This window comes from Ovis canadensis, chromosome 1 (assembly GCF_042477335.2).
Source record: "Ovis canadensis isolate MfBH-ARS-UI-01 breed Bighorn chromosome 1, ARS-UI_OviCan_v2, whole genome shotgun sequence".
Lineage (NCBI taxonomy): Eukaryota > Metazoa > Chordata > Mammalia > Artiodactyla > Bovidae > Ovis > Ovis canadensis.
The window spans coordinates 12,915,037-13,165,429 of NC_091245.1; the positions used below are offsets into that span (position 1 = coordinate 12,915,037).

At 48.6% G+C, this 250,393-nt stretch overlaps 6 protein-coding genes across 10 annotated transcripts; 2 read left to right on the forward strand and 4 right to left on the reverse strand.

The window, feature by feature from the left end:
* The first annotated feature begins 62,900 nt into the window (after positions 1-62,900).
* ZC3H12A (zinc finger CCCH-type containing 12A) lies at positions 62,901-72,437 on the forward strand. Of its 2 annotated transcripts, none has more exons than XM_069547645.1 (6): positions 62,901-63,099; positions 63,946-64,420; positions 68,509-68,648; positions 69,571-69,805; positions 70,305-70,411; positions 70,817-72,437. In XM_069547645.1, the coding sequence occupies exons 2-6, from the start codon at positions 64,026-64,028 to the stop codon at positions 71,689-71,691; spliced, it is 1,752 nt and encodes a 583-aa protein (XP_069403746.1). In that variant the 5' UTR covers positions 62,901-63,099; positions 63,946-64,025; the 3' UTR covers positions 71,692-72,437. The 2 variants fall into 2 exon arrangements, with proteins under 2 accessions (XP_069403746.1, XP_069403842.1); XM_069547741.1 differs by lacking the exon at positions 62,901-63,099 and adding an exon at positions 63,142-63,382.
* An 8,338-nt stretch (positions 72,438-80,775) lies between these two features.
* Positions 80,776-105,599, reverse strand: MEAF6 (MYST/Esa1 associated factor 6). Its single transcript, XM_069548010.1, has 7 exons — positions 105,300-105,599; positions 103,998-104,113; positions 100,494-100,581; positions 100,260-100,305; positions 87,382-87,574; positions 82,909-82,942; positions 80,776-82,410 (listed from the first exon to the last, which is right to left on the reverse strand). The coding sequence occupies exons 1-7, from the start codon at positions 105,387-105,389 to the stop codon at positions 82,402-82,404; spliced, it is 576 nt and encodes a 191-aa protein (XP_069404111.1). The 5' UTR covers positions 105,390-105,599; the 3' UTR covers positions 80,776-82,401.
* Positions 105,600-118,005: 12,406 nt separating this feature from the next.
* SNIP1 (Smad nuclear interacting protein 1) lies at positions 118,006-134,862 on the reverse strand. Its single transcript, XM_069547865.1, has 4 exons — positions 134,548-134,862; positions 132,473-132,575; positions 120,758-121,362; positions 118,006-119,488 (listed from the first exon to the last, which is right to left on the reverse strand). Exons 1-4 carry the CDS (start codon positions 134,772-134,774, stop codon positions 119,224-119,226), a joined length of 1,200 nt encoding a protein of 399 aa, XP_069403966.1. The 5' UTR covers positions 134,775-134,862; the 3' UTR covers positions 118,006-119,223.
* Positions 134,863-135,917: 1,055 nt separating this feature from the next.
* On the forward strand, positions 135,918-144,590 carry DNALI1 (dynein axonemal light intermediate chain 1). Its single transcript, XM_069548354.1, has 6 exons — positions 135,918-136,080; positions 136,602-136,747; positions 138,947-139,116; positions 140,273-140,451; positions 140,762-140,926; positions 142,814-144,590. Exons 1-6 carry the CDS (start codon positions 136,000-136,002, stop codon positions 142,847-142,849), a joined length of 777 nt encoding a protein of 258 aa, XP_069404455.1. The 5' UTR covers positions 135,918-135,999; the 3' UTR covers positions 142,850-144,590.
* GNL2 (G protein nucleolar 2) lies at positions 144,542-168,978 on the reverse strand. 2 transcript variants are annotated; one of them, XM_069548152.1, is made up of 16 exons: positions 168,362-168,978; positions 166,596-166,680; positions 165,325-165,419; positions 163,640-163,779; positions 160,606-160,790; positions 157,484-157,550; positions 156,412-156,570; positions 155,763-155,876; positions 152,446-152,574; positions 151,604-151,708; positions 150,683-150,841; positions 150,359-150,472; positions 147,020-147,477; positions 146,606-146,691; positions 145,427-145,512; positions 144,542-144,742 (listed from the first exon to the last, which is right to left on the reverse strand). In XM_069548152.1, exons 1-16 carry the CDS (start codon positions 168,423-168,425, stop codon positions 144,590-144,592), a joined length of 2,199 nt encoding a protein of 732 aa, XP_069404253.1. In that variant the 5' UTR covers positions 168,426-168,978; the 3' UTR covers positions 144,542-144,589. The 2 variants fall into 2 exon arrangements, with proteins under 2 accessions (XP_069404253.1, XP_069404331.1); XM_069548230.1 differs by lacking the exon at positions 163,640-163,779 and having other exon boundaries at positions 168,362-168,567.
* Positions 168,979-185,276: 16,298 nt separating this feature from the next.
* Positions 185,277-205,875, reverse strand: RSPO1 (R-spondin 1). Of its 3 annotated transcripts, none has more exons than XM_069548492.1 (6): positions 205,362-205,875; positions 200,378-200,774; positions 189,519-189,710; positions 187,202-187,351; positions 186,740-186,928; positions 185,277-186,025 (listed from the first exon to the last, which is right to left on the reverse strand). In XM_069548492.1, exons 2-6 carry the CDS (start codon positions 200,469-200,471, stop codon positions 185,862-185,864), a joined length of 789 nt encoding a protein of 262 aa, XP_069404593.1. In that variant the 5' UTR covers positions 200,472-200,774; positions 205,362-205,875; the 3' UTR covers positions 185,277-185,861. The 3 variants fall into 3 exon arrangements, with proteins under 3 accessions (XP_069404593.1, XP_069404678.1, XP_069404768.1); XM_069548577.1 differs by lacking the exon at positions 205,362-205,875 and adding an exon at positions 202,373-202,548; XM_069548667.1 differs by lacking the exons at positions 200,378-200,774; positions 205,362-205,875 and adding an exon at positions 199,384-199,488.
* Between the last annotated feature and the right edge of the window lie 44,518 nt (positions 205,876-250,393).

Genomic DNA, 250,393 nt, shown 5'->3' on the forward strand with positions numbered 1-250,393 from the left:
AGAAACAGACATAGAGAACAGACTTATGGACATGGGGAGAGGGGAGGAGAGGGTGAGATGTACGGAGAGATTAACATGGAAACTTGCATTACCATATATAAAATAGATATCCAATGGGAATTTGCTGTATGGCTCAGGAAACTCAAACAGGAGCTCTGTATCAACCTAGAGGGGTGGGATGGGGAAGGAGATGGGAGGGAGGCTCAAAGGGAGGGGATATTAAAAAATAAAAATAAAAAAAGATGTGGGAAAAAAAATTAAGTAAGTACTTTTTCTAAGTAGAATAGTACCTGATAGATAATAAACACCAGTTGTTAAATTTTTTAAAAGCTGAACAAATATGGAGAATCTAGGTGTAAGGCAAAGGAATGCAGAGGGTAGCAAGGGATCAAAAGCAAAAAGTGGAAGTACTGGCTTCAATGCCATCTTATAAGATGCTGCTGGATCACCCTGGTATAGAGGATTAACAGAATTAACCCTGTTAAGGGTACCAACCAGCACTGAGTAACAGTGATTTTTTTTTTTAAGCCAGGGGTTTTTAGACATGACTGTGGGTACTGCACAAGACGAACCCTACACTCAGAAGATTTCAATCGGCTGAATCCTGCAGAGGGAAGTCAATTCTGCCCTTCGATGCAGGAAAAAGGTGTGAGAAGAAACCAACCTCAGAGACCTCCCCACCCCATATTCCAGCTCCCAGGTTACTGAATTCAGGCTCCTGCTGTACCTGCCTCCAAATCCTGCAAGAACCCTGTGCACTGCCAGAGAGACCCCCAGAGGCAGCCCAGAGGCTCTCAAGAGACATCTACTCTGTGGCTTTTGGGACTGATTATGTAAAAAGGAAATTGGATCCAGATCCTTTTCAGACACTCCAAGTAGATTTTTCAGGGACATTTGGGTATCTCTGGCCCTCCAGTGTTTGATGGTGAGAGAGAAGTAGCTAGATGGATAGGAAAGGAGGCTCAGGGGCCTCAGAATATCAGGTTTTACACGGACTGTCCCACCTTGCTTCTCCTGGCCCATGTCCCACCAAAACACTAAACACCAAATACTTCTCTACCCACATCATAAATAACAATAATGGTAACAGCCACTCATAATACAGACTGCTTAGCCACAGTCCCCGCTTGTCTAGTTCACAGTAAAACAAGCAATATACCTTCTGGAAAGAATAAGGACTCTGATCTACAGGTCACATTCAATGCAGGCATATCTGTAGTAGCTTCTACCCACAAGCCAAATTGTGTTGAAATCCAATACAAATTAAAGACAGCTTGTCTCCTTGAAAATGTTCACGTCACCTGCCACTTTGTCTCATGGTAGCAGAGTGAAGACAGATCAGACGCAATCTTGATCTTTTTGCTAGTGTCCAGATGTGCCGAAATAACTCCATTTCTTCTAAATTTATCAAAGTGTTGACAGACAGAGAAATGCCAAGCTGTCAGTTGGAACAGAGACCTCACTTCAGTTTTCAAAATAAATGCATCCTAAAGAAGTTCTTGGAGGAGTAAATGGCAACCCACTCTAGTATTCTTGCCTGGAAAATCCCATGGACCAGAAGGAGCCTGGTGGGCTACAGTCTGTGGGGTTGCAAAGAGTTGGACGTGACTTAGCAACTAAACAACAACAGCAGAGAAGTTCTACACTGGAAATCATACCAGATCAAGCATCAGAAGAACCAACTTCCAGTTCTTGGCTTGGCTGTCACTGACCACGTGGATTTAGGAAGTCATATCACCCTCTGGGGCCTTAGATACCTAATCTGCTTGGACAAAATGATATTATGCTGAGAAAAAATATAAAGTTCAATACTTCTCCATTTTCCCCCAAGCAAATTCTCAGAGTCACCCTCTTCTGTCCTTCCTCTGTTGACTGGGCGGTGTTGCAAGCTGATTGGTCCTTCTTCTCCCTGTGATTTGTTATAAATAAGTGAACAGGGCAGGGTGGGACAAAGGGAGGGACTCTCTGCGGCCCTCAGAGAGCTCATTAGTGGGAAAAGCTTCTCCACTTGTGACTTCTGATCTTCATCTCTGATTCACTCAAGCAGTCACAAGCAAAAAGGGAGGAAAAAGAGGAGCTGGGGAGAAATATTGGTTAGAGGGCATCAGGGACTTGAGAGAGCGGGCAGCATGACTGGCTGAGAAAAAGCAGAGTCGCTCCAACTCAAAGCAGACTTTGGTGGCCTGCTCAAGTAAAGACTGAGTCGCTGGCTGGCACTGGACCCTGGACTAAAACTATGGGGGCTCCAGGGGATGACAAGAATCACCCACCAACAAAACTGGACCCTTGAAGGATATGAACCACTTCAAGAGAACCCCTCCAGGCAGATCAAAATCACAGGTATCCTTCTGGAAACAGTTTGAGAACTGCGGGAGGAACTTCTCAGAGACTAAGCTAAGAAGGGGGTTTGCAAAGGCTCTCGAACAAGTAGAGAGTCAGGTGGCAAGCAGGGTTAGCAAGTCTGGGGATAAAAGTCTGCGAAGGGTCCAGACACCTGCATGTATACAGAGCTGTCCATGGTCCTAGCAGCCTCTGTCTGAGGTGTCAGACCATGCCCGTCCTGTGCTAACTCCAGAGCCAGATACCTGCCCAGCTCTGCTTCCTGCCTGACCATGACTCCCTCCAGCCTGCTCAAGCTCACACCTGGGCAGCTGTGGGCTGACACCTCTGCCAGCCTCCTGCCCAGAACCATGGCTCTATTGTGCTTATGTTAACCACTGCCTACATGTATGGTCTGTATATCCCTGCCTTTCTCAACCTCACAGGCTTATTCTCCACTCAGTTCCTTAAAACACAGCTGTAGATGGTGACTAAGTCACAAGGAGGGGAACTGGGACTTGGCCCAGCACACAGAAGTCCAGGCTGCAAGATCAGAGGCAAGAGAACAGACTCACCCCTACTCCCACCAGTGCATCCTGAACAGGATGTCAGAACAAGGCTCCCCCAAGAAGAGACGCCCATTCCAACATCACTGGGCTAAGCAGGAGCCCAACCAGGTGGACGTTCCCTAGGAGTCTCCCTATGGCTCCACCCCACCCCACTTTGCCCCACCAATTCACTGTCTTTAAGAAGTGCCAGGAGGATTTCCCTGCTGGTCCAGTGGTTAAGAATCTGCCTGTCAATGCAGGGGACACAGGTTCAATCCCTGGTTGGGAAAGATTCTACATGATTCAAAGCAACTAAGCCAGTGCACCACAACTCCTGAAGCCTGCGTGCCCTAGAGCCTGGTTGTCGCAAGAAGAGAAGCCGCTGCAGTGAAAAGCCAGCATACCACAACAAACAGCCCAGTTCCCCACAAGTCCAGAAAGCCCTCCTGTAGCAACGGAGCACAGCCAAATACGAACATGAATAAATTTTTAAGTACAGGGAAGCTTTGACCCACTGACAGTGGGTCTCAGTTCGAACAGATGTGGACCTGTCCCATATCCTAAGTCCCAGCAAATGACCTTGAGAAAGTCACCAAGTTTCTTTGAACCTCAGTTTTTCCATCAGGGTGTCACTAGCCCATCATGAGATAATACCCATGAAAGTGCTTGGTAAACCACAGAATATGGTGCAAGCGGCAGTTAAATTATTATCCAAATACTACCCAGACCCCCATATGACTCTGAGCCCTGTCAAAGAGGATCCTGGAAGCTAGTGGGTGAAGGAGAGTATGTAAGTACTTCTATGTGCCAGGAGCTTTTACATATGCTGTCTTGTAAGGCAGATCATACGGTCACCATTCTACAGATGAGGTTAAATTAATTGCCCAAGGTCATATGGTTAAGTTATCACTAAGCCAGAATTTGAAGCCATGTAGCACCCTCTTGCCTACTTACTACAGCCCCTTCCATTGGGTCAGACTTGTTTCCAGAAATCCAGAGAAGCAACCCCACCTGCCCCTCAGAACAGATCTCCCAGCTGTGCTTCTGTTCTGAGCCAGACCTCACATCCAGTCAGCCAAACTCTGGAACCTGGCTTTCGACAAGGGGTCCCTGGAAGACACAGCCTTCCTCACCCTACCTGCGCTAACGTCTCCACTCAGCCCTCTCCTATACCTGGTGCCTCAGCCCTTCTTCTCCAAAAGCAGGAGCACTGGAGATACAGCCTGTGCCCTTGGGCCAAAGGCTCTCTAACATGATGGTGCATTAGAACTACTAGGGAAAGGCAAAGACAGTTCAAAGTCGTCATCTGCAGAGTCACCACCCTGCAGCAGCAGATCCAGGTGGGATCCAGAAATCTGAAGATTTAACAAGGAGGTTTCAGTACCCTCATCACCCCAAACACACAGACCTGTGGTCTTTTCCTTGATCTGGAAGGTGGAACTGAGCGTAAATCCAAAATATTACAGTTCTAAAGGGGCTTCAGAGGTTGTATAATGTCCCTTCTCTTCCCCTACTTTACTGATGAGAAAAGTGAGGCTGAGAGATAAAAGGTGATTCCTCCAAGATCAGATCACTGGCTACTAACAGAGTCAGGGCTGGAGCCTTAAGGCTGCTGACAAGTCGAGTCAGCACAGAGTGCACGAGGCCCAGACAGCCAGGGTGGGGATGATGGGATGTGAAGCCATGGCAGTCCCACAGCCTTTGGGTCACTTAGCTGTGGGGCCACAGGACAACTCAGCAGGGACCAGGAGCCTTTCACACTGATTTATGAGATGGCGCCCACGGGAGCACTCCTGGGATATGATGCAGTTTGTTACTTCCCCAAGGAAGGCCCCAAAATGATGATCACAGCACATGGCCCCAGCTCATATGCACACACAAACACACATGATCTCTCATTAATAACTCCCAGGCCATCTGGTACAACAGCCACTAGAGCTCCCAGGCCTAGGTGTCAGGTGCCAGGGGTGTGACAAGAGGTGGCACAGGGCTGGATTCTTTCTGCCAGCAGGAGGGGAGTTTGTGCGATGCACTGAACTAGTTAGAGAAAACACAGATGCACCCATAGTAAAATCTGGAGAAGTGTGGAACCTGCTTGGAGTTCAGCTTACTCAGCATCAAAAGTCTGCAGCCGCAAAAGATACAGAAATGGTGCATGGTGTCTACTCGGTCCAATCCTCTGGCTACTAGTCACAGCTCAGTTCAGGTCAGTGGCTCAGTCGTGTCTGACTCTTTGAGACCCCATGAAGCGCAGTACACCAGGCCTCCCTGTCCATCACCAACTCCCAGAGTTCACTCAAACTCATGTCCATTGAGTCAGTGATGCCATCCAGCCATCTCATCCTCTGTCGTACCTTTCTTCTCCTGCCCCCAATCCCTCCCAGCATCAGAGTCTTTTCCAATGAGTCAACTCTTCGCATGAGGTAGCCAAAGTACTGGAGTTTCAGCTTTAGTATCAGTCCTTCCAATGAACACCCAGGACTGACCTCCTTTAGAATGGACTGGTTGGATCTCCTTGTAGTCCAAAGGACTCTCAAGAGTCTTCTCCAACACCACAGTTCAAAAGCATCAATTCTTCGGCACTCAGCTTTCTTCACAGTCCAACTCTCACATCCATACATGACCACTGGAAAAACCATAGCCTTGACTAGACAGACCTTTGTTGACAAAGTAATGTCTCTGCTTTTTAGTATGCTGTCTAGGTTGGTCATAACTTTCCTTCCAAGGAGTAAGCATCTTTTAATTTCATGGCTGCAATCACCATCTGCAGTGATTTTGGAGCCCAAAAAATAAAGTCTGACACTGTTTCCACCGTTTCCCCATCTACTAAACACTTGAATGTGACTAATGAGACTCAGGAACTAGTTTATTTTACTAGAATACATATTATAGTGAGTGAACATACTAGCTCATTTAAATCTCACAAGAGATCCATAAGGATTTTTCCCCCATTTATAGAATGAGGAAGTGGAGGCACAGAGAGGTCAAGTGACTTGCCCAAGGTGCTCCAGTCAATAGCCCAAGCAGTCTGGATACTGAGTCTCTTCCAAAGTCCTACATTCTGCCACATCCCTGCTAGCAGGCTGTGTTCCCGACACTACCTGGAGCATGCTGCAATATACACACATACACACACCCACAAGGTCTGGGCAAACACCAGGCCAAGAGCAGAATCAAAACTCTGCTCTGGAGGGGAACCCTCCACCATGGCCTTGGCAAGGCTCTGGTCTAGTAAATAAAGCATCAGCAGTAGCATTTGGGGCCTTGATTCCATAAAAGAGACATAGGTCCCTGAGTGATGAAGTGACCAGTCTGATGGCAGAAGCAAAATCCTTGCCCTGGAGCACCTCCTAATCAGATGGAAGAGATAGTGAAACTACAGGGGTTCAAGCTGGGGAGTATCGTGAATCTGCAGGGAAGTGTCCTATTGAACTATCTGCTCCCTGACTCTATTCAGCTTCTCCTAAGAAAGTCCGTGGGTTCCTGGGAGCCCCCAGGATCAGAGTCCTTCTTGAGCCTCTCTGACAGTGGAGGTTTGGAGAAAGCACAGCAATCTCAATGATCACTTCTCCCACACTCCAGGGGAGGGGAGCCTGGCTACAGCTAATTAGGAAAATACATTAAGAACAGGACTTACAAATGGCCCCATGGTTCCTTACATCTCATTTGCATTGAGCTGTTGTTACCTTATTGATTATATTAAATTAGGAGACAGTCACACCGTCTGCAATGCAACAATTATCATCATCAAACCAATTAGTATCAAATGGGATGTGGTCCCTGTCGCTCCAGTTCTGCACTCGGCTATTTCCAACACTGCCATCCCAGCCTTATGAAATAATTGTGTTTCTATTCAAACGGCAGCAATCAGCAGAAATCTTCCCAAGAGACCCATGTTTCTCTCCATGGCTCTGTGTCAGGATATCTTGTCACACAAGCAAAATGATACAACTGGTATCTTTGGTAGCACCAGCCTCAAGGGGGGATGCCTTCAGGACACACTGCACGTGGCCTCAAGAATTCGTGATGAACCAGTCACGGAGTTCACACCCTAACCCTCCCAAACACACATACCCTCTTATCATCCACGCCCTTCCAGAGCTAGTATATACACACAAAACATGTTCCAACCCACTCACAACACAAGCACACACATAGTTTCATGAGCACACACCACCAGCTCACTCTCAAGCAAAGGTTCACAACAAACTCACCAATACTCCAACCCACACTCTACCATCTACCGCTAACTTCCACACAAGCCCATGCCAGCACACTCGTGGACAGTCACGCACGCGATTGTTTCCCCAACACACACAAACAAGTGAACAAACATAGGATGTGGGTTCACACACGCACACCCACCAGCATACTCACAATGACACGCCAGCACACACCTCACAACAGACGTAGGGGCACACAGTACTCTTGGAGACTTTCCAGAGTCCAGGGGGCTGGCAGAAGGACTCCTAAGATCGCTTCTCATGGCTCCAGGCACTGAAACCTTACTCTCTGCCCTTCTCGATGTGCTGTCCCCAGGCCTGGCATATCTCCTCTCAGTGGTGCGGTCTAATGCCTTATCCAAGATCATTAATCATAGCTCTGTGATTCTCCCTCTCAGTGATGCAGAGAGGGCTGTGCAGTGAGGGCAGGAGGCTCTGAGTGTTCCTGTGAAGATGGAGCCTTTGGAGAGAAGCCTCACCGTGAAGTCTCTTCATTGCCTTGGTTCCTCCTCATTTGCTCACACAGTTGTAACCTGGTCACTGTTTATAAAGCACATACCCTATGCCTTCATTTATGCAGTAAATATTTCCAAGTGCCTCCTGTGAGCTGGTGCTGTTCCAAGCACTGGAGACTCTGCAGTGAACAAAAAACAAGCCCTTGTTCTTAAGACACTTATAGTCAAGAGGGAGATACAGACGATAAAGTACTAAACCACTACATATATAAAATGTCAACAGCTGCGAATAAAGATAAAGCAGACGAGGGGACTGAGTGTGGGGCATTGTTTTAGATAAAGAGGTGAGAAAAGGCCTCCCGGATGAGGTGACATGTGAGCAGAGGCGTGCCAGCAGGAGGGGCAAGCCGGGTAAAGGTCTGGGAGGAGAGCATGCCAGGCGGAGGGAAGAGCAGCACAAATGGCCAGCAGCTGGGGCATGGGTGGCACTCATCAAAGCAGCCAGTGCCTGAAGGAAGAAGCATTGCCTGCTTCTGGTGCATTATCTCATTTAATCCTCATGGGTCTGTAGGATGGCGTTATTAGCATCTCCCATTTACAGATGAGAAAACTGAGGCTCAGAGAGGTAACAAGACAATACCAAGGCACACAGCTCTGAAGATACTGTGCAGAGATACACACACAGGTCTGCCCACCTCCCAGCTGCCACTAACCCCAGGCTCTCTCTTGCCCTCATGCACCCGTGCCTCCACCGGGCTGTGACCAGGCTATGAACACAGAATCATGCTCTAGCCCACTTACCACAGTCATCGAAGTCACAACTGATCTATTAATTCATTGCGAAAGTTCTCATTACACTCATTATTACAATGCACATGGTTATTGTCGTTAGTGGAGCTTACAACTACAAACACCATTAATAACTCAGAGCTCTTTCCATCACCACTAATGGGCCCTTCCCAGCACCCCTCACACATGCACACAGAACTAGGGAGGAACTCCAGTGGGTGCTGGAGAGCCTCCAAATCCTCTGCTGTCTGCCCCCAGCTACCCGCAGCTGCCCCCCTTTAACCATCCCTGGGAGCCAGTCCTGGCCGTCATGTAGGTTCTGCAGCTGGCGCTAGGGCTTTTTCTTATTATTATTTTAAAAATATAGAAACTGGCTGCCTTGGGTCTTGGCTGCGTCGCGTGGGGTCTTTCACTGCAGCAGAGGGACTCTCCAGCTGTGCTGCACAGGCTTCACTGGCTGCAGCACATAGGATCTTAGCGCCCCGGCCAGGGATTGAACCCGTGTCCCCTGCATTGCAAGGCAGATTCTTATCCACTGGACTACCAGGGAAGTCCCCTGCCTGGAACTGTTTTGACTCACTTTCTTTTCTGAGTTTAAGAGGAAGAGAGGGCAAGCAGAGCCCTATAGCATGTACAGAATTGAACGCTGACCGTGGCTAATCCACAATTCAAGTTTGGGTTTTAGGCAAAAAGGAAGCCCCTTAAACAAAAGGGACAGCAGAGGTTCACAGATTTGGCCAGAATCCTCTCCAAAACCAGGCTGAAAGAAAACTAAGAAGTCCGTGCTAGATGTAAACATTTTCTCATTTCATCTTCACAACAACCCCGTGAGAGAAGAATCATTATGTACATTTTACAGATGAAGAAGCTGTAGCTCAGAGAGGCTAAACCACCAACCTGAGGCCACATCGTAAGTGGAAAAGCTGGAATGTGAACCCAAGTTGATCTGGCATCACAGGCCAGGGTCTTGCCTGAGTTGCCCAGATCAAGATGGTACATAGCATGTCCAGCCTACTGTCCTGCAGCAGCTCTCCCTGCAAGTGCCTGTGGGAGGGGGCAAAGGGGTTTGAGTGGAGCAGAAGCAGAAAGAGAGGGGTTGGGGGAGAACACAAGGAAGATGAATTAATTAAAGGAGGAAGGAATAAAAGAAACGAAGAATGAAGAGGCCTCCGCCCATGAACCCCACCACCCACATCCTCACCCCTACTCCATCCTGTACCTAACATGCATTCACCACATACGATCTTTAACCCATATTCTTATATATGCAGAGACAGTCCGGCTCACGGGAGTTGAGGTCCACTGTGCCCCAGGTGCTGCACATACATTATCTCATTTTAATCTGCACTCTTTCCTGGGAGGCTCGGGGCACAGAGTAGGAAGCAAGCAGCCACCCCACCCACCCCCCGCATCTCTGCACCTCTGCCTAAAATGTTGCCTCTCCCAACTCATTATCTGGCAAACTTCCATTCTTCCTTCAAGAGTCAACTCAGGACTTCCCTGGTGGTCCAGTGGCTAACACTCCATGTTCCTAATGCAGGGAAGCTCGGGGTTTGATCCCTGGTCTGGGAAGATTCCACATGCCACGGGGCAACTAAGCCCGTGTGCCACAACTACTGAAGCGCACTTGCCCTAGAGCCTGTGCTCCGCGACAAGAAAAACCACTGCAATGAGAAGTCTGTGCACTGCAAGGAAGAGCAGCCCCGCTTGCTACAACTAAAGAAAAACCCACACACAGCAACGAAGAGCCACCTCAACCCAAAAAAAAAAAAAAAAACTTTAAAAAAAAGATTCAACGCAAATGTCACCACCTCTATGAAGCCACCCATGACTGTCACATTCTTAGTTGAAGAATGCAGAAGTGCATGAAAAATTCATTTTCTCCCCTTCCCTGCCTTCAAAGTCATTTCCCCAAGGTCACAACAGATGGTGCACATCCTTCCAGATAATTTTCTAGGCCCATACAAACACAAAAAAAACTATGTGGGCTTTTTGTCTTTTTATTTCTGATTTATTTAATTTTAAAAATAGGGTTCACATTACTGCAGACTCGCTTTGTTCACTTAGTAAGTCACGAACAACTCTCCAGGTCAGTGCATGCACACATAACTCCCCTCCTCATCGCCTGTGGAACCATCCGCAGCTTAATTCAGCCAGGAGTTACTTAGCTACTTCCCTCTTGATGGATGTTCAATTGTTTCTTTTTCATTGCTACAAAAGCAGCTATAATGAATATCTTATACTTGTGCTCTGATGTTTTTATTCCCATAGGAGGGATTCCCAAAAGAGAGATTTGTGAATTAGAAGGTGTTTGTATTTTAAATTTTAATTGCTACTGCTGATTTTGTTCCCTAACATTTATAAGCAATTCTCACCCTCAGTGATGTACACAAGAGCTTTCTTCCCACACCACAGCCAGAACTGGATGTTATCTGTCTTTTTTTACTCTTGCCAATAGATGGATGATAGCGCTTACCTCACAGAACTGTTGTGAGGCTCAAATGAGGTTTAAATGAAAAATACAGTATCCAGGACTTCCCTGGTGGTCTGGGAATCTGATTTGGTTGGGAACCTGCTTGCGGATGCAGGGGACACGGGTTCAATCCCCAGTCCAGTTGCTGCAAGGCAACTAAGCCAGTGCACCACAGCTACTGAAGGCCTAGGGCCAGGGCTCCACAGCAATAGAAGCCCGCACTGCAACTAGACAGTAGCCCCACCAGCAGCCACTGGAGAAAGCCCACATGCAGCAGCAAAGATAGCCAATAATAAATAACACAGCCAATAATAAATAGCAAAATTTTAAATAGAGCTCTTAATTAAATATATATATATACACACACATAGTATCCAGCACATAATAAGTCCTTAATAAACATGAGCCATTTATATAGCTCTGGAAGGACTGACGATAAAGCTGAAGCTCCAATACTCTGGCCACCTGATGCAAAGGGTCAACTCACTGGAAGAGATCCAGATGCTGGAGAAGATTGAAGGCAGGAGGAGAAGCGGGCAACAGAGGATGAGATGGTTGGATGGCATCATCGACTCAATGGACATGAGTGTGAGCAAACTCTGGGAGATAGTGAAGGACAGGGAAGCTTGGCATGCTGCGGTCCATGAGGTGGCAAAGAGTCGGACATGATTTAGCTACTGAATAACAAAATAACAAATATAACTCTGACGTCATCCTATTATCATATATGTCAGGAAAGCCTAGAATATATGATGGCTTCCAGGTTCAGGAGAATATATCTTTTTAAATAGACCAAGATTTTAATCCAGCCTTCCCTGACCAACTCATAGCCTCAGTGCTTCATCTATAAAATGGGGATGAGTCTTATGTATTTTCCATCACAAGGAAACAATAGAGCTCAAGTGAATTCATGACTGTAAAGTCACATTTGAGATCTCACATAGGTGTGGAGGGTTATGCTCTCAGTTCCACACATGACCAGGCATGATCTCCAGTTCAGTTCACTCGCTCAGTTGTGTCCAACTCTTTGTGACCTCATGAACTGCATGCAGCACGCCAGGCCTCCCTGTCCATCACCAACTCCCAGAGTTTACCCAAACCCATGTCCACTGAGTCAGCAATGCCATCCAACCATCTCATCCAGTGTCATCCTCTTCTCCTCTTGTCTTCTATCTTTCCCAGCATCACGGTCTTTTCAAACGAGTCAGCTCTTCACATCAGGTGGCCAAAGTATTGGAGTTTCAGCTTCAACATCAGTCCTTCCAATCAACACCCAGGACTGATCTCCTTTAGAATGGACTGGTTGGATCTCCTTGCAGTCCAAGGGACTCTCAAGAGTCTTCTCCAACACCACAGTTCAAAACCATCAATTCTTTGGCACTCAGCTTTCTTCACAGTCCAACTCTCACATCCATACATGACCACAGGAAAAACCATAGCCTTGATTAGATGGACCTTTGTTGAGAAGGTAATGTCTCTGCTTTTTCATATGCTATCTAGGTTGCTCATAACTTTCCTTCCAAGGAGTAAGCGTCTTTTAATTTCATGGCTGCAATCACCATCCAGGGATTTTGGAGCCCAGAAAAATAAAGTCTGACACTGTTTCCCCATCTATTTCCCATGAAGTGATGGGACCAGATGCCATGATCTTCGTTTTCTGAATGTTGAGCTTTAAGCCAACTTTTTCACTCTCCTCTTTCACTTTCATCAAGAGGCTCTTTAGTTCTTCTTCACTTTCTGCCATAAGGGTGGTGTTATCTGCATATCTGAGGTTATTGATATTTCTCCCAGAAATCTTGATTCCAGCTTGTGCTTCTTCCAGCCCAGTGTTTCTCATGATGTACTCTGTATAGAAGTTAAATAAGCAGGGTGACAATATACAGCCTTGACATACTCCTTTTCCTATTTGGAACCAGTCGTTGTTCCATATCCAGTTCTAACTGTTGCTTCCTGACCTGCATACAGGTTTCTCAAGAGGCAGTTCAGGTGGTCTGGTATTCCCATCTCTTTCAGAATTTTCCACAGTTTATGGTGATCCACACAGTCAGAGGCTTTGGCATAGTCAATAAAGCAGAAATAGATGTTTTTCTGGAACTCTCTTGCTTTTTCTATGATCCAGCATATGTTGGCAATTTGATCTCTGGTCCCTCTGCCTTTTCTAAAACCAGCTTGAACATCTGGAATTTCACAGTTCACATATTGCTGAAACCTGGCTTGGAGAATTTTAAGCATCACTTTACTAGCATGTGAGATGAGTGCAATTGTGCAGTAGTTTGAGCATTCTTTGGCATTGCCTTTCTTTGGGATTGGAATGAAAACTGACCTTTTCCAGCCCTGTGACCACTGCTGAGTTTTCCAAATTTGCTGGCACATTGAGTGCAGCAGTTTCACAGCATCATCTTTTAGGATTTGAAATAGCTCAACTGGAATTCCATCACCTCCACTAGCTTTGTTCATTGTGATGCTTCCTAAGGCCCATTTGACTTCACATTCCAGGATGTCTGGCTCTAGGTGAGTGATCACACCATTGTGATTATCTGGGTTGTGAAGATCTTTTTTATATAGTTCTTCTGTGTATCCTTGCCGCCTCTTCTTAATATCTTCTGCTTCTGTTAGGTCCATACCATTTCTGTCCTTTATTGAGCCCATCTTTGCATGAAATGTTCCATTGGTACCTCTGATTTTCTTGAAGAGCTCTCTAGTCATTCTCATTCTATTGTTTTTCTCTATTTCTTTGCATTGATCACTGAGGAAGTCTTTCTTATCTCCTTGCTATTCTTTGGAACTCTGCATTCAAATGTCCATATCTTTCCTTTTCTCCTTTGCTTTTCACTTCCCTTCTTTTCACAGCTATTTTTAAGGCCTCCTCAGACAGCCATTTTGCTTTTTTGCATTTCTTTTTCTTGGGGATGGTTGATTACTGTCGCCTGTACAATGTCTCACCGGCGGCCCAGAGGAGCTACCCTACGTTTGACGTAAGGAGCAGCAGCTGCACTTTGCTGGAGCAGCCGTGAAGAGATACCCCACATCCAAGGTAAGAGAAACCCAAGTAAGATGGTAGGCACTGAGAGAGGGCATCAGAGGGCAGACAGACTGAAACCACAATCACAGACAACTAGCCAATCTGATCACATGGACCACAGCCTTGTCTAACTCAATGAAACTAAGCCATGCCCTGTGGGGCCACCCAAGATAGACAGGTCATGGTGGAGATGTCTGACAAAATGTGGTACACTGGAGAAGGGAATGGCAAACCACTTCAGTATTCTTGCCTTGAGAACCCCATGAACAGTATGAAAAGGCAAAAAGATAGGACACTGAAAGAGGAATTCCCCAGGTCAGTAGGTGCCCAATATGCTACTGCAGATCAGTGGAAAAATAACTCCAGAAAGAATGAAGGGATGGAGCCAAAGCAAAAACACCACCCATTTGTGGATGGGACTGGTGATGGAAGCAAGGGCTGATGCTGTAAAGAGCAATATTGCATAGGAACCTGGAATGTTAGGTCCATGAATTGAGGCAAATTGGAAGTGGTCAAACAGGAGATGGCAAGAGTGAACGTCGACATTCTAGGAATCAGTGAACTAAGATGGACTGGAATGGGTGAATTTAACTCAGATGACCATTATATCTACTACTGTGGGCAGGAATCCCTTAGAAGAAATGGAGTAGCCATCATAGTCAACAAAAGAGTCTGAAATGCAGTACTTGGATGCAGTCTCAAAAATGACAGAATGAGCTCTGTTCGTTTCCAAGGCAAACCATTCAATATCATGGTAATCCAAGTCTATGCCCTGACCAGTAATGCTGAAGAAGCTGAAGTTGAACAGTTCTATGAAGACCTACAAGACTTTCTAGAACTAACACCCAAAAAAGATGTCCTTTTCATTATAGGGGACTGGAATGCAACAGTAGGAAGTCAAGAAACACCTGGAGTAACAGGCAAATTTGGCCTTGGAGTACAGAATGAAGCAGGGCAAAAGCTAATAGAGCTCTGCCAAGAGAATGCACTGGTCATAGCAAACACCCTCTTCCAACAACACAAAAGAAGACTCTACACATGGACATCACCAGATGGTCAACACTGAAATCAGATTGATTATATTCTTTGCAGCCAAAGATGGAGAAGCTCTAGACAGTCAGCAAAAACAAGACCAGGAGCTGACTGTGGCTCAGATCATGAACTCCTTATTGTCGAATTCAGACTGAAATTGAAGAAAGTAGGGAAAACCACTAGACCATTCAGGTATGATCTCCAGGTGATTCCCAAAAGACATTTCTTAGATGAGCAAAGACCTTCACAGTCAGAGAAGAGGGAGGAGGTCTCCTGACCCTTGGTCCTAACCCTTCAACTAGATATTCACGCTCCAGCCATTCTCAAGGACAAGACAAATACATAAACATGAGCATGCGGTTATCTCAAGGACCCCTGAAGACTTTCCTTCTATTCACAAGTGCCTCTAACCCAGAGAATATTGTTAGATGCCTGAAATTTTGCTACTAATGGCCCACGCCTCCCTGTACCACTCCCTGGGCGAGCAGGTCCACTCCCAGGACTTCAAGCATTATTTACCAAACATTTCCTGAGCATGTGCTCTGTGCCAGGCACACACGGTGCCTCGTGGACTCTACACTTGATGCTATCAAAGGCCATCTCGCCTTGTCTGACTCCTCTCCATGCTTCAAACCCATATTCCCATCTGCCTACTAGGAATCTCACCTCTAATACCCCACAAGCACCTGAAACTCAGCACACCCCGAAGTGAATTTATCAGCCTCCTCGTAAACCTGCCCCTGCTTCCTCTGCTTCCCCAACTCCAGGACTGGCCTCTTCATCCTCCGGAGGTCCATAACATCAGAAGCCTCAGCCTTAGACCCACCTGCAACCCACCAGTTAGGGCTTACAAATTCAGCTGCCTTCTCCACCAACCACCTCCTCCCTGCCCCAACCCAGGGTTAGGTGAAGCAGGCAAGAACATCCCTAAAAATGAGTGCTTCCTTAAATTTGGCACCCTAGGATACTCACTCTCTCACTCAAATCCAGGCCAGCCCAATCTTCTAAATTAGACCAACTCAGTTCGTCTTTCACTGGGCTGATGCAGCAGCCAGTTACATGGCCTCCCTCCCTCCGTTCTCTGCCTCCAGTGATTCTCTCTGGCTCAATGGTAAAGAATCCATCTGCCAGCACAGGAGACACGGGTTCAGTCCTTGGTTTGGGAAGATCCCACATGCCACGGAGCAACTAAGCTCATGTGCTCCAACTATTGAGCCCAAAGGTTCCAACTATTGAAGTCCCTGCTCCACAACTAGAGAGTAGCCCCTGCTTGCCGCAACTAGGGAAAAGCCTGTGCAGCAGTGAAAACCCAACAGAGCCAAAAATAAATATATAAATACGTTTTTTAAATAAAAATCACATCCTTGAGGACTTTGCAGGACTCACCATAATCTACTGAATGAAGTATCATGACTTATGTTCACACAGGACACGTCTGCAGTAACTTCTGTTTGAATCTACCCTGCCAAAGACCGCCAACCCAGCACTGAGATCTGATTGGGCCATACATGAGCACCTGACACAAGAGCAGCTCATCCATTGGCTACCTAATAGCCTATCACATGGCCTGACACAACACACGCTACAAGGAGACAGTGGTCATCAACTGAACCAATCAAATGTTGTCTCTCAGGGGTTTGAAATAGAAGAGAAAAAAGAGAGAGCTGCTTAATTGATAGCAAAACAGAAACAGCAGAGGCAAGGAACGGAAGCTGAGTTACGTTAATAGAGTTAATGACCTCCAGCTGTGGAGCTCCTGGTGCCATCTTAAATCCAGTTCCCATCAGCTTCCCAGCCCTATGGCAACTCCTCTTGTTGGAGTTCCAAAAGAGGGGCTTTATTATGCCAGTAGGGTCTTGTCTGGCCCAGCCCGGCCTGGCTTTGGGTGAGGAAAACTGGATCCCACCAACCCAGGGCAGGAGCCAGCTGTCTAGTGAACGACTGTAAACCCCAGCTCCTGCTACACAGCCCCAAGCTTAGCTGTGACACTCCCACTCCCTAGGGAAAGGGGGCATCTGAGGCTTCTACACAGTTCCAAAAAGCTGGAGACATCTCACACCCACAAATAATAATCATGATTTTCTGTAATTATTATTTGTGTATTTTGCATAATTGTCATAATTATTACCATCAGCTCATCAGCCTCCCATCCCAGCGTGCTCTCCTCCCGTCCTCAGCCCTGAAATCTGATCACATGGGGCACCCTTGCCTGCCGCTGACTGCCTTGTCAGAGCTGGTTTATAGGGATTCCTCGAGGAAATGGGATGGGATGCTCCTGAGGGTTCTTTTCTGCCTTGCTTATCCTTCCAGAATACTTCTGAGCCTCGGTGCTAACTCTGTGCAGGGCCCGGGCTGTGTTGGGGCAGGAGACAAAGGGAAATGAGAGGAGTTTGCTTGCCCACTTGTTCTAGAAAAAGAAATAAGGCCTCCCTGCTCCCTTGCAACCCTTAGTGAATGGGAGCTGACTGGCCCCAGCTCAGGAGTTCAGACTATCAGCATCCCACCCCAGCTCTGCCTTCTGATGTGTGACATCACCTGGGTGGCTTGAAATCAATCATGCTGGAAGGACTTACACTGCAGAAATTGGCAAAAAGGCTTTTTTTCCAGAGAGCTAGTTGTTAAACATGTATCAGTTAGTTCAGTTCAGTCACTCAGTCATGTCCGACTCTTTGCGACCCCATGAATTGAAGTATGCCAGGCTTCCCTGTCCTCACCATCTCCCAGAGCTTGCTCAAATTCATGTTCATTGAGTCGGTGATGCAATCCTACCATCTCATCCTCTGTTGTCCCCTTCTCCAGCCTTCACTCTTTCCCAGCATCAGGGTCTTTTCCAATGAGTAGGCTCTTCATATCAGGTGGCCAAAGTACTGGAGCTTTAGCCTCAGCAACAGTCCCTCCAATGAATACTCAGGACTGACTTCCTTTTGGATTGACCGGTTTGATCTCTTTGTCGTCCAAGGGACTCTCAAGAGTCTTCTCCAACACTACAGTTCAAAAGCATCAGTTCTTCAGGGCTCAGCTTTCTTTATGGTCCACTCTCACATCCATACATGACTACTGGAAAAACCAAAGCTTTGACTAGACAGACCTTGTCAGCAAAGTAATGTCTCTGCTTTTTACAGAGAAACATGTATCAGCCTACCCTCAAACCCACCCTCTGCATCACAGACAGGATGTTCTCTAAGGCTGAAACATAACGGCGTCACTCTCCTGAGATGGCTCCATGTTACTCATGGGTAAGGTCGAAACCCTTCAGCATAAGGCCCACAGAGCCCTGCATGACCCCGCTCAGCCCGCCACTCTAGCTTCCATCCTTTCCATCTCCCGTGGCCTTCCAGATGTCTCTGTGCCCCAGAGACATCATCTCCAGGCCCCACACCCTCCGGCCTCCAGTCTCCAGCACGTGCCATCCCTGCCTGAACCACCCTCCCACCCTCGGTCTTGGCTTTGAGGCTGCATCTTTCTAGAAGACTTCACTGACCCTTGTTTGATGCTCCCCGTACCCCACTCTCATGGCAGCACACGTTTTCATCATGTCTACCAGCATGTCGCCCCACTCAACTGCTGGCAGGAGTCAGGTCTAATTTGCTCTTTCTTTCACCTTTAGCATCTGGCAGAGTCCAGCCATGTTGAGCTCAGTAGCCTCAAACTGAATTGAATCCAACAGAATCAACACCGCAGCCTGAGACCGGCTGAGGTCAGTACCCTCACAGACTGCAGAGTGCTCTGATTGGTCAGAGAGAGCAGGATGTTTCTGATGGATAAGTCGGACAGGTGTCCTGGACACATCCCCAAGGAGAAACTCCAGGGCCACGTTAGCAGCAGGGCAGCACCCATGCCTTCTCAGTGACACGCCCTGTATCAGCTTGCCGGTCCCTGTTATTCTGCCCCTCAGTGGGACACCCTCCTTAATGCCCACTTGGTTCACTGTCTGCTCCCGCTTGGCCAACAGCTTCACACTACTTTGGGTATAGGGACCCCCAAACACACACACGCACATACACACGCGTGCATGCACGCGCATCTTCAATTTGGCCCCAAAATTGACTGAGGCCGAATTTCCCAGATTACCAGAGGAAAAAGAAAAAATGGAGGCTTGGTGTGAGTTAATAAAATCAGCTTGAAAGGGGGGGTGTGCTATTTCTTGCACATTTCAGTATGCAGATTGGGGAGACTTCCCTGGTGGTCCAGTGGTTAAGAATCTGCCTTGCAATGCAGGGAACATGGGTTTGATCCCCGGTTAGGGAACTATTATCTCACATGCCAAGGAGCAACGAAGCCCATCCGTCACCACTAGAGAGTCCGTGTGCCACAACAAAGGAGCCCGCATGATGCAGTGAAGATCCTGCATGCTGCAGCTGAAACCCAATGTGGCCAAAGCAGTTGATTCATTTTTCTTAAAGTATGCAGACAGATTCCTACTCATAGCTCATATTTACTGAGAACTGTCAGGGCACACAGGTCCATTAAATAATACAAACTAAGCAAACAAAACCTGAGTGTTTTAATGTGCTAGACAAAGGTCCATACACCAGTGAATATAGTCAGTCACCAAGCAGCTTGCTGGAGAGGAAAATTCAGGGTTTTCTTTGTCAGAAAAGGGGGCGGCAGGTGGTGGTGGTTCTGTTACTGAAGGATGAAAACTTGTACTCCCCAGAGGACTTTCTCACAGATCCAGAAAACCTCCAGCTTGGTCCAGTGAGGAGTTGGCATGTGTAGCGTGGTGACACCAGCCTTTGAGTTTTTTATTTATTTTATTGAAGTATAATTGATTCACAACGTTGTGTTTAATTTATGCTGTACAGCAAAGTGATTCAGTTATAAATTATCCCCATTATTTTTAATATTCTTTTCCATTATGATTTATCATGGGGTATTGAATATAGGTTCCCGATGCTATACAGAAAATCAACCCTGAATATTAATTGGAAGGACTGATGCTGAAGCTGAAGCGTCAGTACTTTGGCCACCTGATGCGAAGAGCCGATTCATTGGAAAAGACCCTGATGCTGGGAAAGATTGAGGGAACAAGGAGAAGAGGGCAACAGAGGATGGGATGGTTGAATGGCATCAATGATTCAATGGACATGAGTTTGAGCAAACTCAGGGAGATAATGAAGGATAGGGAAGCCTGGCGTGCTACAGTTCATGGGGTCGTAAAGAGTCGGACATGACTTAGCAACTGAAAAACAACAATGCTGTACAGGGGGCTTCCCTGGTAGCTCAGCAATAAAGAATCTGCCTGCCGTGCAGGAGATGCAGGAGTTGTGGGGTTCAATCCCTGGGTCGGGAAGATCCCCTGGAGGAGGTCATGCAACCCACTCCAGTACTCTTGCCTGGAGAATCCCGTGGACAGAGGAGCCTGGTGGGCTACAGTCCATGGGGTCACACAGAGTCAGACACGACTGAGTGGCTGAGCGTGCACACAAGCTGTCCAGTCAGACCTTGTTGTTAACCCACTCTTCACATAATAGTTTGTATCTGCTAATCCAAGCTCCCCGTCCATCCCTCCCCTACCTCCCGCCTTGGCAACCACAAATCTGCTCTCTATGTCTGTGAGTCTGTTTCTGTTTCATCTGTGTCATATTTTATTTATTTATTACTTTTGGCTGTGCTAGGTCTTGGGCTTCCCAGGTGGTGCTAGTGATAAAGAACTTGGCTGCCGGTGTAGGAGACATAAGAGATGGAGGTTTGATCCCTGGGTCGGGAAGACCCTCTGGGGAAGGAAATGGCAACCCACTCCAGTATTCTCCAGAAAACTCCATGGACAGAAGAGCCTGGTGGGTTACAGTCCATGCGGTCACAGAGTCAGACACAGTGAGTGACTGAGCACGCACAGTGCTGGGTCTGCCCTCTGCACAAGCTTTTCTCTAGTTGTGGTGAGTGGGGGCTAATCTCTAGTACAGGCTTCTCATTGCAGTAGCTTCTCTAGTTGTGGTGTCAGTTCATTTCAGTTCAGCTGCTCAGTCGTGTCCGACTCTTTGTGACCCTATGAATCGCAGCACGCCAGGCCTCCCTGTCCATCACCAACTCCCAGAGTTCACTCAGATTTACATCCATAGAGTCGGTGATGCCATCCAGCCACCTCATCCTCTGTCGTCCCCTTCTCCTCCTGCCCCCAGTCCCTCCCATCATCAGAGTCTTTTCCAATGAGTCAGCTCTTCGCATGAGGTGGCCAAAGTACTGGAGCTTCAGCTTTAGCATCATTCCTTCCAAAGAACACCCACGGCTGATCTCCTTCAGAATGGACTGGTTGGATCTCCTTGCAGTCCAAAGTGGGGGCTAATCTCTAGTACGGGTTTCTCATTGCGGTGGTGTCTCTAGTTGTGGAGGATGGGCCCGAGAGCTTGTAGGCTTCAGTAGTCAAGGCTCCCAGGCTCTAGAGCACCAGCTCAGTAGTTGTCACACACAGGCTTAGTTGCCCCACGGCATGTGGATATTCTGGGACAAGAGATGAAACCCCTGACCCCTGCACCGGCACGTGATGTCTTTACCGCTGAGCCACCAGGGAAGCCCTGTGTCATTTTTTAGATTCCACGCGTCAATGATATCATATGGCACCTGTCGTTCTCCTGACTCACGTCACTCAGTCTGATCATCTCTAGGTCCATCCACGTTGCTGCAAATGCTGTTCATTATTTTGTTCTTTATGTGAACAGCCTTCAGCTTTGATACCTTCCAGGCAAGTGCTACTCAAAGTAGACATTTCCCTTCTGTGACACTAACACCCACTGCCCTCTCAGTATGTTCTAAGCCCCTGGCATCTTTCTCCAGGAGGGGCAGTGGTCAGAGCTCAGGCTTGGGTGCCAGACCACCTATATCCAGTCCCCAGTTTAAGCCCTTGAGCATGTCAATACCTCAGTTTCCTCTTCCATAAAATAAGAATTGCAGTACCTAACACCCAGGGTTGTTGTGTGGATTAAATGCATTATTGTGTGTAGAGCCCTTGGAATAGTACTTGGTAGACAGAATCTTTTAATCCTTTAATCTTGTCATCAAGAGAGAGATAGCATTCTTTTTTATAGTCTTTTCCATTATGCTTTATCACAGGAAATTGAATATAATTCCCTGTGCTGTATAGTCGGAAAGTGAAAGTTAAGTTGCTCAGTCGTGTCTGACTCTTTGCAACCCCGTGGACTGTAGCCCACCAGGCTCCTCCATCCATGGGATTCTCCAGGCAAGAATACTGGAGTGGGTTGCCATTTCCTTCTCCAGGGGATCTTCCCGACCCAGGGATCGAACCCAGGTCTCCCACACTGCAGGCAGACACTTTAACCTCTGAGTCACCAGGGAAGATAGGACCTTGTTGTTTATCCATCCTATATTTAATAGTGTACGTATGCTAACCCCAAACTCCCAGTCCTTCCCTCCCCCACCCCCTCCTCCTTGGCAGTCACAAGTCTATTCTCTCTGTGAGTCTGTTTCCATTTTGTAGATGAGTGCATTTGTGCCATATACTAGATTCCACATATAAATGACATCATCATAATGGGAGATGCCCTTCTTATCTCTACTTTACAGATGAGGCGCAACGACTCGCTCTGCACCCTACCATCACCATTGCCCCCCAGGGTCTAAGTATTGGTCGGAGAAGTGCCAAGGCCCTGGGGAAATAGAAGACCATTGTATTTCAGCCTTAAGAGAACATCTGTTCTCATCGTGGCCGTTACTCAACAATGACTCCTTGGTGTCCCATGACACCCCTGTCCAGGCCCTCGGGACTCCTTCAGCTCCCCACCAGCACTCTCGGCCAGGCTGGGAACCACACAATGCCCTGGGGACCCCACCTTTTCCGGGGTCCTTCCAGGGAACACACGTGAGTCTCCTCCACCGTGGCTGCCCGCACATTTCCGTCACCTCCAGGAAAGATTCTCTTTTTGATTTCCTCTCCCCTCTCCCACCTGGACACCCTGCTTAATCACCTAGAGAGGCTCCAGCTTTAGGGAAACAAAACCAAATAGAGAAATGTCTTCCAGATGTCTCTTCCCAGCTAGTCTCAAAACACAACCTCCCTAAAAGGCAAGGAAGCGCAGGCCAGCTGCCGCCTAAATGGAGGAAAGAAAGAGAAAACACCACTGTCCCCAGTCGCCACCTCCACTAGAGTATGGGTGGGCGCTGGAGCCCTTTTCGGGGTGGATCCCCAGAAGTTGGAGTCTGGCCCAGGAGCATCCCTCCAGCAGCCCCAAAGTAAGCCGCACACTTCTTGTGTGCGCGGTGGGGACACACACCCCAGCTGACCATTATAGTGTAGAGCAGAGAGCCTTGATGGAGGATTGGAGAAGCCATCAATTCTGTCCAGAGAGCAGAGAAGGCTTCCAAGGAGCTTGGCTGGGCTGGGTAAGGAGGGGACACCAGCCCGTAGGGATAAGAGGCTCAGCAGAGGGAACAGCTAGAGGCTTGACCGCACAGTGGTGTCCAAGAAAATGGTGCCGCAGTGAGCATGAGGGGAGGGGCGGGTAGAGAGGCAGATGAGGGTCAGCTGGCAGGGGCCTGGAGTGCTGGGCTAAGGAGCCTGGGTTTCATCTTGTACGCATTGAGGGGTTCCCCGAAGGGTTTGGAGTAAGGAAGGGTATGTCTATATTTGAGTGTGGGGAAACATTCTGGCTGCAGCCTGAGGAATGAATGGGGCGGGCGGTGAAGGCAGGAAGACAGGGAAGACAGATGGGAATGCTAAGCAATTGTTCACATGACGAGGGCCTAAACAGTGGCCTGAGGGACTTCCCTGGCAGCCCAGTGGTTAAGACTACACCTCCCACTGCAGGGAGCACAGATTTTATCCCTGGTCGAGGAACTAAGATCCTGCCAGCCGCATGGCGAGCTTCGATTAAAAAAAAAAAAAAAAAAAGACTCACCTCCAAACAAGTGGGGAAGAAGACTCCACATAGGCAGGCTGGGGCCAGGGCAAAGTTTTGATGCCACCTGTCACCGACTGTCCCTTCTATCTAAAGGACTGTTTCCTTCAGGCCGACAGACAGAATCCTGTTGCCCACCCCTCAAGAGCAGTACAGTTGGGGCAGCAACAGGATGGAACCTGAGGCTGGGGAGGGGCCTTGGAGAGGCCTGGCCCAAGGCTGGGCCAGCTCCAGAGCTAGGCCGGAGGGCGGAGACCTTGAACCTGTCCTCAAGAACTCCATCCCCAAAAAGACAAACACACACACACTATACACTACACACCCCCCACCCCCCCCAGGCACACCCGGCTCGCTCAGTCCCGAGGCAGGCACATACCACACACACACACACGCATAACGCCTGCCTCACCCACATCATCCAGCCCCCTGCAGGTGACCGCCACCCACACAATCCCATTCTTCACTACAGATAGACATCAGATTTCGGTTCATCACACACCCCGGCCACACCAGCCACACAGAGCATGACAGACTTCCTGCATATGGATATCGAACAGACCACTCACACACGCAAATCCAGCCCACACTGCACACGTGGGGCTGAAGGAGGCCTGGGGATAAGTTGGGCTGAAGCCCCATCCAACCTCCACCGCTAGAGCTGTGTGTCCGGGGGACTGAGGCAGCCTGAACGAGGCACCGTTTACTAACTCACAGCAAGGCAGTATTTATTCAGGCGAAACACGGTCTTGCAGAATTGGCTCAAGTTCTCAAGCCAAATATCGCCCAGTAGAGTTCCATCCATGAGAACAAACTTTGTAACCACTTCTATGTAAGTGATTTCCATCCTCAGAGTGAGAGACAATGCACCTCCAATTATAAATGATGGGAAAACTCTGATATCAAAAGCAACTCTAAATATATTAAGATGTCTGTGATGCTCGGTGCAAGCAATAAATCTCATTTTTTACCTAAGCAGATCACCGCTTTTACCCCTCCACTAAATAAATGTTGAACGAATACATAAAGAATATTGATATAACATGTGTTAATTTAATCAGCACCCTGGGAATCCTCAGGTCCCCATCTGGCCCAGGTGGCTCCTTCTCACCTCCAGCCATTCCGAGGTGCTGGCAGGGAGGGGTGGTGGGCCTGGCAAACACCCCCTGGGTTCTGAGCAGCTTCTTCCAGTGAGGCGGGCAGCCCACCTGGCTGACTGAAGACACAGTGCCTGGAGGGGTTGCGGGTTTTTTTTTCTAAACCCACACTTGACTCTGTCCACACCGAACTCGCCTGTGTGTGGTCTTTGGGGAGCCTGCACAGGAGCAGAATATCGATCAGATGGGAAGGAGAGAGGGAAAGAGGAAAAACACCTTCAAAAGCAGAGCTTCAAATCCATCAGCGGTTCCCACGGACCCAATACCATGAGCACAGCCCTAAGGGCTTCACACGTGAGACTCGGGGATGCAGGGACAAGCGCGCATGTGCACAGACACGTGTGCACACAGACACACACCGGCAGACACAGAGACAGCTCACAGCGCCAGGCTCGGAGCCACACTCGTGTGCACTGACACACACATGAGCACAAAAGCAAGAGCACGCGTGTGCACACAGGCAGAACAGGCCCAGAGGTGCCTACAGCTGCCCAGGGGAGAGACACCTTCAAGCACGCAGGTGCGTGGCGCTTCACACAGAAGGTGCCTGCACACACACAGGGATGCTTGTGCACGTTCATGGACACACACGTTGCGGCCCGCTCTGAGCGCCTTACCTTGGGGCAGGTGGGAGCAGGTACCTCTTGCCCTGTGCCCTGTCCACCACCTTTTCTCAGCCTCAAGATGGTTGGAGCCAACTCCTGCGTCATTGCGGTCACACGATGTAAATGACACAGACCTACTCCCAGGAGGGCAAAGTGCCCTGACATTTGTCCATTCATTCTCAAATCCCTGCAGCCAAGCAGTTCAGTGTGCACTGGGACCATCATGGGAGATTTTTTCAGTTACTGTTGCCTGAGCCCCGGGCTTCCCAGGTGGCATTAGTGGTAAAAGGACCCACCTGCCAATCGGTTCAGTTCAGTTCAGTCGCTCAGTCGTGTCCGACTCTTTGCGACCCCATGAACTGCAGCACGCCAGGCCTCCCTGTCCATCACCAACTCCCGGAGTCTACCCAAGCCCATGTCCATCGAGTCGGTGATGCCATCAAACCATCTCATCCTCTGTTGTCCCCTTCTCCTCCTGCTTTCAATCTTTCCCAGCATCAGGGTCTTTTCAAACGAGTCTTTTCACCTTCTTCGTATCAAGTGACCAAAGTATTGGAGTTTCAGCTTCAACAACAGTCCTTCCAATACAGGAGATTTAAGAGACATGGGCTCGATCCCTGGGTCAGGAAGATTCCCTGGAGGAGGGTATGGCAACCCACTCCAGTATTCTTGCCTGGAGAATTCCATGGACAGAGGAGCCTGGCAGGCTACAGTCCATGGGGTCGCAAAGAGTTGGACACGACTGAAGTGACTTAGCAGGTGCGCCTGGGCCCAGCCCCTGGTGACTCTGACTCAACTGATCTGAGGAGGACATCAGGCAATGAGTATGTTGTTTGTTTGTTTGTTTGTTTGTTTGTTTGTTTGTTTTGGAAACAGCATCCACTTAGAGCTATTATTTTTTATTATTTTTTTAAAATCAGAGTATAATTGCTGTGTTAGTTTCTGCTGTACAGCAACATAAATCAGCTATATATACATACATCCCCTCCCTCTTGAGCCTCCCTCACACCACCACGCCCATCCCACTGCTCTAGGTCATCACAGATCACTGAACTGATGGATGGATGTTTTACACACTACCCGGGTGACTAGTGCGCTTCCAGGGTTGAAGTTACTGGAGCATCTGATGGGGCCTCTGGAGTCCTACCAGCAGCTTTGTCATTCGGCAGGACAGCCCTGAGGATGTGAAGGTGTCCCTAGCCCTGCCCTTCAGCTCACCCAGGAAGTGCTTGACACACTGGTCTGACCCCCACCCTCCCAAAGACCCTTTCGAAACACCAGCCATGCGGAGCAGAGCCGTGGTACAGGCATCCATGCACTGCGGCTGCCCCCTGCTGGCCAAATCCGGCCAAGCCCAGCTGTCTCTGTGACCTGCTCCTCCCCGCCAGGGCTGATCCGGGCTGAGATATGAGGGCAGCCAGGAGTGGACTGTCCTGAAGATTATTAAGTCCCCAAACCCTCAGCTCTGCGCCCTTCTGCTAAGGCCCAGTCCCAAGCTCATTCTTGAGCCTGGGCAATCACAAAGGTCCTTTCCTTGGTGGATGTACTCAGTGGTAGCCAGGAATGCCCATGACCTGCGCCAGCCAGGGTAGCTGGACCTACAGAGATGAATGAGAAAAGGGACCAGCCCAGGAGCTCCCCCATCCATCCTCCAGCCACTGCCCGAGCCACCTCCTTCAAGCTGCAGGTTTCTCTACTCCACAGATACTCACTCCCCTCGCCGGTTCTCCACTGCCTTTAGGATCAAGCCCAGGCCCCTGAACACAGCTGACCTGCCCCTCACAGCCTGCTCCTATTGTCCAGTCTCCTTAGAAAGCCTTCCACCCTAAGGCCACCTAGCAAACTCTCCCTCACGCGTTCATATAATGCTTCTGCCAGCTCCTCCTCCTTCCCTGACCGCTTTGCTCCACGTCTCCCACTCCCGTTAGCTGCTTCCTCGTCTTTTTCCTCTGACCGTTATATACATGCCTTTTATAATAATTGTCTGTTTATGTGTCTGCCTCCTCCTACCAGACTGGGGGTCCCAAAGGCAGGGGCAATGGGTGGGAGATCAGTAAAAACTCGCAGAATGAATGGAGCTTCCTCCATCGCCCAGTCCACAGGGAAAGGGAAAGTGAACACGTCAGTTGCTCTGCTGCTGCTGCTGCTGCTGCTGCTGAGTCGCTTCAGTCGTGTCCGACTCTGTGCGACCCCATAGACAGCAGCCCACCAGGCTCCTCTGTCCCTGGGACTCTCCAGGCAAGAACACTGGAGCGGGTTGCCATTTCCTTCTCCAATGGGTGAACTTGAAAAGTGAAAGTGAAGTTGCTCAGTCGTGCCCGACTCTTAGCGACCCCATGGTCTGCAGCCCACCAGGCTCCTCTGTCCATGGGATTTTCCAGGCAAGAGTACTGGAGTGGGTCGCCAGTGCCTTCTCTGGTTAGTTGCTCAGTCGCGTCCTATTCTGCAAGCCCATGGACTGTAGCCTGCCAGACTCCTCTGTCCATGGGATTTCCCAGGCAAGAATACTGGAGTGGGTTGCCATTCCCTTCTCCAGGGGATCTTCCCAATCCTGGGATTGAACCCAGGTCTCCTACATTGCAGGTGGATTCTTTACTGTCTGAGCCACCAGGGAAGACTGGTCTATAGGGAGTTCTTCCCAAACTTGCTCTACCACATGGAAGGGCTAAGCCCCTTGCTTGGAGGCACAACCCTGAGGACAAGGAAGAAAAACAACATTAACACTAGCAAAACACTCAGTGAGTGTCAAATGTACATTAGGTTCCAAGTGCTTACATATTTAAATTCCTTTAACCCTTACAAAATTATCCCCAATTTATAGATGGGAAAACTAAGGCACAATGAGGTTAAGTAACGCCCAAACACACAGCTGGGTCATTTGGAACTGGAATTGCCAGAGGCCACACTCTTCACCACATTGCCCTCTCAAGGGAAGAGAATGCATGAGACAGGCGGAGAAGCCGTGTCCACTCTGGCCCGGGCCTGCCCCGACCCAGGGCCTCCTGCGGGGTGCTGGTGGGGGTGGCTCTTCCCAGGAGAGGTTAGGCCCAGATGCTGGCCCCAGCCGGCACTTCCATGGCTTCGGCTTCTTTCACTTCCTTCTTAATTTTTCTGACAAGCACAGATGCCACTGCAGCTGACAACCAGCCTGTCGGTGTGAACAGACAGGCAGATTCAGCTCTCGTTTGTCTGGTAAGAAAATGGAATTGGACAAGGAGGCAACTAAGCTTCAGGAGACCTGGAGGCTTGGGGAGGGGGGTGTGGCAGGAATGGGAGGGTCCCCAACAGGCAAGGAAGGGGTGCAGTGACAGGATGTGAGTTCTGAGATGCCCACAGACCCTCAGGAACACCCCTACTTCTAATTCTTCCTTCCTCTCTCCTTCCCTCCTCCCATCCTTCCACCCAGACTTGATAAACAACTACTGTATGCGGGGCTTTTTCTCACCACTGGGAACATGAAGGATGAAGGTGACCATCTGGGCAACCAGCAGGGTCAGACCATCAAGTCCTGGCATGGGAAATGCTTTGATGAGGCAGGGTCTAGCTGTCAGGGTTTGGATCAGCCTCCCACTTCCCATCAGTGTGAACTGCCCAGGGCCCTGAAGTTCCAGGTGGTGCTAGTGATAAAGAACCCGGAGGCCAATGCAGGAAACATAAAAGACGCAAGTTCAATCCCTGGGTCGGGAAGATCCCCTGGAGAAGGGATAGGCTACACACTCCAGTATTCTTGGGCTTCCCTGGTGGCTCAGACAGTAAAAAAATCTGCCTGCAATGTGGGAGACTCAGGTTCGATCCCTGGGTTGGGAAGATCCCCTGGAGGAGGGCATTGCAACCCACTCCAGTATTCTTGCCTGGAGAATCTTCAAGAACAGAGGAGCCTGGTGGGCTGCAGTCCATGGGGTCTCAAAGAGTCGGACATGACTGAGAGACCAAACACAGCACAGCAGTGGCTCAGGCCTAGGGTGGGCCTTAGCACCCAACTGCAGAAAGTTGGTTTCTCGTGGCCGCTGACCTCAGACTCTCCGACTGCAGGGCCAAGTGTCATGATCTGGCAGAGGGGCTGGGGTGATCTGCAGAGGACGTCCTCCCCACAGAGGACTCAGTCCCAGCCAGGCAGCCTACAGTCTCAGGAAGAGAGTAACAAGGCTGAGCCGTCAAGGCACACCCATCCCTGGTCTTTGCAAGCCCCTCAGAGATGCAGCAACTGCACACACAGCACAGCACACACAAAAGCGCAGACATCAGTGGCTTGGGTGTGGTGAGTGTGTCCGGAAATGCTCTTTGTTAGAGTGCTTCTCGTGTGCATAACTCTGAGTGTGTGTCTGTCTGCCTGTCGGTCCATTCACATCTGGGAAGGTGAAGGGCAATAACTGTGTGTTCATAATTCTGTGCTTTGTATAATTGTAGCTCACCTATCTGTGCAAAACTATGTCTCTGGGAATTTCCCTGGTGGTCCAGTGGCTGACTGCACTTTCAATGCAGGGGTCCAGGTTCAATCCCTGGTTGGGGAACTAGATCCCACGTGCCACAATTGAGAGTCCCCGTGCCGCGGTGAAGATCAAGGATCCCATGTGCAAAATTAAGACTAGGCACAGCCAAATAAATAAGTAAATATTTTTTAAAAAAGAAAGAAAATGAAAACTATGCCTCCAGGTACCTGCATGACTGTCCCTGGGACGCTCTCCTGGGCTAAGCCCTTTGTCCTCGTCACCAGTATCAGCACTGCTGTATCCATTGACCCTCTGTGCTCTGGTGCTTTGCCAACATGTTTTTATTTACTCCCCATTTAAAAAGCTTCCTGACTCACACCCTTTCCCAAGCCACATGCATAGGAGTCTCAGAGGCTAAAGTAAAAGTGAAAGCTGCTCAGTTGTGTCTGACTTTTTGCAATCCCATGGACTGCAGCCCGCCAGACTCCTCTGTCCATGGAATTCTCAGGGCAAGAATACTGGAGAGGGTTGCTGTTCCCTTCTCCAGGGGATCTTCCCAACCCAGGGATCAAACCCAGGTCTCCCGCATGGCAGGTGGATTCTTTACCAGCTGAGCTACCAGGAGAGCCCCTCAGAGGCTAGGTCCTGCCCAGATTCCATGGTGTGATCTTTGAGGCCCCTCGCAATCTAGCCCAAAGCTCGTCCTCTGGCTCTATCTCCCACCTTCCCCTCTCCTCAGCCTGACACCCTCCCTCCCCTCACGTCCAGGAAACTACTACTTACCTTGCAAGATCCAAAAAATGTTGCTTCCTCTTGGAAGTCCTCCCTGATGGCCCTGCCACCTCCTCCAGGAAGCCTTCCATGACTTTCCAAGAGTTGGCACCTTCACTGTTCCTCTGATGCCCTCTGGGTGGTCCTTGCCTGTTACACACCTGGTTCCCCATCTGAACGAGGAGCCGGATTCCCCCACTCGCCCATTCTCGCCACTCCCCCATTCGCCGGAATCTCCACCCCGGCGCAGAGTCAGTGCTCAGGAAATGTTGGCAGAGTGTGTAATTATTGGCTAGCTAGGGGTAAGGGAAGCAGGCTGGTAACCCAGTTTCCATTCCCTGAGGCTCAGCCGGCTTCACTCAAAAACATAGCTCTGCTCTCTCCCCTGACAGAGTGGATCTGTGAGGGTCAAGCTGTTTGGTCCAAAGCAAACTGTGCGAAGTTGCCATCTGGGAGCACCATAGAAATGAGCCCAGGGCGGCGCAGCTCCCTCTCCCCACCCCCGCTCGCCCCCATCCAAGGCCAGTCACAGCCACCGCCCACCCCACCCTCAACCCAGCAGTCAATGAGCAGCATCAAAGAGGCCTCCCTCTGAAGGGCATGGTGCAGAGGGAGGAAAAGCAGAGGGAAGTGGGCAAAGAGGGGAGGAAAGGTCAAAAGAGTAGGAGAGAAGGGAGGGAAAGAGGAGAGAGAAGAGGAGTGTGCGCTGACCGTTTGCTTCTCTTTGTCTTTGCGGGCTGCACCTCCCCCAGTTGACAGTTGCATGGCCCCCAGCCCCTCCTAATTACCATGATTAGCACTGAGCAAGCTGCCACATTTTACGACTCTCCAAAACAAAAAAATAATTAAAGCAATTACTGTCATTAACATGCTGCCCTCTTCACCACCTTCTCTGAGAGTGAGCAGCGAACAAGCCCCAGGGAATCATGATTGGGTGCCTTCCCCCAGTATTTTGCATCGCCCACCACCACCTGCCCCCTCCAGAAGCACCAGCCTGGACAGCTCCAACCCCCAGTAGGCCTCAAGGAAGCGAACCCCTGGCACGACCAGGGAAGCTGGAGCCAGGCCCCCAGGAAACTGCAGAAACCCCGGGCCAGGAGCCCGCCAGGCCCAGTCAGCCAGGAACTCTGCAACTCCTCAGTGCTGGACTGCCCCCTCACCGCCCCACAAGCAATACTTCCCCCAGGCCCTGGTGTCTCTCTGGCTCCCAAAACTTCCATCACAGCCCAGGCCGATGACCCACCACTCCCCAGCTGAGTGACGTGGTCACCCAAACCCCAGAGCTTCCATTTCCTTGTCTGCAAAATAGCCTATCTTGGGGACTTCCCTAGTGGTCCAATGGTTAGGAATCTCCCTTGCGACATAGGGGACGGAGTTCAATCCCTGGTTGGGAAACTAACATCCCACAAGTCATGGAGCAACTGAGCCCACACGCCACAACTAGAGAGTCCATGTACCCCAACAAAAGATCCTGCGTGATGCAATGGAGATCCCACGTGCTGCAACTAAGGCCTGACCCAGCCAAGTAAAGAAAGACATGTGTTTTAATGGGCTGTCTTAGCTTGCATGCTAAGTAGCTTCAGTCGTGTCTGATTCTTTTTGATCCCATGGACTGTAACCTACCAGGCTCCTCTGCCCATGGGATTCTCCAAGCAAGAATATTGGAATGGATTGCCATTTCCTTCTCCTGGAGATCTTCCTGACCCAGGGATGGAACCCAGGTCTCTTGTGTCTCCTACGTTGGCAGGTGAGTTCTTTATCACTAGCACTACCTGGGAAGCCCTAGTCAGCTTGGACTGCTATACAAAATACCACAGATTCGGTAGATTCAATACCAGACAGGACTGGAGGACGGAAGGCCAAGATCAGGATGCCGGCAGACTTAGTCCCCAGTGAGAGGCCTCTTCCTGATGGTCGCCTCTCACAAGTGCTCACATGCCTTTTCTTGGTTCACAAACAAGGGGTTGGGGGAAGGAGGGAGAGGGAAAGAGAAAGGAAGCAAACTCTCTGACATATCTGCTTACAAGGGCACGAATCCTACCCTTGGGGCCCCACCCTCACATCCTCACCCAAACCTTATTACCTCCCAAAGGCCCCATTCCAAATACCACCACACGGAGGGTGAAAGCTTCATCATATGGGTTTGGGGTGGGGAAGACACAATTCAATCCACAACATGAGCTTTGAAATGTCTGTGGAGCAATCGCTTCCTTATGGATGCCTTTAAAGATTGACCGATCAACAGGAAGCACCTTGAGCCAAGCCTGGCACACAGTAGGTCCTCAGTCACCGGTGGTTCTCTTCAGTATTCCCCTGAAGCAGAGCATGATGGAGGCAGAGCAGAAGGATTTGCTGAGGAGGCTGGCGAGGGGGCCAGTCTCCAGGCTACGAGGATTTCGTAAACCACAATGCCTGTGACCCAGGATTATGGCCTTGGCCTCTTAGCTGGTCTCCCCGCTCCTGACCCTTCCCCTCCCCCTTCAATCCATTCTCAACACATAAACCAAAGCAAATCTTTTAAAATATGCCAGGGATTTTCCTGGTGGTCCAGTGGCTAAGACTCTGAGGAGGGGACCCAGGTTTGATCCTTGGTCAAGGAACTAGATCCCACATGCTGCAACTAAGCATTCGCATGTTGCAACTAAAAAAAAAAAAAAAAAAAAAAAAAACCCACATGCCACAACTAAAACCCAGAGCAGCAAAATTAAATAAAAATTAATTTTTTAAAAAAGAGAACTCAATGCTAAAACAGGCTAGCTGACTCCAATTCACTGTGCTCTAATTTATTTTCCCCGTAATGGATTACAGAACTGGCACAGTTCCTCCCACCCCTGTCCTCATGCCCCTCTGCAGTGTGACTGTGCTGATCCTTCCACTAAGTTTGGTCTTTCTCACTATCCCTTGAAGCTGGGCTTAACCATGTGACTTGCTTTGGCCAATGGGCCAATAGTAAGCACGGTGCAAGCAGAGATTTGGGAAGTGCTGGTGCACAGGAGCCTTGTCTTCCTCCTGCCAGGATTGCTTCCACTTCCATAGGAAAAACCTTGAGCCAGCCTCCTGGAGGATGAGAGTACATGGATACAGACCCCAGCCATTGCAGCTGAGGTCCCAGACAAATAAGCAAGGCCACTCAGCCCTACCTAAGCTGACCCACACCAGAACTGTCCAGCCAATTCACAGAATTATAAAAAATGATGTGTCATCAAAAAAAAGAAGAAGAAGAAGAGTAAACCCTAATGTAAACTATGGGCTCTGGGTGATAATGGCATGTCACTGTAGGCTCACTGATTGTAACCAATGTTGCACTGCACTGGAGGATGGAGGATGAAAATGAAGGATGCTTGCATGTGTGGGGACAGGAGATAAAATAAATTTCTGTACCTTCCTCTCAGTTTTACTGTGAACCTAAAACTGCTCCAAAAAATAAAGTCTTTACATTGCAAAAGTAATAAATACTTGGGAAAAAAAAAAAACAACAGAGACTGTCCTGGTGGTCCAGTGGCTAAGAATGTGCCTTCCAGTGCAGGGGACATAGGTTCAACCCCTGGTCAGAGAACTAAGATCCCACATGTCATGGGACAACTAAGCCCATAAGCCACAACCAGAGAAACACACACACACTATAAGCACTGAGCCCATGCACTCTAGAGCCTGGGCTTCCTAACAGGAGAAGCCTGCACCCAGCAACAAAGAGCCAGTGCAGGCAAAAAACTAAATAAACAAGTCAGATCAAGCCACTTCTCTGCTCAGAATCCTGCAGTGAATATCTCCATCCCACTAAGGGTAAAAAGCAAAGTCCTTATGGTGGTCTCCAAGGCCACTCCTGCTCCCATCCTCCTCACTCACTCTGACCTCTGTTCAGTTCAGTTTAGTCGCTCAGTCGTGTCCGACTCTTTGCGACCCCATGAAGCGCAGCACGCCAGGCCTCCCTGTCCATCACCAACTCCCAGAGTTCACTCAAACTCACGTCCATCGAGTCGGTGATGCCATCCAGCCATCTCATCCTCGGTCATCCCCTTCTCCTCCTGCCCTCAATCCCTCCCAGCATCAGAGTCTTTCCCAATGAGTCAACTCTTTGCATGAGGTGGCCAAAGTATTGGAGTTTCAGCTTTAGCATCATTCCTTCCAAAGAACACCCAGGACTGATCTCCTTTAGAATGGACTGGTTGGATCTCCTTGCATTCCAAGGGACTCTCAAGAGTCTTCTCCAATACTACAGTTCAAAAGCATCAATTCTTTGGTGCTCAGCTTTCTTTACAGTCCAACTCTCACATCCATACATGACCACTGGCAAAACCTTGGCTAGCTGACTAGACGGACCTTAGTCGGCAAAGTAGTGTCTCTGCTTTTGAATATGCTATCTAGGTTGGTCATAACTTTCCTTCCAAGGAGTAAGTGTCTTTTAATTTCATGGCTGCAATCACCATCTGCAGTGATTTTGGAGCCCAAAAAATAAAGTCTGACACTGTTTCCACTGTTTCCCCATCTATCTGCCATGAAGTGATGGAACCGGATGCTATGATCTTAGTTTTCTGAATGTTGAGCTTTAAGCCAACTTTTTCACTCTCCTCTTTCACTTTCATCAAGAGGCTTTTTAGTTCCTCTTCACTTTCTGCCACTCCAGTACTCTTGCCTGGAAAATCCCATGGACTGAGGAACTTGGTAGGCTACAGTCTATGGGGTCACAAAGACTTGGACACGACTGAGCGACTTCACTTTCTTTCTTTCTTTCTTTCTTTCTTTCTTTCACTTCCTGCCATAAGGGTGGTGTCATCTGCATATCTGAGGTTATTGATATTTCTCCCAGCAATCTTGAATCCAGCTTGTGCTTCTTCCAGCCCAGCATTTCTAATAATATATTTTGCATATAAGTTAGATAAGCAGGGTGACAATATACAGCCTTGATGTACTCCTTTTTCTATTTGGAACCAGTCTGTTATTCCATGTCCACTTCTAACTGTTGCTTTCTGACCTGCATACAGGTTTTTCAAGAGGCAGGTCAGGTGGTCTGGTATTCCCATCTCTTTCAGAATTTTCCACAGTTGATTGTGATCCACACAGTCAAAGGCTTTGGCATAGTCAATAAAGCAGAAATAGACATTTTTCTGGAACTCTCTTGCTTTTTCCATTTTCCAGTGGATGTTGGCAATTTGATCTCTGGTTCCTCTGCCTTTTCTAAAGCCAGCTTGAACATCTGGAAGTTCACAGTTCACGTACTCTGACCTCAGACACATCCTAAATGCTCCTGCCGTAGGGCTGGCCCATCTACCTGGAACTCTTCCTCCAGGGACAACTCACCTCCTTCAAGACTCGACTCAACATCTGCCCAGTGAGGCGGCTCTCACTCAGCACCCCACCACCATTCCCAACCCCCTTATCCCATTTTATTCTTTCATCCTCCCATTGTGCTTAACAACATGCTTTGTGACTTACTGATTTACTGTGGCCATTGTTTATTGTTTAGCCCCAGAGGGCAAGGATTGTTATCTATCTTGTTCTGTTTTCCCAGGACCTAGCTCAATGCCTGGCACATGGTAGGTACTCAGTAAATATTTGTCTAATTTAATTGAGGAATTGTCATCCTAGTCAAAGCCTATTATTTCCTCTGGACGAACTAGTGGCAACCACGGCGGGATCTGAACCAACAGAGACACCGGCATAGCCCCAAAGCAGCAAAGTCCTTCAGGCTGTGTAGAACAAATCTTCAACAGTGACACCATGTGGTAGGAATGAGCAACAGCAGCAGGGGGCCTCGTTTCTTCTGGGAGGGGTCCTGGAAGCAGAACTGACCTCACTTTGACTGCATCAGCCCCAGAGACTCCCGGGCAGTTGAAACACAGGAGGGAATCTCAGTCAGATCTTCTTCTTATATCCGGTGACAGTCAAGCAATTATTTTAAAACTGAAAGTTTTCACCTCACATCTACTAGGAGGGCTATTACACAAATCAGCGACAAAATTTAAGTGTTGGCACGGATGTAGAGAAATTGAAACCCTTGTTCATTGCTAGTAGAAAGGTACAGCGCAGCTGCTGTGGAAGACAGCGTAGTGGTCCCTCAAAAATTTAAACATAGAATTATGCTATGGTCCAACCATCTCTTCCCTAGGAATGTACCCCAAAGAACTGAAAGCAGGGATTTAAACAGATATTTATGTACCCATGTCCACAGCAATATTATTCACAATAGCCAAAAGGTGTAAGTAACCCAACTGTCCATTGATGGATGAAAGAATAAGCAAAATACTGTATACACAGCCTTAAAAAGTAACAAAGCCCTGATTTATTGCCACAATAGGGATGACCTTTGAACTTATGCTAAGTGAAATAAATCAGTCACAAAGGATATACAGTGCATTGTTCCACTTATATAAGATATCTGGAGTATTGAATTCAGAGAGACAGAAAGTAGAATGGTTGTGGCCAGGAAGTAGGAGGAAGGGGCAATGGGGCTCTGGGGTTTACTAGCTACAGAGTTTCAGTTTGGGATGATGAAAAAGCTTTAGAGATGGGAAGTGTTGATGGTTGTACAACAATGCGAATATACTTAATACCACTGACCTATACATTTTAAAAATACTGAAATGGTAATTTTTATGTATATGTGTATTTTACCACAACAAAAAAAATTTTTTTTAAGCAGGAAGAAGACTCCAGAAAAAAAAAAGGTTGGTGTAACTCTGAGCCCAAGTAGAGGTGCTTCAAAGTGTGGCACAGGGGTGGGTACAGACAACCTCCCTGACCCCACATGGAGCCCACCAAGCCACTGGCAACAACTGACCCTTCTCTTATTCGTCCCACTTCACTGTATTGAAAGCTGGGTTCATATTTCTTTTCAGGGTCCCTCTATAATGACTCTGAGCCCTGAACACTCAAACTCAATTGTGCAAAGTATATTCTTCTATGAGATTCCCTTCTGCTAATCCTATTCAAAACTTGGAAATTGGCGAAAAGATAGCTGAGTTCTCGCCCCATCCTGTGATTTGGCCAACAAGCTGGTCTAGAGTCAGCTGACTCTCTGGGGCCTGCAGCTTTGTTTGACATTCTAATTACTATTGATCAGATCTGTAAAGTTAGATGCTCACTTGTAGAAAACTGATAAGGTGCAAATGATTTCCATCCAGAAGAGAAAATAACCCCAAAGGTTATGGTTGTGTTGCCTTACAGGAATTTAACCAATTTTGTATCTAGTCATCATATTCCATCATTGCTTTTCATATGCTCCTCTGAATATGAGTTTCTCATATCCTCCTTTGAATCAGCTTTGCTCAGTTCTCATTGAGTTAAATAATATTTTGATTGTGTTCACTTTATATTGCCTGAGAATTATATTTATGACATTTTAAGAAGTGTACCTAGACAACTGGGGAAGATAGATAGGTGCTGAGGTGTTCCACGCACACTCCTGGAGGGTTGCTTGTCATCTCACCTTTTCCTGGCTCCCCTCCCCCTCTCTTTTTTCTTCCCCTTCTTCTCCTCCTCCCCCTGTTTTCTCTGTCCATCCCTCTCCCTCTCTCTCCCCATCCCTTTCTCGCCTCCTCCCTCTCCCTCTCTCTATCTGAAAAATCCCTGTTCCCCTCTGCTCCTATCCCAGGCAATAAAATCAGGTCACCTCTAGAGCAAACTGCTTAAATGCAGTCATTACAAAACAGAATAGTTGCCATCTCAGTTTGCCTTCCTGCACCTAGATTTCCTTCTTCCGGGCCTCTTTCTAGAAAAACCGGTGGTTACTTACCTTCCTTGTATAATGGACTCATCCTAGTGATGTTCTTTAAAAGGAGGCGGGGAGGGGTCTAATTCAAGGTCAAGTGTGTCTCCACCTCTAGAAACCAACGTTATTTCCGGAAACCAACTATCCCCAAGTGAGCTTCCTCATGAAATTACAAAAAAGTAAAAACCCTCTTCTCCAGATAATCTGCTACATTATTTTTAAACTGATTATTGTTGTTATAGAAAAGAGCTTGCTTCTTATTTTTCTTATTTTGATTCCAATATCTCACAAAACTCTTTTATTTGCCATAGTTAATTGTTTTGAGTTAATTTTACCGGGTTTTCTAGCGATCAAATTGGGTTTTTGGCAAACGATGTTAATTTTCCCATAGCTGAGTTTTGTAATCATGCTTCCTGTCTCATCGCATGGGCTGTAACGTGTGTTCTTTGCTATGATTAAAGGTTTTGAGCAGCTATCAAGAAAAATGTGCTGGCAAGCAGAAAGGCTAGTGACTAAGTGGCTGAACAACAACAACAAAAAACACAATGGTGGTAATTTAAATGTGAGGTGATGGGACAAGGCCTGGGCCAGTATCATGCCTGCCAAAGGAGAGAGAATTTAGATGCTGAAACAGCAATGAAGGCAGAAACTGAACACAACTCCAGGTCTGCATGCCTGAAGCCCAGGGGTCCACCTGAGTGGCCAGGTATGGTGGGTGCCCCTTCCACCTTCTCATGTCCCACAGTGATTGCTTTAGGGATGGACACTTGATCCAAACCTATGCCAAAAAGGCCCTGGCATTCCCCGCCCCCATGACCCAAGTTAGTCCAAACAGACATGATGCTCAGGAAATTGGTTGGATGGTTGGCCAAAAGGATGCCCCTTTCTCTCCCAAGATTTGGAAGAAGAGACCTAGAAAGTACCAGTATCCAACACGGAGAAACAGGCCTCAGCATCAGGATTAACAAACCCTGAATCAAACTCATCTTGAGGTTCGTGATACCTTTGGACTTCCACATCACATAAAAAATTACCCATTCCTTTTACTGGGTGAGCTGGCTTGCTCTGGGTCTTCTGTTGTTGTTTAGTCATTAAGTCGTGTCCAACTCTTTCGCGACCCCATGGAATGTAGCCTGCCAGGCTCCTCTGTCCATGGGATTCTCCAGACAAAAATACTGGAGTGGGTTGCCATTTCCTTCTCCAGGGGATCTTCCTGACCCAGGGATCAAACCTGCATCTCCTGAATTGACAGGCAGATTCTTTACCACTGAGCTGCCAGGGAAGCCTTGCTTGTTAACTTGCAAGAGTTACAAAGAGTTACATTGTTAACTCAGAGTATAAAGAGTTATATTCTGTTAACTTGTTAATATGAAGAGTTCCAACTGATCTACCAGGAAATTGACAATATTTTTAATAGCTACTATAACTCTCTTACAGTGTATTCATCTGAAAAGAGGTGTGAGGGAGAAAAGTAATTAGCGTTCTCAGTTTACAAACATTGCATAAAATGTGAATTCAAGAGAGAAATTAGCAGATACTTTAATTGTCTACTCCATCTCCACATTCTCACACTTAATCTACCTACTCTCTAAATATATTAATTAACATTTTCACAAATACTTCCCAGTTTACAAAGCAACTTCACACACTCCGAGCCATTTGGTTCCCACGACAAATAAGAAAGCCAGGTGGTAACAGCAAGGCCTCTTTTTGTGTAGCACTCAATGGTTTGCAAGGCCCTCTCTCTTCTTTCAGGCTTTCTTTGGTGGCTTAGATGGTAAAGAATCTGCCCGCCATGCAGGAGACCCAGGTTCCATCCCTGGAAGGTTACCTGGAGAAGGGAACGGCTACCCACTAGGACAGAGGAGACTGGCAAGCTGTAGTCCATGGGGTTGCAAAGAGTCGGACACAGCTGAGCGACCAACACTTTCACTTTCTCTCTCACTTTATTTTGTTTGATACTTGGATGGCTAGCTCTTACAAGTTCTTGACTCCAGGGAAACTGGTATATTTGTAGTTCTCTTGGCCCACAGAAAAATGTTCCATGTTTCTATGTCTCCACCAGTGCCACTCAGTCAATTCGGTCCTTCCCACCTTGTTCAGTAGGTGAGCTCCTATTCATACTTAAAAGCCCATTTCAGATAGGGCACACAGTGTCACTCTCCCCAGGAAGACGGCAGGTGCTGTGGTCCTCAAGAAGTGTGTTGCCCTTGCCAGATTGGTCAAGATCAGCCAGCTGCTTATTGGGATAGAATGGGGGTTCTGGTCAACTGTTTTTGTGATTTGGGATAAATTGCATCTATCACCAAAGGAAAGGCATCAGCCTCTCCACCAGCCCCTGGGCCATAAGAACTCCCTGCAGTCTTGGCCAGATTTACTCTCTTTGTTCAGTTCAGTTCAGTTGCTCAGTCGTGTCCGACTCTTTGTGACCCCATGAATCGCAGCACGCCAGGCCTCCCTGTCCATCACCAACTCCCGGAGTTCACTCAGACTCATGTCCATCGAGTCAGTGATGCCATCCAGCCATCTCATCCTCGGTCGTCCCCTTCTTCTCCTAACCTTCCTTCCAAGGAGTAAGCGTCTTTTAATTTCATAGAGGGAAAAGGGTCAATGTCACCCTTAGCCTCAGGCTGTTTTTATTGGTTTTTACACGACTGACCTTCAGGCCAACCCAGTCTTTAGGCCTTCAGACAGCCTTCAAAGAGACTTACAAATAAACCTCAGACTTCTCAGACTGATCTCAAAGGGACCCTCACCAGGATCCTCAGACTGGCCTCAGCGGGACCCTTCAATGGGCACAGATCAGAACAACACAGACCTGCATAAGGAAGCCATTTCCTCCAACCTCAGTGCTTAGTTGCCCAGTCATGTCCAAGTCTTTGTGACCCCATGGACTGTAGCCCACCAGGATCCTCTGTCCATGGGAATTCTCCAGGCAAGAATACTGGAGTGGGTCGCCATGCCCACCTCCAGGGGCTCTTCCCAACCCAGGGATTGAACCCAGGTCTCCACATTGCAAGCGGATTCTTTACCATCTGAGCCACCAGGAAAGTCCATGAATACTGGAGTGGGTAGCCTATCCCTTCTTCAGGGGAATCTTCTAACCCAGGAATTGAACTGGGGTCCCTGCCTTGCAGGCGGAGAGGTTCCTTCAAAGACACTCTCCCAAGAGCCAGGACCCAGCCCCCGCTGTCCACATGCCTGCTGGAAGTCTGTCTGGGGCCTGCAGAACTCTGTCTGGGAGAGCATTTGCGGGTCCAAAGGCCTAACTGGGGAAGACTAAGGATGCTGGTGGTGGCCATAGCAACCAGCTACATGTCCTGGCTCAGAGCAGGTGGGACACTCAGCTTTCCCCACCTTATCGCCACTCTGGGGATTCTAGTAACCAGAATGACTCTCTCCACAGAATCGGGGATCAGAGGGCAGAAAGGGTGGGGAGAAAGCTGTCCCAGTGTAGGACAGAAGGAGTCTCTGGGGAGGAGGGGGATGGGGGGGGGGAATGGAAATGAAGGGAACCGGAGAGGTGGCCCAGGCCCTTTCTCTGAAGCTATGAGGCTTGTTTTCCCCAGGGGCCCCTGGGGGCTATGGCATCAAGGCCAGGAATTTACAGAATCGGGTTGTAAATGTCAGTGTGAAGTCTACCTCCTGTGTCTTCAGCACAGTCAGGTCCATGCCTGGGGGGTGGGCTGGCATTACCACACTAAATACCCCCAGTCTCCCCACCTGTTCCTCCTCCAGGGCTCCCCAGCTCAGAGGAGGGCCCCACCAGCCCCTTGACTCCCCAGCCTGAGGTCCTCAGCTCAACCTGAACCAATGCCAACCCAGCCAGCCTGGACTTTTCCTTTCCCTCCCACCAGCCTCCGGAATCAAGTCTCCCAGAAACCACCTCTGAGCTTTTGGAACCTGCAAGGGCTCCCCACTGCCCATGAGGTAAAGTCAAAGCTCCAACTCTTCACACCCTGGCGGCCTGTGACCTCCCCAGAGTCCTCTGCTTGCACACACCCTACTTTCTGGCCAGATTCAGCCGTGCCCAGCTCTCACCCCCAGCCTGCTGTCTTCTGTCTGGAGGAATTCATTCCATTCACGCCTTTGCTGGTATCATAAAGCCATTCTCCCTCGGTAGTGCCACCACAACGCCCCCTCCTGCCTGGGATCCTGTGGCATTTTCACCATTGCTAACAACAACAAAAAGAGTCCTGTGCTGGGCGATAAGGACTCTGAGTGATTCACTGTTGAGTTCCATTAATAGTGTTTGCCCAAATGAAGTCATCCGTGCAGTCACCGTGCGTTCATGGGGCACCTACACCACTCCTGGCTGTCTGGGCCCTGGGGCACAGCTGTGGGTGAAGACAGGACTGGACTCCTGCTGTCCCGGGGGCGTTAATTCTCGAGTGGCCTTTCCGGACACCTTAACTACTTTCAAGGACATCTGTCCAGACTTGGTGTCCAGGACCCCAGGAATCCGAAGCAGCCATTCCCCAGCCCTGTCTGCTCATCCACACACTCGCCGGTCATGTGAATGTACAGAGCAGGTGCGCACACAGGCACCTGGGCATGGGGTGCTGGGGGCAGGGGCTGGGGGCTGAGGGCTGCATGTAGACGTGTGCAGGCCCATCCAGGGAGCACAGGGGTCCTGGGTGGCCATCGCCCTCCACGCTGCCTGTCAGCACGTCTCCCCCAGCCCCCACCCTAATGGTTCCCAGCACACCGTGCTCCTGCTGCTTAATTTTGCTGAACACCGAGTCCCAACCCCGTGTTAATTGGTTTTACTCCAGCCTTTTGTGCCTCTCATTAAGTGAGGAAATGCCACCCATAAAATTTTAATTTTAAAAGCCAACTTGTTTGTTTTATATTGAAATTCCCCAGGCAGCTCCAGCAGAGGGAAACAGACACATTTTCATTTCATTAAAGCAACTTGAGTGAAGATAAAAAAGAAGCTGAAAAATTAGATTTAAAAACAGAGCAAGACACATTTAAAGAAAATGAATGAAAATGAGCCACCGCAGAGTGCGGAGGAGATCAGGCTCCACCTCTGCCCACCTTCTCCCTCTGCAGGGAGATGGGGGAGCAGAAGGAGGAATCAGTGAACACCTTTGGCTGGCACCCCCAGAAGGCTGGACCATGGACTCTCCCCCTCCCTGAAAGTTGTAAAGTGTTGCTCCCTGTCTGATGAGTACCATTAGGAGGTCAGTGACATCTGCTTCAGCCACCAACACAGAATTTCCAAGTTCTAAAACCTAGAGGAAGCAGGCTGGAGGGACTCCACCACTGGGCCAGCAGCTTCCTCTTCCTCAGGGGCAAACTGCATGATGATTAAGCCAACTGGGTGGCCCTGGCACACCAACTATGTAATGGAGGGCAAGCGGCCTCAGTTTTCTCATCTGTAAAATGGGAATCATAATGTTACTTAGTTTGTAGGGTGGTTGTGAGGATGAAACAGGCTCATACACTGAGAACACTTGAAACAGAGTCTGGCATGCAGTAAGTGCTTATTTAATGTTAGCTTTGGGACTTCCCTGATGGTCCAGTAGTTAAAACTCCATGCTTCCACTGCAGAGGGCACAGGTTCAAACCCTGTTTGGGGAAATAAGGTCCTGCCCGCCATGAGATGCAGCCCAAAAAAATGTCAGCTTTTACTATACTCATTTTGCCACTATGTTTCCATTCCCAGTTGATCATCCTTGTCCACACAGCCCCTCATCACTCCAAGGTCCTTTTAATGATGTCCTTGAGCTAAAGACAGCTTAGGGAGATGGGGGTGGGGGGAGAGGTCTGATGAAAGATGGAGGAACACCCACTCCCTGGCAATTCTTGTGGGCCAAATCAACTCATTAAAATGTTACTATCAATAGAATCTTCTCAAAGTAAGCCAGATTCCTCAGGTTCAAATCCCAGCTCCATCACTTACCAGTTGTTTGCTTGGGGGCAAGAGTCTTCTGGGCCTCACTCTCTCAATTAATAAAATGGGAACAATAAGTGGATCAGCCACACGTTTTCATGGAGATCTAATGAAATAAGCTCTAAGGAGTACCCAGTGAATGGCCGCCGTTCTGCTTCAGGTCTGGAGGTCTGAGGCTGTGAAGATGAAGAAGAGGCGGGGCAGGTGGTCCCATAATAGTGACCTCAGCTCCCTGTTCAGCGCTGCTGCCCTGAAGTCACTATTAACAGCACTCCCTTTCATTCTCAAAAGTGTTCTAATCTGGATGACTAATTATGTGATCATCCTACTCCAAAACCCCCACTCCAGTGAGGGGGCCTTGGAGCTTGCCCCCGGGGTTTTGGGAAACAGGTCCTGACTCTTGACCTGTTTTCTGCCCGATCACAGAATCCTACGCCTAAGCCCTAACCTCACGCTTGGCTCAGGCTGCTGCTGCTGCTGCTAAATCGCTTCAGTCGTGTCCTAAAGAAGCTCATTACCTCAATAAGTGTGATAAAGAGACGGGGTGGGGAGAGGCCTGGGAAAGGCCAACAGTGCCCGGAAGGTACTGGGAATGGAGTCTGGGATTCCAGGCCTCCTCTCTGCCACTGGGGCAATTTACGCAACTCCTGATCCTCAACTTCCTCTTCTCTCCGGAGAAGATGGGGGAGGACGGATTAGCCACAGCACTATCTACCGACGGCGGCAGAGATCAGATCAAACCCACGACTGGATGTGAAACCGTTTTGCAAACGGTAAAGTGTTGCTCACGGTGTGATGAGAACCATCGGGAGGTCACTGACATCTGCTTAAGCCACTGAAGCAGAATTTTCTGGTTCTCTTCCCGGAGGTGACCAGAGATGTGGACACAGAGGGTCACAGAGGGGCACAGGCAGGGAAGGGGGTGGTCGGGCCTGTACCTCCTCACACAGAGGTGGTGTAACTCACAGCCCCTGTCCTGCAGACCCTGATCCACCTCCCACAGGCCTCCAATACCTGCAGGGGTCCCTCCAGCCCCCTCAGAGACCCATCCCCCAGGCAGCAGCAAAACGGCTGGCCCCCAAGCTCCATCCTCCCATTGGCAGAAGTCACCTTCTCAGAAAAGCTCAGAGAGGACATCTAAGAAGCTGCAAAGCGACATCCTTTTTATTTTAGGCAGAATTCTTCCAGTATTTCCCAAATTGTACACCAAGAAACAGTCTCCCCCACCTCAGGATTTAATGACAGTTCCGAGAGTGGGACCAAGTGGGTGAGGCTCCAGAGCGGCTCTATTCTATATATTCTTTCCAAGGTTTTGCTTGCACAAAAATTTCCATTGTTAAAATACTTTTTCTGCTCCTTCTCTTCTCTTCTGTCCTTCCTGAACCTTTCGTTCCTAAAACCATCAGCGGCAGCAGAGCAGGGCAGATTCCAGCGTAGGGGTGGGGGAAACATGGTGGACGAGAAGGGGTGTCACAGCAGAGCAAGGAGGGGTCCATGTAGGAGGGGCAGCCTGGTACAGAGAGCGTCTGTCACAGAGGGACAGCCTGGCCTTGAGTGTCGGAGCACAAATAGGGTAAAGGGGCTCCACACACAGGGCAGCCCAGTGGGGGTGTCAGAGGCTGAGCAGAGTGAGGAAGGGAGGGGTCAGTCACGTGGAGGGGATGGGCCCAGGGTGGGAAATGAGAGGCCAAGCTGGATGAGGAGGGGGCCAGGCTGGGCACCTAAGGTGGCATGAGGATGGGCTCTAATGGAGGGAGAGGGTAACCCTGCCTGGGAAATCAGGCTCTGAAACAGGGCCCTTCAGAGAGAGGACGGACAGCCCAGATCACTACCTCTCAAGCCTCCTCTTCTGCCTTCCCAAATCTAGTCTAAAGCCAAGGAGGAACTGGGGCCCTTCTCAAATCAACTGAAGTCATCAGGTATTTACTGAGTGCCAACCACACGCTGGGCAGCATGCTGGGTGCTGGGAGAGAGGCGGGAGGGAGCACAACAGCCCGGTGGGGAGGACAGCCTGGAGCTGCCATCGCAGGAGAGGAGTGATGGGAGCACCAGGGGGACTGGGGTGGGTGGGGCAGGCAGGGGGGCCTCTCCCGGAACTGTCTGGGGAAGAGGCAAGTTGAGTGGTGAAGGAAGATAACTTTGTCAAGTGGGGCAGCAGGGGATCAGCAATGACTCTAAACCTTGATTTCTCCCCCAGCCCATTCTCACCTGCCCAGGCCCATCCTATCCCCAAGGGTGAGAATCACCAAGGACCTCATTAGAGGCCTTTCTACTCTGGTCCCCCAAGGACTTCACCCTAGGCACAGGCCCCTCAGACAGACAGGTAGTTTCAGGGGCGCCACCTACTTTTGTCTGGACCCCACCTCACCTGGGGGCTTGCCTCCACGGTAAGGTCCACCCCACCCACCCCTGCTTCTAATTCTGACGTTCCGCATCTCTCATCATTGTGACATTCTGCCTGGGGTTTAACGAGTCCCTCTTGCTTGCTTTATGAAGAAAAATGCCTCACTGAAGACCCTCCCCAATACTGCTGAGACACTGATAAAATCTGTCCCAGGAGACGGGGCAGAAGCAGGCCAGGTCAGTGAGTTGGGGGCTGCACCAAATCCCTCCCTCAGGCACAGGCTCCCTTCCTAGTCCTTTTTTTCCTTTTTCTCAAAAGCCCTAAGCTACAATCCTTCCTTTGGGGCCCCTCCGTCCTTCCCACAGCCCAGCTGAGATCTTCACTCATGCACCGCTCCCTCACCATCCCCCCTCCAATACCTCCACCCCTCGTACCCACCCCCTCACCTTCGCACCCGCCCAGCACAATAATGCTTAGCCTGGCTCCCCAAAAGCCTCTTTCAGCAGAGACATGCTGGCGGGGTCCTCCTCCAGGTGGTTCCTTCAATTGGGGCCTCAAGGTGGTCTCCAGCCTAGCCTGGCAACGGGACTATTGAGCTCCCTATGACCTTTCTTCTTGCAAACGGCGCCACCACCCCCCCCACGCCCCGCCCCCGGGAGAGGTCGAGGCTGGACCCCAGAAAGGACTTCCTTTGGTTGAAATGTGGCAATGACGTCTTCCGTGCACCGCCTCCCTGCCGTTACCGGGAGGGGGCGCCACAGCCCGGCCCAAGGGCCTTGTGATTAGAAATCGGGCTGCGTTAGCCGAGGAGCCCCGAGGGTCTGGAGGGCCCCGGGGGGCTCTGGGGCGCGCGGACCTAGAGAGAGCTGCTGCGGGAGCCGGAACCACCTGGTCGGAGGCGACACCCCCGCGCAGAGCGGCCGGGACGCGGGAAAGGGAGTGGCGACGGGTTCTGCCTAGTCATCGCCTGCGAAGGCTCGCGTCATCTCTGATCTCAGGGCTTCCAGGGGCTTCTTTCCAGTTCTAGGCTCCAGGAAGGAACGTCGCAGGGCGCGAGGTTACACAACTTCCGCCAAGGTCGCTGTGGAAGGGAGCCGCAGAGCCGGGATTCAAACCCGCGTCGGCGGGCATGTGTCCGCCTGGGTGGTCCACAGGTGGCCCGGCTCCGCGTAGCATCCTTCCCAAACTTCCAGCACAGCCCGCGCCGGCCTTGACCTGACTTCCTTCTTTCTAGCCTCCCAAATGGTCTTTCATGGTAATATATCCTTGGCAGATTTTTTTTTTTTTTTTTTGAAAGAGAGCCTCCTGAAACCACAAATGTTTTTAAATGAATTCAGGTCCCAAATTCCCGGAGTAGGGTGGGGAGGTAGAAGACGATGGAGAGGCTTTCAGTGTGAAAGTCAAGGGCGCGGGGGCCCTCCTGGACCTCCAGAGCTGGCGCTGCGGAGACACGAGGGCCCCCCGCGCGCCTCCGCAAGTGTCTCCTTTTGAAAAAGCACCGATCCTTATGCTCTGAGTGTTTTGAGTCCGATCCATTATGAGAAAAATCTCCTTTTGAGGATGGACATATTCAAATCCAGATGTTGTCCTCGCAGAACAAAAAGCTCCCTCCAAACTCCCTTTATGATGAAATAGTTTCTCATCCTTTGAAGGGATAACATCTCTTGATAAGTGGAATTTTTTTCCCCTAGCCAAGAACCTTCTGTTCTGAATCTGTTAAAAGCCGCTTTAATAGCCTGTCTCGCTTCCATTTCTGATGCCAGGATGGCAGCAACAAGGTAGAATGTCACCTGCTGCTGGATTCAATACATTTGAGTATGGCTTCACTAAGAAAGTTGGATTTTTTTTTTTTCGTACACATCATTTATTTAGATAGATTTCTGTAAAGTCAAGACATGCATTCTAATAGGGCAAATGTAAGATGAAATACAGATTGTCAGAACAACTTCCCAAAGTGCACACTTCATTTTGCTGATTCAAAAAAGCTTAAATAACAACTTTTCAAAAAGAAGGATGCATTGTGCATGAAGCGTACACACTGATTTAAGACAGTCCCAGCTTCAGAAATATTCATTTTATAAAGTACACCTTAAAATAGGGAAAATATGAATTACATATTTGTTGACTATAATATGTGTATATATAGCCAACAAAGGGTGGTTTTATCTGTATGGCCTAGTATTTTTGCTGAAACTAGGAGCTCAAAGCAGGAATCCTTTCCTCACTCCACTTGCATACTACCAGTGATGGGGTGCTCACTGCCTCCGAACACAATCACTTTCACTGTGGGAGTTGGTTCTCAGTGCTTTGTCATCTCCACGTTCTGCCCTTGGAGCCAGGCAGGGTTACTATTGCTCCCACCTCTGCCCCTCTGAGTCTCTTCTTCAAAGTCATTATCTCCCATTCCTCACTGTCCTTTGCTCTTGTTGTCCGGTCGCTAAGTCATGTCCAACACTTTTGTGACTCTATGAACTGTAGCCCACCAGGCTCTTCTGTCCATGGATTTCTCAGGCAAGAATATTGGAACGGGTTGCCATTTCCTTCTCCATGGGCTCTTCCCGATGCAGGGATCGAATCCATGTCTCCCGTACTCGCAGGCAGACTCTTTACCACTGAGCTACCTGGCATGCCTCTCGCTATCCTTTGCCCCTCCACAAACTGCACTCTGGTCTCTCCTGTACCCTCAAAAGTACAGCAACCAGAACTGAACCCAACCTTCCAGTTGTCACCTCTCTCATCCTCAATCTATACCACCAGAGATGCTGCCTGAGGTCACATTAGATTGGGGGCAGCCATCTTAACATGGGATTGTACTGAAACTTCAGCCAAAACCTTTTTTATGCAAAATCTTTTCATTTTACATCCACCCCTATTCTGTTTTACTTCAGGGGGTTTAGTCTTTCCTTTCACCTGCTTTAGGTGCTTTTGAACCCTGCTGCTGCTGCTAAGTCACTTCAGTCGTGTCTGACTCTGTGCGACCCCATAGACGGCAGGCTACCAGGCTCCTCCATCCCTGGGATTCTCCAGGCAAGAACACTGGAGTGGGTTGCCATTTTCTTCTCCAGTGCATGAAAGTGAAAAGTGAAAGGGATGTCACTCACTGGTGTCCGACTCTTCGAGACCCCAAGGACTGCAGCCTACCAGGCTCCTCCATCCATGGGATTCTCCAGGCAAGAGTACTGAACTGGGGTGTTATTGCCTTCTCCATTTGAACCCTAGTATGGTCATTTAAAATACCAGTCACTGGAACTTCTTTGGTGACCCAGTGGCTAAGACTCTGCACTCCCAATACAGAGAGCCCACTTTCTATCTCTGTCAGGGAACTGGATCCCATGTGCCACAACTAAGATCCACCTCAAATAAATAAATGTTAAAAAACAAAAAACAAAAACAGCTCCTGGACCTAGTTTTAAGTCATTTGCAAATCGAATAAGCATGCTTTCTGCACTATTACCCCCACTGTTTACAGAATGCTGCATGGTGACCTCACCCAGCCAGCCAGTGGCTCTGGGACTGAGTTACCTCATCTACTAATGAAAAGTGAAGAGGCGATCTCTAGCACTAGAGTTTGTGTACAGTGTGGGAGATGCTATGCCAAGCCTTTAACCTTAATTAACCTCGATGTTGATGACTCACCAATTCTGTGAGGGAAACATTATCATCCTCCCCATTCTGCAGATGAGAAAAACAAGGCTTTGCCGGATTTGAACCTGGTTCTGTCTGGGACCCAGTCCAGTGCTCTCAGCCCCAGTGGTGCATTGCCTCTTCAGAGAGCTGGACCTTTGATATGATGCAGAATAGAGCCATTTGGGCCCCCAACAGCGGTCTTCTTATAAGTTATTAAACAGCACTCCTAGGGCACCCCTTCAAGATCCCCAAGTCCCACGCATGGATCAGAAGCAATATAGAGTTGAAAGTTGAAGGGGAATTCAGCAAGGAATAGCAGATGCTTCAGTTAGGACATGTGTGTATCTATGAGTCTGTAAGGGTGTCTGTGGAGGTATCTGTGTGGGTACCGATGATCAAAGACAAATGATGGTCACAGAAAAATAGTCCCCTGCCTCTCCTCTTTCAATATGCCTTCAGAGTGAGGTGGAGTAAAAAGCTTCAGGAATGACTGACTGAAATGAAGGTGTTTGTCAGCTTGGTGGAATCGGGACACTTGGCGTCAGAACTTCAGGCAGGTTTTTGTAAGTAAATAAAGTGATGCTTCTTACACACCTGAGTTGGTCTGGGAGTCAGGCCCACCATGCCCCAGAACCAGAGCTACATGGCCTCATTCCATATTCCCAACAGCCCTTGGAAAAGATGCTATTTTCAGAGGTCTGCTGTGAAGCTAAAAGGTTTTAATCTGCCAGTGAGAGGCTCCCCCCAGAACCTACAGGGACAGTGCTTCACTTCACATTTGTAGTTTCTAAGGGGTGCCCCCGCCTAAACTGCAGAAACTTCAGGCCCTACCGAACCTCCTCTTTTTGTTTTCCCCATTTTGTAGATGAAGAAAGATGTGGCAGAGAGATGTCAAGCAAGTTACCCAAGGTGTCAGGGCCGGAAGTCAGTGAGTCAGGATTTAAACTCTTAATCCCCTCAGATGAATCAACCAGGGCTTGAGTTTTCCCAGGGGATTCGTGTCTTTAAACGCAATACTAGCTTCTGTTTCAGGTTTTGTATTTTAATCGACTAAGGAATCGTTTGTAGGGACTTCCACTGACTCAGTGGCTAAGACATCATGCTTCCAATGCAGGGGTCCAGGTTCAACCTCTGGTCAGGGAGCTAGATCCTGCATGCCGAAACTAAGGCCAGGTGCAGCCAAATAAACATTAAAAGAAAGAAAGAAAGAGTCTGTATTGTTTAAAGGGAACGGCTTGAGAGACAAGAGGGCTTGTCAAATAGTGACTTGCAGTTATTCAGTCCTCTTATCACTTGGCTGAACACAGACAGTTCCTGGTGTAGCTTTACCTATGAAACGATTTTAAATTGTTTTTATTACAACAAAAAATTTATAGACTATACCCATGAGAGAAATCACTGGTTAAAGACAAAAATCCTAAAAAACAAAATTTGATGCTTAAATAGAAATAAAAGTTAATAGGGAAAAACTATTAATGAAATATTTCTGGGACCAGTGGTTAACATTCCAGCTCCCAATGCAGGGAGCATGGGTTCCCTGGTCAGGGAACCAGATCCCACATACCTGCAGCTAAAGACCCTGACATAAAAGATAAATAAATGAAAAAGAAAATATGTCTACAAATTCCTCTTGTCTACACAATGCTTACATCTGATCACAATTCTCAACTGTTATTTGGTAAACACTGTTGGGACCACTAAGTATCCATCATGATAACGAAATTGGGCCCCTATCTTACACCTGCACCAAAACTAATTCCAAAACATTTTTTTAAAAACTACATATGTGGGAATTTCCTGGCAGTCTAGTGGGTAGAACTCCACACTTCTTCTGATGGAGGTCCGAGTTCGATCTCTAGTTAGGGAAATAAGATCCTGCAAGAAGTACCACTTGGCCAAAATAAATTTAAAAAAATAAAAAATTTAAATAAAAGTATATATATATAAAAATGTGTTAGAAAAATGGGCAAATTTGTGTCATAATCTTACAGTGGAAAAGGCCTTCTTAGGTATCACAGAAAACCCCTAAACCATAAAAGAAAATGATCTGTTTCTCTACACAAAATTGAAAAAGTTTTCCTGAGTTAAGGAAAAAAGAAACACATATACAAAGTCAAATGACAACTGACTAATGGGAAAGGAAAATATTTGAAATCTATTACAAAGAGCTAATTTTCCTTATCTGTATGTAAAGCGCTCCTATGAATCAATAAGGATAAAAGACCAATAATTCAATAGAAAAATAGGCAAAGGATGTAAACGACTGGCCACCCCTCAAAGTCCAAATCCGCCTTAAATGTAAGAAAAGAGAACCTTCGTCTTCACTTACAAATAAGTGAAACACAATGAGGTACTATTTTGCATCTACTAGGCTAGCAAAGATCAAGTGTCTGGTGATCACGCTGGGACAAGGATATGGTGACATGGGCCATTTTCATCCTTGCCAGTGGGAGGGCAATGGTACAGTATATATGAAGAGCAATTTAGCAATATTTTTCTAAAGGTCAGTGCTCACACACCCTTTGTTATGGGCTGAATTGTGTCCCCCATCACCAAATTTACATGCTGAAGTCCTAATCCTCAGGACCTCAGAATATGACACTATTTGGAAACTGGAACATTACAGATGGAATTAAGATGAGATCATACCAGGTGGAGGAGGCTTCTCATCCAATATGACTGTTCCTCTTATAAAAAGGAGAGATTTGGACACAGACATACGCACACAAGAAGAATGCCATGTGAACATCAAGGCAGGAATGAGGCGATGCAGCTGCAAGCCGAGGGACACCAAAAAGTGTCAGCAAGCCACCAGGAACCACAGGAGCGACCTGGAACAGACGTCTCCGACAGCTCTCAGGAGGAGCCAAAAAGTGTCAGCAAGCCACCGGGAACCACAGGAGCGACCTGGAACAGACGTCCCCGACAGCTCTCAGGAGGAGCCAAAAAGTGTCAGCAAGCCACCAGGAACCACAGGAGCGACCTGGAACAGAAGTGGCTCTCAGGAGCCACCCCGCCCCTATCTGATCACAAACATCCTGCCTCCCGAACTGTGAAATACATTTCTCCTGCTTGACTACTCAGTTTGTAGTACTTTGTTGTAGGAGCCTAGCACACTAAAGCACTCATTTTATTTTATTTTATTTTATCTACTTATGTTTGGCTCCCCTGGGTCTTCGTTGCTGTGTGCGGGCTTTCTAGTTGCGGAAAGTGGAGGCTACACTGTTGTTTCAGTGCTCCAGCTTCTCATTGCGGTGGCTTCTCTTCTTGTGGAGCACCGTTCTCGGGCAGGAGGGCTTCAGTAGTCGCGTCTCTGGGGCCTAGCTGTCCTGAGGCATTTGGAAGCTTCCCAGTGAAAGTGAAAATGAAGTTGCTCAGTCGTGTCCAACTCTTTGTGACCCATGGACTGTAGCCTACCAGGCTCCGCCATCCATAGAATTTTCCAGGCAAGAGGACTGGAGCGGGTTGCCATTTCCTTCTCCAGGGGAGCTTCCCTACCCAGGGATCGAACCTGGGTCTCCCTCATTGCAGGCAGGCGCTTTAACGTCTGAGCTACAAGGTAGTTGGGAGCCTCCCAGACCAGAGGTCAAACCCTTGTACCCTGCACTCGCAGGCAGATTCTTAACCACTGGGCTACCAGGGAAGTCCCTAAGACATTCTTTCACCCAATAAGATGAATTCATCCTGCTTTGTATTTGCACAGTTGCAACGTGGTGAGCAGATGGCTGTCTACTTGCTGTGCTGTTTGTATAGCTAAAGGTCAGAAACAACCTAAATGTCTATCAGTCACATATAGCCAAATAAAGGATGGCACATTCTTACAATGGAAGCTTCTTCAGCTGAAAATTTTTTAGTAATGAGGCAGCATAACACATACTGATTGGAATTATCTCAAAGGTCTATTAGGAAGTGAAAAAAAAAAAACAACAAGGTGCAGTTGGTTATAGAGAGGGCCTCTTCTGTATAAAAATAAAGAGAAACAAAGTAGAAGGTATGTGAGCAAATATATGCTTGTAGCTACACAGATTCTATCTGGAAAGATACATAAGGAATTGCTAACTTCAGCTGTTCCAAAGATTGGAATCACTTTAAGGACCATGGAAAGGAGATTTGGGTTCTACTCAAAACACACCTGTACCAGGACTTCCCTGGTGGTCCAGTGGCAAAGACTCCAAGCTCCCAATGCAGGGGGGAAGGGTTTGATCCCTGGCTAGGGAACTAGATCCCACATGAGCAATGAGAGATTCTGCATGCCACAACTAAGACCCAGCACAACCAAAATAAATAGATAAACATGTTATTTTTTAAAAGTAAAAGGTCTCATTAAAAAAAAGCACACCTGTACGTTTTGAATCTTTTACACTGTTTATGTAACACCTGTTCAAACAAACAAACAAAATAATCTATGCACAACATCAAGATGCCTCTAGTACTTCAAAAACCACAGGAAAAAGAGAAAATATAGCCATTTTAGCTTTTCATCTTTCAAAATAACAGCTATTCATACCTGAAATGGTTTATTTGAGGAGATGATATCTTTTCTCTTATCTCTTCATTTGGAAACAAGGCATAAAATGTGTTTTGAAAATAACCAAACAGATCACAAAAATTGAAGCACAAGATGCAAAAATTCTAAACTCCTCTGTATTGAAAACAAATATATTTTTTAATTCATAGCATGTAGTTAAATTTCAATATATAATGACAATTTCAGCATACATTCAGTCTCCAAACCAAGACTAACAAGATATTTTCAATGCATTTGTCTGTAAATCTCAATTTTTCCCCACAAAATTAATTTAAATTCTATTAAACAGTTGGCATCATTTATTAAATAGGAAAGGATCCAAAGTAGCAACAAATCTTGTTAAATATAAACTCTCTAATACAATCTTTAGAATCAGATTGATCTAAAATAAATTTTCTCAAAATATCTCTTCATCTTGCAGAAAAATGAAATTATCTTCTTTATTCAAAAAAGGGTTTGCGAGGTCACTGATCACTATGAAAACAATTTGAGTGTTCAAAAATGTTGAGAAATGTAACCTGGGCTCATTGTGTATGTTGTGTAAGCTGCAAACTGTACAACTCCAGGAGATGCCATTCAGATCATAATTCAAATTGTGCAGTGCACTGCCTGTGCAACTGGGCATATCAATCCTGTGGCTACTGAAAACAATGGGGACCATGGAAGGGTTTCGAGGACGGAATTGTAGGTGTCAGAGCTGTGGTCACATAGATTGGGAGGCCAGAAACTCATGCATGCAACCTCGCATCTCTCCAGACTAGCCTCCCTTTTGGAAGCTCTGGCAACAGAAATAACCGAAGTTTTCTCTGAGCCTCAGAGCCTTGGTTTTCCTAAGGTTGGGTGGGGAGGACCATCTGCCTGGGTTGAGAATCACCTCCTTCAAATATACAACTCAAAGTCCTCTTTAATCACTTTGCAGCTTAGAAGCAAGGCTAGAAAAAGGGGCCCCTCCATGCCCTTCATTTCACTCCTACCCTAAAGGAGGCAGAGGTGACTAGCACAAGGGGACAGATGGAGGCAGCTGACCCTGAGTGACATTCAGGACATTTGGCTTCTGGGACTAGTTCTACCCCCGCCTTTCTGTGTGATCTTGGCAAATCTTTAAGCTTCTGGGCTTCTGCCTCCTTATTTACAGCATGAAGAGGACTACTGCCATTCTTTCTCTGCCTTTTGGAAAAACAGAAAAAAAGGAAAAACAAAGTCATGATTTCACAGGAAATGCACAGAAATTCAAGCATTCCAATTATTATCATTAAACATCAAGAATGAGTCTGGAGGCTCTACCAAGCAGCTATAAAACCTCAAGCAAATCTCATGACCTCCCTGGGCCTTCGTTTTACCATGTACCAAGGAAATCAACCCTGAATATTCACTGGAAGGACTGATGCTGAAGCTGAAGTTCCAATACTTTGGCCACCTGACTCAAAGGGCCAACTCATTGGAAAAGACCCTGATGGTGGGAAAGATTGATGGTAAGAGGAGAAGGGGATAACAAAGGATGAGATGGTTGGATGGCATCACTGATTCAACAGGCATGAGTTTGAGCAAACTCCAGGAGATGGTGAAGGACAGGGAAGCCTGGCACACATGCCGCAGTTCATGGGGCAGCAGAGGCAGACACAACTGATCGACTGAACAACGAACAGCAGAGGTTGAATTGGATCAGCAGTTTGCTGATCTTTTCACCACCATTTTATTATTTCCAAACCACCCCCACAGACCTCATACTTTGTAAGATTTTATCCCCTAAGCTGTATTTGAAGTGAAGCAAAGTGAGTCACACAGTCCTGTCCGACTCTTTGCAATCCCATGGACTATACAGTCCATGGATGGAATACTGGAGTGGATAGCCTTTCCCTTCTACAGGGGATCTTCCCAACCCAGGGATCGAACCCAGGTCTCTCTCATTGCAGGTGGATTCTTTACCAGCTGAGCCACAAGGAAAGCCCAAGAATACTGGAGTGGGTAGCCTATCCCTTCTCCAGTGGATCTTCCCGACTCAAGAATTGAACAGAGATCTCCTGCATTCCAGGCAGATTCTTTGCCAACTGAGCTATCAGGGAAACCCCAAGCTGTATTTAGATAATTATTATATACTTAAGAGCTATTAAGCAATTATTGTTACCATCATAAAGGATATTTTTGGTTGTGATTGACAGAATTTATGGACTTATACAGATAAAAAGTCTAGAACTTGGAATAGCTTCAGGCAAGGCTTGATCCAGCAGCTATTACTAAGGACCAGGTTCTTCCAGTCTCTTGTCTCTGCCTCCTCTGAAGTGTCACAAGGTGGCTTTCAGAAACTCTTGGGACTACTTGCTTTTATCATGTGTGACCAGTAAGAAACAGAGAGCCTGCTGCCCAGTTAACACAAGGAAAAGACGCAGGATTGAGATTCATTGTCCTGGTTGGCCTGATTTGGATCACGTGACCTTTCCTGACCAATTACCATAGTCTAGAGGATAAGATACATTGATTTGCTTAAGCCAGTTAGGACCTGCTGCTGGAATGGGGCCTTTTGTTTGTTTGTTTTTAATAATTTTTTATTCAGCTTTTTATTTTGTTTTGGAGTATGGTCAATTAACAATGTTGTGATAGTTTCAGGTGGACAGCAAAAGGATTCAGCCACACATGTACATGTCTCCATTCTCTCCCAAACTGCCCTCCCATCTAGGCTGCCACATAACATTGATCAGAGTTTGCTGTGTTATATAGTAGGTCTTTGTTAGTTATCTGGAATGGGGTCATTTCTAACCAGATCACATGGCTGGGAAATTCCCAGCACTATTAGGAAGGGGGAATTGGGCAAAGTGTGCTGGAGAGACACCAGCCAGTTTCCTGTGGCAAGTTTATAAACCAGCGATATCTCAAACAGCTCATCAGAACTTCTGACCAGCATGTGAGCTGCACATTAGTGACTTCCAGGGCCTTGTGAACTGGTCTCAACCACAACCCCATAAGTGGGTGCCCACACTGGCCACGTGAACAGACGTCTACCTAGCTGTGGTTAGACCTGGCCCAAATGCAAATTCATCTTTGAAACTTCTAGTTCTCTACTCCCACCCAGACCTTCAGAGATGGCTCAGGTGGAGGCCCAGGTGAACCCCAGACTCCCCAGTTCCCAGTCTATGCCTGTTTTTTTCAGATACAAGGGGACATTCATGAGCTGGACTTGACAAAGAGGATGAAACAGTGATGCCCACAGCAAAACATGCCCAGAAGTACCCCGGTTGCCTGGCTCACTGAATCACCACAGGTTTACCAACATCTGTGCCAGGACCTGTCCCAGGGACCTGTCAGTGGGGTGGGAGGCAGTATTACCCCAGAGTATTACGGTTCGGTATGCAAACACAGTGAGGTGGACAGCAAAGGACAGGAACAGGCCCTCCCCAGCCCGGGCCACAGGGCATGAATGTCCACACAGGAGGGTAAGCACCAGGACCCCTCAGCCTAGCCCAGCCTCTCCTGGCCCGAGGGAAGCTAGTTCTGGTATCTTCAAGAATACCACCAAAGTTGTCCCCCCCCAGGAAAGACTGGGGAGGGTTCAACCACAGGACTGGAGACCCAAGCCTCTGCACACCGTCAGGGCCTTACAGGATTCTCTCTGGCCCTTTCCCTGCAATGGCTCTGGTGTCCGGGAGGAGTAGGCAGTGGGGAGGGGGGACAAGCCAGATCACGCTTTTTGCCTACCTTCAGCTCGGTCTCTTTCTGGAACTTCAAAACCAGGGAGGATTCACTGGTTAAGGGAGCACATGATGAGGCCAAAGGAGTCCCCTGCAACAGCTCCCTCCAACAGACACCTGAACAAGACCACTCCTTTGAACAAGACATTGCCCTTATCGGGTCCTTAAGTAAGTCACCAGTACTTCTGAGCACCTGTGTAGGTCTGACCTCCATTGTGTCTGGCAAAGGGGCCCAGGGATGCCTGGAATGGAGAAAGCCTGGCAGCCTTTCTCAGCTTTGCCGAAATTAACCTGCCATGTGGCCAGATGCAAATCTCTTTCCTGCTTTGTCTTTCCATCTATAAAACCAAGATTCTGGGCTAACCAGTCTCTTTGGGGCTTTCCAGCTCTAACTGTCCAGAATGTGAGCATTCAAGGTTCAGAAAAGAGGGAGCAGGGGGTGGCTGCAGTGGGGGAAGAGGGGTGGCAGGGGAACGGTCTGGCCAGGGCCTCATTGACCAAAGGGCTCTATGCTTAGACTTTGGAGGCTATCTCCAAATGATAATACTCAACCACAGGAGAGACAGACAGACAGACAAACAGATACCAACAGACGTGAACAAACCCTTCTGAACTTCTTACCAAAACAGACCACCTACAGTACCCGTGAAATTAGGGTGTGTTTTTTTTAATAAATTTTTAATTTCAGATTTAATTTTCAATTTACAGAGTAACTGCAAAGATAGTACACAGAGTTCCCTCATCTCACACCACTGTGGTACATTCGTCAAAGCCAGAAAAAAAAGCCAACATTGGTACATCTCTATTAACTAAAATCCAGACCCTGGGACTTCCTTTGTGGTCCAGTGGTTGACACTCTACACTTCCAGTGCTATAATCCCTAGTCAAGGAAACGAGATGCTGCATCCCATGTGGTACAGCCGGAACAAAAACAAAAATGTCCAGACCTTACTTGGATTTTACCAGCTTTTCCATTAATGCACTCCCTGTTCCAGGATCCAACCAGGAGCCACCCTGCATCCATCTGGGGTGTCTCCTTGTGTTCTCCGACCTGTGCCTGCTTCTGTCTCTCCGAGCTTTTTGAGATCTTTTCCAGTTTTGAGGAGTCCTGGTCAAGTATTTTGCATAATGTCCTTCAATCAGCGTTTGAGGACTTCCTTGTTGGCACAGTGGTTAAGAATCTGCCTGCCAGTGCAGGAGACATAAGAGATGTGGGTTCAACCCCTGGATTGGGAAGATCCCCTGGAGAAGGGCATGGCAACCCACTCCAGTATTCTTGCCTGGAGAATCCCATGGACAGAGGAGCCTGGCAGGCTACAGTCCACAGAGTTGCCAAGAGTGGGACATGACCGAAGCAACTGAGCTCACACGCACCTCATCACCTACTGACGGGGGCACATGATAGGGGGGTAACTTCCATCCCTCGGTCGAGGTGGTATCTGCCAGGTGTCTCCGCTGTAAACTTACTATTGTTTCCTCTCCTAACTCTATTATTTAGAAGTCACCAAGCCCAGTGTGGGGCTTCCCAGGCGGAGCTCGTGGTAAAGAACCCTGTCAATGCAGCAGACATAAGAGATGCAGGTTTGATCCCTGCTTTGGGAAGATCCCCTGGAGGAGGGCACAGCAACCCACTCCAGTATTCTAGCCTGGAGAATCCCTTGGACAGAGGAACCCAGTGGGCTACAGTCCATAGGGTCGTCAAGAGTCAGACACGGCTGAAGTGACTTAGCACACATACATGCAAGCCCAGTGTGCATTCAAGCGAAGAGGAAGGGACAATTAACCTGGAGGAGTGAGAACCTCCACATGTTATTTGGAAGATTTGTCTCTCCTCCTCCAGTTAATTATTTATCCAATAATTTATTTCTATCAGTGCTAACTCAGAGATATGGATTTTTATACTCTGGGTTACAACCAAACACTCAGTTACCCATTTTATTGCTCTAATTGTTGCAGCTTTGGCCATTGGGAGCTTCAAGCTCCTGAGGCCCTGTGACACACCCTTATCCTTTTGAGTTTGGACCACTTCCTAACTCTGGCACCACAGGATGCTCCAAGCTCACTTTTTTCCCTGTCCCAGCCCCAAAATCAGCCATTTCTCCAAGGAAATAATACATTTTTAAAGACAAATCCTCCAATTGTCTTGTCAGTAGTCCAAATACATTGCACTGAATTTGAACAGGTGATGAAAGAGTTAATTTGCTCAATGAAATGTTAAAACATACTTCAATTTTTATAGCTGGAGTGTGACAAGTCTTTTTAAAGTATATTAGGAGCCTCAAAACATTGGAGGGAACTGGCCCTTTCTGCATTTCCAGGAGGCCCTGTGGAACTGAACCTCTGCAGCCCACTGCCAAGGCTTCGCAGCAGCCTGCCCACCCTTCCTAGAGCATTGATCTAGCTCCTGTGTCATTCCCAGACGGAGCTGCCCAGTGAGCTTCCAAGAAAAAAAAAAATCATATTTGGTCCAGCGTCTCTTCTTCATTTCAGGTGGGCTCAGTTGCTCAGTCGTGTCCAACTCCTCATGACCTCATAGACTGTAGCCCACCAGGCCCCTCTGTCCATGGGATTTCCCAGGAAAGAATACTGGAGTGGGTTGCCATTTCCTCCTTCAGGGGATCTTCCCAAACCAGGGATCCAAACCTCAGACTCCTGTGTCTCCCACATTGCAGGCAGGTTCTTTACCCGCTGAGCCATTGTGGGGGAAAGTTTCCAAAAGCCAAGGTAATTCCTGGGACCTTTCCCTCTCCAGCCTCTCCTTGTCCCCCACCCATGGGTGACCAGTCCTGAACCTCTGCAGACCCCACCCAGGCTGGCCAGGTGGCAGGAGAGCAAGAAGGCTCCAGGAAGGAAGTTGGCAAGATAGGTGTGCAAAGAATGGTTGGGGGAGGGAGAAAGGCTGGGCACATTAGATCCAGAGGGCTCCTGGGGATTGAGGCCATTCCAGCTACAACTGGAGCAGGGTTTCCCCAGGAGCAGTCCTGGGTTCTGCAGAACAGAGTCAGCTTCTTGGGAAAGAGCTGCCTTCATGAGCCGGAAGAGAGCGAGACTGCGGCTCACTCTGGGAGGACACAGAGCTGCGTGACTCATCGCCGCCCAGTACTGCCGGCTCCCTCTGGCACAGTGCTGGGGAGCACGGGGCCCAGGAGTACAGGCGGAGTCCCATCCCAGTCCTGGCCCAGAAGGCGGTCCCTGGCCAGCGATTACAATCCAGCACGTAGGGACAGAGGCAGGATGCTGTGGGGGCACCGAGGAGGAAGCAACTCAGCACCAAAGGAGTCTGGGCAGGCCTCACAGAGGAGGTGACATCATCAAAAAGAGGAATAGAATTGGTCAGGCAGCAGCAGGGAGGGAAGAAGGGGAGGGCACTCCTGGCCAAGATAGGAGATGCAAAGGCACGGAAGTGTCTGCACAGCGTTGGCACAGTGCCCACCACCCAGTGAGTACTCCATAAATGCCAGGCATTATCGCTGTGGTTGGTTTATCTTCATTATGGTTATTAACCTGGACTTATTACTTAATATTTTTACTACCATAAAGGAGTTACTACAATGAATAAATGTCTAACTATACTGCACTTTTCACTGAACTTTTCTCAACTATAAAAGGGGCTGTTGTGAAGATTAGGTCTAAGGCACACACAGCACTGGGCAGGAGTGGTGGTGAGCAACATCTGAGGCGGCTTCATTTTCTCCCTCTCTTGGAGGCCAGCCCCTGGGGTTGCTGTGCCCGGGAGGCACAGAAGAAGAGGTATTTGGGGGGGGTTTTAAAGGTGACCAGTCAACAAAGCAGGGACTTGGCTAGGTGGAGTCATTGGGGGTTTCAAAAGCGACAAAGGTGTCACCTGGAGCCCTGGAATAGGAGCTCCTGGCCCTGGATGCAAGTCTTTTCAGCTGGAACAAGGCAGGTTGTACCTGCCTTTCTATTCTGACAAGGTCCTGATTTCAGAAGAAAACTGTACCTGGCCCTGGGTGGGGCCCCAGTTCTGTGTGTACCTGTTCCAGTCACGCTGTACCTGTTGAGTGTTCCTGATTCTCAATGTGAAAAGTTACTTGCCTGAGTGTACCTGTCTTGATAACTATGGCTCTGCCTCCAACCGTGTGTGAACCAAACTGTATACTCAGTTCACTCGATCGTCCCGGACTGTTCCTTCTGCACACTTAGGTCTGAACGTACGCGGACCTGTGCCTGTGTAGCCGTACACTTGGTCCGCCCGTGACTGACTCGATGTGCGTACCTGCTTTGGCCCGGGCTTACCTCACGCCTTGCGAGCCGTGCACTCCTGCCCTGCAGATCTCCCCACCGCCAGGGCCCAGAGGTTCAGAGGAAGGGGCTGCGGCCCACGCCCCCGCCCCCATTCCAGGCCGGGCCGGCGGCTCTGGGGCAGCGGGGGCGGGGCCGGAGGCCAGGGCGGGGCGGGGCGGAGCGGCGCGGGGGCGGAGCAGGAAGGGGCGGTGGCCGCTCCGCCCCCCGCCGCCCGAGCCGGCTCTCGGCTCTCGCCTCCCCTGCCCGGCTTCTGCGTCACGGTCCCGGGCGCCACCTGCCCGCCCACTCGCCCCGTATAAAGTCGCTGGCGGCCTGGCCCCCGGGACTCGGCCCCATGGAGACGCCGCCGGCCGCGGCTGGCGCACGGCAGGGTGAGGCGCTCGCGGCTGGGAGGGGGAGCAGGCCTCCGGGGCGGGGGGAGGAGGGGGTGGGAAGGGCTCGAGCTGAGACCGACCGGAGCAGGAGGGACGTGGGGCCAGTCCACTCCGGCCTTGCCGATCCCCGGGGCCTCCTCCAACTTTGCCCAAGTCGGAGGATCCTGGGAGACCGAGGTCCGGAGTGGGAATCGGCCGAGAGCGAGGTTCTGGGCCGGGACGCCCTCCGCGTCACCGAGCCCGGAGGCCAACCAGAGTTTCCCAGCAACTTTTCTCGCTGGTGGGTCGCCCTGGAAACTTCCCCTCCCCCGGCCCGGGAGTCCGGCCACGGGCCCCGCGCCTCCCGGCCTGGGCTTCGAGCAGTGGGCAGACGGACGCGAGGAGGCGATGGCTTCAACGGGGAAGCCCCCGCCACCCCCTTCCAGCGCACTTCCAACCCAGCGGGTTTCCACATGAGAGCCCCGCCCCGTTTGCCGTGGGGGCGCGGTCAGGTCCTCGGAGGCCTCCCACGATTTCTGGGTCCCCTGGTTGGCGGGTGTCGGGGGTGGGTGCTGGGGATGGGATGGGAGGAGGGGTAAGACTGCCCAAGTTCAAATCCTTGCGTCACCAGCTAACAGCTGGATGACCTTGAGTACGTTCTTAATGTCTGTAGCTGAACTTTCCTCCTTCATAAGATGGGAGTGATGCTCTCTAGCTGGGAAGGCTTTTGAGAGGATAATATAGGTAAAAGGCCAAGATGGCTTTGCATACTGCCACCCATATTGTTGGATGGAGAGGGAGGGACAGGAAAGGAGGTGAGCAGGAAATCCAGTCCCATCCCTAACCCTCCTGGTTGTCCTACAGGAGCTGTGAAAAGTGCCTTCCACCAATCTGAGCTGTGAGTGGCCAGTGAAGAGAGGCCCAGGCAGGAAGCCAGCCCCACCATGAGCCTGTGGGAACTTGAAGACCGCCGCAGCTGCCAGGGGACCCCCAGGCCGGCCCAGGAGCCCACGGCCGAGGAGGCAACGACTGCAGAGCTGCAGATGAAGGTTGACTTCTTCCGGAAGCTGGGCTACTCATCTGCTGAGATCCACAGTGTCCTGCAGAAGCTGGGCGTCCAGGCAGACACCAACACAGTGCTGGGGGAGCTGGTGAAACATGGGTCAGCGGCCGAGCGGGAGCGCCAGGCATCGCCGGATCCCTGCCCTCAGCTGCCTCTGGTCCCCCGGGGTGGGGGCACCCCCAAGGCTCCCACCGTGGAGACTTCTCCACCCGAGGAAGACAAGGAGGGCAGTGACCTGAGACCCATAGTCATCGATGGGAGCAACGTGGCCATGAGGTACATGTCACTTCTGTGTCCAAGACCATGGCCTCTGGCCGGGATTGGTGGCCATGTCTCTACATCTCTTGTAGAGGGGACTTCAGGAAGGAGTTTGGTCTCTTCTCTAGACTGGTCTAGAGGAAGGGAAAGCCCTTTATGAAGGTCCTACTGTGTGCCAGGAGTCTCCCTTAATCCTCACAGCTTCTTGGAAGTGGGTTTTAGGGCTGTTTGAGGGGGCTTAAAGAGTTACTCTGGGGCCCACTTCTCATAAGTGCTGTAGCAAGGATTCGAACTCAGATCCTTCTGACTCCAGAGCTGCCTTATGCTCTCCATGAGGGATCAGACTGTGGGCTCCAGCTTATTCACATAGGAGCCTTCTTCCTCCTCTATGAGATGGGGCTCACCACCCTTCAGGTGGTGCTTGTGAGGAATGAATGCCTGGAACCTGGAGAGAAGGGCTTGTTCATCATTGGTAGTTGTTATCGTTACTGTTATTCAGGGTCTGGGACTGCTGGGGCCTTGTTGTCTCAGACCTGGGCTCGCGTGGAAGCCGGCCCAGCTACTGAGGCCTTTGCAGCTGTGACCAAGAGTAACCTTGAGGATCTGGCGACATCAGGGGTGTGGGCGGGTGGCTTGATGCTTTGGCTCCAGGGGCTTGATGACTTGGGTCGCCTCTGCTTCTGCTGGAGCCACCTAGGCTAGACTGGGCTCTCAGGGTCCCCCAGGGACCAGAGCTAGGCCTGGGCCCCAGTAGCCATCCCCACCTCTTTCCCTATGCAGGCTCTCATGGGGGGGCGGGGGAGTTGGGGGGGGCTGCTGCTGCTGACTCCAGAGAACCCAGACCTCCCTTCCATTCATCCCTGCCCTCTGGCCTCACTTTCTCCCTGTCCTTTCAAGGCAGGCTGGTGAGTCAGGGCTGGGTGTCTAGTTCATAAGGAAAAGTTCCTGCAGGTGCGGATGGGGAGACCCCAGACACGGGTGTGGAGTGGGAAGGACTCCTTCCCCCGCCTCCCTGAGGGCTCTCCCAGGTGGGCTTCATGAGGCCTCTGTCCTCTTCCTGCCCCCCATCTGCCCCTCCCATACCTGGCCGAGCTCAGCTGTCTGCCTGGGCCCGGCCTAGCTCAGTAGATATGCAGGTGGCCCTCCTCCAGCCACTTCTGGGTCTGTTTTCCCATCTCTGAAATGGTTTGAGCCTAGGTGGAAACTGAGGCAAGCTGGCATCCACAAGCCCACAGCAGCTGGTCACCCTACATGCTTTGAGAGTTGGGGGACCCCTCTCGGGCTGCAGTAGCAGTTGACTGGGTCAGGAGTTGGGATCCCTTAGCGACTCCCTCCTCTGGGGGGCGTGGGCCGGAAGGCTGAGCCCTGGGGCAGCCATGTGCAGTGTGTATTTGTATCCTGGCCGGAGGAGGAGGAGCCGGGCAGGGGGAGGGGCAGGTGGTGGAAGGCCTGGCCAGAGGCCGAGCCGCTCGGGGTTTTCTGAGCTGGGGCAGTAGCAAAAGGGGAATTCCAGCCTCTAGCTTCCTGTCTCAGCTGCTGCTGGGTTCCTACCCTCCTGCCCCCTCCCGCCCCAGGGCAGGCGGGCCAGCCCCTACCATATGCAAATCGTGGGGAAATTCACCTCTTGTTTCCTTCTAAGGGAATTTTTCTCCACTTGCTGGGCCCAGCCCAGGCAGATCTTTTCACCTGGGTAGCCCTGCCCTCTACCCAGGGTGGGAGTCTGGAGTCTCCAGCAGAAGCACACGTCGTCTAGTGTCTCCTTAGGCTGAGGGGCCCTGACTTTCTGGGCCAGCAGGATTGCGGTGAGGGTGAGAGGATGTCTGGTTCTCCTCTGCCAGCAGAGCTTCCTCCCAGGCAGTGAGAAGGACTGAGGTTAGCTGCAGACAGGCGCTCCTGGCTTGGGAGGGCAGGATCTGGGCTTGACTCGAGGGACCGCCACACGTGCTCGACTTCTGCCAAGAGTAAGGCTCTGTTCGACTGCTTAAGGAATATCCTGGGGACTGGGACGACTGAGAGCAGACTTGTCCCCTGCTAAGGTTTCTGATTCCCATAAGCAGTGCTCTGTCCCGGAAGCCCCAGTGGACCCCGAAGTCCCAGGGCTTGTGGGTGCTGGCCTGGGAGGGGGCGTGTGCAGGTACACACATGTGCACAGAAGGCGGCAGGTAGATGGGGAGCTGTCAGGACACCCCACCTGGGGTCCTGACAGAGGAGCAGGAGTTTGCCAGATGCATGATTTTCCCTGTTCCCAGCCTGCCCCACCCACTGAACCCTTTTGTTCAAACTCAAGTTTGGAAGTTGTTGGGTTTTTTTTTTTCCTCTCCTAAAGAACCTTAGCTCTCCTGTTAGGGGTCCGAAGGCAATCCGATGTGGGTTCCAGTTCGACCTCTTACCAGTAGCCAGGGAACTTTAGATGCATCTCAGAGCCTTGTAAGGATGAAGCCAAGGAGCTATGCCATGCACCTGGGCTCGGTGCCTATGCATTCAGGCCTGCTGTGAGGGCTGTCACTTGTCTTTGTATGATTGGGCATCAGCACCCGTAGGGGTTAAGATCACAGCCTCTGGGTGTGCATCCCTGTTTGACCATCGCTACTTGTGATGCTGGCAACTGGTTGCCCTCTGTGGACCAGTTTCCTCACCTGAATAAAAGGGCAAAGGTCCTCTCATGACAGTCCCCTCCTCAGAGGCTTACTGATGATTCAGTACTGAGCACAGGGATCAGGGCCTGGCTCACAGCTCTCAGTAAATGTTAACTTTTATTATTACAAGTGGGCTGGCGGATGGCAGTGAGGAGGCCCCACCTGGCAGGGATGAGCTCTGCCTTCAGGTTGGACTTTGCCTGACTTACAATTTACAGAGACCTTCAGCCCTGGGAGCCCCAGCCTCACTCCTCGACAGTCTCCATGCCCGCCCAACCTCCCTTTCTATTTCTCTTGGGGCTCAAGCTGTCGCCCGCCGCCACCGCCCCCCCCCCCCACCCAAACCCACCCACAGGATGTGGTCGGCCATGGAGTTGCCTCTTTTGCGTAATGCTTATTCTGTTTTATTTGCCAAATATGAGTCTGAGTTGTTCACTGAGGGGCAGGGGCTGTTGGGGAGGGAGGCCCATCTGGCCCCTTCCCATCCCCTCGCCTGGTCCTGGAGCCCTGCCATGACACCCGGTATTACCTGGGAGGCCCCGTCCCTTCCTGTGAAGCCAGATGGAACCTCCACTTTGTTGGACTGTCTTTGGCCTCAAGCAGACAGGACCATTGTCCCACTGACAGAGGGCCCTTCTGAAGGAGGCTGCGGTCCCTCAGGCCCATTTTTCAGGTAGAGAAACTGAGCCAGGGCCACCTCAGGGCTTGCTTCTGGATCCAGCCGCGTTTGGACGGGCTGAGGTCTGGTCCACAGCCCATGGCAGGGGGGAGGTGTCCCCTCTCCCAGCTCGGCTGCTGGCAGAGTCCCCAGAGGCTTCCAGACCCGTCTTTTGGCCTCGGGTCACGCCCTCCTGGGAGGGGTGAGGCGCTCGGTCTAGGGAATCAGGGCAGTGGGAGGGAAAGCATTCTCCCTTCACTTTCACACTGAAGGCCCTGTGGCCGCCTCCTGCCACGAACTGAAGGTTGACTCGAGGCTCCCCGCTCACCCTTCTCAGTCACACTCCCAGCCGTTTGAGCAGGCCTGAACTCTAATCCAGCTTTAATCCAGAGCAACCTGGCTTCTCCTCCCCAGCTCCCACCCACAGCCCTGCGAGCCGGCAGGGGAGGGGTGGTGACTCAGTCCGCCTGTGGACATCTGGGTCCCTGTGGTCCCAGCGCCTTTCCCCCACCCCCAGGTGTGTTGTAAGCGGCCTGACCCTGCCCCACGTGGGGAGCAGGTGCTGCCAGATTCCTGGGCGTCTCCTTGCTGTCTGTTGGGAGAGGAACCTCGGGAAAAAAAAAGCCCCAGGTCTGGTCATCACAGCCTGTGTGGGAACCAGCAGTGAATACAGGCACTGGAGCTCCAGCCAGAGGGCGGGGGGCCAAGCCCAGCGGCTCCACCAGCCAGGACAGGGGCTGGAGGGCAGCCCGCCTCCCTCCTGTGCAGGCCAAAGCAACAGCAGGCTGACCCTGCCCTCCTCTCCTCCCCAGCCATGGGAACAAGGAGGTCTTCTCCTGCCGGGGGATCCTCCTGGCAGTGAATTGGTTCCTGGAGCGGGGCCACACAGATATCACCGTGTTTGTGCCGTCCTGGAGGAAAGAGCAGCCTCGCCCAGATGTGCCCATCACTGGTGAGTGGCACCTCGGATGGGGTGCGGTCTCACTGCGGTTCTCCTCCAGAGAGACCCTTTAGGTGTGAGCAACAGCTTCCAGGCCCCAAGCAGGAACCAGCATTTCTTTCCCTGGCTTTTGCTGTCTTCAGCATCCCTGCTCTGAACAGTGGTCCTTGGCAGTCACCCTGGGCAGCCTCTACCTTTGGGTAGTGGGCACCTCCCTCACCTAATGGTGGCCGGCTCGCGCCATATCCCCCGTGGCACAGGGTCGGGTGATATAGCGGCCAAGTCCCTGGCCTCTGTAATCCCGGCTCAGTCCCTTCTGGCTAGGCCACTTGCCCCTCATCTGAGACATGGGATGGGGTGAGGGCTAGATAACTTTGCGGGGTGGGTATCAGCATCACAGCAGTTAATCTGCCTAAGTGCTCAGCAGAGCGCCTGGCACATAGTGGATGCCAGCTGCTGGCACGTAACGGATTCCGGCTGCTACCATTGCTCCTACACAAGCTCCTGACCTTTGTGGGGAGAGCCTAGGTTTGTTTCTCTGGACGTCTTGATGTGGGGGCAGGCTGGCTAGGGTTGCCCGTTCCAGGAAAAGAGGCCCCTTCTGGGTGGGTCCGTCAGTCCTGGCTGAGACACTCATCTGGCCTCAGCTCAAGCCGGAACTCGTTGCCAGATACCCCTAGGACAGGCTGGGCATGACCAGGGCTGGCGTCCATGGGGGAGGAGGCAGCCCAGCTTCTCTGGCCAGCCTGTTCTTGGGGGTTCGAAACGAGGCGCCAGGCCCAGCAAGCTGGGGGGGTTGTTGGCCTCCACAGAGCCCCTTCCTGCTCCCATGACCCTGGGGTTGAGAGCCTGGCTACTGGGCTCAGGGAGCCATGCAGGGCTGGCGGCGAGTCCAGGCTGGGCCCTGACCTGCGTGCACCCTGCTGCCTCCCAGACCAGCACATCCTGCGGGACCTGGAAAAGAAGAAGATCTTGGTGTTCACGCCATCACGGCGGGTGGGTGGCAAGCGGGTGGTCTGCTACGATGACCGCTTCATCGTGAAGCTGGCCTTTGAGTCGGACGGCATCGTGGTCTCCAATGACACGTACCGGGACCTGCAGGGCGAGCGGCAGGAGTGGAAGCGCTTCATTGAGGAGCGGCTGCTCATGTACTCCTTCGTCAACGACAAGTATGTCCCCCCACTGCCGGAGGGGCTCAGGGGAGGCACCAGGCCGGGGCGGCTCTGTGGCTGAGCCGTGTGGCCTTGGGCCTGGGCAGCTCCGAGTGCAAGATTGGCAGGACCCCACAGGGGAGCAGCCAGGCTGGGAGAGGGCTAGGCTTTCTGGCTTAGGGGCTGGGTCAGGAGCCTTTGGGACAGGATGTGGTCAGTGCTTCAAGACAGTCTCTCCAGTTCCCAGCCCCGAGGCTCTGACCAGAGGCCAGTGGATGCAGCCTTAGAGCCAGACTTCAGGCCTCAGCGAGCTCCCAGCAAGAGAGTCACCCCTGACTGTGGCCCTCTGGACTGGGACCTTCTCCCTGCCTCGGGACAATCCCCCCAGAGCCTGGGGGACCCTACTGGGTGGACACTAGCTTTCGGAGCTGCCCCCTCTTCGTCCGAGTGAGGCTCCCTGTCCAGCCCCTCCCCAGCACTGGGAAGTCCCCCATCACCTCTCCCCCGTCCTCTGCAGGTTCATGCCCCCTGATGACCCTTTGGGCCGTCACGGGCCGAGCCTGGACAACTTCCTGCGTAAGAAGCCACTCACGGCAGAGCACAGGAGGCAGCCGTGTCCCTATGGTAAGAGCCTGGGCCCCAGCCTCCCGGGCCATTCTCACAGCATCCCCTGATCTCTCGCCCAAATCAGCCTGCACCTGTGTTCTTTCTCTCAGGGATCCCCTACCCTCACCCCACATTTCTTGGACTGGCCCTTCGGTCTCCCACCCCTTGGTTCTAGGTGAAGGTGAAGCTGAAGTTGCTCAGTCGTGTCCGACTCTTTGCGACCCCATGGACTGTAGCCTACCAGGCTCCTCAGTCCATGGAATTTTTCAGGCAAGAGTACTGGAGTGGGTTGCCATTTCCTTCTCCAGGAGATCTTCCTGACCCAGGGACCGAACCCGGGTCTCCTGCATTGCAGGCAGACGCTTTACCGCCTGAGCCGCCAGGGAAGCCCTGGTTCTAGATCCCCCCTGAATTCTCTCCCAGGGAGGAAATGCACCTACGGGATCAAGTGCCGATTCTTCCACCCTGAGCGGCCAAGCCGGCCCCAGCGCTCCGTGGCCGACGAGCTCCGCGCCAACGCCCTGCTGCCGCCCTCCAGGGCCTCGAGCAAGGACAAAAGCGGCCGGCGGCCTTCACCCTCCTCTCAGCCCGGCTCTCTGCCAACAGAGCAGGAGCAGTGCAGCCCGGAGGGAAAGAAGCTGGGGGCCCAGGCGTCCCCAGGAACCCCCCGGGAGGGCCTGATGCAGACCTTCGCCCCGACAGGCAGGAGCCTCCCTCCTAGCGGGAGCAGTGGCGGCAGCTTCGGGCCCTCGGACTGGTTCTCGCAAACCCTGGACTCTCTCCCCTACGCCTCCCAGGACTGCCTGGACTCGGGCATCGGCTCCCTGGAGAGCCAGATGTCAGAACTCTGGGGGGTTCGAGGAGGGGGCCCTGGCGAGCCGGGCCCGCCCCGGGGCCCTTATGCCGGCTACCGCACCTATGGGGCAGAGCTCCCCGCCACCCCGGCCTTCCCGGCCTTCAGCCGGGCCCTGGGTGCCGGCCACTTCAGCGTCCCCGCTGACTACGCGCCCCCGCCGGCCACCTTTCCACCTCGGGAATACTGGTCTGAGCCATACCAGCTGCCCCCGCCCACCCCAGGCCTGCAGGAGCCCCAGGTGCCCGGCCCAGGAGCTGACAGGGGCCCCTGGGGTGGGGCAGGCAGGCTGGCGAAGGAGCGAGCCAGCGTGTACACTAAGCTGTGTGGCGTCTTCCCCCCACACCTGGTGGAGGCTGTGATGGCACGCTTCCCGCAGCTCCTGGACCCCCAGCAGCTGGCCGCCGAGATCCTCTCCTACAAGTCCCAGCACCTCAGTGAATAAAGCTGGCCCAGCCGCCTCGGGGGCAGCACCTCCGAGAGCTGCCAGGCTGGGCCGTGGGCCCTTGAGCAGCCTGGCACTGAGGCCTACCACAAGAGGCTGGACAGAGGGAGGACTCAAGTAGGGAAGGAACCCCAAACCAAAGATCCTGTAGGATTGCTTCTGGCCCCTCCAGCCGCCCCCGGCCCAAGGGCTCAGGAGTGATCAGCCTGTTGATACACATTGTATCTGTAGTTTCAGGAGACGCTGCCAGTAACGGCTGTCAGTCCGTGGCTGAGGCCCAAACCCTCCTTTCTCTCAGAGGGCGGGGAGGGAGGCAGGGGGGAGCAGAGGCCTGGGCTGGGGGCCCTGTGCACGGCCCCCCCACCTCCGCCCCGCCCCTGGGACGCCGGCTTTGGCTGGCTCGTTGGGCACCGTGTGCCCGCCCTCCGTGGGCTCTCCTCTTAAGCCAATGAGGCCTCATCCGCGCTCTCCGTGCGGTACGCGGCTTCATGTTAGTAAGCAAGATGCTTCTTAATAACCCACCTCCGTCCCACTCTGTGCTCCTGTCCCCCGTGCCTGCGGGGGTCCAGGGCAGTCTGTCCTACCCTCTCCGCCCCACCTTCCTCTATATTCAGAGCCGTCTCGCCCTTTCCCAAGAGCGGGGGGACACGTATACATGTGTGTACAGGTGTAAAACGTTAAATATTTTACACGGAAAGCCCTTGCCTCTCTTCACACTTCAATAAAGTACAATGTGAGTGCTCTAAGAGGTGATGGTCTTTGTTGCTCGGGGGTGGAGCTGGCTTCTGGGTGACGGAATGTCAGCAGGTGGGCACCCCGGATCTGCCTCCACACCCGCTCTCTGACCCTTCTCTGAAGGAAGGTTGCTGAGCTCCACGGAAAGCGCTCTGTCCCTTGGGGCAGAAGTATCCTTCCCGAGGCTTGGGTCAGGCCCTGGGAGGAGGTGGCTGTGGACACATGGGCAGGGAGTCAGGAAGCAGCAGCGTAGAGCTTGGAGTCCTGAGGCTACAGCGTGGGGGAGAGGTGCTACTGGGGAAGCTGGGAGGTGGGGCAGGCTGTCCCCTTTCCTCTGCCCTGCGACCAGGCCAAGTGTTCCAGGAGAGCCTGGGGAGTGGCTCTGGGGCTCAGCTCTGCCCTGTCCTCCCAGATGTTGCGCTGCTCCAGGCGAGGAGCCGAGTAGGAGGCCCTGGGGCAGAACCGTCCTGAAGAGGCCCTGGCAGGGTAACCCCCAAGCAGGAGGTTAGGGGTTCTGGCCCCAAACCCAAGAATAGGCTCTGCCACCATGTATGTCCCCTGGGTCTGAGTTTCCACATCTGTGAAGTGGGGATGGTGATGCCTGCCTTCCAGGCTTGTACCTTACAGAGAGGACGTGAGCCCATGCACGCTGGTGCTCACTAAAGGGCCTCCGTTGTGCTCACCTCCTGCCATCATCTCAACCTTCCCATCTGCCCCTGCAAGGCAGGAGGCCAGGCAGGAGTTTGTTTTTCATCTTTTGGTTTTGGGGGTTTTGTTTGTTTGTTCGTTTTTCCAGATAAACGAGGTATAGGGACGTCCCTGGTGATCTGGTGGCTAAGACGCCACGCTCCCAAGTACAGGTGGCCCAGGTCCTATCCCTGGGCGGGGAACTAGATCCCACAGGCCACATCTAAGAGCTCACGTGCCACAGCTAAAGATCCCACATGCCGAAATGAAGATCAAAGGTCAAGCATGCCGCAGCTAAGACCCATCACAGCCAAATAAACAAAACGTGTTTTAAAAAGGAGGTATAAATGTTAAATATTTTAAGTGAAAAGCTACACTTGTCAGATGAGCCCTAAACACTACCAGCAATTAGTAATCATATCTTCGAACATCTCACAAATTTGTACTCAGAATTTGTGAAAATTTCTCTTTTTCAGAGAAGATTTATTTATTTATTTTGGCCGTTCTGGGTCTTTGTGCTGCATGCAGGCTTTGTCCAGCTGCAGCGAGCGGGGGCTGCTCCTTGTTGCCGGGCACGAGCGTCTCGTTGCAGTGGCTCCTCGTGTTGGGGAACGCGAGCTCTGGGTGCACAGGCCTCAGTAGTTGCAGCACCGTGGACTCAGTAGCTGTGGCTCACAGGTGTAGTTGCTTCTTGGTGTGCGGGATCTTCCTGGACCAGGGATCAAACCCGTGTCCCCTTGCTTTGGCAGGCTTAATCACTGGACCACCAGAAAAGCCCTGTGAAGCTTTTATCCTTTTTTTTTTCTTCCCTAGAAATAGCTTTTCCACAGAACAACCATGCGGCCTGTTACAACAGGAAAGGCGACACTGGCCATCTCTCTGCTTGTTAGCCCTCCCACCCCACCCCTATGTTCTTGGCCCTGAACACCCTGTAGAAGCCTGCTCTTGAGGCGAGAATCCAGGCATGACATGGGAATGACTTCAGCAAACATGACTTCCAAGCCCCCACACAGTGCTCGTCCAGGTAGGTGCCCTGTGCCCGTGACATCCAGCCACCTCAGGAGGCTATATCTGCAACTAAGAAGGGTTGTTGCCTTATTTATAAAATAGCTTTCCCAGTCAAGAACTGCATTCCAGATTAAAGGCCCTTTATGGGCCTTTGTGTTTAAAGATGGGAAGCTAAAATACCGGACTGTCCAGTTCATTATCAGCCAGTGACAAAGCTGTGACTTGCCCAAGGTCCCATGGAGGAAGACAAACCGGGGCAGGGCCTCAGCTTGGGCTCCCCTGGCCCCACAGACCTGAGGAAGGGAGGGTGCTCCAGACAGTAGTTGGCAGTGACTCTCAGGCCCCGAGAAGGATGGAGGTGGGGGTGCCCTCAGCCCTGCGCCTCACAACCACACAGGTTTACGTCTGCATGTGCTGGGCTTAGTCGCTCAGTCGTGTCCACCTCTTTACAACCCCATGGACTGTATGTAGCCCACCAGGCTCCTCTGTCCATGGCAGCAAGAATGCTAGAGTGGGTTGCCATGCCCTCCTCCAGGGGATCTTCCCAACGCAGGGATCAAACCCAGGTCTCCCATATTGCAGGTGGATTCTTGACTGTCTGAGCCACCAGGGAAGCTCAAGAATACTGCAGTGGATAGTCTATCCTTTCTCCAGGGGATCTCCCAACCCGAGAATCAAACCGGGGTCTCCTGCATTGCAGGTTCTTTACCAGCTGAGCTATGAGGGAAGCCCTTACATCTACGTGGTAACCTCTAATGTGAGAGCTGACCTGACACCCTCCCTGCCCAGCAGCTCCACCCACCCAGCCCCCCCAGCCCTCTGCATACCACAGGGTGGGGTGGGGGGAGTGTGAAGGCCCTGAGGCCGCAAGGGAGGTCTGGAAGAAGTAGGTTGCCTTCACCCCTCTGCCAATCCCACCAGCCTGCGTCCATAGCCTTGAAGGTGCACACTGAGTCCTTGGCACAGAGCTAAACTCTGACCATTCACAGCTTCTGCTCTGTAAGGAGGGGGTGGGGGAAACAGATCTCACAGGCAGGTGGGCAGTGGGCAGGGGGCAGCAGGCCTGGGTGCTGGTGGACTCTCTAGGGGCCATGTCTGGCCTTGCTGTCTCTTTGGCAGGCACAGACAAGGGCAGCAGAGCCTGAACAGCCAGTGCCAGCTGGGGCAGGGCTCTCGGAGGACTGAGTCAGTTCAGTGCCCTGTCATCTGGACTTTCCCGGCAGCCTCGACCTGGCTGGGGCCGTCCAGGGTTCGGAGCCTCCCCTCCAGGCCTCTTTCTCAATCTGGCTTCCAGGCAGAGCTGCTTAGAGGCTGCCAGACCCAATGCCCAGCATGTTTCTTTCCCACGAGGTGGATTTTTAACTGTGAAGTTCTCCCCACCAACTCCCGCCCCACCCGCTGAAACATCTTTGCTCACAAGGCTTCAGCGTCCCCTCCCATGGCAGGGACATGAGGGTCCCTGCTTCTCCCTGGAACTGGCAAGCAGACACCTCGGTCCGAGTGGCAGCAGCTCAGAATGAAGTGGCCCTGGGTCCAGGTCCCCGCCACCGGCTCTGTGGCTCTGGCCACCTCACTCACCTTTCTCACAGCCTGGCTTTTCTGGGGCACACACTATGTGGTTGTGAAGTGTGAAAGAAAGACAAAGACCACATGTCACTTGCATGTGGAATCTAAAAAGGGTACAAACGCACTTATTTAGAAAACAGAAGTTTGAGTCACAGATGTAGACAACAAGCTTAATGGTTAGCAGGGTGGGGGAAGGGTGGTGGGGGGGTAAATTGGGAGGCTGGGAGTGACATGCACACTATTATATATAAAATGGATAACCAGTAAGGAGCTACTGTGAAGCTCAGGCAACACTGCTCAATACTCCGAATGACCTGCATGGGAAGAGAATCTAAAAAAGAGTGGGTGTACATGTATAACTGAGTCATTTTGCCGTACACCTGAAACCACCACATTGTAAATCAACTATACTCCAATAAAAAATAAAAACCTGGGGGGGAAAGGTGTGCAGTGGAGGGCGGTAGGGCCTGAACGTGACCCTGAGACAGGAGCTCAAGTCACTGAGGTGCTGGAGGGATCAAGCTTCAGGCACTGCCCAGCCTCCTCGTTCCTCCTTTTGTTTTCCTGGTTCCAGACACTGAGAAGCCAATGGGGAAAACAGAGCGTATGCAAATCCCTGCATTGGGAAATGATCCTGGGGCACTCACGGAGGATGGCCTCCCGCCAGCCCTTCCCGGAACCCTATAGGCCCCCCACCCCACCCCACCCCACCCTGGGGCTCTCACCAGCTGGGGCCTGACCCTGAGTCTTCTAACAAGTTCTGTCCCGTGCACGGGTTAACCACACTCTGGGAGCGCACCCCTGGCAGAGAACGGGATGAAATTCCCTGCCTGGATGATGTCCCTGCCCACTCTTGTCCCCATCCCACTGACCCCGTGGGAAAGAATCAAGCAGTCCCTAAAGATCTGGAGACCTAAACTAGGTACAACTCCGGTCCCCAGCCCCCAGGGCTGCTAACTCCCCCCAAACAATGCTGGTCTCCTGCAGGGTGCCGCGGGCCGTGGCTGGGAGAGGCCGCCAGCCGCCATCGCAGCTGCCAGCCCTCCCCTCCCACCAGTGATATTCTGAGCCCTCCCTTCTCCCCTCAAGTCTCCTGGAAAAGCCAGAGTGTGTGTCTCCCCTGCCTGCCCCGAAGGAGCTGCTGGGCGGGTCTCTATCTCAGACGGAAAGAGCAAGCCACAGAGAAACTGGGATTCAGTGTCAAAAATCTAGAGTTGGGGGGAGGGGGAGGGCCAGTAGCCCAAGCCCTGGGCCCAGATGGTCACCGGGACCCCAGCCCTCAAGAAAGCGGTCCCAGGGTCCTAGCACTCTTGCCTCAGGGATCCTCAAATCTCTGGTTTGTTTATCAATTTATTTCTCCATAGACCATATACATAGGAGAGTGGGTAAAGGTGGTGAGTAAGAGCCTGTTCTGGGGACCTCCTAGTTCATGGAAGGGTGTGGGAGATTTGGCTAAAAGGGACAGGAAGTAGAGCCCTACAATTAAGGAAACTGGAGCCCTGCCAGGCCATGGTATGTAAACCCTTCCGGCTAGTTCCTGAAGGGGGAGGAGGACCCGGCTGTCATTTTCGGGTGCGGCCTCAAAGCCCAGCTCAAGGTCGCTGCTGGTGATCTTAAACGGCTCACTCATTTAAGAAACGGCTGTAAAACTAGGTAGGGAGCGGGGGAGAATTGGCAACCCACCCACCACACAGTTAGGCTTGCTGCTGGGAGGCAGGTCCCTGGGACAGGTCCAAAGGCTCCTATCCTGGCTCCTCTCCAGGGAAGAGCCTCGCTAAGGCCAGGCGCGCTGGGGTGCTGTGCCTGCCACCTGTTGGCGCCTCCCGGTATGACAGTCTGGGGAGCAAGGGACCCCCCAACTAGAGAAAGCCCATAGGCAGCGACAAAGACCCAGCACCGCCAACAATAAATAATTTAATTTTTAAAAGAGTATGCTACCACTTCTGTTATACATGTGAATGTTGCTCATATAAGTACAAAGTTCTTCTGGAAGGACAACTGGGAGCAGAGAGCAGGTGGCCCAACTTTCCATTGACTTCAGTACCATTTTAATACACGTCATTTGAATGTCTTACTTATTCAAATTACATATTTTAAAGTATCCTTGGGTAGGGGCTTCCCTTGTAGCTCAGATGGTAAAGAATCCACCTGCAATGTGGGAGACCTGGGTTCATCCCCTGTGTTGGGAAGATCCCCTGGAGGAGGGCATGGTAACCCACTCCAGTATTTTTGCCTGGAGAATCCCCATGGACAGAGGAGCCTGGTGGGCTACTGTCCAAGGAGTCACAGAGTAAGACATAACTGAGTGACTAAGTACATCCTTGGGTAGAGAAATAAGTTATGGGCGTGGGGATGAAAGTCTGAGGAGAGCTGTATTGGCCAGAGGTCTCTCTTTTTTTTTCTTCCTGTCACTGTGTAGCTTATTGGATCTTAGTTCCCCAATCAGGGATTGAACCCGGGCCCACAGCAATGAAAGCTCAAAGTCTTAACCACTGGACCGCCAGGGAATTTCCAGCTATTGTTTACTTTTGTGCATGATCGGTAAAAACTTGGTGCACACTTACCCCCAACACATGTATGTTGTTAAATCATGATAATGGCCATTTTGGAAGATCAAAATGATTGATTGCTTGTGGTTCAACCCTAATACTTATAAATTCTCTTACAAGTACTAATAAATGAATATTTCCGTATATTCTATAACACAAAGTGAAGAACTAAATAAGACTGAGCCTGAAAGTAACATAAACCAAAGGTTCCTGTGTTCTTCCCAGCCCCCACCACCCTCCTTGGGGACCACACCCTTTGAAGTAGGGATCAGAATCAACTTTGTTACAGCTCATCTCAGTGGGAGAAAATAGTTACTCCACAGAGGTAGTTTTTCAAAGGGAAAATTGTTTCAAATTATGGAGCTTGCCACTTAATAATTAATTCAGGCTTGATAACATTAATTTAGATTAACACAGGAATAAGGACCCCAACCCCTTCTTATCTCTGCATCTCTAATGCACATGGCCCTTGCAGGCACTGAACAGGAGCCCAGCCCAGGAGAAGTAAATGTGTACAGAGTATAATCCAACTCCCTCTCCACACCACAGCCAAACCATAGCAGCACCCTGAGTCAGGCTTCCAATGTGAGGCCTTAGTTTTTGTTTATGTAATTGTCCGCACTGGGTCTTAGCTGCAGCGTGCAGGATCTTTAATTGTGGCATGTGGGATCCAGTTCCCTGACCAGGGATTGAACCTGGGCCCCTGCATTGGGAGCTTGGCGTGTTAGCCACTGGACAACCAGGGAAGTCCCCCCAGAAAAGTCCCCTCCATGTGAGTTTTTAAGTGTAATGATGCCTCAGTAATTTGGAATAAGGCTAAGGGGCAGAGGAATCAGAATAAAAGCAAAAACTAAGTCACAGTGTTTTAAAACGGCATCAAGCTTAGGCCCTATAATCCTGGCTTCAGTTCCCTTACTTACCACATAGCTCAAGATGCCAACAATGCCTCTTTAGAATACATACTCACAGGGTACCCACGTTACCCCAGCACCCAAAGACCAGTCTGGGAATCGGAAGTAATGCTAATGCCTGCTTCCTCCTCTTCCATAAGGGATTTTCTTCTAAGTAAAGGGAATAAACTCCATTATCATGAAAACATTTCACCTATTTCTAGATCAATTTCCTACAGCACTCCGAAGGCCCCCAAGATGGGGACAGCAGCTTGGACAGGCCGGGTGCTCCACCCTCACTGGCCCTCATGACACTTCCCTCGGTCTCTCCCCAGGCCCCAAATAGCTTCTCAGCTTCTACTTTGTGGGTTGTTCCCACTCTCCGTGTTCAACTTTGAGGGTCTGATGGTATTTACAACACTGTGAGCTAGTCCTGAGCTCCTGAAAGATATGCACTTGAGACTCCCTCGGAAGCTTTGTACAGGCACCATCCTCCCAGAATAAGGCATAAAGTGCTTGGGCTTTTCCACGTTTTATAACTACTGTAAGGAGCAAACGACATCCTATTCCCATCTTAGAGAGGAGAAGGTTAAAGACAGGAAACCAAGCAGTACTCCGAACACAACCAACCTGGTGAAGGGAGCCCCTTTTCGGTGGTCCTAGCAGCCATTCCAGGGCAGGGGTCGCCGGTGGGAGTTGCTAGGATGGGAGGATGCAGGCCACCCAGCAGACCACCTCACCAAGTGTTACACAGGGGAGCTTTTGAAGGCAACTGCCACCTCAATAAACATGTTCCTCCACTAGCATGGTCGCGGAGATCAAAGTCATGACCTTATCCTCTTTTTCTATAAAGTCAAGCAAACTTAAACTTAGCCAGTAACCAAAGTTACAAATATCACAGGCGCAGTAGACAGAGACCTCCTGATGGTTTTTTTCCTGAACCAGGGAACCTAGACAAACTCTCAGGCCCTTGTATCTTCAGTACGCCTGGCCAACTTACAGAAGTTCGGAGGTCTCCTAATCAATGATGAAACTTCAGAGAAAATACGTATGAAGCTACCCATGTCTCTAATCATGACTTTATATATATACAGAGGTATTCATATACATAGATATGCTCTTAATAATACACCTTTTTAAAAGCAGGCATTCTACCTCTGGCTCCCCTGGTGGCTCAGATGGTAAAGAATCTGCCTGTAACACGGGAGAGCTGGAGTGGGAAGATCCTCTAGAGAAGGGAACGCTACCCACTCCGGTATTCTGGCCTCGAGAATTCCATGGACAGAGGAGCCTGGCAGGCTCTAGTCCATGGTGTTGCAAAGAGTCGGACAGGATTGAGTGACTTTCACTTATTCTGTCTCTAGCAAATGTAAAATTATGAGAGTCAAAACTAGCTTCAGGCTTTCTGCATGCTGTCCTCCGGGTTAAGGAAACCACAGAGATCCCATCTTTTCCTCCTGGGAAAGGAGAAACAGGAAAAAAAAAAAAAAGGATACAGAAAGTTTCTGGTTTCTACTGTCTTTAGCTTAGTGGGGTTTGTCTGTGTCTTTTGGAAAAGTCTATATATAAGAAATGATTTCCTCAAAAAAAAAAATCCCTGAAGTTCTACTACCAAAGACATAAGCAAAGACATCTAAATAGCCACAGAGTCAAAAAAGGAAAGTTTATTTGAGAACAAGAGTGAAAGCATCTGCAAACATTTGACAAGGTAGATGTGTCTTGATAATAGCCGCCATCCATATTTTAAGTCTACCAATATTACCACAAATGGGACATATTTTTTCTAACAAAGATTTGGAAGTATGTAAAGGGCTATGACTAAATCGAGTCAAAGGAAAGGTGAGGCTCCACAGCTTATCCCTTGGACACAGGACTTAAATCAAACAATCCAGTCTCCTAATGCAGTGGTCACAACTTGGCTTCTTATCAGAATGCCAGGGACTCTTAGAAAGAGTATCTCCACCATTAGACTACACCCAAGTAAGAGTCTTTACGGGGCGGGTAGGACCCAGGCATCAGTGTTTTTTTAAGCATCCCAGGTGATTCCAATGTGCAGCCAAGGTGGGTGGCCACTGCTCCAGAGGCAGGTAACGACCAGCAGCAGGTTCCTGAGCCCGTCCACTCCATTAGGAAGGGGCGTCTGCTGGTGGTGTGGCCTGTCCGTGAAACTGTCATTTACTCTGCTCTTGAACTCCAGGCATTACCAGTTTTGGGTACAATTTGGAGCCCTTCCATTTGCCTTAGTGATTTTTACAGCAATATTTAACCAGGCAAATATCATCAAAGAGAGAAAAGTTGGAAAAAGAGAAATTTCCATAAGGCATGATACGAATAAATAAGTGAAAAAACAAAAAACAATCTCAGGTTTAAAAGTAAAGCATGACACAAAATTCTGTAAAGCAATTATCCTTCAATTAAAAATTTTTTTTAAAAAGTAAAGCATGAGAAGTCAAAGCCTGTGAAATTTTATTTATACAAAAGAATAAAAATATTTTAAAAGGGTTGATTTAAACTTATGTTTTTCAGTTTTTCTTGTTCCTTGAACATGAAACTGCTTTCAACTCAGAAAGATTTAAGGTAGGTAATTATTAAATAAACACTCTTTACCTTCCCTCTGCAGAAAAACAAAAAGCCAAGTCCCATTCTATTTATGGTAAACCAGATTACATTCAGTTAAGAATATTGGCAACTGCACAAAACAGATTATCAGATATGTCAGCAGGAAGGTATGAGCTGTACAATGGCATTACAAAAAGTCCCCAAAGAAAATAAGATGGTAAAAACAATAATAGAAAAATGATAAAACACAAACAAAATAAGAAAACGTCAGATATTTACAGCCTCCCTCTGAAATGTGACCTGTGTTCTACATTCAGCATAAAACAAACCCAGAGAACATTTCTCCGTGCGCATGACGGATGAAGCTGGTGCCAGCCAGTTTGGGGGGGGGGGGGGGGGAGGGGGCGGCCGGGCGAGACATTCCTTCCGAGAAGGGAGGAATGCAGTTAGCAACTTGTTGGGAGTATAACTGCGTTGTGTGTCTTCCTGCAGTTCTGTTACTAAAAATGACACAAAGTAAATGATCCAGTGTGGTCTTATGGAAATGACTTGTTTGTCACCACATTTCAGAACAAACGACTCTGAGTCACAGGCACTGGGGTCTGGGAAAGCAGAGGTGGATGGCCACGCACTCAGGTGAAGGATGCTCATCTTTGTGAGGTCGGAGGAGAGAAGCAAGACTCTGCAGCCTGGAAGCATCTGCACTAATGAGGCTTCTAATAGTCCTGAAGAGAGAAAAACACAAGTCCCAACTTACCCTCAGCAGAACATTGATAAATTCTCATCAACAACCCTGCCAGGCGACTGTTCTGTAATCAAAATTCTGTTTCAAATGCAATGGACATTTCACATCTGAAAGTGGCCTGTCTTCTGAGTCCCACAAAGGGACAGAAGCATCAAGTCTTCCTTACTAGACCTGAGAACTCACCAGTCAGAGGCATGGCAGGGGGTGGGGAGGATGAGGATGTGAGAAAGAGTAGTATGTTTATTTAATCAAATAGGAGTTTTTCTTCAGTTAAAAATATGTGACCCTTTCTCTCTTCAAAATGTAACAAAAGAACATCAATCTAAAAGTTGAACTGTGTCCAGATGGACACCCCAGACTTGTTAAAATAAGAACTGTGACCCCAGATTAGGAACACTCAAGCTCTGAAGGCAAATACATCTTTCTAACCATTTTCAAAATTTACCAGCCTCTCTGAAATGGTCTGGCTGATACTTACAGCTCGTGGTTTTTTGTTTAACTTCAGATCAATCCTGTGATGGGAAAGATAAAAGATATTTGCATTTTAATTTACAGAAAAAGGGTCCAAGAACCAGCTACTGCATAGGGCACAAGCTATAACAAAGACTATTTGGTTAAGTAAAACCCACATTCTTCATTAGACTAAGTCATATTTAGTTGTTTACCCAGATATTACTGAGCAAGTATTTATTAAAAACATGAGCAGATACTCTTGCCACAAGGTAAACTTAGATGACTCAAAAAGAAATATACAACAGCAGTTATGAAAGCCAAACAATTTTTAGAAATTATCCCAAAATGACATGTTAAAGGGCTTGGATTAAGAGGTCATGCTCTATGTTAATATACTAGTCCTGCAACAACATCGCTGTCTGAGATACAGAGTAATTAAGAACAGAAAAGAGACTAGGAGTTTGTATTTCTGGACACGAAACACAAAAGAAATTAAACAAATTTCAATTTTTAAATCTTCCCACAGCAAAATATCAAGATCTTAAACTATTAACCTCCTTATGAAGCAAAGCCGGGACATCAATTTAAATATGAATTAAAGTAAAGGTTATCTTATTTTTTCAAGAAAGCGAAATGCATAAAAGTGAAGTTTACTTAATTTTGCCTAACTTATTAAAAAAATGTTACCTCCATCATGTTTTTGTTTTTAAAAAAACTTCCCAGCCTAACCTAATATACACACCTATAATTAAACAGATAAACTATCGGTTAGAAAGGTCTCAAAAAGGCATACTGATCTCTACACACTAGACAACACAGCACAAAGACTAGTTCAAATCAAACTTACTCAAAGTCATAATCAAACATGCCAGACGGGCTGAGGGGCAGCATTTGAAAGGAAGAAAGCAATAGACGTTAATAATATACTAATTGAATAAATTAGTTGATTAGCCACCCTAGCAAGTTTGTAGAAACAATATCAGTTTTAAGAATCTTAAGCCACAAAGTTTCAAACATCAAAGCACCAAAGATTCTGGGGTTGGGAGACTCCCTTCCTTCAGTGGATTTCATATCAAAAGAAAAGACGATAATAAGAAAAGTTATTTCATTATAAAACTATAGATACCTGCAGGCCTTCTATTAGCTGCTAGATTGAGGGTTAGGACTTTTAAAATATTTAATTGTAATGAAAAATAAACAGAGGATTAGAAGAAACAGAGAAAGAAGGGTTTAGTCACATAATGAAAGGTGCTTTGAAGACAGTACCAACAACTCAGCATAATGTACTTTTGCTCAAATGAAAGATTAAAACATCGTAAATTTTTGGAGATAAAAAACATTTCGCAATTTCTAACTCAGGTTTTATATTTGTGCCCAAACATGGTATTTCTTTTCCCAGCATTCATGCTAGAAGCCAAGGGTCGAACCAGAGTCTTATTCCATAAATCATAGAGCCATATTACCCTGCCCCTGAAATGGTGGAAGGCAAGTTAACTGTTTATGTCAGCACTACTACTATGGAACACCAAAGTCTGCAGGGAAGTTAACATCCACAAGCACCCAAGCCACAAGAGTCTAGCTGGCAGAAGCCCAGAGGAGCCACTTTGGGCCATCTCTGCTAAAGGACCATGGGCTGGGGCAGACCTCTAAAGAAGGCATTAACCAGGGGCATGACACCCGTCCTTAGTTGGCTCCAGAACCTTTCAGGCTATAGACAGATGGTAAAGCAATATGCAAAACGGCTGTTATTTCCTCCTAGCTAATGTTTGCAGGAGCAAAGCTGGAATAAAGCTTAACTTCAACATCCTTTATGCAACAGTTTCACTTAAGACATTTGGGAAAAGCATACAGTGAGTGTACACACCAGGAACTGTCAGAAATTTAACTTTCAGTCTAACTTTGATCAGAAACTAAAGAAGTAGACTGTACCTACTTAATGAAAACTTCATAAACTACCTAGAATTCTAGAGCTTGGTATAGTAGTAAAAACCTGTCAGAGCAGCTATAGGTTGTAATTTCAACTTTCTTCTTTAAACACACTGGGATTTACTGTTCTGATATCATGTAAAGCATAAGAATTTAGAATCCTGTGATCAATTTATGAATGCTAAAGATTATTTGATAGATTTTCATATTCTTGAAAAGGTCAAATAAAAGTTATTTCTTTTGCTAAGGTACCTATTTATTTCCACTTAGTTTACTCATCACTAAACAATGCCTTGCACATGGTGGGTATTCATACCTTTATTGAAATAATTTACCATTGACTTTTATCTGATGATATGGAGTGTGGAACACTGGAGGAGAAACAATACTGTACTGGAGCAAAATCACAAACATGTGTAGACAAAGTGTTCCCCCTACCCCCACCCCCCCAGTCTGCAGGACCAACTAAGACACTGGTCAGGGATGAGGGGTTTGGGCCAGACACAATTCCACACTAAAGATGGCAGGAATCTGAGAAAGTGTGCTAAACGTGTTTTCTCCAGAAAGAAGGGAAATCAATTCCATTCTCTTCCCTTGGGGCAGATGAGTCGTCCCTAAGGTCCACAGAGAAATCCAGCCAGATACTAAACCAGGGGGATGACAAAAGGATTCTGCTTTCCAAACAAAAAGCCCCACTGTGAAGGCAATAACTACCACCAAAGATCTTTTTAAATCCTAGTATTTTTCTGGAAGGAGTTAGCTTCTAAGGCCAGGAGAAGAAAGGCAGGAAAAGCTGTTCCTATGGAAATCTACTAGCAATCTGTAAGGAGAAAGTTAAGTTCAATGTCTAATTCCTTTTTATCAGCTGTTTGTATCATTAAGGAAAATAAGGTATAACCTGAAATACACAACAGCTACAGAGAGTCTGTCATACCAGGAATGGAAAAAAAAAAATGTCCCAGAAACTTTCAAGGAATTTATCCCCCCCCTCTAGATACTCTGGAATAGGAAAATAAATTATTATATTTAAAATTACCCTGGAGTAAACTTTAAAAAAGCAACACAGAGCATAACCTTTTTATCTTGACAATTAAAAAAAATACTTTAAAGAGTATGGTTCTCTGTTATTCATGATAAACTGGCATCAGTCTTATCATAGTAATCAAATAACCTGTAGCCTTACTTAAGCAAAAAAAAGGGGAGACAAAGAGATGCAATTTTTGCTCTCTCTTACTATGCTTATAAGACTGGCCTGGTGATTTTTGGTTTGCAGAAAAATATTAAGTTGCAGTCCTCAGTCACTCTCTGGAGTATATACTGCTCCTGCATCTAAAAACCACCACCACCAATGACAAGAAAAACTCTTAAAAGAATTAAAGGATCAGTTGATGCCAAGGAGGCTTAAACCTGTTACCAGTTAATTCTATATTATCCCTGCTTGCCACATCCATCAAGCTAACAACTGTAATGCCCTGGGTGCAAGAGGGCATGTTCTACAGGAGAGCCCAGCCCAGAGGCAAACTGAAAGACAGGGGACCCCACCCATTCCTTGCACACCCCCTTCCATCTCCTCAGCATGCAGGCTCCTAAGAGGAGCAGGACAAAAGCCAGCCTGTTGGATGTCTGGTTTTCATACCTCCCAGAAGAAGGTTTGAGGCCAGGACAAGATTCCTTCCTGGAAAAACTAAGAATTTCCCTCTCTGAGTGCAACTGGACGGCTTTAAATTACCTAAGCTAAGAGGCCCCGGCACTATCATACAAACCCTAAGCAGAGTGAACGCTGAAATCCTGTCTGGGTAACACCTAACCTCTCTGTCCACTGGTGTGTTTCCTAGCTCATTAGGCACTACAAAAAAACACAGTGAACAAACATTATCTAGGAAGGTGCTCTTGTAAATTACAGCCTTTATATTGTTCCTCTGACACTCAAATCAGCAATTTGTGAAGATATATAGAGAAATCATAAGCAATCACAAACCTTGTATTCAAAAAGTAAAAAGGCACATCAGCTCATTCTCTCCATTCTCCAGGGAATAAGGGTAGGCAGGGATCAGGACTAGGAGGCAAAAGGCTTAGCCCATTCTGCAGCTTCCCAACAGGTTTCCCAGGTGGCGCTAGTGGTAAAGAACCTGTCTACCAATGCAGGAGACATAAGAGACACAGGTTCAAGCCCTGGGTCAGGAAGATCCCCTGGAGGAGGAAATGGCATCCCACTCCAGTATTCTCACCTGGAGCATTCCATGGACAGAGCAGCCTGGCAGGCTACAGTCCATGGGGTTGCAAAGAGTTGGACACGACTGAGTGACTTTCACTTTTCACACTGGAAGCAGTAAGCAGGATGTCTGCCCCCACAGTTACTCTAATGCCCAGCAACTCCTTCCTTAGAGAAAAACTAGCCTGCTTCATTCAGACCAAATGAGTTTCTTCCCATCAGCAACAGAAAGACCACACCAATCCTGAAGAACGTTTATTCCAGTACAGACCCTTCACGGCCATGGTCAGTGGAAGCTCTAAGTGGCTGGGGACAGGGCAGACGTGCAGGGCTTGGGGAAGTGTGGTCCCTGCCACTGACCTGTGCCGGTTTTTATTCTTTCGCTTTTTATGGCTGCTGTGATGACTCCCTGTGGAGGTAGAAGAAGCAGCCTTCTGAGGTTTCACTCCCTGCACAGATCCATCCAGATCCTCGGGGTCCTCCTGGTTGGGCTCGTTTTCCTGATTGTGGAAGTCTGGAGAAGTGTCACTTTCCGTCCCACTTCCTGGCTCCCCTGGAGTGAGGAAACACAAGGCCCCAAAGCATCATCAGTACTCCTCAGGCAGTCTGTCCATCAGTCTGGAAAAGAATTTTCAAGCACTGAAACACACGGTACTACCCTCAAGGACCACATATTCCAACTGACAGGAAGACACATCTAGTCAAAGCATCAAAGTTACCAGAGTGCTGAAAACCTTGTAATCTGAAACAGTGTAACCAGAGGCGACAGGTCTAAGAACACCCGAGAGACTGGACCACACAAGACAGCCTTGCTACAGGGGCTATTGAAACACAGAATACACTAATGGGATTAACAGTTACACAAGAAGCATTATCAAAAACATTATATAAGTCTTCAGGAGGTGAGAGATGACCTTGGGAAAAGATCCTACAGCTGGCTCTGGTTCCTTGCCAAACTACACAGGAATCTTGACTTTCCATCAAGAAAAAGGGCCAAGGAAGAGAAGAGCTCCACCACCTAAGTTACTCCGAGAAGCCTTAAGAATATTATTTTAAAAGTGGTAATAATACCTTTCAGTTGACACATATTCCAGATTTTAAAATATCCCTCAGATATATTAAATAAGTAAATTTAACAAGAATTTGTATAAATAGATGTTTTTAAGAAAAACTACACATAGTTTGGTAAAGGTACACTTTTTCTTCCTGAAAGGAATTCTCTGAAACTCTTAATATAAAAGGATGGGGGAGGAGAAGACTATCACTTTACTGAACTGATGAAGAATCCCAAATATGTGTACATTACCTGTTTCTAAAAATTTTCAAAAGGAGTTAGGTGAACAGCAGAACCAAGGATTAACTTTCTTCCTGTTATGTCTTTGTAATATAAACTTCTAGGAAGAGATTTCAAATTGAGTAGCACAAGGATATTAGAGCTGAAACAAAGAGGTAGTCCCCAAAAGAGCAGAAAGGAGAGAATAGAAGCAGATCTCAGCAGTGACGGATCCCTGCCTTTGAACACTTTATGACAACAGAAGAGGGCGCTCTAACACTACGAAGCTAGAAAGAGTAGACTAACCAATCCTGTCCTGAAAGCAAAGTGGAATTCATGAAAAATCAGCACAAGAACTTCAACGCTTACGACACAAAGCTACAGTAACCAAGACCGTGTGGTACTGGCCTAAGACCAGACATATAGGTCAAGAGAACAGAATTCAGAGTCCAGACATAAATCCTTACATTTGTGGTCAACTGATTTTCAACAAGGATGACAAGACAAGTCAATGAAAAAAGAACAGTCTTTTTGACAAATGGTGTTGAGATAACTGGATATTCGCATGCAAAAGAATGATGTTGGAACACTATCTCACACCATATATAAAAATTAACTCAGACTGGACCAGAGAGTCAAATGCAGAAGCTGTAAAACTCTTAAAATTCACTGGATTAGGCAATGGTTTCTTAGATAAGACCACAAAACCAAGCATAACAAAAGAAAAAATAAGTACAGTGAACTATGTATCATTTATATACAATGCTTGAACTGCAAATTACACCCAGAAAGTAAAAACACAACCCACAGGAGTGAGGCAGGGGCAAAATGGGCAAATAGGGTCAAGTATATGGTCACATATGGAAACTAAACTTTTGGTAGTGAGCACGCTGCAGTATACACAGAAGTCAAAATATAATGTACATATCACACTTATAAATCAATGCTACCTAAAAAAAAAAAACACAACCCACAAAATGGGAGAAAATATATTTGCAAATCATATATCTGATAAAGACCTGTATCTAGAATATATATTAAAGAATTCTTAGAACTCAAGAAGACAAAAAAAGAATTAAATACATCAGCAATGGATTTGAATAGACAGCTCTCAAAAGAAGATATACAAATGGCCAAGGTCCACAGGAAAAGACGCTCAACATCATTAGTCATTCAGTTCAGTCGCTCCGTCGTGTCCGACTCTTTGTGACCCCATGAATCGCAGCACGCCAGGCCTCCCTGTCCATCACCATCTCCCGGAGTTCACTCAGACTCACGTCTATCGAGTCAGCGATGCCATCCAGCCATCTCATCCTCTGTCGTCCCCTTCTCCTCCTGCCCCCAATCCCTCCCAACATCAAAGTCTTTTCCAATGAGTCAACTCTTCGCATGAGGTGGCCAAAGTACTGGAGTTTCAGCTTTAGCATCATTCCTTCCAAAGAAATCCCAGGGCTGATCTCCTTCAGAATGGACTGGTTGGATCTCCTTGCAGTCCAAGGGACTCTCAAGAGTCTTCTCCAACACCACAGTTCAAAAGAATCAATTCTTCGGCGCTCAGCCTTCTTCACAGTCCAACTCTCACATCCATACATGACCACAGGAAAAACCATAGCCTTGACTAGACAGACCTTAGTCGGCAAAGTAATGTCTCTGCTTTTGAATATGCTATCTAGGTTGGTCATAACTTTTCTTCCAAGGAGTGTCTTTTAATTTCATGGCTGCAGTCACCATCTACAGTGATTTTGGAGCCCAAAAAATAAAGTCTGACGCTGTTTCCACTGCTTCGCCATCTATTTCCCATGAAGTGATGGGACCAAATGCAAAACAAAACTACAAGGAGATAACCCTCCCTAACACTAGGGTGGCTATAACAGAAAAACAGTAACAAGTGTTGGTGAGGATGTGGAGGAACTGGAACCTTCCACTGGGGCCGATGGGAATGTAAACTTGTACCGTCACCTTGGAAAGCACCTCAAAAGAGTTAAACCACCAGCAACTTTACACCTGAGTACATATCCAACAGAAATGGTGAACATGTTCACACAAAACTGGTCATAAATGTTCACCAAGGCATTATTCACTGTGGGCGTCCCTGATGGCTCAGTGGGTAAAGAAGCCACCTGCAATGCAGGAGGCACAGGAGACATGGGTTCGATCCCTGGGTCGGGAAGCTCCTCTGGAAAAGGAAATGGCAACCCACTCCAGTATTCTTGCCTGGGAAATTCCACGGACAAAGGAGCCTGGTGGGCTACAGTCCATGGGATCACAGAGTTGGACGTGACCGAGCAACTAAGCACACAAAAGTCTGTCAACTGATGAATGCATAAATAATTAAAAATGGTATATCCATGCAAAGGAACACAGGCATACCTCGTGGATTCGGTTCCAGACCACCACAACAGAGCAAGCATCAAAATGATGAGAGTTACACAAATTCCTTGGTTTCCCAGTACATACAAGTTATATTTATACTACACTGTAGTCTACTAAGTGTGCAACAGCATTATGTCTAAAGAAATGAACATATCTTAATTTAAAAATCAGTTCAGTTCAGTCGCTCAGTCATGTCCAACTCTGCAACCCCATGGACTGCAGCATGCCAGGCTTCCCTGTCGATCACCAACTCCCAGAGCTCACTCAAACTCATGTCCATCGAGTCGGTGATGCCATCCAACCATCTCATCCTCTGTGGTCCCCTTTTCCTCCCGCCTTCCATCTTTCCCAGCATCAGAGTCTTTTCCAGTGAGTCAGTTCTTCACATCAGGTGGCCAAAGTATTGGAGCTTCAGCTTCAGCATCAGTCGTTCCAATGAAAATTCAGGAATGATTTCCTTTAGGATGGACTGGTTCGATCTCCTTGCAGTCCAAGGGACTCTCAAGACTCTTCTCCAACAGCACAGTTCAAAAGCATCAATTCTTTGTCACTCAGCTTTCTTTATAGTCCAGCTCTCACTATATAGTCCAACTCCATACATGACCACTGGAAGAACCATAGCTTTGACTAGATGGACCTCTGTTGGTAAAGTAATGTCTCTGCTTTTTAATATGCCGTCTAGGTTGGTCATAGCTTTTGTTCCAAGGAGCAAGCATCTTTTAATTTCATGGCTGCAGTCACCATCTGCAGGGATTTTGGAGCCCAGAAAAATAGTCTATCACTGTTTCCATTGTTTCCCCATCTATTTGCCATGAAGTGATGGGACCAGATGCCATGATCTTAGTTTGCTGAATGTTGAGTTTTAAGCCAACATTTTTACTCTCCTCTTTCACTTTCATCAAGAGGCTCTTTAGTTCTTCTTTGCTTTCTGCCATAAGGGTGGTGTCATCTGTGTATCTGAGGTTACTGATATTTCTTCCAGCAATCCTGATTCCAGCTTGTGCTTCTTACAGCCCAGCATTTCGCATGATGTACTCTGCATGTAAGTTAAATAAGCAGGGTGACAATATACAGCCTTGACATACTCCTTTCTCGATTTGGAACCAGTCTGTTTTCCCATGTCCAGTTCTAACTGCTGCTTCCTGACCTGCATAAAGATTTCTCAGAAGGCAGGTCAGGTGGTCTGGTATTTCCATTTCCTGAAGAATTTTCCACAGTTTGTTGTGATCCACACAGTCCAAGGCTTTCACGTAGTCAATAAAGCAAAAGTAGATGTTTTTCTGGAACTCTCTTGCTTTTTCCATGGTCCAGCAGATGTTGGCAATTTGATATTTTACTGCTAAACAATGTTAAACCATCATCTGACCACACAGGGTTGCCACAACTGTTCAATTTGTAAAAAGTGTAGTATCTGCAAAGTGCAATAAAACAAAGTATGCCTGTATTATTCATCATTAAAGAGAGGTAGGACTTCCTGGTTGATTAAGAATCCATCTGCCAACGCAGGGGGGCACAGGTTGGACCCCTGGTCCGGGAAGATTCCACATGCCATAGGACAAGGAAGCCCATGCTGGTACCATACTGAACCCAAGAGTCTAGAGCCAGCGTTCCGCAACAAGAGAAGCCACCCCAGTGAGAAACCTGTGCACCGCAATGAAGAGCAGCCCCTGCTCACTGCAACTAGACGAAGCCTGTGCAAACAACAAAGACCCAACGCAGCCCAGACTGAACAAATAAATACATGCAGTATGAGGAAAGTTATGACCAACCTAGATAGCATATTGAAAAGCAGAGATATTACTTTGCCAACAAAGGTCCTACTACTTCCCTGGTGGCTCAGATGGTAAAGCGTCTGCCTACAATGCGGAAGACCTGGCTTCAATCCCTGGGTCAGGAAGATCTCCTGGAGAAGGAAATGGTAACCCATTCCAGTATTCTTGCCTGGAAAATCCCATGGACAGAAAAGCCTGGTAGGCTACAGTCCATGGGGTCGCAAAGAGTCAGACATGACTGAGCAACTTGACTCACTCAGTCAGTCAAGGCTATGGTTTTTCCAGTAGTCATGTATGGATGTGAGAGTTGGACTGTGAAGAAAGCCGAGCGCCGAAGAATTGATGCTTTTGAACTGTGGTGTTGGAGAAGAGTCTTGAGAGTCCCTTGGACTGCAAGGAGGTCCAACCAGTCCATCCTAAAGGAGATCGGTCCTGGGTGTTCATTGAAGGACTGATGCTGAAGCTGAAACTCCAATACTTTGGCCACCTGATGCAAAGAGCTGACTCACTGGAAAAGACCCCAATGCTGGGAGGGATTGGGGGCAGGAGGAGACAGGGATGACAGAGGATGAGATGGCTGGATGGCATCACCGACTTGATGGACACAAGTTTGAGTGAACTCCAAGAGTTGGTGATGGACAGGGAGGTCTGGAGTGCTGATTCATGGGGTCGCAAAGAGTCAGACACAACTGAGCGACTGTACTGAAATGAATACATGCTGTGTTTAGGGTTTTTAAAGTGTAATTACAGTAGAAAGAGACTACCGTTTATATAAGTATCATACGATCCAGTAATCCTACTTATGAGTATTTATCCAAAAGAACTGAATCAGGATCTTGAAGAGGTATCTGTGCTCCCGTGTTCACTGCAGTTCAGTTCAGTCACTCAGTAGTGTCCAACTCTTTGCCACCCCATGGACTGCAGCACACCAGGCTTCCCTGTCTATCACCAACTTCTGGAACTTGCTCAAACTCATGTCCATCGAATCGGTGATACCATCTCTTCCTCTGTCGTCCCCTCCTCCTCCCACCTTCAATCTTTCCCAGCATCAGGGTCTTTTCAAATGAGTCAGTTCTTCACATCAGGTGGAAAAAGTATTGGAGTTTCAGATTCAGCATCAGTCCTTCCAATGAATATTTAGGACTGATCTCCTTTAGGATTGACTGGTTGGACCTCCTTGCAGTCCAAGGGACTCTTAAGAGTCTTCTCCAACACCACCATTCAAAAGCATCAATTCTTGGCGCTCAGCTTTCTTCATAGTCCAACTCTCACATCCATACATGACTAGTGGAAAAACAACAGACCTTTGTTGGCAAAGTAATATCTTTGCTTTTTAATATGCCATCTACGTTGGTCATAGTTTTTCTTCCAAGGAGCAAGTGTCTTTTAATTTCATGGCTGTAGTCACCATCTGCAGTGATTTTGGAGCCCCCAAAAATAAAGTCTGTCACTGTTTCCATTGTTTCCCTACTATTTGCCATGAAGTAATGGAACCGGGTGCCATTATCTTAGTTTTCTGAATGTTGAGTTTTAACAGCTTCTTCACTCTCATTGTGTTCACTGCAGCATCATTCAATAGCCCAGATGTGGATACAACTTAAATGTCCATCAGCAGATGACTGGGTAAAGTCATAACAATGGAATACAGTATTCAGCCTTAAAAAGAAGGAAATCCTGCCATATGCCACAACATGGATGAACCTGGAGGAATCACGCTAAGTGAAATGAGCCAGCCACAGGAAAACGAATACTGCACGATTCACTTTTATGAGGAATCTAAAACAGTCAAACCCACAGAGGCAGAGAGCAGGCCGGTGGGCACTGGTGGCTGGGGGAGGCGGTGAGTGTGCTATCGTTCTTTGATGAGAGAGCTGCACTGCAGCTCTGCACAGTTAACAAGAGCACGCTGTGCACTTAAAAAATCTGTGGATCTTATGTTTAGTGTTCTCACCACAATTTAAAAACGATCATTAGGAGATACATGGTGTACACAAGAAATAGGCATAGATTTCTGAGACTTTCAACATGAAACAGGGGGTGGAGCTGAGGGCAGGTAGGGTGTGGATGAGACAGGACGAGCCATGGTGTGATGGTTGGGAGGCAGTGTGACGGGTACACAGGGATTCATTATTTTGCCTCTATTTGTGTAGACTGAAAATTTACTCTAATAAAGAGTAATAATAAAATTATATTTTTCTCTCTTATTTTATCCCAAAGATTTCTCCCAAGGTACGCCTTTAAGAATGGGAAAGACATGATTCTTTTTAGTGAGTCCAGAGTTGTTTCCCAAGACCAACCACCAATTCTTTGATTCCCCAGATGCCAACAATTCAACTTAATTCTGACCCTAACTACTGAAGTCAGGGCAGACCGACGGTTTCAGGGTTCAGTCCCATAGGAGTGTTCCCTACTTTGGACACAAGTCCTGGGCCTCCCATACCTCCAACAGACCAGCTATAAATCAGAGGTCAATGATTCGCTAGAATAGCTCACAAAACTCAGGAACACTACTTCCTGTCACTGGTTAATTATAAAGGATACAAGTCAGAAACAGGCCAAAGGACGAGGCACACAGGACCAGGCATGGGAAGGGGCGCAGCATCCCTTGCCTTATCTGGCTTGGGAACCTTTTCAGCACCGCATTGTGTTCACCAAGGGTAACTTCATCGTTTGGGGGTTTTCATAGAGGTTTCACTATGCGTGGTCAGTCGCTCAGTCATGTCAAACTCTTTGTGACCCCATGGACTGCAGCCCATTAAGCTCCTCTGTTCATGGGAATTTCTAGGTAAGAATACTGGAGTGGGTTGCCATTTCCTTTTCCATTCACTATACAGGTATGATTAATTAACTCAGTCTCCAATCTCAAACTCAGCCCTCCCTAGAGGTTTCAGGGGTAAGGTTCAAAGTTCCAAGCTTCTACTCAAGGATTGGTCTTTCAGGGAAAAAGCCCCCATCTGAAGCTCTCTGACTGCTCTTTTGCATACTAGTCATTCTTTATATTCTGGAGCATCCAAGAGTTTTAGGAGCTCTGTGCCAGGAAAGGGGACAAAGACCACATACACCTTGCCCTTTATGCCACGGACAGTAACTGGACTATATTTATGAATATCACTCTAACACAGTAATGCCACTTCTGGGATACCGTCATACAGAAATCAAAACTGCATTATAAAAAAGCATATGGGTACAAGGATGTCTACTTGACACCATTCACATTGGGGAAAACAGAGATGATGGGAATATTCATCAACAGAGGAGGCAAAACCAGACTAGCAGGTATTTTTGAGCTTTTAAAAAGAATGCAAGATGCCTGGACCTCCCTGGCAGTCCAGTGGTTAAGACTCCATGCTTACACTGCAGACAGCATGGGTTCACTCCTTGGTTGGGGAAGTTCCACATGCCGAGCAGTACAGCCAAAAAAAAAAAATCTTATGGGACTTCCCTAGCTGTCCCTGGTCAGGGAACTAAGATCCCACATGCCACATGGCATGGCCAGAAAAAAAAAGACAGAGAATAAAAGACACTAACAATAGCTGACAGGACAGTCCTTACCGTAAGCCAGGTACTGCTGTACACACTTTAAATATATTAATACGGGGAACCCTCACAAAAGCTCTGCGGTTACGATGTCCATTTCACAGAGAAAGGAATGGAGGCCTGGAGAGGTTAAGGGACCTGCCTAGAGTCACATAGCTCAGACGCTGCAGAGCTGGGATTCAAACCAGATGGCTGGAGTCCAAATCACATTCTTTAATCACACTCAACACTGTTCTCAGTGTGTGTACTGAGCTGGCAGGGCCATGTGTGACAAAACAGTAAAAAGCAGACAGGATGCACTGATCTCTATTTAAAAAAAACAGAAACTCCAGCTCTGCATGTGTGATTATGTCCAGAAATAGATGTTAGATTAAAACCAAGCTGTTAATGCTGGCTACCTCAGGAAATAAATAACCTTTTCCACATTCACCTCTGAATAGCCTGACTTATAATGAGAACACGTTATTTATCCAACTCTTTGTGACCCCACTGTAACCTGCCAGACTCCTCTGTCCACGGAATTCTCCAGGCAAGAATACTGGAGTAGGTGGCCATTTCCTTCTCCAGGGGATCTTCCCGACCCAGGGATCAAACCCAGGTCTCCTGCATTGTAGGCAGATTCCTTAACGTCTGAGCCACCAGGGAAGTCCAAAAAAAAAAAAAAATCTAATGAAATATAAAAAGATGAGTGTAAGATGGAGAAGTATGGTCAGGACAGTCTTTCTCTCCATTACCCATTTCTATTTATTCAAGTAAAAATGTATCATCTCCCGGGACTTCCCTGGAGGTCTAGTTGTTAAGAATAAACACTTGTCTATGCAGTGGGTCAACTAAGCCAGCGCGCCACAACTAGGAAAGCCCACACACCACAACTACTGAGCCCACGCCCTCGAGAGCCCGAGTACCAGGACAAGAGAAGCCCACTCTCCGAAGCGAAGTCCCAGCGCAGCCACAGTTAGCAACAGTAAATCGTCATCGCAGAGCACGCAAATGGCGCCGGCTGGGGAGGGAACAGGCTGACAGGGTGTGCGTGGTCGCAAAAGCATTTGGGATCCAGTGCTCTGCAATGACCTAGAGGGCTGGGATGGGGAGGGAGGTGAGTGGGGGAGGACGTGGCATACCTACGGCTGATCTGTAGTGATGGATGGCAGAAACCATCGCAACACTGTAAAATAATTATCCTCCAATTAAAAATAAAATTTAAAAAAAAAAGGAAAACTTTGGATCCCAGTATGAAAGAAGGGATATGGGACTAACGGAGGAGGGGCTGGGCACAAGGGAGAGAAGGTTTAACTAAAAAGGTGGGAGACAAGTAAGAAAAAGGCAAATACGATATGGCAAATTTTATCTATGTTGCAGTTCTATTCAAATACATTCGGAAGCAAAATCAACTGCTGACTCATTTGGGGGCAGTTGCTATGGGAGTTCTGAATCAGTGGATGCATGAGTTGGTCATATTCTATAAAGGCCGGTACACATGTACCCCCATGCATGTGCAAACACATACAAAGCTGCCTTCATCAAATCAAAGCCCTAAGAATTGAGAACCCAGGCAGTAAGTGATATTCTAAATGGCTGATATGGATATTAAGTATTATGGGCGTCAGAGAAGAAAGAGTAGATTATTGTGGAAAAGTTTCACTGCAGGTGGAATTTACACTGGACCTTGAAAGAAATGAGAAGGCAAAATAAGTACAAAAAATAGCACAAGCAAAAGCACAGAGGTGAGAAAACACAAGGTGTACTTGGAACAAATAAATCAAATAACACCTCTTAAACAGAGCCTGAGAAGTGACAGTTGAGAGGAGACATAACTGTCAGGCTAGGAGATCTGATCTAAGGGGATGATGCAAGCTGATGTTAGGAGAACTGATTTGTCACTTAACCTTTCTAAGCCTGTTTTCTCGTCTGTAAAACAGGAATTCTATCTCTCATGTGTTGAGTATCTCTTATGATTAAGATATTGAGCTAGATAGACACTGGGGGCTACAGCCTGTTCCCTACTTTCAAGGAACTTATACTCTGTGTGTATCCTCAAAGAGTAGCTTTTGATTAAATGAGATAATGAAAAGTAAAGTGTTTCCTTCATGTCCAGAACACAAGTAAGTGTTCAAATGTCAACATGTCTGAGATCTACAAACACACAAGTCAAATTCCAAACAATCAGTCAAGGTTATGAGCAGTAAAAGAGCTGCTAAAAGGCGATAACGAGAGGAAGTCATCCTGAATTTCAGAACAGGGAAGGAACACCAAACAACTAATATGTATTGCATTCTCTGTGCAAACCTATGTTTTAGGATTTTTAGGCTAGAAGCAGTTTGTAAGAGGGACTGGAGCTAGGGAGACTAGATTAGCCACGGTTAAGGTACAGAATGAGACCACAAAGTAATCGTCGTCTTCTCCCTCAGCTCACGGAAGCAGAAGGCAAGTGGCAGCAAGAGAACTGAGTTACCATATCTCCGGGCACAGCAGTGAGGCGGGCAGTCGACTCATGCTGCCACCGTGAAAAGACACGTGAGTTTGCCTGTCACTGACATAAAACTGAGCAACTCACTCTTAGAGCAAGTAACGTCAGACTTTAAGTTACATAAATCTACAAATGAGACACTCCACTTAAAGGACTAGCTACTGAACAGTCTGAGGCAGTGACTTCAGATCAACATGAAAGGTTAAAAGGCAGAGCAGAAAGGAAGACACGGAGAACCACACTCAAGCATCACTTACCTGCGCAATGATGTGGATGCCGGAGGGGTTTGCTGTGATGAAAGCTTCAGAGAAGCCCAGTAAAACAGAAAGGGGAGACTGCTGATCCTTTTACAGGAGAACTGGATAAAATCTGCCTGTTTTGTTTTTCATTATTTTCTTACTTTACTCTTTTAACAAAAATATACAATGCTTCACTAATTAGCATACAATTCCCCTTTGGGACTATGCTAATCCATTCTCTTCCTAGTGCAGGTACATAAGAAGGCAAAAGAAACAAAAGCAATGCATGTTCGAGGAAAATTTTCAAAACACTTTAAAAATAAATGCCCAAAATATAAAACTCCAAAATCCTTGAGATATGAAGACATAAAAGTACAAATTCTAAGAGAAAAGGTTGTTTCCTCCATTGACCAAAGATCAAGAACACAGGGGTCATTCCATAGAATGTGTTATACAAAAATGTGGGGACAAGGGAGAGATTTTGTACCAAGGAAAAAAGAGTGAAAGGCAAAGTAAACCATTCTGACAATCATAGTAAAGGGGGAAAAAAAAAGGACTTAGTCCAACTGATGACGTTGGTAGAAAGGAGTCAAAGCCACCTACCAAGTTTTGAAGGTGGGAGAATAGAGTTCTCTAACAAAATAACTGGGCAGACACACTTTGAAGAAAACGGCACAGCTCAGTTTTAGACAAAATGAGTCTGACTGAGTGGAAATATCTAGAAGACATTTTCTAGAATTTTCTAGAAATGCATGACTAAAGCTCAGGGAAATGAGTTAGAGACGAGGCTAAAAACTCAGAAATCTGTATACAGAGATAATAACAGAAGTCACTGAGTAGTTCTAATTCCCAAACTACCAAAATCCATTTTCCTCAAACCACTGCCCTAATGCAAACAAAACAACTGGACCCCACGACAAGATATGCCATGGGAAAGTACCCAGCCACAGTGCAAAATGCAGGGTGAGCTTCAGAGTGACCCGACCCGCACGGAGACCATCCAGTCCGTCTACCTAGAGTCTGATGCAGAAAGGCAAACCTGAAGCTCTAAGTCTCTAAGCTCTAAGTCTTACGAGAAGTTAGAAAGGAGTCAGACTGTATGGCTTAAGTACACAGAATGATACAATTTCTCTACAAGGTAAATACAATCTGCTCTCCATTTTAAATTTAAGAACACACAGGTACATTCCCGTCATAGCATCAGAATTTCCTAAGAATGATCAAATTGGGTACACGGGGATTTATTAGATATGTCTGAAATGTTCCATGATAAAAGGGTTATTTTTAACTAAAAAAAAATTTCCTAAGACTTAACAGGAGTGAAAACACATTTCTGTGTCTTTGAGCAGCTAAAGTCAATCTTCATGTGACTGAAAAGGCAGGAAGGACATGGTAGTTTCTTCCACCAGAGAAAGACATGATTAAGGATATCCAAAAGGGCTCCTAACTTCCAGAAAGAGGCAAGAAAAAGATATGCAGTCTTCAGATACACAGTTGGACAGAAGTTAAATATAGGAGTGATGGTAGCTCAAATATAAATTGATGAAGTTAAAAAATAAATAAATAAATAAACTTACTCTTTTCAATGAGCTGGTCCTGAACTCCTGCCAAAGCACTCACTGCCTAAAAGACAAAACTACCAGTTACCAAAAAAATTATTACAGGTCTCAGGAGAGCACTCACAGACAGAAAGGAAAGAGACACCCTACTCACAGACAGACGGGAAAGGGAAAACTCACAGAAACTTAACTAAGGGCTTCCTTAACAATGGGCCACAGAAAGATCCTGCCCCCCACCCCCACCTCACTTACAGCTGCTGAAGTAACTGAGGATTTACTGAAGAGCCGCTCTGCTTCCTTAAACTTCCGGTTCCTTCTATCGTTCTTGCTATTGGAGTTTCTAAAACACACACAAGAAACTCATTGCAAGCACCAAGCTACTCCTATGGCTCAAGCTGAGGATGCCCCAGGACAAATATAAGGAAGTCTTTTTTAAATTATGAAGTTCATTACGGAAACACCTCCACACCACTTGCCTTGACCAAAATGACATTCATGCTGAATGCCTACATACATAGCAGTGTTTTCCAATGTATGGTATGTGATCCACTGTGACACATGGGATTACTTTAGCTTTAGGTTCAGAGTCATTTTCATGTATTAAATATGTATTTATTTTAATGTCTATTATTAAAAACATCTAGCACAGACTAGTGCTATGAAGTATCTCTGTTTAATAACCTGAGTTTAAAAGATTTAACGAAAGAACCAGGACTCCTCAGAGAAATGACTGCTGCCAGGCCTGGGACAAGAAAAGCACAAAAGGACAGCAAACAGCCAGGTGCTCAGATCACAGGGTGACATCAAAGGATCAGCTGGAGGGGCTCCCTCTGGCCATGTTTGGGACAAATGAGGCTTTCCTGGTGGCTCAGCTGGTAAAGAATCTACCTGCAATGTGGGAGACCGGGGTTCGATCCCTGGGTCCGGAAGATCCCCTGGAGAAAGGAATGGCAACCCACTCTAGTATTGTTGCCTGGAGAATTCCGTGGACAGAGGAGCCTGGCGGGTGACAGTCCCTAGAGTCGCAGAGCTGAACACAACTGAGTGACTAATGAGCATCAAAAACAATAATGATGGGTGTGTTGGGGTGTGAAAAGCCAGTGGGTTGTAAATTCATGATTTATGTACTCCTTTGTATAGATTTCAATAAACGAATTTGTACTAAATAATAAAATAAACTTTTAGCATAAAAAAGTGACAGTACTAGACCCCAATACACTGGGGGGTTTTTGGGTTTTAAGTCCATGCATCTACAAGGATTCTAAAGAGAGAGAGAGACAGAATGAAAGGGAAAGAAGATAAAAAGGGACAATTCTGCTTTCAGAATGCTAGTAACAAATGCAGAAGGAGCAGTGAAATTAGAATCATCATTTTGCAACCTCCTTTATAATACCTGATTCAGGTAAGAATCAACAATGGACACTAAACCCAGAGACACAAACTGGGGGAGGAGCATATCCACACTTCTAAAAAAGTATAACCTCTGAAATTAATTGTCAATTATGAAGAGAAAAAAATAACTTTTGCAATTGTGAAATTACATAATCAAACTTAGCAGCACCAACAATGGGCCAATCTGTCGTTTTGAGCTTTCTGATAACAGAAAGGCAAACAAGGACTTCCCTGGTGATCCAGTGGTTAAAACTTCATGCTTTCACTGCAGGAGCACAGGTTCAATCCCTGGTCAGGGAACTAAGATCCGACATGGCATGGGGCAGTCAAAAAAAGAGAAAACAACTGAGAGGTAAACAAGAGGTACATAATTAGTAATGCAACATTTTTGCCAAAAGTATTTAAAGGATCCTTCATGAAGTCACAACAAGAAAAACCTACAATTTGTACATTCTACAAGATAATGTCATAAACAAGCTCACCACTGAAAATGTTGCTGCTGCTGCTAAGTCGCTTCAGTCGTGTCCGACTCTGCGACCCCATAGATGGCAGCCCACCAGGCTTCCCCGTCCCTGGGATTCACCAGGCAAGAACACTGGAGTGGGTTGCCATTTCCTTCTCCAATGCATGAAAGTGAAAAGTGAAAGTGGAGTCGCTCAGTCGTGTCCGACTCTTAGTGATCCCACTGACTGCAGCCCACCAGGCTCCTCCATCCATGGGACTTTCCAGGCATGAGGACTGGAGTGGGGTGCCATTGTCTTCTCCATGAAAAGGTTGGGAAGATCCTAAATTAAGAGACTAAAGACACATAACAGCCAAATGCAATGCACAAACACTACCTGGTTGAAAATGAGCTAGCAATGCATTTTGGGGGCCACTGGGGAAATATGAATAAAGACTGTATATTAGATAATACTATTAATGTAGTGCTAATTTTCTAGGCATAATTGTGGTTACATTAAGAAAGATGCTCTTATTCTTAGGAGGTATCTGCTAACACAATTAGGGACGAAGTGTCCAAGATCTGCTTTTAACTTTTGAATGGTTTAGCAGAAAGTATATATACACATATATGGAAGAAAGGAGAGATACAACTACAGAGGGGTGGCAGGAGGCAGATCTTTGTGGTGACAGAACAGTTCTATATCTTGACTGCAGTGGTGGTTACAGGAAGCTACCCACTTGATAAAATGATAGAACTAAACTTACACATTGTACCAAGGTCAGGTTCCTCCTTTTACCATTGTACTAAATGGTTACATAAAACCCAACCACTGCGGAAGACTGAGTGAAGGATATATGGAACCTCTCTGTATTGTTTTTTGCCTATGTATCTATAATTATTTAAAAAAAATTTTTTTTTAAATTTTAAGTATAGATATGGGGATGTATGGGTTTCCCTGTTGGCTCAGATAGTAAAGCATCTGCCTGCAATGCAGGAGACCAAGGTTCGATCCCGGGGTCAGGAAGATCCCCTGGAGAAGGTAATGACTACCTACTCTAGTATTCTTGCCTGGAAAATCCCATGGACAGAGGAGCCTGGCAGGCTACAGTCCGTGGGGTCAAAAAGAGTTGGATACCACTGAGTGACTAAGCAGGCATGCCCGCATAGTGTGTGCTTATAAATTACAGAAAGGGAAGAGAGAGAAATCAAACGTGACAGCAAGCTAACTGGTGATCGGTGAAGGAGATCAAGAGATCATGAACTATTCTTTCAATTTTTCTCTAGATTCGAAAATTTTCAAAAAAAAATTAGAACATTTTTAAGAATAATATTACTAAATAAACCAAGGCACAGTTGGCATATAGGTAGGGCAAATCCTGTGAGGGTGGAACTCTTGACTGATTAAAATGTACAAAATAGCAAGAGGCATGCTGGTATATAAAGTATTATATGCTGTATTCCATTTAAGCCTCACACAACCCTGTGCCATTGGCCAGACTTCCCCTACTGTGTAGGATTTGTCCAGGGTTACTCAGTGAGGCAGGGGTTGAACCAGAGACCAAGCTCGAATGCAGACCTCTGTCCACCCCACCTTACTACTGCTTCCCTCCAAAGCTACCGCCAAGGACATACATAGTCCTGATCACAAATACAGTTGTTGCTGTTTAGTTGCAAGTCGTGTCAGATGCTTTGAGACCCCATGGACTGCAGCACACCAGGCTCCTCTGTCCGTGGGATTTTCCAGGCAAGAATACTAGAGTGGGTTGGCACTGCCTTCTCCAGGGAATCCTCCTGACCCAGGGAAGGAACCCACACTTCCTGCACTGGCAGGCGGGTTCTTGACCATTGAGCCGCCAGGGAAGCACCAAATGCAAACATTAGTAGGGCACAAAGCAACACTACAGGCTTCTGTCACTCACTTTTGGTTGGTCAGATACCGATCCCAGCCACGAATAATGTTGCCGTACATCTGCGTGTCTTCCAGGTAGCTTCCTTCAAAAGCATAGATCTGTCTCTCCAAGTTTGCCAGTGTTTCCTGAGGTGAAAGACAAGGAAACAGTTGATGCCTTTTACATGCAAGCATTAAGTCGGACCAAACTGACATCCTGGTATCAGGCTTAGAAATTCAAGTTCAACGACACCGAGTCAGCCTTGTGGAGAGAGGGATGACATGGGTAGGGGCAGGCTGTTTCAGACAAGACAGTCTAGACCTGTCTTGCTGGGTGCCTTTAAGAATAAAATGAAATAGACTCTGTCCCTAGAAAAATGTACACCCAGGCAAAAGTCTGTATATACTCAGAGGCTTCGTGGAAACCCAGCTGTCAAGAAACCGCGGAGGAAGAAGGTGAGCAGTCTCCACTCCCACGCACAAAAGACACCGCTACCGGAGAGGGAAGGGTGAGCAGCCTTCCAGCGCCAACTCGCTCGCCTCCCTGCAAGCTCCGAAAGGCCGCCTGCACCGGGCGGCCGGTTGCTATGGAAACCTGGAAGGGCAGCTTCAGGTAAGATGCGCCTCCCGGTGCTCCAGCCAAAAACGCAAGGGGAGGGACGGCTTAGCCACCAGGGAGCAAGGGGCCCCAGGCGCGTGTCACAATTTCTAATTCCCTAGGCTGAGTCCGCTCCCCCTCACCTGTCATCTTCTAAGAAGTCCCCGAACACATCCCACGCCTGCCCATCAAAAGCCTCATCCAACGGATCTAATCCTATTCCCCGCAAAGACATTAACGCCCCTCCATCCTCCAAAGGTCAGAATGGATGTGTGGGTCTCCCCTCCCACATCCGTCTCCTACCCCACCTCCCACAGCCAAGCCGGAGCCGATCTCCTCCACCCTGCCGGCACGCTTGCCGCCCAATCGCTCCAAGAGCCCAGAGCCGCCCGCCCTCATCCAGCCCGCGGGGCTCGCGGACCCTCGCCGCCGCAGGCTCCCACACGGAAGCCCCCACCCGCGGGCGCCAACCTCCCTCCACGCCTCCGCCGGCCTAGCCTCCCTCCCCCTCCCCCGCTCCGCGCCCCGCCCCCGGCTCCCGGCGCCAGATCCGCCCGGCCGGGAAGCCGAGGCGCCGGCGGGCCGCGCAATGCGCAGCCGTCCTCAGGCCGGCGGACTCCCAGCCGCCGCGCTGCGCCCGGGGAGTAACGAACGGCCCGGAGCGGCCGGGCCCGGGCCCGGAGACGGGGGCAAGCGCGGGGGTTTCACCCGGGCACCCCCGGTGCCGGCCCTCACCGCCAGCTCCTGCTTCCGCTTCACGAGCTCCGCCAGCTCCCGCCGGGTGTCGGGGATTTGTGGCGGCGCCGCCTTGTTGTGCATCGCCATGTTGGGCTGAGGCGGGCGGCGGCGGCGGCAGCGCTAGGCTGGGGGCGGTCCCTTCGCGCCACCGCCCGCCAGGGGGCGCCCGCCGCCACACTGCGCCTGCGCGCGCGGCTTCCGGAGGCGCGCTGGGCGCCCCCCAGAGCTCCCGCCGGTGGGCTCGCAGGACCCCAAGGGTGGCCTCTACCCTAGGTCCCGGCCGCATTTCTGCACTGCAGACTCACCGTGTCCAAAATAAGACTTCTCGGAAGTCTCATCAGTGAATGACTTTTAGTGTCCGCGGAATTACTCGAGTCAGAAACCTTTGTACCGGCCTCACCCTTCTTCACCCCCTTAATCCGATCCAAAACCAAGTCCTCTGGACTTGACTCGAGCAGAGCTCGTAAATCTGTTTCCTTTTGTCTGCCACCTCCCTCATTCATCCAGGCTCTCGTTTTTTGGAGACATTCCAACAGCCTCCTGTTTCTATCCTTAGCTCGATTTAATCCATTATCCAAAGTGGTGCCAGGATGATTTGTTTTTAGAAAACAAATGTGTCACCTTCTAGGTAAAAACCTTTCAGTGGCTCCCTATTGCCCTTTAGAGAGACAAGTATGTGCGGTGGTTAAGGGCACAGACGAGCCGGAACAGACACCTGGCTGGTGGCAGAAATGGAGGAGGAGGAACAAAGCTGAGGTCTGGAAGATGATGATTCTGTGAGTTTTCAGACACAGAAAACAAATTTACCACTACCAAAGGGGAAAGAGGGCAAGGAATAAATTAGGAGTCTAGGATTAATATGCAGGCACTACTACATATAATATAAATAACCAACAAGGACCTACTCTATAGCACAGGAAACTATACTCATTGTATTGTAATAACTTATAAAGGAAAATAATCTGAAAAGATTCCATATATGTGAATCGCTTTTCTGTACACTTGAAAGTAATACAACATTGTGAATCAACAATACTTCAATAAAAAACTAAAATTTAAAAAACGCTACCTCTACCATTGATGAGGCTGGGCCACCTTGAGCAGGTAGCTAAATTTCACTTGTCTCAATTTCCTCATCTGTATAATGGAGGTAATAATAGTGCATACTTAACACAATTGCTGTAAGTCTAATGTTGTTATGGAAAGCTTGGCCTCTCCGTACACTAATGCCAAATCAAATCTTGGAGACAAAGTTTTGAGTGAAGTAGAAAAGGAAGGCTCTATCACTTTGCCAGGCAAAGGAAGACAAACTGGGCTTCTGTCTCGAAAAACTATGTGTTCCACCCTGGGAGGATGTGATGAAGGGTTTTATAACAATAATTCAAAACTACCCTCTAATGGTGGTGCTAAGGCTTCTCCTTGCGGTGGCTCCACTTGCTGCAGAGCACAGGCTCTAGAGAGTTCAAGTTCCAGTAGTTACGGCACGTGGGCTCAGCAGCCGTGGCTCCCGGGCTCCAGGACACAGGCTCAGCAGAACCCGGGCTTAGCTGTCCTGCAGCATGTGAAATCTCCGTGGACTAGGGATCGAACCCATATCTCCTGCATGTTAAGCAGTTTGAGCATAGGTTGGTAAAGAATTTCCAGACACACAGCATTCCAGCAGGGAGCGAGTATATTAAGAATGAAGAGCAGAGATAAAGTAGGCACCGAGAGCGCAGTGGGCCAACCTCCTAAGAGACCAGGGAGAGTTGACGGCTTTTGTGGGTTAATAGCCAATTTTTATAGCCTCAAGCCAAAGAAAATGCCTGCTGCAAGGTTGGTGTTAGGTGATTGGTTGGGGTGCTATAAGGTGTTTGCTGAAGTGGGCATCTTTGCCTGACTGGGGGTCAGGAAGTCAGGGAGTCTTCTGAAAACAAAAGGGGCTCAGTTACAAAGGGGCTCAGTCAGCTTCAGAGGTGACCTTGGTTCTGGGCTCCGCTTCTGTGGCCTTGGGGGCAGGACTCAACACTGCACTGGTAGGCAGGTTCTTTATCATCGAGCCACCAGGGAAGCCTCTATTCATGTTTGATTGCACTGGGTCTTTTGCTGCTGCAGAGGGCTTTCTCTAGTTGCAGTGAGTGGGAGCGACTCTTCTTTGCAGTACACAGACTTCTCACTGCGGTGGCTTCTCTTTGTTGCTGAGCACGGGCTTCATAGTTTGGGCTCACAGGCTCTAAAGCACAGGCTCAGTACTTGTGGCACACGGGCTTAGTTGCTCTGCAGCAATGTTCAAATCCTCCATTGGGACTTTTTAAAATAGACAGTCATTTCATCTGCAAACAGGGAAGTTTGTTTTCTTTTTTCCCTTTCCAATCTATGTGCTGTCTATTTCCTTTTCTTGTCTTACTGCGTTGGCTAGACTTCCAGTACTCTGTTGACTAAGAATGGCCAGAGTGGATATCCTTGACTTGTTCCTTAAGAGGAAGGTATTCAGTCTTATCAAGTTGAGGAAGTTCCCCTGTATTTCTGGTTTACTGATAGTTTTTTTTTTTTAATTATCATAAATGGGTGTTGAGGTACTTTTCTGGTGGTCCAGTAGCTAAGAATCCACCTACCAATGCAGGGAACACAGGTTTTATGTCTGGTCCAGGATGATTCCACTTGTCAAGGGGTAACTAAGCCCATGCCCCACAACTATTGAGCCTGCGTACTCTAGAACCCATGCCACACACAAGAGAAACCCTTGTTCCACAACAAAACAGCCCATGCACAGCAATGAAAACCCAGGGCAGCCAAAGAATGGGTGTTGAATTTTGTTACTCAAAATTAATTGACATGATTATATTATTTTTATTTATCTTTAGCTTCTTGATACAGTGGATTACTGCATCAGTATATTTTCAAATGTTAAATCAATTCACTTTCACTTGTTGAACCAGCCTTACATGTCTGGAATAAACCCCTTGGCCATCTTGCATAATTCTTATTGTGTATTGCTAGATTAAATTTGCTAATATTTTACTGAAGATTTTACTAGCTAAGTTCATGGGATATTGGTCTGTAGCTTTTTGTTTTTACTGTCCAGTCTGGCTTTCATATCAAAATAATAATGGCATTATAAAGTGAAAACAGTAATGGCATTATAAAGTGAGCTGAGAGGTACTCCCTACTTTTCTAATTTCTGGAGATTGTACAGAATGGTGCTAATTCCTCTTGTAATGATTGGTAGAACACTTCAATGAAACTATCACCAACTTGGCCTGGATATTATTTTAAGTTTTTAATTATAAATTTAATTTTTAAAATAGTTATAGGATTATTCAGATGATCTATTTCATATCAGGTGAATTTTGGTATTTTATGGGTTTTGAGGAATTGATCCATTTTCTCTAAGGTGTTAAATTTATGTGTTAATAAATAGTTGTTAAATAATTTCTTTTGACCTATCTTCCAGTTCACTAATTCTCCCTGAAGCTTCTGTTAAAGGAGTTCATTGATGGATTTAGTTATTATATTTTTCATTTCTAAAAAGGTTCTAGTTGGTCTTTTGAATAACTCTCATTTCACTCATTGCCATTTCTTGTTCCCTGTGGGTATTTTTAAGTTTGTCATGTATTTCTTTGAAAATAGCAACCATGAACATTTTATATATATTACCTTGAGTTCAAGTATCTGAAGCCTTTGACAATCAGTTTATTTTATCCATTATTTCTGTTGGCAATAATCTTTACTTGTATACTTTAAAAAATAATTGGTTCTTTGCAGAATAGGATGTGGAAATAACTGGAGGGGAGATAAACTATTTCTTCCTCCAAAGACTAATTTATTTATTTATATCAGACATCTGGAGGCACGAATAGTACAGGGTCGTTTTCTTTTCTTCTTTTTTTCCTTTCTATTTAGTACAGGGTCATCTTAAGCCAAGTTCAAGACTTGAAGTTTTCTGAGCTCCCAGCCTGAAAATCCCTGGGAGGATTCAATTTCTGACCCACTCTTTTATTCTGAAAGATATAGCCCTTTGGTGTGCCAAGCTTTTTGTTGGAAAGATGTTCTATTAGACTCATTGTATGTGTGCTCTGGGTTTTGATTTTTGTCCCATTCAATCCAGCATGTTTGATATGCTAGAATAGAATATGGTTTGCCTTTATATTGAAAGTGGTTTCTAGGTATCTGTGCTCCATTTCTCTCTGGATTATTATCTTCACTTTGGGCTTGATAACTCTACTTGTCAGTTCCTGGATGCCTTAGAGTTTTATTATTATTTATTCATTTTAAAATTTTTTATTATTTTTTAAGTTTTTTGAGTTTTTGGCTGCACTGGGTCTTTGTGGCTGTGCACAGGATTTCTCTAGCTGTGAGCAGGGTATACTCTCTACTTGCAGTGTGTGGGCTTCTAACTGCGGTGGCTTCTCTTGTGGCAGAGCACAGGCTCTAGAGCACTGACTCAGTAGTTATGTCCTCGGGCATAGTTGCCCCTTGGTACGTTGGATCTTCCCAGACCAGGGGTTGAACATACATCCCCTGAATTGGCTGGCGGATTCCCAACTGCTAGACTACAAGGGAAGCCCCAGAGATTTTTAAAATTTATCTTTTATTCAGAAATTTTAGCTGTTTTCAGCAGGAAGATTCATAAAAATAACTTCAGTCCAGTCATTCAGTGGTGTCCAACTCTTTGCGACCCCATGAACCACAGCACGCCAGGACTCCCTGTCCATCACCAACTCCCAGAGTCCACCCAAACCCATGTCCATTGAGTCGGTGATGCCATCAAACCATCTCAACCTCTGTCGTCCCCTTCTCCTCCTACCCTCAATCTTTCCCAGCATCAGGGTCTCTTCAAATGAGTCAGCTCTTCTCATCAGGTGGCCAAAATATTGGAGTTTCAGCTTTAACATCAGTCCTTCCAATGAACACCCAGGACTGATCTCCTTTAGGATGGACTGGTTGGATCTCCTTGCAGTCCAAGGTACTCTCAAGACTCTTCTCCAACACCACAGTTCAAAAGCATCAATTGTTTGGCAGTCATTAATAGAAGCCAAAAGTCTCAATCACCTTCTTTCCCCTACTGAACTTCAAGTGCTTCCAAAGCCTCACTGAACACCTTAGGCGTTTCTGAGGGCTAGTCTCTGTCTAGAAATTGCTGGTGGTAACAACACTTTCCATCCCCACGCACTGCAGCATGCCAGGCTTCACTGTCTCCTGGAGCTTGCTCAAACTCATGTCCATTGAGTTAGTGATGCCATCCAACCATCTCATCCTCTGTTACCGCCTTCGCCTCCTGCCTTCAGTCTTTCCCATCAGAGTCTTTTCCAATGAGTCAGATTTTCACATCAAGTCTAGAAATTATTTTCCTGTTTTGGCATCTGCAAAATATAATAATAGAAGCCCCACTGATAAGGTTATGTGGATGAAATGAGTTAATGTATGTGCTTGTTATGCACATGTTAAATGCTCCATCTAGTCAAAGCTATGGTTTTTCCAGTAGTCATGTATAGATGTGAGAGCTGGACTATAAAGAAGGCACTGAAGAACTGATGCTTTCGAACTGTGGTGTTGGAGAAGAATCTTGAGAGTCCCTTGGACAGCAAGGAGATCAAACCAGTCAATCTGAAAGGAAATCAACCTTGAATATTCATTGGAGGGACTGATGCTGAAGCTGAAGCTTCAATACTTTGGCCACCTGATGCAAAGAGCCAGCTCACTGGAAAAGACCCTGATGCTGGGAAAGATTGAAGGCAGGAGAAGGCAGCAACAGAGGATAAGGTGGTTGGTTGCCATCATCGGCTCAATGGACATGAATCTGAACAAACTCCAGGAGATTGTGATGGAGAAGGCAATGGCAACCCACTACAGTACTCTTGCCTGGAAACTCCCATGGACGAAGGAGCCTGGTAGGCTGCAGTCCATGGGGTCGCTAAGAGTCGGACACGACTGAGCGACTTCACTTTCACTTTTCACTTTCATACACTGGAGAAGGAAATGGCACCCCACTCCAGTACTCTTGCCTGGAAAATCCCATGGATGGAGGAGCCTGGTGGGCTGCATGGGGTCCATGGGGTCCATGGGGTCCACTTTTCATGTTCATGCATTGGAGAAGGAAATGGCAACCCACTCCAGTGTTCTTGCCTGGAGAATCCCAGGGGTGGGGGAGCCTGGTGGGCTGCCATCTATGGGGTCGCACAGAGTCGGACACGACTGAAGCGACTTAGCAGTAGCAGCAGCAGGAGATTGTGAAAGACAGGGAAGCTTGGCATGCTGCAGTCCATGGGGTAGCGACTGAGACACAACTGAGAGGCTGAACAGCAACAACACACACACAAATATATACATATACACAGACATATATATATATCATCTTTTCAGATTATTTTCCCTTATAAGTTATTAGAAAATATTGGAGTATAGTTACCTGTGCTGTACAGCAGGTCCCTGTTGGTTACCTATTTTATATGTGTGTGTACAAGTGAATCACTGTGCTGTACACCTGAAACTAACATTGTAAATCAAATACACTTCAACCAAATAAAAACTAAAAACAAATACCATCTCTTGTACAAGCTGCAAGGCACCCCAAATTACTGCTCCGTTTCTAACACAGCTGTACACCAATTACTAGCATAGTAATTTTATACAATCGATTGGATTAATTTACTTTAACCTTAGTGTATAAATGTGAAAGTGTTAGTCACTTCAGTTCAGTTCAGTTCAGTTCAGTTACTCAGTCGTGTCTGACTCTGAGACCCCATGAATCACATCACTCTCACTTAGTAGTGTCCAACTCTTTGTGACCCCATAGACTGTAGCCCACCAGGCTCCTCTATGCATGCAATTCTCCAGACAAGAATACTGTAGTGGGTAGCCATTGCCTTCTCCATGGGATTTTCCCAATCCAGGAATCAAACCCACGTTTCCTACACTGCAGCCACCAGGGAAGCCCCAACTTTAGAGTAATATAAACAAATCAACTGTCTTTTAAAACTGTCTCCCATTTGATAAATATACTAGAAAGTTGACCCAGGAGACTGAATGAAGCTTTAAATTCCAAACCTTTGATTTAAATCAAGTAGCCCTTTTACCTGATACAATCTCACACATCCAGGAACCTTGAGGGTCCAGGACATTGTCTCACAAGTAGGCATTACTGGCGTGTTATGTTTATGTCACACTTAGACTCTGATTAATGTAGCATCATTTTATTCCTCTTATCAACTACTAATTTCCACAAATGGAAGGGTGTTAACAAATATAACCATGTGTGTATACTAAAATAAACTCAAAATGGATTAAAGATCTAAATGTAAGATCAGAAACTATAAAACTCCTAGAGGAAAACATAGGCAAAACACTCTCTGGCATAAATCACAGCAGGATCCTCTATGACCCAGTTTCCAGAGTAATGGAAATAAAAGCAAAAATAAACAAATGGGACCTAATTAAATTTAAAAGCTTTTGCACAACGAAGGAAACTATAAGCAAGGTAAAAAGACAGCCTTCAGAATGGGAGAAAATAATAGCAAATGAAGCAACTGACAATTAATCTCAAAAATATACAAGCAGCTCCTGCAGTTCAATTCCAGAAAAATAAACAACCCAATCAAAAAATGGGCCAAAGAACTAAACAGACATTTCTCCAAAGAAGATATACAGATGGCTAACAAACACATGAAAAGATGCTCAACATCACTGATTATGAGAGAAAGGCAAATCAAAACCACAATGAGGTACCATCTCACGCCAGTCAGAATGGCTGCTATCCAAAAGTCTACAAGCAATAAATGCTGGAGAGGGTGTGGAGAAAAGGGAACCTTCTTACACTCTTGGTGGGAATGCAAACTAGTACAGCCACTATGGAGAACAGGGTGGAGATTCCTTAAAAAACTGGAAATAGAAAACTGCCTTATGACCCAGCAATCCCACTGCTGGACATACACACCGAGGAAACCAGAATTGAAAGAGACACATGTACCCCAATGTTCATCACTGCACTGTTTATAATAGCCAGGACATGGAAGCAACCTAGATGTCCATCAGCAGATGAACGGATAAGAAAGCCGTGGTACATATACACAATGGAGTATTACTCAGCCATTAAAAAGAATACATTTGAATCAGTTTTAATGAGGTGGATGAAACTGGAGCCTATTATATAGAGTGAAGTAAGTCAGAAAGAAAAGCACCAATACAGTATATTAACACATATATATGGAATTTAGAAAGATGGTAATGATGACCCTATATGCGAGACAGCAGAAGAGACACAGATGTAAAGAACAGACTTTTGGACTCTGTGGGAGAAGGCGAGGGTGGGATGATTTGAGAGAATGGCATTGAAACATGTATATTATCATATGTGAAACAGATCGCCATTCCAGGTTCAATGCATGAGACAGGGTGCTCAGGGCTGGTGGACTGGGATGACCCTGAGGGATGGGATGCAGAAGGAGGTGGGAGGGGGGTTCAGGATGGGGGACACACGTACACCCATGGCTGATTCATGTCAATGTATGGCAAAACCCACCACAATATTGTAAAGTAATTAGCCTCCAATTAAAATAAATTAATTAAAAATAAATAAATAAAATACTAAAAAAATATATAACCATGTGTGTGCCATATAAAATCATAATTATATATAAGAACATATATATAACTTCTAAGCCTTTAAAAACTACGCTATACTGTGGCACCTCAATACAATAATACAAAAAAAGTTTTTTAATTTTTTAGATACACACATATGTGTCACTGAATCACTTTGCTGTACACCTGAAATGATCACAACATTGTTAACCATCTATACTCCAAAATAAAGTAAAAAGTTAAAAAAATTTTCCCCAGTTATCTGAATTGATTACTCTGCTTTCCCTATCAGGATACAATAAGAGTATTTAAAATTTAAATACTTTTAAACTTTTAAATAAGTAAAAGAGTATTTAAAAATACAATAAGAGAATTCCCTGGCAGTCCAGTGGTTAGGACTCTGCCCTTCCAATGCAGAGGGCACAGGTTCTCTCTCTGGTCAGGGAACTAAGATCCCCCATGCTGTGCTGCACGGTGAGGGAAAAAAGTTACATCACTGGTTACACTTAATGAGCTATCCTTTATCAGCCTCAGAAAGAGGAAACTAGAAGATGACTGGAAGGAGGCTTATGGGGGAAATCGGAAGATTCTGTCCCATACCTCGACAGAACTATGGACCACAGAGGACTTGAGGGAAGGGCTCAGAAGCACAGAGCTGTTCTGCAGATGGCTCGATTTTGACAGCTATGACTTGCAGACAAGTCAGCCAGGGTGGAGAAAGGGTGGGGAGTAAAGCAACTGTAAACAGCTAAAATGAACATGAGTTTCTAAGCAATGAATTAAATTCAAGACGAAAGCTTCAGAATTGGGACCTCCCTGGTGGTCCATCCTCCAATGCAGGGGTGACGGGTTCCATCCCTGGTCAGGGAACTAAGATCCCACAATGCTACACCTCAGTTACTGAGCTCACACTAGAAGCCTGGCACTGCAATGAAAATCCCATGTGCCAAAACTAAGACCCAGCCAAAACCAAGTTGTGTGTTTTTTTCTTTTTTTAAAGAAACCTTTAGGATTAACCTCATCAACTTCAGGTGAGAAGTCTACTTGGTGATACCTGGCCTGGCCTCAGAGATGAGTAGTTTTTGTCTTTGACTCTCTTAAAAAAATGTGAGTGTGGGCGGGACACACCATCCCATACATTTGGCACGAAAAATCTCTTAATCCAGGAAGCGAAAGTTAACTATGCAACTGGCACCTCTAATTGAAAAGCATAGGCAAAGTGGTCATCTATCAGTGTCCACCAGGATGGTGCATGAAGTCAAGCCAAAAGCTGCCAGGGAGCAGGAGTAGCTGCACAAACTAAACAAGGAGGCCCTGGCATGAGATGCCAGGTAAGTACCTCATTCCAGGAAGAGAAAACCATTCATCTGGATCAAGAGAAAAACTCGTCCAAATGTAACCTTTTAGACGTGCACGTATATACTATGCACCTCCACGGTGCATAGAGCACTTTGGGTGAGGATGCTAATTGCTCTTACATTGTTTCTTCCCTCAGGTAAGCTTCTACCCAATTAACCCAAGTATTCACTCTTCAAAGGGGATCTTTTTTTTTTTTTTTTTTTTTAGTTTTTGCCTCAAGGCATGTGAGATCTTTATTGTGCCCATCTTTGCATTCAAAGCAACATTTCATGCAAAGATGGGCACAATAAAGGACAGAAACGGTGAAAATCTAACAGAAGCAGAAGAGATAGCAAAATACACAGAGGAACTGTACAAAAAAGATCTTAATGACCCTGATAACCACAGTGGTGTGGTCACTCACCTAGAGTCACATCCAGGAGTGTGAAGTCAAGTGGGCCTTAGGAAGGACTGCTGCCAATAAAGCTAATGGAGGCAATGAAATGCCAGCAGAGCTATTTAAAATCCTCAGAGATGATTCTGTTAAAGTGCTGCACTCAAGGTCAGCAAATTTGGACTGGAAATTTGGAGATTGCAGTGGCCACAGGAAAAGGTCAATCTTCATCCCAATTCCCAAGAAGGGTGGTACTAAAGAATGTTCAAACTACTGGACAGGTGCACTCACTTCTGATTCTAGAAAGGTGATGCTCAAAATCCTTCAAGCTAGGTTTTAGCAGTATGTGAACCGAGAACTTCTAGACATCCAAGCTGGGTTTAGAAAAGGCAAAGAAACCAGAGATCAAATTGCCAACATTCACTGGATCATACAGAAAGCAAGGGAATTCCAGAAAAACATCTGTTTCATTGACTACACTAACGTCTTTGACTGTGTGGATCATAACAAACTGTGGAAAACTCTTAAAAGATGAGAATACCAGATCATCTTACCTGTCTCCTGAGAAACCTGTATGCGGGTCAGGAAGCAACAGTTAGAACCTTATATGGAACAACCGACTGTTTCAAAATTGAGAAAGAAGGACAAGGTTTATTTGTCACCCTGTTTATTTAACTTATATGCAGAGTGTGTCATGCAAAATGCCAGGCTGCATGAGTTACAAGCTAGAGTCAAAGTTTCTGGGAGAAATATCAACAACCTCAGATATGCAGATACACTTTAATGGCAGAAAGCGAAGAGGAACTAAAGAGCCTCTTGATGAGGGTGAAAGAGAAGAGTGAAAAAGCGGGCTTAAAACTCAATATTAGAAAAACTAAGATCACAGCATTCAATCCCATGACTTCATGGCAATTCAAAGGGGGAAAGGTGGAGGCAGTGATAGATTTTTTCTTGAGCTCTAAAATCACTGCCGATGGTGACTGCAGCCATGAAATTAGAAGATGATTGCTTCTCAGAAGAAAAGTTATAACAAACCTAGACAGCATATTTTAAAAGCAAAGACATCACTTTGCTGACAAAGGTCCATATAGTCAAGGCTATGGTCTTTCCAGTAGTCATGTACAGATGTGAAAGTTGAACCATAAAGAAGGCAGAGTGCCAAAGAATTGATGCTTTTGAACTGTGGTGCTGGAGAAGACTCTTTGAGAGTCCCCTGGGCTACAAGGAGATCAAACCAGTCAATCCGAAAGAAAAGTCAATCCTGAATATTAACTGGAGGGACTGATGGCAGAGGCTGAAGCTCTGATACTTTATCTACCTGATGTGTAGAGCCGACTCATCGGAAAAGACCCTGATGCTGAGAAAGACTGAAGGCAGAAGACGACAGAGACAGAGGATGAAATGATTGGACGGCATCACCAATTCAATGGGCATGAACTTGGGCAAATGCCGGGAGATGCTGAGGGACAGGGAGGCCTGCAGTGCTGCAGTCCATGGGGTTGCAAATAATTGGACACGACTTGGTGACTGAACGACAATGCAGGATCTTAGTTCCCCCACCAGGGATAGAACACATACTCCCTGTAGTGGACAGGAGAGTCCTAACCACTGGACTGCCAGGGAAGTCCCCAGAGGGCATCTTTTCATTTCTTTTGAATAAAATTAGTCAGCTGCTCCTCCTCACACTAGGTACTAGTCAACATTTCATGTTGAGTACATACAGGTATGAGACCTCAATGGAAATACAATGGTAAGCAAGACCAGCTAACGTTACTGTTGTCTAGTCACTAAGTCACTGTGTCCTGACTCTTTCTTTTGCAACCCCATGGACTCTATAGCCTGCCAGGCTCCTCTGTCCATGGGGTTTTCTAGGCAAGAATACTTGAGTGGGTTGCCATGTCTGTCTACAGGTGATCTTCTCAACCCAGGGATGGAATCCGAGTTTCCTACATTGGCAGGTAGATTCTTTTACCACTGAGCCACCAGAGAAGCCCAATAATTTCATTAGTTTCCACCCAAGGGGACCAGCTAGCAGCAGCACTGCCTGCCTTGCATCATCTCTCCTTCCCATCTCACACCCTCATCACCACCCGAGGGTGAGGAAGCAGGGACAGGTATGAGGCCCACAACGGATACCCTGCCCCAACTCTGACTCTTCTGGGAAGAAAAGCCCCTCCACTGCCAACTCAGAAAGCACTGCTGCTTCATCAGGACCACCACTCAAGTCGCCGAGATGTGAAGATCTGGATTCCAGGACAGGTGTGGGCCCTATCACTCCCATTCCCTCGACGCCCTCCACAACTGTCGACTTCTACTCCCACAATACTGATTCAAAGATTTCCTCAGCACCTAAATATACCTGTGAACACAAGGTCTTCTGTGCTAGCAAAGAAGTACATTTTGAAAGGGGGCTATATTTACAATTTTATTATTTTTTATTCCAAAAATACATATAAATGAAAACCTGCTCCTCAAACGCAGGGAGGCCTTTGCCTATAATATTGTATTACATTTACGTCACAAAACATTCTCATAGGAAAATCAGTATGCGGCTCTTTCACACACAATTTTTTAAATATGTACATATATACATACACACAACAGATGTAAGCAGTTGTGACTCTTCTACTTACACATAGTCCTCTGGTGGAAAATTAGAAAATTGGGCAATTCCCATTCCAGCCTTGGGAAGGTAAATACAACCTCTCTGAATGTTGTTTTAAAAAGATGAAACATGTAAACCACACAACCGTCTTTTGACATGTATATGTTGTTAGGATAAAGCAAAGACCCTGCTACATAAATGACTGTTTCTCTCAAGGAAGAAAGAATGGAGATAACCTCTAAATAAAATGTGAAGTTGAAGAACAGCTATGATGGTCAAAACTGTTCCTGTTCTGTGGAGAAATCAGAGTTCTCTTCCAGGAAACAGATCCACGACCCATTCCAGCCTCCTGTGACATGCAGCCAGCACCCGCTGGCACCAGCCATGGTCCTCCTGTACAGTCGTGAGCTGAAGCAGGCTCCATAGAGCATCTGTTTGAGTCCAACAGTCAATAATGAGGTCATGTGGTAAATCCCACCCACCCACCCACCCAAACCAACCAAGTGCAAAATCAATTTCTATGACTCAAGAGCTCAACCAGGTCAAAGCTTTGGTATATTCTGCAGGCTATTTTGGTGATAACCAAAGCTTAGTAAGATTCTCTGTTCAGGGGTTTGCCCCCGAGATAAAAACAAACCCGGTCCACAAAGCTTAACAACTATATAAATAGGGTAACTGTACAAAGAAAACAAGCCACAATTCCCCGTTAACCAAGGGTTGATAGTTTCCTAGGCAGCAGTTCTGAAAGCACCAACTCAAGCCATGATGCTTCTACTAAAACACGTGTCGGTGGGACTGTTCAGAAAATAAATGCCCACAGGCATGTGGCCAACGTGTCACAGAAAGAAGTTCAACCAAACATGAGTCATTTTTTTTTTACACTGAAACATAAGCTGGTCAGCAACAGAAGAAAGACTTAAGGCAGTAAGAGGCATTACAGAGAGCACAGTGGTGCCCCGTGAGTCAGTCCCAAAGCCTTCGCACAAAGAAAAGGTCTCTCGAGAGCCTGGGCTGTCTTCAGTCTGCTAGCTGTCAGACACCTCCTCCTCTTCCTCGTCGTCCTCGTCTTCTTTCCTGTCTACTTCAGAGGTGTCAGAGGACTCATGGAGCAGAACATACTCTCTGCTGCTGAACCCAAACTTAAGGACATCCTTTTCCTTCAGTTCATAGTATCTCTGTGGCTCAATTCGCTTGTTGTTCAGGAATGTTCCGTTGCCTGAGCCAAGGTCAATGATGTAGGGCTTCACCCTGCGGCCAACTGTCCCATCAGCGCGGGTGTGCTCCACAAGCCTAGCGGAGGCAAAGGAGAGAAAGCTGTGAGCCGAATCCAGCCCCAGAGCCTCCAGCTCTGTGCTAACAGTCTGGACCATGTAAATACCTGGCTCAGACTCAGTTCAAGTGCAAACTGTAGAAATCAATGGGAAGGCACAGTTATGGATTTCGAAATCGGGAGCAAGTTAAATCGGTGAGAACTGGTCACTGGGAAAGAGGGGTTCATGGTAGATCATAGCTTAAAATGCAGAAAGCATTTTCTTCCTTTCTTCCTTCGTCCTTCCCTTACTTACTCACCCCCTCCCTCTCTCCTTTCTTTCCTTCCTTCCTTCCTCTTTTTACCTTGACTACACATTTGCACTGAAGCAGAATTGTTTTATTAAAAAAAAAATGAGAAAAAAAAAATGCAGAAAGCAAGGCCTCTTGCCATGGTTAAGAAATACATTTTTTTTGGTATTTTTTAAAATTTTACATTTTTTGTATTATTAATAATCAACATAATGCTTTTTACCTATATTTCAACATATTTTAGCTTCTGTTCCAATAGGAATAAACCAGTATATTTGGACTTCGGAGTCAAGGGAACAGGTAAGATGATCAAAATTATTCAAATCAAAACTAATTTGAGCCAGCATGCTACCTCAGTGATTATTTATTAGGCAGGCCACCTGGCTTTGCTGAGCTTCATGGGCTCATCTGTTAAATGGGGTATTAAGACTAGTCCTCGCCTCCCCACAGGATTGTTGTGAGCATCCAACAATAACAGATGTACTACAGAAATTGCCAAGATACAAGATATACCAGGCATTCTCAGCTTTGTTTTCATTCTCGGCTTTACTTCCATTTACCTATCATAACAGCCCTGTGAGGGATGTAGAAACTGAGGCCCAGAAGAGCAGCTAGCCCCAGGTAAGTGGCACTGGCAGGACTCAAAATCTGGATTTCGGACACCAACGTCCATCCTCTTACACAAGTGTTGGCAATTATATATATATAAAGTGATTATACATTAGAGGAATAATACTCCTTAAATTAGAAGGAATTCCCTGACGGTCCAGGGGTTAGGACTCCACGCTCTCACTGACAAGGACTTGGGTTCGATCCTGGGATGGGGAACTAAAATCCCATAAACCATGCAGGTTCAGCCAAAAAATTAAAAATTAAAAAAAATACTATTAGCTATGAGGGATATGGGCTTCTTGTGCACACACAAGATCTCAGTAATCCTAACCAGCCGAGACGTCGGGCTTCTGCTGGCACCTTGGTTTCCTCCAGATGGACACTTACCGGTACTGAAAGACGGCGTGCTGCTTTGAACAGGAGGGGTGATCGATGGGAATGTCTGCGATGCGGCGGTGCCGGCCCAGGAGATAAGCGCTCTGCCGGTGGATGTACATCACTGGAAGCACTTCATCATTTTTAAAGGGGTAGAGACGCCACCGTTTTTTGGGGATACGTGCTTCCGGGGGCTCACTGTATTTAATAACTACACCCCGGAAGGTATTAGTGTCCTCAAGAAGTGCCCCAGAAAGTTCGAAGCTTGGCTTCTCTTTAACAGGCACCTCTCTGTCCTTGTTGTTGCCTCCAGGTCCAGGCCGAGGCTGCGCGTCCTGAGACGCGTTACTGCCAGCGCTAACGTCGTTCTTCTGGCGGTGCTCGCGGCGCCGGGTGTTGTGGAACTCCCGCTCGGCTTCCTGAGCCTGCAGGTTCTGAGCATCTCGATCACGTCCCTGAGGCTGCCCGCTGCCAGGCCTCTCGCCTGAGCTTCTCCTCTGGTGGGAATGGCCGCGGTGCCTGTCTCGGTCACTGTTCCGAGCTCGCTTGTGTTCCTGTCCTGAGGGTTCTCGGTGTGGCCGATCTTCCCGGCCTCTCCGAGGATGGTCCTCACGTTCCTGAAATTCAAACAGATTCAGGAAAGTAAAGCCAGTTCATGGTCTCTAAAGAGAGCTGCATTCGAGAAGTCATTTGTGATTTGGCATTCAGAGCAAAATGTCCCACAGAAATAAGGTTACCAGTGGTGGTCATGTTCGCTTGCAAGGCTACCACCCAGTCAAAGTGTTAGCCGCTCAGTCATGTCCAACTCTTTGCGACCCCATAGACTGTAGCCTGCCAGGTTCCTCTGTCCATGAAATTTCCCAGCCAAGAATACTGGAGTGGGGTGCCATCTCCTCCAAGGTATCCCAGGCTGCTGCCCAAATACAGCTCTAACTGTACACGCCCAGGTTCAGAGCCTGAGAAACAATACCTACAGGCAAACTTAGGGAAAACACAACTCCCAGAGAGAATTAAGTAGTCCCATACAAGATAATTCAGCTCAGTTCGGTCGCTCAGTCGTGTCCAACTCTTTGCGACCCCTTGGACTGCAGCATGCCAGGCCTCCCTGTCCATCAACAACTCCCGGAGTTTACTCAAACTCATGTCCATTAAGTCAGTGATGCCATCCAGCCATCTCATCCTCTGTCGTCCCCTTCTCCTCCTGCCCTCAATCTTTCCCAGCATCAGGGTCTTTTCAAATGAGTCCACTCTTCGCATCAGGTGGTCAAAGGATTGGAGTTTCAGCTTCAACATCAGTCCTTCCAATGAACATTCACGACTGATTTCCTTTAGGATGGACCGGTTGGATTTCCTTGCAGTCCAAGATAATTACATAAAGAAAAAAGCTACCTTTCTCTTATGCCAAAAATGAAAATGTATTAATAGTAATTTTGAAAGATCTTATTTCAACAGTAACAAAGATTACTCAATACCTAGGAATAAAATTAAGAATTATATAAGAAGAAACCTATAAAAATTTACTGCAGCTGACCCTTGAACAATGAGGGGGCTGGGGCACAGGGGAACCAACCCTCCAGGCAGCTGTAGTCGCCCCTCTGTATAGGTGGTTTCTCTATATATGTGGTCCCTCTGTATTTGAGGGTCTGCACCTGCAAATTCAACCAACTCAGGACACGGAGTACTACAGCCTCTACTATTGAAAACAATCTGCGTATATGTGGACCAGTGCAACTCAAACCCATGTTGTCCAAGGGTCAATTGTAACAGATATATTTTTTAAAGATTTGAAGAAATGAAGAAACATACCAAGGCTTCTTTAAAAACAGTACTGAAAATCAACCTAGTAGGATAATGGGCTGCTACTGCTAAGTCGCTTCAGTCGTGTCCGACTCTGTGCGACCCCAAAGACGGCAGCCCACCAGGCTCCCCCGTCCCTGGGATTCTCAAGGCAAGAACACTGGAGTGGATTGCCATTTCCTTCTTCAATGCATGAAAGTGAAAAATGAAAGTGGAGTCACTCAGTCGTGTCCAACTCTTAGCAACCTCATGGACTGCAGCCTTCCAGGCTCCTCCGTCCATGGGATTTTCCAGGCAAGAGTACTGGAGTGAGTTGCCATTGCCTTCTCCGAGGATAATGGGCAAAGGATAATAATAAGAAATTTTCAAAAGAAGTATTAATAAATACCTAATGAACACATGAAGATAGGTTTATCCTTACTAATCTTATAGCTGAAGTATCAGAGTTCAAGAGGGGGACCTGCCACTATGAAGTGAGGCTCCCCTCCTGGGAAGGGGTAGAGAGGAAATCCCGAGCATCAGGACTGGGACCTTGTCCCCACTTCCTTGCCAACCCTCATCCCTAGCCCTTGCCTCAAGGCCTTCTCCCTACCATCCATTGAGGTCAAGTAGGGGTCTGCTTGCTCAGAGCCAGATCCAGTTTTCCTAGACTTCCTAACCTCCAAAGACAAGTACCAAGAGGGAGGGAACCTCAGACACCCATCCCTCCTACCCCAAGACATTCACAAGCTTGCCACCATCATCTGCCTTGACTTCACCAGAACTAATCTCATTATCCCCTTTCAGTTCACTTCAGTTCAGTCGCTCAGTCATGTCCGACTCTTTGCAACCCCATGAATTGCAGCACGCCAGGCCTCCCTGTCCATAATCTACTCCCAGAATTTACTCAAACTCATGTCCATCGAGTCGGTGATGCCATCCAGTCATCTCATCCTCTGTCGTCCCCTTCTCCTGTCTGCAATCCCTCCCAGCATCAGGGTCCTTTCCAATGAGTCAACACTTCACAGGAGGTGGCCGAAGTACTGGAGTTTCAGCTTCAGCATCAGTCCTTCCAATGAACACCCAGGACTGATCTCCTTTAGAATGGACTGGTTGGATCTTCTTGCAGTCCAAGGGACTCTCAAGAGTCTTCTCCAACACCACAGTTCAAAACCATCAATTCCTCGGTGCTCAGCTTTCTTCAGTCTAACTCACATCCATACATGATCACTGGAAAAACCATAGCCTTGACTAGACGGGCCTTTGTTGGCAAAGTAATGTCTCTGCTTTTTAATATGCTGTCTAGGCTAGTCATAATTTTCCTCCCAAGGAGTAAGTGTCTTTTAATTCCATGGCTGCAATCACCATCTGCAAGGATTTTGGAGCCCAAAAAAATAAAGTCTGACACTGTTTCCACTGTTTCCCCATCTATTTCCCATGAAGTGATGGGACCAGATGCCATGATCTTTGTTTTCTGAATGTTGAGCTTTAAGCCAACTTTTTCGCTCTCCTCTTTCACTTTCATCAAGAGGCTTTTCGTTCCTCTTCACTTTCTGCCATAAGGGTGGTGTCATGTGCATATCTGAGGCTAGTGATATTTCGCCTGGAAATCTTGATTCCAGCTTGTGCGTCTTCCAGCCCAGTGTTTCTCATGATGTATTCTGCATAGAAGTTAAATAAGCAGGGTGACAATATACAGCCTTGACGTACTCCTTTTCCTATTTGGAACCAGTCTGTTGTTCCATGTCCAGTTCTAACTGTTGCTTCCTGACCTGCATATAGGTTTCTCAAGAGGCAGGTCAGGTGGTCTGGTATTCCCATCTCTTTCAGAATTTTCCACAGTTGATTGTGATCCACACAGTCAAAGGCTTTGGCATAGTGAATAAAGCAGAAGTAGATGTTTTTCTGGAACTCTCTTGCTTTTTCCATGATCCAGCGGATGTTGGCAATTTGATCTCTGGTTCCTCTGCCTTTTCTAAAACCAGCTTGAACATCTGGAAGTTCACAGTTCACATATTGCTGAAGCCTGGCTTGGAGAATTTTAAGCATCACTTTACTAGGGTGTGAGATGAGTACAATTGTGTGGTGGTTTTAGCATTCTTTGGCATTGCCTTTCTTTGGGATTGGAATGAAAACTGAGCTTTTCCAGTCCTGTGGCCACTGCTGAGTTGTCCAAATTTGCTGGCATATTGAGTGCAGCACTTTCACAGCATCATCTTCTAGGGTTTGAAATAGCTCAACTGGAATTCCATCACCTCCACTAGCTTTGTTCGTAGTGATGCTTTCTAAGGCCCACTTGACTTCACATTCCAGGATGTCTGGCTCTAGGTGAATGATCACACCATCGTGATTATCTTGGTCATGAAGATCTTTTTTGTACAGTTCTTCTGTGTATTCCTGCCCTCCCTCTTAATATCTTCTGCTTCTGTTAGGTCCATACCATTTCTGTCCTTTATCGAGCCCATCTTTGCATGAAATGTTCCCTTAGTATCTCTTAATTTTCTTGAAGAGATCTCTAGTCTTTCCCATTCTGTTATTATCCTCTATTTCTTTGCATTTATCTCGGAGGAAGGCTTTCTTATCTCTCCTTGCTCTTCTTTGGAACTCTGCATTCAGATGCTTATATCTTTCCTTTCCTCCTTTGTTTTTCACTTCTCTTCTTTTCACAGCTATTTGTAAGGCCTCCCCAGACAGCCACTTTGCTTTTTTGCATTTTTTTTTTTCCATGGGGATGGTCTTGATCCCTGTCTCCTGTACAATTTCATGAACCTCAGTCCATAGTTCATCAGGCACTCTATCATATCTAGTCCCTTAAATCTATTTCTCATTTCCACTATATAATCATAAGGGATCTGACTTAGGTCATACCTGAATAGCCTAGTGGTTTCCCTACTTTCTTCAATTTGAGTCTGAATTTGACAATAAGGATTCATGGTCTGAGCCACAGTCAGCTCCCGGTCTTGTTTTTTGCTGACTATATAGAACTCCATCTTTGGCTGCAAAGAATATAATCAATCTGATTTCAGTGTTGACCATCTAGTGATGTCCATGTGTAGAGTCTTCTCTTGTGTTGTTGGAAGAGGGTGTTTGCTATGACCAGTGCATTCTCTTGGCAAAACTCTACTAGCCTTTGCCCTGCTTCATTCTGTATTCCAAGGCTAAATTTGTCTGTTACCCCAGGTGTTTCTTGACTTCCTACTTTTGCATTCCAGTCCCCTATAATGAAAAGGACATCTTTTTTGGGTGTTCTAAAAGGTCTTGTAGGTCTTCATAGAACCTTTCAACTTCAGCTTCTTCAGTGTTACTGGTTGGGGCATAGGCTTGGATTACTCTGATATTGAATGGTTTGCCTTGGAAACGAACAGAGATCATTTTGCCGTTTTTAAAAGATTGCATCCAAGTACTGCATTTTGGACTCTTGTTGACCATGATGGCTACTCCATTTCTTCTGAGGGATTCCTGCCCACACTAGTAGATATAATGGTCATCTGAGTTAAATCCACCCATTCCAGTCCATTTTAGTTCAGATTCCTAGAATGTCAACGTTCACTCTTGCCATCTCCTGTTTGACCACTTTCAACTTGCCTTGATTCATGGAATTACCCCCTTTATCCCTGATTAAATGAGTCACTGTAAGAAGTCACAGACTCCGGGCCATCACCTCCACCTCCCTTGGTAGTCTAATTCCCATAAGTCTCTGTATATGATGGATTCTGCCCCCAAATTCCACCCTTTTTCAACTCCTAAAGCCACTGTACTTTCTATTTCCTCTGGAAATGGAAAGCTTGGCAAAACCAACCTACATCCTCCAGGTCTTTTCAGATAGTTCCTGTCTCAAGTTCACTCTGCCTGAGCACACTGTTCCCCCATAGCTCTCTCAAAGAAGCTGGTTTTCTCCTTCTGACCTCCCCTCAGCTCCCACCATCTTCCGGCCTGCACATATGGCAGGCATTGCCCTTTCTTCTCACTGCCAATCCTAAAACATTCCCATCTTTTTTCTTTTTCCCTGAAAAGATGCAGCAGCGAATCTCATGTAAGACCCATTACTCTCACCGTTGCTGTCATTTACTAATCCTAAATCACATCCCTTCACTTCATACCAGTTTTACTTCTAGCTCGTCATTCTCTCCAGCACTACCCTTGCTGATTTCAATACCATGCTGACCTCTCCATTCTTTGCGTTTCTCTCTTCCCATTGTCTTATGTCACCTCATTTCTCCTCAGCCACTCACCTCATGGTTATACAGACCTTTTCACTTCTAATAACTGCAGCCCCTCCATAATTTCACTTTCAAGCAGTCCTCTTTCTGCCCATCTTTTCAGCTCACATTTTACCCAACTCTAACAATCATCCCAGTAAGACGCATCCACGCCTTCGATCCTTTCCCTCACTCTCTTGTTGCACTCTCTTCCCTCCCCCTCTAACTGAAATTCCAGGGTCAAGCAGTGTGATCACTCCCTCAATCCCCTGTCCCATGCCATTCATGTTGCACTGTCCTAGCAAAACCACAACCAGCATCAAGCACATCGAAGTGGCAAGAGAAAAGCATAAGCCATTTGGACGGGTCCCACCTGGGTCCCACCTTAGGAGCATGACCCAAGCCTCCTCAATGATGCCAGCAACCATCCTACATTTTCTTGATTTATTGCTCCTCCAAGATGGCTGTTTCACCCCTTCCCTCTCTTCCTACACAGCCCTCTCCACCTCTTACTTACTCAGAAGGGGTTTTCCATGTCTGCCCACCTGCCAGCATCTACACCCATTTACTGTTATCCCTTCCTATGCCCGTAAGGAAACTATCTGTGCTTCTATCCAAAGCCAGTTCCCACACCTGGGAGCTTCCCCCTCATCCGGAATCTCTCTGCAGTGATCCCTGCCTCTCCTGCACACAATCTACTTCCCTGATCTGCACTGAACCATTCCTGTCAGCACAGGCATCTGCTGTTTTCCCAAGCACCTTTCCCATGTTGGCTTCCACTCTATTTCTTCACTCTCTGAGTAAAATTCCTTAAAAGAGGTTGGTGTTAATCAGTCCCCAATTCTTTTTCCATCTTTTTTGAATTCTCCAATTAGGCTTCACCCTTACTACTCCACTAAAATTGCTGGTCAAGGTCACCAATGACCTACATGTTGCTAAATCCAATGGGCAATTCTGTCTTCGTTTCTAGTACATGTATGTATACTTGGCAAAATCAGTAGAAGCTCTGGAGAGAATATGACAAATTACATAACCAGACAACACAAAATAACATTTCAACATACACTCTCAACTATTGATAAGTCAAGTAGGATAACAGATACAATATGATTCTTTTTGTTAATTACCATCTTTGCACAGAATACACACACACACCAAAATATAAAGGAAAAGAAGAGAACATAAGCATTATAGAACGCTGAAGTATAAATACCAAACTATTAAAATGGTGACCTCTGGGGATTGAGGTGGCTTTTTTTGTTCATGGGGAGGGCTATGATTCTGGGGCTAATGACAGAAATAAACCATACTCTCACTTTTTATTTTACAGACTTCTGTGTTATGATGTTAAATAAGCAATTGACAAATTTTTTCCTCAGGTTTCCACAATCCTGTCCCCCACTCCCTTTAAGAAAAAAAAATCAAAATATAGTTGATTTACAATGTTATTTCAGGCATATACAAAGGAATTCCGTTATACACAAAGACACATTCTTTTTCAATTTTTTTTCCATATTAGGTTATTAAATTATGTTGAATATAATTGTGTTGAACTTTTTTTTTTTTAATGGTGGCTGAGTAGTGCAGAAAAGAATATCTCTAAGTACAAATCAGAGGCTGTGTGTACTCTTATAATCCAGGTGAAAGTCAGTGATTTTCAACTGCCTATCAAGTCCTCAATCCCCTCTGCGTCAGAACCATTTCCAAGTTTCTAGCTGATACAAAGAAAATCAGCTTTTTAAGAGATTTGAGGTCAGAAGGGAAGTTAACATAGATAAGCAAACTAAGACTCTCCAAAGTAACAATAATTACAAAACAGTTCCATATGACAGGCCCCAGGATTTACTATAAGTTGCTGATTTAGAAACCAGAGGTAAAAAACTGCAAGCTGAAAAAAGAGTATAACACACACACCTTTCTCCAGGGGATCTTCCTGACCCAGGGATAAAACCTAGGTCTCCTACACTGCAGGCAAAGGTTTGCTGTCTGAGCCACCAGGGAAGCTCCTTTATCTATCTCTCCTATATATATATAAACAATCAGGGAGTAAAACGGGGGTCACTAGGAGATGGGAGGTGGGAGGATAAGACTGATGGCATTTAAGGGTACTAACAGTAACAAATAGTAAATAAGCCATAGAGATTTAATGCCCAGACAAATGCACACAGACGGTAGCACTACGCTATAATGATGTGGCTTGGCAAATGCCGCTTCCATGGCAGTCGTATTACAATATATGAATGCATCCGACTAACAGGCTAAGTATACTGTACCTTTTAAATCTACAAAATGTTAACATGCCAAAATTATTAAATCATAGCCGTGGCAAGTTGTACAAACACACACACAAAGCTACAAGTGGTTTGAGAGGTTTGATCTGGGCATTGTGGTTCCAGTGGCTGAATTCTGAGATAATGAAGGTGATGGCTGACCAACTCATACAAAAGATCATCAGGACTGGCTTTGAATCTTTTTAGGTAGCAGAAGTTGGCTCAAATTCATAGGAAAATCCATTTCCTTAATGCCAGTGTCTCTATTTGCACGTTGTAACCCAGAGGCTCTTTAAAAAGAGGACTGAGGACTTCCCTGGTGGTCCAGTGGTTAAGAATCTGCCTGCCAATGTAGGGAACACGGGTTTGATCCCTGGTCCAGGAAGATTCCACACGCCACAAGGGCAACTAAGCCTGCATACCACAACAAGAGTGTCGCCTCTGCTCACTGCATCTAGAGAAAGTCCACTGCTGCTGCTGCTGAGCCGCTTCAGTCGTGTCCGACTCTGCGCGACCCCACAGACGGCAGCCCGCCAGGCTCCCGCGTCCCTGGGATTCTCCAGTCCACAATAGCAACAAAGACCCAGCACTGTCAAAAATTAAATAAAACTTGGAGGAAAGAGCACAAGACGATGACTGAACGCCTGTCCCTCAGGAATGAGGACAGGGCAGGAGAGCCTGATCTGACTGCTCTTGCTCCACTCAGTGCGAGAGTCCCAGCCATGCAGCAAGGGGCAATAAAATGAACATGCACTGGAAAGGAAGACAGACAGAACTGCCCCTGTGCAGACATGACTATCTATGCAGAAAATCCCAAGTTTTAGGTTGGGATTTACTTAGGCCAAATAAATGAGTTCAGTAAGGCCACAGGGTGTAAGATAAACATACAAAAATGGATCGTATTTCTATGTACTAGCGATGAACAAGTAAATACTGAAATTCAAAATATCACTTGCTGCTGCTGCTAAGTCACTTCAGTCGTGTCTGACTCTGTGCAACCCCATAGATGGCAGCCCACCAGGCTCCCTCGTCCCTGGGATTCTCCAGGCAAGAACAGTGGAGTGGGTTGCCATTGCCTTCTCCAATGCATGAAAGTGAAAGTGAAGTTGCTCAGTTGTGTCCGACTCTTAGCGACCCCATGGACTAGAGCCATCATTTAATGATAACTTAAAAAAATTACTTAAGTGCAAATCTAGCAAAACACATACAGGACTTGTACACTGAAACACTGATAAAAGAAATCAAAGATCTAAATAAACAGAGATACACCTATATTCAAAGACTGGAAGACGCTACATAATTTTTTAAAATTTTTCAAAAAGTACAAGTTTAACACAATTTCAATCAAAATACTAGCAAGTTTTTTCAATAGATACAAACAAGATTGTTCTAAAATGTATGTGGAAAGATAAAGGCACGAGAATTCCTAAAACAATTATTTATTTATTTGGCCATGTCCTGTGGCATGTGCCTCCTTAGTTCCGCCCAGCCAGGGACCAAACCTATGCCTCAGAGTCTTAACCACTGGCCTACCAGGGAAGTCCCAGCAATTTTTAAAACGAAGAAAGTGAAAGAACCAGTCTGTTCAATTTTAAGACTTATTATATAGCTCCAGTAATCAAGACTGTGGTACTGGCAGAATGACAGATCAATGGCACAGAACAGAGGACCCAGAAATAAAGGCACACACACACACTTTTGATTTCTGACAAAGCAAAAGCAATTAAAGGGAGGAAAAATTGTCTTTCCACACCTAGTGCTGGAGTAAATGGATATCCACGGGGAGAAAAAGGAAATTTGATTTAAGGCTCCTTCCTTAGATTAAAACAAACTCAAAACAGATCATGGACTTAAATGAATATTAGAGAAAAACGTATCTTCAGGTTCTAGGGTCAGGGAAGTTCTTAGACATAACACCAAAAGCATAATCTGTAAAAGGAAAAACAGACAAGCTGGACTCCAAACAAATCAAAAACTTTTGCTCTGAGGAAAACTCTTTTAAGAAAATGAACAGACAAGATACAGACGGAAAGAAAATACTGGAAAACCTCTCACTCCAAAAAGGCCTGGTATCTAAGAATATATTACCAAAAAAAAAAAAACCTCTTAAAAATCAGTAGTAAAAAAACCCAAAACAATCCAACTAGAAAATAGGCAAAAGATCTGAAGAGACATTTTACCTAAGAGGAAACACAGATGGCAAATAAACACATGAAAAGATGCCCAACGTCATTAGCCACCAGGGACATGCAAATTAAAATCACAGTATCACTATCACTTATCAGAATGGTCAAAATGGTCACAATACCAAATGCTGGATCACTCACATTATAAAAAGGGATAGCCACTGTAAGGACTGAATTGCGCCCCTTCCAAATTTACATACTGAAGTCTCAACCCCCACACCTCAGACTGTAACCAGATTTTTTGCAGGTAAGGTCTTTGAAGAACTGATTGAGTTAAAATGAGTAAGCCCCTAATCCAATATGGCTGATGTGGTTAAAGATGTGAGTCAGAGATGGGAGCGCACAGAGGTAAAGACTATGAGGACCCAACAAAGAAGGCAAGCCAAGGAGAAAGGCCTCAGGAGAAACCAAACCGCTGAAACTTTGATCTCTGACTTCTAGCCTCTTAGTTTCCGTTGTTTAAGGCAACCAGTCTATGGTATTTTGTTATGGAAGACCTGGCAAACTAACACAGCACTCTGGAAAACAATTTATTAATTTTTTAGAAAAAAAAAAAAAGCACCTACCATACCATCTACAAACTGCACTCCTGGGCATCTATCCCAGAGAAACGAAAACCTATGTTCACACAAAAACCTGTACAGAAATGTATACACAGCAGTCTTATGTCTAATAGCCAAAAACTGCTAACAACCCAGATATACTTTAATGGACAAATGGTTAAATCCATACCATTGACTACAGTTCAGCAATAAAAACGAAGGAACTACAGACAAAAGCAACAATATAAATGAATTCCAAAAGAACTTAGCTGAGTGGAAAAAGCCAATCCAGAAAGGCTACATACTGTGTGATTCTATTTACATAGCATTCTTGAGGAAACAAAATAACAGAAATGGAGAAGTGACTAGAAGCTGCCAGGAGTTGGAGGGGTAAGGGTAGGTGGGAACTGGGTGTGATATAAAAGAACTACGTGAGGAATCCTGTGGTGATGGAAATGTTCTGCATCTTGACAGAACTGATGTCAACATTTTGGTTGGGATATTGTTCTATAAATCTGTAAGATGGTACTACTGGGACAAACTGTGGCTTTTGTATTACCTTTTACAACTGCATGTGAATCAACAATTATCTCAAAATAAAAAGTTTAACAAAGAAAGAAGAAAAAAGAAAAAAAAAAAGCCCAGTTTTTGGAGAAGCCCACTGCAGGTACAGGAAAACACACACACACCACTTTAGCTATGATGGAGAGGCTCTAGGTTTGGAGCCAGTACGAAAACATCTCAGTCCACTTACCTGCTTTATTTTGATTGCTGAGTGGTGAGGACTTCGGCTTCTCTTACTCCGGGGAGACTTGCTTCTTCTCCCTGAGGATTTGTTTTTCTTTTTGGCTGGGGACCTGTTCAGAAAATGGTACACACATTTATCTCAACTTTCATTCCCTCATACAAAACAGCTCCAAGCATCAGGCATATCCAACTAACACAAACACCATGTCTTTGCTGATCACACTAAAAGAATCAGGAGCTTCACTTTTCTGGTCCTATGTCTTCCACATACGTAACTGCCTACTAGAACTTCTCACTTAGATAGCAACTCTAGATTCCCAACCACCCAAGACACTTTCCTCTGTTTTCTGCCAGCTGGATAATTAGTGCCACCATCCACCCTGTTCCTCAGGCAAAAAACCTAGAAGTCACCCTGATTCTTTTTCTCCCCTCGACCAACAGCCCTCCATGCTCCTTCCCCACACAATCACGATCTATCAGCAAAGTCTCTGGCTCTGTCTCCTCGCTCTCCAATGTCATTCCTACCACTCTCCTTGATTACTATACTGGACTTCCCCTCTCACCCCCATTTCTAGAAGAACACAATTCCACTTCAGGTTCTGTGTATGGGTTGTTCCCTCTGCCTAGATCTTCAACAAGGCAGATTATTCCTATCATTCAGGTCTTAGGTCAAACAGTAGACTTTTCAGACAGCAGCTCAGGGAAAACCACCTCCCTCAACTCTCTCACTATCACATTAACCTACCCCCAAATACTTGTCACTGAGACTACTTTTCCAAATTTGCTTGTTATTTTGTCTCAGGGCTAGAGCACCATCTAGGAGCACCATCTAGAGGCAGACCATCTAAGTTCACCCTTGCAGCCCCAGAACCTAGGATGCTCTTCTTCCCCAACCCTCCACCATTTTCAATTTTATCTGCATATAATTCTACACTATTTTAAGTCAAATTCCACATATACATTTGTTTGTATTTTTTTACCGTTGCATATTTTCCCACATTATTTTATAACCTAGAATGGTCTTTAGCACATAATAGGTACTCAGTCCAAAATCACTGCAGATGGCAATTGCAGCAATGAAATTAAAAGACACTTACTCCTTGGAAGGAAAGTTATGACCAACCTAGATAGCATATTCAAAAGCAGAGACATTACTTTACCAACAAAGGTCTGTCTAGTCAAGGCTATGGTTTTTCCAGTGGTCATGTATGGATATGAGAGTTGGCCTATAAAGAAAGCTGAGTGCCGAAGAATTGATGCTTTTGAACTGTGGTGTTGGAGAAGACTCTTGAGAGTCCCTTGGACTGCAGGGAAATCCAATGTCCATCCTAAAGGAGATCAGTCCTGGGTGTTCATTGGAAAGACTGATGCTGAGGCTGAAACTCCAATACTTTGGCCACCTCATGCGAAGAGCGGACTCATTGGAAAAGACCCTGATGCTGGGAAAGATTGAAGGCGGGAGAAGGGGATGACAGAGGATGAGATGGTTGGATGGCATCATCGACTCGATGGACATGGGTTTGGGTGAACTCCAGGAGTTGGTGATGGACAGGGAGGCCTGGCGTGCTGCGGTTCACGGGGTCGCAAACAGCCGGACATGACTGAGCGACTGCACTGAAAACTACGTCGATTGAATGAATAAATGAAGGTGTCTATCAAGAGACATTCTCTCCCCGCAAGAATATCAGGTAGATTGCCTAGGCCCTCGATATGTAAACTTCTTGGGACAGCTAATTAAAAAGATAACGCCTGCACTCCATTTGCAAGCAGATGGGGAAAATCTTTCAACTTAAATTATCACTGCTATCAACTGAACTATATTCGGTGAAATGCTGGGTACACAGAAATGAAGGGGCAAGAGACTGCGCAGCAGGCATTGAGCGCTTAACATCCAGCTGCAATCCAAGTGTTAGGTACCGGAGTAAACATTCTTCCACATAAGCACAACTGGTCACTTCTATCGCTTTAGTTTTAAGTCCAAACTGCCGCGTTCCTCGTTCAAGGTGTATTTCTGGCGCTAGCCCTGTCCTCTCTTCTCAACGAGCCCTATCTAAGACCCACCCCGGGATGCTTCCCACTTACCGGCTACCTCCTCGGGCTCGGTTCCCTCGGTGACTTGGGCGGCCCGACTCGCCGGCCGGTGGGGACGGGCTACCGCCAGAGGAATCCGGACGGCGGTGGACGGGAGGCGCGGACTCCGGGCTGAGCCGCTCCTGCTTCACCACTACCGCCGGCGCGATCCCCACCGTGTCCCCTTCCCGGTGCCTTCGCCGGCTCCCCCGCTCCCGCTCGCTCTTCACCTCCTTCATGCCGAGAGATCTGCGGAGCCAAGGAAAATAGGTCCGTTGCCCTCCTGTCCCAAAGGAAATGACGGACTTGCCTCCAGGACTTCCGCTTCCGGCTGCGAGCTCTCCCAGAAGCCCTTGCAGCGGAGATAACGCGACAAGATTCCGGAGTGGGCGGGGCCTTAGTGACCCGACTCGAGAGGCGGGAGATTCAAGTTTCAAAAGCAAACTTAGGGAAAGCTACTCTCAAGGACGGCTTCCCTGGTGGCTCAGATGGTAAAGAATCCGCCTGCAATGCGGAAGGCCTGGGTTCGATGCCTGGGTTGGGAAGGTCCTCTGGAGAAGGGAACGGCTACCTACTCCAGTATTCTGGATACTCCAGCCAGTATCCTGGAGAATTCCATGGACAGAGGAGCCTGACCCGGATACACGACTCAGCGACTTTCACTTCACTCACTTTCAAGGATGTTTACCTAGTAGTTACTAAACAGAGACAACCTGCACTCCCAGCGGTAGGAAAGATGTTCTGTCGCCATTCGCGATGCTGTTTACAAGAAAAGTGAAAATGTCCGACACGGCAGGAAGCTTCTTTACCGCCGCCACCAGGGAAGCCCATTTGAATTTTTTTTTTTTTTTTTTGCTATTTACAAATTATATGACAAATGGGAAAAAAAAAAAAACACCTGACTTGTTAAACAAAATTGTACAGATTGTGATTACATTTACGTTTGGAGACACCAAGGAAAGAGGAAGAAAATGCAATCACAGACGGCAGCCCGTGGGCAAATCATTAGCATTTCCCCTCTGTTCCTCCACTGTCTGATATGTTGTCATTTCTCCATTTAATTAAAAACAAATACCTTTTAAAACGTGGGAACTTTAGATGCCTTCCACCGGGAATCTTTCCTAACCGTTCGCTAAGAAGTCAGACGACTCCCTATTTTGCAGATGACAAAATGGAGGGTCGAAGGCGGTAAGCATCTAATTCAAATTGCGAGCTAGACGCAGCACAGGGATTCAGAACTGATGTTTTTCTCCCTGCTTCCAAGAGTACCGGGGCGACCTGTTGAGCCGGTGGTCTGATAAGCACTGGAAAACTTTCTGAGAAGGCTGAGTTTGAACTCGCGCGCTGCTGGCCCCACCCCGAAGCCCCGCCCAGGCCATGAGGGCGGAGCAGAGGTTTCCATGGCGACGGCAAACAAGGCCCTGACTGGAGGGCGGCTGCTGGGCTGCTTCTCCCGCCGCCACCATGATTCCCCCAGCGGACTCTCTGCTTAAGTATGACACCCCGGTGTTGGTGAGCCGGAACACTGAGAAACGGAGCCCCAAAGTAAGGACGAGTCTCAGAGCGTGAGGGAGCACGAAGCTCCGTTGGGGCAAGACAGGGGCTGCGCTGAAGGTCGGAAGTCCCGAGGGACAGAGGCTGCAGTCACTGGGAGTAATGGGAACTGGGACCTGAGGAGAGAGGCAGAAGAAAACCAAATGCTGGGTGATCCCAAAGGGCAGATTAGCATGGGGAAGAAAGTCACAGGGGGATGGGACAAGTCTTTTTAGGGTCACAGGGTCCCAGAATAGATCTGATAATGATGCCCCATCACTAGAGTAGAAGCCTGAGCAGCTGGGCCAGAAACATCTGTTCAAGGAGATGCAAGCATTGGGTTGGGGTGGAACCAGAGATGCTATATGGCCTCCTTCAGCTCTGAAACATAACTTCTGCTGAGAGGACAGATGGGAAAAGTGAGCTGGGATAGGGGAGGGATGTGCAGGAAACCTAGAGCAATCCAGGGGCCCAGGGAGTGTGGAGCTGAGTGTCTGAGTCGCCTCCTGCCCCAACTTGTCCCTCCTTCTCAGGCTCGGCCACTGAAAGTCAGCCCCCAGCAGCCTGGACCCTCGGGTCCCGTCCCACAGCCACCCAAGACCAAGCTCCCTTCAACTTCCTGTGTCCCAGATCCTACAAAGCAAGCAGAAGAAATCTTGAATGCCATCCTGCCCCCAAGGTAAACAAGCAGTGGCTAGGAGGAGGCCCAGGTTTTTGCTTCCTGGAACTTGGGAATGTGAGAGGAGGCACCCTGACTCTCTGACTGAGATTTCTTCCCAGCATCCCAGAGTTTCTAGAACTTGCAGATGGCTAGATCCTGGGAGGGTCCAGGGAGACCTCCTCTCTATTCGCCATCATTTCGTGAGTGCTCTCACCCAGGCTCGTTCGTGGCTTTAAATATCATCTGTATACTGATGGTTCCCATGGGTCTTTCTGCAGCCCTGTCCTCTCTCCTAAACTCTAAATGTATATATTCTACTACTTACCATTACCTTCATGAAGATGTCCAAGGAACATCTCAAACTCAGCGTGTTCAAATTAAATCATAATGTCTTTCTTCTCCTAACCAGCTCATTCTCAGTCTTCTCCTTTCCACTAGGGGCTCAGGCCACTTTTCATTCCCTTTGATCTCTCCCTTCACATGTCTGGGAATGCTCACACTCTCTTGTCTCCATTGTTCTTTTTTTCATTACTAAGTCATATCTGATTCTTTGTAACCTCATGGACTGTAGCATGCCAGGCTCCTCTGTCCTCCACTATCTCCCAGAGTTTGCTCAGATTCATGTCCATTGAGTCAGTGATGCTATCTAACCATCTTCTCTTCTGCCATTCCTTTCTCCTTTTGCCTCTACCTTCAAATTACTTTCCAAATCTGACTGCTTTTCACGCTGCTTCCACCGTCTTATTCCTAGTCACTACTGTGATGGCCTTCTACCTGAAAACTCTGCTTCCACGCTGTGCTCCTACAGTCTATTCCCCACACGGCCCCCAAATCACACGTCAGATCGTGCAGCTCTTCTTATACAAACTCTACTGGCATCCCATCTCGCTCAGACTAAAATTCAAGTCCTTACAACAGCCCAGAAGACCTGGCAGGACCTGGCCCCTGAGATATCCGGAATCTTCTCTCTGGTTATTCTCTTCCTAGTTCACGGGGCTAATGCCACGAGGGCCTCTGCTTGCTGTTTCTGAAACATATCAATGACTTTCCCACCATAGGACCTTCTCACCGCCAGGGATCCTCTTCCCCTGATATCCTCCTGATTCCCTTGTTCCTTCACTCAGTTCAGTTCAGTCACTCAGTCATGTCGGACTCTTTGCGACCCCATGAGCTGCAGCACGCCAGGAGCCATCACCAACTCCCGGAGCCCACCCAAACTCATGTCCATTGAGTCGGTGATGCCATCCAACCATCTCATCCTCTGTCATCCCCTTCTCCTCCTGCCTTCAGTCTTTCCCAGCATCAGGGTCTTTTCAAATGAGTCAGCTCTTCACGTCAGGTGGCCAAAGTATTGGAGTTTCAGCTTCAACATCAGACCTTCCAGTGAACACCCAGGACTGATCTCGTTTAGGATAGACTGGTTGGATCTCCTTGCAGTCCAAGGGACTCTTAAGAATATTCTCCAACACCACAGTCAAATCTTGCTCAAATGTCCTCTCCTCAAGGAAACCTTCTGCAGACTCCTTTATAAAAGGAGAGCTCCCTTCTTCTTACCCTGCTGCCTTGTTCCACAGCCACATTGATCACTAACATCCTTTTCAACTATTTTTATGTAATAAGGTGATAGAAGTTTTGAGGGTGATTTTCACTTGCTTCCCTCTCAACGATGCATGGAATCCTCTCTGTCAAGGTGGCTCTGCCCTCAGACTGCCCCTTGTGATTCCAGAACCTGGCTGTATCTCTGACATGAGGTTCACTATGGGCGTCCATATAGGGACACTCTCCCCGCCAGTACATATCTTCACCTCTTTTTGTTGGCACAAGGCTTATGTCTCCTGTGTCTCCTACCCCCCAAGTCAGTGGGTATTGTCACTGGGCCTCCCATTCAGATCAAGCAACATCCACCATAAATCTGTGCTCAGCATGTTAGGAGTGAAAAGGAGCTCTGGAACGTGGGTGATGACTTCACAGAGGACCGTGGGAGAATGAAGACTGCCCAGCCCCAAGGAAGGGGCCCCATGGAGGTGGCACCGTGGGTGTGGCTTTGGAGCCACACCCTCTTCCAGGAAGAGAGAGATGGGGGATTCTGGTGGGTCGGGGACAGAGCCGCTCCTCCCTCCTCTCAGGCAGAGAGTGCCAAGGGCCACCTCTGCTCAGGTCCTGAGGACCTTGCATGGTGGATGGGGCTGGCTAGGCCTGGCTGTGTGTGTCCCACAGGGAGTGGGTGGAGGACACGCAGCTATGGATCCAGCAGGTGTCCAGCACGCCCAGCACCAGGATGGACGTGGTGCACCTCCAGGAGCAGCTGGACCTGAAGCTGCAGCAGCGGCAGGCCCGGGAGACTGGCATCTGCCCAGTGCGCCGGGAGCTGTACTCACAGTGTTTTGGTGAGTGGTCCGAGAGGGAGGCTACTCCACCATCTACTGCCTCCTTCCCCTTCCCTTCAGTAGAGACCCAGGCCCTGGGTCCCCCCGAGCTGAGCCCATCCCATCCTGGAATGTCTGTCTCCCCGCACCTACCCCACCCAGGAACTGCTAACTGCACCGTCTTCCCCCTCCTGCCCATCTCTCCTACCGGTCCCCACTTTGTCAGTCACCGTGTTCCTGATGACTTGCTTCCTTACCCCTCAGCAGCTGCTTAGAGTAAGATGAGAACTTCCCACCTCCATGGGACCCCTTCCATTTGGTTCTTTTCAAAGGTTTCTATAATAAACATAGATTAATTTTTCAATCAGAAAAATGTCATGTTCTATATTTATATCCATCTATCAACATCAGGCCTTGGTCCAGAAAAGTATTTCAGGGTGATTTGTTGTGACTCAACAGACACAGGGCCTTTTTGTTTTGTTTCTTATAGCCCATACCGTGTGGCATGTGGGATCTTAGTTCCCCAACCAAGGATCAAACCCAGGCTCTCTGCGTTGGGAGCATGGAGTCTTAACCACTGGACCACCAGGGAAGTCCCCAAACCCAGGGACTTGAGATCTCCCTCCTTGGATGCTGGTGTCAGACGACTGGCCCTCAGTCTAGTCTCACTGGCCCACGTGGACGCAGATGCAAACGCATCCAGACCCTGTGGCAGCTGCTGTCCAGGGGCTGGCAGGGTCCCTTCAGCTTGAGGGCAATTCTGGCTTGTGCTCTCTGTCACCATTTACAGAGGAGATGTTTCCAGCCCCAAACCAGTCCAGCCAAGGGGGCACAGAGGATTTCCCAGCTGCTTTAAAACAGCCACCATCTTTATATTGAAAAAATCAGATTGCTTTGAATAGCACCCAGTTTCTGCCTAATAGTGGACCAGAAGAGCCCCCAGGCTGTAGACACACCAAGCTCTTGTCTCCGTTTGCCCTGGCCAAGCCAGGCTTGCTGATGGCCTGTACTCCCAAGTGCAGAAGAGAAGTCCTGACAGGGCCCCCGAGACCTGCCTGTCTCCAAGTGAGGAGGACACACCCTCCTGCCCTTCCCAGTAGGAAGCGGTTTGTAGTAAGACGGTTGGCATTTCCCCTCCCTCCTGCTTTCTCCGACCTCGCTGTGTGCACCTTGGCAGATGAGCTGATCCGCGAGGTCACCATCAACTGTGCGGAGCGAGGGCTGCTGCTGCTGCGGGTGCGGGACGAGATCCGCATGACCATCGCCGCCTACCAGACCCTGTACGAGAGCAGCGTGGCGTTTGGCATGAGGAAGGCACTGCAGGCCGAGCAGGGGAAGTCAGACATGGAGAGGAAAGTGAGTGGGTTCACCAGGAGCCTCCGAGACTCTCCTGTCCACCTTAGGGCCACAGCCTGTCACGCCAGCATCCAACTCCGGCCTCCGAGGGTGCTCGCCCGTCACCTCAGTGTCATGGCCAGTCCTGAGGTGACGGAACTGGCTCCCCTTGGACAAGCCCTGCCAGGCACTGGCCTCCCACTGGGTGGCAGCACAGACTCTGGCAATGCCTTGGGTCGGGCAGCTGTGTCCCAAGTCCCCTCCACCCAGGGACTCACACCGCCCCATCCGCTTGGCGACGTCGCAGGATGACTTGGGTTTCTGTCCGCAGATTGCAGAGTTAGAAACGGAAAAGCGAGATCTGGAGAGGCAAGTGAACGAGCAGAAGGCAAAATGCGAGGCCGTTGAGAAGCGGGAGAGCGAGAGGAGACAGGTGGAGGAGAAGAAGCACAACGAGGAGATCCAGTTCCTGAAGCGGACGAATCAGCAGCTGAAGGTAATCGTTGCGCCGGCTCAGGTGGAGTGCCCCCAGCCCCAGCTCCAGGCCCTGCCAGCCAAGCAGAGCAGCCCAAGCAGTTTGTCTTACACTGACTTTCAATACTGCCAAGGAGTCAAGGAAGCTGACTCTTGGGGAGAGGTGAGGGATCAGAACACAGATTCTCTGTCCTTCTGGTTTTGGAGACAGGTTCTGTTCTCAACTCTGACTCAGCCTGGCTCTCCAGTGGATTTTTGTTCCCCTTCAGGTAAAAGTTGCCCATCTTCTGGGAGAGGTTGGTCTGTCAAAGGTCGGACTTCTGTCCTGTGGCAGCTGGCATTTTGGAGCCTCCTCAGAGGGGGCTGCGTCTCTCCAGTGGGCTTTCGGAGGTGTGCTTTCCTATTGCAGTTGCCTAGAAAGAGGCACTGCGTTTGTGGGGGTGCGGGGTAAGGGAAGGCCCTTTGAGAGGGAAGAACCAGTTCAAATCAGGAAACTTCTCCTGGTGCATGATCAGAGGAACTCAGCTGTAGGTGTTTTTCATCAAAGCCCTTTTGCTGACAGTATACTTTAATCCGACTGAGCTGAAGGGAGGGAGGGGGACTAGTGAAAAGGGCTGGGCAGGGGGCCAGGCCTCTGAAACTCCAGGCTGTCTGTCTGGTCCAGAGGTTCTCAGAAGTTGGGCTCCAGACAGCATCATCCTCATCACCACAGCTTTTAGAAATACAAATTGCTGGGCCCGGTCCAGAGCTGCCCAATCAGAAACTTTGGGGTTGGGGGCCAGCAAGCCAGTCTAACTAGGTCTCCAGGTGATTCTGATCCTCGCTGAAGTTTGAGAACCACTGCTGTAGACATATGGCTATTGGTGTAGTGTCCATCTCCCGTGGCCCTGGCTCAGAGGAGCCTCTGGATGTATCTCCCTCTCCTCCCTAGTTTCACAGAAGCTTACATTCTTGCGATTGGCAGGCTTGTGGGTGCTACAAGCCAAGAAGGCCAAGCCTTTGAGATAAAGGGCTTGTGTTAATTGCTAGTGGAGGATGACAGATTTTCTCCTTGGCAAGTTGAACAAAACAAACTTTCGCAGCCAGATGTGAATCTGTTTACTTAGCAGTCTCTGAGGCGGCCTCCCTTATCTGCCATATTCTTTCATCATAAGCCCAAGTTCCCCAGTGCCTCCTATGGTACTGGCGGCAAGAGCAAAGCAGAATACCTTGGCATCTTTCTAACATTTACAAGCAACCTTGTTATCCCCGGGGCAAAGGACTCTTTAGAAGTGAGTTATTTTTATTGGCTCAAAGCTGCACTCCAAATAAAGCATTGTTTGCAGTCCCCAGGATAGACCTACTTAGAGGTCTGTCCACACACCATGATAGTGAATTATTTTACTGGCTGCCACAGGAGCAGAGTAAGTAACTCCCAAGTGTCTGAAGCTTTACATACAAGATGGACAGCTCCCTACTCACTGGTAGCAATTTTCTCTAATTGGGTGTCAAGTTGTCTCAGTGGCTGAAAATCTGCTGTTTCCCAAACCTCTTGTCCCAGCACAGAGCTCCCAGGCTCCCAAATGAGAGAGCCAAATGTTTAACTTAGCAGAAGTATTCAGGCCTGAAATGTGAGCCATGTAAAAACCACTATTTCAACAACTTTTATTCAATTTCCTTTTCAATGCCTTATATTATACACTGAGCAGCTATTGTATGGAAAGCAGGCCAGCTCTGATTTCTCCTAATGCAGCAAGACTGAATGCCAAGCCAGAAACCAGCTAATCTAGAAAACATGGAGTTGGGAATGAAGGGAAAAAATAATTGGAGTGGCAGCATTTGGATCATTCTTCCAGGAGACTTTTGTCACCTTGGCTATTTGTGTAAGGCTGCATGTTTCAAACACTAATGGAGTTTGTTTGTTTTTCAGGCCCAACTGGAAGGCATTATTGCGCCAAAGAAGTGATAATTTCCACGTGGGTCTCAGCAAGCACTAACAACCCCATCATAAGCCCTTTGTAATAAAACGCTAGTTTCTTGAGTGAAGAAGCCATACCCCCGCCCCTCAGCACCACCTACCTGTCAGAAGTCACACCACTGCCCCCAAGTGTGTGCAGCACCTCAGGTCTGCCAGGCTCCAGGCTGGACAACAGAAGGCAGTGTAGCCCAGGTAGTCTCTGCACGTGGCCAACCTTGGCACTTGCCAACTCCGACAGTGAGGCTTAGAGCTCACCCCCTTAGCTGTACCCGTCTCAGGTGGAGCGGCTGCTTTCTCGTCTCTCCACCCTATCACTTATTTCCAGTCATAGGAAGCTGGTTCTCTGCCCCATTTCTGGTCAATAGCTCACCTTGTCCCTTAACCTTGCCCTGGGTTCCTCTGGACTGTCTTGTCCTTATTTGATGTCTTTTCATCGTTCCTACTCCAGTGAAGTTCGAACACCTCATTTTGGAGTTTTCAGTTGATAACCGTTTCATCTTATCCCTGCTCACCAAGTCACTGGGCCCTTTCCTCCCTGCCACTGCGTACTGCTGGGTAAGAGGCAATGGCAGGGAGTCAAACCCACGAGTTTCAAAAAAAAGTGTCTGCTGCAAAGAAATACAGGTCGAGGTGTCCACAGTGAGCTGCCTGGACCTTGCTCCTCCCCCACTGATTGGATCTTTTCACCTTACTCTGCAGAAAATCAAACCTCAGCCCTACAACCCTCTGACTAGCCCACACCTCACACACAGTTCCCATTATTATTAGTGACCAGGCCATGGTGAGGGGACAACTGCATTTTACTCTTCCTCATAAGCTAGACTCAAAAGTTTGGAGGCTCAGAACTCTTCTGGTTTCACTCAGACCCAGAAGACTAAATTAGCAACATAAATCTGATTCAGGGCAGACTAGCAAAATGCCTAAGTTCCATCATTCAAACTTCCCAAGTAGCATAACTAAGAAGGCACTAACATCTTCCCTCGCTGGAAGGCGTCAGGTGCTCAGTGCTTCCATGAAGAGGTGCTCAGACCTGACGCCTGTCTGGCGAGGGCTTCCAGGCTCCTTCAGAGAACTGCAGGCCAAGAGCTGTGTTCCACTGAGTCCAACAAGCCCTCTATACTTTCATCTCTAATCTGAAGTCACAGCTTTCACCCTCATCCAGGTGTCCCAAGGAATCAGCCCCCAGATTGCACTCAAACAGGCAGTCTGTGCTCCGTCATCTTCCTGGGAAAGAGCTGTGGTCAGAGAAGCGCTAGATCCACAACTCGTTGACTGTAAAGCAGTCATGCCCTAACCGGGTTCTCCTAACAGACCCAGTGAGGAACATCGCAAGCTGATTTTAAAGCCTAGGCTCTGTACACATCCATAGTATTAAAACAAAGAACAGTTCTATTCCAAACTAAACCGCTCATTGCTAGTACAAAAGAAATACCACAGTCCGTATTTTCTCGACCTCAGCCCTGTTTCGGTCAGACACTTTCATGCCAGGGTTATACTCTTAGGAACTCAAAGGACTGACTCATTTGTCAGGAGTTCGAGTGGACTCCATCACTGAAATCCTTAGGGGTGAGGAGCACTCTTTACTTTCACTAGTACTGGTAGGTGGTTTCAACTGTCCAATCTCAGAACAGACGCATCATGGCCTTTGAAATGCCAACTGGGCATGAAGAAAATGAACAGTTTCTAGTTGCATATTTTTGTATAATTTAATAGACAGCTTTTAACACGCTACTGCTTATGTTTGGCCTTCTTGTGTCTGTGTTTCTGCGCTTCTGAGTCGGTGGTCTTCTTTTTGTTCCTGTTCCTATTTTTCACGTTGTGTGTTTCATAGTAGCGTACGCCAACTTTTCTAGATCGCTGCTGCCGTGCTTCTCGCCTCCTCTGTAAAAAATGGCACACACACCAAGAGGGAAAAAACCAATCAAACCAACGCTGAAAGTCATAAAGAGGCCCCTCTGTTTCTCTGTGCTCCGTTCCCACGTGGCTCCCGCAAGTACTGGCGGCAGACACTCACGACGAGAGGCTTTACCAGACTCAAGCCTGCGCTTCCACTGCAGCTTGTGACAACTCTAAGTGACAGGCTGCGACGTGGCCCAACCCTCAGCCAATGCCTGAACCTTTTCTCTGCACTCCTGCCAAGTGGTCCTCTGGTCTAAGGCTGGACACTCATTACAAGCTCTCCACCTCCCAAAGGGGACCCCTGCAGCTCTCGAGAGCCTCGTTACAGAGCTGAGCCTCACAGACGGCAGCCATCTGTCTGCCTACACAGCTCAGCTCGTCATGTGTCATTTCCCTGAGGTCACATACACCCAGCACTCTTTCCAACAGTACTCCGCAAGTTTGAGGATAGCAACTGGCATTCTTGAAACAAGACATACACTCAGCTGACCTTCATGCAGTCAAGGTCAACTCTTGATCCTATTTCACTGACCTCAACCAGGTCACTTAGGACTGGGGTTCCTTGACTTAAACGCTAGAGCATTAATTTCATAAAGTGTGAGTTGTAAGAAATGGACTTCCCCTCTCTACTCTACACTGGGTGATGCTGAGGACCAAAACACGTGCCTCCTTAGATGTAAGCGTCCTGCGAGTTTTGTCTGGCTGCTCCTCTTCCCTCTGTGCCTTCCTCTTCTTTCCCTTTTTGGGAGGTGCTGGAAACGAAACACGAACACACACAGAAAAGAAATGGGAATTTCATTTAAAATGTACCTGTGAATCCTAAGGTGGGAATGAGCTTGATATGCTGGAGGAGGAAGGCAGAAGGCCAGTGTGAATAGTGTGGTGTGAGACAGATAAAATCAGGACAAGGCCAGGAGGCTGCCAGATCGGGGGTAGGGGTGGGGGTGTGCTCCCAGGCTCCAGTTTATCTTGAAAACTGGATGCAGAAGTTATTAGAATGACTGCATAAAGAACAAATATATGAACCATCTGCCCGCCCGAAAAAACTTGTCTTTGGATCCACACTTAGATTCCAAGTTTAATAAGGTATTCTTTTTAGAGGAAGTTTCTTGAATTACCAATTTAACCCCAAGAAATGTGCAGAATAAAAACACAATAAGGACTCCCCTGAGAGCTCAGTTGGTAAAGAATCCGCCTGCAATGTACAAGACCCATTGGATTCCTAGGTTAGGAAGATCCACTGAAGAAGGGATAAGCTACCCACTCCAGTACTGTTGGGCTTCCCTTGTGGTTCAGCTGGTAAAGAATCTGCCTGCAATGCGGGAGACCTGAGTTCGATCCCTGGGTTTGGAAGATCCCCTGGAGAAGGGAAAGGCTACCCTCTCCAGTATTCTGTCCTGGAGAATTCCATGGATGGTATAGTCCATGGGTTCACAGAGTTGGACATGACTGGGTTGAAGGGTTCAATCCCTGATCTGGGAGGATCCCACAGGCCACAGGGCAATTAAGCCTTGCACCACAGCTACTGAGCTGGAGCTCTGCAATAAGAGAAACCACCAAAATGAGAACCTGCACATTGCAATGAAGAGGAGCCACCGCTCGCCACAACTAGAGAAAGCCTAAGAGCAGCAATGAAGACCCAGAGCAGCCATAAATAAATAGATATATTTTTAAAAAAGATAAGACAATTTGTGTGGTAAATAATAAGTGGAACCAGGGTAATCTGCCAGATGTGATAAATATCAGGATGACAGTTCAAGAGATAATTCCCGAGATAAAACTTAAATTTCCCAAAGTTTTGAAGATGCATATCGCATCTACCTGATTTCAGTAATTTAACTGTACCTGTATCATCTACATCTTCTTCAGCTTTTCTTTCTTTTTGTCCTTCGGATTTTGCAAAAACCATTTCACTCAGTCCCTTGGATATCCTGAAAGGGAAGAGTCGGTTAATGAAACCGTCTGACATTTCCCTCCACTGCCCAAAGCCCACACAAATGTGAGGACGGTGACAAGCTCCCAGGTGAAAGAAACCTACTCCTCTTCACGTGGTTAACGCCACTGGCAGAAGCAACACCATCTCTGCAGCCCCTGGATATCTGTGGAAAACCCAACTACTACGCTTCTCAAGGTTCAGGCAGCTGTACATTTTAAAAATGTATAGCAACACCTTCCCCTACCCTGTAAAAAACTCCTTATGGCAAGTTTCTGGCAAAACGAATAAGCACACAGCAATCTGTGAGATCAACAGGACACTACCTGATTGCTGAAAACTTCTTAGCTTTGGCTTTGTTTAAAAACCTCTGGTACTTGGCGATCTTTTCATCCAGGGCTTGAATAACGGCCTTAGTGGTGTGTCCCGCATGTTCCTCCTGGGACTCTGTGTAAGACTCGTCCTCATCGTCTCCTAGATGCTCCTGTTCCTCCTCCTCCTCCCTCTCTGCAGAAAGGCTCTCCAGCTCGTCATCAATATCGGACATCTCCAGAGGAACCAGGTCATCCCCAGAAAACTGAGGCGCAACGTTGATCTTGCCAAAGTTCTGCCGGACCCGCGCCAGAATCTGCTGCATTTCTGAATCGATGCCACAATGCTGGGGCTCCTCTTTTTCCTTCTCGAGGATGGATTCCAACTCCTCACCGCCTGTTTCTGCGACTTTCTCTCCTGGGTTGTTCTGGGTTGTTTCTGCAGCAACTTCCAAAGATGAGGAGGATGGAAGCTAGTCGGGACAGAAGGGTGGGGGTGGGGAGAGAAATGGAATCAGAAAATGAAAACTGAATTTCTTTTTTTATTTTTTTACACTGGCGTATAGTTGATTAACGGTGTTAGTTTCAGGTGTAGAGCTGAGTGATTCAGTTACACATATACTTGTCTCTCTCCTTTTACAAACATTTCCCCCAATTTATAATACTGCACAGAAGTCCCCGCTGAATTTCTGAACTTACACATCATGCTCTCAAACAAAGCAGTCCTCTTCACAGGACTAAGGGAAAGTGTCAAAAACATGCACATCTCAGTAATGTTGTTAACGTATAATTTAGCCAATGTGCATTAACCCCTGAACCCAGCATGGAAGGATGAGAGGAATACAGCTACGATCCGAAAGGGTGCGCCAACTCAGAGTACTCAGCCATCAAAACCAAAACCACTAGACACTATAGACACAGGAGGTTGCCTACACCATCCGAGGACTGAAGGAACAGGGGCTACTGAGAAAGCACGTCCCCAGGTACCACACACCCCGGGGGAAGAATGGAGACCCAGCAGAATGCTGAGGGCCAAGGAGGAGCTAGTTTAGAAAGCGCTGAGGGTAGAGGAGAGGCACCGAGGAAGCGCCGCGCAAGAAGGGTGGGAGGAAACGGAAGATTCAGAACCAGCCCTGATGCCAGGCACGTTTTGGAGAAGGGGCAGAGGGAAACGTGGGCTGGCAGTGTGAGGCCTCACGTAGTGCCACTGGACACTAAGAGCTGAGGCTGGAAGAACCCACGGAATTTTCCAAAGGTGAGGTGGCTGAACAAAGCACTAAATACATCAGGAATCCATGAAATTCAGGAAACTGTGTAAAAAATTCCTACGTATGTTTTCATACATTTTTCTGTTAAGGTAGTTTTTTAGCTTTGAGATTCTCAAGGGAGTTTCTGCCACCACCAAAGAGAGGGAAGGGCGAGTCACAGAGCGGGAGAAACTGTCTCAACTTAACAGCTAGACATGGAGAAAGAGTTAAGAGAAAACCCCGCCGTTTCCCCACAGGGTCACATGGGGGCAAAGACAGTCTCCTTGGACCAGAGGCCTCGGCCCCACCAGCCACAGTGCTGCCTACTCCATGGCCTCCCTCCAGAACCATGGCACATCAGGCTCCCGTTGCCTCAGGTGTTAGGGGGTATCGCTCCCGACATCTGGAACCTCTCCTGTGACATCCATGGAGCTCCTGCTTCAGGTTACCAAGGTCTCCCCTAAAAGGCCACTTCCCCAGAGGCCGTTCCTAACCACCTCACTTACAAAGCACTCCTGTCTCCCACAAACCCTCAACCTGGTTTAGTTTCCCTCATGGCAATCAGTACATCCTGACATCACATATTTATTTGTGTACTACGTGTCTTCCAATAGTGTAATAAAAACATGCATTTGGCCTCTGACACCCAGTTGCTGGCACAAGAGCTCCTAAAACCTTTGGTGTCTCTTGTTATTCTTAGTAAGTCCCTCTGCCCCAAATCAGTTTATGCTAGTGAGATGACTGCTGGGACCCAGCTTCAGATTAGGGGCTGGCCACTGAGAGCCCAGGCAACTGCTGAGAAGGCTGGAAATTGAGTTCAATCACTGACGGCTAATGAGCCTGTCAACTGCACCTGTGTAAGGAAGCCTCCAGGCTGGTGAGCACCATGACATGCTGAGAGGGTGGCCTGCCTGGAGAGGGTGTGGACACTCCATGCCACCTTCAGCCCTACAGGTGCCCTATGCACCCGACATTTGGCTATTCCTGACTTGTATCTTTTGTAACAAACCAGTAATCACAAGCAGATCACTTTCCTGAGTTCTGCAAGTCCTTTTGGCAAATGATCACAATGGGAAGCCCTGAATTCGTAGTCAGCTGGGCAGATGCGTGGGTAGCCTGAGAACGCCATCTATCCTGGCACGTGAAGCGGGGGCAGTCTTGACCTGCGGGGTTTGCACTAACTCTGGCAGTTACCCAGCGGGTGTCTGGAACCTGCGTAACAGGTACAGAAAGATGAAGCTTATCTGAGATCCGAAAACACCAGGTACTCCTCCACTGGCACATGGACATGGGTGTGTGCGTGCGTGCACAGGAGGGCAGGGCCTTGTCCTGCAGTACCAGTTGTCTGGTGGTTTTAGGGGAAGAGGAGAAAAGGGTGAGTAACATCAGTTTCAGGTATGTTGATTTTGAAAAGCTGGAGAAAATATTCAAATGGAAATTTCTAGCTGACAATGGAAACTCTGGGACTGGAGCCAGGTGACAGGATATCAGAGAAATATGGACCGAAAAGACTAGCATGAAGCAAAACTTAAAGCCATCTCTTCAAGAGACTTGGCTGAGCTCTGAAGAAGACCCTAGAAACAGAAAAGCCAAGTGCCCAAGTTGGAGTCTTGTGCAGTCCACTGCCGGGAGAGACATGCAACGGTTGGGAAGCTTCTCAGGGTAGCTCAGAGCCCCTAGACCTAAGACTTGCCCTGAGCATCCACTGTACCACTCTCCTTTTCCGCCTGATCATGAGCTTCCTGAGGGCAAGGGCCATGCTATCCAATCCTGTGCTCCCAGTGCCCAGCACCTGGTTGGGTTTGTGAAACAAAACAAACCTTGGAAATGCCTCTGTTCTTCCAGCAGAAGACAGGACACTGAAACTGCAAGTGAGCACTCGCATGTAATGAGCTCTCCATCTCCAAAGGCCTGCAGACTGGCATTTACACTCAGTCTCCTACCATACCTCTACTTCGAGGTCACCCCCCACAAGGTCACAGCCAGTGGCACCTGGGATGGGAGACACCGCAGCTGAAAGTTACACCCCAAAGGAAGATGACTGCAGTCCAAAGACATGCGGGTCAGTAACCCCACTTCCAGAGAGGTGGGTCCACCCTTGTCTTACCTCAGGGGCTGCTGGGGGTTCTGCATTGGGTGGCTTGACAAAGAAAGGAATCCGGCCCCTCTGCCAGTCATTGAGGACCATCTTCCCCACAGTCCGCAGGTCGGGCTCTCCACCCTGAAACGTTGCAGAAAGATGCCTGATTCAAACAACAAAGCCGCCCCCCGCTTTGGTGGCACATCGCTGTCCCAGCTGTCTGTCACCACCCTGCCAAGGTTCATACTTCACACTGCTCACACACGTCCCCCCAAAAAAGGTCCACACCACACACCGCGCACACAGGCCTGAAGCAGGTCCCAGTCTGAATTCTCACAAACCTTGGCTCACCTTTAATAACTTCCCTGTCCGGAAAGCTAGCTTCTCCAGAAAGTCCTCAGCATTATCCCAAGAATCAATCTTGTACGTCTTGCTGATATATTCTGGTTTTGCTCGTTCAAGTACAGCACCAACGTGGTCTTCAGGAGTCTTAATTTTTTCAACTTGAACCTAAATATTGATAGGAAAGCTCCTGCTTACAAACTTGACTATGGAAGGAGTAAAGCTCCAAGTGTTCTTTGTAATCGTGTCTGAAAATAGATTTCAACGCCTCAAAGCAAGCGGGCCTGGAGGTGATGAGACATGGTCGGCTGGAAGGAGCGCCATGGAAAGCCAACCGCAGCTGGGAACCCACAACCCCGCTCTAATCTGGCTCACCACAAAAGGATGGCACGGCTTCCGCAAACACCTTTAACTTGGAATGCTTTGTGCTACTGACTTGCAGAAATGGTTAAAAGTCTGCCAATCCCAGGACACAAAGAGAAGGGAATAAATGGTTTAAGGAAGGTGGGGAGGAACCGCCCAGGACGTACATAGCCAGAAACACTGGTGAAGGTTAAGTGGAATCATTTAAAGCTCTCGGTTGTCTTCAGAAACAAGTGAGGAAATGACCGAGTTCCAAAATGACTCAACCCATAAACCCACAAAGATGAATTACTGCTAAACATAAACAGGCCCTGCTTCCCTCAGGATCCCGTGCGTAAACGACAAACGCTTTTGTGGGATGACGTTGACCAGATATGCCCTTCAGCCTCCTCCAACAGGCTGAAGTGGAACAGACAGGCCGCCCTGTTCAGTGTCATGTTCCTCCAGCCTGGCCAGACAGGCTGACCCCAAAGTGCCTGCTGAATGAGTAAAAAGCAGAGGTCTCCAGAGCTCCCCACAGCACGCTCCCCTCGAAGGCAAAGAGCCTCCCGGGACCAAAATACTCACGACTCCTTTCAGCACAATGTCCGTCTCCGAGTCCTCGGAGGGGTAAACCACACCCGGACAGTCGATGAGGAAGATCCGACGCATCAAGGTAATGTACTGCCAGACCTAAAAGCAGAGACTTCCGTTCCTGACTGCTCCGGGTCAGTCCCGGAGAGGGGTTTCACAAAGCCCCGATGCTCACCTAACGAGAGAGGGGGCTGGGGCTGGGGGTCGGGTATGGAGGCGGTCATAGGGGTGCAGCCTGCTAGGTAATGAAGCTCCAAAGCCCCTCCTCTATATGCCATGCACGAGGCACTTCCATGAGGCATAAACTATAGTTTCCATCAGCTAAGGGTCTAAAAATAATGCAGAGGCAGGCTCTTCATCTAGGATTGTGCAATGATGTCCAGTAAAGCTTTCTCTGACTTCTCTGCAAGTGCTTCTGGAAGCTTAATGCTGCTTGGCCCCAGTTCCTTTCAGCAGAACCATGCTGTACCCCACACTCCATGTTCCACGGTAGGCCCCCTAACCAACATAATCTATCTTAAACTTGAATTTTCTTTCTTAAGCCAGACACCAAATTTTCTCTAGTTTTATCAACGCAAAAGGTTGGAGTGACATGAAAACAAGACTCAAGTGGCACACAGCAGACCATGCCACAAGCAGGCAGTGGCACACAAAGTACTCTTAGTCTTATCAAAAGGGTAGAAACAGCTCCAGGACGTTGCCACCTGCGACAAGGAGACTAAGCTCCCAACGGGAATCTTCATCCAAGGGAGGCAGACAGACATCCCCGTGTCCTGAATTAGCGCCCTCCGCGGGAAATAAGTCAGAGTGGAGAAGACCCCTCGAGCCAGATGTACCTTTGTTTCACCTGCGATGGGGGCCACGTTGCAAACCTTCTTGGAGCGCAGTGTGTTTATCACAGAGCTCTTGCCAACATTCGGATAGCCAATGAACCCCACGCTGATCTGTTTCTTGTCAGTGTGCAACTGTGCAAAAAAAAGAACACACACCACACACACCTGGAGTGAGGATCCTGGGACAAACAGGTTGTGTTACTTTGCTGCCACAAAGAATACAGCACAAAACTGCCACTACGACTTGATTTAAAGCCCAGACACGCATCACCGGCCTAGTCTGAGTGGGCTGCATACACGTCCTCATGAATAAATCAGAGGTGAGTCAGCGCCTCAGTCACTCATGTGAAATTATTCTTGAATGTTTTAAGGTTGAACGTATGTAGGCTGAGAAAGAAAGAAAGAAACAGCTCATTAGTCACCAGTTTAGAAGAATGCTGTCCACTGATACAATGTCTTCAGGGAGGAGAACCTTAGCAGATGTACCAATCCCATGACCCACCCCTCCTCTTCTCTGCACACCACATTTTGCATTTTCATTGCCAATGACAAAAGACAAGAAAGGCAGTCTCAAAAGCTAGATAGCTGGGTGAGAGTCTCAAGGAGGCAGAGCTCAAGCAGAGTCTACAAATCAATGAGGGCTTCTGTCTAGAGGCAGAGGACTGAACATCCACGATTGCCTCCCTCCACAAACCTCCTGGAGCCACAGCAGTGAGAATTCATACCCCCCCACCCACAGAGCCAACAGCAGTGTGAACGCACATCCCCTCCAGCCCCACGCCTGGTCCCCAGAGAGCCACACACATAAAACGGAAGCGTGAGCTAGAGATGAGACAACAAACTAATGTGAGATGTTAACAGAATATTACAGTTAAAAAGTAGTATCTAACTTGACCCACTACAAAATATGAAAGCTACCTGGCTGCAAAGGTAGAAAAACTAAAAACGCAGCAAATACACTGCAACACGCACTGAATACAGGCCTTGGGAATAGGCAGTACAGTCCTCTCTAAGGCTGGGACTGAAATCCAGAGGACTGACCAGTGGACTGTCTGCAAATAGTCACACCTCTCCTTCCCCAGCCCAGCACGGGCGTCTCAACTTCTCTGCCCTGGAGGCTTAGGAGACAATAACTGTTTTGGAGCCCTGGATGTCTGAAAATATTCCTAATTTTCAGGCCTGACAAGGACCCTAGATTTAGACCTAACAGTTGCTGAAAGCAAGTGTTCAACGTCTAAATACTGAATAGGGCAACTCCAGGCCCCTACTCCCACTGCACTCGCAGAATCCTGGCAACCAGGTCCACACACCCCCGAGCTCGAGACAGGAAGACTCCCTTCTAGGGAAACTCACAGGTCCAGGAGTAAGACCTACAGACAGGGCCTTCCCTGATGAGTCAGTGGTTAGGGCTCAGCACTTCCACTGCAGGGGCACAGGTCTGATCCCTCGTCAGGGAACTAAGATTCTGCATGCTGCATGGGGAAGCTAAAATAATGAGAATAAGAGCAGACCTACAGACAGCAACATCTAGAGTGTCCCCCAACGAAATTCTGGGTTCTTCCCAGTCACCCTACAGTAAAGCCTCTCAACAAGCCTACCCCCTGCATAAAGCTTCTATAGCCTTTTGTGTGTGTGTGGCTCACTCTTAAAAATGAATGGAGAACCAAGAATAACCAGACACTGGAAGTGTGACTCTAGTAGGAAAGACAGGAAAACAGCAACTTGGAGGAGACAGTGTCAATGCAGGAAAATGTGGAGGACAATTCCCAAATACCACTACCCTCATCGTCCTCAGACACGGAAGCTAGTGAATCCGTGAAACAAAACAGGCTGTTAAAGGGGGTAGGGCGACTCGGAGTTAAACAAGAGCTTTCGGAACTTAAACATTAAAAGTGAGAGGCAAAACATTTCGTGATAGAACAGCTAAATGACTGAATCAAGGTAACTGCTCAGAAAGCTGGACAAAATGTCATAAATGTACTGAAGCAAAGAAAATTCAACTGGGACTTCCCTGGCAGTCCAGAGGCTAGAACTCTGCGCATCCGCTGCAGGGGATGCGGGTTCACACCCTGGTCGGGGAACTAAAACCCCACAAGCCACGTGGCAAGGTCAAAATTAAAAACAAAGAAGGTTCAACGTGGTACCTTCAACATTCTAAGAACAAATGGTGTGAGGGTAGAATGAAGAAATTTGCAGAAGGCAAGGTCTCAAAAAAATGTTCCCCCGAAGTACCCTTCTTCAGAAGGCTTTTGGAAAACACATTCCATCAAAAGGAAGGAGTAAACCAAGAAAGAAAAGAGATTCAATGAACAAGGGAGCCAACACAGGGAACAGCCATATGAATTCTCAGATGATGGTGAAAGGAGACCCCAGGAAGACCCGGCAGCAGTCTGGGACATGGCCCCACCTGGACGGGAGGTGCTGGACACTCTCAAAGTTCCCACACTATCGAGGATTTGGTGACACATCAGTGACAAATAAAGCGGAGCTACTTAACACCAGATGAAACTGAAGCTCCTATTAGAAAGGAATTATAATCATAGCATTGTGGATCAGCAGGGACTGACACTTTGGTCATAATACTGTAAACACTGAACAAATAGTAGTTTAACCAAATGCCATACAAGGACACAGGAAGTGGAGAGAGAGGACTGGGTAAGAAATCTAACTCTCACTTTCCATAGCAGGAACTTAACAAATACGTAAAACTGAGCAGGGTGGGGAATGAAAAAACAAACTCATAAGCGTGTACAAAAATACGGGAGAAAATGCCAGAAGTAACAGCCATGAATTTCTTCTGGGAAGCAGGGAAGGGTAGGACAGAGGTCATGCATCCTTTGATAGAAGCCAGGTAAGATGAACTGAACTCACGAATACAGAGTCGCGGGTGCAGAACAGAAAATTTCAAGAAGGTCTGCTTTCAGAGTCCCCCCGAGAACTAGTGTCTGACCAGGGATCAGAGGCTGGAGTCCAGCGGGGTCCCTTCTAGGCAGAGGGGAGAGAACGCATGGCCCAGGAGCCCAGAGTGGAGAGAGTGTTGGGAGGGGGCAAGTCATCAACCCGAGCAGAGGGTGGATCATTCGATGCCAGGGACATGGCAGAAAGCAAAGTGACGTTCATCGGGGAAGGGGGTACAGGCTGAGCTAGAGAGCATCTGAGGATCCCCTGTAATCCTGAGGCTCCATGAGTGTTTACATCTCTGGAACACACCGTTCTCACTACCGAGAAGGTGTGGGAGGTGAGACACACTCTGGGAAGAGAAATTCTCACACCAGCCCACAGCCTTCCAACTCCAGGAGGGGCAGGCCAGGTTTCGATACCTTTCCAAACTGCCGCAGAAGCTGAATAAACGCTCCTTTGCCAAAGGGGTTAGTAAGACTCGCGTGGAAAGCAAGTGTCGGGTAATCCTGGGAGAGGACGGCAACCCATCGTTTCTAAAGGGAGACAAGAAAGAAGCTGGTAAATTGGAAGTTGTTTATTTACACCACAGGCAGAACCAGAGAGTGAGTGACAGGACGGTACCGCACATACACAGCTGTCCAAGGAAAATGTCAGCTGCACTTCTTTGAAAAATTTTTTTCAAGTATGACGGTTGATGCTGTTTTTTGCCTTATAAACACACAACAGTATTCTCAAAATGCCTTCACTGTTACTAAATGCAATTAACCTAACATAATGTGAAGCGGGCCAGGGGCCGCAGCTGCCGCCCCTTCTAAAGGGCCCACCCCAGTCCTCCTGTGGGCACTGCAGCTGTACTACTGCCAACCATCAGGGATCAAAGGTAATTGCCCATCATCACTGAAGCCCATTTTGGTTTTGCTTTCAGTATAGACACCTCAGTGACTACAACCTCAACAGTGCAACACTTTATCTGCTGCCCCAAATACTAGTAATCACGACACCTACTTATTCATGGATAACGAGCCTCATGGCCTTGGTTATCTGTTTTGCATTAGCAGCTGTACTTACTGTTGCCCAGGTTGGAACAAGGTCACATTTGTTAAGAACAAAAATGAGATGTTTCCAGGGTTTCTCTTTTTTCAAGTAAGTCTCAATGTGAGGGGAACGTGTACCCACTGGATCTCTAGCATCAAGAACTTGAACCACAACATCTGATGAATCTATCACCTGCAAATTCAAAGAGGCAAAAGTGATTTGCTACAGTAGTACAAGGGCAAAATGAAAGAGAGAAGGCATTTAAGGGAACCTGGGAAAAATAAAGCAATAACAGGGATAACCTCTCAACAGTGTTATGAGGAGGGCAGGTTGTAGCCAATCTCAAAACCCAGCAGTCAGTATTCTAAAAAGTGTTCTTCACCCTGTGGGTGTCTGAAACTTGTCAAAATTTCAAACAGAACTGGCTTGGACGAAACCAGTCTATTTCATGACTGCCATGCAATAGTGAGTAGAATCATTTACTTCTTAAACCTCTAAGTTTCCATGTTATAAGTGTTGTGTATTTTACCAAAAAAGTAAAAAATTTAGTTTGCCTTCATGATACTAGTCTCCTATTATGTTACCGTTTAATTACGTGACTATACTTGAAAGATTTTGTTACTGAGAACATTACTCAAATTCAACTCAGCCAGCTGAATAGCACTGGACCAGGACTCAGGAGACACAAAGGCTCCTGCACTAACTACCTGGGTGAGCTGGGGAAGGGACTCAAGCTTTCTAGACCTGCATTCTCGTCTGTAAAACAAGAGGGCTGGACTAAGGAACTCAAAAATTTTCATGCAGCTCTAACATGTATAATAAATCTCAGCAGGAATATCATTTTAGCAGGCAATCCAAAGAAATATCAATATAAACAGAGAATATATGAATCCATGTAATTTGGCTGTTACTATCATGTGAGTAATAAAGAAAAACGCAGTTATCTAGAACAACAGTAGTATGTGCAAAGCCATATCCATCCTGCTTTCTCCATGGAGAAAAGATGGATGGATGGACACAGCGTCAGTAGCTCCAAGTCTGTTGTCTCCCATAAGATCACGAAGGCCAAAGGAACCACTCAATGAGAGAAAATTTAAAGTCCTACCTTGTACAGCTCACCCCATATTCTTTTAGACTGTCCTTTTTTAAATATCTCTTCTTGGGCTTCATTTCTAAATAAGAAAGCAACCAAAGTGAGCAACTGATGCGCTGTAACAATTAAAAGGATATTTTAAGGAAAAATCAATCATGTGCTCAGGGAAAAGGGTATCAAAACTAGTTGTTATCAACATTGCTAATGATTAGCGAAATGTAAATCGTAACTACAATGAGGTACATCTCACACCAGTCAGAATGGCCATTATCAACAAGTTTACAAAAAATAAATGCTGGAGAGGGTTTTGAGAAAACGGACCTCTCCAACACTGTCCATGGAAATGTAAATTGCTACAGCCACTATGGAGAACAGTGTGTGGATTCCGTGAAAAACTAAAAACGGAGCCATCACAGGACCCAGCAATCCCATTCCCAGGCATCTATCTGGAGAGAATCGCAATTCCAAAGGATGGATGAACCTCAGTGCTCAATGCAGCGCCAGCCACGAGAGCCAGGATGTGGAAGCAACCTAAATGCCCACTGACAGAGGAACAGGTAGAGAGGAGGTGGCACATGCATACAGTGGACGACTCAGCCAGAAAAAGGAACCAAACAGTGCCACACGCGGAGATGGGGTGTACCCAGAGACTGTCATACAGACTGAAGTAAGACAGAGATCAGTACTGCATAATATTGCTTGTGTGTAGAGTCCAGAAAAATGGTACAGATGAGTTTACTTGCAAAGCAGAGACAGTCACAGAAGCAGAAAACAAACGTACAGTTACCAAGTGGGGAAAGGGGGGGGTGGACTGGGAGACTGGGACAGACATATCTGTACCGCTATGTATAGTACAGGCAACTACACGAGGACCCACTACACAGCACAGGGAACTCGACTCATAGCTCTGCAGTGGGACTTCCCTGGTGGCCCAGTGGTTAGGCATCTGCCCTGCAAAGCACGGGATGGGAGTTTAACCCCTGGTCGGGGAACTAAGATCCCACATGCTGTGGGGCACCTAAGCCCAGGTGACACAGTCACTGAGCCCGTGAGCTGCAGCTCCCGGAGCTGGCATGCCCTAGAGGCCACTCTCCACGGTAAGAGAAGCCACCACTCCGCAACGAGAGAGAAGCCTCCGCTCGCCACACGAGAGAAAGGCCAAGCGCCGCAACAAAGACCCAGTGCAGCAAAAATGAATAATAAGTATAAATATATGAAATTTAAGAGGCAGCTATAATTTAGGCAGTCTGTCACACAGATTTATGAAAAGGAAATCAGCAGGACCTGAAATGTAATTCACATGCCAAAGCTCCAAAAGAGAGTGACACTTTGCTGGTAAGGTTGAGAATTTGTTTACTAGCCTCAAAGATATCTACCCAATGTCTCTGACTCAAAAAACTAGTTTTATGTCTCCCCTATTGCTGACTGAGGGCTTCCCTGGTGGCTCAGATAGTAAAGAATCTGCCTGCAATGCTGGAGACCCGGGTTCAATTCCTGGGTGGGGAAGACCCCCCTAGAGAAGGGAATGGCCATCCACTCCGGTATTTTTGCCTAGAGACTTCCATGGACAGAGGGCCAGGTGGGCTACAGTCCATGGGGCTACAAAGAGTCAGATATGACTGAGAACTAACACCACTGCTGACTGTACCTTTTCGAGGTGGAAAAAATTCAAATCAGCAGAGACATACAAAGTTCAAACAGCTCTAGGAAAAAATGAACTCGCTGCCTCTTCCTGCTTGGCCTCAAGTGGCTCGATTTTACCTCCAGGAGTCCCAGGGTTAGTGGTGGGCTGAGGACAGCACCGAGGCAGTGGCGCTGATGCAGGGACAGCACGTTTCCACCAGGGCGCCTGAGGGACACAGGACGGGGGACCAGGAGCACCAGACCGGAAGACCCTTTCTGGAGGGCAATGGGGCAGCCACCGATCAAAAACCTGCCTACTCTTGGACACTGTCCTTTCCCCTAAGAATTTATCCTTGGGGAGCAATTCAGGATGAGAAAAAATTAGTCACACTGACATTTTACCCTACAATCATCTACCACAGGGGAAAACTTTGAACAGTATGAATGTCCAAATGTGGAACTGGCCACGACATAACCTACTCTGACGTGAAACACTGTACTGCTGCTGACTAAGTACTGACATAGAAATATATTCTTAATAATTGAGAAAAATACATGAAAGTAAAAGCAAGTTAAAATACAGTCTTAAAGTATTGCATTTATAAATAAAAACTCCATGTTAGAAACATCTAGAAGAGTGTGTGTGTGTGTGTGTGCGCACGTGTGTGTGATAAAAACTCCATGTTAGAAACATCTAGAATTGTGTGTGTGTGTGTGTGTGTGTGTTTCCCAGGTGGCACTGGTGGTAAAGAACCTGACTGCCAATGCTGGAGACATAAGAGATATGGGTTCAATCCCTGAATTGGGAAGAGCCCCTCCACGGCAACCCAATCCAGTATTCTTGCCTGGAGAATCCCCATGGACAGAGATACAACTTAGCATGCACGTGTGTACACATACACACACACACACACACACATATATACATATATCCTTGAATGATTCTTGATCTCCTTTTGGGTATGAACCCCTATGAAAGTATGATGAAAGTTATGGATCCTTTTCCTCTCCCTCCTCTTCCCTAAAAACAAAACCTCACTACTTTTATGTATGCAAAGTTTTCCACATTATCTTCAGAGGGTCACAGAAATCTCAAAGGCCATCCACGAACCCCTCAGTGATCCAGAGACTCTGGTTAAGGAAATCCTGATAGTCACCAAAATATTAATAACAGAGGTGGTGGAATTAGGAGTTCTTCTTTTCTTTCTACGGCATTTCCAATTTAACTATATTTTTAAAAATTGCCTGTGACAGAATGTACTGCTATTATTATGAAGAAAGTGTCACTTATCTTTATTTGGGGGGATTAAGAGGTCAATAGTAAATCATCTGCCTTAAAATATCTTCCATCTGGCCCCAACCAATTTCACTAATTTTTCTAGTATAAAGGAAGAGGCTAACTCCATCTATGAGATAAATCACTGAGGTTCTTGCAGGTAAATAACTGTACAGAAGATGTTTGTTTCACAAAAGAGCAAATGATGACATGTGCATGAACTTCGAAACAGTACCTCACACCAGTGTCTTCAGCTACCAAGTCACGATCCTTGCCCTGGTCATAGCTCTCAGTGGATGTTTCTGCATTTTCTATAAGTGACTGCATATCACTTGCAAATAAATTTGGCCGCTTCCTCTGCGCTTTGGGGCCAAATGTTGTTTCGAAGCTTTCAGTATCAAGGATGTGCACCTTTGCATTCTAAAGAGAAAGGAGAATTATAGGCAACACTAAACAATGCACAGAGAAAAAGCAGAAAGTTCAAAACCTACCCAGGAAAGGCTTTCTGCTCTCATTTTTACAAAGCTCAACCCATACCAAAATATGCAACATGAATACAGCCTGACTTCTCATCAGAAATGCTTATTTAAATAGCAGACACACTTGTTCCCCTCTGTAAGCTTCCTTGGAGAAATACAAAATACCAATAATCAAAGCAAATATGAATAGCTGTGTGTAAGACTTGCCAAAACTCAGCTTTAGTTCATTTATCATAAGCTTTCAGTCAAATGTAATTAAGGCTACAATACTGAAAATTAGCTTCTCTTTTCTAACCCCCTTTTCTTCTTAAAAGTTTTCAAAGAAGTGCATAAAATTCGCCAAATTCACAGATTTTGTCAAGGACAATCATACTCATATTTGTGTTTTTTTTTTAAACCAACTGTAAATGCCAACTTTTTCTTGGAAGTTAATTTCTTTCATGGCTAAAAGGAATTGCTTGTTTTGTAAGATGCAATTTAGTTTCAGATAACATTTTCCCTAATTTAGGTAACGTTTTTTATTAAATGCACATGGAAAGTCTTCAGATGAAAAACATCTAGCAAAACTCCAAAATAATAGTTTAGATGTGATAAAAGGAACCTGATCCTAACTAGAATTTGATGTGCCTATAAAGGAGTTACAAGCAGAGGAATTTTTGAAGCAGGATGAAAGTCACAGTCTGAGTTAGGATCTATCACGTAACAGTATGTTGTTAGTAGCCAGCAGAGAATATCCTCGGTTAAAAAAAAAAAATCACCTTCTGCCCTCAGGCTCCCCTGCAAGCACCAGCTACTAAATTCAGAAGACAGAATAACCCCATGGCTTCTAAACAGAATCCCCTCCAACTCCTAGAGATCCTTGAGACATTATCATTTTCTCAGAGTCTCTAACCCATCTTTTAGTTTACTTTTACTCACTACACTCCAACAGGGGAACATCCCCACACAAAACAGTCACATTTCACATGAAAACTAGGTTCTAAAGTCACTGGGAAAATTAAGACCAAGATTATCCTTGAAAATCTCTTAGCCTATAAAATACAGTATACCTGGATCTGTGTCTGTAAACCTATATCTCAGGAAGTACAATGTAGTAATATGCAGGGTACAATAAAATACACAAAGTAAGTTACAGTATTTTGACTGTCGTATTGCTATAGAAACACAGTAATTATTATGCACATACAGGTGAATGTGCAAAAGTTAAAAGTGTACCTGATTTGACTACGCGTGTGTGTGCATGCGTGAGCTCAGTCTGCAACCCCAGGGACTCTAGTCCACCAGGCTCCTCTGCCCACGGGACTTGGCTACACCGCACAGCACATCTCAGAATCCGATTCTACAATGAGCAGTAGCACAGTGGCAAAGAATCCACTTGCCAATGCAGGAGAGGCAAGAGACTTGAGTTTGATCCCTGGGTTGGGAAGATCCCCTCCCTGGAGAAGGAAATGGTAACCCACTCCAGTATTCTTGCCTGGGAAACGCCTTGGACAGAGGCGCCTGGAGGGCTAGAGTCCATGGGGGTCACAGAGTCAGACAGGACTAAGGAACTGAGCACACACACACACACACACACAAGGGTTTTCAAGGCCAAAGCAGGAAACTCGCCAGTTACCCTGAGTACCTGCACCAAAACACAAGCTGGCCGCTGCAGTCGTGGGCCCTCCGATCCACACTAGCAGACATCTAAGCACCACATTTTAAAAGCACTGAACAACTGGCATGTGCAACAAAGCAATAAACCCACGACAGAGCTGCTTCTCTGTTCTTCTCATGAACAGGATTCAACAGCTTGTTAAAAGATGGCTTTAGGGAGAACAGACAGAGAGAGCAAGAGAAATGAGCACCTTGTCTGCGTTTCACGAATCACACTCACGTGCTTCCCTGACAGAAAACAGTCACTCCACTAACAGGTGCCATTCTTCGAGTCTATCATAAAACAAAGCATAACTGACAAAACCTGAGGCAATAACCAGGCCCTGGGTTTTATTCTGTTCTGCAAGTAAACACTTCTCTTGGAACTCTTTAATTCTTGTATGTATGTCAATGTTTTCTTCTCCTCCTGATGCTGGAACCGAAGCTCTGTGCTGTAACTGATGGATATTTGGGGAAATTATTATTCAGTTCATGTAAAAAAGTGCAGGCAAGCTTTGGGCCACTTCTCTGGTTCCCTGTGAAACTCACTCCACTCGAGCCAGATTCAGTCCTTACTGCACTTTGAACTTCATCGGTTTTAACAACCAATCTGACAGGTACCCCTTCCTTCAGGGGACAAGACTCCTCAAGGAACTCACTGAAGCTGAAAGTACTCAACACCAAAGTCTCCTTTCCTACCAACCCAGTTCTAATTCTACGTTTCCCCAAAGTTTGATGCAATTACCACTTAAACAAGTTTGCCTGCAAAAACTTTTAAAAATGGTATTGGTGATAGCCATGATCTATTTAGCTGTAATTAAGTGGTGGCCTGAGTGCTTGCTTTGTGCCAAGAGCCTTAATAGATGTTTCATCTGCATCCCATCACCCAGGAAAGTGAAAGCTCAGAGACACCTAAGGCCGCAGAAAGGGCCACAGCAAAAAGGTTAAAGTAGGGCCTGTACTCTGGTCCACCATGCTATTGAACCTCTCTGACAGAATTCGGTTCATGCGAAAGGCGAGATCGTTAATAACGGCGAAAGAAGTCTCAGAAAGCTCATCGGTACTGCATTAAGCACTATTCTCTACAGAAAAAACAAGAGCTAAATATGGTAGAGGGGGATCTGTGTGGTCTGCCAGGGACACCCTCTGTCTTACATGAGGCCGGATTCGATCATGGAGAAGAGACATGGGTAACTTGCTTTGCTTCATGACAACTTTGTATGGATCCTTCAAGACTGTGTCCATTTCCTCTTGAAATTTTTGTAACGATGACTGCTTAATCACACGTGTATTTCCTGTTTTACAAAAGAATGTTGCCATTTAATAAATTGCTCCTTATTGCTTTCGCCTCCATCTTCCCAGTGACACAGTGAACGGCAAGATTTTTAAATTGCCCTCACTTACCCAAACACCCGACACATCTACCCTAAAGCCATTTTCAAACTTAAAAGGAAAAAGCCAAAAAACACAAAAACTGCCTCTCCTGCACTCATATACAACCAACCCAGACACACAGAGGGTTTCAGTAGTTTTCCAAGTCCAATCTCCTGACTGGACAAAACTGAAAAATAAACATCACTGAATGGAACTGAGATTTGACAGATGCCCCTCTTCCGGCTAGACGTGGCAAAGAAATCTGCAGCCAATCACAGCTGATCAGGTAGTGTACGCAGAGAATCCCGAAGCACAGCACCTCCTAAGAGTCACAGCTCCTGTTTTGAGGATTAGGAAAGCTTGAAGGGACTGTTATATTAACCAACTAAGCCCTGCAAGGAAACAAAATGAAACCATGTAACACCTCCTGGAGCACACCTTGGAAGCGAGAGACTGTTCACTAACAGGCACGCTGCGGCACCCATGCCAAACTCCAGGGGAAGGCCACAGTGGCAGTAGTTAATGCTTCCACTGTACGACTTACTGGACACTATTCTAGACTCTTATACATCACCTATTAACTCATTCAATTACCACAGCAGACCTACAGACAGGTGCTATTTCTGTCTTCATTTTGCAGATGGAAAACTGACGAGCACCCTTAAGAACTTGCTCATGGTCCCAAACAGGGAAGAATGAGGACTCACACCCAGGAGGTCTGGACCTAGAGTCACAGGACCTTACCACTGTGCTAAAGGCCTCTTGAAGAAGTTCTCTTGGACACTTTCCTGTACTGCAGTTTTCTAGAGGATACCCGTCCCACCCAGAGATGTTACGAGATGTTCAAGGACAGTTCAAACAGCAGGCAAACAATGGGGTCCGGCCACCTGATGTGTCCACACAGCTGGCAGTGCTGAGGGAAAGGCTGAGAGCCCCAAAGGAGATGAACGTGGGGTTTCCAAAGGAAGAAATCCTGCCTCCCCACTGCCTCTGGAGACAGCTACTCGCTCTAGGGAAGGACTAACGAGAGGTCCTTTCATTGCCACTCAGTCCAAATACAACTGCACTGAGATACAGGGCTTCAGAGGAACTTCAGGCTAAAGGCAGGAACACACCTCAAGGCACCGTTAGAACAGTCATGTCTCCAGGCGATCAGAAATTAGAAGAGGAACACAGGAGCGCTCCGAGGTCTGTGAGAGCTAGTCATTAAGGATGATTTCGTCTAAGAGGTTCACTCCCAGTGAACAATGATGAGCTCTTTTCAAAAGAGGAAGTCATTTGTGAAAGCCACCAGTACCACTTTTCTCTGCATTTTTCCCATGGCGGCGGCTTCTTATCTCATTCCTTTCTCACATTGTCCTTGACAGTTTCCCAAAACCTCAACACCTTTCAGACACCTGAACATTCTGCCCTTTCCCACACAGTGCACATTTCCTAGGGCAAAAGTAGCAGAGGCTCATACTCACCAAACCACTTAATGTTCGGCTCCACTCTTGCCACTGTGCCAGGAGCCACTGTTGACTGATACTGCAGAGGCTTAATCACTTTACCACGGCTGTTCCTAAATGAAGGAAATAACAGATTTGGGTTGAGGACAGAAGGGCAAATTTCAGTTTACAGAATACCCTTTCCATCAAAAGGACCTCTCTTTTCTTTCTCCTCTTTCCCGGTTTTAAGTGATCATGAAATACAGATTTTGGTAAACAAAAAGTCCTTTGACATTCAAAACAGATTGCCCCAAGCCATTTAACCTCTTGCAACAGAGCACGTAATGATTTTTGCTCGATGAATAACAACTAATGCCCGGGTTTAAAAATCTGTTTACTGTTTGTTTGCTTTTAAATAAAAAATCACATACTTGAGCCTTTTTGGGATCATTATTTAAAAGCTGGTTTAAATGAATTTTAAGTAGAGGGTGATTTATGCTGGAACTCAAAATACTAAAACAAACTGCAGAGTAGGTGACTAAAGCAGATTAAGTTCATTGACGTTTGTGTTTTAGACACATCTTTTAGAACAGATGAAGAATCCAATTACCAAACAAATTAAGACCAGCTCACACAAAATGTCACACTCAGCAAGTCCCTGTGGTCGAAGCTGCCTCAGCAGAACTCAGAGTTGTGATGAGTGTCCAAGAGCCACAGTGTGGTGATCTAAAGTCTGGCCTTAAAAAACAACTTTTTTTTGCTGCTTTCATGACACTGCCCTATACGCTTTGTTCAAGAAAAGCAGATTTCTATCTGATGGACATTTACTGAGATGTAACACACGATTCGTGGAGGCCGAGGCTGTGAGGAACAGGGCTATTGTAGGGGAAGGACTATGACACGATCACTATTTCACCACCACTACCCATGTCTCTAACTCAAAATTCACAGTTGATCATATAAAACGGTATTTGAAAACACGCTCAGTTGAACAAATGTTGAGTGCCTGCTCCAGGCAAAGCATCAGGAAAGTTCTGTATGTCTGACACATAACTGTTCCTAATGTACCAGTTTCTTAATCTCTTAATGTTTGATCTTAGTTTAATCAATGGCAGAATAGACAGTAATTCTTGCTTTACATCTCAGAGAGAAAGAGAAGGACAAATTAGGATAGCAATGCTGGCTTGGTGTCACATTTGGGGATGCCTATCTGGGGAGAGTAGGGGTGGGAGTATCAAGGGCTTCACAGGTGCAGCTACAAGTCCAGGGCAGGAAGGGAAGGGGGAGGGGATAACAGCGTCCAGGCTCACCTGCGCTCTTTCTGTCTGTACATATTCAGGCGTCGAATTGTGGCCCGGTCCCTCATGTTGTGGCCTCCTGCTCCCTGCACTCGATCTAGGAAACACAAAAGTAGTCTGCACACTATTTGATAACCAACAAGTCTAACTATAGCCATTGCTTTAAGCACTCCAACCAGTTCATTGAAAGTAGGCAAGCTGCCAACTCAGCGCAAAATCTCCACTTTCTTCATGTGTTGCTCCAACAGAATCATTCCTGGAAGCTACATGGTATGACAAAGCTGACCTAATCTTGAATCCTCCATAGGACTGCTTTGAAAATGATAACAGGTAATGTTTCTGAGTACTAGTTATGGCACTGTGCTATGCATATTAGAGGCATCGTCTTGTAATCCATACAATAATCCTATAAAGAGGGACACATTATCCCCATTGTGCAGGTTAAGAAACTGAGGCACAGTGGGCAGCCATCCTGTACAAAGACAAAGATGGCACAGACAGAATTTGAACAAAAACACTGGATCACCATCTCTACTCTTAACCACTAAGATGCCTACCTTAACCTCTGGGTCTCAGTTGAACAAATGTTGAGTACCTGCTCCAGGAAAAGGTTCTGTACAATTCTGATACCCAAGTGTTCCCAATGTACCAGGTTCTTAATTTCCTAATGCTTAATCTTAGTTTATTCAACAGAAAAATAGACAGTAATTTTTGCCTTACATTTCAGACAGAAGGAGAAGGACAAACTAGCATAGAAATACTAGCTTCACATTTGGGGATGCCTTCCCTGGTGGGCTACAGTCCACAGGGTTGCAGAGTCGGACGGGACTATCAACTGAGCATCAGGTCGCCTGTCTACTCCTAAAGTCATGCAGGAGAAAACAGGCTGAAACCACAGGGCTGGCGGCTCTACTGCTCACTAAGGTGTCAACTGTGAGAAGCCACTTCCCCTATTTTGGCTCAGTCTCTTCACCTATAACATCCTGATCTCTAAGGGCCTTTTCAGGCTTAATACTGTAAGATGCCAGTCTACACAAACTGAATAATTTAGCAGCAGTCCAGGGGAAACATTCAACATGAATTAAAACCAAAACCTTTAAGCCATATTTTAATATGTTTTATTAACTAAACCCAAATGAAAAGGGCTCTCACAAGGGCTATCTTGTTCACTCCATGGTGGAACCTCAAAATTCATACACATTTCCAAAAACATCTTTACTGACACAACCATATTTATTTATTTGTAACGTTTTCTATGAACTTGGACGACTCCAAGAGCCAAATCTACAGTCCTTTTCTCATTTAAACGGCCAAAGCTAAGGTGGCAGGCAACTGTGGCCAAGTATAAAAGGCCAGTTGGGTCGGTCTACATCACTTTTATCTGACTTTATCTAACTTACTTCTAGCAATTCCTTGAGCTGGACTGATACAAGACTGACCTATATTGGGGGAGGGGCTTCAACACCCGACACACAGGAAAACAAGAAGGTCATTTAAGTGCCCCTTCCAACTCTGGGCTTCCCAGTCTCACCTTGGAGACTCCCCAAGGCTGCCAGGCCTGAGAGTTCCCTTTCCCGGCTTTAGACCTGGTTCCCGGCATCTACCCTTAACAGGCGCGCAAGACAGCCCTCCTCAGTGCCTCTGAACAAGGAATCACCTTCTCCCTTCTCATACCCAAAGGCCACAGCGCTTGAAGTCACTCCAAGCAAGGCCACTCGGAGTCCCTAACCCCAAGCTTCCTCAAAGCCCCCACCCTCCGCAACCCCAGCCGCCCGTACCGGGATTTGTGCTGGCATTAGAGGGGTTGATGGTGCTCCGTCCTTTGTACTTGGGCTTCACCATCTTGCCGATAGGACTGGTACCAGACCGCTGGGCCCGGCCTCCGTGGAGTACAAACGCCTGTAACTTCCCGAACCGGACCGAGGAAACCCGCGCGAACCACCCTGGACCGCATGTGCGGGACGACGTCACTTCCGCTCGCACCCCTTCTTTGCCCCGCGCGACTTCCTGCGATCGCGAGGAGCGCGCCGCCGCACTCTTAGCTCCGCCCCCACCCCGCCTCTTAGACCTTTCCCAGCGTCGAGCCCCGCCCCTCTCACTCCATAGCAACCGCCAAGCTGCCCTCCGTAGCAACCACCCAGCTACCCTAGACTTGCGGCCCAGAACTTAGGAGTTCTGCCTGAAAACGTAGATGCCCCTTCCTAAGCCAATGACGCCAGCTTAAGTTTAATTATCTTCTGAATTTGTCCTCGGCTGCTGCTGCTGCTAAGTCGCTTCAGTCGTGTCCGACTCTGTGCGACCCCATAGACAGCAACCCACCAGGCTCCTCCGTCCCTGGGATTTTCTAGGCAAGAGTACTGGAGTGGAATTTGTCCTCTAAGCCCTTCCAAAAGTGGCCGACTACCCAACAGCCAAATACCAATCAGATCTTGTCATCCCTCCGAAAACTCCACTAGCATAAAGGAGAGAAAGAGAAACTCAAACTCTTTGTTATCCCTATGGAATTTTGAATGATCTTGTCCCTGCCTACTTATTTAACCTCATTTGTACCTTCCTCCCTCTGGTCATTTTCGCTGAATGTTCCTTCTGCCTGAATCATTATTTCCCTAAACCTTTGCATGGCTACTTCCTTCTGGTCATTCAGGTCTCAGCTCAAATGTCACCTACAGGTAAGGTTGCAAGATTTAGCAAATAAAAATACAGGATGCTTAGTTAAATTTGAATTTCAGACACGCAATGCAATAATACATTTTAGTATAAATCTGTCCCATGTAATATTTGGGACATACTTGTACTAAAAAAATTCATTCTTTATGTGAAATTCAGATGTGATTGGGAAGACTTCCTTGGTGGTCCCAGTGGTTAAGAATTCGCCTGCCAATGTCGGGGACACAGGTTCAAGCCCTGGTCTGGGAAGATTCCACATGCTATGGGGCAACTAAGCCCATATACCACAACTACTGAGCCTGCACTCTATAGCCCATGCTCCAAAACAAGCCACCGCAATGAGAAGCCTCCTCTCAGCAACTAGAGAAAGCCCACATGCAGCAATGAAGACCCACGGCAACCAAAAATAAATAAATTAATTACATTTTTAAAAACATTGCATGATTTAATTAAAAAATATGATAGGGTTGTTGTTTAGTCGCTCAGTCATGTCCGACTCTTCGTGATCCCGTGGACTACAGCACGCCAGGCTTCCCTGTCTTTCACCATCTTCCAGAGCGTGCTCAAATTCGTGTTCATTGAGTCAGTGATGCCATCCAACCAACTCATCCTCTGTTGTCCCCTTCTCCTCCTGCCTTCAATCTTTCCCAGCATCAGGGTCTTTTCCAATGAGCTGGCTCTTTGCATCAGGTGGCCAAAATATTGGAGCTTCAGCTTCAACATCAATCCCCCCAGTGAATCTTCAGGATTGACTTTCTTTCGGATTGACTGGTTTGATCTCCTTGCAGTCCAAGGGACTCTCAAGAGTCTTCTTCCACACCACACTTCAAAAGCACTGAAGTTGTTTAGCTTTCTTTGTGGTCCCACTCTCACATCCATACATGACTACTGGAAAAACCAGAGCTTTGACTAGACAGACCTTTTTCAGCAAAGTAATGTTTCCGCTTTTTAATATGCTGTCTGGGTTTGTCATAGCTTTTCTTCCAAGGAGCAAGCATCTTTTAATTTCATGGCTGCAGTTACCATCTACCATCTGATTTTGGAGCCCAAGAAAATAAAGTCTGTCACTGTTTCCATTGTTTCCCCATCTATTTGCCATGAGGTGATGGCGAATGATTGGGTATCCTGTATTTTATCCAGCAACTCTTCCTCCTAGGATAAATTTCCAGTCTAATCTGTCTAAATCACAATCTCTCACTCTTCTGCAGTTATTCCATTATGGCATTCTGTTTTGTTTACTTCATGGCATTTATTACTAGCTGAAATTATTTTATTTACAAGTTTATTGGTTGCTTCCCCAAAACTAGAATGTAAGCGTCTTGAGGGCAGGGACCTTGAAAATTTGCTCACCACTGTATCTTCAAGACTTCGAAAGGCATTTGAAACATAGCAAGGACTAGATGAATATTCACTGAAGTAAGGAATGAATAAGTGGCATCTTAGCTGGGGCTGCTGTAGCAAAATACCACGGACTGAGTGACTTAAACCGCAAACATTCACTTCTCACAATTCTGGCAGCTGGGAAGCCGAAGGTCAGGGTGCCAATACGGTTGCCTTCCGAGTGAGAACTCTCTTCCTGCCTTATAGACTCTCTTCCTGCCTTAGAGAACTCTCTTCCTGTCTTCTCACTGTGTCCTTACGTGCTGGGGAAAGGAGGAGGGCTCTGGTGTCTTTCTCTTATTATTTTTTAAAAATATTTATTTATTTACCTGACTGCGTGAAGTCTTAATTGAGGCATGCCGGATCTTCATTCTTTAGCTCCTGCATTTGAACTCTTAGTTGTGGCATGCAAACCCCTTAGTTGCAGCATGTGGGATCTAGTTCGCTGACCAGGGATGGAACCTGGGGGCCCCTGCGTTGGGAGTGTGGAATCTTAGCCACTGGACCCCCATCTTTCTCTTCTTATAAGGGCACTGATTCCATCATGGGGGCTCCATCCTCACGACCTCATCTAGACATAATCATCCCCTCCTCCTCCAAATACCATCACATTGGGGATTAGAATCTCAGTGATGTGAGTTTTAGGAGGACACAAACATTTAGTCAATAGCAGATGGAAATGTCTCTTCATTCCTGGGGGAGAATGAGGGCAATAAGACCCAGCAGTTTCTGTTTTTACTAGTCAAAATAAAGTCTCTAGATGTCTGTGCTGCGATCAAGAAGCCTCCCTCTCTTTTTGGCACCACAAGTTGTCAGGAAGTGTCTAGATGTCTGTGCTGTGACCAAGAAGCCTCCCTCTCTTTTGGCACCACAAGTTGTCAGGAAGTGTCCGTCACTCTGCCTTTACAGGAGGATTACCTGTGAAGAGGTGGTTAAGCAGGAAGAAAGTGGATCCTGGGCTGTGGGGTAGCTCCTTCTATAAAAACAAACAACTTGGTATGAAGCGAGGTTCTCTCATTGTGGGATGGATGATTGAGTCCTTATTTCTCTGAGTCTGAAACAAACAAACCCCAAACTATTCTTTCTAGAGGAAAACCAGGCCATGTCCTAGACAAGAGTGGGAAATATCTCCTCCCTTGAGACTCACTTTTATTGCCCCCAGGGCAAGTATCATGAGCTTAAACACAACTTTGCTAGAACATTCCTACCTCTGCCATGGTGTTTGAGGAAAGTCTCTCAAAGCTGATCAGAAGCAACTTGACACCCAGTGAAGACCCAAAGGTGTCCCCATCTGCCTCACCCTGTCCCTTTGGTCCCTCAAACAGAGAGGCCAGAGCCCACTTCCGGAGACGAGACTAGGATAATGTGTTTCTGATGCCTCAATTTGGTTCAAACCAGAATAAACACGAATGGCAAAAATCAGCCCATGAGCTCATTCAGGCTTTGATCAGAGACATAATTTCATTATGAAATTTTGAATCAGGCTGTTGTGAAGTCTTGCCAAGGAGTTTCATTTTCCCAGATGATATGGTGGCTTGTTTCTCTCCTGTTCTCATACTCTGCTTGCGTTTAACATATGAACTTTCCATCTATTTTTATTATGTGATCCATCAATTCTTTTACAGCAGTATTTGCTGATCCTGACAACCAACTGCAGTTCTACCAGCAGATAAAAAGCCTCACCAAGGAAGGTCAGGCTAAAGCTGTGGGTTTGGTGTGCCTGCTTTGCTCCCTGCATGTGTAATGCATTTTTCACATGCATCCTTCCTGATGTCATGGTGACCAGATGAGGCAAGGCATACCTCCAGGCCTATAATTTCTCAGCTTTAAAACTGACATGTTCATTTAACTACCCAGCAAGACTGCAGCGTGATCATACGAATTATAACACGTGAAAGCATTCTGTACCCAGCACAAGCCGTGTAGATGGAGGCTTTCTCTTTCCCTCCGGACCCACGGTGAACACCTCATTCCCTGGAGTCTTGCTCCGGGTAAGCACAGGTTTACGTGAATGGGAAGATCCCAACAGGAATAGAGTAGGAAGGTGGTTCAAAATCAAGCTTTGTGCCAAGTGCTGACAGGAAGAAATCGACTGGTGTTTTCATGGGAAGCAGAGAATCTTTTTTGGCTTTTGTCATTTAATTTCTTTTATTGGAGTTTAATTGCTTTACAATTTTGTGTTAGTTTCTGCTGTACAACAACGTGGATCAGCATATGTATACAAATCCCCCTCCCTCTTGAGCCTTCCCCCCATACCACCCCTCTCCGTCATCAGAGAGCACTGATCTTAGCTCCCTGTGCTGTCTACAGCAGGGAAGCAGAGAATCTCAGCCTCACTTCCTGCTTCATTCTGCAAAAACTTTTCCATTGGGATCTAATGGACAAGTAGCAGCAGCTTTGCAAGAGGTGTTTTTTTCAAAGCGTGATCTGAGGACCACCAGCATCAGAAACACTTGGAGTTGATGAAAAATGCAGACTTTTAACAAATTTATTGACTTATTTATTTGGCTGGTCTGGGTCTTAGTTGTGGCATGAGGGATCTTTAGTTAAGGCAAGCAAGCTCTTAGCTGTGGCATGTTGGATCGAGTTCCCTGATCAGGGATCGAACCTAGGCCCCCCTGCACTGAGAGCATGGAGTCTTGGCCACTGGACCACCAGGGGGGTCCCCAGACTCTTTTTTTTTAATTGAAGTACAGTTAATTTACAATGTTGTGTTAGTTTTCACTCTACAGAAAACTGATCTGGTTACACACACACACACACATACACACACACGTTCTTTTAAAATATTCTTTTCCATTATAGCTTATCATGTGTGCATACGCCAGTCGCTCAGGCAAGTCTGACTCTTTGGGACCCCATGGACTACAGCCCTCCAGGCTCCTCTGCCCATGGGATTATCCAGGCAAGAATGCTGGAGGGGTTGCCATTTCCTCCTCCAGGGGATCCTCCTGACCCTGGGATTGAACCTGAGTCTCCTGCATTGAGATGCGGATTCTCTACCACTGAGCCGTCTGGAAGCCCATTTTGGCTTATCACAGGATATTGAATATAGTTCCCTGTGCTATACAGTAGGACCTTGTTTATCCATCCTACATGTAGTAGTCTGCAAACTCCCACTCCTCCCCCCACCAACCCCTTGGTGACAACACATCTGCTCTCTATGTCTGTGAGTCCGTTTCTGTTTCATATGTAAGCTCATTTGTGTCATATTTCAGATTCCACATATAAGTGATATCATATGGTATTTGTCTTTCTGATTTACTTCACTTAGTATGATCATCTCTAGGCATTTGTTCTGCAAATGCCATTATTCCATTCTTTTTAAGGCTCAGTAATATTCCATTGTGCGTGCGTGTGTGTGTGTGTGTATATATATATATATATATATATATATATATATATACCACCTTTCTTTTATCCCTTCACTTGCTGATGGACATTTAAGTTGTTTTCATGTCTTGGCTATTGTGAATAGTGGTGCTATGAATATAGGAGTACAAATATCTTTTTGAATAATAGTTTTCTCCAGATAGAAGCCCAGGAGTGGAATTGCTGAATCATATGGCAACTCTAAAATATGCAGACTCTTGAGTTTTACCCAAGAGCTACTGAAACCAGACCCTCTGGAGGTGGGGTCCAGGAAACATATATCTTAAAAAGCTTCTGTAATGATCCCTGTGTACATAAGAGTTTGAGATCTGAAAAGCAAAGTCTTTCCCCAAAGTTCCCCTGGGGTTTTCTGATGAACTGACCGGAACTGGTAAGACCAGTCCAAGTAAGACCTAGTTCCTTTCCCACCTATCTTAAATCCTGTCTTTTTTCTCAGCAGAGCAGGGTGAGAAAGGCTGCAGCAATGTCTCCTGCACTCTGAAAATATATGTCTTGGCTCTGCCCCAAATGCCTTGATATTTATGCTGCAGCCAGAGGGTCGGTATCCTCTGGCAATGCTCCATTTTAAGGCCATTAGCTCTTAATTAGTGCCAGCTTGCTGGTGTAGGCTTCCCAGCTGAACTGAGAGCAGAGGCTTCTCTATTCAGCCTCCCGTGTCTCTCTGGCAAGTCCTGATGAAGTGACTCCGGCCACGTGGGGCCAAGAGTTGGGCTCTTGAAGTGGCTGCTCCTCACTCTGAAAGAGTTACCAGCCCCCCACCCCACGCAGAGTCTCTGGGACCCTGGAAGAACAGAGAAGCATTCTACATTTTTAAGGTTTTGTTACATTTGCTGAAAGCAAAAAGGGAGAGTCTTTCTTCAGACACCCTCAACAGTTTACAAGGGAATATAAGAAAAATAAAGTGTGTTCAACTGGAGCTTTATGGACCAAACTGCCCTCTTACCCCACTTTCAGTCTAGAGTTCCAGGGAGGTTCTAGATAGGCATATAGCCAGCTGATGAGCTAGGTGACTATGGAAAGCTATTAAAAGCTGGGAGATTCACCCCTGGGAACCCCAAGAAAATTCTCTTCATGGGTGATGTATCTGGTCACCAATTCTAAGTGGGAAAAACAGAGTCTATATTGTTCTTGGCATTCATCTCATTACTCGGTAAGGAGCTCTTCAAAAAGATCCCTAGATTAAGCTTTGGAAAAATAACTAGCAGCATTTTTCTCCTTCCTATCAGTGAGTCCCTGTGGTCCTCAGCATATTCCACTGAAGAAAATCCGAGAAGCAATTTTTTGAGATGCTATTAATGGCCTCTAGTTTGCAGCCGGGTTTAGATAACTCAAGATTGCTGGCTGCATCCTGAGAAGTGGATCCAGAACACACACTGATGTGGGAATCTGAAGGATAATTCCAAATCATAGATAATTATTTAAGCTCCAAGGAGGCTGGAGGGCCCATATATTAAGTCATCTCCCCAGGATCAGTGTGTTTCCTATTACACTTGATATCTATCTGTCCAATGATCCATTTGATTTTTAAGCTGTTAGACTAAATCTTTGTGTAATTCTTCCCCCCCTCTCCTGCCCACCTCCCCCCTTTTCCTTAGAAAAACACGTTTTGAAAATGTTAACCAGGTACCTTAGATTGTTTCCAGAAGAATAATGTCACGTTGAAGCATCTGAAATCTACTTCTGAAGCTGATGTGTCAGGGGAACCTCTGTCGGTCAGGTCAGCCTTGCCCTGGGGGAAGGTTCTGCTCAACAAGACACTGAGGTTTTCCTTGGCATTCTGCATCCCTCTTGCTCCTTTGTCTAGTCTAGACTGGGAACAAAATCTGACTTCCAAAGGAGAGACACAGACTGAGATATGGAAGAAAGTTAGGACAAATACTTTCTCAAGCAGCGAAGGAAGAAGTGGTCAAAACCTTGATTTATGTAATTTTTTAGAACCTTGATTAGAAAAAGACAGATCTGCCAACTTCCTCATTTCAGGAAAAATCGATCCTTCCAACTCACTGTATCAAGGTTGGAGGAGTCTTCTAGATGCTTTTCATGTCTATTAGAGAGAATTTAGAAATGTAAGTTTCACTTCCAGCCAGGGATGGACAAATCCCTCAGATGCTTGGCTACTGTGCCCAGCACCTAGGGACTCAGATTTCTACTGTGCTCAGCCGTCCCTCGCCTCACCAGTGCACTAGGCATAAACCAAGTAGCTTATGTCTGAGGGCAGGGGTCTCCTATCAAATCCACCAAATGCCTGTTTTCATAGGGCTCACAAGCTAAGAATGGTCTTCACATTTTTCAGTGATCGAAAAAAATAAAAAATAAGAATAGTATGTTGTGACACGTGAAGCTGTTAAGAAATGCAGATTTCAGAGTTCATTAATAAGGGTTCATTGGAACACAGCCACCCCATTTTTTAAAAAATAGTCTGGGGACTTCCCCGGTGTTCCAGCGGTTGGGATTCTGTGCTTCCATGGCAGGGGCTGAAGGTCTGATCCCTGGTCAGGGAACTTGGGTGCTACACTGTATGGCAAAAAAAAAAAAATTTTTTTAATGGTCTACAACTGCTTTAGCACTACATCAGCAGAGATGAAGAGCCATCCTGCAAAGCCTAAAATATTTACCACCTGGGTCTTTACAGAAAAAGCTTGCCCACGTCTCTGTCCTGGTCTCTGGTGTGTGTTCTGTGCATTGAACAAGTATGCAACTGACTAGAGCTGACTGTTAGTTTCCATTACCCTCCGAGAGTGAAAGTTGCCTGTCTCAACATGGAGATAGTTCTTTTTTTTCTGCCCTGGGAATTCGAACGATGGGGTTCCCTACACATCTGAGTGTAGCTGATGCTTTAGTGGGCCAGCAGGGGGCTCTCTGCAGAGGTTTACATTTCAAGGGGAGGGGGCAGAGGGAGCCTGCATGGAGGTGAAACCAGAGTCTGGGAAGAGCGATGCTGGCCGTCTGTCACTCTAAAGGAGAAGCAGCTTCAGGCACAGATCCAAAGAGCCCCTTTGTCCAGAGTCTTTATGAGATTGGTTTCAGCGATCTTGAGGCAACCACCACACAGGTAGAGAAGCGAGAATCTCTGCTTTGTCCAGCGAGATTTAGGTACTTTGGGGTCTTCAAGGTCTGCAGCTAGGGTGGGCAGTTTCAGGAGCATTCTGAGGAAGCCCCCCTGGGGCCCAAGGCTGATGCACATGCTGCCAGTCATGCGGTTTAAAGCTGCCCTGAGCAGCTTCATAGCAATGACTGCTGAGGGTATGGCCGGGAGAGGCAGGGCCTGGTGGATGCCTGTGAGGACCCTGTGGTATTGCTTGTGAGCATATAGAATCTGTGTCCTGGATCCCCCTCCTCAATAAACAAGTGGAACAGGCTGGGGGATGGAGTACAAATGTGAGCACAAAAATGCAAAATGTGAGGGCTGGGTGTGAGTTTTCACACAGCTCAGCAGCAGTGCAGCGAAACTCCTTGAGTTCAGGTTTTGGCTCCACTATTAGCTGTGTGCCCCTGCTCACTTCCCTTGACCTCTTCATGCTCAGTTTTCTCATCTGTAAAATGGGCACAATAAAGGTACCCAAGTCAGGGCTGTGCTGAGGATGAAGTAAGGCAATGCAAGCAAAGGACTTAAGATAGTCTAAGTGCTATACAAATGTTAGCCATTGTTATCTTGAGTATGTCTCCAACTGTACCCGCAGCTCTGTGATACTTGGGGAAATGCAAGAACGAATCCCACAGTCTCTGCTCTCAGGAGCTGACATTGGGCTGGGGACACTCAGATGTCATAAAGGTTTATAGACAGTCCATAGGGAAACACAGAGGGTGGGGAGCCAAGCAAATTAAATCTGAAGATGACATATGAGTAGATCCACGGAGGACAGCACAGGGATCACATTTTAGGGGGAGGGAACAGCATGGACAAAGGCACTTACATTTTGGAAAATTCATTTGAACTCGGTACCACTGAATAGTTCTGGGTAGAAGAGAAGATGGGATGGGGGCGGGGAGTGAAGGGAGGTGACTCTGGAAAACTAGGTTGTCACACCAGTGGTGGCCAATGACAAAGAGATCAAGGTCTGGTTTCTTTAATCCAGTGCCCTAATGAACTTTGATGCTGGTCTTATTTTCCCTCCCAGAAGGAAAAAGGAGAAAGCCCTATTGATAACTACCATCTCCAGTAATATCATGAGACTAAAGACATTCAAATGAGACCTTTTCATTCACTCACTTTTTTTTTCATTCATTCCACAAACATCTAGCATGCAATAACAAAAAACGCATGCAATCAGTGGAAAATACAGGGGACATATGGACTGAGCAAGGGCTGGGTGTGAAGAATGTGGGGCACCACATAGAAGGGAAAGAAAGACGCAGGATGGAGGCGGGAGGGGGCTGGAAGAGCTTTGGGGGGAACAGAAATGTCACAGTTGGTCAATGGAGAGGAATCAGAAGGACCAAAAGAGGGAGGAAGGTTTTTCAGAAAATGAGGGAAATAGGGAGGGGGAAACCATGGGAATGCAAAGAGAATGTGTTTGTGAGAAACTGAGATGCAATGTCTGTGGACATTTTGTTGGTTTGGTGGCAGGGAAACTATTGTAAATATGCATGGTCGGCAAATGCCTCACAACAAAATACCTTGTGAGAATGGATGTGAGGCAGGAGAGAAATCAAGCACAGTCTTCAGTGGTTTCACCCTTGGGAGACAGGCCAAGTATACATTCAAGGCAGTTGCTGTCAGTCTGCCGGCCCCTGGGGCAGATCCGAAGTCTGAACCGGATGGGTTTTCTGCGAATCTCAACTGGCACAAGCAGTTAATGGGCCACCGTGAGGCTTTTCTATCTGCTCCCCTCCTTCTATGTGGAGCTCAGCCCTTGGAAGGTGGCCCAAGAGGCCAGGATTCCACTTGGTGGTTCCACCTTCAGGCCTGTCCCAGAGTAAGGCTTACTTTGGACTTTACTCTGCCTTCGACTCCCCAGCACCATGGCGCATCAGATCAAATGAGTAGAGTGCAGTCCATGCCCTACAGGATGTGGTTTCCTCATGCCCCAGGCAGTGAAGAGCACAGAAGAGGGACACTGGCCCAAACCAGAAACCTTTATCCAAATGCAAAGCCCTCAAAGGTTACTCTAACGATAGAGGAGATGTTCAGGTGAAAATGCTGAGTTCTGCAATCACGAGCCTGCTCTTCACTGGGCCTTTTCACCTGAGTCCTCCCCCTTGGAATCCTCCGAGATGAGACAGTGGGTCTGATGACCTACATGGCTATCTGCAGGCACCCTCCTGACAGTCCTGGGGCCAGCAGAGCCAGCGCTCTTGGGGCCACCGTCTCAACTGCCCCAGCCTCTTTCAAAGTCAGTGTCTTGCTCCAGCTCCCTTGAGAGGACTCTTCTCATGATCCCTGAAATTGTGACACCCTCATTGTCACCACCATTGCCAAGGAGCCATCCAGGGCTGGCCTGGGAAAGCACTTTTGTTTGTTCCTTGAGCTGCCAGCTTGTTTGACAGGCTTGGATCTGGTCTGGCTGTTCCAGCATCACTTAACCCCCTCCACTGCCCCCGAATCCTTGTTCCCCCTTCTCCCGTTCCCCTGCCCTGAAGGCTGCCGGCTTATTCCTTTTGGAGATGAACTCATTGTTGACTTTAACTCACTTCGATGTTTCCCAGGGAAGCATGCTGGCTGGAGGCCCACCCCAGCTCCTAGAAGAAGACAGCAGGGCCAGTGCCAAGACGGGGTGCCAGGGGCCTTGGAACTGCCAAAATGCCTCCCATTTTTATGGATGGGCCTGGATAGACCTGAAGACATTCCAAGTATTTAATCAGCAGCCCATGGTACATATTGGGTTGCAGAGGGAGCCCTCAGAAGCCAGCCCTTTCAGGAGATGAAACTCAGCCAGAGGAAGGAGCTGGCCTTCTCCATGGGCCAGGCTGATGCTCCGCAGATGGAAAAAGTGCCTCCCAATAACAATAATCAATAACCAAAGGCTGGCAGCTGCTGTGGTCTGGCTTGAGGGGCCCTTGTGGGCTTCTCTCTGCCCTCTTCCCTGCATAGGACTGAGTCCAGTCAGGAATCCATCTCACCCACCACCCTGCACCAAGCTCCGGGAGAGCGAACAGGCGAGGGAGGAACCATATTTCACATACTTTCTCTTTCAAAATGTAACCCTGTTTTGCAATTTCCTACTTAAGTTCTGGAAGGCTCTAGGGTAGGACCCAAGCCACCTTCTCCAGCCACTGGCCGGGTCTCTCCTCCTCCTCACCACCAATGTCGTAGGCTAGAGGTAGGAGAGACAGGTGTGGATCCATGTTGAGCAACCCTTCCACCCTCCCCCATCAGGGCTGCTGATCCATGGTCTATTTGATGCTGAAGCCAAGCGAGGCTGCAGACAAAACCTGTTTATCCCTCACCCTGTGTTGGCTCTTTCCCTCGGGAGAGCCAGGAGGTGCACCAAAGCAGGTGCGCCCAGCTCAGGTCTGCTGGTCTCAGCAACCCCTGGGGCACCTAATCTCCAGATCTTCCCTACTCCCCTGTAACCAGGCTTTTGTTCCGGCTCACTTTTACTAGCCAGGCAGCACTCCAGCCCCTTTGCAATAAATCCATCTAATCCTTCAAAATGGAATCTGTTCTCTCTGGTGGTTTTTCTCCTTTCTTACCACCCTTCACCAGGCTTTCTACCTGTTGTCTGTTTCAGTCTAATCTAGACCACAGCTGGAGGAGTCAGGAGCAAAAAAAAATGCCTGCACCTGGATTCCTGGCCCTGTGTCAGGGACTTGAATTGGGGCCCAGGAAGCTGACCCTTTCCCTAAATTATCTCTGTCCTTCTGAACCAAACCAAACAAACCAGGGAAGCAGGTGGGGGGAAACCTACTTAAAAAAACAAAAACAAATTCAGCAGGCACAATCCCATCACCCAAAATATTGAAATGGAAGACAAATGCTTTCCCTGGAGAATTGGTCTGAAACATACCAGAGCTGGCATTGGGTAAGATGGACAGAAATGTGTTAGTCTGAGAGAGTCTGGGACCCTGTAGAGGAAGGAGCTAACATTTTCCAAATGACACCATAACCAGATAACACCCGTATACACATCCCATACTGTTGTTGCCTAAACCTGGACCTGACTCCTCTCTCCAGCACCCCCTCACTCTGAAAATCACAAAGTGTGACTTCCCATCCATCCTAACGGTCTCCAGCCTCAGGTGGGCTGCTTCCAACGCTGTGAGCAGGTAACCACTCCCCACCTTGAAACCCATACCTTATCTCCAGCTCAAAACACATTGTTAGTCTTGAAAGGACAGAGTGAGACAGACCAGGGTAAGGACGCACTGGAATTGCACCTGGACACACCGGCCTCAGAATTTGCTCCTATGGGAAATTCTACAGATGTGGCAGCTCAGAACCACCTGGAGCCCCGATTAAGTCCCCTCCTTTAACTGCCTAGAGCACCAGGAGTGGCTTGAGAAGAGATGAAGAGGAGCAGAATGCCTCAGCATCACTCAGGTGATGCAGGAGATATGGGAGGATCCAGCTCCTTCTTTGATTTGGGTTTTGGTTTTGATGTTTTAGAGGAAAGCTGAAGGCAATGCTTCTGAAGTGTTTAACGTGTGTGTGAATTACCTGGGGGATCTGTTTGGAGCCAGACTCTGATTTCTATGTCTGGGAGGGGCTTGAGAGTCTGCATTTTTAGCAAGCTCCCAGATGAGGCTGATGTTGCTGATACATGGCCACCCTTTGAGTAGCGAGGACCTAGGTTCTAAGAGATAAGGACAAATCAGTGCCAGAGATGGCCAAGACGAGCCTGAGGCCCAGAGACAGAAAAACAGAAAAACAATGGTACACACACGTAGAGCTAGAGGCTGGGAACAGAGAAAGACACGGCAACAAAAAGGAGAAAGGACAGAGTCAGAGAAAGAGGGAAGGGCAAAAGCAGAGAAACCAAATGAGAGGTGGATGAGGCATAGGGCCAGAGAGACTGACAGAGGTGGGGCAGAGAGAAAAGGCAAAGTAATGGCATTGGGTAGAGGCTGGAGCCAGCCATTGTCACCCAGGCTCCTGACAAGCAGCTCAGAGAAGGGGCTCAGAGAAATGAGTGGGTCAAACCCCACAGTGAGTCAGGTACACAGATCTGAGACCCTCATCTTCCAAGCCTTCCAGCCTTCCCACGCTGCACTGCCATCTCCTTGCTCCTGTGGAACTATCCCCCACTCAGAGCCTTCCACTACTGATTCCCCTCTTCTCTCTCCTGTGTGTTCAACCTCTACCTTTTAACTGCACCCTTCCCAGCAGGTTTTAAACATTGTCAAGTCTTCCCCATCTAAAACAAAACAAAAGACTCTTTCTCGACACCATATCTCTTTCTAGCCTCTGTCTTATTTCTCTCTGTTTCTGAGCTAAACTTCCAGAAAGAATTCGTGCTGAATTCTGCCTCCATCACCCTCTGCAAAAAAGCTCTGGAGGCGGCCACAGTTGGTGTGTGTGTTGCAAGCCCAGGGGTCAGTTTCCAGGCCCCATTCGTCTGTCTCCAGCAGCTTTTGGTCCTCTTGATCTCTCCTCCTGCTTGCTAGCTTTTGGAATATGCCACTCCCCTCAGTTTCCTTTTGCCTGTTCCTTCTCTTGCTCCTTGGCCTACTGATCTTCTGTTATCTGACCTTTATCCTCGGAGGGCTGCAGAGCTGGGTCCTGAGACTTCTCTTTACCCAGGGCGCTTCCCAACCCACAGCCCCAAGGATCTTCTCTATACCAGCTGGCATTCCAGCTCAGATGTCCCCTGCGGGCTCTAGGCCTGCTTTTGTGTCAAGGCAATGTCTACCTTGACATTTCCTTGCTGGGAAAGATTGAAGCTGGGAGGAGAAGGGGACGACAGAGGATGAGATGGTTGGATGGCATCACCGACTCAATGGACGTGAGTCTGAGTAAACTCTGGGAGTTGGTGATGGACAGGGAGGCCTGGTGTGCTGCAGTCCATGGGGTCGCAAAGAGTCAGACACGACTGAGCGACTGAACTGAACTGAACTGAGTGTTTACCCGCCACCGTCACCAGGACATCGCATTGGTTTGTCAAATGCAACTTGATCGAAACCAAGGTTTTGTTCTTTTTTCTCTTCCCAAACTGGTCTTCCTCGTGGATTCCCCATCTCAGAACACAGCATCATCCTCTGTCTGGATGTTTGAGCCAGAAATGGGGACTTTGTCCTTGACACCTCCTTCTCCTTTCTCTCCTCGTCCATGTCCAGTTTATCACCAAACTCTGCCAACTTTGTTCTCCAAATACCTCTGACTTTGTCCTCCTCTCCCCATTACCACTGTCACTTCCACCAACACATGTCCCCTGGATGACAGCGACAGACTCCTAAACAGCTTCCTGATAATCTGTCTTCTATACTACAACCAACATGCTCAGTCTTTCAAAATTTGCAAAGCTTTGCATCTAATCATGCTGGCTTGCTGCTTAACTCTTCAGCAGCCTCCTTTGGCTCTGAAAATAAAGTCCCAACTCTAGGCGGACCTTTCTGCAAACAACACACTTCCCTTGCCCTCCAGGCCTCCCAGCTGCATTGGTTTTCTTTCATTTCATTGAACACCAAGCTCCTTTCTGCCACAGCACATTTACATGTTCTGGGTCCTCAATATAGGACTATGCTGTCCAATACAGTAGCCACTAGCAACATACGGCTAGTGAGCACTTGGCTAGTGAGCACTTGAAACATGGCCAGCACAACTGAAGAATGGAATTGATGATGTACGTTCATTTCAATTAAATTAAAAATTTTACATGTATTCAATTCAGCTACCAGAAAATGTTAATCTACCCTTTAAACAACTTGGGTACGTGGTAGGTGAATCTGTTTAAAAATGTTTTATTTCAGCTGTGTTGGGTCTTCGTTGCTGTGCTCAGGCTTCTCATTGCGGTGGCTTCTCTTGTTGTGGAGGGTGTGAGGGCTTCAGGAGTTGCGTGGGCTCAGTTGCCTCATGGCACGTGGGATCTTCCCGGAGCAGGGATTGAAACCATATCCCCTGCTTTGGCAGGCAGATTCTCAACCACTGGACAACCAGGGAAGTCCTGAATCTACTCTTTAATTTGAATTTTTATTAAACCTAAATACATATCAAGTATTTCTGGAGAAAATTTAGTGTCTGAATTGATATGCTATAAAGGGGAAGTATATACATAGAATGTTGAAGACAGTTTAAAAAAAAGAACGTAAAAGAGCTCACTAATAATTTTTTTATATTGATTACATGTTAAAAAGAACAGCTTGCATACATTTGGTTAAATATAAGATAAAATGAACTGCACCTGTTTCTTTTTACTCTTTAAATGTGGCTACTAGGAAAGTATTAAATTAGATAAGTGGCTCACGTTGTATTTCTATCAGACAGCACTGGTCTAAACACCCTTCCTTGTCTTTGTGTTAACTCCTCTTCATCCTTCAGAGCTTAGCTCAAATGTTACCTCCTCTGAAAAACTTCCCTGAGATAGCTTTTATTTTTATTTACTTTCATAGCTATGTGTGTGTTTCAGTGGTTGTCTGTCTTCAACTACACCCATCTATAATTACACATTTTTTGGAAGGATTACTTGATTCATGCCTGTCCCCCGACCAACCCCTAAGCTCCACGAGAGCAAGGCCCCTGTCTGGCTCCCCGCTGGAAACCAAACATCCTTCCAGAGCTTGGTGACCAGATGGCTGCCAGCGGACACTTCAGAATGACAAGAAAGGATTCCACCCACTCTTCTGCCATCTACCCCACCACTGGGGTCCAGTGGTCCCCAGCCATCTCAGGGTCCTGGACACTCCCTCCCCCTAAAGTGCTATGATAACCCTTCAGGATATAGATTCTACCTCTCCCAGATGGGAAGTCTTCCTTTAGAGCTGACCAGGATCCTTCCTGCTGCAAGCTGGCCAAGACCTCTATTCCATCCTTCGAGGGAATGAGAGCAGTGCTTCTCAGGCTTGAATGTACATGCCAGTCACCTGGAACCTTGTTAAAATGCAGGCTCTGGTTCATCAGGTCTGGGATGGAACCTGTAAATTCTCATTTCAAACAAGCTGCCTCCTTATAACGTTGGTGCTGGTCCACAGGCCACCCTCTGAATAACAAAGATGTAGAGAATCTGGTTCCCTCCCCGCATATTATCCCCCCACCCCACCCCCGCCCCATAGAGGAGGCCAGCAGGGGTCTCTTAAAATTCAGCCCTGTCTCTTCCTGCTCTCCTACGTACTCCACCAAACCCTGTACCCTGAAAAGAAGCATAGTACCTGTGGCTACTGTTGTCAGTTGGTTTTCGTTTTTAATTTGAAATAAACCTTTAAGCAGTTTTCAGAGTCAGGAAAGCCCTGATATGAATGTGTAACAGTACTCTCCAAGGATAAAGTCACACAGCTGGAGATGCTGAACAGTTCTCAAGCTTTGGCTGCTGTCTGCACGCAGGCTGGTCCTATGAACTCCTCCAGAAGGTTCCACTCTGCAGAGTCTGGGCTTGGACGCTGGTCAACGTTCTCTCTGATGCGTCCACTGGTTGCATCACAAACCAAGTGTGTGCCTCTTGGCCCTCTGAGGGGCAGAGAGGACCCCTCTGCTTCCCCACCCTGCTCACACAGTGATGTCCCAGGGACAGAAGTGTCTTCCAGTAGCTTCGATGTGTGTGTGTGCATGCGCGCGTGCACGCACACATGTTTGCACGTATGTCAGTCACCTGTTTGGACATGGGGGTCTGTGTGCACGTGTCTGTGTGTTCCTGTATGTATGGAGAGGGTCTGTGCGCATTGCCCCCAGTGCTCCGGTTCAGTAAAGCTCTCATCACACAGAGCAGCACTGGGCTCCTTCTGCATGGACCGGGAGGCTGAATAGGGTCCCTAGGTGGGCCCCGCGGAGGTGACCGGCCCCACTGTCCCTTGCTGTTGCTGCTGCTGGCCCTTGCGTCTCCGAGCGCCGGTGCCCGCCTCCTTGCTCTCCTTGCGGCTGGGGTTCCTGTTGGCGTTCTCCCGCCTGCCCTGGCTGCCCTTCCTCCTCTTCTGCCCTGGAACCCCAACAGCAGGAAGAGTCAACAAAGGGCGTCCTGACACAGCAGGAGGCCCTGGGCATGGCCAAGAGCGGGAGGAGGGATGTGGTCAGGAAGCTGGGCGGGGGTGGGGAGGTGGGGGGGGGGGCTGGGGAGGAGGCCCAGATGTGGTCCAGGTGCCCTCCAGACCTCCTCGGACAGGGCTCTGCAACACGGGTACTGAGAGGGGGTCCCATGAGCCTTTTCACTCTCCACCTGAACCAAACGCCTCCTCTTTCCTCACGTTTCCTCAGACCTTGGATCCCAGTAGCCCGAGGGCATCTCCCAGCAGGGCACTGCAGCTCTGGGGACAGGCAGGATGGCTCCCCACTCCTCCATCCCACACCACTGCCACATCATTGCCACCTGCGGGCTGTGTGACCTTGGCCAAATCACTGCCCCTCTCTGGGCCTTCGCACCCCCCTTCCAAGCTCCCCTTCTAAGGGTCCCCAGTGCCAGCATCCCCTGAATCAGAAGCAATGGGGAGGGATAGGACCACAGAAGCTTCCCGCCATCCCACGCAGCTGCGTGGATCACTGTCTGCCTGGCACGGGTTTGCACAGCATGGGGTCCTGAGTTGAGGGTGCCCCATCTGGCCCTGGCCTGAGCCCTCTTCTGGGTCACAGGTAGGAAACAGAGGTCATCAGACCTCCCTCAGCTGTGCTGACCGCTGACCCCCAGGCCGCAGCTCACCCTCGGGGCAGGGTGTCCTCCGCACTGTGCACCTCCGCGTCTCCTTGGTGTCTGAGCAGACGGCGTGGTCTCCCCCCGGGGCATGGAGCACCCTCCGCGTCCGCTCCTCCAAGCCCCTCCGGAAGCCACAGAGCTTCTTCTTCTTGGAGCAAGGCCCCCACAGAGACCACTCACTCATTTCACATTGTGCTGGCGGGAGGGGAGGAAAGCAAGGGGAGGAAGGGGTCACGGCTCCTCACCTGGCCCCCAGGTACCCCCCAGGGAGCCTCTCCCACCTGGTCTCGGCCTCAGCCCCGGGCCAGAGGCATCCTTAAAGTCCAGAGAGCATAAAAGTCCTCAGAGAAACTCAGGGGGTGGTCGTCATGAGCTTTCTCTGCACGGAGCCCAGCCCACGCTCTCCGTGGGAGCCTGCACCCACCCACGCTGCCCACCCCTTCTCCGGCCGGGACCCTGCCGGCTCACCCGGGCTGCTGCACTCCATGGTGCCGTCTGCAGGCGCAGAGCCCTCGGGACAGGCAGGGTAGCAGCGGCCTTTGTGCAGGTACAGGCTCTCCTGACACTTGGTGCAGAAGTTGTGGCTGAAGCAGGCCTCGCAGTGCTCAATCTTGCATTCTGAGGGGAGGGCCAGACCAGGGGTGGGGGCTCTGGCTCAGCCCCAGACAGACCCCTCCCCTCATCCCGTGCCCACCCACCCACACAGGGCAGGACAGTGGCCTGGAGCTGCCACTGCCACAGTGGAGTCTTGGGAGAAAGAGAAATGAAAGCAAGGGGCGGGGAGAGAGGAGGCCAACACAGCCCCTCCTGAGGGCCGCTGGGACTCTCCCCACCCACCACCTGCCCAACCCAGCACCTGCTCCAGGCCCGGGAACCCAAGGGGAGGCCCAAGAGAGCTAGATTCAGAGCACAGGAGATTAGTGGGGCGAGAGGAGGGTCCCAGTATCCCAGGGCACCCCAAGGACCACCTGCTGCTGCTGCTGCTGCTAAGTCGCTTTAGTCGTGTCCAACTCTGTGCGACCCCGTAGACGGAAACCCACCAGGCTCCCCCGTCCCTGGGATTCTCCAGGCAAGAACACTGGAGTGGGTTGCCATGGACTGCAGCCCACCAGGCTCCTCCGTCCATGGGATTTTCCAGGCAAGAGTACTGGAGTGGGGTGCCATAGCCTTCTCCCAAGGACCACCTAATCAGAGCCAAACTGAGGGATACAATGACACCCTGAGAGTGGCTGTGTGGTTTCCTCTTCCCCTACTGCTGGGCATCCACAGCACCCCAAAGCCTGGTTCTCCTCCTGCCCAGGGAAAAAAGAATCTGCCTGGAGGATGGGGAGCCATCCCAGGGCAAATTCCTTTGCCTCTGCAAGGTCGCGTTCCAGGAACCACCTTGGTCAGAGTCCTGGGTCCCTCCCTGATGCCCTCCTGCCAGCTCTCTCTCCTGCTGGGAGGTGGAAGGAGAGGGTGGCTGGGCTAGGCTGGAAGCCAGAGGGGTCTTTCACAATCTCGCCCCTCCCGGACTGTGGGCGGAGCTGACTTCCTACTAGTCCCCGCCCCTGAAGTCTGGGCTGCCAGTTTCCCAAGAGCAGGCAGAGCAAGGAATGCCCTACCCAGATCCCCGAGGACCGAGAGGGCAGTCCTGGGGTCCCACCTCCATCCTTATAAGCTCCCCACCCCACCCCACCCTCCTCTGTGCCTCCTGGCCTCTGAGTCCTGGGTTTGGTGGCAGGCAAAACACAAACAAAAGTAAGAAGAGCCGCTCCGTTTGTTTTGTGCCAGACACTGAGGCTGACATATGCCTCTCACAACAATCCTGGGGGTAAAGACGAACACCCACATTTTGAAGATGAGGTTTGGAGAGGCTGTGACTTGCCCAAGGTCACACAAGGAATAAACAGCAGAGTTGGGATTTAGAATCCAAGTTCTGAACTCCCCTCAGGCATTTCCCTGGGACCTTGATCTTATCAGCTATGAAAAGGGTACCATCACTTAGGTCTGTCTCCCTCCCAAGGTGCCTGTGTGGCTGAACCGATAGAAGGTCTGGAAATGCATGCTAAACTCCAAGGCTCTGAACAAAATGAGAGGGTCACTGGCATTGTTTACCAGAGAGGGTTCACCGCGTGGCCCCCTGCTGAGAGGGAAGTGTGACAGCGTGTGCTTCGGAGGACGTGAAACTGTAGCTGATGTGAGAGAGCGGAGCAGAGTGAGATGGGAGGTGGGGAGGATGGGGAGAGAAGGCTGACCAGGGCTTGAATTTCCCTGCAGTCAGTGGAGCCAGCCCCGATTTTTTTTTAGGTTATATGTCTCAGAAGCGTCTTTCTGGCTGCAGGGCAGAGGGAGGGTCGAAGGGAACCAGATGAGGGTTGGGGGACAGATGGAGGTTATTGCAGTGGTCCAGGAGAGAGGGGATGGGAACCTGGATGAGACAATGGCAGTGAGGATGGAAAGGAGCTGGAGGAGGCACAATTTGGTTATCAAATGGCTAAGGTGGGGGCATAGATGAGAGGCTGGCTCTTAGGTCTGTGCCTTGGGTGATGGGTTGGGACACTGAGAGTCACCCGTGGGAACACAAGTCAGTGCAGGTTTGGAGGGAGGAGATGCGGCTATGTTATGGGCTGGAAATGTGGGTGGGGTGTCTGGGGAGATGTCTGGCCAGCAGTTGGATATTGGAATCAGGAACTCCCCTCCTCAATACCTCCTCCACCCCTCTTGCAGCCCATCAACAGTTCAAAGCACCCCCGCCCCATATCCAGAGTTTCCAGCACCCTTCCCCAGCCCTGCCCACACTCACTGATGCACTTGTTCATGTCAGGGTTGCGGGCATCAAAGTATCCAGGTGGGCAGGATGGCAAGCAGACGCCCACTTGGCGGATGTCGTTCCTCTCCAGCAGGATGAACAGCTTGGGCGAGCACTTGAGGCAGCCGTTGACCTCCGAGCAGAGCTCACAGCCTTTGGCACAGGCCTGGCTTCCGTCGGCACTGACTGCAAGGATGGAGCAAGGGTGAGAGGCAGCTGTGGGAGAGGCCTCCGTCTTTCCCAGGCTCCCACAAGGATGGAAAGTGAGTAGATAGGAGTTTCAGCCTACAGAACGAATGTGCTTCTCAGAAAGTGCAGGCCAGGCTGGCAGCTCTCTGCAAGGCCCCTTTATAAACCTTCCCAGCCATCTGCTTTCAAGGGAACTAGCACAGCAAGAGCTGCCATCCACCCTAAATGCCCCCTTAGCTCCAGGAGCAATGCAGGCTCACCCCCCAGACTTGCTCCACCATCCTCAGAGAAGGTGCTGAAGCCTGGAATTTATACAGCCCTGAGAAAACTTTAAGGACAAGAGGGATAATGAGAAAAAGGCCACCTACCCAGAGACAGGAAGACAACTGGAATAAGCTATGTCTAGAACAGTGGTCTCAACCAGAGATGAGTCTGCTACTCAGGGGACTTTTGGCAAAGTCTGGAAGCCTTTTGATGATCACACTGGGGAGGGGGTTTCTAGTGGCCTCTGGGGGACAGAGGCCAGGGATGCTGCTAAACATCCTACAATGTATGGGGCAGCCCCCACAACAGCAATCTGGTCCAGATGTCAAAGGTGCTGAGGTTGGAACCATCCTTTGAGCCAGTGAGGTCCCCAACCCCAGGGTTGAGTTTCAGACCTACGATCTTGTTTCCTCCTTCACTTGTTCAACCAACACTCACCTGGCCCTGCCCAGGTACCACAAGCAGTGCAAGTGCTAGGGACATGGACTCAAAGACCCCTGGCTATCCTGGACTGGTCTCTCCAGGGTACGGACAGTGCCTGCAAATGGGCACAAGCTGGCAGCCACGAGGATCAAGAGAATCCAGAACCAAGGGAGTCACAGAAGAGGGGCCATTTGGGTGAACTCTTCAAGAATGAATAACGATTTGTCCATCAGGAAGTAGAGACTAGGGCCCTCTAGGGGCAAGACCACAGAGGTGTAAAGCGACCTGAAGGAAGTTGAGGAAGGTTGGGGGTACAGGAGAGGTGGGCAGGGGAGTGGGGGAAGATAAGTAGTCCTATCTTTATGTTCATAGGAAGATGTGGAAAAAAGGCCATTGCATTAGATATATCTGAGAATATATCTGAGAACCACCATGTCCAACAAGTCTAAACTGGATTTTCTACTCCAGGGCTTTTTGCAGCCTTTGTGGATCCCCTGGAGAAGGGAATGGCAACTCACTCCAGTATTCTTGCCTGGAGAATCCCATGGACAGAGGGCACTGGCTGGCTATGGTCCATGGGATCACAAAGAGTCGAACACGACTGGGAGTGATTAACGTTTCAATTCATTTCATTATGCTTCTGTGACTTTAAGTAACTTTCTAAGAGGGAGACAGCTGCACTTCCAAGACATTTTGGCCACAGAACCCTTGTTTCACAATGTTTTAGGGGGACCTTTCTCAGAACTGATGAAATAAAGAAGTCATCAGCAAGTTTTAAGCAGGAGCAAGGTCTGGTCTGATTTACAGGCTGGGAAGTGTCCTCTGCAGCCTGGGAAGAGACCAGAGACTGGAGGAACATTTGGGAGGAAGCTGACCAGATCATCCGGGTGAGAAAGATGGAAAAGTCTTAAACAAAGTTCTGTTCAGTGGAGACGGAGAGAAAATTATTTGAGAGATACTCAGGAAATACAATCAGTATGGCCATTGTGACCAATCAGAGGCTGGGGTACTTCCCAGGGTTCTGGCTTAGGGGATGGGTGGGACCAGTCATTAAAAGAAGAACAAGGCAGTGAGGAGCTGTGTACAGGCTGGAGGAGAGAACCAGGGGAATCAGAGCAGAGATCGCAGAAGACCGTGCAGCAATGGAGGACCCATGGCGTAGACGTCACTGGTTGGACCTGAAGTCAAATGCCTGGCCTGTGACCCTGGGCGAAACTCTGCACCCTGTGGGCCTCCCTTCCCACCACCTAAAAAGAGAGATGAGGATGCTTGCTCTGGAGGGCTGTGGGGGAGAGCTCTGGCTTCAGGGATGATCCTTGATTTCATAACAGGAGAATGAGTAAGAGAAAGGTGAGCAGAGGAGAGGGGGGGAGTAGCAAACACAATAATGATAAACAACAACAAAATCTTAATCATAACCTCCGTAGCTTGCTCCTAAAGGTTGAACACTTATCCTGTGGCAGGTACTGCTCCCAGTGCTTTACAAGTATCATTTGATCCTTAAAACCCATGCAGTGGGGGATACTACTCTTTTTTTCCCCCTCTTTTTCACAGATGAAGAAATAAGAGAGGTTGAATTAGTTGAACAAGGCTTCACAGCCAGTATGTGTTCCAGGCAGTGAGGAAAAAGTTCATGAGAACCAGGGGTGACAGGGAAACTGTCACCAGTTTGGCCAGACTGATTTTTCAAATAGAGAACTTACTTATATAGAGTCGATGTTACCATGTAGCCAATCAACAAATTTAAAACTTAATATCACTCTTGTTGGTTGGGTCCTTGTAAGAGGAAAGGACTCCTCACATGGTTATGAGGGAGCCTGCTTGGGACTGGTTTTCTACTTTGGGCTGTTATTCAGCTATATTCCAAATGAATAAGTCACTGTAGATTTTAGGCACCACTTCTGCTCCAACGCTATTAAGTTGTCTATGACTCAAGGATTTGATTCAATTCATGGCTGAAATGAAGGCTCCCTCCAGGTTTTTGGCTTGCCCTGATCCTAAAAGAGATTGAAGGCAGGAGGAGAAGGGGACAGCAGAGAAGGAGATAGTTGAATGGCATCTCCGACTCAGTGGACATGAGTTTGAGCACACTCCGGGAGATGGTGAAGGACAGGGAAGCCTGGCGTGCTGCAGTCTATGGGGTCACAGGGTCAGACACAAATGAGAAACTGAACCACAACAACAAGAACCAAAGTCACCCAGGTGTCCCATTTGTGGGTGTCTGTGGTTACATTCCCATAACTCACATATTCCCCCTTATCACTTTAGTGAAGGGCACGTTTGCAAAGGGCCTTCTTAGAATCCTGCTGTCCGCCTCCCACTCAACCAGCAGCAAATCTCTGTGCGCATTTCCCTGCAGAGGCCTCAGTGACACGTAAGACAAAGCGCGGCCCATGGGGCATCTGAAATTCATTCAGTATGGCTGGTGCGTGGAGTGAGTGCAGAGGGAAGCAGGGGGCAGAGGCGGAAAGGCCTGAGTCTGTAAAAAAGGAGCACAGACATCATTCCAAAGGCCACAAGGAGTCCCAGGGGCCTTAAAACAGGAGACATGGCCAGGGCTGCATTTTAGAAAGTCCCTCTGTAGTGTGGAGAATGCATTGCACAGACGGCAAACCTGGAGGGAGGGGGACTTCCAGGTTCCAAGAGATGGAGCTGAACCAGGAAGATGGACAGGTGGAAGGGTACAGATGCACGTAAGATAGATATTCAGGCGGTAGAATCAAGGAGGCTAGGTGAGGGACTGGACGTGGGGGTGAGGGCTGGGGGAAAGCACAGGTCAAGGATGATGCCCAGGGGTCAGGCTTGGGTGACGGGATAGCCGCTGGCCCTTCGCCAAGAGAAGGCCCACAGGAGGAGGAGCGGATTCGAGTGGAGGAAATGACGAGTTGGGTTGAGTTTGTGGTTCTGGTGGCACGCCCCTGGGAAGGTGTCTCGTAGGCAGCGGAACCTGTAGGTCTGGAACTCAAGAGAAACATTTTGGCTGGAGCCTGACATGTGGAGTCCTTAGTACAAAACAGTCATCAAAGGCCTGGAGGTGTATGAGATGGCTAGGGAAGTGGGAGCGGACAGTGAGGAGAGGCATTAGACACTGAATAAAAGGACAGAAGAAGAAGGGTCAGCTAAGAGATCGAGGAGGAGCACTCAGACAGGTAGGGACACTCAGAAGCATGTTGCATCATGCAAGTCGAGAGAAGAGGACACTCAAGGGAGGAGAGGGGAGCCCAATGCCAGGTGCTACTGAGATGTCATGTAAGGACCCAGCCACAAACAGGCTGTTGGCATCCCTGGTTGAGGTGGAGAGTGGATGTCAGTGGTTAAGGAGTAAAGGAAGGTGAAGATGGAGAACCATCTCGTTTAAGAGGCAGGCTGTGGAAAGAGGGAGCATGGATCTCCCTGAGGAGCTGTTGTGGGGATTAAATCCGTGGGAGGGGAAAGCATCCTGGGGAAGAAGGGGTGCAGCTTGAGAAGAGGATCAAGAGCTGAGGCCTGGGCAATACTCACATTCAACACACAAGCAGAGGAAGGGCCTGGAAAGAAGCTGAGAAGGAGTTGTTGGGGAGATGGGAGGACATTGGGGTGGGAGATGGAAACCGAGTGGAAGAGGGTGAGATCTTGGGGACCAGGGCTGGGACCTCTGGGGAACCCTACAACACATGCGCCAAGAGGTGATTGGGTGACCTCAAGAAGGGCATTTCTGGTGGAGTGGTGGGATGCAGGCCCAACCACAGGGGGCTGAACAGTTAGCGGAGGGGACGGAGGTGAGGGATAAAGTGAGGAGAAGGGAGCGGGGACTGTGAGCAAGACAGAGGCAGGGAGTGATGGAGTGAAGACCCAAGGATACGAGAAGGTCAAGACAGAACTCAGCCAGTAAGACCAGCCTTGAGGCTTGAGACTGGGGTCAGGGACAGGGGTCTAGAAGCTGAGCTCCATGAGGTTTGGGGGTTCAGGAAAGAGAAGGAGTGCTGAGCAAGGAGGAGGGGGGCTCTAGGATGGGCAGGGCCAGTTCAATGAGGAAAGGGACACTTATCCAGGGGGATGGGAATCAAAGTGTTCTCAGCTTAGCAAGGCAAAAAGATGAGCAGTGAGGGGATGGACAGCCAGAGGGCAGGGGGCTGTGTGTGCTGGGAGAGAGGGGGTGTCCAAGGAGATGCTGGGTGTGGCAGAGGTTACATAATGATTCAACGGTGATTCAACAGGAGAAACTGAGGCTCGTTTATTCCACAGACGTTCACTGCACACCTAACCTGTGTCCAGAACTGCTAGGAGCTGGGGACGTGGAGGAACAGCAACAGATGCCCACCTAGGGCTGGCTGCACATTTTGGGGAATGGAAGAACACTGGAGGACGTGCCCTTACCAAGCAGGCTAGGTGAAGAGGGTGCGCAGACCAGAGAAACAGCCTGGGCAAAAGCTCTGAGGCCCCGACCATCCTAGTGCATCCGTGAAATGGAAAATAGAGCTTTATTCTAACTGGCAAAGAAAGGACCTCAGAAGGGCATGGTTCACAATTTGACACACTCCCTCTGGCTTCTGTGCCTATGATGGGAAGGGGCTTGCCTTGCAGGGCTGGAGCCTCATTGAGGATGGGTGGGCTCAGTGATGGGGAAGGTGCTCAAAGAGCTCATGGGGTCTTCTTCCAACTTCTTCACAAAACTCGCTTATTAAGGTTCTGCTCTTCCTACCCCCACCGTACTCTCCACTCCTCACTACCTCACCCTGCCCCCTGCCTCCTAAGCGCTCCATGGAGCCCACTGCACTGAGCCAGGAAGTCAGGGCTGTGTCTGTTCCATTCCCTGCTGCTTCTTGCCTCCTTCATCCCTGTGCAAAGCCCTCTGAAGCTGATCTTTCTGTAATCAGGCATCGCCCCAGGGTGACTCAGCCCCGCTCCCTGAAGAGCGGCTTCTGGCCACAGCGCCTCTTCTCTAGAGACTTCACTTGTTCCAAGTCCCCAGATTCCTCATCTTGGGATCTTTCCAAAACTCAGATTCATGGTGTCACGCCCCTGCCTCTTGGTGGTTGGTGATTTAGTCGCTAAGTCGTGTCCAGCTATTGGCGAGCCCATGGACTGTAGCCTGCCAGGCTCCTCTCGCCATGGGATTCTCCAGGCAAGAATACTGGAGTGGGTGGCCATTTCCTTCTCCAAGGGATCTTCCTGACCCGGATCTCCTGAATTGCAGGCAGATTCTTTACCAACTGAGCTACGAGTGAAGCCCACAACCCATCAATAGCTCCCTATCTGCTGCAGAACTAAGACTCAGCTCTTCCACCGAAGAACTGATGCTTTTGAACTGCGGTGTTGGAGAAGACACTTGAGAGTCCCTTGGACTTCAAGGAGATCCAACCAGTCCATTCTAAAGCCCTGGGTGTTCTTTGGAAGGAATGATGCTAAAGGGGAAACTCCAGTACTTTGGCCACCTCATGCGAAGAGTTGACTCATTGGAAAAGACTTTGATGCTGGGAGGGATTGGGGGCAGGAGGAGAAGGGGATGACAGAGGATGAGATGGCTGGATGGCATCATTGACTCGATGGACGTGAGTCTGAGTGAACTCCGGGAGTTGGTGATGGACAGGGAGACCTGGCGTGGTGTGATTCATGAGGTTGCCAAGAGTCGGACATGACTGAGTGACTGAACTGAACTGAACTGAACTTCAGCCTAAAAACTTCCATGAGCTGATCCCACCCACTTCATCTCTTAAAACTACCTCTCTGTCCATGGGATTTTCCAGGCAAGAGTACTGGAGTGGGGTGCCATTGCCTTCTCTGACCTCTAAGCAATAGGGAACTATTTTTATTTCTCTGAATACATCCCACTACTTCACATCTCTGTGTCTTGCTCAAGTTGGTGCTTCTGTCAGGAACACCCTCTGCCTCCTCCTAAGCCTAACTCTTTCAAGCCTCAGAACTAAAGTCACCTCCTCCAGGAAGTCTCCCTTGATCTTGCCTTCCGGTAAAATCTGGATAGAGAGTATTTCTCTGTGTTCCCTGCCCCTAGTACTTGAATCCATCACGGTAGACACTGCCTTGTATCATTATTATCAGCTAATATGTCTTTTTCTCCCATTGGAAAGAACTTTTGGAGAGTGGAGCCTGCCTTGTTTCTAAATGCGAGCCCAGTAAGGAGTGAGGCTCCACAAAAGGATAAGACTCTCCCAAATGTAGGGCTGAGGATGAGGCGAGTGAGACAGGGGCTCAGGGAAGGGGCTCTATGAACAGAGCTTACTGTTCGATAAAGTATGGGGAGTGGGACAGGAAATGAGTGGTTGCGGGGTTGGGTGAGGATCAATGGCACGGGAGGGGAAGGCTCCATGACACAGAGGAGGGCTGACCTTGGTTTAGGGGTGGTATCTAGTCTTGGAGGAATTAGTTTCCTTAGAGACCCTTGAGTTACGTGGGTGGAGGTGAAGTGAAGTCAGGGATGACAGGACCCAGGGCCTCACTGAGCAGGCAGAGGCCACATGCTCTCCATTCCTGGTGCCCTGGTACCCTGGGCACACCCCCCTGGGAAGACTGGCATTTTTCAACTTAACTGTGAACTAAGTTTCCCTGCACTTTTTTCTCACCTGGGTCCAAATAGCCTTTAACTGGTCTGTTGGTCTCCCGCACAAGCTCCCTCCCCTCACGCCCCACTACAGCTGGATCAAGCGCTACTCCTCTGATTCAGACCTCTAAGGGGATGTCCTCATTACCCGAAGCTCAAGTCAGGGTCAAGGGCCAACTCCCAGTCTGGCAGCTACCAAGGGCTCCAACCTCTGACCTCTGCCCATTTCTGCAGCATCGCCCCCAGTGCTCCCTCAGCTCCTGGCAGCTTTCATGGTTCTACCCTCATGGGTGTTTGGCTCTTTAAGAGCACAACCCTTCTTTACAGTAGGAAAGAGCCTCCGTGTATAAAGCAAAAGGAGCGGAGCAGTTCCAGTGAAAACCCCAGGGCTCCTGAGAACTGCACCCAGGAATCACTTCTCCAGCTCTCCCCCAGCTGCACCCCACTTCCTGCGCAGTCTGCGCCTCATCCTAGCTCCTCACCTTTGGACATGCTGGTCCCCTGCCTGGGTTCCCCTTCCCCTTCCCCCACCCCCACTCCCTGGCCTGCAGATCACCTGTGCTGTGCTGAGCCCTCAGTCATGTCCGACTCTCTGCGACCCTGTGGACTGTAGCCCACTGGGCTCCTCTGTCCATGGGGATTCTCTAGGCAAGAATACCGGAGTGGGTTGGCATGCCCTTCTTCAGGGGATCTTCCCAACCCAGGGATCAAACCCAGGTCTCCCACATTGCAGGCAGATTCCTTACTAGCTCATCTTTAAAATTACATCTCAAGAGTCACTCTTGGGGCCCCCAAAGCCCTCCTGGTTCCCCTCAGCATTCCCTACACTAGGTTGAAACTGTCTCCTCCCCATCACCCGTGGGTGCTCCAAGATCCATCTCTGCACCCAGGACCAGGATCTGTGGGTTTGAAACGGACACATGAGGAAGGGCCCAAGACATATACATGACTACATACAAAATACATAGCTAGCGAGAACCTACTTTACACCATAGCAAACTCTACTCAGTGCTCGTGGTGACCCAGATGGGAAAGACGTCTAAAAAGGAGGGGATATGTGTATTCACATAACCGATTCACTTTGCTGTGTAGCAGAGACTAACACAACGTTGTGAAGCAGCTATACTCCAGTAGAAATTAATGAAGAGAAGAGTGAATGAGGCTCCGGCCAAGGAAGAGAGACTCTACAGACCCTTTTCTGGGGGAGGAGGTGAAGGCTTCAGATGAAGGAAAGGGCAGTGAGAAGGAGCCGAAAAAGGCGAGTCCAGAGAAAGGCAAATATCATATGATATCACTTATATGTGGGAGCTAAAACCATGGTACAAATGAACTTATTTACAAAACAGAAATAGAGTCACAGATGTAGAGAACAAACGTATGGTTACCAAGAGGGACAGTGGGGAGAGGGGTAGACTGGGAGATTGGGACTGACGTATGCACACTACTGTATTTAGCATAGATAACTACTGCTGACCTGCTCTATAGCACAGGGAACCCCACTCGGTGCTCTGCAGTGACCTGTATGGGCAGAGAATCTGGAAGAGAGTGGATCTGTGTATACATGTGGTTGGTGCCCTTCACTGTGCAGTGGAAGCTTACAGCATCGTCGATCGACTATGCCCCAATAAAAGTTAATTCAAAGAAAAGGGAGAAGAGTCACCTTTCTCTGAGCCTCTGTCCATTTGGGACCCCCACTGCACCCTGAGTCTTACCCACCTCTCTCCCTGTCCTTGCATCTCACCATTAAGAATGTCTGTCACTCACACCGATTGGTAATAAATGCTGGGCTACGTGCTACCCAGGCTGTGGGATGTGGCTGTATCAAAAGTGGAAACATCACAATGGCTGCATTTGATTGGCTGCTGCTGGGACCGGCCCATTCTGATGGCCAGGCCAGTACTTTTTTTTTCTTTCCTAAGTACAAAAGATGATGAACCCAGGTCTCCTGACTCTCTGGTGTAGGTGAGTGTGTGGCTCAGCAGCAGAAGTGTGGCCATTAATGCACGTCACATGATGGTGAGTGGCCTCTCTCGTTTTCTCTCTCCTCTCGGAAATAGAGGAGACTGATTATAAATAGCTAAACCGCATCTGGCCAGTGGAGACCAAAATACTGGCCGCAACAGATGAGAAGGGAGGAAAATCAAGGCCTCGCTGCTGATTAAACCTAACCGTCTCTAATTGTTTGTTAAGCCAGGGATTTTCAGCTTCACCAGTTCTCTGAGCTTCTCTCTCTGGGTTGGATTCTGGCCTTGGCCACTCCCGTGGAGACCCGACAGAACTCCATGGCTTTTCAACCCTTCCTGTGGGCCTTGGTCTGAAGGCCTCAGAAGTGAAGCAAGAGGTGGTGGGGCTAGACTTGAGAGGAGCTGCCCGTCTTGGGGCGTGACATCACTTCCAGGGGACTCTGAGAGACAGACAGACTTGAATCGGGCCTCGACCACATACCCAGGGGCCACTCCCATGACATGACGGCATGTCCTGAATCGCCATCCCTGAAGGCATCGAGGGAAGGATAGAGTACCTGCTCTCAGGACGGCCTAGGATAGGATCCTAGGAGAGACGGTGAGAATGGTGAGGACAGGTAAATACTCCATCAGGCTCTGTTTTCAAGAAGGCTGGGCTCACAGAAACCAGGAGACCTGGGTTTCAACACTGACTGTGTGTCTTTTAGACTGTCGTCTCTTCCCTTTTCTCAGCTTCAGTTTTCCTATTTGTACAATGATGAGTTTTTTTTTTTTTTTTTTAGGCTGAGAGCCCTTTTCTTCCAATGACACCTTATGTGGAAGCTTCCTGAGAGCAAGGAAGAGTGAAGCTACTCTGGTTTGAAGGGTGGTGGGGCCAGCCTTCTGCCCACTGCCTCCCCGTCACCCCTCAGTGCAGCTTCCTGAATCCCACTGAGCAGGGTTAAAAACCACAGTGGTGGACAGGCCCATGAATACTCTGCCCCACTGTCCCTTCCCCATGACCTGGGCAGGGAAGCCTGTTGCCCACTGCCTGTCCATGTGGGTTTCCTGGCCCCCAAGGACTTGGGGGCTGTATTCAGACCACTAAATGAAAGGAACCCTGAACTCCTGGGGGGCACTGAGCACCCCAGGGGGACTGGGCTGGGAAGCATCTCCATGGATACCACACAAAGCCGGTGTGATATCAAAGGGCATAATCCACAAACTGGATCCTCACAGGAGAGGGGTTAATCTAGAAAACAGCATCTACAAAAGGGAAAACAGACAAAGTGAGTTATCTACAGGATGGGTAATCTCAATAAATTAATCCACAAACTGGATAATCTACTGAGTGACATACATAGCTGTAATGGACAAAGCAGAAATCTGCAATGGACATCACAGAATGAAACAGCCGAAGGTCGCAGTCCCCAGACAGTGCCCTCCCCACCACCACTCCCAAGGGCCACTGTGGTCCAGGCCCATCCGTTACTCACTCCGCCTCTGTCTCTTCCCCTTGATCCCCCGGCTGCCAGCGGCCAAATGCATCCAGCTCAGAACCAAGGCCACCACACACAGTCCAAGCCGCATAGTCACTCGCCGGCTCCAGGCCCCTGGTAGGAAGGGTGGTCTCTGCAGGGGTGGACGGCACAGGGCTCTTGCTAACGCCTCCGGGGCTGGGTCAGCAGCAGGATGTCCAGGCCTGGACTGTATCCCAAATCTGCCCTGTATTCCAAATCCACCATAATCTCAGCTGGGGACAGAGAGGGTGTGGGGAGCCTACTTCTCCATCAGCCCATAAAGAGACCCAGAGAGCTTTCCTCAAAGGCACCTCGGGGTGTCACATGGGGAGAACTCTTTGTCACTTCAGTCGGGACACCTCCAAACACCAACCTGTTGGGCGAGGAGAGAGAAGGGTTAATTCTAGAGTACCACTGGGGCCCCCCAACCCGGGCCTCTTGCCCTCCCATGTGGTGCATTACCCAGGAGACAACTCAGAATGTCTGAATGTTACAAGTTACCCTTGTGGCACCCCTGTAGTAGAGATTGGCTCCTTTTCCTATCTTGCAAGAGTCCCTGATGTGGGATGAGAATTGGCTACCCAAGTAGTTGGAATATGGTGGACACTCAAATCAAACTTGTGGATCACTGGAAACCAGCTGCCTGGCTCTTGCCCTGCCCAAAGTGAGACAGCTCTAGCTGGAAGTCCTTCATTAGGTCTAGCCTACAGACTTCATGCTGCAGTAAAATCATGACTCTTAACAAGCAACTCTCTCTGTCCTTCGGCAAGTGACCCCTCAGCCTTCTCTCCCTGGTGCTGAGTCACCCCTGTGCCTTTCACCTGTCTGGAGCTAGAGCAGTGGTCCCCGACAAGCTGGCAGACCCGGCATGGCCCTCCGGGCTTGGCGGGAGAAAAGGAAGTAAGGCTTCCCCCAGCCACAGAAACTCTGACACAGCAGGCCCGGCGGGCCTGGCCTTTGTGAGAGGATAAAAGAGGCAGCGATGCCCGCCCTGGCCAGAGACACAGAGAATGGGGATAATCCCCCAGCCCAGCGAGAGCCAGGTCTCTGGACCCGCTGGCCCGGGTGATGGGGGCAGGGGGAACCGGTCCCTCCCCAGTGAAATGTGTCAGGGAAGTTGGAGCCCAACCTGGGAGTCAAGAGATGAAAGCCCCCTTCCCACTCCCAGCTTGTTTCACACTTTCACAACGAGGCCTGCACATGCGCTGGCCCACACGCTTGCTGCACACGCACCCATACTCAGGCAGGGACTGGAGGAAACAGCGAGTCTTCAGGAAGCTTTGGAGACGCCAGGGAAGCATCGCTCTCCCACTGGCTGGTTAAGATGCCTTGAAAGAATCCCTTAGCCTCTCTGTTTCCCCATCTATGAAATGGGGATAAATACGCCTGCTTCACAGGTTTGCTCTGAGAGTTGTCTGCGTTTCAGCCTAACTAATGAGAAAGTTGAAACACTTGAGTGAAAGTGCCCTTCCCAACCCTGTCCCAGTCTTTCCCCCTTTGCCTCCAGGGAGGCCCCAGGGAGCCCACCTGCATGGGAGATAAATCATTATCCCACGAGGGAGTTCAGCAAGCCCTCCTCGGTCTCTCCCACTGGCTTTGAAGGCCAGACACACTCAAGTGCTTAAGCTGCCTGTGAGAAGTGTTTACACGAGACTGATGGATCCCACCTGGAGCCGTGGCCGGAGCCTGTGGAGATGCCCCCAGCCACCCCCAAGTGCCCCGTCAGCTGCCAGCCCCCACCTGCCCCTCCAGTACACCCTGTGTGACCTGCCAGAACCTTTCCATCTGCCCCAGCTCCCACCACACTCTTCCATCACCCACAGATTACAGACATCTGGCTGAGTGTATCAAACTGGGGTCTTCAGCCCCCAGTCCCAGAGGCTGGCCATCGACCACAATGGTTAAGGGCATAAACATCAGAGTCAGGCTGCCTGGCTTTGAATGTTGCCTCTGCTACTTATTAGCTATTACCTTATCCTAGTTGCTTAGCTGGTTTGAGCCTCAGTTTCTTTATCAACAGGAGAGTGGTGGTTCTTTTTATAGCTTAAATGAAACTGCTCAGAATGGTGCCCGGCACACTAGAACTCAATAAATGTTGCAATTTCTTCCACCAAGACTATATTTTGTGTCTACATTCCAATGGTCATCTAAAAAGCAAAAAGACAGTTTTCATACCATCTGGATACCAATCGTAACACTGAGCACAATGATGCAATTTCCATATTTGCATTTATCTTTATGGTTGATTGCCTTGGCCCCAGGGGTCACTCAGAGTGATATGGTTAACCTCTAATGCTGGTCTTTCTCACACTAAGGTCTGAGGACCCTGGCAGATACATTTTCAGGGTGCCCTGAGTCTTTCCACCTGACAAATACTGAAGAAGACCACACCGGACAAAGCTGGTGTTAAATCCTGGGTCTGTGAGGCTTTGGTCTCACTGTATGCCTGGGGTCCTGGGGCAGAACAGATCTATGCATCTCTGCACTCCATGCGCCTGCAGGGCAAGGCGCTTCCGAGTTCAGCTCCGTCCTGCTCAGTCATGTCCGCCTCTTTGCAACCCCATGGACTACAGCACGCCAGGCTTCAGGGCTCAGCAAAGGCTAGCCCCCTTCCTCCACTACCCTCTACCTCCCTCTGAATTCCCCCTCAGTCCTCCCCGGTCTTAGCTTTCAGTCTGGTCCCTGCCAGGCTCACCCAACCTTTGCCAGGGAGGATCTTCAGACCCACTCCCACCTGTATCCCCACCGATCTCAGCAGGGAAGCAGGGAGGAGGCTCCAGATCTGAATTCCACTGGAAAAGTGGCTCTGGCCTTCCTCGACCATCGTGGGATGGGATGCGTTTCAATACAGAATCAACCCTCCAAAGGAGTTGTGTTCACTCTGTCAGGGATACAAGCGACAGATGGGAAGGCTACAGAGTGTGGAGGGGGTGAACTGGAAGACAGACGCCCCATCTAAGGGGAGAATCTGCTATTCCATTCCAGCTGATTGTTGATAGGCCCGAAGACTGGCTCCACATTACTAGATCTTCTGTTTTTTGTTTTTAAAGTTGAAAACTCTGGATTGCATGTGATATCTGATTTTAAAAGCAGGACAGGTCTCAGACTAGAAATATCACCGTAGCAAGCCTCAGAAGATCCCAGGTCTCTGACTCCACTTCCCTCCAGAGAAGGAGTTCCCACCCTCTTCACCCCCACCCACACACGTGCAGTGGTACACACACAGACACCCACAGTGGGGCCACAGCTGAGAGAGGGGATAGGAGCTAATGACTTTCTTTTAAGCAGCCTGCCTCATTTCTATTGGTTCCTCTGGCTGATTTCCTTTGCCCCCTGGGCTACAAGGCACAGGCAGGTTCTTTTGGGAGGCCCGTCACGCTGCACCGGCAGAGCCAGCATTGGGAACTGCTGGCAGTGACCACGGGCTCAGGCATCCGTGGGGGTGAGGAAGGCACTTTGTCTCTGCCAGGGTTGTGGCGAGGGATCCACATTCATGGCATGCCTGCACCACCTGTCACAGGAGGTTCTCATTGACTCCTCACCACAACGCTAGGAAGAAAATACAGTTGTTCCCACTTCATGGGCAGGGAGAGGTTAGGGTCTCGGGGCACAAACAGTCAGTGAGCTGCTCAGTGTTTGCTGCTCAGGAAGGAACCAAGGGCAGAGCAAGAGGCGGGGAGCTGAGAGGTGTAGGGCATGACCCAGCTTGAGGAAGGAGTGGGAGGCAGGGGCAGAGCTGGGGCCGGGGAGAGAGGCCCGCCTACTAGGTGGTCCAGGAGGGGAGGACACACTGGGGAGGGGGACACGTCCGAGGGGTGGGCCGCAGGGCGGAGACTCAACGTCCCCAGAAGTTTGCAATCTTTCACCTTCTTTCCTGCAACACTATTTGGATAAATTGGTACTCGGTCCGGGGCCGGATACAGACCCAAAAATGTAAACCATTCCGATAATTTCTCATTAGCTTTCCCCGGGACCAGCTACTGGTGGAGAGGACTGGCCGGCGGGGGGCAGAATTGCTGGGCTGGGGGCGGGACCAAGTACGTGCCCGCCCGACCTGTCGGGATTCGCGTGTCAGCCAGAGCCAGGCCAGGTGTGAGGGTCGACCCAACCCCCGCTCCCCGACACCAAGAGGCAGCGGGGAAAGGTTCCGTCACGTCCCTCCATCACGACTCTGAGCGCTGAAAGTCTTCCTCCCTATCATCTAGAGAGGTCCAGCAGGTGCAGGGGGAGGGGAGGTGGACCTGAAGTCCCCCGACTGGCACCCCCACCCCCGCCCCAAATCCAAGAGAACTCTCCAAGTCCGAGAGGCGGGTTTCACAAGAAAACCCTTGCCCCAAGCGCGCGAGCCGGCCCTCCTGGGAGCCCTGGCTTAACACACAGCGGCCACCTCTCCCCAACCAAGCAAGACGGTCCCTCGGCGCCCGAACCCTCGGGACAGTGAACCGCGCCGCCTCGCAGCGCCCCGAGGGGCGCAGCACACACCGTCTGCCACGTCGGGCCCTGGCCCGGGCTCCGGCACTGGGGGTCTGGGGATGGTAACTGGGAGCCGTGGGATTCGGGGGAATCCAAGATGAAGACACCAGGAATCAAGAGCTTCTGCTTCAGGGGCTTGGGGTGGGGGGCGGTGGAGAATAGGTCTGGTGGATTTGGGGAGTTCGGAACTCCGAGCGAGGACGATCGCAGGGGGTTGCGGGGTTGAGGACGGCATCGCCGGGAGGCTGCCTACAGGCTTGAGGGATGCCGAGGCTGGGGGCGGCAGGGCTTGCAGAAGGAGCCCCAAAAGGTGCCCTCTTCCGCCCTCGCTGATTCGAGAGCAGTCAGAAGTCCCCTGCCTCTCACGGTCTCCCCCCACCCCGGCACTCATCTCGGCCAAGCCCCGACGAGAGGGCCCACGGAGCCCCAGGTCCCAGGGGAAGCGGGCGCTAAGGAGGAGGACGGGGCAGCTCCCGGGGGGACTCACCTCCGCGCTGCCAGCCGCGGCGGGCGCAGGCCCTGGAAGGGTGAGGGCGCGGCCGGCTCACCCGCCCGCCGCGGAACTGTCCTGGGCGCCCAGCGCGCCCGCGCTCCGCCCGCCGGTTTCCAAGTTGCTCAATCTGCGGGCGGCTCACGCCCTCCGGGGCCGGCGCCCCACCCGGCGCATCGGTCCTCCGGGGCAGCCCGGTTCGGCCCTCCTCTCCACAGTCCCCACTCGGGCGATCCGCGCCGGGCTCTCCGCCCGCGCTGGGGCTCTCCGTTGCGCTTCGGCTCCGCCGGAGCTCCCAGCCGGGAGAGGGGCTAGTCCTCGGCGCGCACGAGGGAGGGAATCCCCCCCCTTTTCAGTCCCACCCCCGAGCCGGCCCCCCTTCCCGGGATCCGCAGCAAAAAACGGACTGGAGCGCCAGGCCTGGGAGTTCGTCGCCCCCCTCCCGCACGCCCTTGCCCTCAGCTGGGGCGCTGCGCTCGGAGCGCAGGGCTGGCAACTGCCCCCTTGGTCTGGACTCTGGCGCAGAGCCTCTGTCCTGCCTCCTCTCCTTCCCCTACCCTGCCTCCCCGGCGGTTCCAAGCGGCCAGAGCACCGGCGCAGCTGCAGGCATCCTGGGGGCAGAACAGGCCCGTGAGCCTACCAAAACCTCAGTTTCCCATCAGGAGCCTGGAAAGTGACAAGGATCAGGCTCCGAGGGAGTCTGGGGTCCCGCCTACACTCTCTTCTCAGCAGTCAACTCTTCAGAGCATCTTCCCAGTTCAGAGGAAATGTGACCTCCAGGGAACCCAGGTGAGGACCCTCCACTGGGAGCTGGTGCAGAATAGATCTTGAAGCAAAGCCTAGATACGAAATCCCTGCTCCAACACTTACCAGCTGTGTGGCGTTCCTAAATTACTTAACCTCTCTGAGCTTCAGAGCGCTCCTCTGTTTTGAGAGGCAGTGAAATGAAGGATGCAAGTGCCGGGTAAAATGGTAGGAACCATGCTGATGTTTGTGGGATGGGTCTTGAAGGGCTGCTGACACCTGTAGTGACCCAGATGCTGTTGAAATCAAGCCTGAAGGAGAGAAGGAGGGAGACTCACTTCTTGGGGTGGCAAACAGCATTCTTCAGCATCTCTTCAGACTGGGTAAAGGGAACTGGGCTAAAACTGTAGTTAGCACGAGTTAAGTTAGAGCAGAAAAGCTATACGGATGTGTGTGTGTGTGGGGGGGTAGGGGTGGTGAGTAATCAAGACAGGCTGTGGACTCTCCTTCTCCGGGGAGGAAGGGGGAGCACTGACTATGGAGACAAGGGCACAGGGTCATTTACAGTGACAGGGGGATGGATGGAATGACCTCTGGTGTATTATGATGGGCAGGCAGCAGAGATGGTGGATGGATGGCCAGAGAAAGCAGAGCATTGGGTTTTAAATACCAGGGTCTGGGCTCATTCGATCAGATCTTTGCCAAGTTTGCAGGGGGCAAACAGCCCTTTCTGAGTTTGGTCCTGGGTCCCATCCACCACCCCAGCCCCATTCCCTCCCCTCTACCCTCAGCCTCTCCTCCATCTCGCCGGCCCTTGGCTCTGCACTGTGCCTAATCAAACAGCCCCAAATGCTGAAAACTCAATGTTTATTTTATTTTATTTTTTTACACACTTGCATAACTCCCTGACAAGCCACGCCAGGCGTTGGGCTTTTTGTTTGGTTTTATTTTGTTGCATTTAGGGGGAAAAAAAGAGAGAGAGAGAGAGAGAATGAATAACACAAACCACCCAGCCCTAGAAGCAGTCCCAGGCCAGGCAGTGGGTCGGGTTTCCTGCCTGAGGAAAAGTCTGTGGGAGTTGGGGGTGGGGGGGCTCGCTACTAGGCTCAGGAATGAGCAAGCAAGGGAAGAAAGCCACCTGGGTCAGAGAAGATAATGGATTAGAACCATGTGACAAAAATGGGTGAATAATAAAGACCATTTCTTGTGCACCTAATATATGCCAAGCACTGTGCTTTGCATCTAAATTCTGTTACCTAATTTTGCAACCATTTTACTTTCTTTCTTTTTTCTTTTTCTCACAAATGTGAATTCGAAGCCTCAGAGACATCAAGTAATTTGCTCAGAGACAAACAGCCTGTAAGTGGCCAGTCCAGTTTTCATTATGTTAAATGACTTGTAATTTCCCTGAAAGTGTCATATTGCCCTGAGTTTGTGCATGCTGGTCTTTCTGCCTAGAAAGGCCTTCTCTGACCTTTCTCTTACCAGCCTTCAAAATGCCTACGTGAAATTTCACCCAGCCACCTCGCACGTCCACCTCTGGACTTCATGCAGAGCTATTCGTCACTCATCACTGGCCTGCAATTATCTCTCCCACTGCAGTGTGAGCCCCTTAAGGACAAATGTTGCATCTGATTCAGCCTTGTGATCCCAGCACCGCAAGCATACTTAACTAATGTTTGGTATGGCCATGACTGCATCTTTTGTAGTTCCTACAAGCTTATTCAGATGATGTCCCAGGTCACTATTTCTATTAACCCAGGCCAAGATCATCATTCTTATTAGAAGACCTAAGGTCAGTGGGCTCGGTCAGGGTAGTAGCTCCTAGAGATTAGTGAAATTCTTCATAATTCGTGTCATCCTCTGCCAGGCAAGAACTGTTCTACCACCTGCAGTGTCCTTGTCAATATACTTCCAGCTGCAAGAAACAGAAGACCAACTCACAATGTTAGACAGCAGAGTGGTGTATTATCTCATGTATCGGGAAGAGCTGACAAGCCACACACATCAGATTCTGTCTTCTAGTCTCATTCCACTGCCCTCAGTGTCTTGGCCACTATCCTCATGATCCCAAGATGGCTGCAGCAGCTCCAGACACTGCATCTTCAACCAAGTCCAGCAACCACTTAAAGAGTTATGTGGTGTTTGAAAATGGTTTAAAGGATAATATTTGAGTTGTTTTATCCCAATTTAAAAAATTTTAAAGGAGCTAACTGGATCATGTGCCCACCACGGAACAAACCACAGACAAGAGGGATGATGCTACTAAAATTAGCATAGACCAGTCAGGATTTACTTGAACTATGAGGGAAAGAGTGCTCACAAACAAAAGTAAAACTGACAGCTCTGAAGAAGGGGAGACAGGCTTTTGGGTAGGCAACCAACAGTGCTTGTGATCACACTGTGACTCAAAGAAAAGATGACTTTGTTATTGTCAATTTATTGTAGACTTTCTTGCAAACCTTAGTCTCTGTGACCCCATTGTCCTCTGAGATCGTGTCTTCTGTCTCTCTTTCACGGAGGCAATATAAGGTAGTGCTTAAGTGCACAGATACTGGAATTAGCCTTGTTGGAGTTCAAAGCCTATCTCTTCCACCAACTAGCCCAATGTCATTGGGCCAGTCACTTCACCTCCCTGAGCCTCAATGTCCTCATCTGTAAAATGGGTGTAGAAACACTATGTCCCACCACAGCTCTTATGGGCCTAGCATAAGGTGATGCATTTAAATAAAGAGCTCACAGCAGGACTTTCCAGGTGGCCCAGTGGCTAAGAACCTGCACTCCCAACTAAGACATGGCACAGCCAAATAAATAAATCAGTTCAGTTCAGTTCAGTTGCTCAGTCATGTCCAACTCTTTGCAACCCCATGGACCACAACACGCAAGGCCTCTCTGTCCATCACAACTCCCGGAGTCCGCTCAAACCCATGTCTATTGAGTCGGTGATGCCATCCAACCATCTCATCCTCTGTCATCCCCTTTGCCTCCTGCCCTCAATCTTTCCCAGCATCAGGGTCTTTTCAAATGAGTCAGCTCTTCGCATCAGGTGGCCAAAGTATTGGAGTTTCAGCTTCAACATCAGTCCTTCCAATGAACACTCAGGACTAATCTCCCTTAGGATGGACAGGTTGGATCTCCTTGCTGTCCAGGGGACTCTCAAGAGTCTTCTCCAACATCACAGTTCAAAAGCATCAGTTCTTCGGCGCTCAGCTTTCTTTACAGTCCAACTCTCACATTCACACATGACTACTGGAAAATCCATAGACTTAACCAGATGGACCTTTGTTGGCAAAGTAATGTCTCTGCTTTTTAATATGCTGTCTAGGTTGGTCATAACTTTCTTTCCAAGGAGTAAGCATCTTTTAATTTCATGACTGAAGTCAAATATATAAAATACAAAACTCAAGCAGTGCTAGGAATCATACTGACTACTTAGTAATGCTAGTTTTTATAATTAGCTGTAATTTTGTCCTGTCACTGATAAATATTAACTGCTATTGTATCCCAGGCATTGGGCTGGGAATGGAGGATAGATAAATGGATATCAAGGAATTCCCTGGTGCTCCAGAGATTAGGACTCAGCACTTTCACTACCGTGGCCCCGGGTTGAATCCCTGGTCAGAAAACTAGGATCTCACAAGCTGCATGTGCAACCAAAAAGAGAGAGGGAAATGGATATTATACTATCTTTCTAAGGTGCTTCTGGTCTAGTAGGGGATACATTTATAAGACCAGGTAGATGAGGAAGACTGATGGCACAATGAAAGGAGCAATCGTGACTCTTTGAGGGCATCAGAGAAGCTTCTCCAAAGAGGAAATTCTTGCTTGAAAGACTTGGCATTTTCTAATCATGTGAGAATGGGAGATTTAAAAGGTGTTCTAGGCAGAGGGAATGGTGTGTGCAAAGGCCCAGAGGCCTGATGAATCATGGTGCCCTGAGGGGCATAAGTTATCCTCCTTTGTAGGGATTTAGGATGAGAGAGGTGAGAAGTAGGGCAGCAGGTGAGATCCTTCCAGAAGGGCCTTGTGTACCAGGCTAAAGAGCAGGGACTTCACCTCAAGGGCAGTGGGGCTTATGACATGGGTAAGAGGCAGGATGGAGTTGTACTTTAGAAGAAGTCCCTGGCAGCTCTTTTGTAAAAAAATATTTATTTTTTTAAATTATTTACTTTTTGGCTGCATGGGTCTTAGTTGCAGCATACAGGATCCATAGTTGTGACACTCAAATTCCTCGTTGAAGCATGTGGGATCTAGTTCCTGACCGGGAATCGAACCTGAGCCCCTTGCACTGGAAGCACGGAGTCTTAGCCACTGGACCACCAGGGAAGTCCCTGGCAGCTCCGGTGAAGGCTGGATTTGAAGCAGAGAGCCTGGAGGGGGTTAGCAGTCCCAGTGAGAGATGGTAAGGAGGGAAATTCCCTAGAACACAGCTCTGCCCCTCCTCTTTCCTTGCTCGGTCCTCCCTGCCTGAGGGCCAGTGTGTCCTCTGGAAGCCGGCTCCCACCACAAGCCCACCCTCCCAGAGTCTCTGATTTGTAGAGAGCTTGGGTTCCCCTAACACACCCCTTGGGATGCCACAGCTCTCACCCCTTGGGCTCTGGAAAGCTGCTCCTTCCTTTCCTCCCCTTGCCCGCCCTGTATGGTCCTCCCTCTACCATCCTGGGAACTGCCTGTTCTCCATTCTTGCTGTTCTGCCTCCCTCCTCTCCTCACCAGGGTCTCCTGCCCTCCAGTGATGTCTTTGGTTACCCAGGACTTTGATGTCTATCTCGAGGTGCTCTTTTCCATCACAGGCACAACCATCATCTCGGGGACCTCATGCTCCATGTCAGGGCCACTTTCAACACCTCCCAGACCTCCCAGTGTCAATCGTCCCTTCAGCCTCCTGTCCACAGGGCCATTCCCTCTTGGCCTCACCTGAACTGCTTCATCTCTGAGATCCTAGGTGCCCCCATCAGGCCCCCACGAGACCCCCTTCCCCCTAACTCAGATTCTTGATGTTTAAACTACTTGATCATGATTTCTGCCCTGTCCTTGCCTCAACATCTTCCCTGCCCTGCAAACCCTCCACCCCTTCCCACTGAATTCTGGAGGAGAATCTTCCGGCTAATCTGCGAGCTTCCACTGGGCTCACAGCTACGGGTATCCACCCCTCAAGCCACCCAGCCTCATCAAGACACCTGAGACAGCCAAGAGTGACTCCTCTCATTTCCTGTCCCTAAAAGTAAACTCGTGGGACTTCCCTGGTGGTCCAGTGGCTAAGACTTCATGCTCCCAACGCAGAGGGCCCAGGTTTGATCCCTGTTCAGAGAGCTAGATCCCACATACCGCAACCAAGAGTTTGCATGCTGCAGCTGAAAGATCCTGCATGCCGCAACTAAGACCCAGCACAGCCAAATAAATACTTTTTAAAAGCACACACATAAAAAAACTAAACTCGTGACCCCCTACCTAGAACCTCTTTCTCTTCAGATTTCTCTTTGGTAAATAGCGGTGAACCTGATAAACAGGAAACTGGGAGTTGTTTTTCATTCTTCTTCTCTCACCTCCCACATTCACTCCGTCGGCAAATTATGTTGGTTCTACCTCCAGACCATTTCCCAAACCCATCCACTGCTCACTTCTCTCTTTTATGCCATCTTTGCGGCTTACCTGGCCCACCCGTACGTATCTCTGACAACTGCCCCTCTGTCCCCACCCCCAACACAGCCTTCACACAGTAGCCAGAAAAAACTTTAAAATTTGTAAAGCAGATCCCATCACTCACTCCCCTGCTTAAACCTTCCAGTGATTTTCCATCGCACTTAGAATCAAATCCAAACACCATCCCATATAAGGCCACATCCCTCCAGCTTCATCTATCGCCTCTCTCTTAGCTTCAGTTTTACCAAGCTTCTTTCAGCTCTCTGATCACTCCAAACTCTTTCTTGTCGCAGGGCCTTTGCACAGGTCCCTTGTCAGCTCACACTTCCCACAGCCCTTCACATGGACAGCTTCTTTTCTGCCTCCCAATCTCAGTTTAAACGTCGTTTTGTTCAAAGGGCCTTTCCTGACCTCTCCATCCAAGTGGTTCCCTTAATAGTATTCCCTATCATAGATTTCTTTCTGTTTCAGTGGATGCTGTATTTTTTTATTTATTAAAAAATTTAATTATAAATTAAAAACATTTTTATTGAAGTACAGTTGATTTATAATGCTGTGTTAGTTTCTGCTATACAGTAAAGTGGGTCAGTCATACATCCAGTCCTTTTTAGATTCTATTCCCCTTTAGGTCATTACGGACTATTGAGAAGACTTCCCTGTGCTATATAACAGGTCCTTATCTGTTACCCATTTTATACAGTACTGTGTGTATGTCAATCCCAATCTCCCAATTTATCCCTCCCTACCCTTCCCTCCTGGGTATTCATTGGAAGGACTGATGTTGAAGCTGAAACTTCAATACTTTGGCCACCTGATGTGAAGAGCTGACTCATTTGAAAAGACCCTGATGCTGGGAGGGATTGGGGGCAGGAGGAGAAGGGCACGACAGAGGATGAGATGGTTGGATGGCATCACCGACTCGATGGACATGGGTTTGGGTAGACTCCAGGAGTTGGTGATGGACAGGGAGTCCTGGCGTGCTGCGGCTCATGGGGTCGCAAAGGGTCGGACACGACTGAGCTACTGAACTGAACTGACCCTTCCCTCCTGGTAACCATAAGTCTCTACATCTGTGGCTGTCTCTGTTTTGTAAGTAAGCTCATTTGTGCCACTTTTTTAGATTCCACATGTGAGCAGTGCCATATGGTGCTTGTCTTTCTCTCACTGACTTCACTCAGTATGACAATCTCTAGTGGACGCTGTATTTTGTAATCATTCACTCGCTGTCTCCCCTGTGGGACTCGAGTTCCCATTGCTCGCGTGTGAAGAGCCTTCTTCCTTTTGTAGTCCTTGCTTTCCCCACATGACCCATTGCTAAGGTCACCAGCAACCTCCTAATTGCCGAATTCTGTAAGTCCTTTCTCTTTTCTATCTTGCTGCAACTTAATGTATTTATTTATTTTTGGCCTCACCATGTGACTTGTGGGCTGTTAGTTTCCTGACCAGGGACCGAACCTGTGCCCCCAGCAGTGGGAGCTCAAAGTCCCAAGCACTGGACTTCCCTCTCTGATACTCTCATTATCCCCTCTTTCTTAGAAGGTTTCTCTCCAGGGTCCTGGTTCCTGTTCTCTGTCCTTTGCCAACCTTTCTTCCCAGCCCTAAAGGTAATTCCTGGCCCTATGTTCTTCTCTTTGACTGGGAATTCATATAGATAAAAAGCACAGTGTGTGACAGTTAGAAAAGTAAGTGTGAGGGTTAATTTTGTGCATCAACTTGGGAAGGCCGTGGTGCAAACATTGTTCTAATTGTTTTTATGAAGCTATTTTTAAGATGAGATAAACATTTAAGACTTTGAGGAAAGCAGATTACTGCCATAATGTGGGTGGGTCTCATTCAATCAGTTGAAGGACTTAATAAAATAAAAACTGACCTCCACTGAGCAAGAAGGAATTCTGCTAGCCTTTGGAATTGAACTACAACAGCAACGCTTTCCTAGGTCTGCCTCCAGCCTACCCTGGTGATTTTGGATTTGCCATATCTGCAATCATGTGAGCCAGTTCCTTACACTACACACACACACAGAGAACACACTGGTTCTGCTTCCCTGGAGAGCCCCACTAATACGGTTAACTAAACGTACATCATGAGAAACGCTGGGCTGGAGGAAGCACAAGCTGGAATCAAGATTGCTGGGAGAAATATCAATCACCTCAGATATGCAGGTGACACCACCCTTATGGCAGAAAGTGAAGAGGAACTAAAGAGCCTCTTGATGAAAGTGAAAGAGGAGAGTAAAAAAGTTGGCTTAAAGCTCAACATTCAGAAAATGAAGATCATGGCATCTGGTCCCATCACTCCATGGGAAATAGATGGGGAAACAGTGGAAACAGTAATCACTGCAGATGGTGACTGCAACCATGAAATTAAAAGACGCTTACTCCTTGGAAGGAAAGTTATGACCAACCTAGATAGCATATTAAAAAGCAGGGACATTACTTTGCCAACAAAGGTCCGTCTAGTCAAGGCTATGGTTTTTCCTGTGGTCATGTATGGATGTGAGAGTTAGACTGTGAAGAAAGCTGAGCGCCGAAGAATTGATGCTTTTGAACTGTGGTGTTGGAGAAGACTCTTGAGAGTCCCTTGGACTGCAAGGAGATCCAACCAGTCCATTCTAAAGGAGATCAGCCCTGGGTGTTCTTTGGAAGGACTGATGCTGAAGCTGAAACTCCGGTACTTTGGCCACCTCATGCGACAAGTTGACTCATTGGAAAAGACTCTGATGCTGGGAGGGATTGGGGGCAGGAGGAGAAGGGGACGACAGAGGATGAGATGGCTGGATGGCATCACTGACTCGATAGATGTGAGTCTGAGTGAACTCCAGGAGTTGGTGATGGACAGGGAGGCCTGGCGTGCTGCGATTCATGGGGTTGCAAAGAGTCGGATACGACTGAGCGACTGAACTGACTCAACTGAAATGTTAACTAAAACATCTCCCAAACTCTTTTCCTTAGTGAGATCATCCTCACAGGTCCAAACATGTTGGGCCTGAGAGTCAGGGCACCCAGATTCTAGTTCCGGGTCTCCCATTCGCTGGCTGGGTGACCTTATCCGAGTCCCTTGACACTTGTAAACTTATTTCTCCCACGACCTTTCCCATATCAATAAACAGCACCTCTAGCACCCAACCGCTAAAGGTAAAACCCAAAGCATCCTGGGCTGCCATCTCCTACTCCCTCCATCTGATCCATCAACAAGCTGTTGCACTTCTGCCTCCAGAGGGTGTCTGGATCCAGGCACTGGGCTCCATCTCTCCTCCCATCACCCTGGTCCAGGCACTGTCATCTCCTGCCTGGTGATGCTGGTCTCCCCGCTTCCCTTTTGTCCCCACAATCCACAGCAGCCAGGGTGATTTTTTGAAAAAAATACAAGTCAAATCAGGGACTTCCCTAGTGGTCCATTGGCTAACACTCCATGCCCTCAGTGCAGGGGGCCTGAGTTCGATCCCTGGTCAGAAACCTAGATCCCACATGCTGCAACAAAGAGTTCTCATGCCAGAACAAAGACTGAAGATCCTGGGTGCTGCAACCAAGGCCTGGTGCAGCTAAATATAGAAATGTTTCCTTTTAAAAATCAAATCATAGCACTTGTATGAGTTTCCTCTTGCTGTTGTAACAAAGTAGCACAACTTCAGTGGCTTAAAGTAACATGAATGCATTATCTTATGCTTCTAGGAATCAGAAGCCCAGTATAAGTGGTTAGGGCTTCCTTCCTTCTGGAGGCTGTTTCCTTGCCTTTTCATGTTCTAGAGGCCACCCACATTCCTTGGCTCATCGCCCCTTCCTTGCATCACTTTGACCTCCGGTTGCTGTCATCACATTTTGTTCTCTGAGCCTCCTGCTTTCCTTTTATAAGGATCCCTGTGATTATACAGGGCCCACCTGGATGATTCGAGATTATCTCTGCATGTTAATCATAGCTGTGAAATCTCTTTTTCCAGATCAGGTAACACATTCACAGTTTTGGGAGATTAGCAAGTTGGCATCTCTAGGGGGCTGTGTACCATGGCACTCTTAAATCTTCCCACTGCACTTAGAATTAAGGTCAAACATTTCCACCAAAATCCTTGGTGGCTGCCCCTGCTTGCTGACTCTGCCCGTGGTGACCTCTTGCTTTCCTCTGAGAGCCCCAAACCTGACCCTGCTGGATAGTCTTTCTCTTCCTTTTTCTTCATCCTTGAACGTTCTTCTTGTAAGTCCACACGTGGCCTATCCTTCTCATCATTTGTCTCGGCTCAAATGTCACCTCCTTGGAGAGGCTTTCTCTTGCCTAAAGGACCTCTGAAAAGCCATTTTGTATCATTTTCTTCATAGCAGTTTATTGCTTTATTTTCTCTTTTTTTCTCTCTCTCTCTTTTTTTTTTTTTTTCTCTTCCAATGAGTCAGCTCTTTGCATCAGATGGCCAAGATATTGGAGCTTCAGCTTCAGCATCAGTCCCTCCAGTGATTATTCAGAGTTGATTTCCTTTAGGATTGGCTGCTTTGATCTCCTTCCAGGACCTTTAAGGCTTCGTTTTCTCCCACCCAGTCCCTCCCAGACCCCAGAGAACTCTTATCTATCTTCCCTTCCCGCCCACCAGCTAGAATCCCCAGATACATCACTTGACCCAACCTCATGCCTATGCTCTCAGCATCCTTACTCCTTTGGGTATTCTGCTGCACCAGCTCAGCAAAATCACAACCCACATCAGTCCAGATGTTAACCTTCTTTGCTCCAAATGCAGGTTGATGAGTGTTACCAGGGGAAGTCACCCAGCCTGGAGACAGGTGCCACTGGGTATTCCTGGTCTCCAACCTCTCCTGGGTCCTCAGCACTGCCCAGCGAACCCTTCACGATCCCAGTGACCTGTCTGTGACATCCAATTTCTGGTATGGCCTCAATCTACCATGCATACATTGCTCTGAGACAATTAGAACCTCAGGTGTACAGCATTTTATTTCTGCCTGATAGTTTCTTATCTATCATTTATTTGTTTGTTGTTTGTCTCCCCCATGGGAATATAGGCATCTTCAAAGCCAAGCTTTTGTCTCTCCAGTATCCCCAGCACTGGAACTCAACTAGTATTTGTAGAACGCATTCAGTTCAGTTCAGTTCAGTCGCTCAGTCATGTCCGACTCTGCGACCCCATGAATCGCAGCACGCCAGGCCTCCCTGTCCATCACTGACTGCCGGAGTCTACCCAGACCCATGTCCATTGAGTCGGTGATGCCATCCAGCCATCTCATCCTCTGTCGTGCCCTTCTCCTCCTGCCCCCAATCCCTCCCAATATCAGGGTCTTTTCAAACGAGTCAGCTCTTCGCATCAGGTGGCCGAAGTACTGGAGTTTCAGCTTCAACATCAGTCCTGCCAATGAACACCCACGACTGATCTCCTTTAGGATGGACAGGTTGGATCTCCTTGAAGTCCAAGGGACTCTCAAGAGTCTTCTCCAACACCACAGTTCAAAAGCATCAATTCTTCTGCGCTCAGCCCTCTTTATAGTACAACTCTCACATCCATACATGACTACTGGAAAAACCATAGCCTTGACTAGATGGACCTTTGTTGACAAAGTAATGTCTCTGCTTTTTAATATGCTATCTAGGTTGGTCATAACTTTCCTTCCAAGGAGTAAGCGTTCAGTTCAGTTCACTTCAGTGACTCAGTCGTGTCCGACTCTTTGCGACCCCATGAATTGCAGCACGCTAGCCCTCCCTGCCCATCAGGAACTCCCAGAGTTCACCCAAACTCACGTCCATCAAGTCGGGGATGCCATCCAGCCATCTCATCCTCGGTCGCCCCCTTCTCCTCCTGCCCCCAATCCCTCCCAGCATCAGAGTCTTTTCCAATGAGTTGACTCTTCGCATGAGGTGGCCAAAGTACCAGTTTCAGCTTCAGCATCATTCCTTCCAAAGAACACCCAGGACTGATCTCCTTTAGAATGGACCGGTTGGATCTCCTTGCGTTAGTGAGCCTCAATTTCCTCATCTTTTCAATGGGTAAAATAATACCTTCTGTTTCATCAGTTTACTTTGAGGAGTAAATGAGATAATAATAGCTATCTTTTTTGTTGTTGCCAATAATGAGCCAAGCACTACACTAGGCACTTAAGATGGAATGTTCTTGTGTTAGTTCAATGTCATTTGGTGGCAAAGAACAGAAACCCTCTAAAGCCAGCACAAGGGAAAGGAGGCTGATCAGAATGCTGCCTCCACTAACCTCATGAGGATCCAAGGAGGGGAATGAAATGCAGAAGAGACAGGATGTCTCCTGGGAACAAGAAGGGTGACAGTCATCACTCTCCATCTGTCCCTCTGTGGGGTCACCTGGTCCCTTATTACCTACTTCTGTCTGGGCAGGTGTGTCTTCTTTCTGAAGTCTGGCTTGCACAATGCCACTCACGGCCCAACCCACCCTTAATATTTTCTTCTGGCCAAACCATCTGGCTTGCAGGATACCAGAGGCAGAACCCACACTCCTGCAAAGAAAGCACTGAGCCCTAACCACTGGACCACCAGGGGCTTCTCCAAACTTTGCCAATGTGTCTTTCTTTGATGACTGATAAGATGGAATCTATTTTGCAAATGTCTACCATTAAACATGTATAATTTCCTGCTCTGTGACTTGACAGCGTGGCTGCCCAGCTTCTACTCCCATCTCCCAGGGTCCCAAGCCATTCCAGGGAGAGGTGTTTACTGGCCCTCAGTTGACTCTATTATTGACCCCTGGTACAAACACCTGTGGGCAGGATGATGAGGTCATGGGGCACATGTGGCTTCAGGAGGGATTGTGGAAAGAGGACAATTCTTAAACGGATGTGACAGGACAGGCACCCCAGCACCCCAAAACACAGCTGACACAAAACAGAGCATATGGCACATCCCCAACAAACACTCTCCCTTCCCCAACTGCTCTGCCGGCCTCCTAACCCAGAGCCCTGTGGCTCCTCCACATATGTCTCTCGAGCTTGGTTCTCCTATCCTACTATCAGTCAATACGTCCAGCTACCTGCCATCTCTTCAAATTCAACCTACAAAGAGTCAGATCACTCCTCCCCTAGAAACAAGCTCACGTTCCTAGTGCCCCTGTCTCTGACCGGCTGCCCTCTTGCAGGAAGCCCGAGTCTGAGTCCCCGCACCTCCTGTCTCGTGTCTCAGGCCATGGAAGTAGTGTGTGCCTTCCTGCACTTTCCCTGCTGTGGTTCGTCATCTCTGCACCTCTGGTCTCCAGCACCAGAGAGTTAATGAGTGTTTGTTCTCTCACAGCATGGCAGGGCAAAGTGGCTAAACGCAGAGCTTTGGAGCCAGACTGAACTGGGTTCAAATCCCAACTCTGCCCGGTTAATTTTGTGACCTTGGCAAGTCTCTGGAGGTTGACAACTTCTGTTTCCTCATGTATAGAATGGAAGTAATTATAGCTCCCCCCCTTACAGGGTTGTTGAGAGAGATGACAGGATGCTTGTAAAGCAGGCAAATACATAGTTTCTCAGTGACTGATTGATTAGGATCAGCAGTGTGCTAGGAAAACACAGATAAGCAGGAAATGATCCCTGTTTTAAGAAGCCTGAAGTTTCTTCATGGCTCAGCGTTACTCACTGTGATAGCCTTTTGACTCCCTGCCTGACAAGGTCCTTCTGGCAATATACCAACTGTGAATTATAGTATGTAACATTAATTATGTATAACTAGCTCCTGGTTATGAGAGCAATTACGATCATTTAGAAAACAAAGCAGGAGTAGACCCATCCTTACTCACCTCAGTGTGATGGAACTCACACCTTCTGGGGATGCTGTTTTGCAGCAATTATGTCACTTGTCACGTACCATCAGCTGACATTTTGCAAGTATTGGGCTGTGTCATTAAAAATCTTTTGCTGCACCATTTTGAATGGCTTCTATAGGTGATGTACTCAATGGAACAACATATATTTGCCCCTCTTCCAGTTTTAGACGCTTGGGTGGGTACTTCCCCCCAAGATAAACAATGCACAGTGGACATCACATGTCCATAGGCTCTGCCGCCCGTGGGGAAGTCACTTGAGGTCTGATGTCATGCATTTGTTGGCTTTCTTAGCGCTCGACAATGCTGTGGGCTGGACATGATAATCCGCAGTGTTGTTTAGTCACTAGGTCATGGAAAATTCTTTTGTGACCCTGCGGACGATGGTCCATGAGGCTCCTCTGTCCATAGGATTTCCCAGGCAAGGAAACTGGAGTGGGCTATCATTTCCTTCTCCAGGGCATTTTTCTGACCCAGGGGTCGAACCCAAGTCTCCTGCCTTGGCAAGTGGATTCTTTACCGCTGAGCCGCCGGGGAAGCCCGTCTTCATTGTGCAGACAAGGACGGGGCCTGGCCACCCAGGCAGCCCTGCTCAGGTGCCGCTGCAGACACCGAGGTTTGCACCCACCTCTCTGTGACTCACCACCCGGCTCAACCATGTCGGGCAGGGCTGTGGACACGAGTTCTAACAGCGAGGCTGGTGCGCCTGCTTTGAAGGATCCTCATTTACATTGTCAGCCTGCTTGCCAGCACCCAGAACCATGCCCGGCATGTCACATGTGCCTGAGAAGTATTGAATGATGAGTGGAGAAAAGGTGGTTGTGTTTGAGGCTGTCCTTCTTATTATGCTTTTACTTCCACTGGGTATTCTCTTTAAAGGGGAAAAAAAAAACTTTGCTAATTTGATAGGCAGAAGTGTTACCATGCTTTAATTTGCCTTTCTTTGATGACTGATATGGATGGAATATATTTTACAAATGTCTACCACTAAACATTTATAATTTCTATCCTGTGAATTAAAAAATTATTGAGTAATAGTTGATATACAGCATTATATTCTGTCCTGTGAATTTTGTATCCATATCCCACTAATCTATTGAGCTCTTCGTGGGGAGTTTCCCCCTTAGGTTGTACGAGATTGATAGATGGAAAGAATATTCATTATTTGTTTGTCGTATCCATTGCAACTATTTCCCTCAGCCTGTCATTTGCCCTTTACTTCCAATCACATTATTTTTTCCCATGGGGTTCCTGGCTATGCATCTATCCTCCTGGTTAGCTCATGAGTCCCCCAAAATTGGCAACAACTTTCCCAAATCTCTCAGCTCCTTGACAGGGGACTGAGCACGAGGCAGATTTCTAAAAATTCCTTCTTCAGGGTCTCACAACATTCAGCATACTTCACAGGCACTAGCTTCCTTGGATCAGAAGCATCCCCACTGGAAGATATTACTGTTTACAACTTTCTGATGAGGATACTGAGGCACAGAAAGGCTAAGTGCTCTGCCCATGAGTGCTCAAGCCTGGATCTGAACTCAAATCGTCTGACTTGATGGCCGTACTTCCTCCATCACACCAAGATGCTGACAGCAGGTACAGGCCCATGCTCCTTTTTTCTTGTGAGTGTGTTGTTTTGCCCAATGTCCATGAGAGATAGAGAGAGAGAGTGTGTTGTATGGGGTGAGGGAAGGGAATGAAATAAGGAAGAAGCTGGGACTGAGACTGGAAAGTAGAAGGCCTTGAATGCTAATCCAGGGTCAGATTTTATTCTTTAGAGTAAAGGATATTCAGATTCTCCTCTCATGTCCCTGCCCCTCCCAGAAAACAAGAGCCAGGCCACCCAGACAGCATGGCCCACGATTGGTGGCAGAGCAAGAAACATGTCAGGAAGCACCGGCCACCAGCTCTCCTCCACCTCACAGAGGAGGGGACCAGGCCCAGCGAGGGGAAGTGACTTACCCAAGGTCACTCTGTCACTTAGATATTAGAAGCCAGGTGTCCCGACTCCCAGCTAAAGGTCCCATTCTCTAATCACCCAGCCCCTCCAAGCAAAACCAAGAATGTCTGGGAGACTGGGCTGAAGCTCTCACTCATTCATTCACTCATTTCATGTATTCAATTAGTATTTATGAAGCACTTACTATATGTCAAGTTTTAAACTAAAATAAGGGCCTCCCAGGGGGCTCAGTGGGTAAAGAATCCACCTGCCAATGCAGGAGACATAAGTGATGCGGGTTTGATCCCCAGAACGGGAAGATTCCCTGGAGGAGGGCATGACACCCACTCCAGCTTTCTTGTCTGGAGACTCCCATGGACAGAGGAGCCTGGTGGGCTACAGTCCATGGGGTCACAAAGAGTCGGACACAACTGAGCACGCACGCAAACTGAAACAAAACAAAACTAGAAAACAATGAAAGATAAGAAAGATTTGGCTCCTGTCCTTGCGGGTAGTCCAGAGGGCGAGAGGAACGAGTCAGGCAGCGATTACATTTCAGGGAAAGCCATCGTCAGAGGCCCAGAGGAAGCAGGAAGTGGCTGAGCGTGCACTGTGCGGTTGGTGTGATGACAGATACTGCTCCATAAGCAGCATCAGGTGGTGGGCCCAAGTCTGAGTCCACGGAGGGCTGTCCTCTCTGTGCCAGCCTGCCCCAGGTGGGGCTTACACAGAGCAGGCTGGACAGCCAATGAGATTCAGGTCCTCCGGGCCCTGGACTCTTTGGGGAGCAGACAGGCAATGGAGAGACAGCCCTCATTCAGCCTGCCGAGTGAGCCCTCAGTTCAGTTCGGTCCAGCTCAAGTGAGCTCAGGGTAAAGGAGGGGATGGGTAGAGGGAGAGGGTGAGCAGGCCAGGTAGAGGGGTCAGGCAGGAGCTCTTACGATGAGACTGGCTCTGCTCGTTGTGGCACGCATGTCTACAGATCTGTGTGCTCATCAGGTATGTGTGTGTGTGCAAGTGTCTGCGTGCAGAGGAGGCTGTGCCAGTGGGTACGTCTGGGCACATCTGAGTGTCCCATCTGTGCAGCCGTCTGTGTTTGTCTGTGTGGGGTCAGTGGTTATGGTTGTGTGCTTGTATCAGTGTGCGTGTTCGTATGTCTGTGTGCGTGTGTGTATGTGTTCTCACATAACCCTAGAACTGATGTCCTCCTTTTCTGGGATGGGGGGAGGAGGGTGGGAACTTCCCAATCACCAGCCCAAGCACTGCTCCCCACCCCCCACTCCCCAGGCTCGTGCCCACCCCTACTGCCCGCTGCATGATGCGCTCCCACCCAGCGGCACCAGGCCAAGAGCCGACTTCTTCCAGCTTCTAGGTTCAGCCTTCCCAGGACCTCATGTTGTTTGTGAAGAGTTGAACCCTGAGCTGGGGCAGGCCAGGGTCCCTGAGGCAGAAGCAACTCAGGTTCACATGCATACAGACACACACCTGATACACGTATGCACAGAAGTGTCCGCACACATACGCACACCAGGTACAAGTGCAAATATGCACAGGCATCCACAGCCTCTGGGCGCTGGTCCAAGGGAGACAGGAAGGGCCAGCCAGGTCCAGTGTACCCCAAGGAGGCCTGGTTGCCACGTCCAGTGTCTTCTATCATGCATCCCATATCCCCCTTCAGTGGGTGTCCAGGTACACGGATGCTGGGACAGGTGGAGAGGCAGACAGAGGAGCCTTCACAGGCACGCTGAGGCACCAGAACACACAAGGATGTCTACGTGTGTCCATGGGACTACAGGGGCAAAGTGCCCCACGCCAGGGCACCTGCGCACACAAGGTAACTGTGATCCCCTGCACCTGCTCACAAACGAAGGGGAGCGGGGGACTGACAACAAGACAGTTCTTCTATTTAGTTGGCTGTGTGATCTTGAGCAAGTTGCTTACCCTCTCTGAGCCTCTGGTGAAGATAATGTAACATGGAGATACTAACTGTACCTCCCTCATAGAGTTATGAGACAGTCACAGGTTCACGTTCATTCTTTCAATATATACCGAGTGTCTACCCCATGGCATGCGCTGTGCTAGTCACTAGGCTTGTAACACTGAATGAAACTAAGATAAAGATCTATCCTTGTGGAGTTACTTTCTGGTACATACAGACTAATGCATGCATTGCCCTCAGGCAAGGTCTGGCATACAGTAGGGACTCAATAATATTTACTTCTTACTCTCTGCTCCCACCTGATGTAATTTCTAGGTGAGGAGCAAGGGAGGAGCCCCTCTGGAGCCCCCCAACCTCTGAAGGATCTCTCAAGCAACCCCAGGTGAAAGGAAGGTGGCAGGGGATGGGATGAAAGACCAGGATAATGACTCCTCAGCCCAAATGGTCCCCTGGTTGGCACCTCCTGTTCACCAACCCCAACCCCAACCCCCAGATCTGGGCCATGAACTTGGAAATAAGAACCCCTCTCTCTGCCTTCCCATCTACCCCACTTCCCACCAACCACACGTGGCTTCCATCACAGCTCAGCCAGACCAGACCAGCGGTCCGGTGGGCTTAGCTGACCCCTCCACCAGATCCCTTGGGCCCTGCACAGAGTGGGCATAGAGGTGGACTGCTGTGGGGCAGAGGAGCTCTGAGACCAGAGAGCAAGGAAGGGGGTCTCCAAAGCCCACCCTGCCTCCTTCCACTTTCCACAGCCCTCCAGCTGTGAACCACAGCCCCTTGCTCACTTAACCCAGACCACAAAGCAGGTGGGAAAAAGGGTCTTTCTTGTTAGACCTCAGTGAGCCCAGAGCAGCCAGCTCAGTACTTGTGTGTGTTGGGGGGTCTTAGTCGCAGTCCAGCACTGCCACGCATCCGAGAGGTGTTGATCATCTCCCCGCCCTGCCTACCCTAGGTCCCTAGAGTTGGGTGGGGCTATCCTCCCTTCCCCCCCACCCACAATAGGGCCCCCCAGCCTGCCCAGAAGCAGGAGAGATTGACTTCCTCCCTCAGCCTCCACCCAGATATCTAGCTTTATCCCTAGGAACCCAGACCTGCTCCTTCCCAGGGGATCCTGGCTCTTCCCCTAGTGTGCGGAGCTGGGTGTGAATGTGTGAATCAGTTGAGAAGGGAATCAGTTGTGCCCTACAGAGCAGAGGGAAGTGTGGGTGTGTTAAGGATTGTGTATGGGGGAGGTTTTGCTTCTTTGTTTACCCCTGCACCTGTGTGTGTGTATGTGTGTGTGTGTGTGTGTGTTGTCCTGGGTTGCTGAGCACACAGGCACATGCAGCTGTATACATTTGGAGGCCGAGTGTCAAGGATTGCAGGACCTCAAGATTCCTAGGGACCCTGGAAATCTTTCCATCCCACCCTGTACCTGTGTACTCAGCATAGGAGCAGATCAGTATGTGGGAGCATGTGTGTGTGGGGAAGATGGAAGCAGACTCAGTAATAAGGACCTGTGTTCTGGTCTGGGAACCCCAGCTCACTGCCTGGCATCAGGCTGAGTGCTCATGTGCAAAATCCGAACCAGCATGATAGCCCTCGAGGTTAGGAAGGAGACAACATCCTTCTATAAACAAGGGAACTGAGGCCCAGAGGGCGGACTTAGACCCTGGGCTCAGAGAGTCAGCACCTAGACTGGAAGCCAAGACTTGATCCGGGGCCCCCCACTCCAGTGCTGCGAGGTTTACCTTTGACCTGGGAGGTGTGCAGACAGTGCGGGACCTGCGGCGGTGGGGGGAGTAGGGGCAGGGGGGAGGGACAGGTGCAGGGCTGTGTAGGCACCAGCATGCACACTGGGGTGTGTGTGTCAACTGGGTCTGTTGAGTACAAGCACACCTGTGGAAGCCGGGCAAGTGGAGCAGGGGAGTGAAAGTGAGTGGGCTGTAAGTATGGCAGGGAGGCGGGGGTGGATTGTGAAGGTCTGTTGTGGTGGCAGGGGGGTAATGCCAGTCCATGTGCATTTGAGTGAGGGTGTGTGAAATGCGTCGAGTTTTCCTTTTTTCTTTCTCTTCTCTGACTTCAACCAGGAACAGATGTGTGAGCAGGCTAACGAATTAGAACCATCTGAAACAACTGTCCGAGCTGAAGTATAATAAATAGGGCTTTCATCACATTCCCTGGAATGGGGTGGCTGGGGACGGGCTCCAGGGAGCATTTAGAGGGGTCGGGGGTTGAGAGTGGCCTGAGGATGGATGAGTGGAAGGACAGACAGACAGACCTCCCACTTCCTCTGCCCCGGGAAGATGGGAAGAGAGACCTACCCCTGGTCCCTCCAGGCATCCACAGGGCCTCAGTTTTCTTATCTGTGTAGGGGGCCTGGAATTTTTTCTGGAGTCAAAAACCTGGAACCCTAAGGAATAAGCATTTTAAATTTGGAAACAGGCTGACAGTTGGCCAGGCATGGGGCTGAGGGCCATCAGCCAGGCTTGAGCAGCCCTCAGACACGGCGGTACCCTGACCCCTGGCCCTGCAGTCCTTGGGCCTGGCCTCTGCGCCCCCACACTGCACAGACAAGGCCTCCTCTGGGACTTGAGCTCTCCAAAGGAAGACACACTGTCTTGCCTGTACCCAGCTGTGTCCGTTTAAGGGTCTGATAAGAAAAGTACAGCAGGCCTGGTGCGGGCAGACAGGGGCCTGGAGAAGGGTACCGGACATGCGGTGTCCTGGCAGGCCTCACCCTCACCCCTCACAATGGCTCCATCCCAGGCTGACATCTGCTGCAGCTACAGATACAAGCTCCTGAGCACTGCCCGGGGAGCGGAGGCCCAGAGGCCTCGTTCTGACAGGAGCCAGATGCAGCACCCAGGAATTCCAAGGAAGGAGAGCTGGGAGGGGTGGGCCCCCGAGCTGGGGTCTCCAGGTCACACCGAGAGGCTGAGTATGCGAGGGAGTCAGACCACGGGCTCAGGATGGACAAAGGTAGACAGAAATTTGGGCTCCAGGCATTTTGGTCTCAGGCCCCAGTGGCTACATCTCAGCAGTGAGGGCCTTGGAGGCCTGTCCCCAGCCTGGCTGTTCATGCCTGGGTCTTTGTTCAGGGATCCTCTGCAACAGCAGCAGAAAAATATCCCCCTGACCCACCAAAGCTCTCTGAAAGATAAAGCATCCTGTCTGTCACTGAGTCACCATTCACTGTGTGACTTGGGCCCCCAATCACATCACTGAAGCTGCTGGGCCTCAGTCTGTCTGTGGAATGGGCTACCTTAGCCCCCATCTTGCAAGGCTGCCACGAAGATTCCATGGAATAAAGTGTGAGCGTCCACTCCAGGAGCTAGAAAAAGACCAGTGCTCCATTCAACAAATAACAACCAAGGCTTTACCCTGGGCCAGGCTCGGGGCGAAACCCTGGAGTTTCTAATGATCTAGACATCCTGCCTCCAGGCCTTTGCGCAGCTTTTCCCTCTGCTTGCAACACCCTGCTTTGGCTCTTTACCTGACTACGCCTACTCACACTTGGGGTCTCTCCTTGAATGTCCCTGCCTCAGGACGCCCCTCTCCAACCCTCTGCCCAGGTTAGGACCCCGAGACTTGTGCTCCCCTACAAGCCTGCCTTCCCCTTCAGCATCACTGTGACTGCTTGATTAAGATGGCAAGGTTTCGATGGAGCTCTGTGTCCACCTTGCTCACTGTGGTGTTCCCAGCCTCAGTGTCTGGGGTGCAGCTCCACATTTTTTTAAGCTGGATTTACATGGCACTTACTCTGTACCAGATGATATTGTGTGAACTTTACATATAGTAACTCATTTGACCTTAGCAATCCTGAGGAGGGTGCTATCATTATCCACCTTTTAGAGAAGAAAATGAAGGACTCCAAGTTATGCAGCTAATAATAAATGAATGACATAAAATATGATCACCATCTAGTGAGAAGGCAGGTAATTGGTTACAACACAGAGAGATAAGTTGCAGCCTAGGAGCCATGGGATGAGCCCAGAGGAAGGCGCTAACCCAGGAAAGAAGGAGGGGAGTAATGAATGGAGCAGAGGTGTCTGTCCAGGTGGCACTAGCGGCAAAGAACCTGCCTGCCAGTGAAGGAGATGCAAGAGGCTCAGGTCAGTCCCTGGGTTGGGAAGATCCCCTGGAGGAGGAGGTGACAACCCACTCCAGTATTCTTGCCCAGAAAATTCCATGGACAGAGGAGCCTTGCGGGCTATAGTCCACGGGGTCTCAGAAAGTCAGGTGACCTGGAGCTCGGGTCTTGGGCCCCAGTAAAGACGAGTCTTATTCTAGATCACACGCAAGGTGCTCGTTCCGGTCCCTCTGGCCTCAGACAGGTGGGGCCTCTCTTCCTTTACACAACCCTGGCCCATTCCCTCCCACTCCCTCAAAGCCCGTACCCTGCCTCTCCCCTCCTAGTCATCCTGCCCAGACTAGAGGTGGGCCACACCAGCCATCCAGCTCAGGTTTGCTGACCTGCCCCTGCCTGGTCCCCACCCCACACTTGCCGTGTCTGCTGACAGCATCATGAGACAGGGGCCTGGGCTCCTTGCTCCTCCTCCTTTCGTCCAAGCAAACAAACAAGCGCAATGTTCTCAGCTTGGATGGGACAAGGTGTCCTCCCTAATCCAAACCAATCTTTCTCTTTGGCAAGGCCCCCTGTGCATCCTCCTCCCGATCCACGTCCCACCAGAACCCTTTTAAGAGCTAGCCCCCTGGGCTTCAGCACCTGAGGTTTTGAGTTGCCGCAAGTGATTCCCAAAGGACCACACCTCAGATGTCATGAGAACTCCTTGACCTTGGAGCCTAGAGGAAGAGCTGGGTCTCTCCATGGGTGGTATTGTAGCCGCTGAGGAGGGCCTGCGGGGTGGAGGTGGGGGCGCTGGGCAAGTGTATTTTCAAGGGCCTTTCCAGGGCTAGAATTCTAGGGTTCCTTGCATGAAATCCTAACCTGAGAAAGAGGACATTCCTGCACGTGTCTGCAAACAGTTGGCGGTGTGTGTAGCTGCAAGTGTGCCTATGGATGCGTGCATGCCTGGATGTCTGTCCCAGAAGTGTGTTTGAGTGTGTATGTGACTCTAAGCGCCTACACAGGGGGTCTGGGTAGTGTGTGTGATGGAGGTGCAGACATCTGTGTGTCTGGGTGATCGCGTCTGTGAGTGCGCGTCTGCGTGTGCGCGTGTCAGGAACTGGGACTGAGGGTCTCATGTGGGTCTCCGTGTGGCTGGGACAGGCGTGTGTGTGCTGTGGGAAGGGACGGGAGCTCCGGCAGCATAACAGTCACACTCTGCCCGGTCCCCTGCCAGTGGGGGGGCAGGGTGGTGGCAGGGAACGGGGAGGCCTCGCTCACACTCACAGAGAAGATTTTGGAACTTTTGAGAAGGCGGCGTCCACGGCCCCTTTGCCATCACCCAGACAGACCCGCTGGGTGGGGAGGAAACCGGAGAGTTTGGAGGCTCCCGTGGGCCTAACTCAGTTACATGCTCATTACCCAGCTTCTCCACTGTGAACCCAGCATTGCGGAACTGGGCGGAGGTGCAGCCCCTTTGCTTCCCTCTTGCTGGGTGTGTGGACAGGCTGAGGAGGGAGCCCCAGGGCTGGGAGACTGTCCTAAGGGGCCCGGCCCTGCCCTGGGGACCCTAATCAGAGGGGAAGCGACTCGAGGAGCCTGGAGCCGCTGGCTCTCCCATCCCCGGGGGGTGCAGATGAAAACTGTGGGCCTGGCCTCTCCCTCACTGGCCCCTGCTCAAAAGGTTTCTTTCTCTTAGGAAGCCCCTTCTGTGCCCCTCTGGGCTAGCACTCCGTGAAGGCTGGGGCACAGCTGTGTCCAGTGTGTTGGGAGCCCCCCTCTGCAAGAGGTGGGAGAGGCCTGACTGCTCTTCTCACACGAGATGCGTACTTACTCACACCCCCAGCGCTTCACAATTAGACCGCGTGGTTTGCAAAACCCAACACCAGCCTAATGAGAAGCACATTGTCTCCCAAAAGAAGCTAGGAGGACAGAAGAGGGCAGCTCAGTGCCCGGGCACCCTAGACAGGGCCTCTGAGCCGACTTGGAGGGAAGAAGGCCAGTTCTGTCCCTCTGCCCACCCCTCCTCTCCCCCTCGTCCCTGCAAACGGGGTCCCCAGGCCTTTGCCTTCCCTCCTGGGGGGGTCATTTGGGAGCCAGATGTGGAGCTCCATCCTCTGCAAGGGAGGGGAGCAGAGGGAGAGAGAGAGAGAATGGCCTTGGGAATCAAACAGATGGAGACACTGGAATCTGGGTTCCACCACTTGCACACAGACTGTGTGATCTTGGGCAAGCTTCCGAACGTCTCTGAGCCTTCACACCAATGCTCAAGAGTTGTGGAAGATTAAAGAAAGTAGATAGTGAGGCAGTGCCTGGCACAGCAGATGGGCCATGCTTGGAGACTCCGCAGGGACGGAGAGGAGAGAGGAGACATGGGGGTGGGGTGGGGGTGCAGGGATTTGGAGGTTAAGCAGCAGCAGGCCCCGGTGGGTGGAGTAAACGTGCTGGGCTGGGCGCGCTGGGCGCTGAGAGCTGGGGCTGGCTGGAATTCCAGCCCTACCCTGGTGCTCCCTGGGGGGCCCAAGGGCAGGTCCTGGACAGTGGAGTGGCTGCTGCAGGGCTGGGGCCCACAGCCCGGCTTCACACAGTCCCAGCTCTACACTTAGTGGGTACGACCACAGACAGTCCTCCAAGGGGGTGGTTTTCTTCTCCCTAAAGCAGAGAGGATAACTCCAGGGTGGTGAAGTGAGAATACGGTACTACAAAAAGCTCCCACCTCTTGACTGCTGCTGGGTAAGCCTACAAGGAAATCTGTCTCTGGCTCTCCTCTTCATCTATTTAAAATTATCTGATATTCATTGATCTAGTCACTTTACATACACTATCTTTTTAACCCTTAAAATACCCTATGAACAGCCTAAGTGTCCATCAGCTGGTGGATGAATGTGCAACACAGGGTGTACTCATAAACAGAAGACTGCAGAGCATTTAGAAGAGGGTGGAGGCCTGCTACCTGCTTCGGCACAGATGCATCTCAAAACATGATGCTAAGTGAGAGAAGTCAGAAGCCAAAGACCACCCATTACATGATCCTGTTCATAGGAAATATCCAGAAAAGGCAGATCCATAGAGAGAGAAAACAGATGAGTAGACGCCTGGAGTTCAGAGAGACTTACACAGGCATGAAGGATAATTTGGGGGTGAAGGAAATGTTCTAAAATTGGCCTGGGGTGATGGTAGCACAACCCTGTTCATTTACTTAAAGATCATTGAGTTGTACACTCAAAGTGAATGGGTTTTATAAGAGAATTTTATAACTCAATTAAAAAAGAGAAAACCCAAACATTACTAGCCCTTTGCCCTTAAAAAAACTTAAGAGTACATTTCTGGAATTCGATGCCAGGTCTGTCTGTTTGCTTCCAAAGCTTTTCATGTAGGAGAGAAAGGAAAACAGCCTGAGATGGACGGCCTCTGATTCGTTTCCTTCCCACTTAGGAATCAAGAATCGGCTCAGAGGAGTGAGGTGAGGAACAAGGAGTGGGTACCAGATCCCTGAACAGTCATTCCCTGGGTGAGGCGCTCTAACACTCCCAGCCCTGCCCCATGGACCTTGGGCGCTTCCCCGGGCACCACCTGGTTCTCTCTGCCATTGTCCCGCAGCCCATACATAAGCACAGACGTGTAACCTGATAAGGCCATGTTTTGAGCACTCACTAAGCTCTAGGCTTTGCACTCAGCATTGGACAGATGTTATTTCTATGCTTCAAGGTGATGCTACAAACTAAGTTATTATTTCCATTTTGCAGATGAGATAAGTGAGGCCCAGAGAGGTAAAGAAGCTTGCCCCAGGCCACACAGCTGTGTACAAGTGTGACATGAAATGCAGCTCAAAGTTCCAAAGCCTCCTTTCTCTCTCCTACACCAAGCAGCCCTGATCTCTCCACCTATTTCTCCCGGGCTCTCAAGGTCTCTGCGCCAGCCTCCTTCTGTCTCTGTCTTCCCAGCTCCCTCTTCGATCAGTCTGTCTTTTCTTTGTCTCTCTTTGCTTGCCTGTCTCTCAGTCTCTCTGTCTCTGCACGTGTGTCTCTGTCCCTGGCTCATTTATTTTTTAATAACCGCAATAATGAGAAAAGCTCCTTTCCGACCCTCCTGGGGAGGGAGACAAAAGGAGGGGAGCCTGGGGAAGAAGGGGAGGGATAACCTCCCCTCTTGCTCCTGAGAAATTTAATAAAGGGCCTGAGAAAGTGCTGGGCTCCAGGGCCGGCCAGTACCCTGGGAAAGGGGGCAGCCCCCTCCCCCAACACAGACACGGCTCTGCACGGGCCTGGGGTCAGGGGAGGGAATGTCTCCGTGCTGAGCCCCCCTTCTCCAGCTCCCAGGCTTTATCTCTCCCCTCCCTGCTGGTGGGAGCAGTTCCCTCAGCTAATCCGCCCCTGAATATGGTCCATACCAGACTCCCTCCCCTTGACCCAGACCTGCCAGCTTTCCCAGGAGAGCTGCTCAGAGGGGAGAGGCGCTCCGGAATTGTAGCCTCTGGGCTCACAGGAGGTCAGGTGGCCCAGCCCCTGCTTCTGCTCTGTTCAGGCCAGCTCCCCTACAAGGCCAAGCCCAGCGCCCCACCCGTGTCTGGCAAGAAAGGGCTGGGCCTGCCCATCCCCATCCTGGCCTGCATGGAACCTGAGGCCAAAGTATTTAGCTGGCTGCAAGACCCTCTCCAAAGGCCCCCAGCCCCTGATTGCAGAGCCCAGGATCCCAGGGTGATAAGATTCAGCCCTTACCTGCTCCTGTGAGGACCAACATTGGCCAAGACAAGAGACAGCGGGTTACAGGTGGCCCTCAGCCAGTCCCAGCCTTACTTCACCTGCTCCAAGGGTGACGTGGAGAGCGGCTTAGTAGCTCAGAGGTGGCAGAATGCCCTGGTTCAATGCCCTGGTCCTGCAACTTTTGGAGGAACCAAGGGGGCAAGAGTGGCTGGTTGATGGGTGAAAAGGGACCTCCTGCTTCGGATAGGCAGGGAAAGGAAGGCCAGATGCTGCCGTGCAGGTGGCATGGACCTGCAGCGAGGAGCAGGGCACTGGTAAGTTGTGCCAACTCAGACGGGACGGTGAGGCCAAGTTCAGTGGTGCAGGTGGGTATATCCATCTCCCCGTCCAGGAATGAGCCCCAGGGTGCTGTCTGCTGAGAGGCCGTGGCTGAGAGGCTTCCTGGGCAGAGTCATCCCGCTGCTCCCAGGTGTCTGGAAACCCTTCCTGGGCCAGGGAACCACACTCTGGCAGAGCTGACAGCATCTCTCACCTGGCCAGGAATCGGAAGGAGGGGCTGGGGAATTGGGGAGCTGGGGCCTGGAACAGAACATTTGCTCACTCCACCAGGCTTGGGCTGAGTTGCAGAGATGGGAGAAAGTGACCAACAGCTTATTTCTCAGAGGGCTTGCAAAGTGCCAGGTACTCTGTTAACGCATCATCTCACTAGATCCTCGCAGCAAACCAATGTGCTGCCTGCACTTTAAAGATGAGAAAATTAGAGGTACAGAGAAGTCGGGGCCTTTGTCTAAGGCTAAACAGCTCATCAAGAAGAGAGCCACAGTGCAAACTTGGCACTGGATGGAGCACGGCTGACCCCGAGGCCTGGGCAACACTACTTGCCTAGGGATCACGAGACATCCTCCCTGTCTCACGAAGCTCACAGTCAAGAGAAGTGAAGCAGGACACTGTCCTGGTGGTCCAGAGGTTAAGACTCTGTGCTCCCAATGCAGGCGGCCTGGGATCGATCCCTGGTCAGGGAACTAGATCCCACATTTTGCAACAACAACAACAAAAAAAACAGAGCCCATGTGCCACAGCTAAGACCCAGCACAGCCAAGTAAATAAATAAATAAAAAAAGAAAAAGAGAGGCATGAAGCAGGGCTGGGGTACTGGGAGGGGTTGGGAGGGGCACTAGAGTGGGAGCCAAGGGACGGAGGGTTTCAGAGATGGCTTGAGCCAGACTTAGTCCTAGTTTATTAGAAACAGGAAGGCAGAGCAGTGACCTCACAGGCGTTGTAGACAGATGCCAGCTTCTGTCAGGCTCTGCCCAGGAAAATAGGGCAGTCTGGTGCCCAGTGGGCAGCCAGAAACAGCCCACACTCTTGCACACCTGGGTTGAAGTGCAGGCCTTACCTCTCCTGGGCTCCCTCCCCTGGGGCCATAAGCAGAGGAGGAGAGAAAGGGGCCAAGAGATAGAAGGAAGAGACAAACACACCCCCAGCTCCCAGCCTGACTCTGCTCTGGACCAGGGCCTGTCCTGGGCATTGTGGGGGTGCTTGATGAGGCCTCCGGGCAGCTCCCTGCCCCACCTTGAGGAGCTGATGATCCGGCATCCTAGAATCTTCTCAGAGAGCTCTGGCCATAGGAAGTAGACGGAGGTGTGCACAGAGGAAAGGCAGATGAGCCAAAGCTAGACAGTCTGAGCTACCAAAGGCCTGCCTTGAGCTATAGGGAAGGCCTGGCCGCATCCTTTTTTAAACCTGTAGGAGCGAAGTTCAGAAAAATAAAATATTTCCCAAACACCCTACCAACTGGTAAAGTACTCTGTGACTTTTAAGACCATCCCTTGTTCTCTCAGGGGGCTTCCCTGGTGGCTCAGCTGGTAAAGAATCCATCTGCAATGAGGGAGACCTGACTTCAATCCCTGGGTTGGGAAGATACCCTGGAGAAGGGAAAGGCCACCCACTCCAGCAGTCTGGCCTGGAGAATTCCATGGACTGTGTAGTCCATGGGGTCGCAAAGAGTCGGACACAACTGAGTGACCTTCACCTCACTTTGTTCTCTCAGGTTATTTTGGTCCTCCAATCTTGCAAGCCAGGGATTATAAGCTCCCTTTGAAAAAAGGATCCAGGACTTCCCTAATGGTCCAGTGGATAAGACTCCGAGCTTTCAGTGCAGGGGGGCCAGTTTGATTCCTGATCAGGGAACTAGACCCCACATGCAGCAACTAAAGATTCCGCGGGCCACAGTGAAGATTGAAGATCCCATGTGGCACAGCCAGATAAATAAATAGATATAAACAAAAAGAGAGAAAGAACCTGAGGTCCAGAGAGGTACAGAGCTTTGTATGAAGATGCACCGTCTTTGAGGAGCAGTGCACAAATGCTGCGGCATACCCGGTATGTGAGTGTGCTGAGGGGGGTGGCTGCTATATACTGAGGTTGGCAGAACTCGAGGCTGGGGGAGCAGAGCCGGTTCTGACCCCACCTCTCCACCGTGGGCGGCTGCAGGTGGACAGGCCCAGCCCGCACCTGGAGTTTAGCACCAGCCCCATAGCGGCTGGTGGGCAAGCGAGGCTCTTCAGGACACGTGTTTCCACTTTCACTGGAGTTGGGAACTAATAGCAGAAAAACTTGTGAAGCTGTTAATGGGATAATGGAGAAAGTATTTATTTATTTTTCGAAGGAGGCCTGCGAGACTCTGGGGCAGGCGCAGTGTGAGGCCACGGAGGTGGGAGGTCAGCCTGCTGTGAACAGGGATTAAGCAGACACGGTGGAATGAGGGGGTTTCCGGAGCAGAGGCTGGAGGCAGGGTCTGGTCGGGTGTCTCAAAGTCAATCCCCCTGGAGAGGGCAAGGCTGGATCGAGCACTCAAGCCACTTCTTGGTAGGGGCACTCGTGCTCGGAGCTCTCCTCCACACCTGCTATACCCACACAAGGCGCCGGCCCCTGGGAGGCCATCAGATCGATCTCCTGACTCCAGGCAGTGTGTCCCCAGCCCCTCCAGAGGAAAGCCTGGGGACTCGTCTCCTTCTATGCCTAGCTTCAGGAGGAAGGCAGGTCGTTCTGGTGCTCCATTAGCTGGAGCCAGGACCATCGCAGAAAGCTACTTCTATTTTGTGATCAAAGCACAACGAGCCTAGCCTCCCCCATCTCTGCAGTTGAACTAGTTGTCAACACCTTTCCAGCTGATAGTGCTGCCCTTATACCTCCCAGTCCTAACCCGCTTAGGAGCCCCAGTTGAACTTGAGGGCAATAAGTCTCTTAGAGGTCCCATGGTCCTGTGGGTTTCGGTCTTGGGTTTGTGGGAAGCTGAGCAGATGGGACCCCAGACCCTCCCCCACTCCAACTAAAGCAGTTTTGCTTTTATGTGCTTTATACATCAACATTCCAACTCAGATTTTTCACCAAAATACTGAAGAGTCCGTTACTATAAAGAACCAAAAGCATTTAAATATCCTTGCCCTTGGCCACTCCATGCAGGGGAATAACTCAAGGCTCAGACAGAAGAGACTGGCCCAGGGTCACAGAAAGCTGGAAACCTACTGCAAGTCACCTGCCTCCTGGCCCAGAGCCGTCCCTCCACCCTCTGCTGGAGTAACTAGTGTGACTTTGGGAAAACTAGAGAGAGATGGAAAACAGCCCTTTAGGATGTGAAGAGGCAGGAAGGAGTGTGTGGGTTGGTGTTCCCTGGGCCCCTGTGAGGTTTTTGCTTCATCCGTCTGAGCTGCATGAGGCCTGTGCAGCGGAGGCGACAGTGAACACCAGGGTGAGGGCAGAGAGGAGAGGACACAGTGACCTGTCTGAGGTCCTGCTCGGGGTTGGGGGGGGGGAGGGGTGGGGATGGAGGGGGCCTCTGCCTTTGGGACTGACCTGGACTGAGAATGGGGCTTCCCAGGCAGTGCTAGTGGTAAAGAACTCGCCTGCCAGTGTAGGAGACATAAAAGACATGGGTTTGACCCCTGAGTTGGGAAGATCCCCTGGAGGAGGGCATGGCAACCCACTCCAGCACTCTTGCCTAGAGAATCCCATGGACAGAGGAGCCTGGCAGGCTACAGTCCCTGGGGTTGCAAAGAATCAGACACGGCTGAGGCGACTTAGCATGCACCCAAGCATGGATTGAGAATGGGCCCTTTCCTTCTTACAGAGTTACCCCTGCTAGAGGCCTCTTCTCAACAGCCTGCTGGGTGGTGGTGAATTGTCCTGGTTCATGCCAGGGAAAACCTGAGTCTCTGGAGACGCCCGGCCAGACTCCACCAGGCAGGCATTCCATGAACCCTGATGCCCCACACCCCAAATGGTGAGAGCTCACCCCTCTTCGTTGCCAGCGCCTCTCCACCAGGAAAGCTCTTAAGATTCTGGTCAGATGCAGGCCCCCTGCTGCCAAGCCCCACTCACCACAACTACATCCTATTTCCTCGGGAACATGTGCTTGACGTTTGTCAGTCCTGTTTCCAACCCCCACCCTCAGCCCCATTCGCTTTCCTGTTCTGGTCCCTTATCCTTCGGGAAGCGAGGAGAGGCATTCAGGGAGGACCCTCGTCTGCCTCCCGAGCTTCCTGGCTCTGGGAAAACAGGCTTAAGTTATTCCTAGAGATTTAGGCAGATATCGGGCAGAACTTCCCGACCAACAGGGCTTAGCATCTGGAAAGGGAGCCAGAGGAAGACAGTGAAATCACTGGCCCTGGAGACCTTCTACAGGGACTGGGCAAGAGGGGAGGCCAAGGAGCTGTCCAAAGTGGAGGCAGGTTACCTCTTAGAGGACCCGTCCTACATCTGGCCACAGGCCCAACGTGCTTCAGCCTTCTGTTCGACAGTTATCTGTCCAGCACCTACTCCACACCAGGCATCCACTAGGTTCTGGAGAAGAGCAGAAAGCAAGAGACATAGGACATGTCCTTCCTAAGTCATGGACAAAGAACCAGGCAACTTCAAGGTATGCATCGCTAGTGATAGATAAAGAGTCAGGAGCTAAGGACAGGCCACATGGTCCAGTCCAGAGGGGAATTAGGACGGCACTCCTGGAGGAATTCTGCTACCACTAGAAAAAAGAGGAAGGCACAAACAGAGGAAGATCCTAGAAAGTAGTCATCCTGGACCCGAGTCCCTTGAAATACCCCCAGAAACTCAGCTAGGGTGGTGTCAAGGAGCCTCTTTCCTTTCACTGATGACTTTTTTTTTTTTTTTTTAATGAATAACCCAGTGAAAAGAAAATCACCAGACCACACAAATGACAGAAACCTGTGTAGGCGTTCCTATCAACACTATATTTTTAGCCCAGTGCTTGGCACATAGTAGTACCTCCATAAATATTCATTAAATGAACAGGACATTTGGTCGGTCTGGAACTCAGCCCTCCCACTCGTTGTTTCTCCTCCCAAACTGCAATGTAGCTCAGACTCCACCAAGAAGAGGATTAACCTCCAAAGCACCCTAAATGATGTATTGACCAGACCTTTCCCCTATAACTGTGTCCTACAGAGAAGTAAAAACAATGACAGCTGACAGGTACTAAGTGCCACATGCCAGGCCCCTTTCTAATGACTCTGCACAGGTTACATCATTTAGCCCTCACAGCAGTCATATGCAATGGGCTCTATCTTAGTCTCATTTTGCATAGGAGAAAAGCGAAGCCCAGGGGTTACATGTAGTCACCCAAGTTCACACAGCTAGTTCAGAGTGGGAAAGAAGCACTTTTCTGTGTATCTATAGGGTGTCTGGCATAGTCAAGGCCTTTAATTCTCAGAATAATTAAGAGAAGTAAGTTATCATCCCCTTTGGACAAGTAAGAAACCAAAGCTCAGAGAGTTAAGTAACTCACTCAACCTGGACTAGTCCTCTGGAATTTGGCCCCTACTGCAGTGGTCTCTCTCCCCTGCACCCCATCAGTTTCCTGGGCTCTTTCCCAAGCTGGGGTGCAAACAGCTGCCCCTGGCAAGCTACAGGGAAGAAGCAACTCAAGGAGGAGAGCTGGCCCAGTGACTTGCCAACAGGATTTATATCCTGTCCAGGGTGGACAGTTTGGCTGCTGAATGAAAGGCTAAGCAGAGCTCAGAGATGGAACTTATTCCCATTAAACGATTGCAAATGTCAGGCAGCACGGCCTTGGGGCTCCTTGTGCACGCACCCAGGCGGCTGGAGGTCAGGCAGTCCGTAACAAGCATGCCCGCTGACCTCATGGTTACTCCTAATGCAATTAGAACCCGCCAGAAGAGTGTGGGTTCCGACAGCCTGAGCAATGTGCTGTCCGGGGGATACTAGGGCCCCTCCAGCCCGAGAGACGGCGCTGGGGCAGTGGGTGTTGTTCTAATTAATTGAATGAGATCTGTTCCAGTGCAGATGGATGCAGAAATTACCTGCAGATGTGACTGTGCACAACCATCTTAACCGTCAGGGCTGTCACGCAGACACGGGGAGCCAGGGCCTCTCAGAGCAGGATTCATTCCATGCAGCCAGTCCCCTGCCTCTGGGCAGGGCAGCCATGGGCCAGCCTGAGTCGGTGACTGATGGCTACCTCTTTTGGGCTTCCCAGCGATCAGTGCTTCTTGGTCCCAGGTGTCCAGAGACCCAGCTGGTGAATGGGGTCCTGGTGAATGGCCTCATGGAGAGCTTCTGCAGGCACACCGGGAAGCCAGGTGCTGGTGGTCCCCTGTGCAGGCTCCCAAGAATCCTTTTCCACTTGCTCTGCAAAGCCCACCTCCTGGGTCTTTGAATCCCTGTGCGTTTGGTTGTATAAAACTGAATGACGCATTAAGAAAAATAAAGATAACTATTAGCAGTGGTTCCCACACTGATGACACAAGATCCAGGAGAATATTGACTCATTCATTCATTTCAACACCCACAAGGCTCCAAACTCTGTTCCTTGCTGGAACATAACAGAGGATCCGCCCTGGCCCCTGTCCAGGGGAAGGAGACAGATGTAAGCACAGCCTGCTATCACACTTGGGAGGGGTGACGCTACTGGAGTGCAGGGCACTACAGAGACTTAGATGAGGGAGGAGACTCAGCCTAGGTGGTCAACGCCGACTTTACGGAGGAGGTGATGTTTCAGCTGAGCCCTGAAATGTGGGAAAAAGGAACAGGGCTTCCCCCTCAGGAGAACCCCCTTAAACAAAAGCATGGGGGCAGCGGAGACCCGAGGAGCTCTGGGCCAATGAGGGGCCTGGAACACCGTGCTAAAGAGTCTGGGTCTCTACCTAGACACCCTGGGAATCTCTGAAAGACTTCAGGAGTCAGAGGATATGTGGTTAGATTTACGTATATTCTAGAACGAGCCTCTTGGCAGAGGGTGGACTGGAAGGAGAGGCTGGAGGCAGAGGCCAGCAGTAGTCCCAGCGGTCAGGAAGGAGGGGCAAGGACAGACTCGTGAGAGGCCTGGACAGTGCTGCCATCTTGGGGATTGAGATGCTGGAGCCGGGGCAGGGGTAGGGGGACCAGAAGGCAGAAGAGAGGGAGGCGTCAAGGCTGGTGGTGGGAGGAAGAGAGCCATGAGGGCGGGGAGGAAGGGGGAGGATGGTCAAGTCACTGCCGCCCGATGGTCTGGTTCAAGGAACCAAGGTTTCTGCCTTACGATCCTGGCTGCTCTCAGAAGCATTGTGAGGACTTCTCTGCTCTTTCCCCACATCAAGTCAGAATGTTAATTCCCACTCCTCTTCTGTGCATTTCCCCTCAATATGGTGAAAATAATGGGGAAACATCTGGGGAAACTTATGAGGAGCTCTTAGAGGGGAATCACTGCTTAAAGCCAACCTATTTGGTGTTTTCTGAGTCCCCTGGGTCCACTCTGGGTGAGGGAAGAGAAGTCTCAAGGGCAGCCTTGCTGCTGAGCCCAGCAGCTTCCTCACCCAGCATCCTTGGTGGCTGTCCAAACTTGCCCTTCCCTCTCCAACCCACCACCTGCCTAATCGGCCCTTCACAAACCTAATCGCAAACCACCTTGCCCACTGCCTGCCACCCAGATGACCCTCCCTCCACTTGTCACCGTCCCCCCAACTCACTGTGACTCTTTCTGTCCTTCCCTCCCAAGGTCCTGAACCAGCCTCACCACCAGATCAGGGACTTGGTGCCATCAACTATCTCCTCCCAGCCTACACAAAAAGGTCCTGTCTCCTCCATCCTAAAAGACCCCCTCTGCATCTCCTTCAGGCCATTTTCCTCCTTTCCTTCCTGAAAGTCTTTCTCTGTGCATCACTTCCACATTATCTCTTTTCATCCTTCAGCCCTGCTGCAAATTGGCATTCCTCCCAATCCAACCAAAGAAGTTCTTCCTACTCGGCCAGCCTCATCCCACATGACTCCTCTGCACTCTTCCCAGCCCAGACCTTCCTTCCTTCTTGAAGTGGTCTTCTTCTTTGGCTCCTGGCCTCCAGGACCTTTTAGTTCTCCCCTGGCTTGCTCTGACATCAACTTGGGCCATGTCCTGCAGCCTGGGGTTCCCGAGCAAAGCTCCTCAGGTACCTTGTCTCCTTTCTGTACACACTCTCCCAAAGTTTGGTCACTGTAGTCCTGACTCCTCCAGTTCAGTTCAGTCGCTCAGTCGTGTCCGACTCTTTGCGACCCCATGAATCGCAGCACGTCAAGCCTCCCTGTCCATCACCATCTCCCGGAGTTCACTCAGACTCACGTCCATTGAGTCAGCGATGCCATCCAGCCATCTCATCCTCTGTCGTCCCCTTCTCCTCCTGCCCCCAATCCCTCCCAGCATTAGAGTCTTTTCCAACGAGTCAACTCTTCGCATGAGGTGGCCAAAGTACTGGAGCTTCAGCTTTAGCATCATTCCTTCCAAAGAACACCCAGGGTTGATCTCCTTTAGAATGGACTGGTTGGATCTCCTTGCAGTCCAAGGGACTCTCAAGAGTCTTCTCCAATACCACAGTTCGAAAGCATCAGTTCTTCGGTGCTCAGCCTTCTTCACAGTCCAACTCTCACATCCATACATGACCACAGGAAAAACCATAGCCTTGACTAGACGGACCTTAGTCGGCAAAGTAATGTCTCTGCTTTTGAATATACTATCTAGGTTGGTCATAACTTTTCTTCCAAGGAGTAAGCGTCTTTTAATTTCATGGTTGCAGTCACCATCTGCAGTGATCTTGGAGCCCCCAAAAATAAAGTCTGACATTGTTTCTACTGTTTCCCCATCTATTTCCCATGAAGTGATGGGACCAGATGCCATGATCTGAGTTTTCTGAATGTTGAGCTTTAAGCCAACTTTTTCACTCTCCTCTTTCACTTTCATCAAGAGGCTTTTTAGTTCCTCTTCACTTTCTGCCATAAGGGTGGTGTCATCTGCATATCTGAGGTTATTGATATTTCTCTCGGCAATCTTGATTCCAGCTTGTGTTTCTTCCAGTCCAGCGTTTCTCATGATGTACTCTGCATATAAGTTAAATAAGTTAAATATACAGCCTTGATGGACTCCTTTTCCTATTTGGAACCAGTCTGTTGTTCCATGTCCGTCCAGTGCTAACTGTTGCTTCCTAACCTGCATACAGATTTCTCAAGAGGCAGGTTAGGTGGTCTGGTATTCCCATCTCTTTCAGAATTTTCCAGTTTATTGTGATCCACACAGTCAAAGGCTTTGGCATAGTCAATAAAGCAGAAATAGATGTTTTTCTGGAACTCTCTTGCTTTTTCCATGATCCAGAGGATGTTGGCAATTTGATCTCTGGTTCCTCTGCCTTTTCTAAAACCAGCTTGAACATCAGGGAGTTCACGGTTCACATATTGCTGAAGCCTGGCTTGGAGAATTTTGAATATTACTTTACTAGCATGTGAGATTGTGCGGTAGTTTGAGCATTCTTTTGCATTGCCTTTCTTTGGAATTGGAATGAAAACTGACCTTTTCCAGTCCTGTGGGCACTGCTGAGTTTTCCAAATTTGCTGGCATATTGAGTGCAGCACTTTCACAGCATCATCTTTCAGGATTGGAAACAGCTCAACTGGAATTCCATCACCTCCACTAGCTTTGTTCGTAGTGATGCTTTCTAAGGCCCACTTGACTTCACATTCCAGGATGTCTGGCTCTAGATTAGTGATCACATCATCATGATTATCTGGGTCGTGAAGATCTTTTTTGTACAGTTCTTCCGTGTATTCTTGCCACCTCTTCTTAATATCTTCTGCTTCTGTTAGGTCCATACCATTTCTGTCCTTTATCGAGCCCATCTTTGCATGAAATGTTCCCTTGGTATCTCTAATTTTCTTGAAGAGATCTCTAGTCTTTCCCCTTCTGTTGTTTTCCTCTATTTCTTTGCATTGATCGCTAAAGAAAGCTTTCTTATCTCTTCTTGCTATTCTTTGGAACTCTGCATTCAGATGCTTATATCTTTCCTTTTCTGCTTTGCTTTTCACCTCTCTTCTTTTCACAGCTATTTGTAAGGACTCCTCAGACAGCTATTTTGCTTTTTTGCATTTCTTTTCCATGGGGATAGTCTTGATCCCTGTCTCCTGTACAATGTCATGAACCTCATTCCATAGTTCATCAGGCACTCTATCTATCAGATCTAGTCCCTTAAATCTATTTCTCACTTCCACTGTATAATCATAAGGGATTTGATTTAGGCCATACCTGAATGGTCTAGCAGTTTTCCCTACTTTCTTCACTTTGAGTCTGAATTTGGTAATAAGGAGCTCATGATCTGAGCCACAGTCAGCTCCTGGTCTTGTTTTTGTTGACTGTATAGAGCTTCTCCATCTTTGGCTGCAAAGAATATAATCAATCTGATTTCGGTGTTGACCATCTGGTGATGTCCATGTGTAGAGTCTTCTCTTGTGTTGTTGGAAGAGGGTGTTTGCTATGACCAGTGCATTTTCTTGGCAAAACTCTATAGCCAGAGGGACATCCCCAACCCTGTCCTCCACCACCCACCCTAAAATTCATCCACTTCCTGTGGCCCCTGCCTTCATGAATGGCCATCGAGCCAGAGCCATCCTTCTCTATGCTCTACATTTGATTTATCACCAGATCCTGTTGACTCTGGGCTTCCCAGTTGGTGCTAATGGTAAAGAATCCACCAGCCAATGCAGGAGATGCAGGAGATATGGGTTCCATCCCTGGGTTGGGAAGATCCCCTGGAGGAGGGCATGGCAACCCACTCCAGTGTTCTTGCCTGGAGAATCCCATGGACAGAGGAGGCTGGTGAACTTCAGTCCACAGAGTCTCTAAGAGTCAGACACTACTGAACGACTAACACAACACCCATTAACTCCACCTTCCCTCTCTGGATTAACTTCACTCAATCTCCATAACTGTTATCCTAGTTCGATCTTTTATCTCACACCTGGACAGCCTCCTAATCCTCCTTTGCCTGAAGTATTCCTCCCTCCAGATCCCTACATGCCTGGTCTCTATCTCTCCCTCTAGCCTCATCTCCCATCAACCCCTTTCTTTCTTCACCCTGGTTCCCTTGCCTTTCTGCTCTTCCTTGGACATGTCAAGCTGGTTCCCACACCTCAGCACCCTCTGGAAGCCCTGTCCACTGCATCAGCACTTTTCAGACTTTTTGGTCTCATGGCTCCATCGTTGTTGTTGTTGTTCAGTCACTAAAGTCGTGTTCCACTCTTTTGCAACCTCATGGACTGCAGCACTTCAGGCTTCTCTGTCCTTCACCATCTCCCGGAGCTTGCTCAAACTCATGTCCACCGAGTTGGTGATGCCATCCAACCATCTCATTCTCTGTTGCCCCCTTCTCCTCCTGCCCTCAATCTTTCCCAGCATCACGGCTTTTCCAATGAGTCAGCTCTTCACATCACATGGCCAAAATACTGGAGCTTCACTTCATCATCAGTCCTTCCAATGAATATTCAGGACTGATTTCCTTTAAGATTGACTGGTTTGATCTCCTTGCTGTCCAAGGGACTCTCAAGAGTCTTCTCCAACTCCACAATTCGAAATCATCAATTCTTCTGCACCCTGCCTTCTTAATGGTCCAACTCTCACATCTGTACATGACTACTGGAAAAACCATAGCTCTGACTAGACAGATCTTTGTCAGCAAATTGATGTCTCTGCTTTTTAATATGCTGTCTAGGTTTGTCATAGCTTTCCTTCCAAGAAATGAGTGCCTTTTAATTTCATGGCTGCAGTCACCATCTGCAGTGATTTTGGAGCCCAAGAAAATAAAATCTGTCACTATTTCCACTTTTCCCTCATCTATTAGCCATGAAATGATGGGACTGGATGCCATGATCTTAGTTCTTTGAGTGTCGTTTTAAGCAAGCCTTTTCACACTCCTTTTTCACTTTCATCAAGAGGCTTTTTAGTTCCTCTTCACTTTCTGCCATCTGTGGTATCATCTGCATATCTGAAGTTGTTGATATTTCTCATAGCAATCTAGATTACAGCTTGTGATTCATCCAGGCTGGAACTTCACATGATATAGTCTGCACATAAGTTAAATAAGCAGGGTAACAGTGTATAGCCTTGATGTACTCCTTTTCCAATTTTGAACCAGTCCATTGTTCCATGACCTGTTCTGTCACTTCTTGACCTGCATACAGGTTTCTCAGGAGGCAGGTAAGGTGGTCTGGTATTCCCATCTCTTAAAAAAATTTCCACAGTTTGCTGTGATCCACAGAGTTAATGGCTTCAGAGTAGTCAATGAAGCAGATTTTTTTTGGAATTCCCTTGCTTTTTCAATTATCCAATGGATGTTGGCATTTGATTGCTGGTTCCTCTGTCTTTTCTAAATCCAGCTTGTATATCTGGAAGTTCTTGGTTCATGTACTGTCGAAGCCTAGCTTGAAGGGTTTTGAGCATTACCTTGCTAGCATGTGAGATGAGTGCAATAGTATGGTAGTCTGAGCATTCTTTGCCATTGCCTTTCTTTGGGATTGGAATGAAAACTGACCTTTTCCAGTCCTGTGGCCATTGCTGAATTTTCCAAATTTGCTGGCATAATGAGTGCAGCACTTAAACAGCATCATATTTTAGGATTTTAAATAGCTCATGACTCCATTATATTCTTAAAATTTGAGGAGCCCAAAGAGCTAGTGTTTGTGTTCACATGGCTTGTAACTATCAACATTTGCCAAAAGAGACATTAAATATAAGAATGTTTTAAAACAGTGGAACACACAGCCTCAGCAGCTGTCAGAGTGAGAAGGTCATTACACACTCACAGAGTATCTGAAATCTCCATTGCACACTAGCGTGAGAGTAGAAAGGGCAAACAGTATCTTAGTATAATCAACCCTCTGTACCCACAGTTCTGCTGCAAAATCAACCAACCAAGGATTGAAAATAGTTGGGGAAAAAAATTCCAGAAAGTTCCAAAAAGTAAAACTTGAATTTGTCTCCCTGGCAACCATTTATATACCATTTATGCTGTATCAGGTATTATAAGTAATCTAGAGATGATCTAAAGTGTACGTGAGGATGTGAGCAGGTTATATTCAAATAATATGCTATTTTATATAAGGGACTTGAGTACCTGTGGATTTTGGTGCCCTCATGGGTCCTGGAATCAACCCCCCATGCGTACCAAGGAACCACAGTGTTATAACATGTTTCCGCCTTGCAAATCCCCTGACAGGGTCTCAGAGTCCCCAGACAACACTTTGAGAACTGAAGCCGCAGACAATACCCATTTCTTTCATTGCGTTACTGATCCATGTCCCTTACAGCACTTATTACCACCTGCCATTATCCACCTGCTCGCTTATTTTGTCTCCCTACTAGAATACAGGACCCACAAGGGTACAGACCCAGACTCTTGTTCACTCAGAGCTTAGCACAATGCACAATACAGGGTGACACTCCAAAACAAGATTCTTCAATGAATGAATTGGATCAAAGCAGCTGTTTTCTGCCTTCACTGCATATTAAACTCATGGGGAGAGGGTGCTTTTACAATGCCTACATCCCAGCCAATTAAATAAGAATCTGGGCGCGGGCATAGGCATCAGTGCTTTATAAAGCTCCCCAAGTGACCCACTGTTCTCAATCCCGAGGAAGAGACAGCTTCTTCCTCGCTTGGTTGGAGTTACATGGGATCTAAAGGATGGCCACTCCACCTCTTGCCTGTCTCCTTCGGGGTCAGCAGCTAGGCCAAGGGGAACTAGGTGGAGAAAGCTGCATTAAGTCCCCTACATACAAACAAGTTCCATTCTGAGAGCATGTTTGTAAGTCATTTGTTTATAAGTCCAACAAAGTCTACACACACAACTAACACAGTTGGCTATATAGAACTGTACTATAACAGGTTTGTAATACTTTTCACACAAATAAATAGATAAAAAACAGACACACAAAATAAACATTTTTAATCTTACAGTATAGCAATCTTACAGACACATGAACTAACTTACGTTACTAGACACAGGTCCACATCTTTGAAAGTTTGCAACTTGAATGGGGGAGTTTATGTAGGGGACCTACTGTGCTGGACTTGGCTGTAAAAAAGTGCCCTCCCTCCTCAGACCCTGAGCCTTGGATTAATGCACTGGGGTCTACAACTCACAAGGGAGGTGCTGGTTATTTTCACAAACAGGTCTATGGGGCTTGTCACTGGGTACACTTTCTTCTAAGCAGTGGTGTGGAATTCTGGTGCTTGAGTGACTCATGGAGTGTGATGGAGATTTCAGTGACTACAGACAGAAGTGAGGCAGGTCCCAGACCACCCTGGGCAGCTTGGTGGCTCACATCCACTGGCCTTGCCTCTCAAGAGTTGCCAAGTGTAGCCAGGAAATGACAAACCTCCCACCTGAGCCAGATTTCCCTCACTGAGCGGTCCCCGGAACCCCTGCCTGCAATGGGGAGTCGCAAGCCTTGCTGGGAACCACTGCTGGGGTGGGGTGGGGGGCGTGGGGAGCAGTCAGCATCCCTCCTGCCCTGCTCTGTACCAGCTCCACTCCACTTCTGGCCTCACTTCCTCCCAGCGCCTGTCAGAGGAACAGAAGGGTCTTCATTGCACAGAGCAGGAAACTGAGGCACAGAGAGGTCTCGTTGACCGGTCTAAGGACACTGGCCAGGGCTGTCTCAGATGGCTATGTAGCAAATTGGAACGCAGGAGTTCCTCAAGGATTAAACCCCAGATCATCTATGTGACCTTGGGGAGTCAAATCACCTGACCTGTCTAAATCAGTCTCCTTATCTGTAAAACCAGGAACATATATCTACCTCACAGATGGTTGTAATGGATCTGAAAGCACAAGACCTAAGTCTGAGGCAGAGAAACTGCTCAATAAATAGTGATTATAGTAATAACCTTGGTGGAGTCCCAAATCCCTCTTCTTTCCATCACACCCTGCTGCTCCTCAGGGGAACATCACTTCTATTTGTATATGACTTGAACTTCTTTTACATTAGCCCATCTAATTCTTTTTTAAAATAAGTATTATTTTTGGCTGTGCTGGGTCTTTGTTGATGTCTGCTAGCTTTCCCTTGGCTGCGGCGCATGGGGTCTGCACTTTGGTGCGGTGCCTGAACTTCTCATTGCAGTGGCTTCCCTTGCTGCGGAGCACCGGCTCGAGGGCGTATGGGCTTCAGCAGCTGCAGTGCTCAGCAGTCGAGGCGCTCGGGCTTAGTTGCTCCACAGCGTGTGGGATCTTCCCAGATTAGGGATCGGACTGTGTCTCCTGCATTGGCAGGCAGATTCTTTATCACTGAGCCACTAGGGAAGCCCAGCAGGTGGATTCTCAATCACTGGACCACCCAGGAAGTCCAGCCCCTTTAATTCTTGCAGCAGCAGAATCCTTATGAAGTTGAAACTTTTGTCTACCACCCTGCTGTGTTTTTGCCTTTTTGATGGAGACACTAGGGGCCTGAGACGTTGTGTCACCTGCTCAGGTCCCACTGGGGCAAGTGGCAGATGTCCCGACTCCTTGTCCAGAACCTTCTCCACTACACAGCACCAGTAGCAGCAGCCACAGGGGCCAGAGGCTGACCCCAGCCCCAGGGGGAGGCTCCGCCCTGGCTTCTCTGGGAAGGAGAAGGGCGGGGAAGCCTGAGGTGGGAGGGGGTGCAGAAAAGAGGGTGGAGCTGTGTCCTTGATGTGGCAGCCAGGCCCAGTTAGGGCTGTCGCCGCAGTCCTGGGGTTTGGCTGGAATAGCAGCCACCATTCGGCAACCACCGTTTCCGTTGGTGTGGTAATGCCGGGTGGGTCTGGGAACCTAAGCCAGGCAGGGTTGGGAAGGCAGGATGTTTTGCGTCGCCTGGCCTGTGGCTCCGTGTCATTGGGGTGGGGGTCCACTCCTGCACTGTTTCATTTCCATCAGCAGCCCAGCTCCCAGGCCCGAGTAGCCAGGGACCATACCCTCAGCCCAGCTGGCACACAACAGGCAAAAGGCCTTGGCCTCAAGTCCTTCAGAGGGTGGAGGGGGGCAGAATAAAACGGACAGTTACTAAGAACCGACTGTGTGCTGGGCCTAATTTCTCTGTGCTTTGAAGAAATAAGCTCAATAGATACCCTGGAGGAAGGTATGGCAATCCACTCCAGTATTCTTCCCTGGAGAATCCCATGGACAGAAGAGCCTGGCGGGCTACGGTCCACAAGGTTGCAAAGAGTCAGACACGACTGAAGTGATTAAGCATGCACACGCTATTCATAATAGTTCGGTGAGGTGTTATCCTTATTTCACAGAAAGAGAGGTGAAGCCAAGGCCCCACGGTCCTAGGTGGTAGAGCCAGTATTCTGCCAAAGCTCGCGATCTTGCCAGGACACCATGTCTTTACCAGAGGCGATGGCCACCAGGAGCCGGCCAAGGACCAGCGCCTCCACTCCCTGCACCTCCACCCCCAGCCCCCAGGCATGGCAGGTCCACCTTTTCCAGGTCAGGAAGATGCAAAGGTCTCCCCAGCATTTCTGCCACCCGGTTCAATCCCCAGAGGTGCTGATCCTCTCACCGGGCTGGTACAGACCTAAGGATGGACATAAGAAATGAAGTGCTAGACGTGAGGAACATGCTGGTTGAGGAAGGGTTGTTCTGAGTAGGAGAATAAGAGGACACCATGGAGCAGATGGTATCCCAGTTGGGCTTGGATAAAGAAGGTGGGTTCCCTTTCTTGCGGCAGGGAACTGTATCTTGTCTTTGGGAAGGGGGTGGGGGTGAGCAGCCATCTTTTCTATCAAAGGCCTCAGTCCCTCCATCAGAGCAGGCAGCTTCCTCCTAGCAGTATGCATGAACCCCAAATCTCTTCTGGAAGATGATGAAGGGCCAGGCAAAGGTGACGACACTTAATGAGTTAGGCTTGGAAGAGGCCTCTTCCGGGATTTTAGAGATGCTGTCACAAGAGAGGGGAGTGGCTGAAACCAGAAGACTGGGTAATGAGAGCCTTCGGGAGTGGAGTATGGCCAGATTCCTCATGGACAGGCACAGAACCTGCTCTCCACAGGCTCGGACTGGGACTTGGGAGGAGAAAGGGGGTCTGTCCATAGCTCTGGGGCAGCTCCTTGCAGTAGGACCAGAGAGAAGCAAAGCAGGGCTGGCAGTGTCATTTGCAGGGCTCCAGGTGAAATCAAAGTCCCGCCTATTATTCAAAAACTACTAGGAATTTAAAGAGGGTGATGGCAAGAGCATTAGGCCGAGTTGGAGGACCCTTGTAAGCATAGGTCACACACTCAGGTAGCCGCCTTCACAGGGGGCCTAGGGAAAGTGAGTGAGAGATGGGGCCACATGAACGGCAACCCTGGGGGTCTTCTTTGGGCCTACTGGTCTCCTGACCAAAACCCTGTAAACAGAAAGGTGAGTAATTCTGAGGATGCAATCTGGGGCCATGAGGCATTTTCTAGACAGCCTGCTCTGTGGAGGCAGTTGTAAGCTTTCCCAAGGACCTAGTCCACCTCAGTCAACCAGCATCCTCAAAAAGGCCAGGTCTTGCCTTATTTGGAGGAGAGAAGGCATTCAAATACCCTTTCTTGGGGGAGCTCTAGAAATGCTGGAAAAAGTTGTCATGCTTGAAGACCATCTGGGGAAAAGGCCTCTGGAGCTGTTCCTTGCATTTACAAAACTGACAATGGAGGATTGGGGCCTCTGGCAAGCACAAACAAACAGTAATGGCCCAAAAGAGAATCAAAGTATTAACGGGCTTGGCTGGCACCGTCCACCAGTCCCTGGCCCTGGCATTCGTGTGGCTGGGAAGCCTGGTCTCTGTTTCAGCAGTGGGATCAAAACCAGCTTTCAGGACAACATAAGCCAGACATAATTTTTAGCACAGACGTAACTTTCTAGTTTCTTTTTCCTACCCCTCATTTTTCAGTTGCCTTTAAAGAGGCCACAGAGAGCTGAAAAACAAACCCAAGTTTAAAGAGACAAGTGCAAAAATGCAAA

What these genes read in the sequence shown, in the direction of transcription:
- ZC3H12A (XM_069547645.1), top strand. Translation starts at nt 64,026, where the DNA reads ATGAGCCTGTGGGAACTTGAAGACCGCCGCAGCTGCCAGGGGACCCCC. An exon ending in TACTCCTTCGTCAACGACAA is followed by an intron (nt 69,806 to 70,304) that starts GTATGTCCCCCC and finishes CGTCCTCTGCAG; the next exon opens with GTTCATGCCCCCTGATGACC. An exon ending in GAGGCAGCCGTGTCCCTATG is followed by an intron (nt 70,412 to 70,816) that starts GTAAGAGCCTGG and finishes ATTCTCTCCCAG; the next exon opens with GGAGGAAATGCACCTACGGG.
- MEAF6 (XM_069548010.1), bottom strand. Translation starts at nt 105,389, where the DNA reads ATGGCGATGCACAACAAGGCGGCGCCGCCACAAATCCCCGACACCCGG. An exon ending in CCTCAGTTACTTCAGCAGCT is followed by an intron (nt 100,306 to 100,493) that starts GTAAGTGAGGTG and finishes TTTGTCTTTTAG; the next exon opens with GCAGTGAGTGCTTTGGCAGG. An exon ending in AAGAATAAAAACCGGCACAG is followed by an intron (nt 82,943 to 87,381) that starts GTCAGTGGCAGG and finishes TTCCCATCACAG; the next exon opens with GATTGATCTGAAGTTAAACA.
- SNIP1 (XM_069547865.1), bottom strand. Translation starts at nt 134,774, where the DNA reads ATGAAGGAGGTGAAGAGCGAGCGGGAGCGGGGGAGCCGGCGAAGGCAC. An exon ending in CGAGCCCGAGGAGGTAGCCG is followed by an intron (nt 132,576 to 134,547) that starts GTAAGTGGGAAG and finishes TTTTCTGAACAG; the next exon opens with GTCCCCAGCCAAAAAGAAAA. An exon ending in CAGCAATCAAAATAAAGCAG is followed by an intron (nt 121,363 to 132,472) that starts GTAAGTGGACTG and finishes TTTGAATTTCAG; the next exon opens with GAACGTGAGGACCATCCTCG.
- DNALI1 (XM_069548354.1), top strand. Translation starts at nt 136,000, where the DNA reads ATGATTCCCCCAGCGGACTCTCTGCTTAAGTATGACACCCCGGTGTTG. An exon ending in CTGAGAAACGGAGCCCCAAA is followed by an intron (nt 136,081 to 136,601) that starts GTAAGGACGAGT and finishes CCTCCTTCTCAG; the next exon opens with GCTCGGCCACTGAAAGTCAG. An exon ending in AGTCAGACATGGAGAGGAAA is followed by an intron (nt 140,452 to 140,761) that starts GTGAGTGGGTTC and finishes TTCTGTCCGCAG; the next exon opens with ATTGCAGAGTTAGAAACGGA.
- GNL2 (XM_069548152.1), bottom strand. Translation starts at nt 168,425, where the DNA reads ATGGTGAAGCCCAAGTACAAAGGACGGAGCACCATCAACCCCTCTAAT. An exon ending in GCCGAACATTAAGTGGTTTG is followed by an intron (nt 163,780 to 165,324) that starts GTGAGTATGAGC and finishes TTTGTAAAACAG; the next exon opens with GAAATACACGTGTGATTAAG. An exon ending in GGACAGGGAAGTTATTAAAG is followed by an intron (nt 150,473 to 150,682) that starts GTGAGCCAAGGT and finishes GCAACGTTTCAG; the next exon opens with GGTGGAGAGCCCGACCTGCG.
- RSPO1 (XM_069548492.1), bottom strand. Translation starts at nt 200,471, where the DNA reads ATGCGGCTTGGACTGTGTGTGGTGGCCTTGGTTCTGAGCTGGATGCAT. An exon ending in TGACATGAACAAGTGCATCA is followed by an intron (nt 187,352 to 189,518) that starts GTGAGTGTGGGC and finishes CCCTCCCCTCAG; the next exon opens with AATGCAAGATTGAGCACTGC. An exon ending in GAGGACACCCTGCCCCGAGG is followed by an intron (nt 186,026 to 186,739) that starts GTGAGCTGCGGC and finishes TTGGGGTTCCAG; the next exon opens with GGCAGAAGAGGAGGAAGGGC.